The sequence below is a fragment of the Taurulus bubalis genome (assembly GCF_910589615.1).
Source record: "Taurulus bubalis genome assembly, chromosome: 16".
Classification (NCBI taxonomy): Eukaryota; Metazoa; Chordata; class Actinopteri; order Perciformes; family Cottidae; genus Taurulus; species Taurulus bubalis.
The window spans coordinates 5,715,087-5,962,823 of NC_136604.1; the positions used below are offsets into that span (position 1 = coordinate 5,715,087).

Genomic DNA, 247,737 nt, shown 5'->3' on the forward strand with positions numbered 1-247,737 from the left:
GCACGACACAGTACTGCCTCTCGTACCTTATTGCTTTAATATATGCAGAATATTGACTCGGATAATTTCATTCTTTTAGTGAGATTTGTAAAAAATATGAAATCATATAATACCCAGAGAATGATCCTCTCAGTGTAATAAACAATTGGGAGTGAATTACTTTTGTTTCATGAGTAATGAGCATTGATTATTATAGCGTATGGTGTGTGTAGCTTTAGCAGCTGATTGCTTGACTGAAAAGAGGAGCTGAAGGTTGTATTGGCGTTCTTATTAAAAGGAGGTTATTATTAGAAAGCTTGTCTAAAACAAAGAAATAAAAAGCACATATGGTAAAAAATAGATCGCAGTCAGAACGTCTTACAGTCCTCGAGGGGTTTCGTTAGCGCGCCCTCCCACGAAACAAACGCCCTCGCTCAGAGCGCAACGTGGCCTCCCCACAGGTCGTGTGGATAACGAGATGAAATGTGGTCTTGGTAAGCGGGTGATGCTGGGCTCGGTTCAGCAGCAGTAAAGCCTGCTGGGGGGGGGGGGCTCATGCAGGCGGGTTATATCAGGTCAGGATTGGAGCTGGATCCCCTGCAGCGGCCGGCGGAGTCGGTATCCTGCCCTGTTTCCATTCCAGACGTCCGCTATGGGACCAGAGCTGGCGGAATTGGTTTAGCCCCAGGTAGCTCTGGATGAGGAATCCATACTTTCAGCTAAATAGGGAAATCTGCACCGTGAAAAGCAGACGTGTACGGCTCAGACAAAAAAAAGGTTGGCTGTTTGCTCCTTTTTATGCAGCTTCTTCCATCGCAAAAAAAGAAACTTGGAACTTTTCGTATGTTTTATTGCAGCTGAACTGGAATGAGCTTTGGCGAAAGACACAGACCAAATGGCACATGACTTAAGTTTCCACACGCTGTTACTTCGTGCACGACAAGGATCACGACGTGTCACGTCCCTGACTCGAGCTCCAGTTGTTTCCTCCACGGCTTTGAAATATGAAATGATTTACAGCGAGGCACTTTTTCACACCCGCACTTGAAACTCCACCGAGCCAGAGGAATACAAATATAAACGTCACTTAAAGGTTCCTGCGTGCAGATGAACTCCTAGCTAGCGGAAAACAAATGGCTGGTTGAGTCAGGCACCGAGCCTTCTCCGGCATATTCTTTCACCAAATGGCTTTCTCATCTGTCTCTTCTGCAGCATCTGTTGTTTGGAAATCTGAATACAGCATCAATCCGAGGTGGTAAAAGTTTCTGGAAATGTTCTCGCTCCGTGTGAGGGTGCAGAGACCTGCTGGGCATTCGCTCTGTAACGGGATAGTTCGGCATTTCATAAGGGAAAGAAATCATAAGAAGAATGTGATTGTGGTGACTTGTTTTAAAAGCCTTTTTTGTCAGGGGGACGGGTAATGATTCCAAGTTTGCATAAATAAAATATATAATCATACTAATGTGAACCATATTTTTTTTCAGGCTCACATATGAAACTTTGTACTCCACGAGGATGAAATGCATCCGTAAAATGAAACAATCTAAAAGTACCTACTAGGAATAGATTATCTTTAGGCTGAATAATAGTGTTTTTCTTGGGTCTCAGCTCAATTATGGCTGAATGTGTATTTATTTAATATCTTTTCAGACGCACTCACAGGCCTCTGACCAGGCCTGACCAGCCGATGGAAACCATCTTTTTGCTGATTGCTTTCCTTCTGATTGATGCCTGCACACAAGGCGTCTTTCAGAGAGTAACTACAATGCAAACCCTCTGCATCATTATTAGACGCTCAGAGAAAATGCTCCGAGATGACGTGTGATGACATAGTATAAAGATGGATGGGTCAAACAAACGTAGGACCTTCAACCAGGAAACCAATGTTGGTATCCCAAAGTCACGCTATCTGGACTTATGTTATGATGTTTACATTTTACTTTTACTTTTTCCTCAACCTGACTAAGTGGTTTTGTTGCCTCAACCTAAGAAAGTCATAGTTTTATGCAGTGGGCTATCCAGTATGCCAGATAGCGACCCCAAGCGTCCTGACCAAGTCTCAGTACGTAACAAGTTGCGACGAAAAGGTGATGATGGTCTTAATACAAAAAAACGCTACTGTTGCCAGTGCCATTTTGCCATTGGACTGTCGGAAAAATGCCAAGTCACAAATAAAAAAAACAATACTTTTGACGCTTTGGATACATTTGGATTTCACAAAGACAGGAAATACATTTATCTTTTTGGCATCTGAAGAACCTCTTTTAGTAAATTACATTCACTTTCCACGTGACGGTTACGCTCGACTTGCGAAACAAATCTAATGTTTTTAGTAAAGCTGGAGTCAAAAGAACTGGTTCTGGTCAATTCTGGTATTTTGCGGAGCAGAAACATCTCTCACTCTGCCAAACGACATATTCAGTCCAAAGGCCTGTTTATAACTTCTGAATGTGTGGCTGCCTTTTATTCAGATCGACTCTGACTGCATTACGGGGGGATGAGACATTGAGACGAAACCACTCCGGATGACGGAGAGACGAAACTGGATCAGACTACTGACCACGGGTTTGGCTGCTTTTCTGAGTCAGAAACAGACAGCGGAGACTTTCAGGTGACGGTAGACGTGCTGGAGGCCCTCAGCTGATTGACTTTCTAAATGTGAGAGGACTTCTGCGCAGACGCTGAGGTTTTTCTCCTCGCTGGAACATCAGATGGATCATTGTGTGCTAACAATCGCCACCTTGTTGTAAACATCTGTTTTGCATGCTAGCTAATGTGCTAGTGGCTTGTAGACGAATGTTTTCATGGCAGTCGCTCGCACAAAAACCGAAAGAGGGGTCAGAGAGAGGGTGTGGATGAAATACCGTCCTTCAGTTAAAGTCAGATGCAGGATATATATTCTCCTGCTCTCCCCTCTCCGGCTTTCCAACAAAAACAATTACAATTACTGTTTTGTTAAATTGTTCTGCTAGCACAGACAAACAGGGTCTGAATTCAAGTATTTTGGGGGCATTTTGGTTTCGGTCAGTGCTGTTACAGATTGGTTTGAGCAAAACAAAAAAGAGGAGCCTCTCTTCCCAACAAACAAACATCTAACATGAACACAAAGACAAACAACATGGCATTTCAGCCAACCAGGACGATCAAATGTGGCTATCTTTTGGTGCTTTGGATGAAACTCGGGCTAAACCACTGCGTAGTGCTGTCATACTGCTTTGCATTCATATATCAGGGGACTTTCTTTATTTAGCCATGCCAGCGATGTGGTTTTCGGAATGCTAATGTTGGTATTCCTGACAACATTGTGGTCCGACTCAATGTCTCAACTATCAGATGAATTTCTCTGAAATTTATTCAAATGACAGACTATTTCACTAGCGCCACCATGAGGTTTGGCCTCAGTGAAATGTCTCGGCAACTATTGGTAGAAACGTTGGTATTTAGACGGACAGCACTATACAATAGCGTGCTTATGGTGCATGACTGCATACACGTGCATTTGGTACAATAAGGGTCCCGGTTGGGGTGTTTGAATATGGTCACCCTATGTTAGCATGATGGCTTTAGTATTTAGCTCAAAGTACCAATGTGCCTATCAGCCTCAAAGAGATGTTAGCATGGCTATCACTGGTAGAATCGTATTCTGATCATTCGCTTGAGTAAAAGTAGCGATATTACGCCGTAGAAATACTGTCACAAGTAAAAGTCCTGCATTCAATTATTTTACTTAAAAGTACAAAAGTATCAGCATCAAAATAAGCTGAAAGTTAATACAAAGCTCTTTCATTTAGTTTTGTGTCGAAAGTGGTTGTGTTTCCAAGCATCAAAGTTCCTTTGGAGAACCTCTCATTTTACTGCTGGGTAGCCTCTACATTTATTATAAAGTGATATGTTATCGTAATCCAAAACAATAAATCAATTTATGTGCTGATTGTATTTTGTATTATTAATCTTAATCCTCCAAGTAGCTAAATGTATCCAATAAATGTAAATTTGCAGAAAATTGATAAAAAAATGTACTTAAATAAATATATACATATAAATATACAAATTTACACACTTTTCCCATTTTTGTCACGTGACCTCCAGGGTGGTGCCAGACATACTTTCATGCTCGTTGATGTAATCGGGTTGTTTCCATTTCCCATTGAACAAACACAGCGCCGTCAATACCAGAGAAGTCCCATCATGCCTCATCCACCCACGAGCCAACCACCGAATCCAGATGTGAGCCAAGCGCTCGCTTTACTTCTTCAACCCGCAGATCCCGGGCAGAGCTACGCGTCCTGACAACAGCAACCAGAGAGCAATCAGAGCAGTCAGACCCCGTTCGCAACGGCCACAATTAGATTTGTAGCGCTCCAGACTTTGTGTTGAGCAATCCGCCAGCCCAGACTACACCCTGCTATGAGTTCATTAAGAAACTACCCATACTACGCCCATTCATCTCAGTCAGCAGGGTATGCAGGAAACCAGAACCCCATTTCCAATGCACCGGATGGCTTGCATTGTATCCCCGGCTTTCCTTCCTGCATATTCACAGGTTCTGCTCAACCCCTTCTGCTATGATTGTGCTTTTGTGTTTTTGGTGTAGCATTTAGTTGGGAAAACATGTACGCAGGTGTGAAAACAGAGGAATAGTGAACAGGAGAAGTGCTGGCTAAATGAAGGTGGATGGATACAGTGCAGTGAGAAGAAACTAAAAGTAAGCCAGTTGGCAGGGAGCCGTTTGTCTTGCAACAAAAAAGTGAGTAACTGGACCGGAGGTGGAGTTAAAGGTCAGGAATCCCTCTTAAAACGGTGTTTGTTTTTGTGCATATTTAAACGGGAGTGCACTCTGGAGCGCCGTATTTCAAAAGCCGGAGGCCGACCCCGTGTGTTTGGAGGGGGGTTGTTGCCCCATTTAGATCCCTCACTTCCCAGAATTCCCACCCGCATCGCCCCTGCCCGCATAGCACAAAAAGGATGGATGGATCCTCTCCATAAATAACCAGCAGAGCAAAGCCAAAACCACAATGTTTTTCTCCACCATGCTTTGTCTCAAAGCCCCCGGACAGCTCCCTCCAGAAAGTAGCCGTCCAAATGTGATGGAGCCGCCGCACGGGCAGAGAAGTCTCTGGCACACATTGGGAGTAAAAAGGGAAAAATGAATAAGGACAGGATTTTGCAGATAGAGGGGAAGAAAAAGCGTGATCTGAAATACAATGTGATCCGATCAGACTGACTTGTCTGCACACGAGATTATAAACACAGAATACGAGTTGATATAATGCTTCATGGTGGGTTTGTTCTGTATGAAAGGAAAGGAGCTGAATCCTCTGAAAACATCACTTTGAATCAGCGATGAAATCATTCGTCGACTAGTCCATCAACACACAATAAACCAGCATTAATAGATTAAGTGATTTATGTCATTTAAAGCAAAACCGTCAAACAATATGTTGTTGTAACTGTGGATTATTGTAGTTTTCGTCTTTTTTTTTTTTTCAAAATGAGTATTTTGGTTGGTTTTACTGTGTTGGTTGTATAAAACATTAGTCATGTCTTTAAATATGTCTTTAATAAGCTGCAGGCTAAAAGATCCCAAACTAATACTGTATTTAACTTAGTAATAAAAGAGGAATTAACTAACCAACTACTCATTCTTCATCTGGTTTTATGTTCCTCCCCTTTCTTCTCGATCGACTTGGGTTCATACTGTAACAATAAGCTAAACAATTCATTGATTGATCAGAAAAGTAAATAACTGATGAAAATATTGGTTGTGCAGCCCCTCTGTACAGACAAAGACACACAAAAACAACCAGCTTCATCGTCTCATGCTCAGCTTAAAGTGTCCCATTTCACTCCCACAATGCCGCAGCTTGAAAGTGCCCAGGGATCAGTGGCCTGATTAAAGCTACGTGTGCTCACACGTCCCCGTAACGCACCACATACAGTAAAACACACACACACACACACACACACACACACACACACACACACACACACACACACACAAACATCCCTCCAATCAGACAGAGCAGGGGGGGGTCAATACACTCAGTCTGTCACCTTGCCAACCGGAGGTCTTATCCAGCTTCCAACCAGGCGGAGAAGCAGAAATGTGAGTGTCAACACGTTATCAGGCATCATCATCATCAGGCATCATCACCCTCAAACCACAGCTCAGGTTCCCCAACCTTTACATGACGTCCCCCCACAGCCCCTTTCAGATCGAGGAACATACCTCCATTCACACCCTTCAGGTGTGTCTCTGTGGATGGATTTCCAACTGGATGTTGTTTAACATTTTCACACAATTATTATGTGAGAATATTATTGGGAAGTTTCATTTGAAAACAGCTCTATTGTAAATCTTTTTTATATTATTTTGTCAAACATTGAATTTTTCTATTCTATATGTTCCTTGACTTTTGCAGATTTTCTCTTACGTTTATTGTCATGCACCAGAACTGAGTGCAGTGTATCCTCATATAACGGTTCATATAATACCTGACCAAAACATGAATATTTTGTCCAGCGACACAAGCGTCCACTGTGCCTGCAACAGCAGCACTTGGTCAGGTTTAGGAAAAGGCTGTGGGCTAAAATAACTAAGGAGGTGGCATTATTTAAGTATGGAAGCTACGTGATAAATAAGTCACCGTTTGGGTTAAAACACCTGCAGAAGGAACGTTCCTTAAGAATAGAAGTTATGTGACACGTGTGGACTAAAATAACCTGGAAAGTGACGTTACTTAAGTACGGAAGTAAATACATCAATATTTGGGTTAAGATTACTGCAGAAGTATCATTACTTAAGTATCAAAGTTACGTGTCGAATAAGTCAACGTTTGGGTTAAATTAACTTTTGAAGTGATAAGCTAATATTAAAAATAAGTGCAGAATTGCCGTTACTTAAGTGGCATTACGGCAGTTACGTGACAAATAAGTTAGAATCAGATAAATTGTTATTTTTTATTTAGTTTTCACGAAATGTTTTCACATCCAGACACACATGTGAGCGTTTTCCTTCTGACTGAAGATTTCCTGCTGTATGCCGACTCGGAGCTGCTGTGGATTGAGTGGCACGTGTACCGGCTCATTGTTCAGTGGAGTGGATGATTGGGAGCAGGACCGGCGCCGATACTGTGTCAATATCACAGGCATGACCTCGGCGTCCTCACATTTTAAAGTGGGAAAAGGGTATTTTTCACCTCTCCTGTTCCCACTAATAAAGCTCTGCTGTATGCGGGGATCTGTATGTCGTCTGAATTTTAAAACTGCTCTTGACAGTGAAGCATTATCCTGCGGTGGCTGGTGACAGGATGATGAACAGTTGGCTCTGCAGCAGAATACAAGACCAATCCAGAGGAAAATTACTCACAGGGGAAGGTGTGCCCGGGCAATGTACACAGAATGAACAAGCGAGAGAGTGAAAAAAAAATACAACCGTGAACATTGAACTCTGGATTTAAAAAAAGACGGCCTTGGCATCTAGTTGAGAGTAATTCACGTTCACAGTGAGCGTTTACGTGTGCGGCGCAATCTAAGTCTAATTCCGACTTTTATGGCCTTGTTTTTCAACCAGCGAGGATCACTTATATCGCTGCCAAGCTGAAGGCCAAATAAAGCAACGCTTTTAGCCGCGCACAAGGAGCTATTCAGGTCATTGAAATACAACTGTGACAATCAGACGTAAATGAAACCCTTCATGTCAGTGAGCTTGGTCAGACTGGAGCCGTGGAGCTGGTTGCTAAAGGCTACGCAGCTCATAGTGCTGTGACTGTTTCCTCTGATGTGTGCTTGATTCAGCTAATGATGCAGAAGGGGATTAATCTACTGTAATGCTGTGCTGAGGACATTAAGCGCTGCTCAGAATGTGAGCAGAGAGAACAGTTTGGAGGTGAAATCGGCAGATCATGTAAATGGAATTGTTTCCTCCAACTCAGTACAAAGATTTGTAGCCACTTATGTACAATAGTTGGGTGGTGTGTTGTCGTTAAAAAGACTTATTCGCTTTCGCTCGAGTTACATGAGAAGATTGACATCAAAGTATGGAGCTGGAGCCGGGAAACGATTAGCCTAGCTTAGCAAAATTGTCGGGTTGTTTTACATTTGTGTTTGAGAATAGACGCAACTAGATGAATTATTGTAGTTATTTAGTACGCTTGAGGTGTTTTTGAGAGCCATGCTAACCCCACTGCTCATCTCCCAGCTTCTTCTCATGCTTACGCAATGCATATTTCCACAAATTTTGAGCCATTCCTTCAAGTGAGGTCATAAATATCATATCACCATTCAACTGCAAAACATGAAGCGTTGTCTCCACCGTCATGGCGCTTTAATGTACACTGTCTTTGTGGAAACTCATGGAAACGCCTACGTGAGACGGGCGTGCATAATTTGCACTTTATATTATTATAATATAACTTTATAATATTTGCATTTTTGAACAGGGGACCTGGTATGAAATGGCGTTCAGGACAGTCAGAAAAAAAATCTAACATAGGTCCATGGGCTGATATAAAAATAGGGGCGACCCAAAAGAAACCCAAATAGAGAGAGAATACCAACACTTCCACACCACGTGTCATTTCACTTGCAGTTCACAGTCCTCACTCTCATTGCCACAAAAACACACATTATCATCTCTGCCAGGGGTTAGCCTGTGGAGAGATCATGCGTCCAGTTGTGCGTGTCTGTCCACAGCTTATCACGCAATCTACTGGACTAATCAGCCTGGTATTCCTTATGCTCATTTATGACGCGGTAGGCTCAAGAAAAGAAGAAGAAAAAAGGTCAAAAAGGATTTCTGGGAATCGGCTAGACTAAAAACAAGCCGTTTCTAGTCTTTTGCAGGCCACATTTTGCAGGCCTTTGTTGTGGCTGAAAGACTGACATCCACAAAAAAGCTCTGTCCTATATCTGCAGATTCCATACCCGATATGTTATGATCCACTAAAGTGAATAAATCCATGTTTTTATTATGTTTGCCACTGTCTTGACCATAAGGCAGGGACAACTGAGTGACGTTCAACTCGTCTTTGTTTCTTAGGGGAGAGGGAGACTCGCACCTGGCGGAGATCTGAACTCTACTGAATAAACTTTTCTAGTTTTCTAGATGACACACCATCTCAGCTGATTCACTCAGATGCAGTTGGGAGACATCGACACACAAACCAGAGACATCTAGGACGCTATTTTACTTAATATACTTGTAATTTAGACAGTCTTGCTTCTGAGGCACCAAACGGACTCGTTCCAAATAACTCTTTTTCTGACTGTCTTCAGTCTGCTGTTGGTTTAACCTGTGTATGGTGTTTAATCGCATCATAGATTTATTACATCATGATTGTTTCTTTCGATCTAACTATCCTCCTTGAGCTTTTAACCAGGAAGTAACTTACTGCCAATACAAGTGTAACATGAGCTTCAGATTCAGTCAGTGACGCCCAGTCCACTTTGAGGATATTATAGATCACTCTTTCCTCGAAGAACAGGACACGAAGAATAAATAGCTGACGCAAGTGTGCCGTTTCAAAGCAGGAGGCAACAGTGTTTGGTCAGAGGTACTTCAGAATTTATGAGAGGAGGAAAGGTAAACAGTGTAAGGAGGATCAGAATGGTCCTAGTTGCGTAACTACAAACCACATGTGGTCTTTTCATGTCTGTCACAGGTACACGGATGAGAATGTGTCCACTTCCAACTTGTTGACAGTGCAGGTGGAGCTTTTCGTCTGTTTTTTTTCCAATTAAAAGGGTTGATTCACCCACAATGTATGCAATACATTATGAATTAAGTTGTAGAACCATGCAGATAGTTTGGGTTGCATGTGCCCAGGCTTTTACATATTTTTTTTAGATTTCTGCCTCCATTTAACTTCAATGAAGCTGAGTACAAATTAGTTTTGTGATGCTGGCAGCATTGGAAAAAACTCCCAATTTAGGACCAGTGCCAACATGCAGAGTTAATCTTCTATAGTAGTGGTGTGTCATTAAGGTGTGGAGGTCGAGGTGGGCGACGCTTGTGTGGCAACTCTGACTCTATTTACATGCAGGAAATAAGAGGTGCTGAACTGAGCTGCGCTTTCGCAACGTCGCCGTCAGTCGGGATGCGGTTGTAAGCTGTAGCCGAAGTGAAGAGTGGCTGCCATTAGCTAGCTAGTGGCGCGCGGGGTGGGGCGCAAAAAACAAACAAATAAAGCCCAAACTTTCAGCATGGAGAGCAACCGTTTGAACTTCTCAAAGTTTGGGGTACAAGTGGCAGAAAAACATCACGACCCCAACTGTGTGTCAGACTCATATTTTCTCCCTCTTCCCCTTCTCTTGTGTGTTTTGCGCATTCCTCTCCGCCGCTGCCGGGCCACAAGGCTGCCCGAGGTCACAGGGCACAAAGAGGGAGACACTGAGGACGAGGGGGTGGGTGGGGGGCTCGCCTGTTTGAGCACAGGCCGTGGAGTTTAGGGTGGTGGTGGTCCCATAAATCTGCCCGAGCTGGTTTGCGAGAGTTTGAGGGACGGCGTTTCACATGGCGGCGGCGGACAGAGGAGCTGTTGTCGCCTCTTGCGAAGAAGTCCATCGAGGACCCCCGGCCTCGGGGCAACGCAGCCTTATGATCTCCACTTATGGAAGATGTATGGCCGCTCTGCCCTCTGCCAAACCCGGGGTCAGATGTGCGTGGGGGGTTCTCATGTAACTCAAACATCAGACACCTGGCCAGAGATGAAAGGGAGGCGGCTCATTTTTCACTCGCTGCCGGCTATTTCGACACTGAAATGTGCCATGATGCCACCAAGAGACCTCTGGAGGCTTCTTTTATTTAATACAGTAGATGTGAGACCACCAAACACTGCGGGGGCCCCGTGGGTTGCAGTTGCCAAGGCAACCGAGGCTCGGCGCTCCGATACCAGTACATATCGCTCGCACCGGCCTGTGATTGTTTGACTTCTCCGCCGAGATTCAAAAGGAGGATTTTTTTGGGGGGGCTGTAACTCAAGCTGGCAAGAGGCTTTTCTGAATCTCTCATACCGGTGACGGGCCAACAAAGCTCGTCAGGCTCGAGTTGAAACCAGACGAAATGACACGCCATCAGAGACTGAAGACTAATGGACTCATTCAATCCTGCCAATTGTTGTGGATAGGGGATAAACAACCTTTTTTTATGCGGGGGGCTGATATAAAGAGATGGGGAAATGTGTTGTTTGTCATAGGAAACAGGTGCTCACATGCACATAATCACATGCCATACGCAGAGAACCGTCCCCCCCCCCCCCCCTTCCAGTACCCACTTGTGGCCTGGAGAATGGGCTCCAGCTGGGCATGGTGTATGTTACACAAACGAGTGTTTTGAGTGCCCTTACAAGAGGCATTCATCTGAGGATGTGACTGTTGGATGGGGGACAATGAGGGCCGATAGGGCCCCTGTGATTGTGATAAACCAGCAGACGCAAATTAGAGCGTTCGGAAACACATGAGAGGCCGAGCTAATTACAGGAGATCTCTACCCCATCGGGAGAAAAACAGTCGCTGTGACAAACAGATGGGCCCACGTCGGGAACTGTGTGTGTGCAAGACGTCAGCAGCGACTTGTTTTCCAGTGATTTCCTGTGTTTCATGACATGCAGATCTCGAGTACGATAACTAATGCTGAGCAGAGGAGCTGTGTGCACTGAGGAGGTGTTGAACAGAGACGAAGGCTTTGCTGCCAGAGATCAGCTCGGGCGTGTACTTGTCACCTCTGTTAGATTCTCAGCCGAGTGAGCGGAGGTGACATCTCAGGGTGAGCACTTAAGATGACATGTAAATGACTCTGAAATAAACTGTAAATGACTGTGAAATAACATTTAAATGATTGTAAAATAACCCGTACTATCTTCAAGAAAGGATGAGTTAAGTATCTTGTTGTTTTAAAGTATCAAATCAAGAATCCTTCGGGAAATTGTGTTTTTGTGTCGTAGAGAGTGTTGTTAAGAGATGAATTAAGATAAATCACAAATAACTAGTTTTTTTTTAGTGCAGTCAGTGTTTAAGCGATAGTTACTGATGTTAAAGTATACATTTGTTTGTCATCCATTTGGAAAGATGAGTGTTCAGGACTTATTTGTTATAACTTACTTATTTACGTACACATTTACATATAGCAGGAGGGTTGTGTTGGTGGAGCTGTGCGACTGGGTGCACACTTCCTTCACATAGGGTTTCTCAGACATACAGCCAAAACACAAACACAGCTATAAGAACGTCCTTATATGTGAATCTGTGAAAATACTGTGGCCAATATAAGTAACAAAACAGCGGGTCTATAAATATGCCAGGGGGACCAGTACGATGAAAGCAAAACAATTAAAGAAAAACCTTGTAAAGGTGGTACATGTTTTCATAGTGTCTGACAGACATACAAGTTTGTCATTCTTGCATTACAGCTGCAGAACTTGGCTGAGAATTATCCTATTTTTTAGTGTTCATCAGTATCAAAGTATGTCAGTGATAGTTGTCTGTACATCCATGGGTTCAATACAAACAGGAACTTCCAACAGCGAATTCGGCACTGTTTTAATGGTGCCAATATAGCAATTAAAACATGTAGAGCATGGTTTCCCCCCACAGATCCATTCACAGATATTCTTTTTTTTTTAAACTGTTGCACTGTCAATTTTTACATTTATTGTATTAATTACTGAACCAGCGTTGAAAGTATTACATGTTTACAGCAATACAGCCTTTCCGTTGTTAAATATACCGTATCGTAGCCCAATAATGACGTCACATCAGTAACAGAGCAGGTCGCGCGGGAGCGGGGGCGGAGACAGGGACGTTTTCCTCTCAACCAATCAGCGGCGTTTGATGCAAACGAGCTGGTCCGACCCGTCAATGTGGCGAGGAGCGATCTGCTGCTGGAGACGAGCAGAGAGCAGCGGAGCCACACAGATTCCTGCGCGCGTGTTTCTGCGTCCACGAAGCTCCGGATGGCTGCTTGACCGCGCGCGACGAGCTGTGATTCAGATGCGCGCTCCCTGAACGCATTAAAGCGGATATTCATACTCACTTTCACCGGAGTCCCAGAGAGAAGAGCGACAACATGAAATACAAAGTAAGTGATTGGGGGTCGTTAATCTCTCTCTCTCTCTCTCTCTCTCTCTCGCTCTCTCTCTCTGTCGTGTCATAATGTATGCTGGTGGAAAAAAAAAACCCATAATAATAACTTGCAGCTAAGAGTGTTCTACGTGGCGGGCTGCGACTGCGAAACTTCTCCGCTTTTGGTTTCATGTCGGTCAATTTCTAAAAGTTTCTCTAAATGAGTGCATTCGGGTTTGTTTCGGAAATCGATTTTTGGTTGTAAAAAAACAAGAAGAAGAAGAAGAAAAAAGGCTGCTGTCACTGTTCTTTGTCAATGTTTGCGGTTCCTCGATGTGTACACATGCCTTACTTTGACGCAGCAGCATCATCTGCCTTGGGGCTACGTTTATTACAGGGGCGTAGATGAGTTACCCTCCTTTTAGAAAAGTAGAAGTAGGTTGCTTCACATTCTCCCACCAGAGTCCCTGCTGCTGGCAGACTGTTACAATACTTCACTCCTGAGAGTCAAGTTACCACCTAGGAATAAAACATTTCTTTTTTACCTCAGAAATGTCCCCTTCAAAGACACTACTTTCTGGTTAATGTTCTTATGAGTGCTGGACAATGTGGATCACGTCTTCATGTCCTTGAGATCCAAAAAGCTTTTTTTTTTTGCTTCTAACAATTGTTGTCACCGTCTATTACTGTGCTGTGTTTTGATTCAGTAATTGGTAATCCGTGTTCTTGAGGTATAAAAAAAAAAGAAGATTTTTCAAACCCTTTGATCGGCATCGGGCAAAAGAAGATCCTCAAAAGTGGAGGAAAAGGAAGGAAATTGAAAGACTTAAACCGCGTTTCGGCTGTCAAAACAAGTGGGTTTGTCGGTGGCCTGATTGATCGGGTATTCATCCCAGCTCTCGATATTCTGAGGTTTCTCACAGTTACATTTTTCCCCTCCCCAGGGGGTCTTATTCTGTGAGTTACACGATTTAGCGCGTCATCACGATGACGCAACAGTCCTGTCAGCACAACCCAATACAATTATAAGACACCGCTGATTTGTACCATGAACTGTGTTGTCATGTTTTCCACTTCTGACCGAGATCATGTGACGCTTTCACTTCCAAAAAAAAACAAAAATCTCCCAGATTTGCCCTTCCCTCCGGCACGTGACCAATCGGAGGCTGCGTTTGCGTCCGTCGCCGTCGGTGGTTGAAGTTTGTTGTTTTTCTGCTGAAGCTGGCTGGACTTCAGCTTCAGCAGAGATTTGGATCGACTTTGTCGTGGAAAAGTCTCTTTCGGCTTTTAAACACTCATTTGTGAAACACCGACCATTTGGAGGGAGACTTGGCTCCTCGACCTGCTGCATAGCTTCGTCATCTCGCCTACACTTAAGTCTGAAGTCTGCCTCGCCATATTTGGGAGGCCCAAACTGTGCTAAGTGTTTGGGCGATTCAGAGGTTGTTGGGTTGTTTTTTTCAGGGCAGTGGCTGTTTGCTGAAGTGTGAAGTAGCTGCTTTGGCTCAGACATTGGACTTGACACAGTTGGCCTCCCTTTTTCTTGGGCGTCCACTGGGCCTTGTGTCACCCTTTAGCAGGGTGCGGTTGTGTGATTGGAGGGTGTATGTTTGTGTGCGTCATGGTCCGAACTGAGTCATTGTCCACGGTGAAGCACACGGTCCACAGAGCCGGGAGCAGTCGGGGGGCCAGTGAGCGTAACAAGGACTTCAGAGGAGGGAAACCACCTCTATCGGGTCCCTGCGATCGCAGTGTGCATCACGGACGTGAAAAGAGCGACCGGCGGATGTAAATAAAAGTGGTCTCTGACGTGGAAAACTGCGTCTGCACCTCTTTTGTTTGCCTCGGGGCGAGATAAGGAGCAGCGTAGAAAACCCACGCAGAGTGCTCTTTACTTATGATAAACATATCTGCCTTATGCAACGCAGCCAGAGGACAGAGGGGGAACGCATGGCACATTGTGCGGCGCTACTCCCGCCCGTGGTCATGGAGCGTCTCGCTGGTTAAAATCGGTTAAACAGTGCCAGAGTTCACCGTGTGTGCACCCCCCCCCCCCCCATCAGATGAATTATTCACAGCTATATTAAGCGGCACTCTCTCCTCACAGAGCGGTAATGTTTAAACAGAAGCTTTTAACGAACCGGTTGGAGGCCCCCCGACCCCCCCGACCCCCCCAACACGGGTCCTGAGGTGAGGTGCCAGACACTCGCTCCCTCCCTCCTGGTTTCCAACTTGTGTTCAGGTGTGAATGAGAAGGCTTGTCTTCCATAGGTCACCTAATGCGTATACACCCGGCACACAGACGGATCTCTTACAGCCTCGGTGAGTCCCAGAGGTTTAAAGGTATAGTTCAGCATTTTGGGGGAAATGGGCTTTTTTTCAGGCTACAAGTCAATTTCAGGTGTCGCCAAGTTACAGACTGACACTGAAGATTCACTTTAACTCTTCCCAGCGGCCCAATGACGCGGCAAAGCGGCGACCAATCTTATGTTTTTGTTTGACCCTGGGGAACAAAGCAATGCCGTTAGCTAGTTTCCAGTATTTTTTAGCGACATCACTCCACCAAGTGGCCTTCGAGCAACACTTCAATGGCGACTTTTGCCGACAATGCAGTGGGTCACGTTTGGCCACTCTTGGTGTGAACGCAGCTTTAGAGACGATTGATGTTACTCTATTGTCTGTGCAGGAGATATACAACCGGAGGCAAGTAGCTTAGCTTAGCATGAAGACCGTCGGGTGAACGGGGGGATTCAGCGACGGCTATATCTCACGTGTTTAGTCTTGTGTACAAGAGTCGAAATGTAAAAAAAACAGTAATTTGCTGTTTTTAACGGTTTGGGCTGTTCGTTAAATTTAAGGCGGCAGCTAGCAGCCAGGAAGCTAAGCGTAGCAGAGAGAATAAAGAGTAGTTGTTCATTCTTTGAACGCACCGCAAAACCACGGCTTGTTGCTTTTAGTTTTGTAGTGCTTAAATAAAATACAACATGCTAATTAGTGAGCTTCAGAGGTGCTGCTGCTAGCCGTTTCCAGTCTGTAAGCTAAGCTAACTGTGAAACTGTCCACAAGAAAGACAATGCGCGTATTTCCCAAAGTGTCAACATTTTCCTTTACACAACTTTCTGGGGCAAAAAAACAAAAGGAAACAAAAAAAAGATACATTCTCACCCAAAGACTTCCACAACCTTTAAAGTCATTCCTTCTTGCTGACGTAACTGTTGCAGAAATAGCTTCACAACCACAGTGAGGAGTGATTAGGTGAACCCACATTCTAGTGTGTGTGTGTGTGTGTGTGTTTTCTTTAGTGTTTCTTCTTCATGGGTTCAGGTTCCAGGCACTGGTCCAAAAAGCAGCGAGGGCTGGAGGAGAGCGGAGCAGACATTGTTCTGAGAGGGAGGAGGAGGAGGATCTGTGATGCTGAAAGGGCCTGCGGGAGAAAATGAAAGAAAGAGGAAGTTGTGTGGGGGAGACGGGAGGGCAAACAGAGTTGGATGTATTGGCTGGTGGGGTTTGCAGGGGGGTTGGGGGTCCTGGAGGTCAAGGAGCGCCCCGTGAGAATGAGAGCATTCCGGGCGATTGTGCGTGGGAAGGTTGTTGGGAAGATGCACATGATTGTTTCAAGGTGGCCCTCATGCTGTTAATGAGTCTGGCAGCGCCGGGGCGCTCACGGCCTCGTCTCCACGCCGGACAGAAGAAGGAGCCACTCGTGTTCTCGGGGGAAGAAAAGAAAACCTTTGCATGTTGAATGTGAGATAGCTTTTCCACGAGCGCTCTGTCTCGGTACTGAGATTTAATTCAACCGCGAATCATTTCCTAAAACCGCTGCAGGTTGAAAAGGCACGCTGTTATCGCACTTTGACGCCTAGGTTTTTTCTTTCGCTACATTTTAGTGCGGTCTCCAAGTTTGCTCCCCCAGTGAAGAGTGATCCCCCTTCAACCCCATCCCTCCAGAGAGCTAGTCATTAACATTTGAAAACGGTCAGAGTGGAGAGACGGACACATTGTGTGCTCACTTCTGCCAGAGAGAGAGAGAGAGAGAGAGAGAGAGAGAGAGAGAGAGAGAGAGAGAGAGAGAGACATCAACCACAATATAATCATTTCCCTGCTTGACCTTTGGCGGAAACCCCCCTCTCCCCCCCCCCCCCCCTCTTCCTTCCTTCCCTCCCCCGGAAAGGAATGCCAGCTATTTTGCAGGGTCATCTCTCTCCAAGATGCAGCAGGGCCTCTTGTCGGCTCGGTTCGAGGGTCGGTCCTCGCTGCGGATAAGAGGGAGGCGGGGCAGCGGAGTGTTTAACGCCACTGAATCAGTTCAGCCTGCAGTTTACCTGGCCGAACATACGGCATGTTGGGAAAAGGATTGCGGTCGTTGCCGCGTGAGAATGATCCGTATTCTTTGTCAAATATGAAATTAAACTGAATATTGTTGAACTTGAGCCACCTTGGGCTCTGGGAAACTATATTAGGCATTTGTTTCACCACTTCCTGTAATATATAATGATTATGCATTAAAGCAGATTCTTAGAATAGGGTTCAACTGAACTGAACTTGTGTTTGTCTTATTTTAGTGATGGAGAAAGTGTTCCCACTCTGACTTCAGATGTAGTTTTGTGATTTCCAGCATCGCTGTGGCTTGGCGAGGCTTCGCTTCGTGGATAAGTGTGAATCTGATCCTCCTGTGTTACATCTGTGTGGTTGTTGAAGGTTGCTGCACAATAAACAGAAGCTGACACTACGTTATATATTCTTAGCCGTTGAGCCCCACTTTAGTAACAATCACTCAACGAATGAACATTAGTGCTGGCCTCTTATTTGAAACTAGATTAAGTCATTTTATAAGCAAGAAATCCACATATTCTACGATTCAAGCTTCATAAATGTCAGATTTGAGGTTTTGGACTGTTTGTCAGACAAAACAAAACAGTTAAAAGCTATGTCCTTGGGTTCTGAGAGGTTTTTCATGGGCATTTTCCCCAATTAAAGCAATATAAAAATACTCACCAAATAAATGTATAATAAAGATTAGCATTAGCTGCAGCATGGCCAACCTTTGACAGAAATCCATAACATACAAAATGTAAAAGTACATCAACAAAAGTGTTCAAAATGGAGAGTGATGAACAAAAAGATTTCATCTCCGATGGCCTTCCTGTCTCAGGGGGAAGATGGCAGCCTCGCTGGTTTGTCTCTTTGTGTCTGTGAGATCTTCGCCTGGCGTGAAATCGAGGAGACACTGAAAGGGAATCTCCATCCCATTGACTATTCCTGTATGTAAAAAACATTCAATGTGGCGCTGCAGAGATACCATGAGACATATTTTGCATCTCGGCGAATGCCCCGCGGAGGGATTAGCCCTCGTCTCCGGGGGTTACCGCGATGCACTCGTGTACCCTCGTCTGGCATCAATGCCGAGCTGGGAAATAATCCGCCTCTCGGCTCTGCCAACGCAGAGCGCCTCTTGGCTGGGGCCCCATGAATACCAACCATACTGCTGGGGTTTGTGTGTGTGTGTGTGTGTGTGTGTTGCTGATACTTTCTTGACCCCTGTAGATGCGGTAAATTGTCTCTTGTAGGTCAGAGGTCAGCGTTCACAACCAAACAAAAGTCCAGAGAGCGCTCAGAGATTCATAGCTTTGCTCATAGAGACACGTCAACAGCATTGATGCCGGCCAACACGGCTCCTTAAAATTGAAGGACAGTCTCTCTCGCTTCTCCCCGCCGCTTCCCTGGAATGACTCGGCAGAATATGAGCGGTAAACGTTGCACAATGCGTTTCCCCAGCACGCGGAATTCGATACACTTTTTGAGGGAATATCTCCAGTGTGGCTTTCACGTCTAATTATAGGCTGCGCTCGGCGTCCGGGACCAGCGCGAGAAGAGACGAGGTCGCTGGCAGCCCGGATCAGTGCTGCAGGCTAAGGAGGAGAGCGCCATGTCAAGTTACCTCGCCGTTTATTTGACAGTTGAGAAATAAAAAACGGATGTGATGACTGGAGAGCGTGAGGAGGTGAACAGTCATTTTTAACCACGAGTTTCTCAAATCAGATCCTGGGGCGTCATCACCAAGGTGGCTGTCGGCCCACGTCGTGTTGCATCATGGGTATTAATGCTGCAACTGGTTTTCGTTGCCACACTTCACAGTTAGAATGGCTGACATTAGGTAACTTAAGAATTATGGATCTCACAATGCGAGATTCCAAGTGCTCAACTTTTGATAAGCTGGAACTAGCAAATCATTGTTATTGTTGCTCCAAAAACAACACAATATTATTAATTGCTCATCCTTGAGGAATAACTGACAGCAACAAAACAAAACAAGCTAATGCAACACTGACATTAGCTTGTATTATTATCATATTACCACCGTTGAAGTTTATTAGCGAACTTATTAGCTCATCCACATTGGGATGACTGAGTTGTGGAAAAAATAAAGGAACTCAGACAGTTATTGTGACTGATTAGCGCTAGAGCTGCTAGCTTGCGTGTTAGCCGTTAGCTCCACAGCTACAGTGTTACAAGTCGTCCTGCGAGTACGCTCTACTTCACCAAATGAATATTTCTGATGTGACCGGGCCTTTCATAAAAAGATATTTCTGAAAAGCATCTTTATCTCGACATAAGCTGCCGTACAGGGCTTTACACGCTTCATTCTGCGTTGCTTCTGGGGAAACTCCACCAATGTAATGACATAGTTTTAGTCATGCACATCCACTGACTAAACAAACGCCTCAGAAAACGCCTGAAACGGAGATGTTTTTGAAGCATCAGCGGGTCGTCACAGCTCGCAGTGTGCGGTTAGACGCGATCCGGCACATCACACATCCTGTCAAAGAGACGAGGCGCCATGTTTCAGGGTGCAGAGGTTTTGCCTCGAAGCGCTGCAGCAGCTCGTGAATCACAAATGAGAGGCGAGGGGAAGGGGATGGGTGTCATATTTACACCGGGGATACAATAGTCTTTTATGCAGAATGAATAGGAGAGCTTCCATCAGCCGGGAGGAGCTCGGTGTGTGTGCGTCTTGACGTCTGCGGCCTCATGATCATCTTCAGTCACAAAAACTAAACAAATGCTTTTCAGCTCGTAGGAAAAGAAACAAAACCAACATTCAAATGCTTTTCTAATTATATTCTGTTCTAATCAATGACCATGGTGTAGGCCACGAAGCTGGAATAAGCTATCGATCTGTTTTTTTCTTTATTCAAACCCTATCCGGGCTTCTGTAGCTGTGTCAAACTATTGATTTACAGCGGCTTGCATAAGATGCATCAATCATTGGAGTCGCCGTGTGGCGGCCGTGCATGAGTTGGATCACTGAACAACCCAAGCTCCACCAAGTTGTGACATTTTTCCGCGAGACTCTTTCTGAAATAGCGGAGGTGAAGTTTCACCGAGCCGGCTGTGTAATTACGTTAATGCACGGCCCGCTGGCCTGGGCTGTAATCAGAGGGTCAACCTTCCTGAAAACTGTCCAAATGAAGAAATTACCATGTGCTCCGAGCTCTGAACCGCTTCCCATGAGCCCGTTCCTACCCAGAGCCCTTCACACGGCCCATTTATTTGAACTGGCTCTCACCCGCACTCTGAGGAACGGCTCGTAAAAAGTCATCAGGTCCTCATTACCGTCATTACTATAATTATTTTCTATATTTAACCATGTGAAATGAGGCCAAATGAGTGTGCCGCTTCGTCCCGTTTCGGCGAAACCAACCCGGGGACGCGCGTGTCACGGTTGGTACGGCCCCTAAAAATGCGGAGCGTACCACTTTTCATTCTGGGAGCAGGTTGTGTTTGTTTGGGTCTCTTTTGAAAGTAGGACCGCTCCTGTTGCCGTGGGGACGCTGTGTCTCTGCGATGTGGTGTTGTTGGTCGTGCTTTTGGCATTCTAGTATTTGAGCACTTGTTTAGCCAAAGCCACCTTCATTATTATTAGACTGACGTGTACCCCACAGAGGCAGAAGCCAAAACCACCCAGAGAGCTCTGACTGGAAGCGAAGGTGGGGCCCGTTCAGCTGGCTGGTGAAGTCACAGAAGTTCTTCCTTTTTTTAATTTTTGGATGGTCAGCACGGGCTTTCCACACAGGACGTTTACGCTGTTTGTGTTTAGGCGAGTCGCTGATGGGAAGACGAAAAGAAGAAAAAAGCAGCTTTGTTGGTGTAGATGTGTGAGAGTCAGAGGCTGTCTGGAGGGGCTCAGACAGCCGGGTCTACATGTGTACAGGAGTTTCACACGCCAGGCGCTTCATCCGTCCAAACTATTAGTTGTTTAAATGTATTAGTTCGGCAAGTATTTTCCTAAAAATATGGGAAAAAGTACTTTTTCCTCTGGGATTTTTAAAAATGTTGGTTTAATATTTCATAGAAGGAACTATTGATCGGGGAACAAATATATCTGCGGATTAGTTGACAATGAAAATGTTCAAACGTTAGTTGCAGCTCAAGATAAAACAATATTGGATGCGACACAGAATTATTTTGAGTGCACACTGATATGGAACGCTCTAAATGTAAACAGGCATACAGTACGTTATGGCTCAATAAAGCACACCCCGTGACTCGCTCTCAACCAATCAGAATGCTTGATTTCATCTACCCGTATTATATTAAGAAATATTGATATATAATTCATTATTATTTGAAATAACGTTACACCCTGACACATGTTGTTCAATAGCTTGGATGATGCAATGCACGGATGATTCTACTGAAAGGTCTGAAACATAGCAAAGAGCAAAGCCATTAGAAGACCTGACACGCCGCCGAGAGATAAGACCTCATTCTGTCCGTCCGATCCTACGAACCTCTGCCAACCCGGGTTATTTCATTAAGATTTGAAGGTCAGGGCCGGAAACGCCGCATATTTACATTGGGAAGCAGCAGGACGCCTCTCGCCTCGCCGGCATCCAGCGGATAACTTCCTGGAGGCTCTCTCTGCGGGTGAAGCAGGAGGCCCGCCCCCGCCTGCCCACTGACAAATGGCAAACACATGTGTTTGTAGGAGGATCAATGGCGAGCGGTGAAGTCACCGTGTTGTGACTAACCAATGTTTACGCCAGAGATCTGACGCCCGCTTTAATAGCCAGTTTCACCTGCTGCGATTACGGTCACGCAGCTGACTGAAGCAAACCAAAACAAAAAAAGGGATCTGCGTGTAGCCGTTACTGCTAACTGCAGGTTTGTTCCGTGTTTCACACCCGTCGAGTTTGAAGGTCTCATCTGGCTCTGGTGTGACTCATTTGGAGGCGCTCTCCAAGTGATCATGATTTGTGTGCTTACTTCCCCACAAGCTCTGCCCCAACCTTCATCCAACCTTCATTCAGTGAGCATGAAGGTTGGGTGAATGTGTCCCAGCTCCTCCCTCTTGGGATTCCTTGTGGTGGCCGAAGCTCACAGCGATGGGTGACGCAGTACGTGATTATTGTTTAGTGCTTTGCAGCATCTCTAACACCAGCTCAGAGTGATGCGTGACTCTGAGGCGCAGCAGTTTGCTCACGGACGTCACGGACAGCTGGAGCTTTTTAATCAAGGTGTTGGCAATCCTAAACGAGGCTTCAAGGTGTCACATTAATATCCTGATGGCGATAGTATTTATGTGTTGTTCCCGTTGGCGTTATGTCCTCAAAGTGTTGGGTGTAAACAGTATGAAGATTTCTGCAAAAATAAATGTTTAGTTTTAGTTTAGTCTTTCCCCTTGACCTTATTAGAACATAAAGGTTTAATATTTTGAAGTGGGAACTTTGACATAAATACAAAAGTGACCACAAAGGCGTGTTATTACACCAAACTCCAGGAACAGGAAACGAAACACTCATTCGTACGGCGCCCTGAAAGCACAGCGCAGTGCAACAGATAGGAAGCACATGCAAGCAGACCAAAAAGAGAAAAGAGAAAAGGAAATGAAAATTAAAAAAAATATTTGACAACACGTGCAGCATTTAGAAAAGAAAAGGCGTGTCTGTGTGTGTCTGTGTATGTCTGTGTGTGTCTGTGTATGTCTGTGTGTGTCTGTGTGTGTCTGTGTATGTCGTGCGCACGTGGGTTTGTGATCGCGCGCACGTGCGCCGTTCTTGATTTGGCAGCTGGCCGCATCGTTGTAATTAGCCGAGACTAAAGGGGGCGCCGTACGTGCCGCTGCTCGGCGCCTCGAGAAGAGATTTCTCTTCTGAGTCATCGCGCGGGAAGCGGTTCACCGCAGCAGGACAGCGAGTCTTCGTATTCTAATATTTTGTTCAATTTACTTTAAAGTGGGTTTTCTTTCTCGATGTTCTGAATACTTTTGGCACATTTCAGCACGACAACTTCTACATTTCAGTGTTGTTTCAGGAAAACGATCTGTTATTCTGTCCTTGTATTATCCTCTGTTGTACCCGGCAGTGTAACATCACTCATCTCTCAGTGTCCCTTCCCCTTGACGCCGTCTCATATTACTCGTGGACTGCTTTGCTCTAGTTTTTTTTAAGTGTTTAACCTACATTACTGGTTTGTTTTCTGTCCCATAACACCACCGGTGACGCTGTTACACTTGTTATCTTTTTGTCCGCAGGACTCAAAGCTCCACAGTGTGGAGCTGTTTTGTTTCGGGTGGCGGCCTCACATGGCAATTGTTCCCATTGATTATGCGAACGGTCAAACTCCCCAACGTTAAATTAGTGGAGACTAAAACGTTCGGTGAATCTTGTTCAAACAAACGTCACGGAGGAGTTCATGATAAGAACGTTCCTGCGTGAGGCCCAAAGTCTCCAAGATATTCAAACTCCTAATTAGAGCTGCAGTTGCAATCGCAGCAATCAGCATGTTGTATGTTGTTTTTTGCCTCTGCCAGTCTTGATCAAATTATTGCGACGAAGCAAACATCCAGGTCCGCTCCCATTGGGCGACGCCGACCCCCGGGGGTCACGGCGAAACTTGCAGCAGCTAGCTGGTGGCGGGCGGGGCGCGGGGGCGATTGTGAGGGTGTAATTGTGTGACTGGTGTTGCTGGCTAATGGCCCTGACAGTGCGCTCAGACAATAGCCAGGGAGGCCAGGCCCCACAGAGAGAGATAACCACGTTAGTGTCAGAGAGAGTTTCACGTGGGAACTGCTGCATGAATCAGGCCGGGTGGGAAAGAGGAAGGCCAGCGAGGGTCCAAGAAAGCCTTTCAAGAGGACTTCCTCATTCCCACACTGAGCTGCTGGAGGGTGAGGCGGTAATGACATAGACCAACAACAACAAAGATAGAAAGATGAGTTTCACTGAATGATACTTTACTGTTTAAAGCTGTATTCGGATGCTTCAAAGCAAGTTCAGGTCACTGTTTCTTGTTTAAACGTTGCTGATGATCCTCACTTTGTCGAGATAATGCTTTTTTAGCTTCGGTCTGAAGCTTCAGTTTCATTATCAGATTTATTGCAGAAGCAATAATGATAATAATATTAATAATAACTTGTGCAAAGCATAGACATAACTTAAATACCGTTAAACAAAAAGGACCATACCATAAAGGCAATGAATACAACAAAACCAAACAAATAACCAAAAAGAACAAATGGAGTAGAAAACAAATAAACAAATATGTAAAAAATCCAAACAAAAACAGGGGAACAAAAGAACTGCATAATAGATCATAAAATGACATTAAAGGACAAGATCACTGAGAAGCAATTCTATAAAAATGGGGTTTAAGAAGTGATTTAAAAGTTATTGATTCTGTAAACCAATGAATGTCAAAAAAAGATATGTTGCTTGTTTTTGTTATTGTTTTATTGTCTTCACCAGGCCCATCCCATCCGGCTGGGTGCTGCTGCTGCAAAAAGAAATGTTAGTTGAGTTGTTCGCACGAGATACAGAAGCTGGGAAAACCGAGCGCTCTCCTTTCCCTCAGTATCTAACGTTAAAGTGCCCTTGAGCAAGGCGGTTAATCTCCTAATTGTATTTATGGAGCTTACATATGAAGCACAGGGCTGTTGCTGTGCTGAACAGTTTGTCATTATGCGCGTACGGAGCAGCTGAAGTGGAGCGTTCATACTCAATTAACTCCCTCCATGGATGAATAAAGGCTAAAGGGAAAAGACTTATGTATTTACTGAGGCAATTAGTCTTTAAATGCCCCTCTCAGACACAGAAGTGGCACACTCTGGGGGTTTTCCTATCTCCAAAATCTGTGGTTTTAAGTCATTATCCCTCAGCCCTCACTGGCCCTTTTAGAGAGCTGTGCCCCGGAGCGGCGAGAGCGGCTGAGAAAATCCCATCAAGTTCAGATTGGTCTGAAACGGCATCTGGTGGGGAGCTGTGGGCCGATGGGAAAGTGCAGAGAACAGTTCACCAGCATGTCATTCGCCAAAGCGTTTTGAAGCGGCCGTAGATAAGTTGATCGTGAACGCGTTCTTAGTGTTTTTAAAGGAATAGTTTGGCTGTTTTGTGTGGAGATTGACACCACTGTCTGTACACTAAATATTCGGCTACAGACTGTAGATGTTTAGCTTAGCATCAAGACTACAGAACCACAACGTGTCTTCTTTTACACTTTTGTTCTTGTATGAATCAAACAAGCATGATTGAATGTGTTTATTGGTGAGCGTTGGAAGGCTGGACAGAGGAAGGCTGGCCGCTTCCCCCGGTTTCCAGTCTTTATGCTAAGCTAAGTGGCTTTATATTTAAAGTAGTGAGAAATGAGACTGGCATCGATCTTCTCATCTTATTCTTTGCTTGAAAACAAATAAGTACAATGTAGCTCTGTACCTTTTTATGTTAAAACGAATGTCCTGAAAGCTGACAGTGTGTGATGGGAGGTTGCTACCGGCATATTTCTGCTCAAATGAAGCAAAGATCTCCACTCAAGAATGTCCATTCTTTCTTTTCTGCAGAACCTGATGGCCAAAGCACTGTACGACAACATGCCGGAGTCCCCCGAGGAGCTGGCCTTCCGCAAAGGGGACATCCTCACCGTCATCGAGCAGAACACGGGCGGCCTGGAGGGCTGGTGGCTCTGCTCTCTGCACGGCCGCCAAGGCATCGCCCCCGGCAATCGCCTCAAGCTGCTGATCGGGCCCATGTTCGAGGCCGCCGCTGCCCAGCCTCCACCCCAGAGCTCGGCGTATCAGCAGAAGGCCGGCTCTGGGGGCGCTCAGGGGATCTACCAGGTGCCACCGTCCATCCAGAGTCCACAGCAGCAGAGTCCACAGAGCATCTACCAAGTCCCACCGGGACAAGACATCTACCAAGTCCCACCGCGGAGTATCCTCGCTGCTGATAACACCCCGAGCAAGGTGAGACAGAAGGAGGGCTCGCATCTTCCTTGGGCCACATTTAACCTTATAAGCCCGACCCACTTTTTTCTGATCTCACGGAGATGAGAAGTGTGTTTGTTTAAAACTAAAACTGTAATATCTCCTCATCCACAGTTCCGATCTAATTAATTTAAATTGCTAAAGTACTGTAACCCTTGTGAGAAGATACGTGGCGGTTTACTTTTACCCCTAGCAATGGCGGATTTCACTCAAAGTAACTTCCCTGTAACCTACGAGGCTGTGTGAGTAACAGTGAGCATTGTCTGATCAGCATTGGTGTCTCGCACTGCGAAGCAGGAACCGGATTTGTTTTGTTTGTTGTTTGGGGCGTTTCGAGGTCCTGCGATCTCATTGGTCCTCAGACTTGTCTGAAAGCGCGTCTGATGACACATGCGGAAGGAGACGGTCATTTACAATACATGTAAATGAACGTGTATTGTAAGATTCAGGTCAAAGTAGGTCATTTTTCAATTTCTGAACCGAAAAACACTTTTTTTGGACTGAATATGCTTCCTAACATGTAAACGCTTGTGTTTATTGTGATTACTATTGCAGATTTAGGTGATTTAGGTCGTAATCTTTCTAAAGATGTGCAGTTTTACTCTGTGGCATGATGGGAAGGCACCGAACAATACAATTTAAAGTATTCTTTTTTGCTCAGACTCTTGACTTTTGATCATATTTATGCAGAAAATATGTTTGTTTTTTTAAAGGCAAGGAGTTGCGGATTCGTTAGAGATCAAGGACAATAGGGTCTGGTATTCATATCAAGGTCACATGAGCTGTAGAGCACCTAGGGTCCCCTAATTATCAGTAAATCTGTCAAATGGGGTTTTCATTATTCATCGCTTCCAAATCTGGTCCATGGTTTTAGGCTTTTCTTAAAGTAGCAGGGAAACAAGCTGCCGAGGGGTTTGGTTAGAAGGAACAGCTGTGGACTATTGGCTGTCTAGTCAATAAAAAGTAGGAAAAAAAGCGGCTTACAATATCTTGTTTTGTCAAAGCAACAGTCCAAAGCCCCAAAAACAATGATATAAACGGGGAAAAAGCAGCAAATCCTCACTTTGGAAAAGCTGGAAATGCGGCCAAATGCCTTTTGATGAATGTCAATTAATCAGCAAATCGTTTAAACTGACATTTCACCAAAGGATTTGGGCTTCCATCAATTTTGTGATTGGGTATTTATTGTCACAAACTAGTGGAGATACAAACCCCAAAGCCTACGATTTACAGAAGTGCTACAGATAAATAGAAAAATAACAAATGGAAGTTTCGAGAAAAGAACAAAATGGCGAGCGGTGCGTTCGCTGACCTCTGGAGGCGGTTCTTTGGGATCAGAGAGGATTTGAAACATAAACTCTGGTGAATGTGGCCTCCACTGGCGAGGCGTGGGGTCATTAGATGTGACGGGACATGGCATTTACGCCCGTCTGCCACGACTCTCATCAGTGTGATTGCACACACGGGGAGCCGAGGGGCCGGAGAGATTGTGGGTCTGCGATGTGAAATGTGGACAGGGTGTGCCGGGCCCGGTGCTTACCACAGAGCAGGGTAGTGTTTTGTGCAGAGCTCCCATTTGGCTTTATATGTATATTGGCACACGGTGTGCAGCAGAGCCAGTCTAAGCCACAGATGGGCAGTGAATATGGGAACTTGTGGAAAAGCAAACAGCAAAGAGCTGTTTTTTAGATTTTGGTGAAGCCCAGCTGCCTGAAAGTCGTTTTTTGGGGGGATTTGAATGCTACACACAGAGTGGCTGGCCAACCCATTACACCTGGCATGGAGCTGATCCCCCTAGCAGCGTTTCCATTGTGTACATTTGTTTTACCCACTGGATGGTGTGTCATTTGGATAATGGACAGCAAAATAGTCCATGGAGTGCTTTTCTAAAGTAGAAGTAGAGCTCAAGTCGTTTGAAGCTTCATTCATAACACTGGAATTATAAATCAACTTTCTTTTGTCTATTCATTGAGTTGAAACGCGGTATTTCTGCACGGTTGCCGGTAAACATCAGGCTACACTATTAGTCGTATTATACTATTTGTAGAATGAAATCCCAGTGGTGGCGGCGTAGGGTTGCTTTCAACTCATGTGACTGAAACATTTCCAATAACTCCCGGAGTCGCAATGTATTGAGAAAAAGATCAATGTAATAGTTTCCAAAAGTCACAACATGCTTTTTATCTCACCAAGTATCCTGCTTTAATCCATATTAGTTGCTATTTAACCTTTCAAAAACCCTTTCGCTGCCAGCCCATGCATCAAGGCGCCATTGCCATTTAATTCATGTATTCATGGGAGGAAATGTTAACTGATCCGTTGGCCAATAAGTGATGCCTCGATCAAATTGGCTCATGGTAGCTGGGGTAAGCTAGGTGAAGCTGGTAGTTTAAAGATGTTGACTCCTCTCTTTTTGTGCTACTGTTAAACTACATTTCATTATCTCCTTTTATCCCCCAAAAGTTGTCATTTGTGGCCATTGTTCAGCAAAATCTGCATCATCTTGGTTTAAAAAACAAACAAAAAACGCACCAGTCAATAAGTGTGCGCCCAGTGTTGCTTCATTATAAAGATGAAGTCATCGGCAAGTGTGTGCCTAAACAGGAGGGAAGATCTTTCCTGTTCATTCAACCGCTTAACTAGTTTTAGCACCTCAGACCAGATCATCCCTCCAGGAGACGGAGAGTAATTACATGCTGGATGAGCTTTTGAAATCCCAAGAGGTGTTTTTCTTTTTATCAAATCAGCTCCAGCCATCATAGAAATGAGCCCCGGTATGCGTTTCCAGTAGGTAAATAGGCAGCAGGCGCCCGAAGGCTTAGAGGACTTTGCAGCGATTGACTGTGTGATAGAGTCAGTCAGAGAGGAAGAGACCTGCCAATCAACCTGCACTCCGCCAAGCAGCACCTCGTTACCGCTAACGAGCCCCGGGGCCACGAGAGGAGCGGGATTAAATAAGTTAAAAGAAGAAGCTTCGGCAATAACATGGAAAATCAAATGACAGTGTGCGTTGGGCTGTAATCATGTTATTGCAGAGATTAAATTAATCTTGGACGTTTAACTTTCCCTCTAATCTTTGGTTATCAAAGTGGTGCAGTTTATTTTATTTTTCCGGCGGTGGTTCCTGTCTATTAAATAGAGCGACTCTGACTGTGTTGGTGTATTTCGCGGAGTTCAGACACGGCTCTGTTGTTTTTCCAGTGACGTATCCGCCTGTGGGACAGAAGCGCCATCGGCCTCTGTGGCCACGGGCAACATATCCAGTTCAGGGTTTATAGGGCGGACGTTGAAGGAGATATTTTGGGCGTCCGGGGTTCAAAGTTTAAAGTCCCCCCTTTTTTTTTTTTCATCGACAATGTAAATGTGTTGCCCACAAAGGCTTGGATGGACATGAATGTGGTTGAATCGTCTATTCAAAGATACTCTAGGCAGTAATTTAGCTCTTTGGTAAGAAGTCAAAGATGCATAAAGACTTTACACGAGGAGACTAGCTGTTAGCAATCACTGCTGCTGCTGATGCATTAACCTGTTTTATTTCTTTATGTGAGGTAACGGATACGTTTGGGCTTCTATGAAAGTCCGTCCACCTTCGACACAAGACTCTTCTCCAACATAGCGAGCTTTAGTTCCCCAAAAGTTTCCTTTTTTAGCTTCTTGCCTTAATCAGGGTGGCTCCTTTCAAAATATAGCATTTCATCTTTTCACTCAAGAATGTTGAAGCGGGTTGACCTCAACACATCCTTCGTTTAATTATAGTTAATTAACAAAAAACATCTTGTTATTTGGGAGAATAAATGTAAAACATCTGGGACATAAAGCATGGCATGTTACTGCTACTCAGTTTACAGTGAAGTTTACAGTGTGGTGTTTTGTTGTAGCCTCTTCTCCATAGCAACAGTAACAACAGTGGCCAACTAATGGCCAAAAAGCCAGATTAAGCCGAACTGATGACCACAATATAAACCTGGAATAAAATTAGAATCATCCGGGGGACTTTAAAGTGGCTCCTTCCACTTTGAAACTCACGCCTGTTGACATGAAATCCAAGCCGTGACCTTTGCTCTTCAAAACACCCAAACTGTTTACTACTGCTCGTCCTCTCGCAGCAGTATTGATGACGGGTCCGCGGAGCGTGGACTCACCCTGCATGCCGTCTAAATCGGCCAATGGAGCTGATGGGGGGGAACAACCATTCTCCTGTTGTCAGGTGACACTCGCTCGCTTCCCAAAATGATTACGGAGACCGACATGGGCTTCCTGGACCGATAATCCCCTCTCATGTTACCCTAAAGCCCTCACCCCCCCGCAGAGAACGGTTCCTGCATGTCCTTCGCCACCGTGTGCTGTGTGTTGTCCAGAGTCATGCGTGCACGCGCTTCCCTGTGGGTTTGCAAATGCCAAAATCAGTGCAAATCCAGATTGGCAACCGGGTTGCTTTCTCTTCATGTGGTACATAAAAGGCACGCTGAGGTTTTTGCCGCTCCATTCCTGCCTGGCTGTTTGATGCTGGCGGCCTTGTCCCTGGGTGACCCTCCTGGGAGGGTGAGCTATGCAGCTGCCCCCCCCCTCCTTCAAGGCCTCCGGGCTGGGACCGTGTCGCACACAGATGCCTGGAGCTCTCACAAAGAGGCCTCCTCACACGGAGAAGCCTTGTACCGCCTTTTATCAGTCCGCTCTTAAAAGGCCCGTTTTTCATCTCGGCCCGCCGCTGATTGTCCTTCGTCTGCGCTGAAAGGTGTGTCTGTTTCACGCCCGCCGGCTTCCTCGGGAGCCCGCGGTTCTCAAAGGCGGGTTGGGTTCAGAGTTCAAAGATCTCCGCCGAGCTCCTTATCTACTCCTACCAGACGGCCCGTTTTCTTTCCCCCACTTCCTGACTTGGTGAGGTCTGCTCCTTGTACGGGCATTTCCTCCCGCCGCTGTGCCGTATACCCATAGATCCGATCTGCTCGTTGGTGCCATAAAGAGGCAAGAGGTGCAACAAAAGGATTGATAAACTCCCACACAACTCGAGGAAGTGGCCCTGATGGCCGTTTACGGGGCCCTTGTGGACGTGCCATCCACCTTCATAAAAAAGTCCCCTCCTGGATGTAACCAGGTTATGTGAAATGAATGGCTTGTTTGTTTGCCTGGGACATATTTTCTCGGCCTAATCATGCGCACGACAATCCCGGCACCAGATAAGTGAGTTATTTCTTCCTGGAGCGAGTCGGCTCCTTCAGACAAACCCGTCTGCTCGCCATTGTCGCCGCTGTGATGAATCGTCGGCCCGTGAGGCCTGACCGGAGGGGGGGAGGTCATAAATCAGTCGTACCGAGAGTAATCTGCTCTCTGCGGCGTGTGTGCGTACGGAGGACGTTCTCTCCTTGAAAGTTTTAAGCAGAGGGAGTGATAAAGTAGCAGAGTAGGAGGTGAGCTGGCGGCAAGTTTAATTTTCAAGTTGCCTTTTTTTTTATCCAACCAACTGAAAGAGAATCAGTTTCACATCACAGAAGACAAAGAAAAGCAGGAAATATTGACATTTAGCCACACTAGTGGCTCCACCACTCACCAAGTAATGGATGGATTGCCACGAAATTTGGTTAAATCGCTCATGTTCCCCAGAGGACGAACCATCCAGCGAATACTTTGTCAAATACTTGGTTCGTGACTGATAAACCTTCAAAACGAATGACTTGTTAACAACATGGTATCAACACACCTGCTAAACATCTGCATGTTAGCTTTGTCATTGTAGGCATGCTAAGTGTTAGCATTCGGTAGCCTCACAGAGCTTCTAGCCTCTTAGTCTGGCTCCCTATAGAGATTCAGGCTAAAGGCTCATTCAAGACACTTCTCGTTTCACATTATCCTCGTATTTTCTCAGAACTGTCTGCTGATGTCGTTTTCTTCGAAAGTAAACACCCAAATGTCAGACTCATCTTTCAACAGTACTTCTCCCCAGATAATCATGCCACCGGATTAAGAAGCCGCTTTGATCAGAGCGGATGAACGATGATCCTTTCGTAGCGGCAAAATCCGAGCGTTCTCTTTTTTTTTGTTTTTTTTTAATTCTCCTCATTAAGCCCCCTGTCTGTTTGGGTTTAGCCACTCGGACGCGTGGCAGAGAGACGCCTCGAAAGCCTCACGGGACTCACGAGTTAATTACCTGCCTTAATTAGCTTGGCACTTATAGGCGGGCGCTGGTGGCTGCTGGGAAAGAGGATGTCGTCGCGGCCCCGCAACACCCGCGCTGTAATTCAGCAAAGCAGACGAGGGCAGGTTACCGCAGAGCAGCTACACACCCCGTCATTTAGGAGATGCAGTCATACACAAAACACCCCTCTTACCTAATGCGTGCGTGATGACGTGCTCAGATCGGTGCCCTTAGGGTGGAGCTCATAAAAAAAAAGGTGAGCTGGCGCTGACGGAGCTAAAGAGGTGGAAACCCGCTGGAGGTCGACTTTCTGTCAGCATCCAGGCGGATGGAGGAGCGGAGACGAGGAGGTGTGAAGGAGGAGATGGATGGACGCAATAAAGCGCCTCTTTGACGGTCGACGTCGCTGTCGCCGTCTTTTATGAAGCCGACCTTGGAGTGAAAAGCTCGTTCTGGTTGTTGGTTTGTGTCAGCGGGCCATTAGCGTCGGGGGTGTGTGTGTGTGTGTGTGTGTGTGTGTAACCTATGAAAAGGTGTGACATGATGATTTCCTGTTAAACACACACACACACACACACACACACAAAGGGCCTTAACTCACCTGCAGGGGACCAACGTCTTTCACAGAATCATTAATTTGGACAAAAGCAACACGAGGAGCATGGGGCTTTACATGCAATGATTTAAAAAAAGATGGAGGAAACAAAAGCCACGAATAGGTTTTAAAAAGAGAGTAAAATAGAAGATAAAAGAGATTTTACAGCAGGTTAAAAGGGAATTATTGAGTAGTCCCAAACTGAAGTTAATAAAAGGCAATGGCCAACGTTTTTCAAAAGGCCCGAGAGCAGCAGCAGATCAGCAATGCATTTTGTCTCTTTACTAACCAACAGCAGTCTTTTATTTTTTTAAGTCCATCATTTGACACACAGGGTGGCTGAAGTGAAATGTTTTCACGCTGCATCACCGGTACGTCCAACCTAAGGGAGCACCGAACAAACACATGAGGTCGTTGTTGACGCTCTGACGACGCCTCTCAAATGACTCCCCATGAAGCCGGAAAGGCCTACGTGCCAAAACCCGAGCCGGCCAGGGTACTAAAGTCAACACTGCATTGTTGAGAGAGCCGTGACTCACTCACCCAGGAGCGCTAACAAGGCATCTTGCTTGGCTCCTCTGGACACTACTTTAAACCCGATCCCTCTTTAGTCACTCCTCGCCAAAGGAATCCTGAGAGCCGATCGCCCGTCTTCGGACGCGCTAAATGTTTCCCCGCCAGCATTTTTCGCGGAGGCGGGAAAATAAATGAGCGGTGTGCTGCTCTGCTATCCGGCAGCTGTCTGAGAGGAGCCACTGGTGGGACGAGTGCCACTCAGAGCCTTGACGTGTACCTGCGAGAAAGGTCAGCGAGGTCTTTGACAGACGCCTCGCTGCCATCTGCGTGTGAGCGAGTCCAGATCCCCTCACCCCCTCTCCACCTTCATCATCAGCACAGTAGCTCGACCCGCAGGGACAGCAGCCGCGCTGAAGTGACCTTTTCGTGAGCATCACTTTGTTGTTGCTCAGTGAAAGGCTGGCTTTCTATCTGCTGTGTCTGCTGACGTGCTCCGGGAAGTTTTAACTGCCTTCTTTTTTAAAACACATTTTTAAAACATTGAAAATATATGATGTCAAACACAGCTCGCAATTCTTGCGTATTCACACCGACATGGAGACCATTAACGCACGAAACAGTTCTTCCGATTTGGCCCGACCTCCGAAATGCATGTCGAAATAGCAATTATGACTCTGCTTGCTAATCCTTCCCGAATATAGAGCGTCATCATCTCAGAACAGAAATAGACGTCCGTAAATCCTCTCAGAAAGAAGACGTTTCTTAGAAATCCAGAACTTGCCTTCAGTATCAGTGTCTGTACATCTGTGGCTGTGCTGCTAATGGCTAATTCTGCATACTTTTAATGGCGATCATTTGCTAAAATGTTCACAAATATAGATTTAAAAAAAAAACTCAAGCAACTGTAATGTACTAAATTCATGAAATAATATTCCCATTCCCCAAAGCATCCAAAATATGGGAACTGTAGTTCCAAAAAGAATTTGATTAACATCCTAATTCAAAGCAATACAATAAATACTGTACACGAGTTCCCAATTGTTTTTAAATAGGAACTTTTTTCCCTGTTTTGTTAGAAATAAGGGTCAGAAGGGTCTGATTTGTCAACCAATTCCCCAATAATATATATGTTTCATATCCAGATGTTTCCATCTCTGCACTTCCACTTTAACAGTGGATAAAAACACATCTTTTATTCCCGTCTGTAAACAGCCTGACGTGTTTGGAGCGGCGGCGCGTGCGAGCAGCCCCGACGCCGCGGCGCTATTTATTCCCGCTCCGGTTTATTTCAGCCGACGGTGTGCGTTCCAGCTCTGACCCCACAGGCCCTGTTGGGGTGATGTACGCACGGACAGGAATGCCAACAATGGGCACCTTAAATCACCGCGGGCCGGCTCAGATCGGACTTATGAGAACCACATGGACTCCTGTTCAGTCCGACTCCGGCTCAGATGAATGGCATTCCTTTCCATACTAGGCGACGTGCTCTCATTTTCCGTTCCTCTCGCTTTCCACCACTGTTTTTTCTTTTCTTATAAATCTCTTTTACAACCCCCTCATCCTCCCCTCCATCTCTGCTGCTGCTTCCCCAGAAACATTAATCCCAGTCGAAGTTGGCCGAGGCTACAGCTCCTACTGCTCGCGCTCAGATAAACGTACGGGAGATCGTATTCGGATATTAACTCGGGCTGTACGGAGAGTCATGAGTGGAAACCGGGGATTTAAGTCTCATTACCTCCCCGGAGACTTGCCCCTCTGCCAGGAAGCCGTGCGTATGGTTTCTATTTTTGAGCCCGGGCGGTGCGCGGGGGCAGAAGAGGAGCACTGGGCCCGGGGAGGGACATTCCCAGCATTCCTCCGTCTGTCTGACGCAGCGTGGAGGTCTGCTTTTAGAGGGGTGGAAACACTGGGACTAGGAGGTGTGGAGGGACTGATTAGCACTGACGGGAAAAGAGGAGGGAAAATGCGCTAAAAGAGCAAATTAAACGGGGGCAAAAATGTCACGAGCAAGTTGTGTGTGTGTGTGTGTGTGTGTGTGTGTGTTTAGTTTTTTTTCCCAGCAGTAGTCCTGTCTGCACCACGGTGTAAAATGTTTTACAGGTGTGTTAAATCCGACAGCACGAAGCACCGCAGTAGCTCATCAGTCCCAATGACCCGATGATCACTTCAGCAGGTCGAGAACTTCGCGACGCAGCCGGCGCTGCGATGACCAGCCAGAAACAGTTGCTCATTTAAAAAATAAAATACATAAAGAAATAGCTCAACTGAGCCTCGTCAGCTCAATGTTGCATTTTGTTTTTATTAGGGCAGGATTAAGGTTTTTTTTTTCCAGCAGAGCAAATAGTAGTTCTATATTCACAGTGAACTCTCTGCTCTTGATTTTGTGTCAGGATTCTTTATGTCGTTGTAAAGAGAAGATTTTTGGCTTTTGGACTGTTGGTCGGAAAGAAAAAGAAAACAAACTTTGGACTCCTTTTTTTTAATTTTGACGATCTTGACTATATTTGTCTTGAGCACTGCTGTGTCCCAGGTGTCGTTTTTTTTCTGACAGCAGTTTCCCCCCCCCCCCCTGTGACCGGACAGGTGGTGACCCCGACCAGAGTGGGACAGTCCTACACCTTCAGCCCCGGCCAGCACAACCAGCAGGACCTCTATGACGTCCCACCCAGTAGATCCCAGGGGGTGAGTGTCTCATGTTCCCACAGCACAGGTCACCAGCATGACCGATTCTACACACTTAGAACTAGTCATGGGGAAAACCACCAGTCAGGAGGATTTAAGTGCCATTTTAGCTGGGATTGATCAATCCATTTAAAAACCCATAAGGGACTAAATTGTAAACAAACTTAAATGTATTTATTTTTTACAATATCCATGTCAATATTTTGCATGAAAAAGGCCACCTTGCCCATCAAACACAAAACAAACAGGCATAGTGCTCTGTTTTAGATATTGGCATGTTTTTTCAGGTATCCACAGGTTTCCATTAATATCTGTATGTATACAAAGAAATCAGTCAGATTCTTGAGACGTTCTTTTGAGTTGTTTAATCAATCAATGTACATTAAAGTTGTATTATCAACGAAATTAAAGCCTAGTTGAGGTTCACTGTGGTGGATTACTAAACTCAAACATGTTTCAAGAGTTTCTAAGGTAAACCAAATGATATCCCTCCAGCACAGAAATGAATGGAAGGCAACAGTAAGAAAAAATACATGACAAAATGAGGTTTAAAGACACTGATTTGCTCTTTAAATAAGTTACAGTTCTGTGGATATAAAACTAGGAAAAGGTCACATATATAACTTTTGCTCTGATCCACCACTGTTCTGCAAAAACATTTCATTTTTTTATAGAAACAGTAATTCAAAATGCCAGTAGTCAGCACAGCAGGAATAGAGCTGCAGCGTGAGGTTTGTATTCGTTGCTTTGATCACACACATCCTGTTCTCTGCACTGTCCCCAATTGTTGTGATCACAACTGGCGCTACGGGTCCACTGGTGTTTATTTTCCGCTCACGTTTCAGGTGTACGACATTCCTCCTGGCCAGATGTTCCCCGGCGGCAGAAACCAGGGAGTCTACGACGTCCCTCCTTCTCAGATGGACCTCAGGACGCAAGGAGTCTACGACGTCCCCCCCTCCTCTCAAGGGGTGAGTAGACCTGAACCACTATGAGCGGCCCAACAAAGCCTGACTGGAGGAAGTGGTCGCCGCTGCAGTTATTTATTCACACAGTCGCTTGTATTTCTCTGCGATAAATGGATAATGCATCAAATGTCACATTTAAGACGTTCTTGCGGCGGCACTTAATGACAGCTTTGCCTGCCAGCAAAAAAAAAGCCCAAAGCTCCGCGAGTGGTTCAGCATTTGAGCGCAAAAACAAACAGAAAGAAAGTCAAGGCCGTAGGGCTCTTCTCCTTCCAGACCCTCTAGGGTTTCAGAAGACCTCCAGACCGACCGGGCAGAGCGCCATCAGTGTGTTTTTATAATGAGCCAAAATACGGCGGGACGTGTTCTTCGCATCGTTTTTCATTGCATTTTTTTTCGTTTAAAATTTTTTGGAAGGCCGCCGTTTTAATCCGCTGACATTCAGTCGACTTCTGAGAATCTGATTACTACAAGTAAAAGACTGTACACTGATACAGCAACAGCAGAGAGAGTGCTCATGTTATTTATATCAGACTGTAGCCTCTAAATTAAGAAAAAGTTGCGTCTAAATGAGTCATAAATAAATTCAGACACAATCATATTATGGGGTCTCTTGTACAGTTAAAATTAAAAAAGATACGGTTGGGTGGGTAAAGAGCAGTGTTGGGGTAGTTACTCAGAAAAAGTAACTAGTTAAAAGTTACTAGTTACTTCTGAAAATTGTAACTAGATTACTTTACTAGTTACTGCATTTGAAAAGTAACTTCACTACTAGTTACTTTACTTTCTATTTTTTTAAGCAAATGTCCAAATTAACCGCAAAGATACATGGACAAACATCATGGCCCTTTCATCACTTTATTTTCAATAAAGGGCATCTCTTAGCCTTTCCACATAGTGCATTGTAATTGTAAACATGTAAAACAAAATGGCACATAAAACTCAGCCATTAACTTGAGCGAACATTAACCCTGTTCACACTGTCTGACCAAAGAAATATGCCTCACTTTAGAATCCACAAACAACAGGATACAAGAGGCTGTGTATGGTGGGGACATTCAGGTCAGACAGCATAACACATTGAAAACAGGCTTTTGGAAACATGAGACCCCACTAAACCAAATGGGGGCCGACTCCTAAGAACAAAACCAGCTTGTTATAGGAATCATTGTAGTGGTTTAAGAAAAATAGAAAAATGAATGGCACTTTTTCCCATAAAATAGAAAGAGAAATGCACTTAACCCAAAAAATAGAAACTGAAAATGCAATTAAATAAACAGAAAATCCACTTCATCTTTGCCTAAATAAACAGAAAGTGCACTATATCCTATGAAGTTTATAATTGTTCTCTATTCCCTAACTCTTCAAAATAGCGATTGTATCGCATGAGTAAAAGTCTCTTGAATCTTTTATCCGACAGCCTGTTCCTCCTTGGGGTCAGAACAATACTGCCCAGGCTGAAAGCCTTTCCAGTGTTGTAACTTGTTTTATTACATGATTTACTCTTATTGTGAAGAGTATGTAAACAGGAAGTGCTTTTACTTTGAAGGCAGAAAGTACAATGATACGTGCTTGTTGACGCTAACTAATGTCGGGTGCAAGAGCGCGTTCTCAATGCTTTAACAGTTGTAATACTGCAGTTCACCAGTAGAGGGATTCCGTTCATACCAGACGTGTCTTGTCCTCATTAGAAGCTCCACGTCATTACAGACAGGTGCACTTGATGGTATTGGAGCGTTGTATTGCTTTGCAATATCCTTAATCCTAGGGAACCTGGAGAGAACCTCCCAGTTGGATCCGGGCTCTCCGTCTCCGTCTCATCCATTCCCCGCTTCCCTCCTACGCACCAGAGGCTACGTCACTCAAATCACTCAAATCGGAGTTCTGTGATAGGTTGTTCATGCAGGAAGTGTCGTGTGACTCGCGCACCACTAAAAGAGAACTTTTCGGACTGGTACAAATGTCTTGAGTAACGTAGGAACGCGCGTTACTGAGGTCTAGTAAAGTAGTGTAGTTACCAATATTTTGAGTTATTGCGTTACTTTACTTCGTTACCTATAATAGTAATTACGGTACTGTAATCCGTTACTTTGTAACTCGTTACCCCCAACACTGCTAAAGAGTAATCTGATTACTAACCTGCTGCATACACACACACACACACACACACACACACACACACACACACACACACACACACACACAGATTTACATCAACCAGGTTACCACAGGGTCCTTTGATTACCTCAGTAACCTGGTTACTTGTGTGCATCCTGTTCCTAATCGACAAGGAAAGATGGATTATTTCTGAACACGCTGCCCGATGGAAAACAACCACAGCGTCGAGCCTCTTTAGTCGAGCAGAACTGAACCAGGTTCAGCTGCTGGAAAGAAACAGTTCCAGTTTAATTTGTAAAGACAAACACAACGTTTGGGTCCATGTGGGCTTTCACGACACAGTGAGTGAATGACACAGATTGTGAGTTGGCACCAACGCTTGTGGTCTCCCTGCAGGTCTACTCGGTGCCGCCCTGCAGGACCAACCCCGCCCTCCAGGAGGGGAACTACGACTTCCCGCAGCCTCTCAAGCACAAGCAGGAAGGCATCTACGACGTACCGCCCCCCGCCCTCCCCAAACCCGCTCCGAGCCCCCAGTCGCATTACGACTTCCTCCCACCGACGGAGCCCCCCGCCCATCACCCACGCCCCAACGCCAACGAAGGCATCTACGACGTGCCTCCGCCCGCCCTCCACTCAGGGGCGGGGTCGCAGAGCGACGTGTACGACGTCCCGCGGGGCATGCAGCCCGCGCAGCAGCACAGGGCCTCGCCCGCCGACAGGGACGGGAGCAAAGGCGTCTACGACATCCCCGCCGCCGCTCAGGACGCTCGCGGCGCCGCGGACGCGACGGACGGCGTCAACCGCCTCTCCTTCTCCAGCACCGGCAGCACACGCAGCAGCATGTCCACCTCCTCGTCCTCCGCGGGCTCCGGCTCCGAGGGACGCCTCGCTCTGGACGTGGACGCGGCCGTGCAGCGGCTGCACCGCCTGCAGCAGGCCGTGGAGGCCTCGGTCGGCGCCTTGCAGTCGATGGCGGCCTCCCCTCACTGGAGGACTTTCCCCTTCATGGAGCGCCACGCCAACGACGTCCGCGCGGTGCTCGACCGGGTCCGCGCCGCCCTCGGGGACTTCGTGGTGTTCGGCAGAGGGGCCGCGGCCAACGCCACGGCCCTGTCGGACTCCAGCCTGCACAGCAAGCTGCGGCGGCAGCTGGCGCGCCTGGAGGACTCGCAGCAGATCCTCCTGCAGGTCTACCAGGTGCTGGAGAGCTGCAGCTGGGCCCTGAACGCGCTGGCGTCCGCCGGCAAGCACCACAACAAGAGCGACGACCTGGACCGCTTCGTCATGGTGTCCAGGACGGTGCCCGACGACGCCAAGCAGCTGGCCTCCACGATAGGCAGCAGCGCCGAGCTGCTGTTCCGGCGGACGCACGCCGACGGCTCGTTCTCCGTCGGGAGCACGCCGGAGGAGAACGCCGTGCACCCGCTCAGCTCGCCCGAAAACGACAACTACGGGGGCCCGACCAAGCCGTTCCCCGTGCCCTCCGGCCCGGACAAAGACAACATGAACAACAGCGAGAAGTGCGTGAAAAGCTGGATGGAGGACTACGACTACGTACACCTGCAGGTAAATCCTCAGAGGGCTTCGTTTGTGGTGTTTTCTTTCAACATTCTGTGCAATCTAAGTGATGCTTTTAAGTGATTGAAGTCCTTGGTTTGGGTCCATTTGTGTGGGCCAGAATGTATTTTTAAATACGAAAACTAGAGGGCTGTAAATGTTTAAATCCTGTGAGCGCCTCTTCTCACCTCCTCGTCTTCCTCCGCAGGGCAAAGAAGACTTTGAGCGTCAGCAGAAGGAGCTGCTGGACAAAGAAAACATCATCAAGCAGAGTCAAGTCCAGCTGGGCCAAGAGCAGGTGAGGCTCTCTCTCTCTCTCTCTCTCTCTCTCTCTCTCTCTCTCTCTCTCTCTCTCTCTCTCTCTCTCTGTGTTGACCTTCATCATGATCTCTTTGTGTGACTTTGTGAGACAGAAACCGGACAGGGAGGCAAAGATTTAGGGCCTTTTTGAAAGCAGCTAACGATCATTTTAATAATCTGTGACTCATTTTTGAGATGAATCAGTAAGAAACGATTGTTTTTATTTGGCCCGAACGTCCAAAACACTGGTTTTGCAACTTTAACTCAATCTAAAGATTTGAGGTTTGACTTTGTAAAATAATCTTTCCCCTCCTCCTCCCTCCCTCCCCGCAGATCAACCAGTTCAAGAAGCTGGAGCAGGACGTGATCAAGCCGGTGGAGAACGACGTCACGCAGTGGATCTCGCCCCAGCACGACGGCCCGCCCCCGGCCTCGCACGCCACCTCCGCGGACTCGCCCCTGGCCCCGCCCCCCTCCGCCCGCGTGTGCGCCCGGGACCGCCAGCTACTGGGCTTCTACTCGGAGCAGTGCGGGCAGCACTTCGCCACGCTCCTCGGCGCCGTGGACGCCTTCTTCGGCTGCGTCGGCGGCGGGCAGCCCCCGCGCATCTTCGTGGCGCACAGCAAGTTCGTCATCCTCAGCGCCCACAAGCTGGTCTTCATCGGGGACACGCTGTCCCGGCAGGCCTCGGCGCCCGAGGTGGCCAACCGCGTGATGAACTCCAGCAACGTGCTGTGCGACCTGCTGAAGACGGTGGTGGCCGCCACCAAGACGGCCGCCCTGAACTACCCGAACACGGCCGCCATCCAGGAGATGGTGGACAGGGTCACCGACCTCTCGCACCACGCCCAGCAGTTCAAAGAACAGTTGCTGCAACTGGCCAACTTGTGACTTTCGCCCAGGAGACAGACTCTGTGTGTCCATTAATCTAGTACAAATATATATTTACAGTATATATATATATATATATATATATATATATATATATTGCTCATCTTTAAGTTTTGGATGTTGTAAATAGTATCCGTTCTGTAAATATATGCTCTATTTTTGTGTAGATTGTTTTATATTACGGTATGAATATATATGTAGGTGCAGTATTGGTGTTCTCTGTAGGATTGTGTCGACTTTTTTCATAACATTCCTGTCATATTACGAAGCACCTTATGAGATGTCCTGTGTATTTTTTTTCTTCTTTCTTTTCCCTGTAGAGTGTCGTTGTGTCTTACTGCTGCGTGCGACAGTAAATCTCCTTGTAAATCACGTTAATGTCGATGTACAGTGTGTGTGTGCGTGTGAGTGCGTGAGAGTGTGTGTGTGTGTGTGTGTGTGTGTGTGTGTGGAGCTCTTCTACAGAGTAAAGGATTGTTCTTAACCACGTGACTGTGTCCTTTACTTTTTATGACATAACAGAATTTTTAAAGCTGAGAAAGAAATGCGTGTGAGAAAGTTAGAGCAAAGTGTTGATGTGGAATAGTTTTATTTTGCGTTAGAAAAATATTGTCTTGGATGTTAGGAAACACACTCAGTAGACTTTTTTTTAACCAAATAGGGGTTTTGAAGATCAATACTGATTTATTTCTTTTGTTCGAAAACCCATAAAGTAAATGGCAATTAGAAATAATCTAAAAATATTGATAATTGCTCCTCCACAGAAATGTATTCATGTCAAGGTGAACACTTTATTTAGCACACCACTGAGGCAAGTGTGGTACAGACATTCAAATATAATATGCTTCTTTTTTTTACTAGAGTGCGATGAAGACCATGGAACACAGCTGAAAGCCCCGTGAAAACAATCACACAAGATATTCATATTTGAGATGTAAAGTGGGAATGGTAGTTTGACAACAAAAAAAGCACTCAAGGTCCACCAAGTAGCTTTTATACCCAGAGCTTTCAACTGTATCTCATGATCTTCTGTGAATGGAGTTTGCTCAGTTGCCGTCCTATTTCCAAATCAAGTGTGAACTTTCACACTGAGATATAAATCTTGTACTTTCATCGTTTGCTCGGTTGTCTTGTCAAGCTGAAAAACCAAATAAGTGGACCTTGAGTTGAGATCTTTTCTTGTCAAATTGGAGTCTTCCTCCAGAGATAGTGTTTCTGTCGTCATGTCAAAAATCGGATAAGTGGACTGTGAGATTTATATAAAGATAGGTTTTTGTTTTTGTTTTTTTCATCAAACCTCTATTTCCAAGGTCAAGAATGACTTTCACGCTCATTTATTAAAGCTTACATGTTGTGTTTTCATGCCGCTCTCAACCACATCTCATGGTCTTCCTGCTCGTGGTCCTCGCCGGCTAAACCCCAAAAACTGAGGAAGATCACAAGTTATGGTTGAAAAGACTTATATGGAAATGGTAATCAAGCAAAACTCCTGATGCTTTTGTGAAACAACGTGTGGATGAAGACCATGAGAAGCAGCTGAAAGCTACAGAGAAACTAAACATGCGCTCTTTTTATTCGATCATTAAAAGACTCAAACAAGACTTAAACATTTCAGAACTCAGAGATTTACATGAATAGTTAATTTATCTAAAGCAAGACCCAGCAGATGGTAATACTTATGCAAATAACAACATCATTGCAGCTTTAGGCTTTTATGTAACTGCGGAGCCCAAACACTTGTCAAATCGAATCCTATCACCTAGATGCGTGGCCTCGTCCCACCACTATCGTTGCCGTTGACATGTTTACTTATTTTATGACCACAACGAACAAAGTTGAGTGATTGCAAACACACACATCAATGCTAGACTCCTTAAACGAGGATGTGTACCCAATATATTTGGGTAATATTCGTTCAGAAGGTTTTGTTTGGGTGCTTTGATGCAGCCGTCCTAAAAAAAAAACAGCCTTGTAGCTGAAAACTTTCTTTTTTTTATTGCACGGTCACAAGGGTATTTTTTTTAAGAAGAGGCTCAATAAAAAAGTGCCTGTGTCAAAAAAATCATTCTTTCCTTTTGCTTGGTGGAACATTGGATATGACACGCGGAGGATAATGAGGGCGAGTAAAGGACGAGGTCCTCTGGACCGTGAGAAAACTGCTTCTCCCATCAGCTGCAGCGACGCATTCTCTCTGCCTCAAAGTGGACAGAATCGATCAGAAGCACACAGTCGGCCTCTTGGGAACATGAGGTGCGGAGGCCGGGGCCGTGAGCAGCCACAGCAACTGTAGGACACAACTTTAAAACAACACTTGCTCGTCTTTCATTATGACCTGAGTTCTATAGTCGCTCCCTCTGTGGAGAAGAAGCTTTACAGGCAGATTGATTGCGGGAAGAAGAGGCGACCGCAGTGAGACTTCAGCTCCCAATCACAAAATCTCATTAGAAAAAAAACAACTGCCACTTATACGAAGCTACCCAACTGTTTTTTATTGTTGGCTGCATCCCACTTGCAGCTCTCCGGGGAGACGAGGAAGAAAGGAATTTGCGATGACTTTAAAATAAAATAAATTAAATAAACACAAAGCGCAGACAGAGACGGTAAATCAGGAGACGTCAGGTCCGCTTTACAAACCTGCTTCAGACATATTGTCTGCTCATCTGCTCCACGAGCAGAGCAGGAACTACTGACGCAGGAATGTTTTTTAGGCCGATTATTTTTATCCCACAAAGAAAGTGACGGACCCATTAATCCCATAATGACTATAATCCAGGAACATACAGTATATTATTCAGAAATGTCCCATTCTGCATAATGAGTATTTTACTTTTGCACGTGAGTAACATTGTGAATGCAGAACCTTTACCTCAGTATTTTTTTAAGCAAAAAACAACTGAATGCTTCTCCCTCCAGGGAGGAAGAAAATAGCTTTTGGCTGATTAATGCTGCAGAACCCGGTGGATAGATGCACAACTTATTCTAGACCTGGCAGCTCTCATGGACCCCACTCCGGTGTGTGTGTGTGTGTGTGTGTGTGTGTGTGTGTGTGTGTGTGTGTGTGTGTCACCGTGCGGCAGTGTGCCAAACATCTCATAAATCTCCGCCTTTGGGTTTACCACAGTTTTGCGTGAGGTACTGCACAGAGCTGAGGCTGCGTTTTTTTGTGTGTATTTTTTTCTCCCCGATGAGATACTGTCTCGAGAGACACAGCCAACAGGTGCGTGTAGAGGGGACTGTGGGTATGGAAGGTTTGGCAAAGTCAGCTGCTCACCTGTTTGTGTGAGTAAATTAACAGGTCAAAGGTCATCGGCGAGGTAGTGCGTAATACCTGTTTATACACATATTCATATATACTGTATATATATATATATATAGAGAGAAAGAGAGAGTTAGAGCACTGGAGAGTCTTATGTCATTTCCTAGGTTCACCACAACCATTTCCTGTGAAGTATTTGCAGGCTCTGAAATTACAGCTTGGTAGCTCACAGCGGGGCCTCCTTCTTTCCTTCTGCCTGAAGAAGCTGCAGGCGGAGGAGATGTCATTGCACCATCGGGACGAATACAAACTCACAGGGAAGGTTCGTCCTAAAAAGTCCATCAACCGTAACCGGCTTCTTCTAAGAGACGGGGGACGAGTGCATCATCAGCATTCGACCCGCCTCCACGGTGAAATGTATCAATTAGCTCACTTTAGAGGGGTGGAGATGCATGTCTTCTTTGCGTGGGATTAGATTGTATGCTCTTGCAGGGGCGGATGAAGTACCTAAATCAAAAAGCACTCCTCGTGAGAATTGGCCCGCATCAGGATGACATATTAATCGATTGTAATTATCGATGCATTCGTTAGTAGAGAAGTAGCAGAAAATACAGTACACCAGCTTTTGGTAAAAAAAAACAACTGTTCTTTAACTGCAAATCTAAAATTAAAACTTCATGGAGAGGATAAGTTTGTTGTTGCAGTTGTGAGTGAAATGATCGTTTGAGTTTCAAAAGAGCTGACTGAAGCAGAAAAGGGAAACAAAAAGAGAAGAAGAAAAGAAACGCACAAGCTCTAGGGAAATTAACCACATCTGAACTTTAAAAAGTGTCGGCATGGATAATGTAGCTCAATGTCATCCTTCAGGCCTCGGCGTGCTGCGTGTTTTAGGCTCCCGATCGCTGCGTTGATACGAGCACTTTGAGGAATAAGCTAATGACCCGCGGGGATGAAATGGATTAGGCCTCGTCAAAGACTCAAATGGTCCTTTTAAAAGATAGACGCCTCAAATTACATTATACATACAGTAGATTAACTCCCTGCATTGACTTTTGGGGGTTGGGGAGTCATTTGTGGGGGTAATCAGCCAGTGGAGCTTAAAGGGCACGGAGACCGTTAGAGGAGTCAGAGCATGCGTTAGTGAGTGCGTTCTTTTTTTATCCATTTATTTTGGGAGGTTTTAGCATCTGTTTCCGTCTAGGATTCCCACTCCAAAACAAAAACACGTGTGTTCCAGAATATTAAAGCAACTTCATGAACCCAACACAAATGAAAAAAAACAAAAATGTATTTGAGTTAATTTTTAGTCTTCACACATGTAGGTCATAAAAAGGTCAGAATAGAGTTTTTATTTCAGACTAGTTTTGAGTTCAAAACTAAAAACAGATTCAGGTGAAAGGATCTATCCGTTATTAAAAACACTGAACAGACTACAGACCATAATATAATAATGGTGTGGCGTGTAGCTCAGCCGCCTAGCGTTCCCCTTTAGCCTCATGGCTCGCTAGCGTGCTGGTTTCCAGCAGTGCCACACTGCCCCCTGGTGGCTAAACTGCAGAGTGTCCAGAAATACTGAGAACACCGTGACAGCGTTGAGGTGTCACCAAACGGGAGACTTTTGGGCCCCTTTTCTGTCTGTAGAAAACCCACAAGACAGTAGAGTCTGATGAAGCCACGTTGCTGCCGGGGCCTCTTCAATTCCACGTGTTCATAAAACCCCAAATGATAACGTAATAATAATAATCTGAGACTAGGATTATTAAAATATTCATTTGAAGGTGCGCTTGTGTGCTACTTGAGTTACTTTGAGGTTCTCATACTTTACTTAGTATACTTCCATGTGTGCTTCACTCCACCACAGTTCAGAGGCTGATGTGATACTTTATCTGCACTCCGTTGCAGCGCTATGATAAAATTCTTTAAATTACTTTTATTTTTAATAATAAAATCCCCCCATCAATCTACTCAGTAATTTGTAATGTCAAAGAGGATTTTTGCGAATTAATTGATAAGAAAAAAAAATATATATATATGCTCCTCTCTCGCTCGGTCAGGTCGGGCGGCCATTGTCAGATCCCTACTGAGTTGGTCGACTCGGTTCAAGTCCTGGCTTCTTCCATTAAAAGAAAATACAATATGAAGGCAACGGTGTACTTGGGAACCTTCCCCAGACGTGTGCCTCGACACAACCCGACTCTGAACTCACGACTCTCCGTTACATCAACAGGTGTGTGTGTGTGTGTGTGTGCCTTTAAAAGAGGAGACCCCTGAGCTAAATTTAAGCTTATAAATGTTTGCATAAAATCATCTTTCCACTGTGACATTGTGTAGAATGATGAATTTAATTTGTTTTGCAAATGGCTGCAACATAAATTGTGAGTGTATCTGGATACTTTCACTGAAGAATAAGGCAGTTTATTAAGTATTTCCCATGTGTATCACAAAAGGAATTTATAGCCAATATTTAAAAAAACTGAAATGCCATTTCCAAATAAACAAACAGACTCATATTTATGGCATTATTTATTTGAAGCTACAGCTCCACTGAAGAAGAAAAGAAAACCACTGCCGATTAAAAAAAAAAAAAAAATTACATGAGTTGTACTTGGAGGGAGAATAATACATAAATATTGATTGGGTCAGCATTGATTTCCCCCGTAGTGATAAACAAAGCCACCGCGGGCTGTAGAAAAAAAAAGAGGCCATGTAACAAACTAACAGTGGATGCCATCTAGACCGGCACTGGTGCAGACGGAGGCACGGGGAGGGTTGCTCCATTGGTCCTAGAGACTAGCCAACATTGTGTATTATCCACCTACATTTCCTTGAAACGTTCTCCTGTCTCCTCTTCAAGTATAAATCTATAAAACTAAGGAGAAGTTGCAAGAAAAAATTAAAAAGGTCACATTTTACACGACTGGAACAAAGTGATTTGCCCTCTTCGTCTCGGAGGCTTTGGCCGTTATCTACTGGGCGAGGCAGTCGTTCGCCTCGTGGATGGTGGAACTTTACGGTGCGAGGAGCAACAAAACGACAGCGTACACATTCATTTCATTGCACTTCTGTTAACGAAAAAGAAAATTGTCAGTTGTACAATTCGCCGTTTCAGTTAGTCTTCAGTTCTTGTTGAAATGATGCAGACGAGCTCTTTCCTTTTTTACATTTACCTGCCTTACATAGCACTTCATTCTTTTAAAAACACAAGGTTAAAACACGTGCGTTAGAGAGTTAACGCATCTCTCTCTGAGTGATGGAGCGTCCTCACGCTCCACGACGGGTGGCAGGAAGCAGCGTGGCAAACAGGAGGACCAGACCCACCACTCCGGACATGATTAAACACATGAAAGTGACAGTAATGGCTTTTCCCTTTGAAACCAGGCGACCTGCCTGGGCAGTTTAAAGTGTCTTGGTGAGGAGGGCCGAGTGTACACAAGGTCCTTGTGTAGTGTAGAGCGTGCAGGGGTCGTTTGGAGGAGGGCTGACGGGTGAGATCGGGGTCGTGAGGGGGGATCACACACGGTAGGTGATCTATGAAGTGCTCTCCAGAGAGGCGAGTCTTTGGCGTGCGGTCCTGGGCCGATTCCGCGTCGGGGCGCTCGCTGTGCGTTCGCTCTTGGTTTCGGACGGCTGCGGTTCGGCCGGAGGGGTGCTGGCGTCCCCGACGAGTTCACGCAGGAACTTGAACTTGGACAGGAAGAGCTGCCAGACTACATACCAACCTGAGGGGGGGGGGAGAAGGGGAAGAAGAAAAAAGAGATATTTATTATTTAATAAAGGCATTATTAAAACCACATAAACCATTTAGTGACAGAGCTAAACATGTGAATAATTATCCTCCAAGAGGCCATTTAACCACTGTTATGAAAGTATTTAAAACATCTAAAAATACTGTATTTTGTACCATGTGGATGTATTATGCGTATGCATCTGTTGATGCATCTATTTTCTTGTAATTGCATTTATAACAGGCCTCCTATGGACAGGGGTTGTGTATTAGCCTATCGCGACAAACTCAATATGAAAAAAACTAAAACTCTTGTAGCCAAATGGATGAAAGGAGAAATAAACATTCTGGCTGCTGCAAGATACACAAGATGTGTCACACATTTTCCAAAACGGTCCTAATCCAAACAAAGATGGCAGCCTCCTTATTGTTATAGATGAAACAACCAAACAGTATGCAAAGTAGTTCAAGTTGGGCCCACCGATATATACATTCCACCTACACCTGATTAACTGGATCAGGCCAGTAAACCCAGTTTAAGGACCGTGAGGTCCAGTGGGAGGGAGCAGGGAGAGATGGGAGCACAAACAGTGCAGACATAAGAGTCATGGTTATGCTCCTCCTCCTCCTCCTCCTCCTCCTCGCAGGATAAAAATAGAAACTCACTGAAATCGAAACTTGCCGGTTAAAGACACTCAATACACTCAGACAAGGAATAGCTGGACATTTAGGATGGAAAATGTCCTCATTCCCGTCCGAGTTTACCCAAGTTATCAGCCAATGAAGCCTCTGATAAACTAGCAAGTGTGTGTGTGTCTGTGTGTCAAAACAACAACAACTGACGACAACAGTCACGTCCAATCAGCCACAAAATGGCTCAGGGAGCTAGCTGTGCGTTAACTAGTTAGCTCGCTCGTTACGTGGATGTTTTCCTCGTGAACTCACCGAACAGCATGAAGAGCAGCGCACAGACGAGCGTGGCCACGATGACCAGCAGCGTGAGCCCGACGCTTTGCCACATCTTAGCTGGACGACAGCATGCGGAGGCGCCGCGCTGGTGTCTGCTTCTCTCTCTCTCTCTCTCTCTCTCTCACACACACACACACACACGAACAAAACAACACTGTGCTGGCTCGGGTCGAGTTAGACAGCTCGCCTCAGACGAGAGAGAGACACACACGGCAGCACATCATCGCACAGCAGCTCGGTGGCTCGCGTCGGGCCAGCTAGCTAAGTTAGTTAGCTAGTTAGCTCGTTAGCTGGTGACGGCAGTAGCTTCGCAGACGCAGCGGAGCGGTAACGTGAGCTCACGTCGGCTCGTCACCGCGGGGGGAAGTCCTCCTCCTCCTGCGCGCTACATAACTGCAACGTGTATTTGGTAGTTATGACAGAGACGGAGCAGCAGACACAGTAACTGGGTTAAGACAACAAACTCAGCGTCACGAAACCGAGTTGAACTGCGCATGCGCGAGTTTCGTTTGACTCCTGGGTAGTGGAGTGCGTCCTCGCTATCTTCTCCTTTTTTAGAGGAACCAGAGGGCAAAAAAATGTAATTTTCAGAGTAATATACATAATAAACTATATGTAATTCTAGACTGCTGAACTGTGCTTTAAAAAAAGTTTAAGTCACATTATTATCCTACAGAGGACGGTTTCATATACGCTTGTCACCACTTTATTAGGAACTGTAGCCATTATATTATATAGTCTCCTTTTTTTTAACAAATAAAACTGATCTGATCTCTAACTTACAAGTACTACCTCTGCCTTTTGATAATGATGCAATACTAGGAATTTTAGCACTACAGCATCAATGTCATACGTGCAACATAAATACACTCAGAGAGGTAGATTAGATTAAAAAATAAAGTAAGCTTCAAAAGTAAAGTTCATCTGTGTGGCACCTTTCAACTTCACATATCAACTTTACTGTAAAATGCATGGAAGCTGTTGCATTCATTAAAAAATCCAGCAGGAGGCGAAATCGTCAAACACCTTTAACCCGGTGACTAGCTCCTAGTAAAACATCCCTCTTCGAAGAAAGGTGTTTTGTAGCTGCAGCTGATGTTTTCCTGTATTCTGACCTTTCACACCTATTAGAAACTAAAGGTTTGCTCGCATTCTCATTATCAGGTCAGGATCTTTTGAACTGACGCTCCCACCTTTGTTGTTGTTACACTCTCTGCATCTAAACAGCATTTAATTGAGGCCTCAAAGCTGATGAAGTAGTGAATAAGTATCTTATCTGTTCGTTTCACGTGTTTCAAGTGGTGGTGAAACACTCAGAGCCTTCTTGAGTAAAGGTAGAGACACAGTAGGCTTACAAATACTCCACTAAGTAAAAGTCCTGTATTAAAAATGTTGCTGAAGTAAAAGTACAGATTGTCATCATACTGTAGTTAAAGTATCAAAAGTAAAAGTACTCTAATGCAGAAGTGTTAAATTATCACATTTTTCTGATTTACTTTTCTTTAATACTTTATATATCTCTGGACGGAGGTTTCAAGTCCTAAACTTTGAGTTTTGAGTCCTAAACAAGTCAAGATGTTTTCTTCTAATTATTAATAATGATCATATGTATTAATTGATTAAAAAAATGAATTGGGGTGGGAAATTGATGAGCGCTAATAACGTGAACATTTATTCATGGAATGAATTCATTGATGGTCAAAAGGCTCAAGTCCGAGTGAAGTCTCGAAGTCTTTTGTTTTTTTCAAGTCGTGTCTGAAGTCATCAAAATGCTTTGTACAAGAGAAAAGTACAATATATCCCTCTGAAATGTAGTGGAGGAGAAGAATAAAGTAGCAAAACAATGGAAGTATACTTAATTAGAGTACAAGACCTTCAACAAGTATATATCTATACTTAAGTACAGTACTGAGTGCATGCACTTGTTCATTTCCATCACTGTGGAGGAGCAGAAAGACAGCTGTGGGTGTCACATCTGCCGCTGTGTCCGCTCAATACGGGGAAACAACACGTGTGAGGAGTGACAGGAACCAGGGAGAACTTTATATGACAAGATGTATCAGTCAGTATTAAATCCAGTGTTCATTGCTCTTCTGAACCCGAGTAACAGCAAGTCAGGACACGTGTGCTTTTGCAGTGGAGCGTATCCTTCCAGGTGAATCAACTTCAGTATTTGCATATTATGCAACAGCTTAGTGAGAGAACAGGTCATGCTTCAGGATGCCGTCTTCAACATTGTGTAATTAGAACAGTGTATCTAGCCAAGGCATGCGAGTCCAGCCCAGATTACTGAAAGCCATACGTGTCTTTTCTCTGTTTTAAAACCAGCGAGAGCTCGGCTGGTTGCAGAAAGATTAGAATCTCCACAAAGATCAGCTGGAACCGCAATAAGATTAAACATAGGTGGCTTCCTCTGTTCCAGTTCAGTGAAAGAAATTCATTTTCTCTTAGCCTTGTTCAACTATAGCTATGCAATGAATGTCGTGGTGTTTTCAATCTTTACATGGGCCTATATGCACTCATACATTTGTATTTAACAAGTTAAAAGTGCATGTTTATGTTGCCCTCTTATACTATATTTTCTTTCTTAATATATGTATTTCCACTATAACTACATGTTGCTGTAGAGGCCTAATTTACACACATCAATGAGTGGAGGTATAATTTGTTTTACCTTTAAAACATTTCTTTCTTCCACACCCTGGCTCTTGTATGTGTGTGTGTCCGTAATGTGTTAATATGCTTATAGTCTGATCATTATCAGACCTCATTTAATTTTGCTTCCTCGCACTGTTGGTTTTAACCTGCACCACTGATGAACTTTTGACCCCATGTGTTCAGGCTGCATAGAGATTATCATTAGTGCTGCAAAGACAGCAAACCTGTTTTGCATGAATCCTCCTCTGCCAAGTACACTTACTCGCTGTGCTTACATGCAAATTTGAGGTATTTGTACTCTTCTTAAAGGGCCAGTGTGTCGAATGTGAAGGGATTTATTTAATTGTAACATTGCCCCGGTTATACTCCCAAACGAATGCAAAAGAAAAATGCACAACGTTATCTTGAATTCTGCTGATTCGATTTTTCCTCTTTTTTTTCTTGGACCATTGCGATCCGACAATGTTAAAGCTGTAAATTATCCAAAAAGCTGTAAAAAGTACTCGAAGTGGCGTTGCAGTATTGCTACTTTTACATGACGATCTGAATTCTCCCTCCGCCACTGTAAATAATAGATGTATATAACTCTTTGAATAGTATATGAAATTACTGATAAACCTGTGCAAACAAACTTTTATTTGCAAAATATTTGCGTCATTGACTACATTAGACAGCCCCTTCAAATACTCAAGTAAGCAGTATTTTCAAAGCATTAGGTCATTGTCTACTATAATGACACATATAGAGTTGCAGAGTAATTGACCAAATATTTGTTGCTTTTCTCAGTTTCAAATCTTTGTAAATTGACTATATCTTAGAATTTTTTGACTCTTGGTTAAACCAGCAATTTGAAGAGACCCGTGGGCTTTAAGTCATTCGTCCCCATTATATGGCATTTTGTGGAGCAAGCACTTAATTGATTTATCAGCAGGGTTCATACACATTTTGACCAACGGATTTCCATGACTTTAAACCAAATTGCCATGACCAAACATTTTGTGAAATCTCAGTGTATACATAAAAAAAAAGTGAGAAAATGTAGTATTTAAACTAACAATGAGAATACAAAGCATACAGTAAACCTTAAATGACACAAATGAATGAGAGACAATAGTTTGATTAAAAGAATAAACATTTATAGATGGAGCGTATGCCTGCTTATATTTTGAGCGTCTTTCTCTTTAAAGCATATTCATTATTTCAAACTCGGCGTGAATGAACGACAAATGTCCATGACTTTTCCAAAACCTTTGGGATTTTATTTTTTTCAAGGACTTTTCCAGGCCTGAAAATAACCATTTTAAAATGCCATGACTTTTCCAGGTTTTCCATGACCGTAAGAACCCTGTATCAGGAAATAAGTGTTAGTTGCAGCACGAGGCACAAGATCAGGCATGAATACATTTATCAGAATAGATTTTGGGTGGGAAATAAAAACTGTGGTGATGAACAGATTCTACTTGTGTGGACAAGACTCCAGTTAAGGACTGCACAGTCAACAAATAGTTGGCCATCAACCACCATGACACGTAAATGTTTATTGCTCAACATATTGTTTGCCTTGAAACAAATGCAGCTATAAATGAAACACATGTTTGTTAAATTGTCCCATAAAGCTTCTTCTGGGGTCTGATCCCAAAGTGTTTAACTGTTACGAAACATCATCATTTACGTCACACATAAAATACATGAACAGCAAATAAGTGCTGTAGTGGGGCAAATAGTACAGAGTGACACAAACACACACACAAATAAAAACAGGTTGTTTTTTTTAAATGGAAAATATTGCCCCTAATAATCACAATAACTTTTCATCATGACACTTTTAACCCTCTACACTAGTTGGTAGTAAAAGCATAAACGTGGACGGTGCCAATATGACACAAAAAGACATAAAAGTATCAAAGTAAAAAGATAGATTTGATGGCAGAACAGTTAAACTGGAATGCATTAGACTGAACAGGTGCAAGCAGTAATGTGGATTCTGAGTGTACCGTAACAGAGTGGTACCCTTTTATTCCCGTTTACATTTTTAAATAAAGATACAATTTGTATCAACTACATAAGTCCTCTCATTTTATCCAGTTCATTGAGGCAACTTACAATGTAACAGTTTAAAATAAGGCGCTCAAATACAGCACGGTGGATACCACAATACATAAAATACACAAACTCATGTTTATATTTCGGGTCTTTCCACTGAAAGACGTGGGTTCAAACCGCCCGCTGGACGTGGCCTCATCTCTGACTCTGCAGCGTCAGGATCTCAGCAACCAGCATCTGTGGATCCATCAGCTGAGGAAACGAGTCCATGGCCGCGTCCACCAATTGGACGCTGAAGATAGCGAGGAGCTTCTTGCGGACGACCTCCCTCTCCTCGCCGCCGGGACTCGTCCTCCTCCGAGGCTCCCATTGAGAGCGCTCCGCCGGGAGGCTGCGGACCCCGGGGGGATGAGCCCCGAACGGATCGGACCAGGGCTGCCGCTGCTGCTGGTGGCCGTGGACTCTGCTGCGCTGGAAGTCTGTCGGCTGACTGTATGCAGACGCGCCGACTGAGTATGCGCCGTAGCTGGCGTAGTGAGGCGGGTAGGGGATCATATCAGCGCTCTGGCTGCTGACAAGCCCGAGGCTGTAATGCTGGTCGGGGTGCTGGAAAGCTGACGTGGACCCCCGAGAGGAAGGACCATGTGAGCAGCAGCTGCACGGAGGGCAGTACTGTTGTCTCACACTGTGGGTGTGCTGGGAGCTCCTGTACGTCGGCCCATACTGGTGGTCACACACACTCCAAGGAGCCTCTGCTGGCTGACTGTCTATTGAGCCTAAACCAGAGTCCAGCTGCTCCTGAGAGCCACTCTGCCGCCCGGAGCCGTGGTCAGAAGACGGGTTCTGGCCGGTCTTCTCCTTTCTAGACGTGGCCCTCTTGCTGGACTGGTGACTGGCCTTCAACTGTTCGTGTTTGTGGTCTCTCTTTAAGGAGCCGCTCTCATGTCCCAGAGTCAGTTTCTTTGCCATGTCCGCCAGCAGCGAGAGGCTCTGTCCGGGAACGGGACTGGAGCGAGCTGAGGACTGTGACGGGTGCTTGGCGCTCTCCCGAAGCTCATCTGCAACCAGGCGGTTGGACTGTTTGGCTCGCTCAGGATGGTGGAATTTACATTTGATTCCGTAAGTACATTTCTTTCCTGGAAGAAGAACAAGACACAATATTTTAGCATGATCATTTTCATGCCAAACTAGGTGCTTGCAGACACTCTGTGACGACGGCAGATCGGCACTTTGAGCTACATGCTAACGTTAGCCTGCTAACATTAATGTTCAGCTTTTTACACACAAAGAAAATTAGAAAATAATTAATGAAGATACAAATAAAAAAGTCAAAACTTTGCTCTTATTAGCTGTTTTTCATTTTAATTTCAAAGCATTTTACCAAGAGTGCTGCAGAAATGAGTCCTAAAACCCAGAAATGAGTCAGCTTTTTTGCACGTTAGGTTCTCTTGTCTCAAAGTCACACAAGCTTAAGAGATATTATATTTTATTCTACAATAAAAATGCATTAGTATATCCCCTTCTCATGAATTCTGATGCTTTAACGTCTTTAAAAAAAAGGCGGTTTCTCACAAGTGGCTAAATGAGATTACAGAACGTCATTAGCCGACTTTATGAAATCATAAAAAGAGTGTTCATACGTGAAGATTATCAAGCTGGACAAAATGTGTTGGTAACACTAATTTGCTACAGAGCTTAATTTCTGCAATAATCCAACGGAAAAATCCCATTCTCTTCTTGTTTCCTTTGAACGCTTCCTTCACAAAAAACAATGCCACGTGGCACCAGCAATGTGTTAAAGATGTTCTCTCACCATAAGGACATTGCTGTTTCTTCGCAGTCCTTGGAAACCGTCGCAGGAAGTTCTCCAGGGTCGGCCCGTAGCGGCCCAGAGGATCATCGGGAGCCATAAACCTGCGTTATGGGTGAAGTTCAAACATTAGCCGAAAAGTACAACTTCACACACACAGCAAGGGAAGCCTCTGTATCAGGAAGGCAGAACTCACTTGTTATTGACGAAGGAGTACATGAGCAGCCTTTCCTCGATGAAGCGTTTCCACTCCGGCTTCTCTCCCTGCAGGTCCCGGTACATGTCGTTGGACACGATGACGCCGTCAGACTCGTAGCCCAGCTTGACGATGAAGCAGTCGTCGTTACAGACCACCCGTTTGCCCGCGACGCGTCTCGACGGTGTGAACACAAGTATCTTCCTCCTCTCCAGGTCTCGCAGAATGTGCTGATCTGTAAACCAAACAGGAACGCACAGTTAAACTTGCATTTACTGGGGCAGCAGAAACATGACCTTTTAAGTTGATTTCTTATCAGCAAGCGTATTCAGCCGTTACGGAGCAGCGTTTGCATTCATTCAGGAAGCCACTGTTGCATATTAATTTGGGTTATTTCCCAGCAGACAGATTGACCTGGTTGAATATTAACAAAAAAGGCCCTAAAAGCGCATCCTGAGATAACAAAAATCATCAGAGCAATCGGTTCACATGAAGCAAACAAGCGGTGTGACGTCTGTAGCAGCTTCCAGATGTAGGCTAATCAAAAGCTGTTAGAAGGCATTGGTATAGCAAACAAATGGAAAACCCCTGCATTTAGATTACAGATGAAGCTCATAGAGCATTGAGAGAGAAACAACAGCCTACATGGGGTATTTCCCATTTTGAGAAATGGAGCGCACTCTGTTGCATCAGAAAAAAATAATCCTGCTCTCTCGGCGCTTTTAATTTTATGAAAATTAAAAAACATTTCAAAAAGTGGCTGCAGCGAACAATTATTTTCCTGCACTTATTTAATTTTTTAATAAAATATTTTTTTTAAAAAGTGTCGAATGGCCTTTCAAAATACAAGATATTCAAATATGCGAAATGCAAATTACAGTGATATGAAACAGTAAAAAAAAAAAAAAAAACACAATCTCTTTCATTTGTTTGAATGATGACAAATATTTACATCTTCACCTCTAATGTCAAACACGCGACGACCTACTTTTTTAAAAATCATGACGAATGAGCATAACTATACTTGATGGGACGCAGAACCGAGCCAGGGCCGTAACGTGGAGCGAGACGATGGCCCCTTCCTAACCTAATTCCTAACCCCCCTCTTACTTTTGGCGCCCTTGCTCAGACCGCTCCCATCATCAAACCCAGATTTCATTTTGTTCTCATTTCCACATCTGTGAAGTTTCATAACAACATTCCTGCTGACGCGAGTTGCAGTAACACCCGGAAAGTACTCAAAGTACTCTGTAGTTCCCGCTACAGTATGCGTCTCCAGGGCCACACGATGACTCAAGGTGAAAACAACACGCTCATCACGATGCCCTCATTACCGGCCGCGCACACTTATGCAAGCCGCACTGCGAGGCGAACAAGGCAAGGCAAGTTTACTTGTATAGCACATTTCAACAACAAGGCGATTCAAAGTGCTTCACATAAAACCATTAAAAGCATCAAAACATAATGCAGGTTTAAAAACAGTTAAGAAAACATTGAAACAGTCAAAAAGCAAAATAAAAGTTGAATAAAAGTTGCAGTGCAGTTTAAGAAATAAAATGCAGTAGTGAGATGCAGTAATTGAATCTGGTTCAGTTAAAGGCAGCAGCAAACAGAAAAGTCTTCAATGTGGACTTAAAGGAGCTGAGGGTCTCAGCAGACCTGCAGCTTTCAGGGACCTTGTTCCAGATATGTGGAGCAGAAAAGCTGAACGCTGCTTCTCCATGTTTAGTTCTGACTCTTGGAACAGAAAGTAGACCCGTCCCAGACGACCTGAGTGGCCGGGATGGTTCATAAGGTAGCAGCACATCACAAACATACTTAGGTCCTAAACCATTCAGTGCTTTATAAACCAGCAGCAGGATTTTAAAGTCAATTCTTTGTTTGACAGGGAGCCAGTGCAAAGACCTCAGAACTGGAGTGATGTGATCCACTTTCCTGGTCTTAGTGAGGACTCGAGCTGCAGCGTTCTGAATCAGCTGCAGCTTTCTGATTGACTTTTTACAGAGGCCTGTGAACACACCGTTACAGTAGTCAAGTCTACTGAAGATAAATGCATGGACAAGTTTCTCCAGATCCTGTTGAGACATAAGTCCTCTAACCCTTGATATATTCTTCAGGTGGTAGTAGGCTGATTTTGTAATTGTCTTGATATGGCTGTTCAGGTTGAGGTCTGAATCCATAACTACACCTAGATTTCTGGCTTGGTTTGAGGTTTTTAACATTAGTGATTGAAGCTGAGCGCTGACTTTCAATCGTTCTTCCTTGGGACCAAAAACAATTACTTCTGTTTTATCTTGATTTTTATTTGTTTTAAGGAATAAGGAAGTAGAAAACGTTTAAAGCGCGTGAATTCCCTTCGTCCTACCAGTGATGGGAACATCCGGCCGGGGCTGCTCCTTCCTCCACGAGGGAACGAACACGGTGATTTCGCTGTGGCCTCTGTCCACGAAGAAGTTCACCGCCAGCTGGATTCCCAGACAAGAGAAAACTTCCTTGTTCCCGTGGCTGAATGAATCACACAGGGACGAGAAAACGTTTAAGGGTCACCGAGCCGGTTCAGAACAAAACACAGAGGACTTTATGAGTGCCCTCTTTGATTCACCACAGCTCGTACGAGTATACACACACACTATTTGCAATTTAAATTTGAGGATCACAATAGAACAAACCCACTTGTCTCAAACAAGTCGAGCTAGATGACCTAATCGCGGATAATGTACCTGCTAAAGAACAACGGTTTTCATTGTTGATAATTTGATCTGTTTGGTCTGTAACATGTGAAGAAATGTGGGGGAAATGTTTCATCATCATCTACCTCTGAGGAATAGTTGGATAAACGCATTACTTTAGCTCTACTCTGAATGCGCAACAGTGCTCGGAGCCCTAAGGGGAGTTTTTCGAAGTGTCAAAGCCAAGACAAATGAGAGGAACAAGGAACGCTTTGGAGGGGAGCTCGGCTGTAAAACGCTGTCGAGCCGGTTCCTGTTGACATGACGTCTTGCCATATAAGCAGCGCTGGTCTTTGAGGTAGCAAGAAAGCGCTTATACATACACACACTCTGATTTGCATACTCCAGCAGTCTGCCGACAGCGTGCCTGAACGGGCATATCTGACTGGGGAAAGGAAAATAAAGTGTGTGTGTGTGTGTGTGTGTGTGTGTGTGTGTGTGTATGTATAGTCTTTCACCTATTTCTCTGTTGCTCAAACTGTGTGTGCATATCTCAGTAGGAGAAGCTGAATGAGGGAAGAAGGGCGACATGAACGAGTCCAAGTGGCGGCGAAATGCCGAAGCAGATAACAACACTTCCTGCTTCTCTTTCAAACTTCTGATGGAAAATTTGACACAATGCTTTAAAAAAAAAAAAAAAGTGTGCGAGAGGCCACAAGCACGCATGCCAAACGGATAAATGTTTGCGTGTGAAGTAACCAGCACTTATGTTGAACGATGCAAATAAGAGCGACAGCAGCGCTCACCGATACTCTGCTGGGCTCGGACCAGTCTGTGATTGACATGTAATATGTCGACGACTGTCACATGGATCGGAATGGAATTTTGCACATTCATCGACTTTGGTTTACGACCACATCAAAGAACAGGGAGATGAACTCCAACTAACCAAACAACCGGTGAATCACCGGCTGACTTGCAGCCAAAAGACTTATGTTTCGTGTGACTCCTTGATTTTCACTGGCGACGCTCCCATCAGGGCCTCGTGTGGAAAAGAGACTTTGCTCACAGTGTGTGTGCCAACCCCAAAATTATTATTTAATAGTTGTCTGTGGGACAGATTATGATATTAACTTTAAGAGCAAATAATAAGAACGCACAATCTTTCATTAATCAAACAAAAAGGGCTCTACTCCTCCCTGTCCTCGAGCAATAAAGCAGGTGGGAAGCAATAAACGGGTATTTATCACAACTAACAATTATTTTCATTCTTAAAACATCCCACGGCTGAGGGGAAATTAGCCGTCAAGTCTGAGGGGAAATTATCAAACGCCAAACGAACTGTCCGAAACCAAAATACATTTACAATAGAGCTGCAACTAATCATGATTTGAACTGAGGAATCGTTTCGCCTTCAAAATGAAAAATGCTGTTGATGTCTTCAAATGTCTTGTTTTGTCCAACCAAAAAAACTCAAAGACAGACAGATCACAGCCGTGTGCCACAGCATAAATATTCACATTTCAGAGGCTGAGATTTTTTTGACAATCGACTAGTCGACGAATCGGTCCCGCAGTCAATTATGTAAAACAGAGAAAAGCAGTGAATTGTCCCATTTGAGAAGCTAGGAATCAGTTTCTCACCTCATGGCCACGTTGCTTCCATCTATCACAACGGGTCTCAGAGTGTCCTCATCCTCGCCGCCCGCCTCCCTGCCCGGAGGAGACGATACTGTAAGAGGCACCTGCATGGTGGGGCCCGAGTCCTGGAAGTCCCCTCTGGGCACCAGCACCGATATCGTGGTCACGGGCCCCTGCTCCGCCCCCCGGCCGGCCTCCCGGCTGGCCCCGATCCTAACCAGCTCCCCGAGGAGTTTGTCCGTGTCCGTGTTGGGGCCGAACATCTGCTGAGCGGCCAGAACCTGAGCCGTGGAGTACCCGAGCTTGTGGAACAAGTCCAGCTGGGCCTCCAGGTGCTGGGGGCCCGGGGAGGGGTCTGCTTCGCTGGGGTACATTGTCTCACAGGGGGGACGGGAGAAGCTCCATGCAGAAGCGTCAGAGTCTGGGAGGTTCAGAGGGGTGGCGTTGGGGATTTTACTCCACGGGTGAACAGATGTGAAGAATGCAACATCAATATTCATCTCTTCATTTTCCACCTACTGAGGACAAACACATTATAAAGAACTGCGCCGAAGTACAATTTAGAGGTACCTGTACTTTACTCGAGTATTTCCCTTTCATAATGCTTCTTCTCCACTCTGTTTAAGAAGACGGTATGGTACTTTGTACTGCACTACATGAGTTTAAATAGGATACGTTGCAGATTCAGATTAATACAGAATATAAATCAACAAATACATTTTATTATATTATTATGGATTAAGTCACCCAGCAGTATATAAAAGGTAGTTGACATGAGCATTAAAAGTGATGATCCATTAATGCACCACTATTTATAATAATAAGTATTATTATTCAAAGCAGAAACAATTAGTCGATCAACCATTGACAGATTGACAGAACATTATTAAATTAAATAATTTTCAGGGCTGCAACGAAGGATACTTTTCATTATTAATTAATCAGCATATTATGTTGTGGATTAGTTGAGTCATTTGTATGTCTTGCTTTGTCCAATCAGCAGTCCCAACCCCAGACAGAAAACACGTTGTTTCACAGACTGCTAGACAAGTATCAGCGTGATGAATGACTCATAGCTTATCAAAGTATTATAAATCAGATGCTTCAGCATCCCAACTGACAAACGGGTTAAAGTTATGTAAAAGTTGATAAATAAACAAACAGAGACGCTTATGGTCAGAGGTGTCAAAAGTATTCACATTCATTACTCAAGTAGAAGTATAGATACTAAAAATACTTCTGTAAAAGTTGAAGTATCAACTCAAGCTGTTTACTTCAGTAAAAGTGGAAAAGTACTGGTTTAAAAGCTACTTAAAAGTATAAAAGTAAAAGTAATGTAAGGGGAATGTTTTTTTTTTCCATTAAGGACAAACTCTTAAGCCGCGTCTCAGAAGCCAGTAGTGCTCAGCAAAGTATAGATACCCAAAATTTCTACTTAAGTAAGGTAACGAAGTATTTGTACTTCGTTACTTGACACCTCTGCTTATGGCATCCTCTCACTATCGAAATAAATGAGAAAGAACTGTGGAACTCACTGATGGAAAGTAAATTTGAGGTACTTGTACTTTACTTTAGTTCCATTTTCTCCTGCTCAATACTACTCCATCCACTGCATGCATTTGACATCTTAATAGTTACTTTACAGATTCAGATTAATAATACAACATGTTATAAAAAGGAATTCATTACAGGTCATTAAGATTAGAGGAAGCAAGACTCCCACTGATGAATTCACAAGCTACCCGGCATATTACGTTGTTAAATGTGGCTCTACTTTATAGTCTAATTGTATAATAAACATGATTCTGAAAACAGGCGAGGCTGCATGACTTTTTAAGAACTTTGACTGAGGTAACGCAGCTGCTGGGCGACTTCTTCCACCACCGGTGAGCTCATCTCTAGGTGCATTTACAGCAGTAAGTTTCAGAAAGTCTGCACTTCAATTTCACGACAATAAACCCAAACCTACCTTTAAAACCTCAAGCGAGCGGCCGAGCGTGTCCTTCCGCCGATAGCTCCACGCGAACAGTCCCGTCGCCGCAGCTGAAATGACGCCTCCTTTCAACAAGGAAGTTGGGTTATTCCTCTCGGTGACGTCAGCAGACAGCGAAGCAGCGAGGAGACACGCGTGGAGTGACATGACGTGTGCCGAGACTCCAGCGCAGACGAGACCGGACTGCCCGCGTGCGCGTCCGGCTCGCGCGAATGAGGACAATTAAGAACAATTAAGAGCAGGCAGGGGCGGAGTGGGGGAAAAAAGTGGCCCGGGAGTTCCTGTCAGCCCGGCCCACTCAATACGGCGCGCTGCCCACTCAATGTATCGCACGTATCGACCAGTCAGTGGCCTACTTGGAAATAGACCCATACACTTAACATTATTTTGGACGATTATAAGAAATCACATCATATATGTTTGTTTTATTAACATTTGGCTCCACCAATTTGCCTGGATGGACACATGAAATAAAAATGATACCGGCTATTGTAACACTCCAAGGTAGGTATAGTTTGCTAGATGAATATGCTTAACTAAGGCTAGTATCAGATGATACGTAGAACTACAGAGCCTTAAGGAATGAATGTCAGCTGAGAAAGAGCACACAACATAGAAACTGGAATCAGAGGGTAGAATTAGTACGAACTGTATTGTAGAACAGAATATATGATGGGGTGTGAACATCAGTGGTATAAGTAGTGTGTGTGTGTGTGTGTGTGTGTGTGTGTGTGTGTGTGTGTGTGTGTGTGTGTGTGTGTGTGTGTGTGTGTGTGTGTGTGTAGGGGTGTTACAAGAGGTGCATAACAAAACAATAAGTAGGTAACAGAACCTAAACTAACTCTGCCGGCCAGGTGCATTATAGTCACATGGTAATAAAAACAAAATCAGTATACTCCTTTAAAGGATTTACGTTTTGGTGCCTTGCTGTCGAATCACGCTAAAAAATGGCTTCGTCTGCGAGTGACGCAAGGTCCTCTTGGTACCGGGCTGCACAGAAAGAATGAAAAAAAAATAATAATCTAAAAAGAGGTTTTATTTTGAAGAATGACCGGATACATCCGTCTGTGCGTCTGAGCCTATTAGTCTTGACACATGTCAAGAGGCTACGTGATAACGTAACTCCGAAAATTAAAGTTAAATGTACGTTTCAACTCTGTCCGAGTGCCGGTGTTCTGGATTAAATTAATGGCAGAATATCCGGCAATCACCAAAGAGCTCTGAAAACCTGCAAGCAACATCCAATCCATGAGTGTGAATACAGATCGCGATCAGTAGTGTTGCATGCTGGGTATGGAAACCATGAGTGTGAGTACAGATCACGGTAGTACAGATAGATACAGGTAGTATAAGATTCAGTCAGTGATTATTTACTTCAAGTGTTAGAGTAAATTGAACGTGTTCTGTGAAGCATTGAGCGTAGTCGGGCCGTCGATGTCAGCGGGAGGGCCGTTTGATGATGCATTTGATGATGCAGGTGGGCCGGTGGGGATTTCCCCGGTGTCCCCCATGGCCAGTCCGCCCATGAGAGCAGGCCTCCACGTTGATACAGGAACAGCCATTTAACTGGGCTGAGTTGGGATAGGTGTGGATGTCACGTTAGCAGAATAATACTATTTGGGATTCTGTGTTAAATGTTCCCAATTGAAGCCCAAGGGCAATTGTCCACATTTAATACAAGCAACAGTCTTTTTTGCTCTTTTACAGCTTTCAAATGGAAGGGAGTGAGACTCCAAAGACACGTGTACAGTGTTGGGAGATTTGTAAGAAGATGCATCAACTGACCACTATGCAGAGACTCTTGATGCCTGCAACAGTTCATTGACTTGTAATGCAGAATGTGATAGACTTCTAAAATGTAACACAGATTGTAATTAATTCAATACACAGACATCAATGGCAATGTCCAAAACTTTGACAAATATCACATTGTGTTCAACTCAATCAAGCCAATTGACCCACGGAGACAGCTGGTATGTATATTTAATACTAAGTCCTGTAAACCTGTCAATTACTAGCCAACCTTGGATATATATATATATATATATATATATATATATATATATATATATATATATATATATATATATATAAATATATATATATATATATATATATATATATATATACGTATATATATATATATATATATTTTACATCGCCAGACCAGCCTTGCCTTGTAACACCTTTAAGTATAGGGCTAGTGGAAGGAACGGGGGCAAGCACGAACTAGAAAAGGCTTGAATCTCAGAAGACAATTTCTGTGCTTGCTTCAGCTCAAAAAAATACATAGCTGTAAGTATTTTAGCAGTACTTGAAGTAGCTAAAGCAGTACTTTATGCATTTTCAGAAGTTTTAAGAGCGGGCCAAACGATGCTCTTATTCATTTTGATCAGACCGTTCCTCTGATCAATATTGAAAACCGTATCAAATGATCTGCTCCCGTTCCAGAGTTCCAGATGGGATCAGCTGCCTGTCAAGACCACGCAAACAAGATGCCGCAAAGATACACAAATTAGATAAAGCAGTACTTTCCCCGAGCAATTCACGAATTGCAAAGAGAGGAACACTGAAATAATAGTCGTATGATGATTGCTAGTAAAATTATTAAAAGAAAAATCAACCGAGGTAGCAGTAGTAGTAGTTTCAAAAGCAAATGATAAAAGCAGCATTGATTAAGCTCCTACTTCACACTTCAACTACACCAGTATTGCTATCACTGCACTCTTTTGGAGTTCTTTAGTATTTCTTTAGTATATGTTCTTTAGTATATGCAGTACTATGCTATGTAGACAAGGAAGAACACATTTAAATTAAAATACTCGCACATGTATTCAATAATGATAAAAACAGAATAATGTAAGATGATATAATAATAAAACACTGTGAGAGAAGCCATTCTTCAGAATGAGTGCTTTTACTTTAAGTACATTTTGCTGATAAAATAATGTAGTTATACTTCAGTCACATTTTGAGTTTTACTTGTAGTGGAGTAGTATACTTTTAAATAAGTAAAGGAAATTTGTTGGTTGTATGAATACACAATTACAAATATTCTTAAAGTATGTTATCTAGAGACAACTTCACACCTCAGTTGATTTATAGCATTTCCCCAGACGTTTTTATCAAATTACAGGCTTAGTGATCAAAGTGTTCAGCATACTTCCCGTCAGGAATTTTACAAACATATGATACGTATATATCTATAGGTACGCATATGCTTCAGGTCTGTAATAAATCACACACATTCTAGTGCTGAGTTTGTTGTCAGAGTTCTAAATTAAGAAACACAATTATTTGTATTTAGGTCCTAATTCTGAGTATTAAGTTACTATTTCTTTACTGTTACACTAAAGAGTCCATGTTATCTTTGAACTCACAGCCCTACTTATCTTCCTTATCACTGTATGCAAAGCATATTCAAGTTTACATGTCATTATTTGTTTTGTTACTACATCTACTGCTTAGATAACCTCCAAGAAGATGTGAATATGAAGTAGTATCGATTAATTGTAGACTGCTTAAAATATTTTGTGATTTACATTTTTCTTTTATGTGTGTTCTGTGATGCATGTTTTGATGGTTGTTCATATATTCTTGCTGTCTTTAGTTAGGATTAATTCATACAATATTTATTCCTTATTCCTTTCCATTGGGAATGCACAATTTCTTTCCATAAATGCATGATAATGTTAGACAAAGCCAGCAAATGAATGTCAAGAAAAATGACGTTATTAAAGTTGTTTAAGGACAAAGCACAATTCTCTGGTTTAGAAAATAATAACATTTTATGTATTTTAAAGTTAGATTTCCTCCTCGATTTACCCTCTATGACAATTACGCCTTCTCCACGGTTGACCTGGTTTGTGCTGTATTTTATTAAGAGGGATGTTAGGGAGCACAGCTGGATGTGGCTCAGGTACTGCTGCAGGAAGAGTGGCTGCTGGAGTTTGAAGCTCTGGTCTGTGCGTTGAGTGTTCATCTTTATTTGTGGTGTCTGGCTCAGGTGTGACATTCAAGTCATGCGTAACAGGTTCTGGTTCAGGTGTTGGTTCAGGCTCCTGCCCAGATGTTGATTCTGTTGCCGGTTCTGGTTCAGGTGTTGGTTCAGGCTCCTGCCCAGATGTTGATTCTGTTGCAGGTTCTGGTTCAGGTGTTGGTTCAGGCTCCTGCCCAGATGTTGATTCTGTTGCAGGTTCTGGTTCAGGTGTTGGTTCAGACTCTTGCCCAGATGTTGATTCTGTTGCCGGTTCTGGTTCAGGTGTTGGTTCAGGCTCCTGCCCAGATGTTGATTCTGTAACAGGTTCTGGTTCAGGTGTTGGTTCAGGCTCCTGCCCAGATGTTGATTCTGTTGCCGGTTCTGGTTCAGGTGTTGGTTCAGGCTCCTGCCCAGATGTTGATTCTGTTGCCGGTTCTGGTTCAGGTGTTGGTTCAGGCTCCTGCCCAGATGTTGATTCTGTAACAGGTTCTGGTTCAGGTGTTGGTTCAGGCTCCTGCCCAGATGTTGATTCTGTTGCCGGTTCTGGTTCAGGTGTTGGTTCAGGCTCCTGCCCAGATGTTGATTCTGTTGCAGGTTCTGGTTCAGGTGTTGGTTCAGACTCTTGCCCAGATGTTGATTCTGTTGCCGGTTCTGGTTCAGGTGTTGGTTCAAGCTCCTGCCCAGATGTTGATTCTGTAACAGGTTCTGGTTCAGGTGTTGGTTCAGGCTCCTGCCCAGATGTTGATTCTGTTGCCGGTTCTGGTTCAGGTGTTGGTTCAGGCTCCTGCCCAGATGTTGATTCTGTTGCAGGTTCTGGTTCAGGTGTTGGTTCAGGCTCTTGCCCAGATGTTGATTCTGTTGCCGGTTCTGGTTCAGGTGTTGGTTCAGGCTCCTGCCCAGATGTTGATTCTGTAACAGGTTCTGGTTCAGGTGTTGGTTCAGGCTCCTGCCCAGATGTTGATTCTGTTGCAGGTTCTGGTTCAGGTGTTGGTTCAGGCTCTTGCCCAGATGTTGATTCTGTTGCCGGTTCTGGTTCAGGTGTTGGTTCAGGCTCCTGCCCAGATGTTGATTCTGTAACAGGTTCTGGTTCAGGTGTTGGTTCAGGCTCCTGCCCAGATGTTGATTCTGTTGCCGGTTCTGGTTCAGGTGTTGGTTCAGGCTCCTGCCCAGATGTTGATTCTGTTGCCGGTTCTGGTTCAGGTGTTGGTTCAGGCTCCTGCCCAGATGTTGATTCTGTTGCAGGTTCTGGTTCAGGTGTTGGTTCAGGCTCCTGCCCAGATGTTGATTCTGTTGCCGGTTCTGGTTCAGGTGTTGGTTCAGGCTCCTGCCCAGATGTTGATTCTGTAACAGGTTCTGGTTCAGGTGTTGGTTCAGGCTCCTGCCCAGATGTTGATTCTGTTGCCGGTTCTGGTTCAGGTGTTGGTTCAGGCTCCTGCCCAGATGTTGATTCTGTAACAGGTTCTGGTTCAGGTGTTGGTTCAGGCTCCTGCCCAGATGTTGATTCTGTTGCAGGTTCTGGTTCAGGTGTTGGTTCAGGCTCCTGCCCAGATGTTGATTCTGTTGCCGGTTCTGGTTCAGGTGTTGGTTCAGGCTCCTGCCCAGATGTTGATTCTGTAACAGGTTCTGGTTCAGGTGTTGGTTCAGACTCTTGCCCAGATGTTGATTCTGTTGCCGGTTCTGGTTCAGGTGTTGGTTCAGGCTCCTGCCCAGATGTTGATTCTGTAACAGGTTCTGGTTCAGGTGTTGGTTCAGGCTCCTGCCCAGATGTTGATTCTGTTGCCGGTTCTGGTTCAGGTGTTGGTTCAGGCTCCTGCCCAGATGTTGATTCTGTTGCAGGTTCTGGTTCAGGTGTTGGTTCAGGCTCTTGCCCAGATGTTGATTCTGTTGCCGGTTCTGGTCCAGGTGTTGGTTCAGGCTCCTGCCCAGATGTTGATTCTGTAACAGGTTCTGGTTCAGGTGTTGGTTCAGGCTCCTGCCCAGATGTTGATTCTGTTGCCGGTTCTGGTTCAGGTGTTGGTTCAGGCTCCTGCCCAGATGTTGATTCTGTTGCAGGTTCTGGTTCAGGTGTTGGTTCAGGCTCTTGCCCAGATGTTGATTCTGTTGCCGGTTCTGGTTCAGGTGTTGGTTCAGGCTCCTGCCCAGATGTTGATTCTGTAACAGGTTCTGGTTCAGGTGTTGGTTCAGGCTCCTGCCCAGATGTTGATTCTGTTGCAGGTTCTGGTTCAGGTGTTGGTTCAGGCTCTTGCCCAGATGTTGATTCTGTTGCCGGTTCTGGTTCAGGTGTTGGTTCAGGCTCCTGCCCAGATGTTGATTCTGTAACAGGTTCTGGTTCAGGTGTTGGTTCAGGCTCCTGCCCAGATGTTGATTCTGTAACAGGTTCTGGTTCAGGTGTTGGTTCAGGCTCCTGCCCAGATGTTGATTCTGTTGCCGGTTCTGGTTCAGGTGTTGGTTCAGGCTCCTGCCCAGATGTTGATTCTGTTGCCGGTTCTGGTTCAGGTGTTGGTTCAGGCTCCTGCCCAGATGTTGATTCTGTTGCAGGTTCTGGTTCAGGTGTTGGTTCAGGCTCCTGCCCAGATGTTGATTCTGTTGCCGGTTCTGGTTCAGGTGTTGGTTCAGGCTCCTGCCCAGATGTTGATTCTGTAACAGGTTCTGGTTCAGGTGTTGGTTCAGGCTCCTGCCCAGATGTTGATTCTGTTGCCGGTTCTGGTTCAGGTGTTGGTTCAGGCTCCTGCCCAGATGTTGATTCTGTAACAGGTTCTGGTTCAGGTGTTGGTTCAGGCTCCTGCCCAGATGTTGATTCTGTTGCAGGTTCTGGTTCAGGTGTTGGTTCAGGCTCCTGCCCAGATGTTGATTCTGTTGCCGGTTCTGGTTCAGGTGTTGGTTCAGGCTCCTGCCCAGATGTTGATTCTGTTGCCGGTTCTGGTTCAGGTGTTGGTTCAGGCTCCTGCCCAGATGTTGATTCTGTTGCCGGTTCTGGTTCAGGTGTTGGTTCAGGCTCCTGCCCAGATGTTGATTCTGTTGCAGGTTCTGGTTCAGGTGTTGGTTCAGGCTCTTGCCCAGATGTTGATTCTGTTGCCGGTTCTGGTTCAGGTGTTGGTTCAGGCTCTTGCCCAGATGTTGATTCTGTTGCCGGTTCTGGTTTAGGTGTTGGTTCAGGCTCCTGCCCAGATGTTGATTCTGTAACAGGTTCTGGTTCAGGTGTTGGTTCAGGCTCCTGCCCAGATGTTGATTCTGTAACAGGTTCTGGTTCAGGTGTTGGTTCAGGCTCCTGCCCAGATGTTGATTCTGAAACCGGTTCTGGTTCAGGTGTTGGTTCAGGCTCCTGCCCAGATGTTGATTCTGTTGCAGGTTCTGGTTCAGGTGTTGGTTCAGGCTCCTGCCCAGATGTTGATTCTGTTGCCGGTTCTGGTTCAGGTGTTGGTTCAGGCTCCTGCCCAGATGTTGATTCTGTTGCCGGTTCTGGTTCAGGTGTTGGTTCAGGCTCCTGCCCAGATGTTGATTCTGAAACCGGTTCTGGTTCAGGTGTTGGTTCAGGCTCCTGCCCAGATGTTGATTCTGTAACAGGTTCTGGTTCAGGTGTTGGTTCAGGCTCCTGCCCAGATGTTGATTCTGTTGCCGGTTCTGGTTCAGGTGTTGGTTCAGGCTCTTGCCCAGATGTTGATTCTGTTGCCGGTTCTGGTTCAGGTGTTGGTTCAGGCTCCTGCCCAGATGTTGATTCTGTTGCAGGTTCTGGTTCAGGTGTTGGTTCAGGCTCCTGCCCAGATGTTGATTCTGTTGCAGGTTCTGGTTCAGGTGTTGGTTCAGGCTCCTGCCCAGATGTTGATTCTGTTGCAGGTTCTGGTTCAGGTGTTGGTTCAGGCTCCTGTCCAGATGTTGATTCTGTTGCAGGTTCTGGTTCAGGTGTTGGTTCAGGCTCCTGCCCAGATGTTGATTCTGTAACAGGTTCTGGTTCAGGTGTTGGTTCAGGCTCCTGCCCAAATGTTGATTCTGTAACAGGTTCTGGTTCAGGTGTTGGTTCAGGCTCCTGCCCAGATGTTGATTCTGTTGCCGGTTCTGGTTCAGGTGTTGGTTCAGGCTCCTGCCCAGATGTTGATTCTGTTGCAGGTTCTGGTTCAGGTGTTGGTTCAGGCTCCTGCCCAGATGTTGATTCTGTAACAGGTTCTGGTTCAAGTGTTGGTTCAGACTCCTGCCCAGATGTTGATTCTGTTGCCGGTTCTGGTTCAGGTGTTGGTTCAGGCTCCTGCCCAGAAGTTGATTCTGTTGCCGGTTCTGGTTCAGGTGTTGGTTCAGGCTCCTGCCCAGAAGTTGATTCTGTTGCTGGTTCTGGTGCAGGTGTTGGTTCAGGCTCCTGCCCAGATGTTGATTCTGTAACAGGTTCTGGTTCAGGTGTTGGTTCAGGCTCCTGCCCAGATGTTGATTCTGTTGCAGGTTCTGGTTCAGGTGTTGGTTCAGGCTCCTGTCCAGATGTTGATTCTGTTGCAGGTTCTGGTTCAGGTGTTGGTTCAGGCTCCTGCCCAGATGTTGATTCTGTAACAGGTTCTGGTTCAGGTGTTGGTTCAGGCTCCTGCCCAGATGTTGATTCTGTTGCCGGTTCTGGTTCAGGTGTTGGTTCAGGCTCCTGCCCAGATGTTGATTCTGTTGCAGGTTCTGGTTCAGGTGTTGGTTCAGGCTCCTGCCCAGATGTTGATTCTGTTGCAGGTTCTGGTTCAGGTGTTGGTTCAGGCTCCTGCCCAGAAGTTGATTCTGTTGCCGGTTCTGGTTCAGGTGTTGGTTCAGGCTCCTGCCCAGATGTTGATTCTGTAGCAGGTTCTGGTTCAGGCTCCTGCCCAGATGTTGATTCTGAAACCGGTTCTGGTTCAGGTGTTGGTTCAGGCTCCTGCCCAGATGTTGATTCTGTAGCAGGTTCTGGTTCAGGTGTTGGTGGTTCTGCTGGAGGCTCTGGTTCTGACGGTTCAGTATCATGTTCAGATGTACCACAACTGCATGTTTTGAGGTGAATTATTTTTTCAATAAGATCAACACTGGGGAAGCTCATGCTCAAAACACCTAAGCAGCCTTGGTTTACGGAGCTTTTCTCATGCTCCACCACAAAGTCATGAAGCTGCTTGTTAACTTTTTTGGCCAACGTTTTAGGACTTTCAAGTATTGATGCTGAAGTGTCAGTCAGTACAATGTGATGTTCACATAGGTGTGACTTGAGTCGCTTTATTTTCTCTTCAACATTGTTGAGATTTTTATTTTCAAAGAAAAATGATTCATGGTTTTCTGTCCCAGCAATGAACTTGTTACTTTGGAGAAAAACAATCTTTCCCCTTGCCTGTTGCATGTTTGGTACCGACAACATCGTCCATATTTTATTTTTGTACTTGTCAATCAATTGCTTCATCAGTTCTTCAATTTTTCTTTGGTAAAACTTATTTCGTGTCACTTTTAATAGCACAGTGTCAGTGCCATCTTTTATGAAATCTAAAATGATGTCTAGGACTTCATCAAATTGAATGTGTTGCCAAAACATCCAGATTTTGTTCTGGATGTATAAATGTTTTTGGTTGGGCAGCCAAATCCCAACATTCACATCAAAATACCGGATTCCCACATTAAGTTGGTCTTTTAAGGTCCAAATTTGACATTTAACAAGTGATCCTCCATGTAATGATAGACTTTTGTGTGTTCCTGGAATGGAGATAGCAGATACTAAAGTACTATTCGGTATATCCTTCATCCAGTTCAGGTTATACAATTTGTAATTTAGGGTTGACTTATCATTGAAACCGGTCCATGAGCGTGAGGAGAACCATGAGCTTGAGCAGGAGGTTATTCTGGTGGGAAGAAGACACATGACACATGATACTCATTAATTTAAATAATTAACAGGCAAATAAAAACTGTGAAAATATGAAGAATATTTGCTGAATATGTAGCTGAGTGATGTGATGAAAGCCGTCATCTATGCAGAATAGGGAGATATGGGGAGACAAAATTACAACACAATACCATTACCAATGTTAGGTTTAACTTACATTGAGAGAAGCCAGAAGCAAAGATGGATCCCCATAATTGGTTTGTTGGCTGATTTATAGTCCGGTGAGCTCAGGATTTATTCAGCTCTCTTTCACATATGTTAATAGTTTCTCTCAATTGACAATTTCTAAAAAGTTTCACAAGAAAAGCTCTTACCCGCGGACATGAGTAGGACAAACAGGCAATTGTCTCCCTTGTGAGCGAGCTGCTATAACAGGGAGTATAGAGATACACTTTATTTTGCATGATCCTACTCTCTAATCTTGTACTTTGAATGGCAGGGAGAGAGTGACAAAGATGTGTGGGCATCGTAAAAGTGGTGAACAGTTTAAACCGTTTAGTCAATTTAGATATCCTTTACGTTCTCTGCATGTAGAACCCATCTTTGAGCTAAGTTAAATTATTTTAATGTGAGATTTTAGGAAATTCACTTTTAGGAAATTCAGTATGCAATATCTGTGTGGATTGCTTCAACATATGGCCCAAACTATGATGACACACCTGACCACATATTTTTGTGTACTTTTAGTTTGATCTCTGGCTGTATCTTCATATGTATTGTACAGTTACAGGTGGGCTATTGTCCTTCTCGTCTAACTTGAAAAAATTGTACTTTACAAAATGTTGAACTATTCCTTTAATGCTACAGCCATACAGTGATATTATAGAAAATAGTATGTGTATAATCGCTTTACCAGAATACTCATGGTTTTGGAATGAAAGGTTAAACAATCACATACTTTGTTACCTCTTCATTTGCCCATATTTTTATTAAACACTACCTGGGCAAATGAAGACAACATTATTTGTTTTCTTCTGTGTTACTTTCAAGTTTGCATTATGGTGTTTTTGTCAACAAGCCTTTAAAGCACACACTTTTCTTGTGATGTACAGAAATTGAAGTTATACGCAGAGCCCTTTACCTTCTGTGATTGGTTCTGCTTTGCAGTTACCTCATCCTTATCCTGGCCAATAAGCTTGTGTCTGGCACATGCTGATCCTCTCCCCCACCACCTGTTGCATCTTAGTGGGACAGGTTATCTGCAGAGGCATGATCACATAAGACTTAACATGGACAATGTGTTTACAGTGGCAATTGAAAAAGGGAACAATCAGATAATGCCTTTTAAACGGCAGGAGTGCGTCTGATCTGACTCAACCGCTTCCAACGCCTACTTCTGTTCTGCACCAGCATTTGCCTGCGAGTTAATCCCTTCTTTGTCTTGGCAAGATGTCTGTGAGAACTCTCCCCCTGGTTTTCATTAATCTGGGTGGAGAGATGCTTTACATACTGGATCAACGCCTACAAGCTCTCAACACGTCCGAGGACAATTCAGAGAAAGGTAGAGGTAGCTAGAGAACTGACAGGTTTGGTAGGTGTGTTGTGTGTGTAGCTCAGAGCCATTCCTCCTGCTGACAAGCTGAAGTCTTGCTGTCAGATGTTCAAAAACTGAAAATGTGCAGCTCAACAATTTCTAAATGACAAGTCTATTTTCTTTCTTTTCTTACTTGGGACATTGATGCAGGAGTCTGGTCAGAAAATGACAGAAAAAGAGGTATCCATGTTATTGTATAGTCAGCTCCCTGTGCCCCTGTAGCAGTGGTGGAAGAAATACTCAGATCTTTAGAAAGTATATATCGTTATGTATTTACTGTCCACCATTGCCCTGTAGTGTCTACTATTAGCTGCAATAAGTTGAGGTAAATTGTATGAAACAGTAGTAGGACTAGTTTCTAGAGTAAATCCTCAATCAACCAAAACACAATGGCTACATATTTGGTTAAAAGTGAGTAAAGACATGAATCTGACTTTTTGGTATCTCTTTTACCATATGAAAAGTATTATGTCATGTAATTGTCATCATTTTGTCAAAAAGGGACTAGACAGCTAACTAGCAGAACAACTATTTCTAGCGGAACCTAGCTTGCTACGTTTAGCTAAAGCTAAATGTGTTAAATTATTTAACTATAATTGTAATACTGTATCGAAGAAAAAAAATACTTTGATGAATCCACATATTGCTAATACTTTGCTTTGTTCCACTAACTAAATGAGGTAGCAGCTAATCCAATCACGATGGAGAAACACCTATCTTAACTCATTGGTAACTGGTTTAGCAAAGCAACTCAGCTTTTAACTCCAGTGGAATTTGTTCGAATTAAGCTACCTTTTCAATGAAATATCTAAATATATTAAAGTCTGGGCTAATGTGTCACTAATTCCCAAGTACCGTAAATATTAATAAAGAAAGGGGAAAGAACCTTTATAGATGTGGCCTACCTCCCCTGAAGACCAAAGGCTGCATGCTTTTCTTGTTCTGAGTTTCTACTCAAAGTCGCTTTGGATAAAAGCGTCAGCTAAATGAAATGTAATGTAATCTAATGTAATGCATGCAGTAATTGCATTTGTTTGATGTTTTCCTAATTGGGTATATAAACCCTGGCTTATAATTGCATTAACATCAAAACAAGCTCTTCTGTGCCGTTTTAATCCATGACCCAAACTAGCCGATTCTAACCACCGTTCTGTTTCTGTGTCTTCCCCACTCTAAGTCATGAATGACATTGTTGGGGCCATGTTTAGTAAAGCCTTTATGGATGAACTTCTCAAACCCCAGCAGCTGTATTCTCACAGGACACTAAAAACAGTGCTAACTCGGTTAGCGCACACCTCCATCATGAGGCTGAACCAGGCCAGCATGGACAAGGTATGTACAAGAAAAAATAAAGATGTTTTAACATTTAAACATTTTTGTGTTACCAGTGTTTTTGCATGTCTAAGAATATCAATTTCAATGCATACCGAATAATTGTACAGTATAAAAGGTGGTGGGCAAGTTCAAATGTTGAGATTTTAATTAAATGCTTTGAAGTCACTTAAACATGAAATAGTAGCTTTAAAATAAGTAAACTTTCCAGTGTTTATTTTTGTGTCTTAAGTCTAAATCTTAAGGCCACAGCTTTTATACGTTGTAATTTGAAATATATGTAGGGGAAATGTGTCAGGTTGGGAGCCAAAAAAGTAGTTTTGTTTTTTGCAGAAACGGCATGTCCTTGAGCTTCACGCCTCCTTTCTTTTCTTCCTTGTAGCTTTACGAGCTGATGGTCATGGCGTTCAAATATCAGGTCTTCCTTTGTCCACGGCCTAAAGACTTGCTGCTCGTCACTTATAATCACATAGATACCATCAGGGAATTTGTAAGACACACTCCAGTGGTGGTGAACCAAGTGGATGAGACACAAAGGAAGATAATTGAGGTATATTGAGTGGTTATTATAATTAACCTTTTATAATTAAGTTAATTATAAGTTATGGCAAACTGGCTAGATTCCAGCTTTCAGTTTTTATTACCTGGATCTTGTGTGACCTGTTTATGTTCTTCTGCACTCGAGATGTACTCATCTTTGCCAGAGGGAGAATTCCAGCTGCTCAGACAAACACTGCTCATATTTTTTCAAGACATGCACGTTCGTGTGAGTCCTCTGTGGGTTTTTACTTACCCCTCCATACAAGTGAAACAAAAATAACAGATTTCTTCATTTCAATACATATTTAAAAAAATGTATATCATGTATTTCATTCCTCTTCTTAGGTGTCACTTTTCCTCAAAAACAAAGTCCAGAATCCCAACGGCCGTTTTGCCCTGTCGCCAACTGGCCCAGTGCCTCATGGGGTAGATGTTCCAGGACTTATTAGGTAGGCAGCTGACGAACATGGCATTACATGTGTTCCTATAGCTAGAACAACTATATTCATATGCATTCAACAACTGCTTGTGTGTGACGAATATGAATTCTCATGATATTTGGTTCAGACATTCGAGGTCCCCAGAGGATGAATCCTAACGACTTTTGGGATCCTAGTCAAAGTGTTACATTTTCGGGATATTGATAAATTATTAAAGTTAAGCACACGGACGTTTGGATTTGCTCCGTTGGGGCTGTAGATCTTTGGTACTTGAATGTTAAACAGCAGATATCCATTTAGTTACAAAACGGTCCCAAAGTGCTCTGTTAGCATGCTAACATTCAGCATTTAACTCAAAGCACCACTGTGGCCATTTTATATTTCATTGATTATACATTTCAAATCCATGTAAAATGGACAGGATTGTTAACAACATTCAGCTTTTCAGAATAAGAAATGAGAGTAACTGTACATTGGCTAACAGAGGCTAGCTAGGAAAACAAGCTAGCTAGGAAAACAAGTTGTGCTTCTCAAGTTAAGGCTGCCTTTGGGAAGGAATACAACTGATTAATTCCAGTGCTTCTTGCAAAATGTATCTTTACATTTCTATTACATCTGTTATTTTTCACCTTGATGGTTTGTGGCAATTTCTGAACAAGCAACTGGCTAACAACTTTGATTAGCACAGGCCTACTAGCTAAAGTATAACCTACTTTCTAGCCCGGTGGTTGGGCCTCACTTCCATTACCGCCCCCTGATGAGGCTGATATGGCTTCATTTGAGATGTTCTTGTGTTGAGGGTCTTATAGGTTATAACTGCTAATGAGAAACATCTCAATATTTCAGAGTTTCATCATCTGCTTCCCGTTTCCACAGGATGTTTGACAGAAAGGGCAGAGAAGTGAGACGAGGCGAGTTCCCCACAGGAGGAAGTTACACCAGCCCCATCAGACAGGGATGCTTTGAACTGCATGGAGACAGAGTCATCAGACTGGGCATGAACATGTATGTGGGAACTGTATTGCACGACACCACGTAGTTTATATGGATAGTAAAATAGTGGATTAGGAGATGACACTGCTGTATTTTGTGTTTGTGAAAAGGTACACTGGGAACCAACCAGAGGAGACACACACAACCAAAGCTCCTTCCGTCAAGGTAACAAAACTATTTATAGAAAAACAGTTGTAATTAACTTAAGTTTAGTGATATACGCATTATATTACATGTATTACATTTTTCTGTAACTGCACAGTTCCGTACAGGCAACATTTCACATACATTAATTGTAATACATTTTACAGAAGAATCTCTGCTTATAACCTTCACCACATGCTCCCAGTGATGGTTTTCTGTAATGTTTGTATGGTATGACACACTACCTTTATAGATGTCAGTAACAATACAGTCCGAGTAAATTATTTACATAAATATATACGTGCAATGCCAGTGATACAACATAACTAAGTACTTTTACTTGGTGAGGTTCTTGTACTTTACATAATATACACCTACATTTCAACAAAACAAATATTCTAATTTTGACTGCACTACATTTGTATAAGCTAGTTACTAGTTTCTTTACATACATGTTAATAATAACATTTTATAACACTCAAAGGGGATATTTTTAAGTACATTTTGATACTGCAAGTACATTTTGCTACTATAGGATCTGGATAATTTTTCCTTCACAGCACAATTGTCTCCATCATTTTACATTTTGCTTTTGAGTATGCATCACAGACAGTATGCTCTAGACTGGAGCGCACCTCTGTACTCATGCACAGACTCCCTCTACACCCCCACCCTCCTGCTGCAGAAGGATGACGCTCCCAACCTGCTGGCCAAAGAGGAGCTGAATCTGCTGGCTCGTCTGATGGGAAGCATGAAGGCCGAGAACATGCCCGAAACTGAAACTGGCTTTCGGATCAACCTGTTTACTACAGACCAAGAGGAGGAGGATGCGTGAGTGCTTTGTATTTTATTTTTTGCTTTATTCATTCTCTCCTATTAAAATAATAATTCCCATGACTAGGACTTTTATTTTCGTTTACAGGGGAGCTTCGGTTCGAGCTGAGCAGTCCTTGTTCGGAGTTATAAATATTCAAGCAATGCAGGTAAGGTGATGTAAAACTGTAGGTCATCAATGTCTAACCCATTTGAAACACTTTGTATACTTATGGGTAGATTAGGACTATAGTACTGAATCATGTCCTACAGGCATATGGGCTTTATGTAAAAAGTAACTTTAAGTGTCAAATAAATGTTGTGAAGTAAAATGTACAATATTTCACCCTCAACTGCAGTGGCGTAAAAGTAATAACTAACATAGAATGTAAATATTTAAGTATAAGTAGGTGAAAATTGTACAGTACTCGAGTGAAAATACTTCTTTACATCCCACATACTACACATATGATATTTGAGGATTTGTTCAGAACCTTAATTCTCACTTTTGTTTTATAGACTGTAGTTAAATAATTACGAACCACCTTCTTCACAATCCTCATCGGTTTGTTAATTATGGGTTTTGTTCGATTCAGGATGAACAGGCTGCGACTCAGCTGGCCCGAATTGCCGGACAGTTTGCCGAAGGAGGCGAGATGCCTGAAGAGCTCAGCCGCAGCAAAGGAGACGACCTTCTGGCCATGATGGACGACCTCTGACCCAGTTGTGTCCCTTCAACGACTTTTAATTATCGTTTCAACTTTACTGCCTAACTCTTTACCTCGGGTCACTAAATCGTCACTGTGAGCTTCGATTTAACCTTTAAAATATACAATTTTTGGTTCACCCAAAAATGTAAAGTTGTTTAACATTGAGGAAGATTAGAGAGTAAAATAAATATTCAATGACTCATACTGTAACACCTGAACAATATAATTTATTTTAAATTACTAGCACTTGGAAAAAGTGCTACATGAATGCAGTGAAAATTGTAAGACCCGCTATATTTGATATGCATTTTATATAATAATTATACGTTTTCAATAAATGTATCCATATTTTTTGTGTGTTTTTTAATACAATGTAAGACTAAATTAGTCTGATGCAGGAATTCAGGTTTTTAAGAAGATTAGATTTGTATTTATTGACCAAATTGCCTTAGGATATGGCGATTAAGGGAAATATGGTGCATGCATTTCAAGTTTTCAAAAGGATATCCGAAATACATTTGATGCATTAGAAATAACTCTGAAAAAATCATTAAATATGTTGTAGAACACATTAGGATTGTATTTATCCCTTGTAGTTATTTATTAGGAATTTGAGTGTTCTATATATCTGCTTTTTCCTTGACGTTGAATATCTATTACTGTTTAAACCGTAATCTGTACGATCATAATTAAGAACCTTGATTATGCTGTTCATAGCTTATTTACATTTTCATAAGTCTTGTGTTTTGTTACTTATGTTTACAGGACACGTATGTAAAATAGTTTAAAACTTGGTTAAACAAATTCATTTAAATATATGGGGACATAATTAACATGCACACGTTTTCACAGATGAATTTAGTAGTGTCAAATAGAGAGCATAAGCATCTATAATACTGCAAACATGGAGTCATTGAGGAAAACAAATACTGAACTGTATGTGATCCCTGAAGCTGCCGGCAGAGGGCGCTGTTCTTCCACATTGACGCAAATCTGCGACGCTCAAGGAAACGTCATCACGCGGCGCTTCCTGGTTCCGACTTGTTGCGGGAAACTTGTTTACATGTTTGAACGGTTTATCGCCGCTTGCAAATATTGTGGTGAGAGGTTCAACAGGAAATAACGACTTAACCAATTCAGGTATGTCCAACACACAATGTCCGAGAGTAGAACACGTGACATTTGCTTTCTGGAGGCGCTGTCGTACTCATGTTGGTCCCCGCTAAAGCTCGAAGTGGACGCTTGCTAATTCAGCACCAACCGAGCTCCTCTGTCTCACAATAAATACATAATTTTGAGGTAAAGATGCATAAAATGACCTGTAGTCACATTAATATCATAAAGAAGACAGAAACCGACATGTTGTATTTTGAGTATTTTGGCCCATATCAGTGACGACACGTGTGAAAAGAGATGCGTGGAAACCTCCTTTTGACGCACTTAATAATTACTAATATCATCCAAGAGTATTCTAATAGATATTTCACCTCATAGTAATACTATCTTATCTTTCTCTCTCTCCTAAACCCCTCAATGACTGTTCAGTCTCGAGATAAACGTGCAACCAGTAGTAATTAGTGCTTCATTAGATGCAGGTGTGCTTGTCTGTGACTATCAATAAAAAAGACGGCACTACCATCAGTTAAAACACAATGCAAGCTCCTTATTAGACGTATAAAGGCATTATTGTATTTGGTATTAAACATAAACCAAGTCCTTGCTCTTATTTTCTAAATGACATTGTTTTAAAGCTTTTCATTGACGAGGCTCTGTGCTACTGCAGTTTTCCAGCTCTTCTGAGCTCCGACTGTACGTTGCTTTGGTTAGACAGTTTCATGTTTTCCAGTTTTTGTTTTAGATTCAGTGGAATTAGTTTTCAATGTGTCATGCTCATCATATGCAGATAGATAAAGGCGATAAAAGATGTGACACAGCAATGAATTGAATGGCATCAGCTAATCTTCTGCTGGTCTGCAGGTATTTCTCCCCTTCATCGTAGTCCATGGAGTCGGAAGGGACTGAATCCCCGTCGAGGAGCCCGGCGCCTGTAGCCGAAGTCTTCAACTCCATCCGGGAGCGCACAATCGCAGAGAACAGCATGGTGGTCCTGCTGCAGGGTCTGCAGGGAGAGGTGACCACGGTGGACCTGAGGAACGAGAGCACGGCGCGGGGCCGCGTGGTCAACGTGGACGCCTTCATGAACGTACGTCTGGAGGACGTGCTGTACCGGGACGGGCGGGGAAAGCTCACCAAGCTGCAGGACCTGTTCATCACGGGCAGGAACGTCCGCTACGTCCACATCCCGGACCACGTGGACATATTGAAGACCATGCACAGCCAGCTGGCCAAGATCCACCGCGTCCGCAACTTCGCCAGTCATGGAGGAGGCAGAAAAGAGTACGCAAAGAAAACAAAATAAACTGTTTTCTTTTCCGTGGAAGGATAAAATAAGAAAAACTCAGCGGAGAACTACTTGTGCAAGACTACTACAATAATACTTTGGGACAACAAGCAATTTTAAATGTTTTCCTTGGTTTGAGGACAAGCACAGCACTCGATTAGCAGTTTCTGACCAGAGAAGAATGACAAAAATATGTTCTTCTTCAATGGGAACATACAAGATACCTTCGCCTCCTCGGGCCTCTAAAACATTCAAATTAAGTGATGTTGGAGGGGGGGGGGGTCCCTCTGTGTTTGAACTGCTCTCAGCTCGTGTGCACACCAAGCCCCCTGACCTGTGAGGACTTCGGGTCATGAGAGGAAAAGGTTGGCTCTAGCCTGACCAATTTTTTTTCTAGGATTGCAACTAACAATTTGCTTTCATTATGACATTTCTTGACTAAATCATGAATCTTATGTCTGCAGAATGTCACAAAACTGAAGTGATAAACTTCCCAGAGCCCAAATGACATCTTCTGTTGTCTTGTTATCTCACCGAAACACATAGAGAGAGAATGGTTTTGGAATTTTTGCTTGAAGAAATAATTGAAAAGATCAATCGACTATCAAAATGAATTTTCTTTCAATCGTCCGCTGATTGTTGCAGCTCCTACAAAACATCGGCGTCTTTTCCACTGGACGAGCTGATGAGTTGAACAGCGTCCTTTTGTTTTGGTAATCGAGTTTGTAATTGACAACAAATATCCTTTTATTTTTTAAATACAAACAAGAATTATGAATAAAGATGCTTGCAATGAACTTGTCCCGTCAAAAACAGCTCCGTCTCAGCACTTGACTGCTTTATTGAAAAGGAAATGGAACATATAGCCATCAACTGGGAGTGGCCCCGTGTGTTTTGCTCTTGTCTGTTGGCGAAGAAAGTTAATAACTGCCCGCGCGCAGGAAAACATTAGTCAGCGTCAGTGCCAGTCTGGTAGAGGGATAAAAACAAGCGGGCCTGTTTCCACGGCGTCCAGCTCACAAACATCTCGCTCTCGCCTGTGATTTGGCGGCGGGACGTCCAAAGCCGAGCGGATGCGACACCGCTCGGCCAATGGAAACGAGCGGAGCGGGGTGGAAGGAAGAGAGTGTTTCGCTTGGAAACTGCCGTCACAAAAATATAGGATTGGGGAATTTGGGGAATTTGCAAAGGGGGTATGTTATTCCTACTCGGTGTCAGGAAGAGGACAGGCCTGACACAACACAGGCGCAGGCAGCCGGTGCAGATAAACCTCCGCGCTGGAGGGAGATGGCCGTGCGTTAAATGAAGGAACAAGCACACAGGAATGTCCCTCGGCGGTTGGGTCATTGTTTTGGCTGCGGCCTCGGTGTGTTTTTTAGGGACATATTTTTCTCTTGACCGCGTTAAAGGCGTCATGGAGAGCATCAGGATGACAGCAGCCCACAAAACGACCGCTTGCTGCTTTGCTGAAAAACACGGCCGTGTGCCACATCAACACTCAGAATAGCACTTTACAGCGTCAACCGCATCAACAGTTCTTTAACGGGGCCTGACGCTCCGTCCAGCGAACCAGACTCCACCTGTGGTCAAGGGAGTACTCCGTTCTTGTACTTTAGCAAGTACCAATACAACAAAGTAAAAAAATAATCCATACTAATAAAATCCCTGCTTTCATTTTCAGTTTTTTAAGTAAAAGTACAGAAATATTAGCCAACAATTTGCACTTAGAACATTGAAAGTAAATGTACTCCGCTCAAATACAAAGTACCAAATAAGGACAATTCTGAGGTACTTGCAGATTCAGATTAATAATAATATCACAATTTATTGTTGATCCATTTTGCAAATGGATTAACAATAAATTGTAATATTATTACAAATATATCAATCATTGATCGATTCCCGGGGGGATATTCACAAGCTACCCAACAGTATTAAGTAATATAAAGGAATTAAAATTAGCCCCAGCTGCAACATTCAATATTTATTCATATTAATGATTGATTGCTTGAGGATTCTGAGATTGGAACAAGTACTTTTAAGTACATCTCGACACTAATACTTACTTTTACTCAATATAAAATGCAATATGAGCATTTCTACTTTTAAAAGTACTTCTTCCACCACATATAGTGGATTATAAGTATACATTATCATAACATGGAAATCCTTAATGCAACATTGTATTAAAGTACAGGAGTAAATGTACTAGATTACTTCCAAACGGCAGCACTTTGCTTCATAAACTTCGTTAACGGCACTCTGCACTGCTGAGGGCTTTTTCTCCAAAACTCGCTCAACGGCGAGATTAAAACACAAAGAGCTCAATTAATCCGCGAGCCCCCCGAAGGCACCGCGGCCCCGTGCCCACAGCAGCCGGCTTGCTATTTCCTGTCCCACCCTCCTGGCTTAACAGTGAACAGACCTCACTGTGGTGCGTTCGTGGCCAGCTAGAGGAGAGCTCACCTCCCTCTGGTCCGTGGTGGGGCTCAAATCTGCACAGAAGTAGAATAACTCACAGCACAGGTTTCTAGACGAGGTAGAGGGGCCCACATGCATTTTGGGCACTTTAATGTTGTAGTCATATGCCAGTGCCACACGCATAAGTTATCTTATCTCTCAGGAAACAGGAAACGCCTCCTTCTGGACACGGGAGGGCCGTTGCTGGCCGGTCCTCCTCCTCCTCCTCTGAAGGATGACAGGGAGTGGATCACAGTGGAGGGCTGCTCCCTCTCAGCTACATCACAAACACTGAGGGGCCGACAGACTCGCACTGCTCCTCCGTCCAAATGATGGGATCCTATCTCAAGTGTTGGCTGATGGACCGGCTCCAAATTTGGATCTAAATCATTAGTTTTTTTCAGTGGAAAGTTGTTGTTTTTGCTCGTGGAGCTGTGCAGCTCTCACCAAGGTGAGTCATGACTTCAGATGATGTTCACCTTTTACCTTTATTCCTCTGACGTGTTTTAAAAGTTCATGTGAATCAAGCTTTTATTGCACATTACAGGGGCTTTTTCCTGTTTGGAGCTTTTTACTAACTTTTTTACTACATATATTGCAGTTACTGCTGTCAGGCCATAAACAAGGCAACCGACTAGTTTATTAGTAGGGTCTGCACCATGTTCTTTACAAAACCGCAGACCATAAAATCCTTTTTAGATGCAGGAGCTACACCGTGCTCGAAATCATCAACACTTTGAATATACATTTGAAGAGAAAATCCTTGTTTTGCAGCTTGTTTTGTGCATTTTTATAGTTAATTAAGCGCAGTTGTAATGGCTTTCTGCTGCATACATGGAAATATGTTAACAGCAACACCTTTCTGAGAGACAGAAGACATTTGGTGAACTACTGTAAAGTAGCAAGTCTCATTTTCAATGGTTTCAGGTTTCATCTTCTGACTTAAATAGGATTATCTAAGCAGGAAGTGTGGGAGGGTTGAACGGGAGTGCATTTTATGGGGTTACATAAACAGCTACAGCTGCCGGGCCTTTGCATGTGTATAGTTAAGACGAGAAGTTATTGGACTTGTCTGGAAATGTTAGGTGTTAAATCTGTCTGCCCGGGGACTGCGGCTGTATGAAATGGACATTTGTCTCCCTCTGGTATTCCTGTTGAGCTTCCAGCTCGGGCAAACTTGACCACAAACTGCCCGCCTCGGGCTGCTGGGAAGGTCTGTGGAGCTCTGCATCAAAATGTGTGTCTTCTAGAGATAACGTTAGCGAAACCACAGGAGAAGAGTCGGGGCAATAGTGTTGTTTGAATGTGGCTTTGCAATTTCATCTTCATCTTCTTTTTATCAAATAAAAAAATAAAATAAAAATAAGCCAGGACAGGGAGATGATTTCAAACTGTTTTAACAGAAATCAACCTGTTTCAAGAAGTTTCTGGAAATGAGAGCTTAAAACGTGGAACGATACGACCGGTCTCTGCAACATAGGAAAACACTCTGCTAAATTAGCTATTAAACAAGGTAGAGAAATATTTGTAGACGATGATGCTTGCGCTTTCTTACGGAGTGTTTGATGGGAAGATCGATACCTTTGGCTAAATGTGAAGCCAGCAGCTAGTCAGCTTAGCTTAGCATTACAGACTGGAAGCAGGAGGAAACCCATAGCCTGGCTTTGTACATCAGAAACAAAATCCACACAAATTAACACGTTAAATCATGTTTGTTAAATTTAAAAAAAACGGAAGCGTACAAACAACAGCTAGCTATTTTTCGGTGGGCTATGTGCCAAACTATTTATTTTTCAGGAGCAGCTTCTTCAAGAAATATGTCGGCTGATGTTTTACACTGTTTTAAGCCATTAAGATGTAACTTAAAACAAGTAAGAGCCAGGCTAGCTGTTTTCCCCTGCTTCCAGCCGTTATGCTAAGCTAAGCTAACTGGCTGCCAGCTGTAGCTTCATATTTAGCGTACAGATGTGAGAGTGGTATCAATCTTCTCATCTAACTCTATGCACAAAAAGTATTTCAAAATGTCAACCTATTCCTTTAAAGACTCAAATTACAGAAAAAATATGACTTGATATGAGGGCCATATCTGTCATGAGTTTGATAAACGGTGAGCATGCAGAGGCACCGGGTGCAAAGGCCAGTCTTTAATTAGAAAACAAACACTGTTTGACTCTATACGCGAGCTGAAGCGGACCCTAAATTGCCCACTTATGTTGTTAAGGTCTGGGGGCCGCAAATTGAGGGTGCAGATGGAGTCTTGCTTCTTCTGTCGGCGACTTAAATGTCGAACAGAAGGCAGCGCTGGTGGAGAGCCGCCGGTTCCCATGAGTCAGATGCCACCAGAGAGACTACCACTGTAATTGCCCCCCTTAAAAAAATGAAAAAAAGAAAGACTTTGAGAGGGCACGGGGTCTGCCAAGACTCACCAGGATAAAGATCAGGGTGGGAAAGTGACCCTTACATGTCGGCGATTGGAGCAGAGCGTGATTTGGTTTTCTCCCTGGAGAGAAAGCACCAGAAAGAAAAACATTTGGCTCCCACGAACACTGTTGTTGTAATGACAGGGAATGTGAGGGGGTGGGAAATATCAGTCATCATGTTTACATCAAGCTTTACTGTAACTGTGAGCCCATCTGTGACAACCCAAACTTCTGCCTCATCTTGCCCTCTCTTAAAGGGACAGTACACCCACATTGTAAATACAAACAATTAAAAATACATTTAGGGACTAAGTTCAGTTCCAATGAGATCTTTATCTTATCAAAAAGTAAGCAGGGCGGACATGTCACTGTTGAAATGTTAGGGACGGAAACGGTGAAGACTGAAACAACAGCGAGCCTACTACACATTTACGTTTTCACCACCGGAGAAATAACGAATTTCCCCAACTTTTCCTGAAGCGCCATCAAAAGAAATGTATTTTTTCCAATCTCTGTAAAAATAGCAACCTCCCGTCATCCTCAGCTGCAGCTTGTGCTCAGTGCCAATGAGCAAACACCATCATGCTGAACCGTGAACTAAGGTGTTCAACGGGGTAAACATTTAAACATCAACACGGAAGCACTCGCCAGTGCGTTATAGGTCAATAATGATCCATTAAACAGCTTTTGGGTTGCCAGGTTGTGAACAACATGAACCTTTGTTAGACACTAATTTAACAAGAAGACTCCAACAGTGGACGTATCACTTACTTACTGGAAACGAGCAGCAGGGCCTCTGGATCATAATCCATTCCTTTATTTATAACTCCAAACGTGATGGATTATATAACAACTCATTATTATTTCTTGTCTTACTGACATTTCTAACATGAATGAAAGAAACCAAAGAGTATGTACTCACCGGTTACCAACATATACATCTGCATTACTACCAAATAGAAATGACAAACGATATTATGGCAAAAATGGATCTGAATGAATGGCTAAAAACGGATGGATAAAGTACATGAAGCCATTAGTTTCAAACCTTTTATAAAAGGTGCCTTGTTTCATTTGAAACTCAGACATTTCTACATGGATGCCAAATAAACCAAAATGAAAGTACACGTTTTATTAATAGCTACAGTTTCCAGGGAAATCTGGTCACGTGACTTGTTTTTCTGTGGGAACAAAAATAAAACATGTGCGTGACGCCGGAAAAGAGCCTCCTCAGGCTCTGATGTCATAAACATAAACATGCCGGTCAGACGCAGAGGGCCTCATGCCGCTGCCTCACCGCAGGCCGAGTGTAAAACACTTACGAGGAACACAATGTCCTTGTGGACTGACCTCTGACACCAGCGGAGATCACAGGAATGATGGGCGGGGAACACACTCAGACCTTTTGGCATCTTTTTGGATGAGCTCAGGCTTCCCTATTGGGTTTTTTATATTAATGTATTTGATCTCTAACGCTCCGCTTATGTATTTTTGTGACAGGATCTGTCGTTGGCTGCTGGATCCTGTGAGATGGTAGACGCCTGAACCCGCTGTGAAACAGGATGGAGCCGGTTAAGAGAGACATGGAGCTGCTTAGCAACAGCATGGCGACCTACGCCCACATCAAAGGTGACTGGGGTTCTCAACCTGGGGCTCCAGGCTCCATCGATGGGTCACAGCATGAATCAAAGGGGTCACAAGATAATTACCAGTGTTGGAAATATACCGACAAGAAAAACGTTTTTACAAAATTTCATATATACCGTGTTGTTTTACTTCAGGCCTCTAAAATAATTTGAAGGAAATACACTTATATCTGACTGAACCTCACAGTAACGACAATACGTTAAAAAAATGGTATTTGTACAGGTTAAACAAACAATATATTAGTGATATTCAAAGAGGCTGCCCGTCGGATTTTGATCCCTTTTGTTCTCCTGAAAAATCCAGGGTAACTTTGAACTACTATCATTAGCTGTCAGACCAAGGTAATGAGTAAAAAGTACAATATTTCCCTCTGGAGTGGAGTAGAAGTATAAAATGGAAACATGCAGGTAACGTGCAAGTACCTCAATATTGTAAGTAAATGTATTTCGTACTAACTCCTTTGTGTTTCTCTGCCCTCAGCCAACCCAGAGACCTTCGCCCTCTACTTCATGATGGGCGTCTGCCTCGGCCTGCTCATGGCGCTCGGCCTCCTGGTGGCCGGCATCGCCTGCAGGACTCGCCGCCGCAGCAGCAGACCTCCCCCATCCCCCGAGAGGAGGCGGCTGAAGGAGTCCAGCGGGGAAGAGGAGGAGGAGGGTGAAGAGGACGAGGAGGGGGGCCTCGCGGAGGAGGATGGGGAGGAGGCAGAGATCCCTAAAGTGACAGTGGGGCCCATGAGCGACCGCAGCAGCCCGTCCAACGGCACCCTGAGGAGCGTCAACGTGTTCGCGTCGGCCGAGGAGCTGGAGAAGGCGCGGCGTCTGGAGGAGAGGGAGCGGATCGTCAGGGAGATCTGGAGGAACGGACAGCCGGACATCCTGGTCACCGGGACGGGGACTATCGGACGAGTGCACTACCACTAACAGACACCTTGACTGGGCCCTGAAGAGCTGACACAAACATGGCTGAACCAAAGCCTCCACAGGGTCAGTCATGGCTGAGCCCTGCTCTGGATTCACAGTGTTAACTGATTCCAGCTCGTTTAATCACGTGATCCCAGTATAAAACTCTTCACTGAACTCCTGATGTGCACATTAATAAAACAGTGATTCTGCGATATGTTCCTCTGCATATGGCAACGTGGAGAAACGGTGAAATTAAATACAAATGTACGGCACAAAAGAAAAGAAGAAGAGAAAGAAAAGACCTCTCCCTTTTCCTTCCCTGTTGATTTTCATACAATTCCTAAATAAACAAGACATTATGAAATAAGTAATCTTACGAATGAATACAATCAAATAATGCAATATATCACAGTATTTACAAATCCAATTTTGTTGTTGTTTTGTTGTTTGTTGTTTGTTTGTCTGGATTAAAAGCATTATCAGTCTATAGGGGGAAATACAATTATAAAATAAAAAGAGAGCTCAGGGAACATCTCCATTAATAAACTCTGAGGTGGATAAAATAACTTAAAGGAATATGTATTGAATTATTCCACTTATATTCCACATTTTGTCTGCATTTGCTCATCAGATTTTTCTTAATTTTACTCATGGATTCAATATTCAACATGTTTGGTCTCCATAGCTTTTCTATTGCATTGAGATAAAGCAGATTTTGTATGAAGCATAAGTTCTCATCTGTATTCATCTGTATTTTACCAAATCTCTGCAATGTGAAAATTAAAAGTTTAACCACTTTTCTCAATCAAAAGCAGGATATATTCATCGTTCGGTGTCCATTTGTGATTATTTATGTGTCAAACTATTAGTTTGTTTGCTTTCTTTGCGATAATTAAGAGGAGAAGATCGTTAGCGTCTGTATGCTAACTATGTAGCTGGAGCAGAGCAACGGCTAGCTAGCTTAGCTTAGCACAAACGCAGGACACTGCTTACTCTGTTTAAAGGTTGACTAGATGGTCCAGTCCGGCTCCACACATTTGAATATTAGCTGATTTCTTCGTCTTGTATGATTGCAAAATTCATATCTTTATGTTTTGGGCTATACTAATCGTACCATTAATGTTTTTGAGTAATCAGTTGCTTGATTTCTATGACCAACGGTCCTAAAAACATTTGATTCACAGCGATATAAAAGAGGGAAAAACAGCATCTTCAAATTTTATAAACATAAATCAAGATTGTTTGGACTTTAATTGAATAAATAAGGCTTAAACAATTATCAAAACATGGCATCAGTTATAAAAAACGTTTTTTTATAATAATTTCAGCACTTTTAATACATATCTTAGGCTCTGAAAGTGTGATGGCCATTTTGTATTTTCTGAAGTCCCAAAAATGTATTCCAGAAAATGTTATATGTCATAATGTACATTAATCCAGAAGGGAGTCGTGCTCAGGCCCATGGTGATCTGCTCCCACAGCAGCTTCATGGTGGCCCAACAAGAGAAGTCACATTTCCCACAGAAACCCTCCAGTCTTCTTCCCAGCCTTTACATTGGCTTGTGTCTCTGACCCCATCACTTCCTGTGTTTCCCTTTCCCTGATTCCCAGTAGCTTCCCTCCTCCCAGTTGCAGCTGCAACACTGCAGCTCTCTCTGCTGAAGACGCGTCTGCTTAGTTTTGCCATGAAAGAGCCATTCACGTAGATATGGCCAATGCTAAGCGTCAGAGTGGATCTGAGCGGCGTCCCAGGAGACTCTCCCTCCGGCCATGAAAGGCTCTCTGTTCTGTGACTGCAGCAGCTTGTGTCCGCTAAGTGGCACTGAATGGAGATTACTGAAGGATTTAACAGAAACCAACTTGAGAAACAGACAAAACCAGACACTCACGAGCTGATGGTTTGTGCTCATTCTGGGACAAATTGTTTATTCACACTGGTCCGTGGTCCTGGTCCCTCTATAACAGCTAAAAAAACACTAAGTAGAAAAAACACAATTTCCACACGTCTGAACATTATTCACAAAGAAATATAAAGTACATCTGTCATCCTGGGAAATTGTCAAATGCTTTTTTTTCACTACTTGCTGGTATTTGATAGACAAAGAATAAAATACAATTGAGAGATTCATTGATGACTGATCTTTAAAATGCTTTATGGGTATTTTGACCCCAGTCTGTGGCCTAAAGTTCCCGCTTCACTACTTTTATACATACTGGGTTGATAAGATCAAGAATGTAAAGAAGAATATTGGATGATTTGTTCCCCACATGCTGCAGCGGTGGTGTGTGTGAGGCAAACACACACCTTAACAGTGAGCGTCTCACTCCTGAGGAATCTATTTAGACCTCAACAATCACACTCGCACAGTTGCCCTGAATCAAAGAAACATTTATTGAAAATTAAAAGACAAGGAACTCCAAAGCTCTTGAAAACAGTACAAAAGTATTCAGCTTTAGATGAAACAGAAACAAAAAGGTCCTCCAGTCGTGTTTGGTACATGCAGTGTGTCTGTACAGTCAGAGCGGGACGAAGCAGCACAGTGAGATTCAAACTAGGTGGCGTCAATTCCTCTTAAAAACACACGTTCATCGATGCCGTAGACAAAATGTTGTTCACTTGTTTTCACGTTTATGTTCTCGGACTGGAGTTTAAACTTGTTTGTTTTTTTTGCGAGAGGATTTACTGCAACGGTTATATATTTTTTTAAATGAACCATATTCAGTTTTAGGTTTTCCCTTCCCCCGGATGTTGAGATTACAATAATTTAGGTTTTATAATTCTATACACGTATCAACCTATTGTAATAACCAGTCTCTTTTTTCCATTCTATTTCTTTTATTAAAAATCTAAACAAAAAAGGTAGCCACTTACTAGGTTGATATGACAGAGGCAGAAAACCTACACGTTCATCTGTCTGAAGCAGAAATCTGGAGATTTTGGTGCCAAATGCTTTACAATTTACACTTCTTTTAAACTGAACACACCCACAATCAATGAGAATATACTGGAACACACACACACATAAAAATGTCTTCACTTCCTAACGAGAAATACAGGTGAAGTGGCACTACATGAAAAAGCTTGGATAATATAAGTGACGAACATCGATTGGTCGGGGTTCATCAAAAGATTTGTTTTCATGTCTGATCATTTGACGGCGGTGAGCCCTGAGCCCACCGCCGATTGGTCCCAGAGGAGCGAGGTATGAATCGAACGCTTCATGCAGTAACATCAAAGATTTATCATAGCCCCGAAAAACAAAGAACGAAAGAACAAGAAGGTGGCAATCATCTACTGCCTCCCGACCCCGAGACGGGTACGGCTGCACCTCTCGTAGGCGGGGCGGTGCCCTCTAACAGATTACACATGTATTATTATTATCATCACCATCATCATCGTCATATATGTCATTTCTAAGGCACAAATGCATTTCTTACTTTGTCATATTTTCAAAGAGTATTCATCTTTGTTACCTCAGTGTTTTCTCCCTTAAAACGATACAATTGAGTCAACCGCCTGCAAACAAAGAAACATAAAAATAACTTCACGTTTACATAAAATTTAATGTAGCCAACCTCACATCTGAAACGTAACAGAGTGCTTCTCCTCATCAAGTCAGTTCTTTCTTCACTTAAACCGTGAGAAGGCTCAAACTCACTGAACACATTTGTTTTTTAACTATAAATGACAACATGACCTGGAGGGGAACATATAGAAGAACGACCCCTATATCCTCATCATCGCCCTATAAACGCTTCGATGCTGAATCCGTCTCCGGTGCTCTACTGTTTCTAGGCGGGGGCGTCTCCGGTGCTCTTGGCGTCTTTGCGCTCCACTTCGCCGCCGCCGTCGTCGTCTCCCAGCTCCGCCTCCTGTCCCCCCTGGAACATGTCGTGGGTCCACTTCGGGCTGCTGCCCCCTTTACGGTAGACGAAGCGCCCCCGGCGGGGTGGAAAGGAACCACGGCCTCTTCCGCGGGTGTCCACCCACGTTTTCTCTCCGTCGCGGTCATCGTGCTGGAAAAAGACACGGGCAAACGTTAAAGGTGGAGCCAGAAGTCCTTCACGCAGCAGGAATACTAAACCAGGAGCTGGTCTAGCTCAGACCCCCCAGAAAAACCTCAACTTAGCCCCAAAACCGCAGCTGAACTAAATTTAGCCATTATTAATTCTACTCGTTCATTACATTATTTGTACTCTGACATGTCATAATGTCGCCTGTGGGGAAAGAAGCCCACGTTCTGAGAGCCTTGTCATGCCGCTGAATCAATTAGTAGCTTCAGAGGCTCACCAGGTAATACTTCCTGCTCTTGGGAGTGTATTCAGGGTCCCACTCCTCCTCTGGAGGGCGCACTGCAGGATTTACATTAGCAGGGTTTCCATTGCTGCTGCTGTTGTTGTTGTTGTTGTTGTTGTTGCCTGGATAATTTCCCCTGCTCCACCCTCTCCCTCTGACTCTGGGGAACTGAAATCAAAACAACAAGGTGGATTTAAACTTGTAAGCCAAAAGGGCCAAACACATGTTCTACAATAAGATGGACGAATATTTTATTACTATTTATTATTAATATCTGATATTTTTGGTACAAGTCAGAGTAAAAAATATATTTTTAAAATCGACCCAGGGACGATGAGAACGACAGAACACACAGAAAAAGCCATATGATGGGAATCAGGCATTTGTTTTAGTGATGAGGTGAAGTTCCACTGATTTTCGCTACATTACCTTAATAAAAATCAGGTAGTGCATGGAATATGTATGAGAGAGTCATCATCATTATCATCATCATCATCCACATTATGTTCCTTAGCATTAGGAGGAAGGAACAGAGCAGAGAAGCGTAGTCTACTGTGACGCCATTAGGACAAAGAATTGCAAGAAGATGAGATGTCAGTACGTCAGTGACAAAAAAAACACCAATAAGCAGGAGAGATGAAGGCGGCGCCGACAGGAACTTACAAATCCACGGCCTCGGCCCCGCTCCGCGCCGTGGCCCTCGTAGTGGCCCCTGTCCGCGGGCCCGCTGTAGTCGCGTGGGGGATAGCGCATGTGGCCGTAGCCTTCCTCCGAGTGCTCCATGCCCTCTCCTCCCATGAACTCTTTCCCTCTGTACGGTGGAGGGTAGGGGGACGGGGAGGAAGAGGAGGAAGAGGAGGACGGAGAGCGGTCCCGCTTCTTCTTACCCTTCCTAAGAGCACAGAACATCAAGGTCAGTGGGGAGTCTCGTAAAAAAAAAAAAACATTTGACGGTACGATGTGCAGGTGTGGATGGTTGGTAGAATGGTTACGGTTATGGAAGATGTGACTCACGCTTTCATCTATTCCTCCTTCACACAGGAAAAAACAAAACCTACATTTTCAGGTAGAAATTATGGGCTGAGCACACCTCTTCTCACATTACGTTGTTTTGCCGCTCCACCAAAGCTTCAATGTGAAAACAGCCAACACAGGTTTTAAGGAAAAGAAAGGAAAAATAGCCTCTAGCCGCACTTGGATAAAAAGAAGAGAGCTGTATGTTTTATATTAGGAGATTACTAATGCTAATTCAACTTTTCCTGCTGCTTCACATTAAGCTTTCACATTTGCACAATCGTATGTCTGTTATTTGCACATTACGTTCTCTAAACACTCTGCAGCTCTTTTCATTTTAAAAAGTATATATTTTACACATTTCCCATTTCTGATTAATGACTTGATTTTTTTTTAAAGTTTTTTTCTTCCTTTCTCTTACTGTGTTCATTGCACCAAAACACCCAGAAGGCTTTAACTTTGAAACGGCAATGGTATTTGTCGCCCATCACAGAGTCTGACCGTTATCTGTTCACAGTTTGGGCTCGTTAAGAAAAGAACTAAAGAAGCAGATGGGAACAAAGCCGACTGTGTGCCCACATCCTCGTGACAGGCTGTTAAAAATGAAATAGTGAACGTGGGCAAATTAAAAAAGAAGTAGGAGGAAGGTGTAATTGTTTATCGTGCTCTGCTGCTGCAAATCCCCCAACAAGGCAACGACGCAACAATAGTAACCGCCCCTTCAAACGCCGTGTTCCCTATGGCCTCGTTGCTGATTTAACTCTGCAGGGGGACAAACGGAGACAACAGACTCAACATACTTGGATTTCTTGTGGTGTTTCCCAGATTTCTCAGAGGACTTCTCTCTGCTCGCTCCCCGGGAGCCTCCGGGGCTCCTGCCTCCCTCGCGCTTGGACTCCTTCCCGGCAAACCTCTTACGCCTTTCAATATCCAGGCGAAGGTCCATCACGTCGCCTTTGAATTTTTTACTTGGCTCCTGCAGGGACATGTGTTTGTTAGCCGCGAAACCAGCTGTTTGTAATGCTGATGGACAGATTCAGAAATGCTATACAACTGTAAACATGGCACACAAAATGTGATCACTGCATTACAAATAAAGGTGAACATGTATTAAGTATAGTGTTCCCTCTAGTGGTTAAGACATATACAGAGTTATAAAAGATATTCCTTAAAAAGAAATTACTTATCACAATATAATGTAAAAGTATTGGTGGAAACCAGCAGCATGCATGTAGCATAATAAAATAAATGTTACAGGTTTTTTTTGTAGCTTGATTTTTTTCTTTCAAGAAAAATACTTACAAGGTAAAGGCACTGATAAGCGTCCCTTGAGAGGCTTGGACTCGGGATCTTAATTCACTTCCATTTAGCCTTTGCTTGGGCTCGTACATACCCAATCAATAACCATATCTCATAGGCTGGGGGGCTTGCTCGGCACTTACAAAACACAATTGGGCTCTTTTGATTTAGAAATATGCATCCTTTGAAAGAAAAGCACAAAGCTGAACACTGCTGCTTTGGGTCGTCTCAAAATTTGCTTGTTCCAAATACGTCAAATTTCAAAATGGCGGGTCACCTTGTAGCTGGTCTCCTCCATATCCTCAAACAGGTGAGAGTGCCTCTTAAAAGCACTGGGGGAAACATCGATTCTCCTGAGAGAGGAGGGGGAAAAACGCTAACGTCAAGAACAGATTATTATTATTTTTAAGCTTCAATCACCTCAGATAATTAGACGTTGTAGGTACCTGTGGATTTCTGGGCTCTTCCTTGGCTTCATCATTTCTACCTCTGCAGCTTTTCTTTGGTACATGGCAAACCGCTCACTTAGAGTCATGTCTGAGGATTGGAAGTGTTGCGCTGTGAATAAAGAACGACAATCTGTTATTCCGAGATACAGCGGCACCGGCTGCGGCGACGTGTAATCGAGTGGTGAAATGTCCGGTGGAGCTCATCAACTGTCCGAACTCCTATGGTCTCGTCACGCCGAGTCTACAGAGACACAGCCAGCGCAGATCATACTTTACCTTTGATGTAGTGCACGATTGAGACTATGTGCTGAGCGAACAGCTCGGCGGGGCTGCGGCGGAGCTGTGTCGACTGAACGTGTTGGAAAATGGAACGAAACTCGGGGTCTTTCTTAGTGGGATTCGGCAGCTCTCGAGGCATGAGGCGCTCTTTAGACAGGGAGGAGCTGGGGGAAGAGAAGAGGTGAGCAACATTGAACCGTGAGATGTTAAAATATCAAAAAGCTCTGCAAATGTAGGGTTTACATTCTATGTTAATTGGAGTGTGTCATGTTTCCCTTGCACGAGACAAACGGCTGCAAGGAACGATCTGTTGAAATTGTTTACCTGAACAAACAGTTGGGAAAAAATGTTATGCTCCGGCCAGTATGGTAATATTGGAGCGTTAAGTATACGATCGGTTATAAATACCTGGGCATTTCACCTACAGAACCGATTTTGTGTTCAAAGTCGTCCCTTGACGCTGACAGGTGTCGTACAGGTGAATCCTCGCGGCGAGGGAAAGCTCCAGGAAACAGTGGACGCTCTTTCTCTCTGGGAGGCGCAGGAGGGGACGGACTCCTTCGGGACTTCTCCTTGTCCTTCTTCTCCTTCTTCTTGGACTTCTCCTCCTTCTTGTGCTTGCGGCCTCGGTAGAACTCTTCCTCCATGTGATCGAGGGGCTCCGCCTCTTCGGCATCTCGCCGGCTTTTCTCTTTAACCGACGGGTAGGACGTGGAGTAGCTCGGCTCGTCGCCCCATTTCCCGAAAATGTCCCGAGCGGTGAGGGTGGGTTTGACGTCCCCGTCCTCATCAATGTCCCTCTCTTTCAGCCCGTGGGACTTGAGGAACTCCTCTTCTCCAGCGTCAAAGAAAGGCAGGGTCTTGTCTTCCTTGGAGTCGTTTAAAGACGCGGACGAGATGTTGAAAAGGTCCCCAGACGACTTGCTTCCCTTCTCTAGCTCTCTGTCCGTGGTGCTCGGCTCTTTATCGCGGCCGTTCTCCTTTTCAGTAGCCTGCTTTTTGTTTTTGTTCTCAGCCAAGAACCTGAAACAGAGAACCAGACTGAGCTTTAGCTCCTGCGACGCATGCCAGCAACACAACTGTAATAACACCATTCCAGACTGAGATCAACAGCGTAGGAGGAAGAACAAGAAAACATATTCTCACAGTCTGTGTAATTACCCAGTCAAGCTACTGAAGAAAATACAAAAAGTTGAAATCACCACTGCCTGCTTCCCAAAACAGCATATCTGGTACAATATATAAACCTACACATAATAATTTCCTACCAATAAAGGATTTTTAAAAAAAGCAACGTTACGTTAAAAGCAAACATTACCTTTCATAGAACTTCGTCAACCGCCAGCTACATTCACTTAAAATCTGGAGTTTTACATTTTCCTTTTGAACCTGTATTCCTCCAGGGATCTTAACGTCCATAATTTTTCTGAAAAATGTCAAACACCACTACGTAGTCACATTAAAATAACTACAAATGGAATATACCTACTTTTTGAAGGCAGCAGAGATCACAGTCTTATCTTCACATTTGTCTTCTTCCTTTGAGAAGAATCCAAAGCCGCTGAAGGAGGCAGTTTGTCCGGACTTCGTGGGGCTCTTTGCTGGTGGGGACACGGTGCCGATGGTTTTCCACATGGGGCCGGTACTCCCGGGCCCTTTGCCGTCAGAGTCAGTGGGGTCACCCTCTTTTTTAGCATCTGGGCTGATTCGTTTAGGACTGGCGTCGTAGTCAATCCATTTACCTCCAGATGCCTTCTCGATGGCGCTGCCGTCTGCTGCCAGACCGGATTTCTCTCCCTGCCTTTCTGGCTTGTTCTTAGCGTCCTTGGAGCCCGGCTTGCCCTTGCTGCTGCGATGATGCGGTGATGAGGACCGGGACCGCGAGGAGTAGCTGGAGTGCTTGGAGCGCCGAGACCCCCGCGAGGACGAGCGGTCCGAGTAGTGGGAGCGGCTCCGGCTGCCCGAGCGCTTCTTGGGTGTGCGGGAGCGTGAGCGGCCCCTCCTGGGGCTGTGTGCGTGGTGGTCCTGGTGGCGATCGTGCCAGCCACCTCCACCACCACCGCCGCCGCCACCTCCACCACCGCCGCCACCTCCACCCTGCTGCCAGTTGGACTTATAGCCGTAGCCGCCGCCTCCTCCCCTGTTCTGGTAATGGCTGCGTGGGTAATAGCCTCGGTTTCTGGCGCGGTAGTGGAAGGGCCTCCGGTAGCCTCGGTTGTAGCCTCGGAACCCTCCTCCTCTGTTGTTCTGATAGTCCCTGGAGGGATAGTTTCTGTAAGACGGAGAGTGAGAGCGAGAGCGGGAACGAGACCTGGAGCTGGATGAGTGAGAAGGGAGAGAAAGACATATGATGTTATTCAGGGAAAAGCCCGTGTCGTGGCCGAACACAGATTTCAACCGTGCAAGTCAAGAGCTACGCAGTCCGCACATTTAAGCAACAATCCGACTTCTCGCAAAGACCTGAATAAACGGCAGAGAACGACAACATGAGCCGTCTGTAAACTCCACACCACAAGCGGTCAGGGCATCGACCGGGGCGCTCCATACACAACCACTTTTCACCTGATTGAAACTATATACTGGGATCGTATGACAGCAACAAGGGCTGTCCTAGACCAAAGAAATCCTTAGTCATCAAGCATTCCATACTCGCACATGTTTTTTTTCAACATTTAAATCAACACAACTGCAAAACTAAGCTTCTCCATAAAGAATCACACAAAAGCATCACTTTAAAATCTTGTGTTTACCAGAGATGTGCTCAAGTATAAAAGTGTTAAAAAAACGTAGTCGAACAGACAAAAACAGCCGATTAGTTGACTGATCCGTTAAGAGGGGGAGCCTTATTAACAACAAAACAATCTACATGATAATTGAGCAACTCCATCCACTGAGGAAGGCCAAGAGATGCGTTTGAAAGCATCTTATTTGGTCAAACTGCTGTCTCCACCGTCAAGAATGAACCTTCAAGCTGCCACCGAGCCAAAGCTGTTGATCGAACTTGCATAAAGAATTAAAAAGAAAGGTTTAAGACACTCTCTTGGGGTCAAAATGACCCGTCAACACACATACATATACACCCGTATATGGGTCATTTTGACCCCAAGACAGCGGGAGGGCTAGGAAAGAAAAAAAAGAAGTTTAAAACCTATTGATCTGATTTCACAGTGAAATTCTAAAAACATAGACAATGCATGTACATGCTCTGATGCATGTGTTCGGGTGCCGTTTGAAATTATTATATATTGCTACATCCATTTTTTTCTTCTCATTTTGTTTACATTATTTGGGCCTTCCTTCTCGACATCCTGCAGAGCCACCCAGTGATTATACTTTGCACTTGTCACCTGTGAATTTATTGGCTCCTTGCTCAGGTGTTTACAATCATCTTATATTTACTAAAGAGGAAACTGTGTGCTGAGGGCTGCACCCTGGAGAAGGTGGTTTGTGCCGCCGAGCGTGTTTAATAACCCAGCTCTATCGCAACATGTACATTGTCATTGTAACATTGTCTAAGTTTTTAGAATTTTACTATGAAATGGCCACTGATGAAAGGCTTTCTTAACTTTTTGAGTGTTTTTTTTAACTTTTGTGTTCCCTACCAAAAAACACTCTGGACCAATGTTCTGAGCAAATTTTTTTTTTTTTCTGAGTGCACATTTCAGCACTGTGAGCAATTCGCAACCACGCGATCTGCCGAAAATGACCACAAGCCTGCGTTAGCCATAGGGGATTCAAAGAGATGACAGCAAATGCATCAATATGTATACAAGGTTGATATTTATTCAATATCCTTTATAATGGCTGGACTTTGGGAACATTTTAATGATAGTGTTTTACCAGTCAGTTTAGTTGAACTTAAAGGATCTTTGTTGAACTTCAATAAGGGGAGGTTATGACTGGTTCACTGGTTATGACTGATAATGATATATATAAAAAAAATAAAAGTATCAAAGGTGTTTAGTCATTTCTCAGCAGGTACAACATTGAAGTGGAACTGCATTGAAAGAAAAATGCTAATGCAGTGCTTAACAATAATTATAGGCCTATTAAATTGACATGGGGTAATTTTTCCTAAAGGTAGCCTATATAAACAATTTAGCCCGAGCTCACGTGGCGCTCTGGGCGAGCTTCACTCCTGGTGCCCGGAGGAGGACAGCGGGGGTGGGGGGTGCTAACGGAGGCAGAGCGCTAGGAGACGTACAGAGAGCGCATGTCGAGAAACGGGACGCTGATTGGCCAAGAAGACTCGACACGTCACATCAAAGATCTTATTATTGCGAAGATGGCTCACTCCTATCTCAGAAACACTAGCGCAAAAAAGATTTTTAACCCCTAAAAAAAAAACGTTTGTGCGGCCGCGCACGCACGCAGCTTAGAGGGAACACTGCTCTGGACCCTTTTGTTCTCTTTTGAAAATAAAAGGCAATTGCCTAATTTAGAGCCTTATAAAAAAAGGCAAAAAAAAGCTGTAGAACAATATTTTAACGGAACATGACTGTTTAAAAGTATTCTACTTAACCATCCATATGAAGCTGAAATGATCTTGAAGCATTTATTTAGCAAAAACTCCCAAAAATGGGACAAAAGGCACATTTTATAGGCCTTTTTTTTAAATTGTGATTAAAGCTGAAATAATAAATAAATCAAGTGATTAATTTATTGACAGAAATGTATCAGCAACTACTTTAATGATTCATTAATTGTTTGTCATTAAGCAAAAGTGTCAAAAATTCACTGGTTCCAAATTTTCAGTACAGATGTGAGTAAACTGCTGCTCGGATCAATCAAGCAATTTGAGTCTCTTGAGTTTGAGAACTCACAACGAACATTTTTTGACAATTCTCTCACACGTAAAGTAATCCAGAAAATAATAAGATGCTTAATGAAAAATATTAATATATTGTGCACTTACAAGCGAATGTTTGAAAAGATAGGACTGATAATTATCTGACCAGCAGATATGACAACTTCTCTAAACCATTTGAATCTCAACTACTTGAGATCTAAATAGCATCAGAAAGACAATTCCTCCTTTTGTATTGACCCCCAGGTGCTCAGAATGGTGGTCCCAAAGCTGTGTACTGGGTAACCTTGACATGAGACTGAGGCTCTAATACTGCCCACTGTCAACAGGGGGCGATGTAAGCTCAGTGATGGCTGGGAGGTAGCTCCAACGAGCACAGCGTTGTCGCCTACGTTCATTCCGGGAGACAAATGTAAACAAAAACTTTACGTTCAGAATATCACACAACGGTCGACTGTGCCAAGAATAATTTCTTAAACAGCTGTTAGCAATAGGCTACACTGACGGCAAATGACTCTAAAGTGAGAACAATATGACAGTGATTTCAAGTAGGGACCAAAACACATGACGACACACGGGCAAACAATATGACATATCTAAAATTTCAATGAAAAAAAACACTACAAAACAGCAAACTGTAGCTTCACCTGTGAAAGGCTTCAAATAAAAGTAATCCAAGCACAATCTTCTTATTCTAAAGGAATGTAAACTGGCATGCAATTCAGGGATAAGAGAAATGTGACGTTGCTCGTCACAATGTAAACACTGCATGTGTCACGATGGCCCGTAAAGCCACGGACAAAACCATTAGGAAAGTACCTGCCGGCTAGATATTTAACCTGTGTACCTTTTCATTGAAGAGCAGTGAGTCCTGGATAAAAGATGGTGTAGTCCCACAAGCAGGACGTGGCTTTAATTTATGTGTTAGACAGAGCGTACTCCCAGGACACAACCTGCTCTAATCCACAGAGGGAGGAGGCAGTGGAGGGGGAGGGAGGTACCGCAAGGCCTGCTTGAAGCGTTGTCAGCCTTTTTTTCCCTCACACAGGAAACACATTTATGCAAATTAAGTGCAAATCTTGAACGAGTCAGGCCCGGTAAAAGAAGGAAATAACATCTAGTTAAATTTGAATTTCAAGTTAAAAATAAACACAATATCAATTGCGTATCTGGCACGTACTTGATGGGTATACAGACACTGTCATAAAGACACATGATAGGCGGTTTAAATTAAAAAGTGTAAACAGATGCAGCTGTGCCATGTGTGCTTGCGCCTTGTCAAAACATGGCTCCCTCATTACCCACAGTTCTGTAATGTGGTAAAAATGTAACCTGTGAGATCTGGGTATACTATGCCAATATGCTACAGAGGTCTGGTGACCTCGACTCTTTCTAACTCCACAACACCAGATTATTTTTATAATCTGGTGTTGTGGCGTTAGAAAGAGTTAGACTTGTAGTCTTCAACCGACGCATCAAATGTATCGGATTAAACACAGCTCCTTCTGAAGCCACATTGCAAGACATTATTAGGGTTTGTGTTTTCAATCTAGATTTTAAAATATGCTATCTGTTACAGATAGCAGAGGAGTGCTATCACTCTATCTGCTTCTGCCATGATTGAAGCAAAATGGCTGTCATGACAGTAAATGGTGAGTAAACACACAACTGAAACTAGAGCTGGCCGTTTCCTTGTTGCTTTGTACTGTACTTCAAACATCCAGATATTAGTACGCCAGTGTACTACAGCTGATGTTTGTGTTGTTGATTCTGACTAATAGCACAGGTCATAAAATCTATGAAGACACACACGCGCAATATCAATTGATATGACAACATAGTTTGTTAAAACAGGGATTAAAACAGACCCACTTTCACAGAGTAAAATTATATGATTACTAACTAATTAATTGCCATAGTCATATTACAAAACAATAATAATAATAGCTGTAATTACATTACAAAATGTTTGAAAAAAAAATTGTCAAAAATGAGTCAAAGCCTGTGAATATTCACCACATACCAAAAAAGGTAACAATGTAGGTGGATGTCAGAAACTGAAAACTGGATTTACCTATAGCGACGTTTTCTGGATCTTGAGCGGGAGCGGCTTCTAGAGTGAGACCTGGAGTAAGATCTGGATTTGGATCTGGATCTGGAGCGGGACCGAGCTGGGGAATCCGGAGCCTTTGACATCTTTGCACTTAGACCAATCCTATTATTCTTTTCCTGAAAAACAAACAAGAGAATTTAACTGGTTTTACTTGATGTTCACAAGGGTTTATGGAACGGATACCAAAGTTAAGCAATTATGCCTTCCACAAAAACAGAATTAAAACAAATCCTCAGGATAACACAGCTACATATTAGGCTCAGTCGCATGGAAAGTGGACTTGTTCAGGTGACAGCAGCAGACGGGCGGTGTTTAAGGTCTGACAGTTTCCAGCAGCCTTCTAAAATTATACAGGAAGTTACAGAAACAGTCACTTCCTTCTTGCCTATCTGTAAACCACTTGTAGTTTGCGGACCACATTCAGACTTTAGTTTGGCCCTCGTGTTGCCCTCATGTGCATGACATCAGAGCAAGTACCGGGATCAAGTCGGACACAAATCTAACCGCCATGCATTGTGCTGCAAACGCCAGTAATCGATTCCGCGAAGGGCCTGGCTCATCTCGACCGAGCCTAATTTGTAGACCTGCTGACAGGCGGGGACTGGACACAGTACATGACACCTTGTTACCCACCCACCCCCATCACCAAGACCCCTTGTGCCTAGCTGCTTTAGAGCCCTGCATCAGCAGCCCCTGAAGCCCCACGTGACCTTGAACTGTCAAAGCCAATGCAGTGATAACTAGGGTTGGGTACCGAGAACCGGTGCCATACTGGCACCGGTTCCAACACGTCCGGTACCTACCGGACCGAAAAGCAACGCAGATTTCGGTGCTTCCTTCCGGTGCCTGAGCCGATTTAAATACTTTTTTTTTACACTACTCTGTAAAGTTGCACGGTATATAGATACTAAAAAGGTAGCGCGGTACCCGCACGCTAAAAACGATTATTAAAATAGCGCGGATCAGAGCACACTCGCTGCTCTGCTCTCTGTCTGCCTGCATGCAGAGCGGGGCTCGAGGGGGCGGGTTAAAAGGTTTGAAGCTGTAGTTTGAAGTGTGTTTTGTATGTACTTATTTATTTATATCTATAGTATACTTTAAACAGTTAATAATATTGTTCAATTTGAAGAAAAAAAATTGCCTTGGCAATAAAAAAGTATCGGTTCAGGCACCGGTATCGTTTTAAAAGTATCGGTTTAGCACCGGTATCGGAAAAAACCCAAACGATACCCATCCCTAGTGATAACACACAGAGGCCAACAAGTTTGCTTTAAGACTGGAGCAGACAGCTGGAGCAGCATGTAAACATGGACACATGAGCCGGCAGCGATGTGCAACAGGTTGAGCCACTGTGCTGCAAGATGTGAAGGCTGCTGCTGAAGAGAAGTGCGGTCTGGCTCCACATCAAAAACAAGTCAACCTGAACAGTACGGCTATACAGAAGCACGACCCTTCCTCCGACCAACAATCAGCTCTGTTGGTAACTGGATTGAAGTGAGGCTATGATGAGAAGCTTGCCCTCTGTGTGATAGATATATCTATATATAGATATATATATAGATATATCTATATATATAAATATATAGATATATAGATATATATATAAATAGATATATATATATATATATCTATATATAGATATATAGATATATCTATATAGATATATATCTATATAGATATATAGATATATCTATATATAGATATATCTATATAGATACATCTATATATAGATATATAGATATATCTATATAGATATATCTATATAGATATATCGATATATAGATATATCTATATATCTATATATAGATATATATATCTAGATATATATATATAGATATATCTATATAGATATATAGATATATCTATATAGATATATCTATATATAGATATATAGATATATAGATATATATATCTAGATATATATATATCTATATCTAGATATATATATCTATAGATATATAGATATATATATATATATATCTATAGATATATATATATATCTATATATATATATATAGATATATATATATATATCTATATATATCTATATATATATATATAGATATATATATATATATATCTATATATATATATATATATATATATATCTATATATATATATATCTATATATATATATATAGATATATATATATATATATCTATATATATATATATATATATATATATATATATATATATATATATATATATATATATATATATATATATATATATATATATATATCTAGATATATATATATATATATATATATATATATATATATATATATATATATATATAGTCCTTTGTTGGGACTAAGGGGTTAAGGGGTACATGAACCACAACAGTGAATATGGCCGAACTTCCCCTTCCTCATTTACCAATGTCTATTGAAGTCTAATAAAAAGGCACAAAATGTCTGATTAAAAGATTCAAGACGCGGTTATCTTTTTTTAAATTTGGATTCTGATCTGGAAATTATGATGTTTCTTGTTTGTATCCGAGTATCACATAAAAGTATTAAACACTGGATATTTTCCATTGATCGCACAGCCCTAATTTTGAAGTAGACAAACAGTGCTTCAGTTAAGCGACATTGACCCATGAGCAAACAAATGAATCAACCAACTGAAAATGACAACCACATGTGAAACATGGTGTCACTTATTTCATGCCAACCCTTCAGATAAAAATACTATGTTTTTTTTTAAAGAAAAGTAATGCATATATGCTAGTTGGCAGGCAAGAAGAAAAATATAAATAAATAAAAAAATTGTAACAAGATGCTCCAATATATCTAAAAATAGATTTTCTCTTGATGGATCTTTTCTACAAAATGGAGATCAGAGTCTCGGCCTTGGTCTTGAGCAGATAGTGCAGCTTTTACTACAAGCGGGACTCCTTACTGCTGAAATGGCAGCGTCCCTTGTACTAATGATGTTGATCTGCTATTCCATTGGTTAAATCAAAGTCTGAAGCGTCTGCATCTCATTCAAGATTCCCTTTGAGAACCCAATCAAATGCATAATAGTGTTTATTTTCACTGAATGCTGTGACTGGCTCTTTTTTTTTTCTATCTTTCAAGGGACAACAGTTGCTACGTGTATAGTTGCTTTGTGCTCATACAGGGTTACCCCGACATCTACAAATCTAAAGCAGACCACTCAAGTGTTGTATTGATCGCCAAAGGCCCTCAATGCTCTTCTGCTGAACCTCAAACCTTTAATTCACATAATTACGGTACCTCTTTGCATGCCTCTGCCACCCTGCTAGTTGGGTAAGTAGTCCAATGTTATGCAAAGGGATTACAACTCGTGCACCAAGAAAGCGAAATAATGCAAATCATTTCAAATTTAAAGTCAACCGTGTGAGTTGCATGCCTGAAATTAGGTAGGTTTCACCAAGTAAGTTTAATATACAGAGCTGTACAAACTAACATAGAGGCCTAAAAACACATCGAGGGACCTTATAATAGCCTCAGCAATATGGATGACAGTTCGGTCTTTTAAGAGTTTATATTCATAGCATCATCTCTGAATCTGTTCTTCCCTGCGGACCTCATGTATGGTGACCTGAATGATAATTACAGGGAGGTGCATGAGTGAGTTGACTTTCACCACATTATCTACGGTGTGCTACCAAAGCCCAGCTCTCCCCTTGCCATCATAACAATAACATGGAAGTGAAAGTGAGCATGAATAATTTCAGTTTTTGTATTTATTTCATCACTGGCAAAAGATATTTGACAGTCTGTACAGCTTTAAGTCTTTATCATCTATTTAGACTAAAACGTACATTTAAACACGCAACACTTTACTTTCTTTGTTTCTGTAGCTTGAACTCATATTCAAAAAAAAAGTGTGCTTTAAAAACATGTAGCTAAAGATGCAAAACTGGTTCTGGCTAAAGAGTAGCTGGACTGGTTGTGGAGGTTGCACCATCCAACCAACGACAGACACATTTTTTTGTTTTTTATATATATATATATATATATATATATATATATATATATATATATATATATATATATATATATATATATATATATATATATATATATACATAATGTGTCTGTCGTTGGTTGGATATCCCAGGCAAGATTCACCCTGGACAGGTCGCAGTCTATCGCAGGGCCCATATAGAGACAGACAACCATTCACGCTCACATTCACACCTACGGGCAATTTAGATTCTCCAATCAACCTGAGCTGCATATCTTTGGAACGTGGGACGCAGCCAGTGTGGCGATGGCACGTTCTCCCCACGCTCCACACAGAAGGACCGCTCGGGATATAGACATATATCTCAAAATCGTAGAGAAAATACCTGTGAAACTTGGGAACTGGAAAAGCCCAACACAGTAGCCAAAACAGGGTTAGAGTTGCTCCAGTCAAAAACAAATAAAGTCTAGTTTAAGTGAGATATATATTTATATATATAAAAATTCACTGAAGTTAAGGTCAGGTTTTTGACAGTGCAAACAATGTAGTATTTCCAGCATGATCCCTGTAAATTACATCATAAAACGTAGCTACCAAGAAATAATATCAGATAGCTGTTTAATACAACTATAGGAGATGCCAGTGGTGAACTGTAAATAAAAAATACATTTACTAAAGTTCTGCATTTGATTACAATATTGAGGCCCTTGAGTATTTGGATTTGATGGTACTTTACACATTTTGGAAGCTAATATTGTGCTTATGACTCCAGTACGATTACTTCTAAACATAAAGGTAAATCAATTAATAAATGATGATGTATTATTATAGATTACGCCTGCTATAGTACATTCAAAACCATCATCTACCAGCTGCAATATTGAAGTGATGTACATAAATAATTATATATGATTCTAAAATGGGCCGTTCTGCACAATGAGTGATTTTACTTATAAGTATACATAAGTATATTGTTAAGCTCTTGGTACTTTAATACAATTGTGAAGGCACGACTTGTCACGTATTTCTTACACTGTAGTATTGCTACTTTAAATGAAATAAAATATCTGAACCCTTCCTCCACCACTGGAGATGCATGTGACGAACACAAGCCAAAGGGTTCAAAGGTCAATTCGGTCCTTTTGGTTGAATACTTAGCTTACGGTAGTTAACTGCGTTAATACTCACCATGTGAAGCGAAGTGCAACGGAAGATAAGATATAAGATCACCTGCCGCAGGTGCCGCCACACCAACAGCAGATATAACCAACTATAAACAAAAACATTTAAGCTTCGCTAAACGTGCAGCAGCGCAGACACACGGCGCTGAAATCAACACTGAAACCCAATGAAACGGACTGAAGCTATCGATACTGAAGGGCCAACGTTAACGACGTGCTCAACGTTACCATTAGCAAAGCCGTTGACGTTTCCGACTTCAACTACCATCTTAGCTACGAAAGGAAGTTACTAATTACCTGTTTCCCTCCCGTTCGCACGAGGCCGGACGAGGCTCTTTTTGCGTGAATAAGTGTTTGCAGAGTAACGATTGAGTCGCTGCCCGTTGCTCGTCTGGTGCTTCCTGGTTTCGCTCCTCGGCTCGACTGGAACGTTACTGGGAGGAAGCGGATGTTAGCCGGCTAGCGCGTTAGCAGCGCGGCCGTTACCCAGCAGGCCACTAAAACACACGCACTGCACCCTTAGTGGAGGGCGGGCGCTCGGACCGCCGGGACGGGCGCCATTACGTAGACCCTTGGGTGCCTCTGTGTGTTTTACAACTGTGCTAAATGTACGTATTTGGCGGCATCGAGCTCCGACGACCGAGAGACAGAGTTAGCTCACGGTGCTGTCTAGGCTACGCTTTAGTCGCGCGAGACTTCGTGAGTCGCGAAGTGTTGCTGTCCAGGAGGCGCAGCTATGGGGCCAGGCAGGGTCAACTGTCCTCTGAGGGTTTCATGAAGTAAAGTATCTGGTGCTGTATTCTTCTCGCTGTAACACCTGTCGCACAGGTATATAACTGGATTAAAATGTCTGACCCCCCTGTTCTCCTCCCCTCTCTGTGTAAATGATCAAACACAAATGCCCTACTTTAGGATTATGCAGCAGTAGGGGAAAAAATAGGCTACTCACTCACACTCCATGTAAAAGTACTGCATTACATTTTTTTTATCGAAGCTGAAATACAAATGTATCGGCATCACATGATATTTAAAACATCAGAAGTAGGCTTTTCATTATGTAGAATGGCCCATTTCAGAATCATATTATTACTGGATTATAATTGCTGATGAATCAATGTGTTCGTCACTTAAATGTTGCAGCCAGTGAAGGTGGAGCTAATTTGAATTTAGTGTATATACTGCAAGGTAGCCTATGACAATATATATCATAATTTAGTTGATTTATATTTTGTATTGTTAATCTGAAACTGCAATGTAGCTCATGTAGTAGTCTAATAAATCTAGTGGAGGGAAAAGTGCAATATTTGCCACTGAAATCTAAGGGAATGGAAGTATAAAGAAGTTTACTCATGTAAAGTAGGCTACAAGAAAACAATAGCCCTCTATACAGTTAGAAATGTGTCTACTGGACAAAAGCCCAGGAATTCTGATTAAATTCGACCATTAACAGCCAGATCGACTTCGTTGGAAACACAATTATGTCCTAATTACTTTATTTGTGCTCCCACAAACTCTCTCAGGGCTTTAATGTTATATTCCCAGACAAAGTGCCAACTTATATGTGGTAAGAGGCCACTCTTACCACATGTCTTCTTGTGTCTGTTCCTTATGTCTTCCTGTCTTCATGATTTTCAGTAGCTCCTTCTTGGTTTTCTGACAGAAGAAACAGTTCCAAGATGTTTTTCTTTGAACACCATGTGAAACATTTACAGAAATATATTGATGGGGGTTGTCCCTGTAAATAAATAAGTGAAATGGCAATAATTGTCAGGATCCTCTTACACTGACTTTTCCTTTTGGGTTAATTACTTCAGTGAAACCAAAGACTGGCTTTCCACAGCTTTAGAAATGTCTTTTGTGTGTCAAACAAACAGCTGTCTTTTCGCTTGGCGTTGGTGTCCATAGGGTCTGTGCTGTTTTGCAGCGCCGTGCACTATTTTTATCAGACTAAAAGCCTCCTATCACAGAGACAGATTCCACCCCGGACACCACTCAGGACCCCGGCCAAAACTCAAAAACACTTAGTTAGTTTCTAAAGTTATAGCCAGTCTCATCTCACGGACATGTCTCCTGTTGGAGAGTTACAATCACTTCAGTCATCTCTTCCAATGGGATGACCGTTGCCACAGATTGATTTTCAATCAAAATGGCTTCCCTGACTATAAAAGGTGCTCTTGTTGGGTTGCGGACCATCTGTTCACCCTCTTTAATCCCACCTAGTGACGAGGAAATCGATCGACAACAACCAGATTGGAGTGGTATTTCCCCCCCTCTCTAATACATAATGTTAACTTTATTGTTTAAGTCATTTTTTCAACACGTACCCCCACTTTTAATCTCTCTCACACACATTTAGACATTCAGAGAATACAAACCCACAAGTGCACATCATATATTAATACATGTAGAACAAGTAATTTATGTAGTGCAGTAATATTTTATATTAAGCCAATGTGGTGGAACAATCTCATACTTCCTGCATCACAGTCATACAAATACTACTGTCCATAACTGATCTATAGTGTATTCAGTATATCCATATCATACCCTTATTTCTGTATTGTCTCACTTTTTCCATTACTTGTACTTATACCTGCACTGTATATATATATATATATATATATATATATATATATATATATATATATATATACTTTTAGTCTGATATAGGTGCAGCAAAGCCCTGAAGACGGTCGTCACACTTCATGCGCTGTGAGGAGGTGCAGCTGCAGCCTCAAAGCCCAACTGTCTGTCTGTCTGTCTGTCCCTCCCTGTGATAATAACATGTCATCTGGTCGTCAGTCTGCATAAAAGACCTGGTTTGAATTCCTGAACCCCTGGATGGCACGCTGTGATTAAGTCGCTCCTCGTTGACCTTTGGCTAAGACATGCAAACAGTCGCAGCACAGGTGCTGGACACTGGGACAAGCCAAAGTTAAAATTAACCCTCCCGACAAATCCCTCTTTTGGCCACAATGTGACGGGCAGCCGTGGCTCCTTGTCTGTCGCTCACTGTTACGAGCTGTTTATGTGGCCTCGCCGGAGGTTTGAATTCCAAGTGGCGGGGGGCCACTGTGACTCATGAGAGGAGAAGTGAAATAAGAGTCGGTGAGATTAAAGGGATTGTGGCAGCAACATGAAACCAGTGGAGCCTTTTGTGTCACCATTCAAAATAGAGCAAGTAACGGGCAAGAATGCAACGACAGCAAAGGAGCACAAGCGAGGTCCAAAATGTTCTCTTTCTATTTGTGATACAATATCTTTATGAACTTATTTATTTCTCTGAGGTGGAACAAGTGACTTTTGCCTCTAATTTAAGCAAAAAGTGCATCAAAAGTAAAACACAAAGAATTTACATCAGGACCATAAATCTTGCATTACTAATGAAGCTGGGAAGCACTGAAACTGCGTTCAGTGGTGGTAGAAAGTAGAAATACTGAAGTCATAAATATTCCATTGCATGATTAGTCCAGAATTATTGTAAACAAAAGGTATACTTTAAATGCACTTAAAGTATAACAAAATTAAAGACACTCATTATGCATGATGAAATTAATACTTTTCAGAGCATTTTAATGTATAGTTTATGAATATGGAGACAGATCAGATACTTTAAATACTGCAATAGTACTGCAACATATCATACACACATATCATGTGTTTATATACGTATAAAGCAACTAGTACAGTGTAAAATCAGTGTGTTGGAGTCCAGTATTTCCCTCTGAGATGGAAGTAGAATATGAAATGGAAATATTCGAGAAATGTCCAAGTAATATGTACTTAAGTACAGTACTTGATTTAATTACATGGTTACATTCCACCACTGATTTGATTATATTCTGTTTGCATTTAGTTCTGAAGCTTCTATTGTGAAACATTTGATTAAATAAAGGAATAGAGCGTTAGACCGTGAAACCTTTAACTCATATTACAACAACTGTTACTAATGTCAGAGAAAATTGAGAAACACAGCAGCACGTAAACATGTGAGAGAGAGAGTGAGAGAGAGAGGAAATAAAGTAAAATGCTCACCTTGCAGGGAGAGTGAAAGGGACCAGAGTGAGAAGTCTCTCTGCTTCCTCGCTTATAGAAAGGCGTGAGGAAGGGAACCTCGAGAACGAAGCACCCACCGCTGTCTGATGACAAGCACTTGGTGAAATCACATCCCAATTATAAATAGTTGACCCTCTAGAAGAGCTGAGATTTGATGTCGTAGTCCTGTCAAAGAGGTTTTAATCTCAATGTGATACACGGAGAAATAGAGACACTAAACGCTCCTCAGCCAGGCTGCTATCTAGGTTTCCACTTTGATTGGGCCATAAACCAACACCGGTCAATGTGGGGACCGGAGATAGCAACCTGGCAGAAGCTAAAGAAGCCCTGCATGACGTCACGTTAGCATACAAACACTGATGCTTTTCATATCACAGTCATGAAGAGGTTTTTTGCAACAAAGAAACTGTTCAGAAACCCTGAGGAGCAAGAGGATGACATAACTTGATTTAGTGGATCTAACCCAGAACTGGTAACCATGCTACCGTTTGCTAATTAGCACAAAGCACAAAGTTCAGCTGAGAGGAATGTCAGTACGTTAGCAGGTTTTTGGTCGTAAACCAACTTACCGGACTAGTTAGGATTTTGGCCTGATAATGGCGCTAGATTCAATTAAATTTATTTTGTATAGCCCAAAATTACAAATGACTAATTTGATTCGTGAAATAGTTGAAATTTTCAATTCAATTCAGTTCATTTTATATAGCCCAACATCACAAATACAAGTTTGCCTCGGAGGGCTTTACAATCTGTACACATGACATCCCTGTCCCGGGACCTCACATCGGATCAGGAAAAACTCCCCCAATAAAGATAGTAAAAACCCTTTCACAGGGAAAAAAGGGGAAGAAACCTGAGGGAGAGCAACAGAGGAGGATCCCTCTCCCCGGATGGACAGAAGCAATAGATGTCATGTGGCCAGAATGAATAACGTAACGGAGTTACAGCACATTCAATGAATGTGACAGAAATTATTCATATAATGAGTAGTATGCATGGTCCATGATCCAGATTGCCACGATCCATTACGCAGAAGGAGGTAGAGAGGAGGGGCATCCCAGGGGCAGTGGGAGGAGAAAGCAGGGCCATGGCAGCTGGCAGGACCGGCTCCAGACCAGATGCATCAGCAGGGCCAGGGGGGAGGACCGGGCTGCGACCTCTCACTAGCGCATTACACAGAAGCAATGTAACATGTTTATTTAGGTTCATGAAAAACATGATTGGGCATGAAATAATACGTAAACAAAGTAAAAGTAGGAGCTGTGTTCGTATCCTCGGTAGTAAGTCAGACACGTTCCCGGTGGGTGTTGGCCTCCGCCAGGGCTGCCCTTTATCACCGGTCCTGTTCGTGACCTTCATGGACAGGATATCTAGGCGCAGCCAGGGGGCGGAGAGGATCCGGTTTGGGAGTCTCGGGATCGCCTCTCTGCTGATCGCGGATGATGTGGTCCCGTTTGCCTCCTCGGACCGTGACCTCCAGCATTCACTGGGGCGTTTTGCAGCCGAGTGTGAAGCGGCAGGGATGAGAGTTAGCACCTCCAAATCTGAGGCCATGGTGCTCTGCCGGAAACCGGTGGATTGCTCCCTCCAGCTGGGGACAAACTGCCTACCCCAAGCGAAGGAGTTCAAGTATCTCGGGGTCTTGTTCACGAGTGAGGGTAAGGTGGAGCGGGAGATCGACAGGCGGATCGGTGCGGCTGCAGCAATAAAACAGGCGCTGTACCGGTCCGTCTTGGTGAAGAGGGAGCTGAGCCGGAAGGCGAAGCTCTCCATTTACTGGTCGGTCTATGTTCCAACCCTCACCTATGGTCACGAACTCTGGTTCGTGACCGAAAGAACGAGGTCTCGGATACAAGCGGCCGAAATGAGCTTCCTCCGCAGGGTGGCCGGGCTCACCCTTAGAGATAGGGTAAGGAGCTCGGACATCAGGAGGGAGCTTGGAGTCGAGTCGCTGCTCCTTCGTGTCGAAAGGAGTCAGCTGAGGTGGTTCGGGCATCTAGTCAGGATGCCTCCTGGACGCCTCCCATTAGAGGTTTTCCAGGCACGTCCAACTGGTAGGAGACCCCGGGGAAGACCGAGGACACGCTGGAGGAATTATATCTCCCGGCTGGCCTTGGAACGCCTCGGGATCCCCCAGAATGAGCTGGAAAGTGTTGCGGGTGAGAGGAAAGCCTCGGTCGGCCTGCTGAACCTGCTGCCACCGCGACCCGACCCCGGATAAGCGGCTGATAATGGATGGATGGATGGACAAAGTAAAATATGTCTGTTCTGTGAGATCAGGTTGCCAAAGTCATTATGGTTTCTCCTCTGGGGAAAATGAATCTCTGCACCAAGCTTCAAGGCAACCCATCAAATAGTTGCTCAATAAAAAAACTAAAATGTCAAACTCATAGAGGGCCTCCACAGTCGGTAAGATTCGTCCTCTGGGGAACACGAATGTGTGACAGTGCATCCGATGGCTGTTGAGATATTTCAGTCTGGACCAAAGTTGTATCAGCGATCAGACGGACCGTGTCATTAATAAGAGAAGGACCTCTGCAGTGTTGCACCTGTCGACATCCACTGATCGGACCAACAATGCACACAATGGAACCATGAATTGCATGGAAGTAAATGGGGTCTCATCATGCCCAATGTGGACTGACTCTTCGTATGCAGCGCCGCATTGTTTGGGTGAGAAATGCTCTCTGATTACAAAGTCCCCACCCAAACCAAAGCACACAAAGACATACAAACATGTCCTCCCTCCCTCATGCTGGGTTTCTGTCCAGAATCACATCTCTGTGTGCGGTCACATTGAACCCAGCTCCAGGGCATTCTGTTAGTCATGCGATACGCTAGCGACCCTGTGACAGACTGCACCGCGATGACCCAGAACCGCAGCAATGAGAGTGCTGTTTGAGGAAAATGTCAGCTGGAGCTGAGGGAATTACAGCAGCGACCACAAGGCTGCTAACGTTTGATTGCTAAAGGAGTGCGTTGTAGCAAGTGGACAGCAGGTATCATACTTTGATCCTCCGGCTGGACTTTACCTCTGTGGTCAGCTCTCTGCTCTGTGTAACATAAAGCCACAGCCAGGCAAACAGGCTGGAAACAGAGGCACCCTGTTTTGGGGTTTTTCTCACTATTTCACACTTAAAAAATCTCATTTCCCAGGGACACTTTCCCGTCTCTCTATACTTTCAACTGTCAAATAAAAGCAAGAAGAAAGAAAAGAAATGTCGTTGCTTTCAACTTCAGATTGGAATTCCGGGCACTTTCAGTCGCTTGTGGCTCATTTAACATCTAGAATACTGTTTGTTACTGTATGCAAATGAGGTGAGTTGGGTTCACACAGAGCTTTCGTCATGGCCACGAGGAAATGTGATTAATCAAATTGAAAGTCCAGAATGAAGACACAACAACAACAAAAAAAGGTGTCGTGGCTTCACGTCTTGGTTTCTGAATGCAGTGACCACCTGACCACATATTTGCTTGTTTTTTTTGGTACAGCCACACATTTTCCTTTTGTTTAGGAGTCTTGCTGTTTTATAATAGCTCTACATATTAGATATTTTACCATCCTATCCCATTGTGTTTCCTAAATATTTTGGTAAATATTCACCTCTGAATTTGACAAATGAAATGTTAGATGTAGTCTTCATTGGGAATCAGCTGATGAAAACAGTTGTTTAAAGTCTGGAAGCTTTAAAGCTTCCGTGAATACTGTGGCATAATGTGGTCTGATGAAGAGATGCTTTTGCATTATGGGAAATGCAGGATCCAGTGTTTTTGAAGCTCAGGATCATCTTATATCATTCTTTTGATTAAATGTGTCTCTCAAAACTCCACTAAGTTGATGAAGAAGCAATACTAAATTGCCGGAGAACCCATATATATATAACTGATGATGTGTTGACACATAGATTTGGTAAAAAAAAAACGTTATGTGTCTGTAAATATTCCACCACCATAAGCACTCATACTGGATCAGATGGGCCACAATGGTTGTAAACATGTCTGATCACTGGTAGTGGCACTCACAGGTGCAGTTATTCACATTTCATTGAAATCCTCTGCACTGCCACCCTCTGGTCGCTCTGAGCATTGCAACTCTGTGATGCAGCTGAAGGACAGCGGGCTCTAGAGCTGCTGTGTTTTTATACCTGAGACAATGCAAGGGAGGCAGATTTCACATTTATTACTTTGGATTACAAGGCTACATTTTATTTTAACTTGCAACAATGCACATTTTCAATTAAATTAGTTAAAAATCTTAATTAAATTGCCAGATATATATTTGCTGTAAATCAAGCTGAGGATGATTTGCGAGTTCCTATTATACAGAAAGCCTGATCCTGTGCCACAGTTCACAATAAATACGTTTGTCTTGAAACAAAGACGTATGTTCAAAATCAACTACAACAAAACTTGACTTTATGAATTGGCCAGAATACTTCATGGGCTGAAACAAAACTTCTGCATCTGAGAAGTTTATATATTATGGCTGTTTGGTGGAACTCCTAAGAACTCATAGACATCTGAAAGGAGCAACAAGAGGCAACAACCAGACCAAGCCAAGAAGGTTTAACATTGTTTAGCATTGTGTTTTATGTGAAATATGAAGCTGAAAAATAACTAAAACTGTCAATTAAATGCAGTGGAATAAGAAGTACAATCCTTCTTTTTGAGATGTAGAGGAATTAACTATTATATGGCATAAAATATAACCTCTACTATACTTAAGTACCACACTAGAATAAATATAATACCGTCTCATGTCCTTGTGATGCAAGAGTGCCGATACAGTTTGTTAATATACTGTGCAGCTTTATTATGAAATCTGAAACAATTAACTGACAAAAAGCAGAATTTGCATATGAATTTACAGCATTAGTTGCTTCAGATCTCAGCATGAGGTAGAGTGAACATCTAATGTTTCATAATAATACAAATAAAAATAAACATTAACGCAGGAGTCCCTTTCATAAAGCTTTATTTCACAGATCCCCTGTAACAGGAGGCCTAGGCAGCCAGGCTCATTATACATTTACATACACTGTCTGTGGCCGGTCCTGACAACGCTCCTCATGTTAAATAACTCAACAATATAAGACGAAAACAACACAAACACACACTCACGCACACACACACGCACACACACACACACACACACACTGTTCAACTTAAGATAACAATAACGATATCGCAACGACGGTAATAAGAACAACCATTGTCAAATATTATGTATTTTTCTAAAATGTGTTACACAGTCAGTCATCTTTAAGGTGCGCCATAAAATCTGCATGTGACATTTCAATAAAACTTGACAGACGCTGCACCAGGACACGCGGTGGAGACAGAGAATACTTTGTTGCTGCACGCTTTTTGTATATTTTCGGATGAGAGCTCCTCGTCCTCCTCGTCCTCCTGCGACAGACTGTGTGATGGAAACTCAGCGCAGTTCATTGTTTGTTTTGGCACACGATTTTTCATAAGCCGCTGCGGTGGGGCATGAATCTCATAGCTCGGGGCGGAGACATAAGGCGCACGTCTCCATGGAGATGTGCGGGGGACTCACAGGACCTCTGCAGGATGAAGAACAACAGAGGGTGAGACACGGAGGGACTCTGCACTTGAAGGAACGTTCTGAAGGGGAACTCTAAATGCGACACCGCCCGTCTAACCTTTGACCTAATTGGTGACTTTTTTTTCTCGCTGCACGTTCCGTGACAGACTGACCTGCTTGACTTATTTGATCTGCGACAATGATTCCCAACGTTGGGTTCAGGACCATCAAAGCGGTCCCTAAGATTAATAGGAGGGGCCAAAGATGTTACAGAAATATTATTTTTGACACAAAACGGTTCTGTCTCTCATTTCTGCCATTGATGTATCTTGTCGACATCTGAATATGTGTATATGTGTAGGCTTATTTGTAGGAACACTGATGTAGGGTTGGACCCTAGAAAAAGGTCTTTTATGGACCTCAGGACTCATTAATTCCAGAGACATTTGCGACATTTATCCTCCTTTAAAGTTGAACCCTCCCTCCCCTCTCACTAAGCATAAAGAAGCTGTTTAATGTGTCAGACTCTGCTGCACGGTCACAGTCTCATCGGGTGTCTCTTCACTGCACCTGCAACATGCTGAGGCTTCATGGGGCCCGTCTTCATCAGGAAGGGCTCCCCGCCCTCGAACGGCAGGATGGGCTCGCCGACCAGCCCGCTCTGAGGCGGCGCCGGGCTCCCGTCGCTGTTCAGCTGGACGATCTCCTCGAAGTCGGCCGCCCGCCCGTTGGCCGAGACGCCGTTCTGGTGAGCGCCGGGCTGCACGCCGTTCGCAACGGGGCCGGACACGCCGGCGCCGGGAGCCTGCGGGTTTCCGGCCGCTGCAGAGAGATCGTTGTTGGTGAGCGGGTGAATAAATGATTCCGATACGGCGCGGTGACTGGGACGCTTACCCTTACTGAGCTCCGCGTCCTTGCCGTTGACCTGCGGTGAAGCTTTGACCTCCTTCTGGGATGACAGAGAACCAAAAAGACTTGTGTTATTTCAAAAAAGGCATTGAGGAAGTTTCGATTTATTTTCACGGTCGTATAAAAGGGAATCACACGAACCTTTTCTCCGGCGTCGCTCTTCCGAGTCCTCTTCATGATCTCGTCAAGGCGCTGTGCAGATCAGACAGAGAGGCAGTTAGTTAGATGTGTTTTTTCCTTTTCTCTTTCGAGAGAAGGGACGAACTGGGATGAACTCCTCACCTTCTTCCTCTCCAGGCGCTCCTGCTCCTCTTTCTGGAAGTGTTTCTCCCTCTCCAGCTTCTGACGCTCGGTCTCCTCGCGAGCTTTGGCTTCAGCCTCCTCCCTCTGGAAAGAAAAGAAGACGACAAAAACACGAACGTGAAGCTGACGGGAAATCACACTTCCAGTCTGAATACAAAAGGATCCATCAGCTGTCTCACAAAAGGACAAGAAGCAGCAGGAAGTCGGCCATATTGAATTGACACCCACATTATGTAAATGTTCTGTCACATGCGTCAGATGCTCTGGTGTTGATTCCCACAGAGAATCACAGCTGAACATGGACATGACTCACTGGTGCAAATGTACCCAAAAGCCCTATTTTTAACCCCCTATTTTTCGTGCTACTTTTCAAGATTTGAAACAAAAACTGCATTTCATAGCTTCTATTTCATTTTCTCTTCTGTGGTTTGTGGTTTGAGATGTAAATAGAGGCAGATTGAAGTACAGATTGTGCAAGCGCATTTTCACTCCAGGCACGATAAAGTCTATCCGTCTATATAATAGAAAGGCATGTGTAAAGGAGTGTAAATAAATAACATTCACATAGTTCTTCTTTTGTCTGGTTGTTTGACGATAATATTTGAATGCAGGACTTTTACTTGCGGTGGGGTATTTTTTTATTTTCCCAATTCAGGTCAGGACCCCACAGATATGTTTGTTTGTTATTGGCTCATGCCAAAGAGAAATCTCCATCTAAAAATCTTGCGTCGCATCAACATTGTCGAAATCCTCTTAATATTCAGCCACGATGTTGAACATCTTTTCGATTAAACCAAAGCTATGCTTTCTGCACTACAGCACAAGAACATCTGCAAAAAAGTCCAATGACACGACAGCAACAAAAGCGGTAAAAATAAAATGTTTTAATTTCTCTGTGGGGTCCTTTCTATTATGTTGTCAGATACTTCCCATAACAATCTGAGCCTGTCAGCGACAACAAGCACATTTAGTGGACGTACATTGACATTACTGGACCAATTTCATGAATTGTTGTCGCCCATTGGTCACTTGTGAGAAAAATGTGAGATATTAGGGTCCAGGTTGAAAAATACCAAAGTGAAGATGATTTAAATTAAAACACCACTAGTGTTTACAATGTGTGAACTCACTGTAATGCAGAACAACTCCTGACCACCGGGGGGCAGCGCAGGCTCAGTCTGTTCTGCAGCCTTCGGCCAGAGTTGATATTATATGAGCTCCATTTACTTGCTTCACTGGGTATTTAAATCCAGCACCAACCAAATAGATGCGTTGAAGCCGGTAATGAAAACAAGAGTTATGATGATAACTCACACCTGTCAACTTTTAAAACCCTAAAATGTGCAGTTTTCACGCGTTTAACCTGCAGACTGCAGCTATTTAGCTGTACACACAAATTTTAAATAGTCAGACATTTTCAGTGTCCTTTGCCTAGAGAGAGAGAGCTCTTAAAAAAAGTAAGAGGCCACTGGTCTGGAGCCGTCAGGCCGGAACAATGGTCCGATTGAAGGGGACGGAGGGGAGCGGAGTGTGGCCGAGTGCTCCAGGCGTGGCCTACACTGCCGCTGCTTATCCGACTGTCAGCCCACTGCAGGGCCAAGTGTACGAGACGGAGGCCGCACAGGCCTGTCACTATCTCCCCGATCACAATGGCTCTCCTTCAGCCTCCGCTCATCACCAAAATGGAGGTCACCAGCTGGCATCTGCCCGGGCCAGACGAGGGGCCTCTGAGTAACTGGGCGCACGAATCGTCCGTGACAGCAGCACATATTCTCCTCCTTTAAGCTGCCTTGATGCCAGACAGCCATCAGTCAGTCAGTCAGTCAGTCAGGGGGTGTGTGAGCCCGATGTTTGGGCTCACGTACAGTATCAACCCCCCCGACAGCTCAGGCATCCTCATATGTATTAATCTGCCCAGATGGTAAATGGGCTTACGGCATGCGGGGGATCAAAGGGATTCATGTTGGTTTATGGAAAATTAGAGGGGTTTCAGTGCATTCAGTATATTTACAGTTAACCAGAACTCATTGTGTGTCTCACTGATGAAGAGTCAGGTTTGAAGGTTTGATTCATTGAAATTTGGGGACTTGAAAGTGATCTTCCACTGAAGTCATGGGGTTCTGAGTATAACACAGATAATAGAGGCTTTGTGTTTCTTATCTCGTCAAAATGAAACGTGGTTGGCAAACTGCTGCTTGTTTGCACATTCAGCTGTATCATTCATCCAGGGACGCAGGTTTATATTCGCTGTTATTCTCTCTAAATGTGACGTTGTGAAGCAGCGTGGGATCATGGGAGTTCTCCCAGTTCAGGAGGTTTGTATTATCCACAGAGGTCTTCTCCTCCCCGAAACAAATCGACCAGGTGATTCAAACCAGTAAAAAAAAACAAGAATGAAGTAGTTTCGTGTTAAATATCTGCGTTTCTCCGACGATGTTCGTTGACAACCACATTGCTGGAGGATATGATGATAACGTCATGGAACCAAATTAAAAGGGTTGCTACCTTGATGAAAATTACAGATATCTCTAGGTTTGAAAATTGTTGGAAACATTTGGGATAATGTAAGTACACAACGCAACTAAACATATGACATAGGTCGAGTCGTTTTTAGACATTCTTGCACAAAAATGTTACGCATTATACCTTTAAATGCAGCTACAGGCACATATTTTATTATTATTTAGGCAGTTTTTAGTGGAAATGGGTTAAAAAAAACAGACGAAAAATAACATGCTTGTAACTGCAGTATGTTTCCTGGTCACTGACCTGTTTCTGCAGCCTCTCGTTCTCCTCCTGCTCGGCCACGGCTTTCTCCTGCGCCTCCTTCTCCTCCTGAGCTTGCTGGGCTTCGTCCCGGAGACGCTGCTGCTCGGCCATGAATTGGGCCTCCTCCTCCCTGCGCTTCCTCTCCTCTACCTCCCGGGCCATCGCCTCGTCCCGGAGGATCCTGAGAAGACGTGTCCGCGTCACATGCATGTTATGTATCCGGACAAAGATCAGCAGTCTGTTATAAACGTTTCTCCACTATTTCTCAGAAGCCGATCTTCAGTACCTGAGGCCAAAACAAGCGTTCAGTCATCCCACGTGGGACGCATGCGGCCGCAGGCCTGAGGCCACTAAACTGATTAACACCTTCTTTTAAATGAGAAACACAGCACTTTCATTTATTTTTTTATCTAATAATTTTGTTCAAGGGATGGAATTTGGTCATGAATACAGAAATTATACTTTTCTAAGTATATTCATAAGTACTACAATAAAGACAACAACTTGGTTTTATTCAGCAGGAGGTCGGCTGAACATAAAAAAAGAGGTAAGATTGTCATTATCAATTTCAAAGTAATGAATTGTGAGCGTTCATTTTATTTTGTTTAATTTGTTTATTAATTTATTTGGGTTAAAAGGGAGCAGTTCTTTCATGGAAGTTATTTTCTTTTCCTGCAATCACTGACAAATTACATATAAATTATTACACATTTTAGAACTAAAATAAATTGTTCCCCAAATCGTGAATTTCTTTTTTGTAGCAAGGTAACTACTAACCTCACAATGTGACGCAATGCAATGCAAGTTTAGGAGGTGTTTTATGTATGTTTTATTGCAGGACTGTTGTATTGAATGACATCATGTTTGTGTAATCTGACCGCTCCGTCTCCAGATGGCATTTCAGAGCGACTGACCTGTTCTTGAGCTCCTGCTCCAGACGCTCCTGCTCCTCTCTCTCCCGCTGCTCCCGGGCTTGCCTGCGTTTCTCTGCCAGGACGCGAGCAGCCTCCTCCGGGTCGTTGGTGCCCGCTGACGGCCTGCCGGTGGTGGAGGCCGCAGCAGCAGCAGCTGCGGCGGCGGGTGCAGCAGACGGAGCTGGATTAGCGGTGGCGGCTGCAGCGGGAGAAGCAGCCGGGGCCGCCGGCGCTACGTTTGGAGCAGCCGGAGCGGCACCTGATGCCGCCGCCGGGCTGAGGATGGGAGGCGTGACCGGTCCAGAGGACACCACGATGGCAGGAACACCGCCGGAGTCTAGAGAGGGGAGACGAGGAGGAGAGGGCAGCTGGTGATCACGTTTCTAAAAACACAATATAAGGAAGCAAACATGAATCATCTGAAGAATAAAATGAGAGGAACGTCGCCAGAAACTGACAGATGATACATTATTTAACTATTTATTTTGTAGCTTTGATTCAACGTTGAATTTTCATTTGCAATAAATATACATATAAAAGAGAGGCTCTGCCCGTCATGACGCTACTGGCAGTTTGGGAAATCCTGTGGAGAGTTTTTCCGCAGTGGAAACTTCTCGCTGTCTGCTGCGTGCAGAGTTATGAATATAAATACAGCCGTTAAAATCTATTGGCAAGAAGAGCAGATGACTTTTCAAGATCCTATTCAAGTCCTATTCATTTCAAGGCTTACCTGACATCACAATCATTCATACTGGAACCATCAACACCCCCGTAGCACTATTAATAAACTGAAAAGGTGGTCTAATCTTTGGCATACTGTAATATTCTTTTTGGCTTTAGATTGAACGTTTTTATATGGGAAAAAATAATTGCTCAATATCAGGGAACGGAATCGTTACCTGCTAGAAATTCATATTGTGACATAAACGTGATCCTGCTAATAATCCAGAAATAAATTGGGATTTATAATAATAATAATAAAACTGGGAACTCGCTATACAATTGAACCTGAATGATGTTGATGATCACATCTGCCTGTATTGTGAGCTCCAGGTGACGCCTGCAGATGTTCCCCATGGTATCCTGCTTTCTATGTGGGCACACTGGGGGAGGACTGGTGAGAGTGGACGCTAACAGCATAGAGAGGAGTTTAATTAATTAATCTGTGTGAACAGTTTTGAGGCTGTTGATCCAAAAGTGTAATTGTGATTTCATCACTCCAGTTACGGAGCAAGTCGGTAAAGGCCAGAGCTGGTAGGAATCTGGCACGCACACTCTGCTGCGATCACGCGAACGTCGCCCAAAACCTTCGAGGTTCACCTTGAAGCCTGGATGTGGTCTCCATGGTAACCAAACTCACTATTTTTCTCCTCGCCGGGCTGCTGGGGTTCGGGGCGCGTTTCCACAGCGACGGCGGCGACCGTCTGCGGCTGCACCCTGGCGGGCGTCTGGGCTCGTTTGGGTCGCGCCTTGGCGCCGGTGGGAGGCGTCTTCTTGCCCATCGGGGTCTTGGAGGTCGCCGCCGGCACCAGCGGGGACAGGGGCCGACCTTTGGGGGCGGCCGGCGACGGGGGTCTGTTCCTGGGCTTCGTGGTGCTGATGAGAAGAGAGGAGGTGGAGAAGGAGGTGAAACTTGAGTCAAAGAGAGAGAGAGAGATTTAGTAGCAGCGGAGAGAAAGGATGGGGTTGCCAGCATGAAGCTCATAACTAGGTCATGTGGAAGATATGAGTGGCTCCATCTGAAACTCTGTGATTCTCCGGCTGCAGGAGAGGGTAACCGGAGAAGAAGGGAGGCAGGGAGACATCTTTTCCCCTGTGCATCAGTCTGACACTAACAGACCTGCTGTTGGCTGACTGACTGGAGTCCAGCCGAGTCACTTTCAGCAGTTAGATTATAGCACCTTGGACCATCTGTGGGCCATTAACCTGATAAAACACCAGCACACATGAGCTCCCGCTCTCTCAGCCTCCCTCCTGCTTGAATTAAGTCCACAATAAAGACTTAATTGACCATTCTGGGTTAAAATACGGGATTTATTGGTTGTGTGATACCTGCTCTCTGGCCTGGATCTCTGGGTCGTGGTGGCGGGTGATGTCAGCTGTCTCTTCTTCGGCACTTTGTCTTTTGTGAGCGCGTTCTTCTCTTTTTCATTCTCCCTCTCCTTGTCTTTCTTCTCTTTCTTCTTTTTGTCCACCTTAAAGGAAGACGTGACACCAATAAGCAGTTATCACCTCAGGCCGAGGCTGATATATACGCTGTGCATCAGATGAAGGCCTTTTGTTAAAGGTTAGTGTGTTATGGAGGCTCTTTCAGCCACGACAGCGTATTTTCTTTGCACGTTCTATTTTTTTTTTTTATTGGAATTGTAAAGTTAAAGTTCTTTAAAATTAATTATTAATTATTCAGCATTTATTGATTATTTTTCCCCACTTGGTATAGTGCGACAAGCTGTAAACCTTTTATTGCCATATTATCATGGCGATCGTGTTACTGTCTCAAACACAGAGCAACACTCTCATTCATTTGAAGTGTTATTTGTGTCTGAAGAGTGTAAGTCCAATATTCACTCTCTTTTAGCTCTGTTTTTGATCTCCACCACCTCCTGAGGAAAATATTTGTCTCTTCAGCTGCTAAATACTCAACTGGGTTCTAGTGCTAGTGTCTAACTTTAAAAATATATATTTTTGTTCACTGTAAACAGCTCCCATGAAAGCGGCGAGAGTAAACCGCAACAGCAAAAACAGCAAAAACAGCTGAAAGATGCTTAAATGTTGGGTGATAATTCTCTTTGGTTTTGTCACTCCGAGCGACACCTTTTGATATTAAATGCACATGAGCCGTTGTTTGTAAAAAGCATTGATTAGTGCAGGTTTAATGTCAAACTTTAGGTTTCTATGTCCGTCTAATAGGTTTGATGGATCCCCAGTAACCATTTTGTATGCACGATTTAACGTGAAGATGTTAAATGTGTCATGGCTTTCTGTTTTTTTTAGGTCCTGAAAGAGCCAAACATGATGTACATGAGAGGTCAGCATGTTTTTGCCTACCGGTGTGGAATTTCGCCGGCGTGGGCGCTGGGTGATGTCCGGCGTGCTTGCGGAGGAGAGCCTCCAGCGCTCGGCGTTCTGGTGCGGGTGGTGATGGGAGGAGGCGTTCAGCGGGCTGGCGGAGACTGAACGGGAGCAGTGGTGAGAGTCTGATTAACACATGGACATGCAGAGAGCGGCAGCGGGGCCGATTGTCAGGGGCCCCACACACACACACACACACACACACACACACACACATACACCATGCAGAGGGATAATAAAGACAAAGACTGAAACAAATCTACAAAACACAAATGAGAAGCCGAAGAATTTCAGCTTTTACCGTGTGACATTGGGATTGTTGAACTTTGCTAAAATGTGGTCTCACACTCACAGGAGTCGCTGTTGTTGAGGAGGGTGGCGGCGCTGCGACTGCGGGCCAGGAAGGACAGCGTCGGCGTCATGAGCCGCTCCACGATGCGGCTCTCCCAGGGGCTCAGACGCAGGCTGCGGGCTACACGAGAGGACAATGTCAGTGTCGGGTTACGGCCGCAGCTGCACCGCATAGGTACTCACCACTAAAACGCATCTCCGGCACACTGCCGCACAGGTGAACACACTCGAGACGTGTGGCGCTGCTCATTGATGACACTGCAGAGCAGCCGCTCTTCACACACACACACACACTGAACACACTCTGTCTCCATCTAAGGCAGAGGGGAGTTTTATGCTACATCCATGTGCTGCTTGAAGCTGGTAAGCCTGAGAAATGTTACCAGGTTATGACGTAAAAAAAGCATCAAAGGTAACCTTTGTCAGTGGCAAAGGAACACTATTATCACTGATGTTTAACTAGCCAAACAAACCCTCGTCACTTAAAAAAAGAAAAGAATAAAAAGCGAGGAGCAGCCCTTGTCTTTTTTAGTTTTTTGGTGGTCAAAACTGAATAAAAAGATGAATTTCTTTGATTACACAGATTTTTGTTGTGATTCAGACATCAGGAGGTGGCGCCAAGTGTCAAACTTGAGAAAACAATTATTAGGACAATATTTGTTTCTTTGTGCATGAAGGTCGGCAGAAAAGCTAGCTGTCTTACACACAGTAGTATTGTACTTGCGAGAGGCTAGCAGGCCTTGCTTTACCATGACATATTGGTTGTTACATTTAGGAAAAGATCACGGCTTGGGTTCAAATTCGAGCGTTTTGTCACGTAGCCTAAATGTAGGTTAAGTATTTTATGCACAACTCAAACTCCAGTCTGCCAATCAGAGACTCTCTCAGACTCAAAGATACAGAGAAACCATACAGGATGAATGACTGAACGTTAGCCCTCACGCCACACACACACACACACACACACACACACACACACACACACACACACACACACTCACACACTACCAGACATCAGACAACCACACACAGCGGAACAAGCCCAAGTTAACTTCATTACCTACCACTCACAATCACAATTGCGTAAAACCCAGCGGGGCGGTTTTACTCGAACCAATCAAACCCAGTGCAGTGCAAAGTGAGTTTCTGGTGAGTTCAGCATTAGCACAACACACAACTACGCTGACTTTAGCACCATCGCGGCGTAATACAGTGGTAATCTAACTTTTATTGAGCGCCATGTGATGTCAATTCAGCAGCAGGATATATAGGATGCGTTGTAATGACGGGTGGAAACACAGAGACCAAGACATCATTCTCTCATGAGTCAAGATGTAATGTCAGAGAATTAAGTTGCTTTTAGTCGGAGGTCGGCACCATCTTGTTAGAAACTAGAGATGCTGTGTGTGGATTTATAAAGCTCAAGACAAATACTAGGAAAGCCCAAAAAGGGAGCGGACGGAGAAAGAGACGATGAATGACGCAGAGCGAGAGCTCAGAGTTTGAGACTCTTCACACAGAATATCACGAAGACGACGCTCAGAATCCTGCAGCAGTAGCTGACATGGAGAAACAAACGTTTGAAGCATTTTCCCTCGAATAATTTAAACTTAAAACCTGCAGGCAGTACGGGGCGGCAGTACATTTGAAGTACTGTTTTGAATACTTTGCGCTCGTGTTTTCATTTAAATCTACTTTGCACTTGATTTATTTAAATTGTATTTCTTTTAAAGCTTTAGTTACTAGTCGTGATGCAGATTAAGAATTGACATGCTAAACACATGTTACTAAAATATGATTAATTTTAGTTAAAATAAGCTAAACTTTAAGACTTTATCAGTAATAATAATCCAACAGCATCATAAAACACTTATTGAGATGATACAAATGTACATACAGGACTTTTATTTAGTATTCTAATTATATATCAGCTCCATGATATGTATATATATATATATATATATATATATATATATATATATATATATATATATATATATATATATATATGTTCTCTTTTACTGTCCTGCTCCTTTAAAACAGTGCAAAACAACAGAAAACACGCTAGTGCCCACAAGACAACAACATACAGGTGAGACATGAGAGCTGACGCATGACAACCGACAGTCCTGGTTCCCTCATGCTGTGCAAAGATGGATTTCTAGCGACAACTCGAACCCATGTGCACTGCTTCTTCTCAGCGCTCTGTTGGTATGCAGGACGCCTACAAACACGCACCACACTAAACACATGAGAATAGTGCGATCGCAACGGGTTTTGTCGTTTCTACGCTTCACATTAACACTTAACACTGGCCCTCCTTGTGCAACATTCACCTGTGCTGTACGTTGGACGGATCATTTTCACAACATTTGTTTTATGTATTACTGATAACTTGACTACCTCCCGTTGCTAGGCAACAGCAGTTTCCCCATCCCCCCCACACTTCTTCCTCCAATGCGGCAAGGGGAGGCTGAGCTGAGCTGCTGCCTGGTGATCGGCGGTGATCACCTGCAGGTAGATTGATGCCTGGATCTATCAACTGTTCCAGAGCGCCTCCCGAGGCCAGAAGCACGAGCTGCGATATCGACTTAAATAGGATTCAGCTGCAAATTGTCCTTTCATGTCCGTGTTATTAGCGATTTCTGAATCTCCAAAGAGCCGAACTGCTGATTGCACTGCGGGTGATACGATCGGTAATGACACACGATATGAGGCGGGACGAATCTGTGACGAAGACAGTGCTGCTTATGTGCACGTGGCAACTCAGGAGTCTGATCAAATGAGTTTAACAGAACAAGTTCATTTAAATATTCATCATCACATGACAGCGCGTTGCTGCCGCCACGACGTGAAAAAGAAATATGCTCGGTTTGTTGTTATTATGTGAGGAGGGCTTTGTTTTGACGAGATCCTTTTTGTGAAATAACAAGATATTTCCATGTACTTTTGGCATATTCGTCTCGTCTTTAGTACATACGGAAGGCTTGCAAGGGCAGAGGGTTTGTTGAGTTGAATAGGCTAGTCTGCATGAGTCATGGATCCTTTATCCGACTGAGGTTTAGTTAGAGTCTTTGTCCCCAACCGAGGCACTGACATATCAGTAGCTTCCACAGACCACTCCAGACAATGCACCAGAAGACGGTGCATTGTGTTTCAGAAGTGTCTCTCAGTGTGCCGTGTATTGATAAATCCATGGCTCAGTCCTTGGCGCTGCAGCAGCAGACAGATATGTAATTGCGACTTTCGACTTTCCGTCCTGTTAAAAATGGAAATGCATACCAAATCTTATGGTCTTACAAGACATATCACTGTATCTTATATATCTTATCTTATAACTTACATATGCAGTACATAACAGTACATATGGAAGGTGTTAGCCACGCTTTTAGCAGCCCGGCTCTATGGAGGGTGAAGTCGGTTCGTCGGTCCACCACTATGGTCCAGACTGAAGCGTCTCAACACCCTTTGGATTGATTGTCATGAAATGTTGAACAAACATTCACGTTCACGAGAGGATGAATCCTAATGACTTTGGTGATCCTCTACCTCTAGCGCCACCATGAGGCGGTTTTGAGTGAAATGTCTCAAAATTAGATAGTTTGTTAAAAACCTTCATTTATCACTGAAAGACTGTGCAACTTTTGAAAAAAGAAATTATCTAAATTAAATGATGAATTAACACGTAATGAAACGCATCACATTATCCTGTAATAACGTTGCTAGTACAGCAATAGTTACATAGTCTCGAGTAATGCTAACATGCTAACACACTAAACTAAGATGGGGAACATCAGACCCAACATAGGCATGTTAGCATAGTTAGAGTCTTTTAGCATGCTGACGTTAGCATTTAGCTCAAAGCACTGCTGTGTCTAAGTACCCGTTAGCATGGCTGTACACACTTTGACTTGCTTGGTATAGCAACATGCCAACTTACACCGTTATGATGATAAATATTCTCGTTTAAGCCATATGTTGCTTTTGTGTAATTACGGAAACAAGTTTGATTCAATAAGTTTCTTGTAAAAGCAAAATTACTTTGTATGAAGAAATAAAGAATGAATGTGTCAATCTTGTCAATTTGTGTTACAAAGAAACATTTCCTATGACAAGAAACGGAGCAAATATGCTTTTGTCTTGGCGGCAGCAATGCACCGCTGTAAATAACTGATGAAGCAAGAGAGGTTGAATCTCCATGGAAACAGGCTATATGTCTACATAAAACAACCAAAATATCATACAATACATGTGCATTTAGTTGCTCCACTTTCATTTGCAACAGTCACACTATAATATCCACCACCAGTCCCACCACCACACCAGACCACCACCGGTGAAGTGGAGGGCGGCAACCGATAAAGACAAGATGAGAACTCAAAACAAACCTTTGAAACAGAAACACACATATCACAAAATATGGCTCGGTGATGTCGTGGTGGAAGGGAGGCTGATCAAAAATGCAGAGGAGACTCAAATCAATGACAACCACCAACTGAAATCAAAAAACCACGATGCATACGAGACCGAGAGCGTGACAAGCGAGGGGGGAGAGGAGAGTAGGTGGTAAATGACCAGTCACCAAGCACAGGCAGGCAGGCAGGTCACCAGAGACGACAGTTATAATAGTAAAAGAAGAAAACCCAAAATAAACAGATTAGGGTACAAAGAAGTGGGGGGAAGGTGGAGAGAGGGATGATTAGGAAGGGAGAGGGAGGGAAGAGGCCTGGTGGACATTGACGCCGGGTCGTCCTTACTTCTGTTGGGGGAGTTCCAGAGCGTGGCAGAGGACTTGGACAGCCTGTTGTTAATGACAGGGTCCACCTGTCTCGGCAAGTTGACAGTGGAGGCCGAGCATCTGCCTGCACCGGAGAGAACGCAACAGACAACAACTGTTCACAAGGCGGCCGAGGTGCAGGCGGCCCCAGCTGAGGACTGATAAGAGATGAGTGGGCGGTCGACTCCCCTCGGTCTGGATCTGGAGATCAGGGACTCACCGTTCTCTGAGGTTCCCAATAAAGAGGTAATTAATCTGGACTCAGACTTGGGAGGGAGGGAATCGGGGAGGAACTTTGAGGAAAGGGTGGGAAGGGAGTGGTAAAGTTAGAAATCGCATAACTACTTCGCTTTTTGTCTGCGGCGGGAAACCAGCATCAAATATCACACACACACTCACACACACAGTCAGACTCTTTCGCACTCTGAAGGAGAGAAACTTGTCTTGACCTCAGTGTCACGGGCCTGTCACGTGATGCGACGGTCTGAAAAAGGGGAATAGGTTTTCACGGCTCCTCTGAAAAACACGGTTCACACCGCTGTTCTAATGAAACACGTTCATGACGGCTACCTTGCTTTTACGCCTCTGTGATCACTTTTAAACTGGAACTCAAAACCGATTTACTGCCTAAAAGAAAACAGAGACCTTCCAGTGAAGAATTAGAAAGGTTGAAATGACTGAATGAGGCTGTCTGCCTCTGGTACCCCGCCTTTATGACCCTTCAGAAGTTATTTCCTTGAATTGCATCAGTTGGACCAGTGAGTCATAGTCTGTGCCGCGTTGCTCAATGAGAAGGTTTGCGTTACAGTGAGGATGTGACATATTCTTTGTGTCCGTGGGATTGTGGTTCATTTGAAACTCACTTTCTCTGCGGGAGGTCTGGTTGAGTCCGCCCGCCCAGGACCACCTCTGCTGGCGGATCTCGGCCCACGTCTTCTTTGTCGACCTCTTGATCGCTGACTCATACCTCTCCTGGAGGGACCACGCAGTCAACAGAGTCACAAACTCACACTCATACGTGTGTTTGACAGTTTAAAAGAATAGTAAAGACATTCTGGGAAATAAGATGATTGGCTGTCTTGTGGTGAGCACTGTAAATGTGAAGCTTCAGCTAAGAACTGTTTAGCGTAGCTTAGCAAAAAGACTAGAAACAACGGGTATCAAAGTCCACCTCCCAGCAACTTTAAAGCCCGCTAATTAAAATGTTGTCTATTGTTTAATCCGCACAAAATCAACATGCTGTGGTTTTATGCGGTATCCATCTGGTCATCTAAGAAGAGGTGATTAGCTTAGTTTAGCATAAACACCAGAAGCAGGGGAAAGAGCTTGCCTGGCTCTGTCCAAAGTTTAAAAAGCGTATTAGGACCGCTAAAGCTCACTCGTGATGTAGGACAACAATTGTTTAACAACATAAGACTTAAGTCTTAATGCTAAGCTAATATCCGACTGCCTGTAGCTCCAGACATGTGACTGGTATTGATCTTCTCATTTAACTTTTGACAAAAAAGCAAACAATTCCTTAAACAATGACTCAAATGTAACAATCTGCAGTTAGAAGAGAGTCTAACTGTTTGGGCATGAGCAACTGGTGACACTAGAAGACACCGTTTCATTTTCAGAGGTCAAATTGAAGTAAAAAAAGATTAGGAACCATTGCTTTGATCAATAACTGTCCACTCAAATTACAGCTAATGAAAGATCTGAATTTATGAGCACTGGAAAATGTGCTGTACTCAGCCAACACTTGGCATCGCCACTGCATTCAAGATGTGATCAAATCCCTGCTACATAGGCAATGTCCCAGTGGTCAAAGACTGTACTAAGCATTAGGCTTGTATAAACACTGGCTAGTGTCGACTTTTCCACCCTGACTTCAATTAACAGAAACTATTTTGGAGAGCAAGGCACACTTCTGTCTCAGGCTATAAAACAAATGTGTCTGCATTATCGACTACAACCATATTAGCTCAGTGATAATAACTAAAAGCAAGCTTTGGAATTTGCATCATGGGTTAAACCCTAATTAATAATATATAATAATCCATGTTTGGATGGTTTTGAGCTACTACATCCTGATTTGTTGTATTTTCTCACCTTGTTCTTTTCTAGTTTCTGCCTCTGTTTCTCCTCCAGCAGAGCTCTGCGTTTCTCAGTCTTCAGCCTCTGACCCTCCAGCTTCCTCCTGCGATCCTCCAGCTGGCTCTCCCTCAGACGTCGGGCCTTCTCCTCCTTCTCCAGCCACTGCGTCTTCTTCGCTGCTGCAGGGTCACCAGAGACAGAGGAGTTAACCAAATCACATTGGTCAGAGATCTTTTAAATGCTGTGGTTATCTGGATAATGTTTCGTAAGAAAAGCCTGGCCCATTTCTTTCCTTTCAATGATGATGACATTATCCTTATAATAATAATCCTATTCTATATGGCACTTTTCTTAAACACTGTTTAGAAAGTGCTTTTCGGGATAACAAGACGGGTCAACTCAAAACCCTAAGACATTATGATTCATCCTCTGGGGACCATGAATGTATGGCCAATATATCTGGAAAAATGTTGAGCTATTTCACTTGATAATTCAAAATTTAGAGAAGAAGAATCAGAGAAGCACTTAAATCATGGGAATTATTCTCTGAAGACAATGAATATCTGAAACAAATGTTATGGCATCCATCCATTTAATAGTTGTTGAGACATTTCACTCAAACAAACAAACCGAAATTTTAGGAGAACATCAGAGTCGTTAGGATTCATCCTCTGGGGGCCAAATATTGTGCCAATCCATCTGGTAAATTAGCCATTAGAGAAGTGTCAGGGAAGCACTCAAATTATGGGAGTTATTCTCTGGAGGCCATGAATGTCGGATCCAAATTGTATGGCAATCCATTTCATAGTTTTCAAAATATGTCATCATCACTTGTATCACAGTATTAAAGGAGACAATGGAAATATGCTATAAACTAACCTATGTGAAATATAGCCATTCAACAGAGATTTACAGGAACTCCTTACGTTGGTTTTTCCAAAGTGGATTCTTCAAATCTCACAGTGTAAATGACTTAAACTCTTGATACTCAAACACAATGGGTGAAGCAGATGGAAGACACTGTTCGCTCCACTATAATCCTGATAACAGTAAATAAGCAGAGGTTCCCCGCTGTGTTTTACAGCGCCCTCCAGCAGGCGCCTGTTCATCTGCTGTGGCTCATTTCGTGGTGGAACAATTAAACAGCAATCAATCCTCGTAAATGAAACCTTCTGTGTGCCGGACAGCCGCTGTCTCTCTCATAGCTGAGATTCATATATTTATGATGATGATGAGGGTGGGTTACATGCTGCATCCAACCACAGTCATGGCACGGCGTGTTTCAGTGTTATCTCGTGTTGCTGGGAGTTAGACGGCATTAGAAATACTTTTTAGTGGATTAAGCTCCGCGAGAATGTAGCAGTGTTGTGAGGCAAAGACGTGTTTTGTATTTAGTTCAGAACTCTGCAGCTCATCTTCACTAATGAGGCACACAAGTCTGAGCCTCATCCACAATGAGAAAGCCTCCTTTACTCCTCCATAAATCCAATTCCTGAAAAAAAAAGCCTGCGCTCTGTGCAGCAGGATTGAAAAATATGTCGGTATAATGTGAGCGTAAGTTCTTCACAGTATGTGAAGAGCTAGATTTGTTGCAAATGTAGAGTAAACATTGTGTTTCGTGACCCAGATGCCATTATGTGCATACGGTTCAGAACAAATTGCATGCTCCACATGAAAAAAAGCCTTAAAGTTGTACCATATAATTACAGGAAAAAAACCAGACTGCAGGAAACCTATCTCAGATCAACTGAAGCCGAGTGGACCTTAGATATTATCGATAAAAAGGCAGCAGAACTGTGCTGCAGCATGACTACATTATTGATGCTAATGAAAGTAGCAATTAAATCTAATCTGTCTGAGAGGCCTGGTCTCCGTTTATGGTAATGACTGCTCATTTTTCAGGCCCCAGGCTCCGAGGGACGTCTCTGCAGGGAAACGCCCACCGAGCTCCGCTCTGATTGGCTGCCTTCATCCACAGGGAAAAACCCTGAGTAGATATCAAAGAGTAGATATCAACTCTAAAAAGGTTTTTTGGGCTAGAGCAATATTTTCACAAGAGAAAAGTTTCATTCTGCAGCCACAACGTACAACCATGACTAAAGGTGCGGTACATGCAAAAAGTATAATTTAAACAAAACATGAGCAGAAACATAAAACGTTCAAAACTTTCCACCGAGTGACGACGGAAAACCCAAATGAAAAGCACAAGCGATTGATGGAGGGAAGAAGAAAGGGCGGGACTTTGAATCCCATCTCAAATGGCATGACGGCGAGGGTTTTCAGTGAAGCCCCTTACCTTGCAGCTGAGTTTGCTGTTCTGAAAGCCATGCGAGGAGAAACAGTAAGAGATGACAAAAACCGTCAGTAACGTCAGAGGAAAGAGTAACGTTAAGAATAGAAGATGTGCATGCTTCACGTTGGTTACGACGCAGGCATCACCAGCAGAGGAGTTTTAGGAGTATTTTGTTCAGAGTTTATTTTAAAAAGCTCAATGTAATTGATGGTTTTATCATTTCTTACCGATGTATTTGGCTCTTTCCTCCCTCCGCTCCTTGGCAAGTTTCTGTCGTTGCTCTGAGCTCATCGAATCTGCAGGGGAAAAGAAAATATAAAGCTTTCAGTTGAATCTTTCATCTTAAACCGGCAGAGCAAGTTACGTTGTTGCTTATTTACATGTGCAGCAGTTACAGCTACGGGTTGATAACCTCTTCAGGTCATATTTGTTAAAATGTTCTTAACATCCGACAGCAATCATGTAATCATGTCAATCTGATGTCGACGACATGGAACAACCTCCGGGTCTGAAAAATAAAGTGAATGCAGAAGCATTCTTTCTAATAGCCATCACACTAAATGGGTTTGGTGCTTAGCTAGTTTTCCAAAGACAAAAAAAACGCTCAGTAGAGCTGAGGAGAACTGCTTCAGACATCCTGAAGGAGCTCGGAGCAGAACCTCTGTTCATTTGCATCAAAGCGAGCCAGTTGACGCGGCTCGAGCATCTGATTAGGACGCACTCGAGAGCTTTTCCAGGAACGAGTCCGACTGAGAGGAGACCCCAGGCAGACCCGGACGCTGAGGGGATTACATATCCCATCTGGCCTGGGAATGTCTTGGGATCCCACTGGAGGAGCTGGGGAGGAAGAATGCCTCCCTGAGCCACAGATTTGTGGTGGTCACAGTATAAGAACTTCGAACTTCAACAGAAATGCGTCATTTCTGAAATAATGTCCCTGTTATTTTTGATTAATCCGCAAACCGTGTTTAGTGAAACAGAGAAATAGTGCCGTTGAAAACAGCTGACAGCATGTTCGGTGGATTATCCCGAGTAACAGGGACACTGTTCCCATGTTGCTGCGGATTTTATCACATGTCATTTTTCAAAGCTGTGAGCACCAACAACAAGATTTGATTGCCTTCCATTGCATCGGGGTGATGGAAAAGGTCTCAGAGAGACACAGCGTGTATCAAACAATGGAATAAAAATAAGAAGACGATTTGCATGGATAGATTTCACACAGGAAACGATTCAGTTTCTCTTTTTCCGTCTCCTCGTACACTGACAACGTGAAAACTGTTGTGCGGCTCAGCTGTGATGAACAACATCTCATCTGCAGTGGTGATCAGCACGAGTCCTGATGCGCTTTTAAAAGACGCAGCGGAGGAACGCCAGGATCTGTGCGTCTCTCCCCGCCCTGGAAGCAGCCTGTGAAAGCCAAGCCGTGGAGAAACCAGGACCCCTGTGGTGCCCGTCTCCTTTTGTGGCTCTCCTCCGCGCTATGTAATATGTATGCCGCGCATCCTCGACCAATCACAGGGGCGGGGGGGCCCTGCACCGTCTCCATGGCAACCTGAATTTCCTCCCTGCCTTTCACAGAGTTTCCTATACTCGGCTGCACACTTCAGTCCGACTGATATGCAGTGCAGTATGAAGTACAGGGAAAAATAAATAAATCTCTCTCCACCTCCACAGTATACATCCCGTCATGTCATTCAGCCACAACCATCTGTCTGGCGGGAATGACTCAATATACATTCAAACTTCCATCAGGAAAAGCTACGCATGAATGCTTTTAGGTTTTACATGTGATGGACTTTTGTCTTTGAAGGTCAGAAATGAAACATGGAAGATAAAGAATAAAAGAAACACAGTTTCATACATTAAACGCACTTTCAAGTGTTTTTTCCTCATCATTTTTCCTGAGATCGCGGGAGGCACTGCAGGGTTTCATGTGGAGAAACTGGCGATTGACACGCAGCAGGTTTTGAGGAGGAGGAAAACAAATGGACCCAAAAGCCCGACACAGTCCCATGAGGAAAACAATTGTAAAAATTGCAGCATTTCTTTTTTGCCTGCTTCCAATTTCCCAACAGTTGTAACTGTCGTTATTGTTTATTTGCCACTATAACACCAGCTATGACCTTGCATTGTGTCATTTGAATGAGCCACATCATCTCTCTGCTGCATCTCCCAGCCTTTAATTAGCTTTTTGTACCAGCATCCTATCTGATCCCAGCTATCTGCCTGATGCCTGCAAATGAAGCACACAAGTGGCAGTTCTGGACAATACAGAAGCCTCTCCTCTCGTGTGCTATTTCCGATAAGTAGCTTATCGTTTAAAATATCACAGGTGCTGCTGAAAAATATTAGCATATAAACAGACCAAGCCACAATTTCATCCCCTTCCCATTTCTAAAAACGTTCCAAAAAACATCTAAAAACATTTGGCCAAAAGTGCGTGGACTCTCCTGTGGAGCTTAATGCTTAATGCTCCATCTTACTATTACATTTTAGACAGCAGATTGAATAAATCCACAAAGCAAAGTCTGTAAACAGAGACCTGACCAACACCTTTGGGATTAACTGGAACGAGCCCCGAAATCACACCCGCTCTGATGTGCTGAATGGGAGCAAATCCATGCAGCCAGGTTTTTAAAAACATCTTGTGGAAAGTCTGACCAGAAGAGCGGAGGCTGATGCCTCACTGCCCAAATCTAACAAATGTGATGATTATAAAGTTAGACACTATGATTTAGATATTGAACAACAACCTTTCTTGGGCTGAAGGCTGCCGCTGTTGCCCGGAGTGAAGGGCCCCACATCCGTCTTGGAGGAGGCATCTGTCTTGGTGGGGGTCTCTGTTATGGGGCTGGAGTCTGTTTTGGGGGAGAGGTCTGTGACGGCTGAGTCGTCGGAGGTCGGATTGTCCTTTCCCAAAGTCTTGTCCCCATTCTGGATGGACCCTGTCTGCAGAGGAAGAGCTGGAGGACGGGGGGGAAAAGACAAATTGATTTATTGACAAGATACCGCGGGTGTTTCGTTTCGTTACCCGATATGTCGTAGCGTCACAATGATAATCAATGTACACAGGGTTTCCTTTGTGCTGTCGCTGATGCTTTATGTCCAATGTCTGATGTCTCCTTGCATGATTAGTGGCCATCACCCCAAAACTAGAAATCCTGTTGCAACTTAATTAACTCTCACCTCATTAGAAATCATTAACACCTCTTTCACACGCAAACCACGTACATCAGTCGATGTACAAAGGTGTTTAGTCCTGCAGAGAAAAGGCCTCCCGTCAGCAGCGTTAAACACACCAGCCGTAGGTGAGACACGAGCGTGGGAATACATCTCTTCAGGTTATCTTAAGAGGAGTGTAGCCGAAGCAACAGATTCACAGAATTAAAAAAAAAAGGCTAAGAGAGGCAAAGATACACATTGATTTTTCCTGTAGGGGCGGAAGAAAACACTGGAGGTTGTTGTGCGAGTCTTTTTCAATTCTCAAATGAAGAATGCTCCCATAGTGAGTATCATGGGGATAATTAAAGATAATTGGTTTAATTATCCCCACAGAGCCGTCTAAATGGAATATAAGTCCCCCGATTCCACTCTGGGGCGAAAAGCAGAAAATAAATCACAAAAAGTTAAATCATCAAATAAAAGTTTCATTGAAGTTATTTTTTTTAAGTAAAAAAAGCTGGTTTAGGCTTCTTAACAAAGTAGTTGTTGCTTTTCTCTGAATTAAATTAGTTTTGGACTGTTGGTCGGACAAAAAAAGCAATTTTAAGATGTTGTCTTAGATTCCGGGACATGTTTAATGAACATTTCTCAAAGGTTCGAGAACATGTTTTTTAAAGAATGGTAAAAACGTGGCTGTCTGGTACTTGACTTGTAAAGTTGGTCGCGTTCCCCTTTAACCTACAGATTAATCGATAATGAACTTGCAGCTCTACATTCAATATCATGTTTTATGCAACACAAAGGCCTCTGGGCCTCACGGAGAGCGACAAAGCAACAAAAACACAAAACACATCCTGTTTTAATCCCGGCTCCGACTTTGTTTTCACACTCCTCCCGGTACTGTCACTGAGTTCGGCTCCATTGTTCCTACTGGCTGTCACACTGAAGAAGTCGCTGACAAACTGAGCAGAGCCGCTATGACGCATGGAGGAAGGAGAGGAAGAGGAGGAAGGGGGTTGGGGGCTGACTGAAGCAGGAAGACGAAGAAGAAGGGACAATGTGTGCCCTTCTACAAGGACACATGGAGAGTGAGAAGGGAGTCAAAGAGAAAGGAGAGTTGGAGGACAATGAGAGAGTGGATAAAATGGTGCGGCGGGCTGTTTTTATAACGACGGAGGAGGAAGAAGAAAGCGCAGGATTTGAAAAGACACCAAAACAGGAGAGATAAAGACAGCGTGAGCCAGGCCCAGCGCTGGGGATGATAATGAGACAGGGGCTCAGAGGTAGGAAGGTGAGAGGCAGCAGGCTCCAGGCCAGCTCTCCTCTCCAGTCAGCCGGAGACGGGCAGATGGTCCAAACACTCACCGAACCACATAAATCACAGATTAACACTGGGCTCCTCTCCAGCTGCCCCCACTGTACTTCAAGCACAGAGCTTAAATGCACAGGCTGCATTATGGAATACTAATGGAGGAATGACAGGACGTGAGTTAGAGCCCCGAGTGTGTTTAGACAAGAGAGTAAAAAAAGAAGAAAATAAAGATGCAGGATGACATTGCTTCTACCTGATGCTGGAAAAAGAGGATTTGGCAAAGAAAGAGGATCGCAGTGCTCCTCACTTGAGAAGATTACTTTTTCACCAAGCGTGGCTGACTTATTGAGTTGGAACAGTTTACTAGCCTTATATGGCTTTAAGAGACCATCACTTGAAACTCCTAGAATTTAAAATGTTCCTGGGGAAAAAAAGGATTTAAAAGACTGACGAGACGAGTGAAACGTATTCAAAAATGGACAAAGAGGTTTCTTATTATACCGCCACCACAACAAAAACACATCCACATGAAACCATATATGTAGAATCAGAGATTTGAGCTGCTGTAAATCAATCAGAAATGTTTGTTTTCTTAGCAGAATTTGCTTTTATAGTATACTTTTGTTTTGTGTAATTTTTATTGATGCTTTTATCGTCTGGATTTGTATTTCGTGTTTTGTTCATCAGCATTGAACCTTAATTGCGTATGAACTAAAAAAAAGAAGATGAAAAAGTTTGCGAGTGTGATTGCCAAATAAAAACATGGGTATTAAACTGTACTGTGTCTTAATTCCTGTGGATTATCGGCAAATACCTCTCGTGATTATACGAGCGCGTAAACCAGGTCACACTGCGATGACATACACAAACAAACCCCACAAAAAAAGGGGACGAGATCTGTCGTATGACTCTAGTTTAGGCTGCAGAGTGTACTCTAACTGTAGGTATTACCATAAGTACAGCTGGGTGTGGCTGTTGTGGGTTTTTCTTGCATCTAAACAGCACAGACTGAAAAAGAGGAGCGATGACAGGAGTTATGTCAGAGCAAGACTCCAGTATAAACTCCCGAGCATACAACACAGTTAATGGTGGCGAGGTAATGTCAGACATCTTTAGACGGACATACTGCTGAGTAACTCGCATTACTGAGTCAGTTCACTGACCCTGTCAGTCTTTCTTTATGACTCTCTCGTTGTGCAACTGTTAAACTAACACAATATGTAAATATTAGCGTTCAGCATTTTGTGAGCGCCATTTGTGGCCACAGTGTTCAGCAAAAGATGCACAGTTTGACTTTAAGCAGTGGACAGAGGAGAAACATTTAAAGAAAGATGACACCAACTAACTGCAGCTGTTTCAAAGTTTCTGTTGAAGCTTTTAATTCATAGCAAATATTTTAAAATCATTTTTTTTGCCAGATATTCTTGTTACATTTATTAATCGAGATCAGAGGTATTTTCCTAAAGATATTGGTTCAGGTGAAATGAGCAGGTGCATTCAGGTGTACTAAAAACAAGCTATCTTCAGTATCAAAGCCATCCAGTGGTAATTGTCTGTACATTAATGAGTACAATGCAACCAGGAACTGCTAATACATAATTCGGCATACATTTGGTGCCTTGGTAACTAAATACAGGCTAAAAAAACGGGACTGAAGTTGTGACATTTAGCTTCTTAAATCATTGGCAACATCCTTCTTCCTGTTCACACCCAGAGCATTATGGCAAATGCACTTCCAAAAGTTAGAAAATGATTACCCTCGAAAAGAAAAAAGACCAAGAATAATAATATAATAATAATAGTAACACAATCTATGAATATTAACTTTTTCCATGCTAGTTTGCCCAGTTTTTTAAGAAGACCCCTGGTCATTCTAGGGGAAAATTAAATGGCAAAAAGTCACAACTGCCTCCAATATAATCGCAACTGCTTATTACTTGTGAAAAACTAACATCATAATATGGGATAATGCCTCAATATAAGCATGCATCCATAATATGAATCCACATGGCTTCCGTGGTGTTCCTGCAACAGCAGCCTCGCAGAAATGCATGTCTTATCGCACATGATCAGTCATCCACTTGACAAGCTCCGTTTAACACAGAAACACAAATTCAGCATGATGTCGACCCGTCACTCCCCCATCATCCCTCCTCCCTCTGCCCTCCACAGCCTTCTCAGGTTTCTGTGCCACTGTGACAGACTCTGGGTTTATAAATAGCGATGAGCACCATACTGAGAATGTCGGCCATAAAAGGGGCTGGCTTCTGTCGAGGCACCTTGGGACGGCACAGTGACCACAAACTGCAGCATGTGGTACACTAGATTTACCGCTCAGGGAGGGCAGGACAACTTAATTTTGTTTGTGTGCGGGCCACATTGGCTGGTACAATCCGACTCCATCTGGCATACAAATTAAAAAAAACTGTTGTAACCAATAACAGAATAAAACAGAGGCAGACGTCCAAATGAGAGTTGGTAACCTGCCAAACTTGACTGAAATTTACCAGCGAGTGTGGACACTTACAATTCTAGTTCTAGTGCACTGCGTTTCCCAGAATTCCTTTTTGATGAAAGAGCCATGAGAACAGGTGTGACAGCTGTGGGTTGTGTGTGCATGTGGTGGCACTCACAGAATGGGGAGGGGCAAATCAAAATAAAACTATGAAATGTTTAAAAAAATGTGAGACATGATTTCTTAAGTAATTTCCACTGGATCTCCCAGATAAGAGGCTGTGTACAAGCAGATCAGACAAGTTTTGTAAGAGCCATCACAGTGAGCATAATGGAAATAAAGACGGGACATATAAGTGGGGCAGTAGGCCAGCCAATTACAAATTCTCTCATTTTCTCTCTGTATTCAGTTTGGCTTTTACCACTATAGCATAGACATTCTCACCAAAAGAATGGGGAATGCATATTTTGTATGTACAAAGTATTTTGGGTTGTCAATATATACCTAATTGAGCTCAGTTTTCAGAGGCAACAGCTCATTACATTACTCTACTATCGATGTCCCTGGTTCAATTCCAATTGGGGACCTTTTTTTTTTGCCCCTCTTTCCCCACTAATTTCCTTTAAATGCAAAGTCTCCAAAAAAATACAGATAACATTAACAATGGCTCTGTTGTATTAAACTGCCACAGTAAACGCCAAATCATGGTTTGTCCATGACCTCGAAACCAAAGCAGCTAAATTCAATTGAGAGCCATCATTAGTTTTATGTGTTGTGAGAAAGGCTTATAAACCATGTTTTGACTTGTGCTGTTAACATCAATACACAAGTAGTTATTACCATCGAAAAATATGGGATCTTTCTGAAAGCTCCAATGCGTTTCAATCATTTTGTCAAAACATTTCTAACATTGACGGTAGGCTAAATTATATAATATTATAAGCATCATGAACTGTTGCGATTAGACTGCATTAGTTTAGTTTAATATACTATACTATATCATTATTGTAAATGTGAAAAATATTTAAAGTGAAGCATCTCTTTAAATCAGTCATTTTTAGAGGTGGAGGGAGCTGAACCAGCATGTTGTGTGAAGCAGGTCAGACTCCATTGTTTGGAGTTATGTGCATGAGAGAGCCAGTATGTGAACACACATGTGTTTGTGTGTGTGTGTGCGTGTGTGTGTCTTTATGATGAGCAGGACATGTTGGATCTGGGTCAGGCCAACCTCAAGAATCCCTGGCATCCACATTCCCCTTGCACATGTTTTATAAAGCAAATGTGTGTCTTTTTTTGAATGTGTCTGTCTGCATGGTCTGCAATGTGCCAAAGACTCAACGGATTAAAATCATCCAAAAAAGAGAAGAGATTAAATAGTGTATGTGTAGTCAAAACAGGACAATATCCGATTGATCTTGCTTCCACAAAATGCACAAACTCAGATTGAGGGATTCCAGGAATTTGTAATCCAACCAAAAACTGATATTTTGAGACATAAATTCTCCTATCATAACCTTCTGCAGGTCGTATCTGACTGCTTACACATTGTCAAAGCGCACATGTGGCCTTGATGAACGCCTCCACAACCTCTTCCTCTGTGGATATATATAAAAAATGAAACGGAACTGCTCTTGGGCAGCAAGCATCCACGCCCCAGGGAAAAGCAGAGGAAGAACATTCCTGGGACATTGGTTGTGCTGAGAGCAACAACAGCCAAAACACACACCTCCAGTTTGGATGTCTGGAGAGCTATAACCATTGAGTGTGTGTGAAATGTTTACGGAAATTAAATTACCGAGTACATATTCTGGTTTTACACCTTTAAAGCTGAAACAAATGTATTTATTGTCCGTCCATTGTACTCAACTGAAAACCCCCCAGTTCCATCTCATGCCAAGCAAGAAGCACTGAGTAAGTCAAAAGGTCACTGAGTCAAAACTCAAGCATGCGTGATTTAAAAAAGCCCCAAAACAAAATGTCAACCACACAACTTCCTCTGAGGGGGCAGGAAAACTTCAGGACTCATGAAACAAATGCTGCGTGAACCTTTGAAGCCCTCCGATTCTGCCGTTTCGCTGTGAGAGGTCACCAGAACAACAGCTGTGTCTGCAACGAGTTCCATGTCGCAGCAACAAGCAACAAGCACAGCTACTAATCACTGTCACAGAGGAAGAAATGTGGCTTCTCTGTGCTGATGATAGAAGAGAAACCTTAATTTGTACAGCTAGGTTATAATTAAAGACACCTGTGTGTCAGCTGTAAGGCACAATGCTGTGTTTTCCCTTTTGGGGGGGGGGAGGCACGGCCGGGATTACATTTCACCCAGATACAACAGATACGTTTTTCTGATTGGCTATTCGTGTCGCCCATCTCTTTTTATTGATTGGCTGGGGATTCGGGGGAGACGTGCTTGATTCCTCCATGGTGAGGGCAGCGCGACCAGGTCATGTTTGCGCGCTGCGGCACATTAAATAGCCTAGAGTTTTTTTACAGCGTGAGAAATACGATGTGTGGCGGGAGGGCGTGACTTAAGACCGAAATGCGTGACAGTCACGCTCAATGCGTGACACTTGAGAGCCCTGCAAATGCTAGCTAGCATAAGCTAATGCTCAGGCTAAAACTCAGCGAGTTGGTTGAAAACCTCGCTGAGTATTTAACATTTCCATTCGGCTTGTTTTAAATGGAGAACCCTGTAAAACAGTCTGAAATACTTGCTCCATACATGGTATGATGTGGTAAGCTAGTTAGGCAGACATGCTAACTATTGCAGCTTACTTCGACAAACAGAAATAAATCAGCATGAGCAGACTTGTGTAGATGTGGCTTAAAAGCTAAAGTTTAGTTACTGTGTCTGTGTACCGTGTTTTACAATTGATGTGTTTGTTTTCAGAGTAACCTAGCTCACAGGAGCTAACTGGCTAACTTTGGTAGCAGTCGTTGGGCTTGCTAAGCATGGAGTGTGTGATTGGCTAACAGCAGGCGGCCATGAAATGTCGTGTTAAGAAATAAAACTTCATGAGTTTGAATATCTCAACCCTTTCCCCCGTCTCTGAATACGGTGCAAAAACAGGACAAGCTATTAAAAGTTAATTAGTACTATAAAAAGAACTACAGAGCCTGAATTGGTCGGAACATGAGAGCTAAAATTGATTCATTCAGAATGGCGAGGGGGCAGGAGACAGGATGTTACTCCACTGCAAACACAAGGGATCTCCAGATGCTTTTAACCACAAAGAAGTGGGTTACCCAGTCACAAAGACGCACAACAGAGCCAGGCATGAATCATAGATGGAAAATCTATTATTCACCTCTTCCCCCTTCTCTATTCACTAGCTCAGGGTTGATACTAAAACATAAAGTCACAGGTGATGCAGTGAGAAACGGAAAGATGTTAAAAATATTTCCAATGGCGGCGTGCTGAGAAAAGCGTTTCTTAGAGACTCTGAGGAAATAGCTCAGGCGTGGCTTGCTCTGACTGAAGGCTGTAATCTAGCAGTTCCACTTCTTCGGCCATGACCTCATCATTAGGTCATCGTCTCGAGCACATAGCAACAATGAGCAAGACATGTGATGTAAATAAGCACAGTGTTACCACAAGGTCTTTATGGCACTATAAGGCACATGGAAGGAAGTCTGAACAATACAGCCGCTACAGACTCAGTGATTCACACACTCAAGTCTAGGTCATAGGGTACCAAACAGACAGATGACAAAGAGAAAAGTACGTCAACATTACATCAAAACTAAGTCTTGGTTGTGATTTTTTGTGGTAGAAACATCAGAATCAAGTGTATCTAGACCACAGAGGCCCCACCACACTCACCCACTTGTTTTGGACCCATATGTAGGCCATAACTTTGTCTGGCTGACTAACGTTGACCTGGCAGCGTGGTCAGGTGTGATGACGGACTAAATTTAATCTCAACTGAGGTCTGGTTTCAGTGCTGCATCACACCGGGTCAACAAACTAAGTTTATATCATGTGCTATGTCCATTTGAGCTGAACCTTTGTAGTTTCACTGGGTAAAGTTTCTCAGGAAGAGGTTGATATCTAGTAATATACTATACTTAGCTATTATGACGAATAGGGGGATGGTAGAATGAGAAAGATACACAATGAAAGGCTAGGAATCCTTAAAGTACATATCAAATTAATTCAATCAATTCAAGTTTCAAGTGTAAAATATGTGAAGAAAATGGGATTAATCAAACTATTACAACATGGACACTTTTCATTTTTGGGGCCAAAATAGAAGTACATTTGAACTCTGTATGACTAATGTACTGCTATAAATGTATTTCCCAAGCATGCATTTCTTTTAAATTTTAACAATTAATGCTATTCAATAAAAAACTGTTGAAGTGTTTAATTTGTAAAGCATCTTTAGCCTCCAATATTGACAAGCAGACCCTCCCAATTCATGAGACAACCGTAAAACAACGCTATGAGGACAAGCGTTCAATACCTTGTCTCACTAAATTCAATGGGAAGAGGCTGCTGCAGCATCAGCACTGGAGTGTTTTTGCATCCAAAACATCAGATGTTCAAATTATGTGGGAGAGAAAAATAAACATGCTGGACGTCAGTAATGATGCTGCAAAAAAAAACAACTGGCAACCAAGAAGGGTTTGTAATGGTCCACTAGACATGAGGAAAACCGGACCAGCTGCGGCCAAAATATGCCGGCATCTTGCAGCAGCCTGGTCGTCGTCCTCCTTCCTGGAGACAAGCTTTTTCGAGGAGCAGAAAAAAACACACATGGAGGCAGTTTGCAGGGAAAGAGAGAAGACGTCTGTCAGTGCCACATGATGACGCACCCTTACACTCACACAACCGAAAGGTTTTCTCAATGCAGCGCGTTTGGGTACCAAGCACCATTGTAAGATCTGTCTCAAGTCAAGATGGCGGATCATACAGATATGTTTTTTATTTTTATTTCATTATTATAAGGTTTGTTGTCCTGTTGCAGTCATACAGATTGTTAGCAGCATTCATCAGCCATCATCTGCGCTCTAATATTAGAGCCTGTGGGTCCTGTGACTGTGAGGTGGTTAGTGATGTGTGTGTGTGTGTGTGTGTGTGTGTGTGTGTGTGTGTGTGTGTGTGTGTGTGTGTGTGTGTGTATGTGTGTGTGTGTCTGTGTGTGTGTGTGTGTGGTGTGTGTTTGTGTGAGCATAAGTGGGCATAGACGTCGCGACATCAGGCCTGTTTTCTCCACACATGCACACTTAAGCACACATATATTTCAAAGCCAGGGTTGGGGGGGGGGGGGGGGGGGGGGGGGGCGGCGTACATCTGTTAGTGATTCCCCTGAGGTTTGAGTAACACATCAACAAAAACATCCAGTGCATACTGCAAGGCATGCTGGGTAACGGGGGTAACGGGGAACAAGTACAGGACTGGAACCAAACGGATGCAGCCGCATGGCCGAATACAAAATCTTGCTATTAAAGGGGGTTGTTTCCTAAAATAATCAACATATTCATGTATCGTCTCCTTCGAGGAAAGAAGAGTCAGCCTATAAGGTCTCCTTTGCAGCAAGCGCAGCAAAAACAAGCTCCTACTTATCACTGATGAGATGAATTCTGCTGCATTAATATTGATCAATTATACTTGAATTGAAGAGCCCAACGCCAAGGGAAGAAAAACCAGAGTGTGCTGCAGAATTATTTCTTTAAAGGGGAGGGAGGGAGGAGAGAGAGGAGATGGCCTCCGGGTCAGCTGGAAAGGCCCTGAGGACACAAGCAGTACTTTAGTACTCTGTGTAATACATCAAAGAGAATCGTCATCTTGAATTCTACATTCAAGAGCACAGTTGCCTGTAAAGCACAAGAGCAGAGTGAAGCTTCCGACTGAACTGTGGCTGCAGCACCAGGTAGTGCAACTAGCAGTACATTTTGGCTTTAAAATTGCAGAAAATAGATTAAAATGTCCATCACAATTTTCCCAGAATCCAATGTGACACCTTCAAATTACTGGTTTTATCAGATCAGCAGTCCAAAACCTAAATATATTCACAGAAGGAAAAGCAGCATATCTTTACAACAACGAAGCTGGAATATTGGCACCTTTGCTGGAAAAATTACTAAAACTATGATTTTCTTTGCTAAAGAAAAGTTAATTAGCTGATTATTTATTGATTAAAATATACGATCACTCGAGGATAAAGTGTACAACTTTGTGTCGTAGCAGATCACAATTTGAATTTGAATTAAATAAGGAAGTAATGTATGCAAACATACAGTTGATATCCCCATCATTTTATTGTCTTATGGTGTTTATTTATTTTAGTGCCCTGGCTCTTTTGTAATATCTTATCACATGAAAAAAAAATGTTGCCCTATTTTTTCATCTAGAAATGTGACTAGTAAACACTTAATCTACCAAAACATGACTGTAAAAATGATAATCTGAAACATTTCAACAGAGGTGGAACAAAGTCTTCTGTTTTGAACTTGAACTGAGCTGCAGAGCTGCCAGTTCACCTCATGGGCGCGGCCGATGTGCCCTTGAGCAAAGCACCAAACCCCCCCAACTGCATCTCTCCATCAATAATGCATGTGTGTGGAGTTTAATAAAGTGTACACTCTTCTTTTTTGCAAGTCCCAAGTCAAAACAAAGTCCTATTTTGTTGTTGAGTCCTAAATGAGTCATTGTTTGTCTGTCAGCTGGTCTGCTGTTTGTAAGGGCTTCAAGTCTTTATTGATTTTGTCAAATCAAGTCTAAAGTCCAGTCAAAACTCAAGTCTTCAGACCGGTGACTCAAGTCCACGGTGACCTAAGTCTGCATCAGTCATAGAAGCTTTGACTTTGCAAAACTAAAACATCCTCAGGAAGTGATGTGCTTTGCTCCTTCCCGACGCAGCAGCGGACCATGTGGGATAACAGAAGAAGACATTTAACAGCTACGAAGAGCACCAAGGTGCTATTTGGGAAGTGCACTGCAATAGCAGAAAAACGTCACGATTGAAAATTGGGTAATTTGGGCTCGACTGTGAAGCGTTTGGAGTATGAGTACACATTGTTGAATCATGAGGAGATCAGTGCTCTGAATGCTCTCATTGCTGCCTCCACAGTAGCTCTAAAATAGTCACCGGTCGTTTAGGTGTTTGCTACAATGACTCTAATCTACAAAGTGTGATATGACAGTTCCTTTTATGACTAAACTCTTGCCTCACACCTTTCCCGATTAGGATTATGCCGCACACAGGATCAACATCCCATTCAAGGATTCAGATTTTTTTTTCTTCTTCTTTTGAATACACCCGATAAGACGGGAAACATGGGAAATATGTGCAGCGCTCAGGAGGATACACATCCTTCTCCCTCTTCATACTCGGCAGCAGAATGGAGCACTTCCTCTCCTTTCCTGTGCCTCTCGGCTGTGATTTATAGCATGTGGTCACAGGGGCCGCTGACGTGGAGTGTAGGGGGAGGCTCTGGTCTCCTTCTCCTCCTCGTCCTCCTCTTCCTCCTCCCTTCTTCCTTTAGGATCCACTCAAAACCCAGCCCCACCCCGCCTAAACCTCGACTCCCCGTCCAGTTTCTCAGAGTCATTCTGAGCTGAGTGAACTTGAGCTCTTTGGCTTTAGTTTTAGTTTGGTCCCTCCGATGCTCACAGAAACTGTATTTAAAACACTGTGTTGATACCGGAATCTGGATTTAACAATCTAAAGAGCCACGAGTAGTCAAGTAGACGATCAAGAGACATCTGTGACTATTTTGCCGATGAATCGCTCGGGTCGCCCACCCGCCTTTAGTATTTTCTCTTTTCACTCGAAGCTATACACGCTAACGTTTGACCGTTCAATCCATTCCTTTTTTGCTCATGTATGTTTTTTTTGTTTTTTTGTAACGCTAAAACAGAAAAAAACCTCCAAAACCATTGTTTTTTTTTAGTATCACTCTTGCTACAGCGTCGGTTTTGGTTGCTGAACTGTGATTGAGCGAACCCCGTCCTGCTGTTAGCTTGTTAGCTATGAGGTTAGCTAACGGTCAAGCGAACATTTGACAAACATTCTCTGGTTCTAGCTTCTCAAGTGTGACGAGTCGCTGCTCATCTGTGCTTCTTAATTAAATATCTTTGTGGTTTCGGACTGCTGGTCAGACAAAAACAAGCAGTTATAAGACAATTGTGAAAATAATTCTTAGCTACAGCTCTACATAGAAGTCACTCGGCTGTGTTTACTCTCTGGGATCCCCAGACCGAGGTTGCTTCTTCCCGGAGTTTGAAACTGATGATTGATGACAAATTAAAAGGGAGGTTTTCTAGGCCAGAATCCACATTTCCAGCCCTGCTGCGTGATGTTGAGTGTATGCCAAGAACATAACATCAGCACGACGGGGGAAGCTCACGGGGCCAAAGGGAGGCCACGTCTCATGATCACTTCCACAGAGGAGCGCTCAACTCCTCGCTGAGACTTGCGAGAGCGAGCGCAGTGGCAACTGCAGATAACCCAACAACTCAAACTCCTTTACAGACGAGTTGCAGTGGGGGGGTTCCGTGTCCGCGCCGCACAAAAAGCCGGTGCCACTCCTATTGTGGGCCGTAAACAAAGACCCTTTGAACATGTCGTGTCTTGGAGAGTCTTGGTTTGGCTCCGGCACTCGCCGAGTTAGTAAGAAAAGGGCCCGCCGCGCCGCTAGCTGCGATTCCTCTCAGAGAAAAAAAGAAACTCTATTCTGCTTCCGTAACATCGACTCTGACACACCAGCAGACGGGGAACACAGACTCTGTTTGAGTGTCGTAATGTTGCTGGCCGACTGGTTTCAGGGCGTGTGGAGGGTGACGGGAGATATATGAGGTCAGGAGAGATGAATGTATGCATCTATGTGTTAGGGATTTGGATGGTCCACATGCATTAACGGGCTAAAGCAAGCGTCTGCCGACCTCAGACCTGAATACATCACTTTGTGATCTCTCCCCTTCTCAGCTCTGCAGGCACACTGTCCGCTGGTTCTTTCTATCCTTCTTTCTTTTCTTTTTTGTGAACAAGAATGACACTCAAAGGCATCAGAGAGAAAGAATGTTTCTGTTTATCTAACGCCACTGCCTTTTTCGGCGTCCAGCATTCCGGATAACGTCACATGTTGAATAACCCTGCTGCGACTGCAACCAAAACACACTTTGTGTTTTTACCTTAGATCCCTTATCCATGGGGGAACCTGCCCAAGGACAATACGAGCCCTTTGATTATTTCAATAAACGCACTTTGTTTCCAGCAGATATGACACCTCCAAAGAAGAATTACCACAAAAGTTTCACGATTAAGGCCCGAAAGACATCTTTAAAGTTGACCAGCATTTGCCTCAGGATGTTATTTTCTTCCTGTTGACCACTGAACCAGCAGCCTGCAGTTCAATGTATGCTAAACGTTGACAAATTATACATTTAAAAGCATCACATGTTTACGAGTGTAAACAATTTAAAGATCCAAATATCACTGCAGCAATAGGTGTATTTTTTTAACATAGAACAACATAGAAGCAGGAAGAAAAAGGGAAACCCTAACAATAAGATGTTCCTGCCTTCGCCCAGGATCACTTTAAACTAATTCTGACTTTTTGATTGCGAACTCCAAGGAGGTTTCCTCAGAAAAGAGACCAGGATCAGGACTGTGATTAGAAAGAGCCCAGAACAGAAGCCTTTAGTTTGTCATTTGTTATACTCATGCCTGTGAAGGGGTCGCTATGAGAGCTGGAACGATAAATCAGACCAATTATTGCATATATCTGTAATCAAGGTAAATGTCGACCGATAACTGAGAAGAAAGTTTGACCAAAGGAAGTGCTGAAGAGTTTATTTTTGTTTCTATGACCCAGAATTAAAAGAAAAAGACAAAAAATCAATCACCTTGGCCAAAATATTGATATCAGTATCTGTTGGACTGTTGCTACTCTTCGTCTTGCAAGCAGCCGATGCACATGCAGCCGTTCTAGAGACACCCACACATGCAGGCAGCCAGCACCATGACAGCCTGCCTTTGCGGTGATAAAAAGCTGCGGCAAACGTTTCTCCCTCCATCCAATGCCCACCATTGGGGGAGGGTGGGGAGCTGCCAATGAGCAGAGAGTCACCTTCTGCCAGTACACAGGTCAAGGGCAGATGTGTGACGGATACAAGACACCTCACATTCATATAGGCCAATATAAAAGTGTATACTATACAGTATACAGTATAAAATACTGGAATACTAGCCTAATTAAATGGTGCATATATCCTCCTTTTCCGGGCTTTTTGAATCATATTTCACGGTGCCGCTGGTCCATTTGTTGTTATGTGTTTACATTATTAAATGATTATACATGTACAGTACAAGAGACAAAATGGGACTCACTAATATCAGCTATTTGTTATGTAGATTTTTCTTAAAATAAAACCCTCACCGGGCTACTGGATCAGCCACAGTGTGAGAAACCATCAGCTAGAGATGCAGATGTTTAACATCAGCCGCTGGGTCTGCGCTGCCGACGTGCTCTTGAGCACAGACACTGCCATGGGAGCTGTTTAGCATCTCCCTAATCTTACTTTGGTGAGATTTGGTAAGAGTGATTGGCAATTTTTTTTTTTTTAGAACTGCACCATCTTTTTCCCTCATTGTATCTTTGCGGGCCATGTTTCACCACTGACGTGTTTCGTAATGGAGACCACAGCTCAGTGCAGCATTTACAGGATCTCTTGCCGGTTAGGACCCGTCTGTTAGAGAGAGAGAGATGCGGAACAGCCCGCTGTTTTGAGTGTGTGTGTGTGTGTGTGTGTGTGTGTGTGTGTGTGTGTGTGTGTGTGTGTGTGTGTGTGTGTGTGTGTGTGTGTGTGTGTGTGTGTGTGTGACAAACATCCCATCTTTTAAGATTTGAAGTGGGAGGAATGGGATGTGTTGCGTTGATGCAGCTGTTGAATCTAAAATGTTCAGTGGCCAGAGGGGGCTGGAAAATACCGACACACTTTGAGTATGGTTGGTAGGATAAAAAAGATTAATGAGGGATTTTGACATAGTAATCAGAATCACAACCACCACCCTGTTTAATTCTACAGTGACGTTATTGGATGTTGCCTAATATACTCACATTTGTCTGTTATCGTCAGCTTCTCTTCGAAATGGTGTCCAAGCTCTTTATAATCCATTGTTTCCATTCAGGCGGATCGATTCCCAGTCGCTGTCATTCCTCAGAGCCGCACAAGTACAGGAGATGAAACTCCCGGTACAGATCGCCCCCAAACACGCCCTTTGTAAATCCAACCGGAATAGAAGGGGAAAAGTGACCAAAACAATAATGTGGAAATAAAAAACAGGATCCGACCAAAAGAGAAAAATCGACAGGCAATGTTAGAAATGCCGAATTAGAATAAACTGTTGTCAGAGCCTATTCGGTCCAATCCGGCGAGTCTTTCGTGGAAAATTTACAGTGTGAGAATAAAAAGCTTCAGCGAGTCTTGCGGGGACCAGAGTCAAGTTGCGACGACTGACAAAACAACTTCCGGTCAGAGTTTTTAGAATAAAATGATGCCGTCGTACTTCAAGTTGCTGCATTAAAACGACCGGCTCGTTTTCACTTTTTATCAGTACAAGTTATTTTTCCGGAAACGACAGAAATATAGCTCAGAGACATATCCGGTCGCAGAACAATAGCCTATGGGTTCTCGAGGCAAATGTACACTTATTTTAAATGTAAAAAAATCTGATTTTCCCCATTCAACATGCACAGTAAATGTCCCAAAATTACACAAATGCAGACTGTATTTCAACAGGAGGCTGTAATGACCATAATATCTTAGGAGGCAGATTGGAAGGATACTTAATCAGATTTCCATATGGTCATAATATTAAAAATAATCTAATAACAAATACATAATTATTATTATTATTATTATATATTAATTATATTGTACAATATTTAGCTGAAAGACTAATCTGGTTTCCAATCCTTGGATAGGTCAAAATGACAACATTAAAACAATGCCGTAGGCCTACAACACTAAACAGACAGGACAGATAATACAAAAGCATTAGTAATAATGTAGCATTATATCCATGAAGCTGTTGTCCCAGAATTGTCCTCACTGGAAAGTGGTACAGCCCCATGGTGTCATTGCATTGAAATGCGTACTACTACTAATGCTGAAATGACTAATTCTAATATATATAAATAATGTTATAAATAAAAAATGATTTGGAACTAATGTTTCATGGACCGCATATTCTGAAGCAACATTGTTCAGTTTCCGGTACGTGTCTCGTCCTCCCTCGTGCCAGCTTGACGCCGCCGATCGCGACGAAAAACCGCATGCCGGACAACTGGACTGTACCAACCTTTTTCGCACGGGGACAAAACTCATTTACCAAATCACCAGCGCGAATCATCCGTCGGAGACGAATTTAAAAACGAGAAACAATACATTGGATTTACCGTTAGAACTCTCTCGTCTGTTTTGTCCGCATTAAAAGGACAAAAAGTGTCCCGTTGGACGCTGCGAATGGTTTGATCCATCAGATGATTTCCAGCAGCTGAAAACAGCCCTGCTACCGGGAACGAGGTGAAGTGACATAGCGTAGAAAACGGACTGTATGTGTAATTACAGGAATTAATTAACGGGTTGTAACAGTCAATGGTCTTCTTCACGCTACAGATGAGATATATATCAGGTACAATATGTACAGTATTGCTTTGCAATAGGCATGACGGCAAAACATCTCACTGGAATATTACTACTAATAAAGAAATAATTACACAAAGTAGCATTAAAATGTATCTGTAAACCTACTGATGAAAGGACAATGAATCCTATATACATTCCAGAGGGAAAAGGCCTGGTTTGTTTAGGGATGTTTTGTAGAAGCAAAACATATTGCACATTGCATACATAAATCACCATCTGCAAAAATGACAGTCAATTTCATCTTCATAAGAGTTAAAGAGGAGCGCCATTCATTTTTAAAAATAGGCATTTTATATATAGTCTTACCGGAATCACATCCACTTTGCTTTTTCTGGTCATTTTGAATAATAAAAAGAAGAAGAAAGAATTCAGATTCATTATAGATGAGGTCATCTGTGTTTATCTTGTTTTTTCTTCTTGATTCAGAAGGACGTAAAGGATGTCACTGAGTTCAAACATACGTTAAAGGGTAAATCATTTTCCAGAACAATTCATTTTAGAGCATAAATACAACATTAAGTTAGAGCTGTGTTTAATGCTGAAAGGCCAAATGTATTTGGGCTTTACCAGAGAGATACAATATGCATGACCCACTTAGCTTGGTGAAGACACTGAGGACTTCAGAGACCTCCGGACTCCTTGCTGATTGCGGCTGATGCTAGAGACCTCTTTCCTTTTACTCATAGTTCAGCCCACATTCAAATATTACCCGTTAAAAGTCTTGAATTCCCATGACCAAAAAATAGCCTTCTGAAAAAAAATAGGCTCTTTTTATTGCGAAGTATTCCCATAAACATGGTACGGATGCTAAAGATAGCCTGTGATGTGCTGAAACCCCTGCTAATCAATCCACTGGCGACACATGAAAGGTGAAGAGAAGCAGCTCCATCAGGACTAAGGGAATCTGAACTGGGGAGCAGACGGCTCTGTTGTTGATTCTGGAGTCTCTGGTAAAAAAAAAAAAAAAGATCTGTTGATGCATTAATGGGATTTGCAATGACAGAAAATGCAATACAGCGGCAGAGGAAATGCAATGCTCAATAAACTTCGCATATCTTGTTTATCTGCGTAAGAATTGTCTCCTTCTGAACACACACACACACACACACACACACACACACACACACACACACACACACACATATTGTGCATCCAGACACACTAAACCAACAGACCACGAGAAACATTCTACAGTATTCGCTGCGTGCGTTTCCATGTCTGCCAGAAGAATCCAACAGCAGAGAGGCGCTTGATGACACCGGTCACACTGTAAACTTGTGTTGTTTTTCTACTTCTGTTAGTCATGTGTTGGACGGGAGAGATCTTGAGATATTGTTATTTTCAAGGCTATAACCTCAAAATAAATAAATTACCTCAATTATCCGGGCAAATGTTGTTTGGTGAAGGGACTCTTTGTTGCACTGGTGGCCGTATTCATTCAGACAAAGATTGCAGTGAAACGAGGAACACTATAGCTAAACCTTGAAGTCTCCTCCTCCCTCCACTGCAGCCGTATGAATCTGTTGTTGATACAATGTTACTTTAGCTTGCTAGCATGCAAACATTTGCTAATTTGCGTGAATATCCGCACTAAATGTCATCGTAACCATCCTGTGGTTGTCGAAAGCAATGTTAATAAAAGCCACTAGAGTAAAAGTTATGAAGATCACTCCTCTGGGGACCACGAACGCCGGCGCTAATTTTCATGGCAACCTTTCGGTTAGTCATTGAGTTATTTCCACCCACATTGAGCGTGGCTTGTTCCTCATACTTCTGATTCTCAAGGATTCCATAAATACATACATTTCATGCAAAGGCTCATTAAATTACGGCGGAACGAGCCGTGCCTGCGGTCCACTGATGTGCTGCCAAGCAACACATGGCGGACGCAGGCAGCGTCACTTTAGCAAGTTAGTTAGTTGCATTGGGTCTCTCTGACTATTATTGGTCACATTTGGAGCCAAATCTAAGCCAATATACCAGATGAGAGCACTTAAACGCGCCAAGAAAGTACGATATTTAATCAGCGAAGATCCGCAAGGAACTGATTCATCCTTCCACTTTTCCCACATCAAAGTGCTTTTGACAAAGAGACTCCCTTTGAGGGAGTGCATGTCTACACTCGCCCACCTGACTGAGACACAGGGAGGTTCAGAGCGCCTCCCCGTAAGCCCACAGAGGCATGTAGTTAATTGCCCCTCCTACACACTACCACAAAGGCAACCCACTATAACGTAAAAAGCCTGCAGTTGCACTTAAAAACATTCGTCTGGATCCTCCCCTGCGTGTTGACCAGGCGGGGAGTAGATGTTTCTGTCTGCAAAAGGGAGTTATAAAATTGGGCCTCTTATTGAAAAAAACGCCACGTTCACAATGGTTTGGGTTTTTACAGGGTGAGCACACATGTTTGGTGAGCACTCTGCTGAAGTCAGAGTCTGAATATAACTACAGCTGCTGCGAGTGTGGGAGTCGAGCAAGTCTGCAGTTGGTGCGGTTATCGAGCGAAAAATAAATATCTCCAACTGATTTCCTTTCGAGCAGATGACACTGTGGTTTGGACTGGAGAGCATCCTCTGTCTTTGCAGATGGAAAAAGAAAGAAGGAGAAAAAGCTGTAGGGTATAAATAAACAACTCTTTGGCATCACGTTGATGTTTGAATCTGTCTTTTCCAGAGAGCAGATACCTCTCCCTGAGATTATTTTCCATGTCAGCAGCTGCGTCTGATGAACACAAAATGCCCCGCCAACGTTGGAAACCTTTTCAGAGCTCCGGAAAAGCTGGTTTGCTTTGTGAGGGAGAGTTGAGATGAGAAGATTGACACCACTCCTGTGTCTATATGACAAATGTGAAGCTACAGCTAGCGGTTGGTTAGCTTAGCATAAATACTGGAAACGGGGTATACAGAATCAGTCTACCGATAACAAAAAACGCATGATAGAACCACCGGATATTCCTTAATTTAAACGTTACACCTTGTTTGTTTATTAAGTGCTAAAACTGAAACATAAGCAAAATTAACGTTTGCCTCCCGCTTGCTTCCCTTCTGCAAGCCAAAAGGGGGAAAAAAACATACATTTCTTTCTGGTGGCGAAGAAATGTGCATTGTCGCGTTAAACTGCATTTGTGCATGCGTGACCTTTACCTTTCACATTACAATTTGCAATCGTGAGGCAACCTGCAGCAAGTTACTGTGCCTGGTCAAGCAACAATAGACCTTTTGATTTGTCCTTTTAACACTGAATACGAAAATATATATTATATATTAATCAGTGACCTTTTAGAGGGGCTTATCGGCTTATTTGTATTAATACATGTATTACTGTTGTTTCCAGTCTTTAAGCCAAGCTTAGCAAACCGGCTCTATACCTTCAATAACAGACATTTTTGGGCCATTTGGAGGGAAGTGGAAACAAGTTGTGAGAGCAATGTTGATATATCATCACCTTTTGAGTTGGTATGGCAAACTTATTCTTTACACATCCAGCAGTTACAGAGTATTATTATTATCCACATTGTGTTTAAGTCCGCCTGATGAATGGAACTCTTTTAGCTCTGTGTTTGGTCTCCACCATCTCCTGAGGGAAATATCTGTCTCTGGAGCCGCTAAATACTCCAATATTTACACCGGCTGGTTTCTAACTGTGTCTGTTTGCTGTTTGCTGCTGAGCAGGTATGAAGTAGGTTTTTTTAAGAGCTTTTTTTTCTGTGAAAATGACGCCATCAGTGCTGCATGAGTAAATCAAAACAGTATAGTTGTGGGCCGGACAGCTGAACAATGAGCTACAACTCACAACCAACTCATCGTGGGGTCAGAAAAGTGTTGCAGCCACTGTTCCAACAGTACAACATCTAATAAAGGCTGATGACTGATGTTCCATTTGTCTTTCGGGTTAAACGCCACCCTCCCGCCTCATGCCCGGTCCGTCACATTGCTCACATACAGTCCACTCCACCCCTCTGTCTGCCCTCTAGCAGTTGGCACAGCGGTGTCATCTCAAGCTCTCAGCTGTTGCCATGGCGCACCACGGACTGGACCAGCTGCTGTCGGGCACTGCAGCAACACCTACTTCTCTGTCCTCTACAGATTAGAGCATCAGGATATGGAGGTGAGGATACAACATATGGCCTTTCAAAAGATTTGCATTCCATTATATCGCCACTCTGGAGAAATCAAGTTTATGATTCATCTTCCAAAATATCTCCTACATCTCATCGTCCTACTTTAACATAGAAATAGAGACTAAATGGTTGCAAATATTTAATTTTTACCCTGTTTTCCCCCCAACAACAATGACAGAGATACATGAACCCCATTACTTTTGATCACAGAGACTCATACCGTGCATGGCAGCATTTTTGATACAGATAATTCATGTGTGTGAAAAGTGTACATATCTGCAGTGCAGGTTTCCCTGAACGCGTCACACAGGAAGCCAGACTCTGGAGTCATTGTAGAAGAAGGACTGCTTTGGCAAAATCTGTGGATCATAGAAACCTGGACAAAAAGAGAGAACGTATCACTTTCCAGACAAATGGGCAACCTGAGCTAGTCCCACCAAATTTCGCCTGGAACTTTAAAAGTCAAGTTGACCTTTATATAATAGGACAGCGACCAGTTGCAAGGGGAATTGCTCTTCTCTCTTGCTCCAGGCGGCAAGAGACAGAGATGAATGTTCAATGAGCGAGAGCGCTGGTATCCTGCTTAAATCCCCAAAGGCCCAGGAGGGGCATTCCTTGTTTGAATGTGTCACAGCTTGAAGTAGGTGGTGAAATTACCCATTCAGCTCCAGGCCAAAAAGAAAGCTTTTTTTTTGTGCCACCTGTGTCATTTTTCCTCCTCTAGGTCACATAAAACAAATGTATGTTTTTTTGGGATGACTATGGCTATTTACATCATCTGTGAGTTTTCTGTGACTATGCATTGTAGGTGTCGAGGGGGCATAAATGTACGTAACGTAATAAACAAAGGCAAACATTGGTGTTTTTTCCAGCCCTGACACAAAGTTCACCCTGACTTCATAAAGTTTACCATGCGTAATATGTACATGTTTGTGAACTATAACAACAAAGACAACATCTTAGCACGATAGATCATTTTGCTCGCGAGGAACATGACAACTGAATAAGAAAGAAAAATCCCAGGCAGCTTTGAGGAGCTACTTTATGGTGATATTTAATGTGCACCTACTTTTCCTCGCCCGGCCTCATTTACATATACTAAAGTCAGCATTTTCCTACATTTTCCACACTAAATGGCAACAGATCTCAGAGTAGGGATGCAAATGTTATGCAAATTTGAGCCAAATTAGCATGTGACTACTAGGATGCAAATGAGTGCATGAAAATGATGATATTTCACACCACAACCACCTCACTGAGAAGTCAGGATCTCAGCTTATGTAGCACATATAATTGTGTATGGAATGTATGTAATGATTAGTCTATAAAGAAACCTTTTCTCTGGATATACACCACAGCCTGGTGTGTGTTGTTCATTGTTTTTAGAGAGGCAAAAGGTTTTCTGTAGCTGCACTGGAAAATGTCCTGACATCACATCCCATTGTATCTGTCTAGGTATTCACAGAAACAAGAATACACTTACAACAACCAAATAAGGCCTTGTGAAATACATAGTGTTTAAGTTTCATGTCGTGGATTTGCTTTTTTTTGTGGCATTACCTGGACCTGGCCTCTTGTCAGAGTGTTGTGGTATCCTCTCAGTTTTAGATGCAAATGCAGCTGTGGGCATGGGATGCTTAGGCAGGCCATCATAGTCCCTGATGTCATACTGCCCGGGTCCCGGGGAGAGAGGGTCCTTGGGAACAATTATAGGAGGCGCTGATATTGTCAGATAGAATCCCCTCCTACAAACACAGTTCACAGGATACACATTTTTAGACAATTGAAAAGGAATAACTGGGCGGGGACATAACCAAAGTGATACATATCATGTTTACTCACGGCAGGACGGTCCTCTTCACCGGTGCCGGGGCCTGATGGGGACTGTAGGCTCCTGGGCCTGGTACGCGCTTGTCAAGCGGAGGAAGGAGTCTCTGAGTCTTTGACTTGAAGGGGGACAAGACTGCCTTGGAGCCGTTCTGGATTAAGCATCCGCTCACCTCATAGTGGCCTTCAACATATTTATGATGTAAGATTGAGATACATCAAATGCATACATTAAAATGAAGTTCATACTCGACTCTTCATAGAGAACTGAGACGTAATTACATGGCGATGGCACATTTTTGTTGGGGTACAAAGAGTCACGTCCAGTTTTTGACAGGAAAGTCGATGTACCGTTCACTGAGGATAAGCTCTTTCTTATATCACATGTGACCTGTCAATACCGAAGAAACAAAACAAACAAAAAAGGTGCACATTAACATTAATACTCCAATATTAACAATATTATATTAATATTAACATTAACATTAATTGACAGGATGCGCAACACGTCCTTTAAGAGCTACTTGCATAATTCACATACATACATCGTATTGATTTGGGGCTGGAGTTTTGTGCTTCGGACCCTTCAGCTGTACAGCCACAGGCGACCTGAACACCCTGGAGACTCCGATGCCGAAGTTATTCTTGTTTATCAAGGTGCTCTGCAGGTTGTATGCATCTGGTCCCGGGAGGCCTCTCCGCGGGTTAATGGAAGCCCTGGAAGGCTATCGGAGAGAGGAAGATATGACAAATAATTTTTCATTTTATTAAAAGCATTTGGGGTTTTTTTTTGTAATTATTGGACACATTTTAGACTGTCATGTCGGGAAACAGGATTTACAGAAATTGACGTTAACCCTAACCCATAAGTAAACACTAAAATGAATAACATGTTGAATAAAATATGAAGGTTTCAAATGATGCCTCCTGGATGCCTCCTGTTAGAGGTTTTCCTGGCACGTCCAACTGGTAGGAGACCCCGAGGAAGACCCAGGACACGCTGGAGGGATTATATCTCCCAGCTGGCCTGGCATCGCCTCCGAATGAGCTGGAAGATGTTGCGAGTGAGCCTGGGTCAGCCTGCTGGGCTTGCTGCCACCGCAACCCCGGATAAGTGGATGAAAATGGATGGATGGTTTCAAATAAGTGTGATATTGTCTTTGACTTGACCTCTGTGTCTTTATAATCTTGGCTACGGCTCTGTTGGGCATGCACCTGAAATCAGTGGGAGTTACTTGCGAAGCCTGACCTTGGACGCAACAAACCCCGTGGTGCCTTTCTTTGAGAAGGAAGGACTTTCGATTTCAGCGCTGGAAATAAACCCATAGCTGCCTGGTCCTGGATTTCCAGTCTGAAACAAAGGCACATCGTCATGTTTATATTGCATTGTTTCTTTGGCTAATTATTTATAGTGATGCTGGGTGAGTCCCTACCAGACAGACTTGTGAAGGGAATCTCTTGGCTTGAGATGAAAAACCCTTCTTTTCTTGATTTGCTATCATCACTCTTTGGTCTTCAGTTGGCATTGAGGATGAAACAGGAATCATATCTGCATTTAAATCAACAAAATAATTATGATATCATATTTTTATATAAATAAAAAAATTAAGTTTTCACTTGGACTCACTTTTATTTACTCCTCGGTCCACGTTGCTCATGTTTCGCTAAATCTGAAGCCTACTAATTCACGTGTATCGTTGTTATGGCAACTTAAACACAGAGCGTGGCGCGAGCCGCAGTCCTGGCGCGGTCCTCTAGCGCCACCTGTCGGTACCGTGTTGTCCGACAGGCGCTTTATACCAACCCGCCTCTGTTTTGTTTCTACAGATAGCTCCATCCATCATGGCGATGCATGCGAAGGCGACTCCACCACAGATCCCGGACACCCGCCGGGAGCTCGCCGAGCTGGTGAAGAGGAAACAAGAACTCGCCGTAAGTCCACGTTACCGCAGTTCCCGTAGAGATGAATGCTGCATTAAATGTGTTGTTTTACCATGTGGAATCGCAGGTAACTCTCACTTTATTTAGGCGTTTGCTAGCTGAGGCCTTGCTAAGTGCTAAGCTAACGTTAGCCACCTCTCGGCCGCTCATTAGAGAAGTGCTAATAGCTCCTGCCAATTTAGCTAGCTAGCTAACGTCACCGTTAAGACAATACTGTAGGGAGCGTAGCGTTATTAACTATCAGCCACCCGTTTATTATTTGCCTTTATGTGAATATTTGGTTACACTCAAGTGCTGCTAGCGTTTTGAAATAAATTATATTTGAAAGTGTTACCGTTTATACTGAAGCGAATATGCTAACTAGTTAGCATAGCTTAAATTTAGCCGCCGCCCGGTTGGCAAAGTTCTCGCGATACTTTAGCTTTACGGGCGCGTTACACACCTCTGGCTGGCGGTCGTTTAACAACACAAGGAGAGTATGGTGACAACATAAGTCATACGGAAACAAGAGCAGTAAGTAAACTAGTTATTGTAGTGGTAGACTTGTCTCATCCGGCATTTTTTTCTGCTTGCAGTTAGGATCATTCATCTGTCTGGATTCTTGACATAATATCGCAAAATCAAGAGTCTGACAAACATTCTAACACTTATTTGTCTGGTCGTCTGTGCACAGTGCCTACTCATTTCTCACAACTAATTAAAGTCTTAATCTGTTTTTCAGGAGACACTGGTGAACTTAGAAAGACAAATATATGCATTTGAAGGCAGCTATCTAGAAGACACTCAGATGTACGGTAATATTATCAGAGGATGGGACCGATACCTCACCAACCAAAAGTAAGTATATCAGACACATTACTGTCGCAGACGGTCTGCATCACTCTTTATCACACATATATGTTGAAGAGAAGAACACACTATTAGTACATTGTACAGCTATATCAATAGCCTCAAAATACACATGTACTTGTGGAATCACATTTTTCTCTGCAGCTCTTTTGTAAATTAAAAACTGAGAAGAAATGGTTCATCACTGTCTCAGTGTCACATAATTAATGAGCAGGTGTGAGGTGGGAATGTATTTTTATCCCACTACTTGAAAGTCTTGTTGATGTCATTTTTATGTGAATTATTTATATACACACACAATGCATAATAATACACACGTACGTGTGTGTTGTGGGGGATTCCAGTGGTAGCTGCATCAGATTGTTTCAGACTTATTCAGAATAACTATTGGTATATTGATCGGAACACCTTAATCAATTGCACCGTTAACTGTATTTCTGATATTCTAACAGGAACTCCAATAGTAAGACTGATAGAAGGAATAGGAAATTCAAGGAAGCGGAGCGTTTATTCAGCAAGTCATCGGTCACATCAGTTGCAGTAAGTTCCCCTCTCACTGGACTTTTTTTTTCAAAATACTTTAGACAAGAAAAGAACTACTAATGCACTGCACTCTGTTTTGATTTGCAGGCAGTTTGTGCACTCGGTGGGATACCTGATCACATGAATGAAAAACGTGAGTTGTTTTTCTCAAGCCAAACGGCCGGGTTCTCCGTCATAGTCCTTGGTACTTTCTGACACTGAATTTGTGCTGTCGCTTGGGTCCCGTCAGGCGAGGCAGGCAGCGGCACGGAAAGCGACGCCTCTCCAGATCTCCAGAACCAAGAGAACGAGCCCAGCCAGGAGGACACAGAGGATGTGGACTCAACGCTGCAAGACCTAAAGCCTCAGAAAGCTGCCTCCTCTTCCTCCTCAGGCAGCCATCACGGGAGCCACAAGAAGAGGAAGAATAAAAACAGACACAGGTACACGATGAAGATACAAGAAGCAGTGTGTCATCATGCCGTCTGATCTCTGCTGCTTTTTCCTTCTGATTGTGCTGTTAATTGAATCCAATTCCAGAATTTCTTGATTAGAAATCTGAGACTATTAATAAGTGATCAGTATGTTTACATGCACACAAGAAACCAGGTTACTGGGAGAAAGTGGTTTATGTAAATGTTTATATCCAGCATGCCTGGGAATGTGAATCGTTAGGAGCGTATCAATGCTACTACTACTATTATTTTAAAAAACATTTTGTTTGTAGAGCGGCAACAGTGATTTTTACAACAGCAAAGTCACACAATAAACTCATATCTCACAAAAAATCTAAACTGGCAATAAAACACATCGTCTTCCTAAGTGAAGGTTATGAAGAGCGCGGATATCCGTCAGTATCACTCTGCTGATGTGAGTCACTGCCTGCAGGCACCGCTAATAGAAAGAGGACGGCTCAGCCGGTAGATGCAGTTATAAGAACAAACAAAACTTAACAGTTCGACAGAATATAGACGGCTCTCGTTTTAGTTTGTCTGTAGCAATTCGGTATTAGCTGAGCGAGCACTGATAAAGTATTTTCTTTTTACTCGCAAATATTTTAGAGTGTGTGTGTGTGTGCTTGGCTCTTGGCGTCTTTGGGTCGGAACCTCCGACAATTAAACGATGTCTACTTGTGACCAGGGTTAATGCCAGATTATGTATTTTTGTATATATTCCAGAATTCCATATAAAATAACTACCGGACATATTATTATTATGTCATACCTCTTGATTTGGGAAACTTTTCTTATTTTGTGGCGATCCGACACTTAATTAAACTCCAACTTAAGAGCATGTAAACGCACTGATTGTTTATTGGTAAATCGAGTGTGGATTTAAGAGTCGATGTTGAACAAACTGTTCACTGATGGGTTTGTTCACCAGAATTGTTGTTTGATGATTTAATATGGCTGTGTGTCTCCCACCTATGTAATAGTGGTGAAACCGATCATAAAACTCACTGATTGGATCGGATCAGCACAAAAGAAAAAAGGAGGCAAATCTAACTTTTAGAGATTCATGATCATGATTTTTGATCACATATTGGCAGATCCAGTTCATTTGATTATAGCAGCTGGTCTAAAAAGCTCCAAACTTTTTTTTTTGTCACCGCCTCAAAAATAATTTCAACCGCCCCGAATTCGGTGTCAACCATAAACAATTCTGAATGTTATCCTTTCACTTTGTTATATTCATCTTTAGTGTTTTTTTTCTTCATAAAAACACACAATTCAAAGTCTATGGAAATATAAGATTGTAATTTTATAGATTTTGAAACAAATCTTATCATTAAGTTTTTTTAATAATGTATTATAAGCTCCTTCGAGATAGTTAGGAAGTAAACTAATATATATATATATATATATATATTTATGTCTCTGTCTCCTTCAAAACAACTGTCTATTCAAGTTTCTCACCATCACTACATTTTACGAGATTACATGTGAACACATCATGATAACGTTATAATTTAGCTTCGCCTATACTCATTTTCACCGAACAGAGCCTGAACTCCTCTTAATATAACTGAACGTTACCACCATTGTGTATAAGAGGCCGTTAGCAGCTCTCCTGTCTCTGTACGGAACGACAACAGTCCGTTACACCACTACTGCTTAGCGTCGACCGGTTTTCCCTGACTCAGCCCTCACTGTTCTAACCACATATTAACACAGCAGGTGCTCCACCTCACACACTGTGCCGGAGTGGTTCTCTCACTCTGTAAAGTCCGGACTGCGGTGTTATGTAGACTGTAGGGCTGTAGACTGAGGTGGATGAATTAACAGTTGCTGCTCTCTTCCTTTCCCTAATGCCGGCCCCCTCCGCCCCTCCCCCCAAGTCCTTCTGCCATGTTTGATTATGACTTTGAGTAAGTCTGAATTTTACTTCCTGCTCCTGTGGTCTTTACATCCTGCCTGCTGTGAACCCCATCCTTTGCTCTCTGTCTGCTTCTGTTGACCTGAACTTTGAGTTTAAGCCTGCTAGCTCTTCAGCCATACTGCATGTCCAACACTCCCATCATTCTAATGCACATCCACATCCAGCACTCTGATCTCCATTCGATCTCCTTGCTTGTTATCGGGGTGTTTTCACATCTTTGCGACCCCAGACTGTGCTTCCCCAACTCCAGCAGTTGAAGAAAACATTGCTGGTTCGTTCAGATGTTTGGCTGGCTGGAGATTTGTGCACGAACAAGAACAAACACACGGCCATTTAGTGTTCTTGTTATGAGCTTGTCTTTAGGCTTCTTCGTGATATGGTAGTGGTGTCGCTTCTTACCGTAATTCCCATTTAATTCTAACAATATATATAATGCAGCCTTTCTTTGTTTCTGTTGCAGATTTGACATGAAGGTTAACAAGAAACCACGAGCTGTAAGTTGGAGTTCTTGTTTTGTTTTTACAGCAATACTGTTATTTCTGTCAGAAAACTAATGATTTTATTTATTAGCAAAACATCTGATGATTATTTTTGAGATTATTGTTTTGTCGATACGATGCCAGCGACAGCATCTTCAAATGTCTCTCAAATGTTTTAATTTTTGCCTAAAAATCAACCTTTGAAACTTTGACTGGTCTCACTGCCTTCATTTCAATAACCGTTGCCATTATGCGTCCCCTGTCTTCCTGCAGGACTATTCGACTTAACAAAGACGACTGGAACACCTGGACACACGCGAGGAGGACACCTTTCCATTTCTGGACTTCATGAACTTTGTTTGCCTTTTTATTTTTCTCGGTTGTCATATTTCAGCCTGTACTGTGTATCGCTTGAAACATCGCTCCCCCCCCCTCTCCCCCCGGTCACCAAGGTTACGATTTTAACCTACCAAGTAGAAATATGGTGTTGCATGTTACTTAAAGGCTGACGAGGCCTGCCGCTAGTAACACACCATTTTGTATAGTGTTAACAAAACAAAAAAAAGATTGTATTTATTATGTAGTTACTTTCCCATTGTAAGAAAATGTTGTGTTTTTGTTTTTTATGTTAAGCATCACATAGACGTATAACCCCCTGAATATCCCGGATTCTTTTATTACATGGTTGTTTTGCAAAAAATAAAAACAAATACAAGTAAAGAATATGTTTTGCTTGTTTACAATGCATTGCATCACTCGTCACAGCGGCCGCTGAGTCCGTGCTGCCTGTAATAACCCTAAATCTTTGTTGTTTCTTCTGTCAATCACTAGCAGATGCGCGCCTGTGAAAAATGTAAATTGGCCAATTGTTGGATGCAGTTCCCACACACGGTCCATAAAAATTTGTATGATGGAATAGTTTTGTCCGAGTATAAACAGTGTTTACCGAGCTAATATGGAGAAAAGCCAGCACATTCTCTTCTGTCAGTTCGGTTTGTTTCATGAAAACAGTTACGAAGGTAAACACGGAGCACAAAGTGTCGACAGCATCATGTCACACAATGTTCCCTGGGTTTTAGCATCCATAGATTTCAATATCTACTGCTGTTTAAAAAAAAAAACACATGGAAGTTGTTTTTTTAAAAATAGTTTTTGGTGAGGAAATGGTTGTAAAAGTTGCAGCTTTTAACATGTTTTTAATCAACATGAAGTGTCCCACTTTTTTCACTAGGCTGCGCCAAAAACACACGGTGGGCCGTACATCTGTAAATGACAACGAAATACACAGTCATGGAGAGTTTAATACTTTTGATACTACTTTTGATCTAACCTGTAGTGCTGCTTGTCAATCTAGAATGTTTGTGTGTGTTTTGGGAGACGTCATCCATAAAGATGTCTGCTTTCTCTCCAATGCAAAGGCACTTATATGACAATCGGCTTCCAGCTTGCCATGGCTCCCGTCTTTCTCTATTTGGATATTTTACAGCTCCTCTAAGAGTACCGCGAAACATGGAAGTGTAGTTGAACCTGGCAGTGACTCACACATTGGTCACAACTGGATGTTATGGAGAGGAACCAGAGCTGCTGACAGTCGCGTATGATGGAGAGGCTGACTGGGACCAGTCCGTCCCTGGAATGCTCTCCTCGGTTTCAGGCGCCATCCCAGAGTCACATTTCAGCTGCTATGAATTACACAATTACTGTTTTTACTTCTACATAGCTAGTGTTATTTTTGGTGTTTTTTTCTTTTCTTACTCTAGCCATATTGCAACATCTATAGGATGTGTTGCAGTTCCATTTTGTACAGACGTTTATGTTCCCTGTAGACAAACGAGTCCTGATGACATCGGAGATATCATTCGTTGTATGTCATCCGTAGATAATCCCCTATATAGCTTCTCCATCAGGGCCAGTGAGGTTTACTCGTTTGTTTTTTTAAGGGGGATATCGCATCGGATGGAATGCCATATCATTTGGTAGACATTCCTGGTACCAAGAGGATGAACCGACTTTGGTGATCACCTGGATTTTCATCTGCAGGTCAACGTTTTTACTCATTGAAATGCAGTATTTCAACACCTACCGGATGGATTGGTGTAACAATTATTTTACAGACGTGGATGGTTTCAAGCAATCAAAGATTCAAATTAATTCCCTTTTTAGCTTCACAGTGAAGTTGAACAATTTTATTCAGACATTCACGAATGTCTTCTCAATTGTTAAAACATTAACATTTTATCTAGCTTTTACGAACCAAATACCAACTAAACTAATGACATTAGCATTCGCCTCTGCTGTAGTTTGTTTGGTTTGTGCCTCAGAGCTGCAAGCATGGCTGTAGGTCGTTAGTGCTCTATTTTAGCCTTCTCACTACTTTATTGCTCTAACAACCAGATGGGAATTGTTTTATTTTTTCTCTCCCTCGAGGAGGTTTCACACGGGCCTTCACTTCTTTAACTAGTGATTCACATAACTTGTGACCGGGCACTGAAATGTACGCAGGTTTGGAGACACGCTGCACATCTTTCCCCCAGCGTCGTCGTGTCCTCGTCTCCTTCAGAGTGTGTGATGGAGACCAGGGCTCATGTGGCTCACTCACAAGTCACACTCAACATCCGCCAGCATACGTAATGCAATCTGGCTGGAAAGAGTCCCGCTCACACCGCAATGCATTCCACACGTTTAACCTTGGGGTGTGTGAGTAATGAGGCATGAATGTTCAATGTGTGTTTCCCACTTAGCAGCAAATCTTTGTTTCATTTCCTGTCACGTTAGGGCAGGGGTGGAATTTTGATTTCAAAGGTGGTGGTGTGGTGCACAGAAACATTTTCATTTTGATTGTAACAAAAGTATTTTATACAGCAAAAAGTGATAAGATTGACCCATGTATTGACTGGCCCTACTCTGGAGATGTGTTCATTTCCATAATGTCATGTAGTCATCACTAATGGATTTAATTTAGTTCAAATTTGCACCCGTAGTGCCCTAATATCTACACTTACCTACACCTCGGAACAGAATGAATATCAAACTCATTAACTATAAAACCAGAGCCTATAGACTCTATAGAGGCTTTAAAAAGAAAGCTATCGTTGATAAATGATGGTATGTTGGCGCAGTCCAGGCCATCACATTGATGAAGAAACCTAGTACGAAAACAATAAAGCTACGAAAGCAACAGGTTTAACCCATATAGGCTTTATAGGTGTCACAGGCAAAAAGCCATAGACCAACCTCCACCATGTAGGAGGGACAGCTTTAATGGCCATGTGTGTTTACACATACCTGGAATTTGACTCCAGTTTCACTTAGCTCTTCGTCCTTTTATACAATAAACAAACAAATATAAAAAAAGACAGCAAAACAGTATTCAAAATAGTGCAGATGGAGGTCTGATTAACTGTTCATCAGAGTGACGGCCAGTGGAAAGAAGCTGTTCCTGTGTCTGTTTTTTTTTCAATTATTATAATACATGTAGCGTATTTGTGAAAAACAATTACATTATAAAATAGCTATAATTTTTTTATTATATAAAAAAAAAAATATATATATATGTATATAATAATAATTATAAAATAGCTATAACTTTGTGATTCTGTTTAGGTCAGCAGAGAAGGTTTAGCAGGAACTGACGGCCCACCAGTCCCACGTTGATTGCATCATCCACAGACCTGTTTGCATGGTAGGCAAGCTGCAGGGGGTCCAGCAGGGGCCCCGTAACATCCTTCAGGTGGGTCCACACCAGTCTTTCAAAGGATTTCATGACCACAGACCTCAGGGCGACGGGTCTGTAGTCATTTAATCCTGTGATGGAGGATTTCTTGGGGACCGATGATCATGGAGCGCTTGAGGCAGGAGAGGACTTCACACAGCTCCAGTGATCGGTTGAAGATCTGCGTGAAGATGGGGGCCAGCTGGTCAGCACAGACTTTCAGGCAGGAGGGGGACACGCCGTCTGTCCCGGAGCCTTCCTGATCCTCTGTCGACTCACATCCCCTTCGCAGATCCTCAGTGCCGGTGGGGGGTTGGATGGGAGAGGTGAGAAGGAGGCAGAGAGTGTAGGAACTATCTTCAGGCTGTGAGTAAATGAAAGCATGGCCCAGCTTCTTTTTTTTCCCTTCTTATTTGTATCATGTGCAATATAACTTTTTATTACTTTTAATATCGTTGCCAATATTACCCCCAATATCAAGCACAATATTACTTTTCTATTTGAGTTAATATTAGGCACTGTTGTTGTTATTACTGCTTATACACTTTATATTTTTACGTTTGTTTTTAATCTTATGTTATTCAAATGTACTTTTTTTAATTTAAGTTAAAATGTTGTTTTACTATACTGACCTCACTCTATTGCTATTCTTTTTTGCACTGGCATAAGTGTCACTACATAACCACTTAATATCTGTTACTTTAATGTTTATATGTACAGTATATAATAGAGTATTTTTACTCTATTGTTCTTTCCAATTTGTCTATTGTAATGTTTTTGTAATCAGTTTTGAGGAAAAAATATTCCCCAAAACTGAGCAACCGGATATCGGTTTAAAAAAAAAGAAGAAGAAAAAGAAGTGACCACACCACCATGTTCCATGCTGTAAAGCATCCTCTTAGGACTTCAGGAAACATGCAGGAAGAAACAGTGGAGAAGCTGCAGGGTCGACCGCCTTCTTTCTTCTGCGGCCAGTCAGTCAGAGTCATGTCATCTGATTACTTTAACAGCCTCCAGCAGCGGGGTCCAGCTGAGTCCGAGTCCCTGGCCACTGAGCGGGATGACGTGAAACCTTAAATATTCACTGAGGAGCTTCGACCCCATCCTTCCTCCTCCTCCTGGGACCAAACAAGACTTGTTCGCCGACATCCCCGCAAACAAGGTCAAACATATTTCAGGAAGAGTCATGGGAAACGCTCAAACAAATAACAGCACCACATGGCGCTTGTGTTCTTCATCTGGAGTTGATCTTGTGACAGGATTTTAACGGGGCATGAAGAACATGCTTGTTGCACCAAGTCAACACTTTAACACTGAGTCATGTACTCGCCATGTACTCACATTAGCACCCGTCAGGGCTAAATTCAGATATTTACTTTTTCATATAGCTTTCTTACTGAAATAATATAAATGTATTCCTAATCTGAACTCTAATGTCCACTTACTAGCTTTCTGGACTTCTCTTTTTAAATTGTCAAACAGTTTTCTAGGTAAAAAGTTTAGTTTCTTTATTAAAACTGTCTAATTAAAATATTTTCGGGCCACTGTCAAGGCAATAAAAAGTGTGTAAAAGGTATTTCAATTTGCACCAAGACCATAGAAACAATCTAAGAATATTTGTTATGGGAAAATATGTCCTGTTCAGTGTGTCCTAAACTACATCATCTTGGTTTCCCCCCTCACTCCCTCCCGACATGGACCATGGACACTAGCCTGGCACAGCCTCCATATAAACACAATCAGAGCAGATCAGCACAGAGGTTCTGAACTGTAAATATTTATGTAGATTATGTGAGTATAATAAGGGAAAGTCTGCATGGGACTACCCACAGAAATCCAACGTCGGGTATTTCAAAGGAACCGTGAAGACAGTAGCCCCGCGGCGCCCATTATCGGACAACAAAAAGAGGAAAAAAGTCAAGTGACGTTTCCTAAAGGATCTCCGGAACCACAACGTTGATTAACTTCTTTTAAATCGCTGAAATACAGTAAAGCATTGTGGGAAGAGTTCTAACTGAACAGAAAAAATGTAACTTACCGTTAAGTTCATGTAATTACATAAACCCCGTAACCTCACCGTCAATTCCGGGCGGCGGCCATAACGTTTCACTAGATCGTTAATAAGTACACTTTACAAAGTCGGATTTTAGTAAAAGACACTTCTTCGTAACCCTACGAGCTTGTATGAGTTTAATAAAGTATGATAGATCCTTGTGTGTAGTATATTAGCACCGGCCGGACAGTTTTTTTCTCCCGATCGACTTTTTGGATTCTGAAGGCTTCCGTAGTTGTGGGAGGTTTCTTAGAACGCGTCACATGTCTTAAGCAGAAATGTATTTTAATTTTTAACTGCACATTTTAATACCCAGCATGCCACAAACCGGTGGTGTTTGGGCATAAAGGTTATAGCCTTTACATTTTTTAACCGAACGACACAGTTTTTTGACTAAAACTCCTTGGTAACTCCCCAAGGCTTTGTTTTGTTGTGATTTTTCGGGGCTCAAAAGGTTAAGATATATATTTTTTAAATGAAGTGTCAGCAAAAGGAATATTTAGTTCCAGCGGCTCGATACTGCTCATGAGAGTAATTAGGACTTGTGTGTGGCTTGATGATTTGTGTCTTAGTGAGACCCTCCTGTACAAAGAGAAACCTATAGTATAAGTATAAGTCAACAGGAGACTGCTTTTGAGCATTCTGTTGGTGCTATTTCTGAGTGTATTGTAGAAAAATAAGCAAAATGTGTACTAACTGACACCTACTGCCCATTATGAAATGTATTGTGCATGTCCATGTTCATATATACAAATACTCCGCTGATTAATTCATTTATACACTACCCTTTATTTTGTTACATTTATTATTATTGTATGTACGCCAGGAAAGACTGCTGTAAGCTGAAAAGAAAATATACATTACATTCTCGCCAAATGAGTTTACATACAGGGAGTAGTGGGAGCAGAAGGGCAGCGATATATAAGTTGGAACATTCTTTAATAAGTAGAAATATTTGCCAAGCGGTCATAACATAAAAATGTTGGTTCATTAAAAAAAAGGTGTTAAACAAACAGTTTAATTTAAAGCTTTAGATACTGTATATGGGTGGTATATTTCATTTAGTCTTTGGTGTGCAAAACATTTAAAATATCAAAAAGCGAAGTCATACACATACATCACGCGATGTTCCTGCAGAATTTATACAAACATTTCAATGTGCTAAAGGCCGATGAGAGTTTTGGGTTGTAAATACTGAGCTTTGCATCAGTTTACACTGTGAGTGACTTAGTGATATTGCAGTGTTCATGTGCAAGGCTGAGGTTTGGACAAATATCTTTTGTTTTGCTTAATATTAGCCGCAGGTGTTGCCGCTGCGGCTCGTGGCGCTCAGTCATCGTTGTTGCAGTCTGAGCACAGAATCTGGTCGCGGTCGGGGAAGAAGCCGGAGCCCACCAGCGACACAGAGCAGCGCGAACACTTAAAGCACGGTTGGTGCCACTGCCGGTCCTCGAAAGACACGTACTTCCCATCTCCAAACCCTGTGGGAGGCAGAATACAAAACATGAGCAACTGGTGAAGGATCGATTGACCAGGGGAGGGAAATCTAATGAGAGGTTTGCAGCATTGCGGAAACAACTTCAAGTAATTAACATCAGCAGTTCTGCCAGTTCTGTCAACCGGCTGGTGTTCCAGTTCAAAGCCATAATTAAAGTTCCTGCTTGTTGTTTCTGCATTGCTGACTTGTCTGTTCTTTAGAATCAGAATCAGAATCAGAATCAGAAACCGTTTATTGCCAGGAATGTTTGCACAAACGAGGAATTTAGTTAGGCGGAAGGTGCATACATTAGACGAGACAAACAACAATCAACGACAGCAACAAAGGGACTCACGAGCCTCTTCAGTGCTTGTGCACATACATGTGGGTATAAATGAGGCTACCAACTCACAGACTGTGTGCCAGCCAGTTGGTTTGTGGGCCGCCTGCATCAGAAAACATGTGAATCAACAAGTCAATAAGATGTGGCCCCTCCCCCTCTCATGTCACATGCAGGCTCATTAGAGTACAGACAACCCATCTGAGATGCTCCACCCACGGCGTGAGACCACCTTCCTGCACTAATATCCAAAATGTATTGTCTATTGTCAATGTTCTTATGTTCATATATATTATTCGATATATATATATATATATATTTATATTGTACATAGTAGTTAAATGTTAATGTTGATGCTAGTTTCCGTGTTCTACTCTGTTGTCTTTAATGTCTTTTTTTATATTTCTCTTGTTGATTTGTATAGAATATGTACGACGAGAGCAAAGTGTAACCGGAGTCAAATTCCATGTTTGTGTCCACGCACATGGCCAATAAAGCTGATTCTGATTATTTAACAAATGTTTTTGCCAATCAGATTCGAGTAGGTGGTTTAAAGAAACAGGCGCTACAACTGGGGTGAATACAGGTTTATTCATGGAGAAATCATGTGTTTGAACATTAAAGCTTGTGAACATGTTCAAGTAGAAATACAAACTATGAAAAGTATAAACCTGAAAATGAGCAATACATCTTGTTTCCCTGCGTTCATTTAAATGTAACGTGTTCAGTTTGTTTGGGCTTATAGCATCAGGTTTGGTAGGAAAAGGAGACAATGCCGGTGTGAAAACTGGTTCAGTCACAGGTTTGTCTTCGGGAAGCCTGTCGACGCACAGTGGCTTTAAAGCCTCTACAGAGCTTCATGGTGAGTTTCAGCTCATTGTTTAGCGACATGGCCTTGTGACTTCACTGTTTCGGTTCACTCACCGCCTTCATTGATTGAATCCTTTTTCTGTTTTCAGGGGAAAAAGCTTTCAAAAACCATGGTACACAATACTTTCTGAGCACCAAACAGCAGACAGACACAGTCAGAGAATAACTGGTGGACACCTGGAGCTAAAGATTCAGATATGTCATATAAGAAAACATGCAAAGTAAAGATCTAAAACCTGACTCACCTACTGCCTACACCTGTTTGTCGAAGATAATTGTTTTGACATTTGATTGATAGTAGTTGAGATAAGCAACCCCAGACAGAATTAAACCGGGGATATTGTGCCGTAAACCGACAGGCTACTTTCCACTGACCTGTGATGGCCGTGTTGCAGCCGGCACACTTTTTGGCGTACAGGCTGCTGAAGCACTTGACGCAGTACGGACTCTCCCCCTGCGAGGTGAAGGGCTGGCCGGCCAGCGGAGCCTTGCAGCCCGTGCAGAGAAAACACTCTTTGTGCCACACCTCGTCCTTGTAGGTCACGCCTCCTTTAGTCAGAGCCTGCAGAACACAACGGCAACTCTATCAGTCAAATGGGACAATTTAAACTCCTCTTAGTGATTTACCCGGCGGCATTTTGGTGCAAAGTTGTTCCCGGTGTGGCGTCTCTGATGGTACTCTTTTACATCGGTGCTCATGCTCACTGCTCGGTTCTTCTTTATCCTGCAATCTAGTATCTGAATGTTTAAAACATCTTCACTTTTATCAACTCAGAATAAGTTCCAATAAAACTGGACATTTTTTTATAAAACCACACATGGCCACAGTATTCCCCGACATTATGGTGTCTGCCAGCTAGAATATTGTAAGATCGCTCATATACGCTTTAAAAGTAAAAGAAAATGTAATAAAAATGTCTGAGTTGCTTTTTCCTTGCACAATCATATACACTTCATGCATCATGCATTTGATCAATTCATGTTTTTCTATACTTTTCTACTGTATCAGATTATGGCTTCTTGACCTTTCCTTTCACAATATTAGTTTGTTTTCTGACTGTCTACTGTTTATGCTGTCTGTATTGGAAAAATAGGACAAAAATAAGTAGTGGACGATGACTTTTAACCACTTGTTGATTTAGTGGACTATTCAATTAGTTGATCGACATAATTGACTGTTAAAGCCATTTAGGAAGCAAAAACCCAAAACACACTCTGGTGCTGCTTTTCTGTGATCTACAGCGTTTAAAATGGAATATCTATATCGTTATCCATATCTTGTAGTGTTGGACGGAAAAACAAGACGTCGCCGCAAGCTCTGGGACGCAGCGATGGATGGATTTCATCAACTAAATGACGAATTGTAAATGTTCCCTACGGACAAATCCGTATCCTGGTTCACCTTTTTGCAGTGGCTGCACTGAGGAGCGACCCGGCCCTCGTAGCACGGCACACAGTAATAGTTGTTGCTGTCTGGGATGAAGGCCTCTGCCCCCATCGGCTTCTCGCAGCCGTGACACACAAAACAGTCCTCGTGCCACGTGGAGCCGCCGTACTCCAACATCTTTGATCCTGAAGAAGAAGAAGAGCACAGATGAGGATGTAAGCTGAGACGTCTGTGATTGTTTGTTGACATCTTCCCTCACATTTGCAAACGTGTGTGTCACTTGTGGGACATTCCTCTGATCTGTAACCGTGAGCTGGAATGAAACCTGAATCACACAGCGGAGAAGACTAGAAGTGGTGATTCAGTGTGACGGCTGAACCGGTTCTTGCACCGCCCGCCTGCTGCGTACAATTACTTCAGCTTATCGTCCATCAGAACAATTTGACAAGCTGCGACAACCCTTGGCATCCGAACGCTTTATTTATTTATTTTACAGTCTTAACCATTTCACATGTTGCTAAGAAAACACATGCTTCACTGCGAGATGTTTAAAAGTTAGGGAGCCGGTCACGCCTCCCAGCTCCTTTAATCATTGGCCCTGTTTTATGACTTTCGGGGCCCTGAACTGCAAGCTGAATGCTTGGCGTTTTTTCTAAAAACTTGAACTTGGCCCTGCTTTTAAAAGGCATTCCAGGCCGAGCAAGGAACTGAAGAAAATCGACCGCTCGGGTCCAGAAAAGAACTGGTGAGTTATGAGATCCCACACTACCCACAGGCCCCGGGTAATGTTCAGTCATCTGACACCAGCTGCACTCGTGTCGTCACAGATGCCGGGGCTGAAAAACCCTGCCGGGAGATATTTTTAAGCCGAGCAAGGAAACAATCTCCCTGTCACATCGAAGATGTCACACAAAAGCTCATGAGCCTCTCTGTCCCCGCAGAGACAGGCGGTGAACCTTCTGACTATTTGGCCGATTGCTCAATGAGCGGTCCCGGGAGGAGGTTGGGCGAACGGCCGTCACAAACCTGGCATGACCGTCTTGTCGCAGGACACACACTTGGAGGAGTACTCGCTGCAGTAGCAGTCGCTGCACACCAGCGCGTCCTCCTGGCTGGTGAAGGGCTCGTCCGCCAGAGAGCGGTCGCAGCGGAAGCAGCGGAAACAGTGCGCGTGGTAGTGTCTGTTCTCGTAGAAGAGCTCCTGGAGGAGGAAGAGGAGGAGGAGGAAGAGGAGGAGGAGGTCAGGGACATTACTCTGATCATGCACAATGCAGTCATGTGGCCTTCCCTTATGTTGGAACCCACTGTGACCTTTGACTGAATGAATCCTGGCCTGATTGCCTCAACTATGCATTGCTGTCCACCTGGATGTCATCAGACGATGATCAGAAGGCTGATGAAGCCTTCGTCCTCCGAACAAAGACATGAAGACACTGACTGAGAGGAGCAATCAGAGGGGGACGACCAAGCCAACGTATAAAGAGAGAGGACACACTTTTAAACATTTGTTCATATTTTAAGGTGAGACTATGAAGCATTCGAAAGGAAAAAAGAACACAATTGTCCTCCAATAAAAAAATACATCCTTGCTCAATCAAATATACTATGAAGTGTTGTGTTGTCTGTGTTATTTGGTCTGGTGTCCAGTAGTTTATGATGGCTAATGTCCCACATACTGCTGCTGAAACTCTCATCAAATGTGTTAATCCGCACCAGAAAATAGTCACTCCCCGAAAATACCCCATTTAATAATAATAATAATAATAATAATACTTTTATATAGCGCTTTTCTAAATACTCAAAGACGCTTTACATAGGAATCATTCACCCACTGATGAGAGGAGCTACCATGCAAGGTGCCACATCAGGACTATCTAACATTTACTAATCTATGTTTACAACTTGCGTGTCGAAAGATGTATGTCTTCATTTTGAATTAATGGGCACAGACAGGACAGAGAAGTCAGATTGCATCATTGGTCCTCTTGTGAGATTTGTATGATGATACGTCAGTTTAATCCTTTAACAAACATTCAATCACCCTAAACTGTAAGGTAATTAACAACACTTGATATGTTATTGTTCCTCACAAGGAGATCATCTATGCGCTGCTCCCCCATCCGCTCGGAGGTCACGAGGTCACAAGGTCACGGTCGACTACAGGCCTCGGTTCCCTGTATTTAGGATGTTGACCGACATGGGAGCCTCAGTCAACCCGAAAGTTTCCTACTTTCCCTGACATCCCACAGTCCTCCAAACAGTTGGGTTGGCCATTAGTAAAAGTATTTTTTTTTTACTTAAAAAATCTGAAAAACCCACTTGGTGGCTGATTTTCTTCCAACAGCTGCTTTGTGTTCCAGTTCATCTGCAGTTCAGGCGAGCTCTGTGATAAATGGCCTCATTGAGCGGTGGGTGAAAAACTTATTTTTGAGGCGTGGAGCTTCACAGTCAAAGAAACAACTAACACAGAGAAGGAAGGAAAACCACTGATGTTATGTCTTGTGCAGGGAAGGACGGCCAAAGCAAGCAGGAGCATAATTTATTGCAGCCGCTCACAGAGAGTCCATAACTCACAGGACACTGGTGGCCTCATGGCGTCTGTGGGTGTTTGCTTCAGGACAGGCTTTTACATTTTCACTGACTAAGGGTTTTAGCGCAACTTAAAGGGGATTACTGACAATTTGGGGTTCTGGAAGGAGAGTTTTCCAGGAACGGCAGCTGGTTTGTAAAAGTAGTTAGAAGGTTGATCATAATGCAGTCAGACAGGTACAACTTAAGCAGAGGAAGAAGTACTCTGTGTTATTATTTAAATAGACTTAAAGTATCAAAAACAAGAGGAGTCGATACAGAGGCTGAATAGTCATTATGTTCTGAAATATAATTTGATTCTTTTTAGTGATGCATTATCATCAAGCAGCATTTTAGTGTTTTTCTTTTACTATTTCATATATTCTTGGGTAGCTATATTTTATTTGAGGCAATACATGATTGAGGACAGAGCTGAAACTATTACTTGAAAAGGAATAAATCAACTATTTTGATGATTGATTTATCATAATCTTTCAATGAAAAGCCAACTACTTTCTGGTTTCAGTTGAGGATTTGTTGCTTTTCTCGGTTTAAAGCAATTTTAAAATGAATATCTTTGGGGTTTGGACATTTGAAGACGTCACCTTGGACTCATTTTTGACAATTATAAAGGTTTAATAGATCAAATGATCAATCGATTAATTACTAAAATAATTGTCAGGATTAATCGACAAGGACATTTTTTACTTTTTGCAAATCTCAATCAGTAACCATAGTTTTCAACAATATTTCCCTCTGAACTGTAGTGGAGTAGATCACAAGTACAAATACTCCATGACTGTACTAAGTAGATGTACTTAGTTACTTTCCGCCCCCTGCACAGCAGCGCTTACCTTGGCATTGTGGCCGATGAGCTCTTTACATTCCTGGCAGGTGTTGGCGTGCAGCCGGTCGTAGCAGGGGATGCAGTGAGGGTTGTCCTCCACCTGGATGTATTTGCGTCCGCACAGGGACTCGCTGCAGTTTTTGCAGTCGAACCGCTCACTCATGGTGTCGTTCTTCTGGTGAGAGAATTTCCAGGCACAGTTTTAGCTTTTGCTATCAGCAAAAAGACAGCGCAGGAAGGAGGAGCGAGATTAGTAAAACAGAAAGAGAGCGAGCAGGAAGAAGAAATACAGCTGGGAAATAAAGACCAACAGCCATGTCAAAAACTGGGAGTAAAATAAACGTTTTAGAGGACTATAGAGAGCGCCTGAAGACACACAAACCCACAAGTTAAAAAGATAATGGATTTAAAAACACGCCACCGGCAAAGTGTAGTACAGGGCATTAAATCAAACATTAAAAAGTACAATAAAAACTGGAGTTTTGAGTCTTGAACATAAACAATGTAGGATGTACTGAAGTGTACTGAAGAGTCTGGATGTGATGAAAACGTCGATCAAAGTTTCCGGGATGTGTGGAGGAAAACTATATGTTTGAAGTGGAGGAAAAATATTTTTGCGGTTAATGAGAGTCGCATGGTGGTCAAACAGAGAGCCTGTTATCAAAAATCAGTTAAGTATGCAAGAGTTGGTTCACATCCAGTAAAATATTTGGCGGCGCAGTCGGTCATGGTGGAGAAAGTGGCAGCGACTGTATTTAGGGAGACGTGGAGTAGACCATCATCGGCATAGCAGTGGAAGTGGAGACCATGTGGGGCAAAGAACAGTGGAGGACCGATCACTGAACCCTGGAGACGCCTTGGGACAAAGTGGTGGAGGAGGAGGAGGTGCATATTTTGGATTTTGGATATCTGTTTATTGATATTCTATATGTACCCATCCTACTTTCACAAAACATGTTCCACATTCGAAACACGTTTCCTGCAAGCGGAGGAAATGGAATGATCGCTAACTCAGATTTGATTTATTGCAAATCAGGCCTGTAACGATTTAACCGCTTCTCCTGTTTCCTCATTACTCACTAATAATTGAAAGCTTATGAGGCTCCGGCTCTCCCTCCCCCTCGTTCTTGTACGAAACCCCCTGCGGCGGTTTGGCACTGAGAAGGAACAACTAAACAATATTAATTGTTGGGAGCTGAATTGAAACAGCGCTCTCCATTTCAAAGGCTCTCTCTCTCTCTTTTTCATCTCTGCTTGGCCTGAGTTTAAAGGGCAACAGCACTCGTTTATCAAGTTACTCTTTGCAGCAACTCATTTTATTCCTTCTGTCCACAGCTCTCAGTAACAAAATAACACACTTGTGGATGTTTTATTGCTGCAACTTAAGCATTTAGTTTTGTTCAAACAAATTATTATGATCTTGACAATGTACAACATTTCAGTGGAATGATTACCAGGGCTGTAGTTCCCCACTAGAAGAACTGAGGACATATGGTTGATTGTCATCAAGTTAAGTCCAGTTTAACTCCACATCTGTGTTTTTCTTTTCATCACATTGACCCTGAAGAAGCTGCGTAAAAATAATAGCAACTGGGTGAGAGTCGCATCTAAAATACATGAGAAGAACGATTAAAGTAATCATAATTCATCTCTTTCTTTACAGACATGCTGAAGATTTGCAGCCAGCACAAAATAAGAAAGAGAAAACCCACGGTCCAAAATGACAACAATCAGCAATGTTTCATCATAATTTGAGGGTCAAAAGATGTTTGTCTCCTATATTTTAAAGTGTAGTTAAGCCCTGCATCACACTGATATATAGTCATCAATGCCACAATAGCTTTATGTAACCTAGACTTCTAAGTTTGAACCTGAATGTCTGGACAACTTCCGACCTTCCGTAGAAGGTCAAATGTACTCATCTCAAGAGAAGTAGTCATTTAAATACATGACTTTATTGGGAACAGGTGGAATAAAGGCTGGGCACACTGGCAATAGCATCATCCCGCCATGAGGCATTAGCAGGGCACGTGACCTCCATGTTCTGCATGTTCTGCAGCGAAACGGAAATGAGCGAGGAAATGAAGTGTGGGAGGTTAAAATACCCTCCTGTGGAACAGTTAAGTCAAGGCAGGCGAGGCTCAGAAAAGATATATACAGTGAGGACGAAGATTATGGATAAGGAGCGGTCTCTTCGGGTATATGCTCATGCTCAGGATCACGACGTCTGGAACATTTACAAAGGCAGCCACTTAAATATTTCACTTGGAGACAGTAATTGTTTATAATCCCCCCCCCCCCCCCCCCCCATTTTGGTCACAAAGGGGCTTTGACATGTTTTTATAGTGTCAGAAAATGGGAGGTGGGTTCAACGAAGTGCAGCCGAAGAAACCGTGCAGCTTTGAAATCTCCCTGAGGGATCGTGGAATGAGTTGAGACCGACCCCTTCCTCCCCCTTAGAGGACAGCACCGGCTCGGCCTAAATGATGAGAGGGCCCAGCAGCTCGGCGCAAGCTAATGAAGGCCACTTGTTTCCTCAGAAACACATCTTGTTTTTTTGTGGTTTTGTTGTGAGTCTGGTTAGAATTAAAATCACATCATGACGACGGTTTCCCGCTCCACGCGTTCACAGTTGCAGGTACTGCGCTCCGTGGTCGGTAACCTCCAAGCATTTTTTTTTTTATATATCTCGCCGGCCGAAGGAGTTGTCGAGAAAGAGCAGTTTACATTCCTCGCGTCTGACTGCTATCAAACATTTTGTTTCTGCGGACCGATGATGCAGCAATCTCAGATAAACATGAAAAGGATAAACACAGTCTGCTCCCGCTCATGTCCTAAAAGCCGATGCAAGAAGCAGAAAGTAAGTCCCTCTCTGGCCACGGATCACTCCGAGACTTTTTCTCCCAATGCCATGTTCGCACGACGCAGAGGACGTCCCTCACGCCGCCTCCCCGCCTGCAGATAACGGCGCCGCTTCCTCTTGCAGGGCATCAAGCTGGGTCAACAAAACAGAGAGGACTTCACATCCTCTGTCTGTTTTCTGTCAGATTGCTGTCTGGATGGGGGGAAATCAGCACAACTTCCCTCCTGAAGGGGTTCGGGTTTCTATTCTCGTCCATCCATGTCCAACGATGAATGCATGTGACAAAACAATGGTTTTTTTCCCCCTTCCGGACATAGTCTTCCTAGTTTTGAGCTTTATGTTGCTCTTCCTGAGCCACAGCATCTGTGAACACATTCTGTGGTCTCCAGCTGTTGCCTGTCATCAAATTCTCCTTTGGGGCGTCCAACAGGGAATCTGTGTGGGACTCAGGCCAAAACACAAAGGCGTCTAATTAAAAATCCATCTATGTTGAGACCAATATATTTCATGCTTCCTATAGGGCAGTCCATTATAACTTTATAGTCAGCTATAAAATAGGGGGGAAATATGGTGGGACTTGTACAAACGGTCGAGTGAGAAACTGAGCACTAAGCGGGGAGCAGCATTAGCTTAGCTTAGCATACGGACTGAACGCTTGTTGTTTTTGCAATTGCACCGTATGCAGATATTCTCTCGCTTTTACGGTCACAACTGACTGCCGTCTAAACATCTGTTATAAGAATGTGCCTCACTTCACGCCCTCAACGCCGTCTGAGCCACTGACTCACGCGTTGAGGAGGCGTTCACGTCCCTCAACAGGTGTCTTCTTGGATCACACCCAAGACTACTTGTCGCCCCTGTTCTCCTCAAACGTGACGTTAAAACCAAACACTCATCCATCCTGTCTAAGTACTCTCTTTCTAGTAGCGCGGCTGCCGAAGCTATTTAAGCCCACATTTCACCTCGATGAGTGGACATGTTGAATTCCTCTACCGATACACTAACCGTACCCGGTGAGAGATTTACAGGAGCCCTTCGCAGGATCAGCCAAATGGCAACTGTCTCCCAGGATCAGGCCTCCTGTCTCATGTCCCTTCATGGCTCGTCGCTGTTATTTTACACCTCAACAACCTGGACAGTTTCTTATACGGACGCAGCCAGAAGCTCTCTGCGGGCCATGAGAGCCGCCGCCGCTGGGTGTTACTGTTTATTTTCCCCCCGCGGAGGAATTTAGACTTCGTGTCTGAGGTTAGTGCATGATGAAAAACCTCTGTCACACGTAATAAAGTCCAGCGGAACAAAATATGTAGGAACGTGTTAAATCTGTCAGACAAACAAAATACTAATTCATGCATCATAAAACAGCCTATGTGTCTTTTTTTGAGTTATTTTTTTGTGGGAGGGAAGATAACATTCCCTGCACATGCTATATTGTTCTGTTTTCATATATTATTAAAGTTACAATCACTGTTGTCTCCTTTAACATACTCAGAGCTGAGACTTTACGGGCTGCAGCTAAAGAAAGTCCAGCCTGAAATATCTCAACAACTACATTACATTACATTTCATTTAGCTGTGACTTACAATGAGTGCATTCAACCATGAGTACAAACTCAGAACAACAAGAATCAAGAAAGTACAATTTCTTAAAGAAAGTTAACTACAAAGTGCTACAAGTAAGTGCCATTTAAGTGCTACTTTCTATATTCAAGGTATAGTCTAAAAAGATGTGTTTTTAGTTTGCGGCAGAAGATGTAGAGACTTTCTGGATGGATTGTCGTGAAATATTGCCGAGACGTTTGTGGTCCTCGGGTGATGTGTCCCAATGAGTTTGGAGACTCTGACTTTTCTTCTAGCGCCACCATGAGATGTAAATACCTCACGACACTCGATTCACACTCACGTTTGCTCATAGCATTAAACAGGGAGTAAAGCTGAGGTTCATGGGAATGTGAGTTTTTATCACATTGACACAACTATTCAGACCCTTTGATGTGACACTGCAGCTTCACTTACTTTAAATATGTGTGATGCTTAACAAGTGAAATCAGATAGAAACAATGTAATGCTTATTTTTCTTTTTTTTTCTTATTCTCAAGATCTCTGACTGGGAAATAACATTTCGAGGCTCTGACGTTTTTCTTTGCTCGGTTGCTCGTAAACGATAAATACAGCCTTTTTCTCTCCCCAATGCTTCAACGTACAATCACTGCTTTCTCTATTGCCGTCACGCTCTTTAAATGACTCTTTAACATTCCGTTAAAACCATAAAAAGCACGTCACAAAGTTGACTTTTTAATTACCACCCCACTTTACTGTTTATTCCCCCCTGAAATGGATTAGGGTACTCTAGCGGCCTCTCAATCTCAGAACAGTCCTCACATTGTGCGACTCCTACGGGTTGCATAACCTGGATCTTTTTCTTTTTTTGCGTGGCTGAATGTGAATAATGACAGCGGCACAATACTGCGTGGAACACGGCAACAACAGAGAACAGAGGAGTCTGCTGCAGCAGCACAAACAAGGCCGGTCTCTTCTGGTTGTCTGGTGACATCGCTCCCGTTCATCCCGCTACAAAGACGCTCAATGTCTAATTTCGGGGCTGAACGAAGCACAAAGATCAACATTTGAACATTTTGTCGTCGCCGATTAAAGGCCTCATCAGGATGACTTGCTCCTCCTCGCCGTTTGGAAACGATGACAGTGTTCTGATGTGTAACACGCTCCTTGAACGTGAGAAATCGCTTCCTTATAAGGTCAAACTAGTGATTCAGTCGTGAGGCTGAGCTTAATTTGATATGATTATGTCATTAATTCATCATCATTGCATTGAACCATAACACGATCAGCATCCCTGGATGTTAACGACACACAAACCGTTACCCTTAAGCCAATAATATCAGGGAATAGAGCACCTCTGAAGACCGAATACGTGTCTGGTTTTATTTTATGACTCCAGGCGGCTGCTTGTTTATCCAGTGAAACAATGTGCACCGCAGCTGGAGTTTCTCCTCCGAGGCTGTCCACACAACTGACAAATAGACATCTCAGTCAGTCAACAAGTAAACAAGTCACCGCCACGCCAAGTCCTCATCACAGTGACCTGACACTTGAGGTCCTTGGGATGGAGGTGAGGGGGCGGGGGGGATGATTACTGAGGTACGAAACAGGAAAAACACACTATAAGCTTGTGGAACTTTTCTTATTTAGTACTGTACAGTTTTGCTTCCTCGAACTTTATGGTTCTATAATATCATAATCATTCACTTGGAAATAAGTATGTACTTTGGGGAGACCTTTAGGCCCCGATTTGAATTTCCTTGTTAGAAAAACACTGCCTGAACTCAAAGATGTATGCTTTTTTTTTTTTTTATCTGAAATATTTTCTTCATTTAACAAAAAAAATTAAACATAAAAGTATTGAGTCCAAAACCAAATTTGGTTACTTGCTATTGAGTTTTCAGCCACCACAGAGGAAGACTATGAGACATGGCTAAAAGCTCTGGGACGAAGTAGAAAGTGCTCATAGAGTGCTCTTTTTCAGAGGTCAAGACGAAACTTTCCCACTTATTATACTCACCATATTTGTCAAATTGTTTGCATGTTGCAGCTGACAACGTGTGCCTGAACCGAACACTGTTTACGTTCCACCTTTACTAACTAGTGTCACACTGGATCAGGAGGTTTCTGGAAAATGATTCAGAATTTACAGACACGGGATGGAAAGTAAACATTACTTCACTACATTTTTTTGTCGAACAACAGCCAGGAACAATGACGTCCCACATCTCCTCAACTCCCTTGAAACCCCCCCCAAAAATGTCATTTTCACAGTAAAAAAAGTGCAACCTGACCGCTCTGACAGAGCTAAATGCTAACAAGCTCACCATAAGAAAATGCTAACACAAAGAACCGCTGAGGCTGATGGGAATGTTGCTAGGTTTGCAGGTATTTGGTCATAAATCAAATTTAGCGGAGATATTTCAGTGGCGGACCGACTGACATTGCCATCCAGGGCCGAGTGCGGCTAAAAATATATGTGAAACGTCCAAATGTTTACGCCAATGACGGAATAATGAAAGTAGAGGGGCAGATTAAACAGATTGCAATCAAGTGCGGTCATGAAGTGGCCGGACTGAAATGAAGTATCTTTCGTAGAAGTCCCTTTTGGCAGCGCGGCTGTTGCCTTTGGATTGTGTTTGCAGGCAAACGCCGACCAAAGCAAATAAATAGTCGGCCTGATCTTTAGCTATCATCCAAAACAAACATACGAGTAAACATATTTTCCCATCGTCTGCCAGCTGGCTCTGGACGGTTCAAGTCGTGGGTGTTAATGGCAACAGACGGTTGTTGCCCGAGAGACCGGCCCGCTGTCTCTGGTTCATGTTTGCTGCTGCGTGTGTTTGTTCCTCTGAAGGCAGAGTCGGTTTCAAACCGCTACACCTGCAGTAAAGACACGGACAGACCATCTGAGGGGTTTGAGCAACTGGAGATGTGCAAATACAAAAGCAGACTTAAAAAAAAAGAAGGGATATTTACTCCAAACTGAAGTGGAAACTACTACTCCAGACAAATGTGTGACCTTTCCTCTGACTCATTGGAGGAGCTGTTAGACATTTGAAGGAAATGGCCGATCTGCTTTCCTGCTCAGAGTTATCGGAGAAGATTAACGCGTCTCTCTGAGGCGCGGATGGTACAAATTTAAGCAACAGCCAGAGGCCAGTTAGCTTAGCTTAGCATGGAACCTGCAAAACATGGGGGAACAGCTAGCCGGGCTCTGAACCAGGGCAACAAAGTCCGCCAACCAGAATCTCTAAAGCTCAATAAATAAAACTTTGTATCTCATTTTGTTTAATCGGAACGAAAACTGAAATGTGAAAATTACCATTTTGGGGTTTTTTCGAGGGAGTAGAGGAGATGTGGGAAGTCAATGTTCCTGGGTGTTGTTCGGCAAAAACAGTTTCAGCATGTTACACCACAATTGTTCTTTTTACATTTCTGTTTGTGTATGGATTAAAATACAAGACGGAACGTTTTAATTATACGCTTTAGGCAAATTGTTTTGGGCACGTTTCCCTTTGCTTTCAGTCTTTACAGTGAAGCGGATCAACCGCTCCATTTTCATTCTGAGGAAATGTTTCCGGCCATTAAATAATGCATCCCGATAACAAAATGTCTCTTTCATGCTTAAAAAAAGGAATAGTTAAGATGTTGGCTTGTGCGCTACAGTGGTGCTGCTTTTGCACAGAGTTAGGCTAGCATAAAGAAAAGTTATGCTAAGCTAAGCCGGCCTTTATGCTAGTCTTTATGCTAAACTAAGCTAACCGACATGAGAGTGGTACCAATCTTCTCACCTCTCTCTCAGCAAGACAGTAAATCAACGCGTGCCGAAGAAATGGGAAATGGAAAAGTCCGAGGCACGAGTGAGACGGACTCACGATGAGACGCTCTGTCGGATTAATACGACCGACAGTCGCTTTGACAGTCCAAAAAAAAACATCTCCCTTTACTGCTTTATTTTGTGTCTGGCTCGTCTCCACTGATTGTACACGAGGAGGCCCAACTTTCGCCCAACGGAAGAATCTCAGAGGAATGTGATTGTGGTCAAAACGTGGCAAAACCTTGTGGCTGAGAAGAAGAAGAAGAAGAAGAAGAAGAAGAAGAAGAAGAAGAAGAAGAAAACAAGGAAAGCATTTTTTCTGACAAAAGTCAAGAATTCTTTTCTGTGGGAAAGACCCCCAAAAAGACCCCCTCCTCTCTTAAACACATTCACATGCAACCAGAGCTGCATTGTTTCAATGAGTGTATTAATTTCACCCAAATGGATTGGAACATGGTGGTGGTATGTATGGGGATGGCGTGCGGTGATGGAAACTATGAGCAGTGCTGGAGCAGGAGGTGAGTGTGTGTGTGTGTGTGTGTGTGTGTGTGTGTGTGTGTGTGTGTGTGTGTGTGTGTGTGTGTGTGAGTGTGTGTGTAGGTGGGTTACTGAGTCTCCAGAAGAAAATGTGTAATCTGAAGGAGACGTGACATCACTCTAACAACTCAACGAGACTGAACGGTGACGCGCCTCAATAATGAATAAGAACAACGACTGTGTGACATATTGTGCTCTCGTCCAGATGTGAAGCCGTATTTTATGCATCCGAGCAAATTCAAGGAATATTAAAGCAGGGGATTGTTTCCTCATAGGTCTCCTTGTTCTTCTTCTCACGACTCCTACTAGAAAAACGGGGGCCGCATGCACTTATTCACAGTATCAGTTACTCACTAAGGGCCCCACTCAGGCCCCTAAAACATCCACTGCTTCCTCACTCTGATGAAAGGGCTTTCTTTCTGGTCCATCCTGGATGTGAGGGGGGGGGGGGTATTTGGCTATGTCATATTTTATAGTGTAATAATATTAGTAATTAATCATTTACTTATACTTTTGAGATCAATTATTTATCATTAACGATAGAATATTCCCGGTTGCCAGGTTGTGAAAAATCCCTTTATTTTGTATGTTTTTGTCCTTTTGGCTGGTAATGATGTTATGTTGGTAATATTAATGAATGCTCCCGACAATCAGTTTCTTATTAGCAATCAAGTCTATAAACGTTATTAACTCTTTAATATATATCATTTTTTGTTTCGATTCCATGCAGCACTTTTCTACCTGAAAAGATATTCAAAATGTTTTGGCTTCATGAACGCAGCTTTGTTGTTGTTGTTGTTGTTGTTGTTGTTGTTGTTGTTGTTGCCCCAGGTGGACGTGGAGCAGACGTCCACGCTTCAGGAGATTATATCAATGCGAACCCACCACAGCTCACGTGAACGTCTCATCTCCTGTTTTGCACCACAGAGCTGTAAGCCTCTAGAAAGTCCCCGCATTTGAAACGTACCTCTCGTTGCGCACCGGCTGCCTCTGGAGATGCTCAGGAGTCTCGAGCTGTTCGTCCGCTCTGGAGAATAAAATGACAGATAATTAAATCCTCCGTGAAACTCCCGCGAGCTGCGAACTGACGGGTTTCCACTGAATGGAGCATCTGGTGCGTAAAACAAACCCAGAACTATTCCCCAAGCCCCGCCCCTTTCCTCTCTCCTCCTCCTGTCTTTCTTTCACCTTGTGGGGAGTTCAGGCCGAAAGAAGGTAGACTCCGTGTGTTTCTTTTTTTAATGTAATTGAATATTTTAAGTATACAGTAGGCTTTTGGCCTCCTGCAGCTGATGTAACCCCCTTTTTTACCTCTGAATGGAAAATCCTCATAATAATCTAATTGAATGTGTTTTACAGCGAACAATAAAGGTAATTTGGGGACTTTGAAAGTGAAGTTTTAAAATGTTTCCTTCACTTAATGAACTACCAACAGCCCCACTCCGATGTATTAATCATCATCAGCCATACACGTGATAAATGCTTTAAAACATACAATGTCATGTAGTTTTTGACATGTTTATTAATGTATTCATCAACAAATATAACTTGCTGCTGGTGAATGATTGATTACACTTTACACACATCGAATCTTACAGTGTGTTATAGAGCACTTATCAAGTGTATACGTGTAATACATTATTTACTGACTGTTTATAGACGTTATAAACATGATCAAGCTGTTTATACGCACATAAAAATCTTGAAAAATAGAAGTTTGACAGGATGATAATATAATAAATTAATACATAAATACTCCTAGTTTTGTAGTCTTCCAAATGTACATCTCCATTATGTGTACAAGTTATAAACAATGTATTAGTAGCTTATGCAGGCTGAACAGGGGGTTTAACATATGTTTCCTGCATAGCAGCCATCACAGGGATGAGGATGCTGAGCAAGCAGCTCTAAAACCCTCCACACTTTCTGTATCGTCTTTCACTCTCAAGTCTTCTCGGCTACATGAACTTTTCTGCGGTGAGGGGCAAAACTGCAGAGCCCCGGAAAAATAAATAAATACCCAAAAAAAAGTAAGTAAGATGTAATCTTCTCTCTCATTGACCTCTATTTTCCACAGCGGTGAGCAGGAGGTCTGGGGACGATTAGAGGCTTCAGCTGTGGGCCCGTCCTGCCACTACCCATTAAGTCAGGGAGTCCACACTCGGGAAGTGATGACGCCTCTTCAGTCACATGTGTGGCGCTTTGAGGCTGATTCTCAGGAGCAGTTGATGACCTGTTAGATCTCATGGAGCTCATGGTCAAGGACTTGCGGAAACTATTGATTTATTGGAATTATAACACAACTTGAGAAAGGGGGAAGCTTTCCTGTGACCTCCTGACGTGTCACACACTTAAATGTAAATATGCTGCCACCTGCTGGTCAAACCTGTTACTACAATTCAACCGTGAGTGGTCGGTGCTAAAACACAGAGATAGATTATTTTATCATACAACATCACTTTTATTATTACAATATTAAACTTAGTGTGTTGATTCATTTTAGTCTCTTTAAACCTGTCCATATTATGGAAGCCAGTTATGCTACTATTTATAAGTGTGTTGTCATAATTATGAGACAGTGAGGAAATTAAGTAATGGTTTTGAGTTGCTAATATTATGCCATAATTATGCCCTTTCAACATAATATGGCACATTATGTGAGGATAAAACACATCATAATGTAAAATGTTGGTGCTTTGTGTAGATTTATAAACTTGCATGGTAATAATGAGGCTATTTATTTCTCATTATATTGACAGTCATGAGAAAATGTTTTCACTCATAATGAAATAAATAACTCATAATTATGAGAAAGCCTTAAAAATATTTGTTATTAGGAATCTTTCGGAAATTATATAATCACCAGACGGGTTTGCATCATGTGATATAAGCAGGTGATGACTTTTATCTAACCTCGTCTCAGAAAATGCTTTTGTAATCATTACCCACATGCATACCTTATGAGAAACTATCACTTTTGAAATGATTTTGTATCTCATAATTGTGACATAGTGCCATACAAATTACTTTGTATGAGATACTGAGTCAAACTAATGACTATGAGACACATTTCCTCATTTAACTAATTTAGAATCTCTTTAGTTTTCCTCAATTCTTTGTAGCACACATAAGATACTTTCACTTAATAAGGAAATATAATTATTACAATATTTAATGGTTATGAGATAATACATTTTAATTGGCAGAAATAAAGCAGTAATAAATAATAAAGATCATATTTAACAACAATATCTCCAAGTATATGACCAAGTATATACACATATGGAAATATACAAAATATTTTCTTTCTTTTTTTACTCAAAACTATGACACGTTATCTTATAACAACTTTCTTAAATTGAGAAACTAATTATGGAGCAAAATAAATTCATAACTGTGATACAGAAAAATAAGAAACATATTTTATTAAAGAATTATGTACAATAATTACAAATATCCAAGGCCTGTACCCAAAAGCAAAAAAACAAACCGCTACAAACTGAATCCCTGTGGAGTGAATTTGGTCAAAGCGAGCAACAAAAAGTCGAGCGTGGCAGACGTGGCGAAGCAGCGTCATCCGTTATGTCCGGACTCCATTAAGACCAACGTGCTGTTATTAAACCAAGGCTCTAATGGTGGAACTGGCACAGTACTGGTCTGACGGGGATCCTGAGCAGAGCTCCGGCCGCTGGTCACATGATTCATTATCAACAGAAAACACACAGTAGAACAAACACTGTGCATTCTTTTCTCATACTGGCTATTAGAGCCGCGTACAGCGCGCGATACTTCAACTTTAATGAGCAGGAACATGAAAGAAGTTCATTTTAGTCTGTGGAAACTCAGCTTTTTGTTCATATTGACGATAAGTGCTTAAACTGGATCAGAAGACTCATTCATTCATTCATATATATATATATATATATATATATATATATATATATATATATATATATATATATATATATATATATATATATATATATATATATATATATATATTTAGTTGCAGAGTGCACAAAACTAACTGGCCAATAACATAAACACAGCTGACATTTCAATACCGATAAATGTGCAGAAAGAAGGAACCACTATTTTTTCTTTTTTTTGGCGTAAGCTCAGTTCATCAGTTTTTAACTGATTCACATTCAGTTGCACACAGTCAGGCAACGTACGTGCGTGTGTGTGTGCGTGCGTGCGTGTGCGTGTGTGTGCGTGCGTGTGCGTGTGCGTGTGCGTGTGTGTCGCTCTCCGGGTAGGTTGAAGAACTACTTTAGGCCGCCTGCCCTTCAGACAGCGTTTCCATTCAGAGCGCCGTACTTTAGGCCCATCGGGTGGTTTCTGGGGGCGCGGGCGTATTGTTGGATGCCAACTTCAAACACTTCGTGGATGGCTTTCCGGAAACAGTGGAAGTTGTACTCGATCAGACCTGCAAAAGGAGGACAAAGAAGTCATTTTCGTAAGGATCCCCGTCCACACAACGGCAAAACCATGATAAGAGTGTTTCAAAAGTTTGATATCGACAGAAATGTGTAAATACGCTTCACTGTTGTAGTTAATCAATAATAATACAGCATATTTTCTAAATTCATCATATGCTTTGTTTGTAAAATCACAAATTGTAGTAGTTAGCAACTGTAAAATAATTGTAGTGAAGTAAAAAGTACAATATACAAAGTATAAAGCAGCATAAAATAATACACTCAAGTAAAATACCTCACATTTCTACTAGTGCTGTACTTGAAAAACATCAAACTAAGCATAAGTACATGCTAATAACAACACTGATGTCGGCTCTATTGAAATTCAAAGCTTTGGGTTAGTAACGTTGGAAAAAAGCAGCAAAGTGAGCTGGAGTTTGTAAATGATCCTTTTCAATGAAAAGCAGCTAGCAGGCCTAGCTCCCCAAAAAAAGAAAACGCAGTCAACACTGACAGCCCGTCCCTCCGAAGCGTCCAGACGGGCGAGCAGTAAGGTGGTAGCATTCGGGCCGGTTATAGGTTTATTTAAGTCCTGCGATACCGCAATCCTTTCTTCTTTTTTCAGAGCATTTGGTTGATCGATTGCCGTCAGGATGCACGTCAGAGAATTTCAATCCCACATGTATGACGTCCTGCGTCATCAAACCCCCGGTCCACTGTTTAGAAAACTACCCACCTTTCCTCTCAAAGCTCTCCTCTCTGAGGATGCAGACGAGAGCCAGGAACTTTGTGACCTCCTTCAAATAAAGCACCGTGGTGTTGTTGAGCTTGATGATGGCCATGGACTCCTTGTCGTAGGCGCAGCCGCTGCCGTCCTCCATCAGCCTGCCGAGGAGAAGACAGAGAGGCGCCGTTAAGCCTCTCAACTAAAAAGGACGCGATTGCTGGCAACGCTCCAAACCAATGCGACCCGTCTCACCCGTAAATGCAGGAGACGTCGATGACGACGTCGATCATGTCGCAGCAGAGTTCGTAGGACTGCATGTCCACAGGAGAGCTGTCTGTGGCGATGTAAATCTTGCTGACGACGTCGAACAGGAAGGCTTTCTCGATCCCAGAGTGCTGCAAAACACGGAGAGACGGTAAAAAGAGTCGGTACCAAAAAAAAAAAAGGACACACTTTAGAGACTATTTATTCGATTTAACGAACATGAACATACCGATATGAAAATGTTCAAAAGGTTCTCCAGCGTCGGCAACTGAGGAATGAGCTTCTGGACGACTTTACTGAAGGCCTCGAAGATGGAGTGGTCGTAGATGCTGGTTAGGTAGAAGCTGAGGGGGGAGGAGCGGGAGAGGAGAGTTAGGACGCCACAAAAAGACGCAGTGTCGGCAAACAAGCCGTGGCAAGACGAAGCAATACACCAATCGAACAGTGTCACAGTGAGAGAATAGAAACCCAACACTACGCCTGAAATGTCTGACCGCGACAGTAGACTTCCTAAAAATACATAAGATTAGACTAAAGACAGCCGTAAAAACAACTTGAATTGTATGTAGGAGTTATACAATATTGGAGTTCATCTGAAAGTTGTCATAGAGCGAAGGAAAACGAGGAGTTGGTTATTAATAACAACGAGTAACATCTCTCATTACACAGTTTTCACAGACGATTAACATAATAATAAAAAACATTGATAAGTGCAGCTTTAAAAGGTTCCCTATACAATATTCAAAGCATTAACACAGCATCAAATAACTATAATCTATCTAAAGATGAAGTGGAGTGATGTCAGCCTGAGTAGAGAACGACGTTCGAGTACAAAGGAGTGATCTGCACCTACATCTCGCAGCTCAGGCGTCCGACCTGTGCAGACCTGTCAGAGGCTCACCTGAGGTGGAGCTTCTCCAGGCTGGCGTCTGCCAGATCGTCGTTGGCTCTCTGGTGGATATCCCTTTGCGTCTCGATTTTGTGGTCGTCTGACAGGCCGTCTACTTTATGTATGAACACCTCGAAGTTGATGTCTGGATTCACTCTGTAGGCTCTGGACACGGTGACATGTAACCGGCCGAGGGCCTCGACGTAGTCATCCTAACGAGAAGAGAAAAGTTCCGTGTTGATTCATCTCACACAGGAAACCTTTAAAAATCATAATAATAATCACAGTCGTCTTCTTGAGGTTGAATTAACGTCGTCCTACCTGAGCATCGATGACAAAGATCAAAGCGCCGGTCCCGTTGAAGATCATCTCGCTGTCAAAGGAGGGGTCGAAGAAGTCCACCTGGCCAGGAAAGTCCCAGATCTGGAAGTTGACGAAGGAGGTGCTGGAGATGTCGTCCTTGTAGATTTTGTTGGTGCTCTCGAGAAACAGCGTTTCATTGGGGGACATCTTGTGGAAAACAACCTGGTCAGAGGAGCGGGAGGATTATTGTCTCGCTCCACCATTGCTAGAATAGAAGAATAATCCCTTATTAGTCCCACAGTGGAGAAATGTATTTTCTGCATTTGACCCATCCTTAGTATTTCAAGGAGCAGTGGGCTGCCCCTAGTGAAGCGCCCGGGGAGCAATTTAGGGTTAAGTGTCTCGCTCAAGGACACTTCGACATGTGAACTATGGGGAGGCTGTTTCATGTCTGTCCGTCCGTCCATGAAGTCTCCCCCCTCCCCACACACATATTTTTCCTCTTTCTTAACCAGAACAGTTCTCCCCAAAATAAAAAATAAAAGTATTCTCCCTCTTGCGCCACTTATGAATTGAAGAGTGTTGGGAGATATCAACCATATTGATGTCATTGGTGACTATGTAGCACTCAAAGCGCCCCAGAAATAAATTATATAATGCCTCTTTCCAGAAATAATGACGTGGTTACTGAATATAATCCGCAGACCTTGTTGTGAGCAGTTTCATGTAGGAACTGGAAAGAGACATGTTGACAACGTCTGCTGTCTTTTGGTCACGATTGCAGTCAGTCGCCAGCTTATCAAGTAACAAGCAACACTAATGCAACCGCCCTGCGGTAAAGGTGTGGATTCCATTTCACTGTCATCTTGGTTTTAATTTTGGTTTCAGTGGAACTTCATCAGGACATACTGAGAAGTGTGTCCAATGTTTACCCCCCCTGGTAATATCAATGAAGGCAGATTACAATATTAGAAAGCACCTCTCAGCATTTCATTCTCTACATGGCATGTTGTGTAGTTGGAGAACTGGATCTGTGAATCTTAATGGACATTAGTACACATCTGGACTGCTGGTTGTGCACATTACCACACCACTACCCTCATTCCTACGATGACTATGAAATCACTGACATTACACCGACCAGATTTAAAAGGCAGGCTCCTAAACAAACAAACAACCAGCTGTACATTGTATTCATGCACCTCCCAGTGCTGTGACTGAGCTACCTTCGTGCTGCTAGTGTGTTTTAGGCAGTTTACCTTCTGAATAGAAGACTTCCCGCTCCGCCTCAGTCCCATCAGCAGGATCCTCGGCTTGTCAGCTGATGCTGAGCTCTCCTCCATGTCTGACTCCTCCACTCCGTAGCCGAAACTTTTAGGAAATGACCCCACGGCATCGTAACTCTCCGCTAACGCGGGCTCCTCGTACGGAATTGACATCCTTCCCTTTAACTACCGTCTCTGTTATGTAGTCACACTCTCCTTTGAAGCCTTCCGGGTTGTTGTTTTTGTTGACTTTTCTCTTAAGTGTCTAGATAATCCCCACAGCAATGTTGTTTCTTTTCACCAGGAGCTAGCATGGCTAGCTACTTAGCTCGCAGCTGTAGACGCGTTGTTAATATGTTAAAAGTCCACGTGATGCCGCAACGTGTCCGCACGGGGTTCAAGGTAAAAGATACGCAGAGGTGAACTAACCACAATGCCGTGAAAGCATTATTTCAGACCAGCAAACAAGCAGGATTAGCAAGTTAAGCGACTACAACAAGGCGAGTTCCTCCTTCCTCGTCAGACGGGTCCGCCTCTTGAATCTGATTGGCTGTCGGCCCAAAGCGCAGTCATGTGACAAACCGACAAACAGAAGCAGGAAGAACACAAACAGTGAGTGGTTTGGGACATTCAACGTTACCGGTATCCTGATTTTAAACATTAATTAGACTGCATGTGTCTACTTTCTGAATATTAGTTATATTTTAACATTATCCAGAGCACGAATCTGAGACTGCATGTTTGATTAGTTATTGATTCCTTCCACGTCCCCTTCCTTGATCAGTCGTGTTAGTCGAGTGTTCACGCTATCGTCCCCGTGACTCTCTGATCTTTGTCTTCGCACTATTTTTGTGTAATAATTGTTTTCAGCCTTGTTGTTGTGTCTCTGTACAGTCATGATGACGTGAAAGTGTTGTCGAAATCCGGAAGTGATTCAGCTTAGTCTCTTTTTTTTCACGTGACTGTTTCAGCCTTCTGAGGCCATTGTTATTTTATTGATCCAACTTTATGTTGATCTGTACTATTAGGAAAGACAGAGACCAATACAAGGAACAAGCTGGACAGAAACTGCACACACAAGCCTATTTATCATTAAATGCTTGATAAAAAGAATGACGCATTCAACTAAAATCAAAAATATTTTAATTTGTATTTTTATTGAATATTGTTTGATAGGATAATTTAATAAGTTCAACTTCAATTGATCTCCACAGGGGGAATTCAGTTGTTGCAGCAGCACAAGGACAGCAATGCAGATACAGCGAAAAATAATTAAAGATGTATATTAAAGAACTAAAACTGTTTACAGCACTGTCGTATGAAGTAAACCGTGTACACCACACTGATTAAATAATGGTACTTAGTGTTCGTCTGTATTCATAGAGATATTTCCAAAATATAATTTAATGCATGTGTGGGATTTGATATATTTTATAAAAAGGTAGTAATATAAGTAAGATAATCTGTGTACACAAATACATTAAATTGAACCCAGTGTTTATAATATGCCACTGGATTTTAAAGTTTGAATACATGAAAATGGACCATAAACCACCAGGGTTAAATTAATCTGTGATGGCTCAAGTCTTGCAGAGTCTGTATGTCTTGATAAAAAACAAAAAGCACACTTTGACCCCCCCCCTGTGCGTTTGTTTCAGGATCCAGGATGGCAGCGGCCCTCCTGTGTTTCCTCCTGGCTGCTCCGGTGCTGCTGGTTGCTGGCAACCCAGTTTATAACGCCAACAATGGGACCGTACCACTGGTGCTGTGGCATGGGATGGGTGAGTGACCGCGCGGCCCGTCCTTCTACTGGGACAAAAGAAAAGCCATTACATGTCATCTCAAGGGAGTAATCTAATGAAAACTTCTGAAGACTATAACTATTTATTTCACCCGTTTAACTGATCACACTTTCTGCACTATATAACGCACACGTTACACTCGTAACTGGGAGGGTGCTCATTTTAATTGCATACTGGTCGGGGAAAGTTTGTTGAATAGGTGTATGGGCGGATCAGGATGCATGTATTATTCATAATCAGAAATGCAATCAATTGAAGCAGTGAAAAGAAATTGTGTGTGATTCTCTGTATTCTTATCACGAGTCCACCTTAATCATTTTCTACAATAATGATATGCGTGGTGTACTATTAACACTGTCATATAATTGTGAGTGCTTTCGACACATCCATAAGTTTCTTAAGCGCTAAATAAACTTAAGAACAGCGCGCCATGCAGCGGCTTTCCCGATGTTCTCCGCATCGCCGACACTGTACAAACATGTACCACTCGCAAAAAAGCGCAAGGCTGTGATCCAGTCTGTGATCCAGTCTGTGATCCAGTCTGTGCATGCGTGGGAGTGGTCAGCTTATCCAGTGAATTTCAGTTAGCCTGCACTGGAGCAGGTTAAAGGATCTGGATGTGTTGCTATGGGGATTTTTCCAAACTTGCTTTCTGGAACGGAAAAGCCTGACATGCGTCATCTTATCCTGAAAATTATCCGGCTAGCTCAGTAAGCCAGGTAGGAGGAACGGGGCCCTGGTGTCTGTGTTTTATATGTTGAGAGATGTTAATGTCAGCCATGCACTTCAGAAAAAAGAGCCTGTGTTTATGCACGCCCTTCTTCGATAAAGCTGCCGTTGTTCTGAGTTTTCTTTCTGTCAATAAAAAGACAAAACACAAACAATGATTCAAAAACAGTACCCACCCCCCTACATGGTATAATGACATGTCATAGTGCAACAATTTGGCTCATTTTATGTACGTTTATACAACTGAAGCGCTGAGGCCCAGATGAAGACATCAGGCGTTGTCTGCACATTTGTTGGATTTAAACGCACCACATGTTCCACATACTGCACATCAGCATTGTGAAGCGAGTCAAGTTCAGCGAAATGTTTAAACGATAATCAAAGTAAATATTGGTGTGTCCACCAGGCGACAGCTGTTGCAACCCGCTCAGCATGGGGGCGATAAAGAAGATGATCGAGGAGGAGATCTCTGGCGTTTACGTGCTCTCGCTGATGATCGGGAAGAATGTCGTTCAGGTACTCGTACACTTACCCAGTTAACTTTGTGTCCACTGTTAATCCCAAAATGGTTACGTTGCTGGAGAAAGTAGGATCTGCTCTATTTTAAAATGTTTGTGTGTCTTCCCAGTGTTCCCTGATTGCTTATTCCCTTCACCTGTTCTCGTTCCAGACTCCTCCCCCTGTGTGATTGTAAAGCCCCGCCCTCATTGTTTCCACCTGTGTCTCCTTGTCTTCCCTTGTGTATTTATTTAGTTTGTCTTTCCCTTGTGAGCGGCAGGATCGTCTCCGTTTATCTTCCTGCATGTGTCATCGTCTATCCGTACGTTTTCTAGTGTTGTTTTGCGACTTTGTTAAGTAAAGTACGTTTTGATTTTGCCTTACCTGGACCCCTGTTGTCTCCTCCTGAGTTTTTGCCCCACGTGACACACAGAACTAAACCCCCATGGCATATTAAATACAGAGCACATGATATACTCTGACATAATTGATTTTTGAATGTCTCTCGAGCGAAAAGGCAACTACTTAAAATGTAACAACAAAAAATATTTAATTTCTGTAAAGGTACATTAATTAATTCCCTGCCATTCTCCTCTTCCATCACACACACACACACACACACACACACACACACACACACACACACACACACACACACACACACACACACACACACACACACACACACACACACACACACGGCGCTCGTGAACTGAGCAGTCACACAATACCAGCAGCCGTGATTGAAACATCCACATGACGTGTGAGGATTCCTGTTCTGTGATATTTGCAGCGCCGGTGGCACAAGTTACATCAGGAGTCGTCGCTCTTTTACAACTCCAACTGTCATTTCTCAGCAGTAATATTCATAGCGAGCCAGCGGGACTCTGCTTTGATCCCTCGACTTTATCTCCCCAGCTCTCCTCGAGGCCCCGTGCTCGTTTTTACTTCTTTTAATCTGCCCGTCATGCTTTGAGCTTTTCATGTTTGTCCTCCTGCAGGACACGGAAAATGGCTTTTTCATGGACGTGAATGAGCAGGTGTCCGCGGTGTGCAGCCAGCTGGCCCGGGACCCGGAGTTGAAGGGAGGCTACAACGCCATGGGCTTCTCCCAGGGCGCACAGTTCCTGTATGTAACTACTGGGCACGACACTGAGTGGTGTCGTTATGTGCACGTGGGAGAACATTGGACAAATTCTGTGTTTGTGTAGTTTCCCCTGGTTTTCTGAGTGAATGAAAAACGTGAAAAAAAGAAATACCAATGTCTCAGAGGACAGCGTGATATGAACTGTTGAGCTTCATTCTGAGGCATTTTTTATTTGAAAAACTTCATTAATCCCCAGTGGGGAAACTCATTTGTCACCAAAAAGTCAGACTGATACAGACAACAGACAAAAGTCACAGTACACAGCAGACAAGAGACAAATTACAAAGAACAAACACCAAAAAATGGCAAATGAAACAAGACACATGACCGACATCAGATACTAAATCTAAAAACCACAACTAAAGGTGTTCATTCGCTCACTAAATGTACTTCTGAGTCCTTTAAACACAGTGTAGTGGATGGCCTTCAAAAGAAACAATTGTTTTTAACTTGGCCCTTGTTCTTTTTTCTGTAGTGACCTCTAGTGAGCATGTTGTCCATTGAACGTCTCCGGACAGGAATGAGAAGCTTGTGTTGATCCTCCCTGCTTCCTCTCTCCCCCACAGGAGAGCCGTGGCTCAGCGCTGTCCCTCTCCACCAATGAAAAACCTGATCTCCGTCGGGGGCCAGCACCAAGGTACCGTTATGGGGGAACCGAAACGCCACCGATTAAAACCGCATCAATGAGCCTCACTGTTGCACTGGATGACATGTTCCTTCATCATCATCATGAATGTGGGCACTGTCGGGTTTTTTCTCATTCCACATACACCGTCCTGCTGCCGTGAATACTCACTACTCGAGCACCATAATGTGTATTAATCCGCGGTTGAAAATAGTCCCCGGCCAATGCACTGTTTACTCTAATTTGAATCACATTTTTGAAAAAACTACACTGCCCAATTGTTTAAGTTTTTTTTTGTGTGCTTAAAAAAAAATATATATATATATATATATATACAAATATATATACATATATAAATAAAACTGTATATCTGACAAGTTTTTAAAGATTTTTCATCTTCACTTGGATCAAATGGATTTGGTTCTGAGGGCCACAGACACAAAGCATCGCATGAAGAGAGTGGAATGGAGATAGTTCTGCTCTTTTCATTGGACTTTGTTGGCAATACACTTAGTGTGATTACGACTCATCATTACAAACTGTCTTGACAAATACTGTGTGTGTGTTTTTTTTTAATCCTCAGGAGTGTACGGGCTGCCCAGGTGTCCCGGAGAGAGCTCCCACATCTGCGACATGATACGCAAAGCTCTGAACAGTGGAGCTTACACCGACATGGTTCAGAAACAGTGCGTCTCTTCCCCTCTTTCTCTGAACGATTATTTATCCGATGCGTTTAGTGGCTGACTGGATGTTGTGTTTGTGGTCCCCAGCCTGGTGCAGGCCCAGTACTGGCACGACCCCTTAAACGACGACCTGTACAAGAAGCACAGCCTCTTCCTGGCCGACATCAACCAGGAGAGGGTCAGTACACTGTAATACATCGACTTAACTTGAAAACAGTCAGGAAACCGATCGAAATTTCTAATTAAAGTAGCTCATTATTTTAAAAGGTGTTAAAGCTGAAAATAACTGTTTAGGCAACTCATATAATTGCAGTAAAAATGTGTATAGTTAAATAAAAATTATTAATTTGGTTAACTATAAAATGTCAATTCAGACAACTTCAGGATCTCAGTGAAGTTAACTTAAAATCGTGAACTATGTTGACAGTAAATAATCAATTCAGACAACTTAAATATCTGAGTTATATTAAGTAAGCAGTACTAATAAGAAAATGTTATCGTTTTGGAAACCAATTGCCTTAAAATTCTGAAGTAAGCTGAACTACCAACTGTACGCTGTTGAAACAAAGAGAAGTTATAATGGAAGACAAAGAAAAACAATTGTCTAAGTTTTTGCCTCACATTTTCTTAACCTCAAACAACGTGCTCAAAACGGCGGACATGTTTCCAGATTAAGTTTAGGAACGCAGACTAAAGTTCACTAGAACAGTTTTGTCCGTCTTGTGTCAGTTTACTACGTAACTTTAAAAAAAGAAAAACACCTCCATATACCCCAAACACCTTGGGGTATATCTGAATCTAGATGGCCATAATCATGTTTCTAATTTAAAAAAAAAAGTAGTAACATTTAACTTTTTAAAATTGTATTAAAGGTCATAAATGAGACTTACAGGAAGAATCTTCAGCTGCTGGAAAAGTTCGTCATGGTCAAGTTCCTGCAGGACTCGGTCGTGGATCCCGTCGATACAGAGGTACTGAACACACACTCTAAATGATCTACTCTATAGGACCGTTTCACTGAATACAAGAAAGCTGCATCACAAACCGCTTCGTCATTTCTGTTTTCGCTGCAGTGGTTCGGCTTCCTGAAAAGCGGCCAGGCCAAAGAGACTGAAACGCTCCAGGAGAGCGCTCTCTACAAAGAGGTAACCGTGTTTATTGGCTCATGAGGAAATAAATGCCGCTGACAGCGTGAGGAAGTACGACTCAAATATTTCACTTATGTCAAAGTAGCAGTACTAGTGGAAAAGTGCGCTAATGCAGGTCAAAACAATTACTTTAAGTTCAAAAAGCAACACGACTCATTAGAGTAATGATTTATATGCATTAATGTATACATCACACTAGCTCTGCCTTCATGCTGCAATGTTTCTGAGCACTTAACCTGAATGTCTCCACCCGCAGGACCGCCTGGGCCTGGCAAAGATGGACGGAGCCGGAAAGCTGGTGTTTCTGTCAAGCGAAGGAGACCACCTGCAGTTCACCAGAGAGTGGTTCAATGCAAACCTGCTGCCTTATTTGCACTAAAACTCAGTAAATATAGTATCAGACTTAAACTACTACTCGGCTTCAGGAACAACATAATGCTGTCAATAAAAAAGCTCAAGAACCTGAGCAGGGCTGCAGAAAGCACATGATTCATTCCTTTTGCACTGATCACTTGTAGCATGTTGTTGTTTTGTGATGTAACTTTAGCAGCTAACTTGTATTCTACTGTCAGACATGTTGAATTGAGACTTTAATAAATTCTTTTGTTCCAATGTAAATCAGTTAAATGCCTCTGTACACATTACATTTTAATCCAATAAAGACAAACACAATTTTTATTGCAACATTATTTAATGATGTCTCCAGTACTAATGAGCATAATTCTGATTTTTGGACCCAAAAAAAAGAAATGTAAGAGGTAAAAAGAAACAAAAGAAAATTCTGCAAAGAACTTCAAGAGCTGAAGATAACCAGAGTCGACATGAGCGAGTGGAGACACGTAGACGACTAATATTTTAAGACTATTCAGTAATTGTTAATGTCTATAGAGATGATTCGAGCAGATTTATCCAATCTAGAGACCGCAGTGAAGCTTTTAACCGTGCTTCTGGCCTTCAGTCTCTCCCACATTGTATCAACATCTCTTTGCTCTTTATCGCAAACATTTTCTTACATGCCTCCTTTATATGGAATGTTTTTTTGTAATACTCGGGAATGTCCTATGTGCGGGTTAAAGGAAAAGCACATGGAATGATCAGCTTCCTGCTATTCTAACTGTTCCAACGTCATCTAGATGGAGTTTCATGATGTGCACACAGCTTGTTTTTACTCATATTTATGTGCTGTCTTTTATGCATTCATTTATTTTCATATTATTATCCACTATGAATGATAATATTATTATATTCAACATCAGCGGAGGTGATATGGATGCCATTATCCTCTTTGTTTGACAAGTGCTTCACCAGTAGATTGCATTAAGTGGAACAGAAACCGACCAGCGCCCCCTGACCAGGAAGAGGAGAAACGATAGCATCCCGATAGTAGAGCCTGATTGGCTTGCAGAGGAATCAATATGTCGGTTCTCATGTTAGCTATTCAACGTGTTAAATTGAGCTTAGCATCATCCAGATAGATACGAAACATCGTACAGAGCATCCCAGCTATGGCGAAACTCATGAATGTTTTTCTTTTAAAAGTGCTCTCTGGCTCACAGGAAAAAAAAACTATTTGAATGCCAAGCCGCTCCCTGCTGATTGGCTGGAGGATTTAGCTGCAGATAAAAGTGAGCAGTCCTCTCATTGGCTGATGGAAGGGGACAACTTAAGCTGTGATTGGCTGATAAAAAGGAAGGGCGGGAGGTATAACGCATGAGGTTCAAATCTCAAGTCTACAGTGTAAAAGTGAGCTGGTGGGGGCGGTCGATCAGTCGAGGAAAGGCGTTTGCAAAAGAAGGGTGTTGGGATGTATCGAAGACGGGTGCCATTTCATATGCTGCCCACGTCTATCCGGCAATCTCAGTTGACGTGGTAACGAGCTTCTTGCCGTCCCAGACGGTCTTGAACTGCTCAGGAACAGGGAGCTCCGTCTAAAGAGATGGGAGAGAAGGCACGTTGAAATCCACGTTTTATCTGCTACATCAAGGATACGGCTGGAGAGACTCTACACTTTTCAAACAACGCTCCAAAAATCGTTTCAATCATTTGTCCAATTTCCCTCCTGAAAGGATACTCACAAACTCTCCGTCTTTGTCGGGCACCAGGACGTTCATCTCTGAGCTCTTGGCGCTGACGATCTCGCAGCTCAGTGAGTCTTTGCTCAGGTAGACGTGGCAGCCGTCGGTCTTGTTGATGGAGATGGTGGGGACCTTACCCAGGACCTGGACACAAAGAGTCACACAGGAGCTGCTGTAAGAGAAGCTGCAGTGCACTACTACATGAACACAGAGGGGGGCGCTCATCATGAGACCGCATCAGCAAAAAAATTAAACAGCACTTGCAACGCACCTGGATCTTGACGTCCCTGCAGTTGATTATCTCTACAATGCCGACGACGTCATCAAACACCAGGCCCAGTTTCTTACAGTTGTCTGATGGAGAGAAACAAACGCATATTTAGAGGTCAGTCTGGGCAAAGAAATGGGACCCGTTCTAAATGAGCAGGTTGACAAATGCTTCTGAAGAAACAAAGCCATTCAAAAGATGTGCAGTTGGTTACGCCTTTGTTTTTTTAAATTATTATACTGTTCACATCTTTAATAATTATTAAACAATATTGAGAAATGTAATTGTATTATTCATGTTCAAACAATTACTTTAACCGCAAATTAAAGTATTTATAAAAAAGATATTCTGAATTACACAAAATATAAATATTATATATTTTATAATCCAAATTAGCTGCACCAAATCAGCTGCACTGTTTTTGTTAAAAATGTACACATTTCCAACGCAGTACAAATATCTCTTATGAGAGATGTCAGTGTTGCAGGAATAAAATAACCACTGTGGATTTTATCACTCCCATCATTATTATTATTATGTCCATTTGGGTATTTGGAGTATATGCTGCAGGCTACGAGTCAGGTTTTATGCTTTGAATGCAGGATCAGCCATGTTTGCAATGTACCACTGGATGTAGAGACAACTATCCCTGAATTAGTTTACCGATTACTGTCAGTGACGAAGTCACGTCTCTAGGATTTCTATGCAGATTCATTTATCTAAAACCTCAGAAGATTCGGACCAGTGAGGTTCAGCACCTGCAAACATCCAACACACGGTTTTGTTCTTACCGATAGTGATGGAGTTGATTTTGTTCTTGACATGCAGGGTGCTCTTGTTACACTTGTAAGCATAAACCACTTGTTTCAGCTCAGTTTTTTCGATCACCAGGTTCTGCGCATCCTCTTGGTTCTCCTGCAGACGGCAAAAAAAACAAAAAGAGAGATTAAGTTACTACAAAAGGCTAGCTATTAAAAAACAATTGAAAGGTACTTCTGGTGGTCTGACAGCCTGCTGCATAAACAAATCAATCCATTCCTTTTAAGCGAGAGTGAACCAACAACTTACCACTTTCCATTTCTTTCCGTCCAGCTCAAACACGGGGGGCAGTTTCGTAACGGCCGACGCAGCAGGGCGGGGGGTGGGGGAGGCGAACGGTTTTGGTCCGCTACGTATGGGAGCGGCCGTCCTCAGTGTGGGATTCTTGTGGGTCTTCTGGTCGTCGCTCACATGCTTCAGGCCTTAACATGTCAAGAAAAGAAGGGAACTAAGGGAAGCAAGTCCTCCAGTATGACACGTCTCTAAATCCTCAGTTATGAACTGGTCGGTAATATTTGGTTTCTGAGCTGCACAGTCGTGAAGAGCAAATAAATCCATTTATACGTCACAAATACAAAAGGAAATGCATTACCTCCAACTCCACACTAGACTTAAATTACTTAACACCTTTGATGCGCGTCACCTACCACTGGTGACGTTCGTTCCCTTGTTGATGGAGGCGAACAAAGCGTTACGGCTCTCATCGGCGCCACCGCCGCCAGACGATGCGCTCAGGTCCATGGGAGGAGGAGGAGGTCCAGGGGGAGGTGGGGGAGGACATCCACCAGGGGCCGTGGGGGGAGCTGCAGAGGCTGAAGCTACGGGACCCTGAGGAGGACAGAGCGTCAGGACAGCTGCAACTGATGCCGTCCAATGACCGCATAGATTCAACTGACAAGTAGCAATTGAAAGAAATCATAACCGGGTATCACAGAAATCAGTAAAGACTCTGCACTTGTTCCCCTCGGAAACATAATAAATGCTATTAATGGTTATACGGCTGAAAAATACTCGTAGTTGGTTACGAGTAGTTACTGGATGTGACTTCCGTGGCAACGTTACCGTTGAACAGACGAAACACAGACAAGTATAACAGGAAAGGGGAAAGTTGACCGAGGTGCTCAACTCTTACTGGAGCACAGAGCGAAGAGGGGCGGGACTTAAAAAAAAAAGGGTCAACTGGCTCTCCTGGCCAAGAACATGTGTGATTAATCATCAGAGAACCTTACAGCTGTTTTTAAAAGGTTGCTCTTACACTTCACTGTCAGTGGGAGTAAGTAGCTTGATGAATATGGTCTCATTGTTTAAACGTTTTCTCTTGAGAGCATTTATCTTGTGAGACTCACGCTCTTGCTCCAGGTCAGCCCGGTGGTGTGGTGCTTTTTGATGTAGTTTTGCAGCTCAGTCCAGATGGAGACGTAGGCCTTCACCCAGTCCAAATGCGTCTTGTCCCTGTGAGGAAGAGATGGAAACGGACGATTCAAAATGTCATCACTTTACTTTGTCTCTTTCTACCCCTCAAGCAATTATCTTGCTCCTTTTCACGGTTCTGTGTCCCACAGGAAAACAATGCATGAGAACCTCCACACACACAAAACTAGAGATTAACTACTTAAAATAGAACATTTTCTAACCCACATGAACCACCAAGTCCAGATCTTACACGGTATGAACTTTTGATCCTTGTATTTTCAGTCAGCATTCGACTCCGTAGAGAGCTCACGGACACATTTGAATAAAAACTGTTTGCGTCACTGCTCAGCATAAACTAGATGATTTTAGTCTCATTAACGTCTGCGTTCTAACTCGACTAACTCAAAATCAAGAGCTTTAAATTCAGGTCAAAACACAGGAAGTCTGGCGGAAGCCTGAGTCAGCACTGACACTTTAGAACTGAACTAAAAATATATATTTTTAAAAAGGGCCGGGAGGAAGGATAGATGGAAGACAGATGGTTGAGCATGTTGCTTGGCTGCATATAGAAGTTAATCTGACTACTTTAGTATTACAATATAAGAAAATAATAATGAAAAGAAATGGTAGAAGGAGACCATTTAAAATGAACGCGTGGCCAGCTTAACTGCAGACCGTAATATAGCTTTACTTACTTTTCCTTGAAATCCTTGAGCACACGGTTGGTGTAGAACATGGCAGCATCCTGCATCTCTTTAACATAGGGGCATGGTTTAGGAGCCTGGGACACAAAACAAAAAGGTAAACACAAATGCATCCATGTCTAAACTGAGATTTAATTAAATGCTTGACTGTTTGGGAAATATAATTGTGAGTGTGAGATGATGATCTTTGAATGGACTGGATCACAAAAAGTAAAGCTTACAAATAAAAAAACAATATGCAACAAATATGCTAATTTTCGTTCTTCAATAGGTTTTGAAAAGAATTGGAACAAGTACAGAAGTCTGCACGCTAAACATGAAGCTACAGCAAAAGGCCTGTTGGCTTAGCATGAAGACTGAAAGCAGAGGGGAAACAACACGCTTGGCTCTGTGAAAGCAACAAAAGAGTTTATTTTATGCTTTGTCCTGCGTCTGAATTATACATACAAGATGTAGTATGTGAACTATAGTTGCTGGTCAGGAGCTTCTGTTCCCAATGGACAGTCAGGCTAGCCGTTTCCCTGTGTATACAGTCTTTATGCTAAGCTAACCAGCTGCTGGGTCGAGTTTCATGTTCAGCATACAGACAAGAGCGGTATTTATCTTCTCAACTCCAAAGAATGAATGCATCAATTATGTGTATTTGAAAACCTGATGTATTATTCACAAGAATCAAAAACAACAAAGAGTTAAACATCTCAACTGTAACAGTGAAGCTCTGTTTCGGCACGTTTCAGCCAAGAAACTGTCGCTCAGCAGACATGACAGAATCAAAGGGCGACTTGTTTCCGACCATTATACACTCATTTCTCTGCCCACCCACACCCACTTTCTGTAACACACACACACACTAAAAAAAATAAAAAATAAAAACTCCCCTTCCTACCCATTAACCAATACCATCCCCAGTCTCACCATGGCGACCCATCCGAGGGCCGGCACGCTCTCGGACACGGCCGAGAGGTGGTTGAACTGTGGCGAGGTGCGGTGCTGCTCGCGGAACCCCTGCACCTGCTGGATGGCTTTGGACACCGGCTGCAGGAGAGCCGTCAAACCGGCCTGAACGGGAGACACAACACAAAAGGTTCACGGTTAAAATGATAACTCACTTATGTATGCATGTTCTATCTTTTTAGAGTCAGGAAACAGTTTTCTTTCAGTCCGGTGAGCTTTTGTGTTCATTAACTGGTTACAAATTAAATGCTCAAATACAAAATAACTGATTGGTCGACTCTAGGTTGCTTTTATTTTACCCAACAAGTTTCTGAGATTGAAGGCTAAGTATTCTACTTTTCAGAAAACCCACATTGAGCATTGATCGACACAATCATTCCGCCTGAAACTACTGTTCCTCCTTCAACATAAGGTTACTTAAGCAGGGCATGACATCTGGTTAGGAATGAAGTCTAATAAATAATACAACTCACTTCTTGTTGACTCACGTCTGTCTACAATACTGTACCACTTACACTGCATCACTTGACAGTTATGTTTCTAGTATCTTAGTGACTAGTAAAAGACACATTCGATTATTTTTCTTCTTTTTATTAAATAAGTGTTAACTTAGTGCTGTTACTCAGAGATGGAAAAACAATTACATTTGTCTCGGATATAATCCTAAAAAGTAAAGAACTATTCTATACTCAATGGACCTGTGCTTCCTCTGCGCCTATACAACTGTAGATTAAAGACTGCATTACCGAAGAGAACATCATTTAAGTGCGATACCGCCTGATCACGAACAAAACATCCATCTAGGGGTGCTACCAAAGGAACAAGTCCACACATCTCTGGCAGGGCTCCTGTTAACCCTTTGCATAAATCTAGCTGAAATATTCAACAGTAAATCAGCAGAATTTTAAATGTAAGAAATAGCCACAATTGCGGGTTCTAACCCTATTTTTGCTCTACAGAAGGAAGCAGCTCAACTGCCAAAATCAAAAAGGCGCAGGCAGCGAAAAGAGTTTTGGCCTTTACAAAGAAGAGCAAAATCACCTCTGTCGAGTTTAATAATATCTAAGAAAGACTGAGATCCATCAAACTCTTCCCTGACTTTGAGGTTTCTGGCAGGAAACAAGGAGAAACACCATGACAGAGAAACGAGTGAAGGGGCAACAGGCTAAGAGACGAGCATAGTTAATTATTCAAATTGATGAAATTGATTAATCAATGGCGTTTAGTTAACAACAACAATTAAGCGACCGAGCAATTACAGAGTGTGTTTAACTCACATCAGAGGGCTTCTGGGAGGACGAGGCGGTTACGAGGAGTTGTCTCTGACTGGAGAACGCCAGCTTCATCATGTCTGCCTGGAAGAGAAGAGAGAGGTTCATAATGTCAGAACTCAAATTGAGAACAAACGGTCATCCTGGGGTCCTTGCATGCTTATGACCTTTTTTTTTTTTAAACCAACAATTACAAAGTAAGCAACACAAACGAATGACCGACATTCAATATTCGAGTCCCGTTAAGTTTTGTAAAAAATAAAAAAATCCTATTCTTTGGGGAAATCGTCGTCAGCAGTAATCTAAGATATGTGTAATTTGATAAAATAATACTTTACTAGTCCCGCAACGGGGAAATTTACAAATGTATTTGGTGCCGTGTCAGAGCTCCAATTACAGATGTTCATGCGCCCATCGAGATCAGATCACTCAGACTCATGCTGACATTTCACAGTAAAACTAGACAAAAAAAGCTTAATATATAGTTGTATAGCTTCATAGTGAGTAGATTTGTTGTTCCTGTGTTCTGCCCATTATATACACACACACATCGCCCGCATCCCCAGCTGAACGTGTTGTGTTGGCAGTAGGGCGGTCCTCTGGTACTGCCGGTGGACATTAGCCTGGTGTATTTATGAAAGTAAAAAATAGACCCAAATTGACCAATATGTAGGATATTACGCCTGCCATCAACCACCGGTGACAGAACAACAACACATTTGGTCTTGGCAAACGGAAATTATGTTTATTAAGTTTATTTGTGGATACTTGAGTGGACACTTGAGACGCATGTGGAGCCGTATTCTAATGGCAGCTATGAACATGCGGGTTAGAGCTGCCAATGAGAGAATCACCCAGCATGTTCGGGCCTAACAGTCACTTTTAAACTGCCACTTACATGAGTCTTGACGTCGCCCCCGATTTTCTCGCTGAGGGAGACGTACTGAGCCACGGGGCCGTTGACAATCTCGTCAAAGGCCTCCACGAACACTGATACAGCTACAGAAAAGAAAAGAGGCATACAAAAATTTGAAAGACCACAAAACTGTAAAAGACAATTTAAAACGGGTTAAAATACAATTTTTAAAAAAAAGGAGGCTGAGGCTGCACTAATGCGAGAGTTGCATGAACAAGTTTATCTGATCATATAAACTGGAAGAAAGGAAGAAAAAAAAAAAGCCTTCAAACTCCTTTTAGGCTCAGCTTTGGACTCTAGATGCATTTGATTTATCGGACTAATGCTCCATTACATCTCACTCAGACACATTCAGCAGACATCGTATTCATGATAAGTGGAATAAATCACACAACAATGATAGTTGATCATTTACCTCCTCCCCCAGCAGAATCTCCACTGCTGCCTCCAGGTCCTGACATGGACTCCAGGCGACCCACCGCCACCTCCAGCCGCTGCACCAGACCCGCCAAGTCAGCCATACCTGTGAAGGAGGTCGGGAAATAAATATTTTTAAGTTCAAATATGTATTTGGATAGTAAAATAACTACTCCGTCTTCGGTAGACGTCTCAGCCCGTACGTTAGCGGCTTGCCTGAACCAGGCTCACTGGCAGATATTTACTGAACCAAAAATAGTTTTCATGTTGGCTCCATGGGAAGAAATAAACAACGTTAGGCGGCCCATGTATTGATGAACTGATTTTAGTTCCCCGGAGTGAGGGCAACCTGCCAGTAGTGCAACAGGCGAGTTCAGAGACAGACTGCATCTATATATTGATCAAGGCTCCCAGTGAATAAGTTCAAAACACATTGTATAGCATATGTGTGTATAGATCAGTGAAGTAAGAGAGAGAGGGGGCATTTGAGTAACGAAGCAGGCGCTAGAAGGTTTACTGGTTCATGGTCACACCATAAAGCAGCCAGAGGTCATTCAAACCCATTGATCTTTTTGCAATAGCAGCATCGTTACCTGCAAGCTGCTTTTTGTATGTGTCCCAGTGTTTATTTTTAAATCATCAAGACATAGTGGTACTTTCTCTCCTAGTAGTCCTCTAATTGGGGACTGAATTACTCCTGGGACAAAAAAGGTAAAAGGCAAATACTACAATTAACAATGAGCTACTTTGGTAGGATAACAGACAGCTGTGCTCTGGCTCCTGGCTCTTCCTTTGGTTGATTTAGTCCTACGAGGCTACGTGTAAAACTACCTGCAACATGGCGCCAGGCTGTTCCAGATAAAAGCTGACATCTCTGGAGAGAAACATTGTGAAGCATCGGGTCGTCACTCCTAAACAGTGATATTACGTCGCACTGTTAGATGTGTCCACTGATGGCAGATTGAGATTTTTCTCTCCAGTAACAAAACAACGTCACTGCTTGCTCGACTAATTGTTGCAGCTGCATCGGTCTCATAGCTTTTGACCAGATATCTTCAGACAACTTTTTATAGGTCTGAAAAGGTCAAATCATCCAATATATGCTACAAAAATAGTTTTAAGTGGCAGAACTGTCTGCTTTTCTATCCTGTTAAATCATCTTGAACCCTCAATTTCGAAAACTGACAGCAAAGGTATTTTATTTAATAAGATCTACAAAACATGTGAATTTGCCATTTTGCAGACCCTTGGTCGCAGAGTGTTTGCGGTGTACGCCATAAACCTGTTCATGAAACCCTTGGGCTAAAAATGCCAGAAAGTCACATTCCACCTTTAGAGTGGTTGAGTAACGACAAAAAATACGAAAGGGTGTGTTGATAAGCAGGTCAGGACGTGCTGAGGTATGTCGATCATTACAAGTCACTGCAGACTCTCTGCAGAGTGCAGTCCTGGCCTGTTATCCCAACTAAGGCATTTGCAGATGCTTCACAACATTATCATAAACAAAAAGCTAGTTGCTAAAGTCCAAACTAAGGAGGCACTTGCAGAACAACCACAATCATTGTGATAAACCAAACAGTGGGAATGTGTGCCAACATGCAATCTGATCACCCTCACCCCTTTGAGTACATGATTAACCAACGTCAATCCAAGCATAATCCTACACATACACCAAATGAGAAAAGCTAACATTACACAAGACGGCTGAAACCCGACGCTGCCTTCACCTGTGTGACTGAGTGCCTCCAGCCTCAGGTACTTACACCTGGCTGACAGTGAATTGATGCACAGACCACTCTTACTAATGAGTCCGACGCAAGTAAACCTGCCGCTACAATGTCACTTTCTCTACCGAGGGACTGAACTGACGCTTTAGATATCTAGTGACCGAAAGAGCGCTTAACGTTTTGGCTGTGATCGATGACGAAGCTGGAGCCTCTTTCCTGGTTGTAATACAAGAGGGTAAGGCGTTGTAGTTACAGAAATTACTTGCCAATTTATTTGGGTACATAAAAAAAAGGTAGGGCTGAGTACAATGTCAATATTGTTGGCAGCAAAATGTCTACTCAAGTTCATACAGTTCGTACTCTTTAAGATAGTTCCTGCTTTAAAATCTGACACGTTTTACTTGATCATATATTTATGTGCTTCTTTTGTTTAGACAATATGTTTTTGTAGAAAAAAAAACATGTTTCCTTCCCAAATAAGGTTATGGAAATTGTTTTTTTTTTAACTGCATTATCATACAATACACCAAAATGTTGAGTGCAGGAGAGGCAGCGATACCGTGCCACATTTAAAAAACGAGACCAAATCACTCATGATGTAGCAAAGCACTTCTCTAAGCATGAGTCAAAGTACTACTCGCAGATGAGTCAGTCAGTTCCTAAAAGTCTCAACTTCTCTTTTTCTGCTGCATTCATTCAGACAATGTTGTAATTAACTTCTCCACAAGGCGTTGAGCTCAAACTAGATCTTTGCAGGACACACAACATTACTACCCTTGACCTAAATGTTCAGGGCCACTACAGTATAAACGGTATAGCTGCAGGTATCAGTTATATTTCCTTGTCTCAGCTGAGATATGACTCACAAGCAATACAGGAAGGGAGTTGCCCGAAAGGTGTAGGCTCTGAGAGTAAAAAACAAGCACCTAAAATGGACAAAACATGTACTGCATATGACAAACTGTTTATAATGACACTAACAGACTTTACCCAGTTCAGTTTAACGGGTGGAAAACCTGTTCAAAAGTGCTCTGACTGCATATGTTCAAGCAAAGTGCTGACCTTCGAACTACACAGTCAAGAAAGTAGCAACAACTTTCCAGAGACTGAAGGGCCAATGTAGCAATGACTTGAGCCAGGGAATCATGCCTTTCATCACATTTTCCTCAGATTCAAGCGCTATATAAAAAAGACAAAACTGGGGCTTCACTGCAACTTCAGAGGAGGAGTGCAAAAGTAAGGCAGCCTTTTAAAGTGAAAATGGGTTAGACGTGCATAAGCTTACAAAGTAATAATAGATAAGCGAAGTACAGCTCTGTAAGTTTGTTTTGCAGAAGGGCGTGTGCTACCTTTTACAAACTGGCCAAACGAAGTTTGAATTCATCCTTTCAGACATGTAGAGCTCTGGAGATGCATGCATGCGCGTGTGTGTGTGTGTGAGAGATATATGTATATACACACACTTATTTTGCAATATATCTCTTGCTGGTCTTCCTCCAACATGTAAAAACCCTGTCAACTGTATTCATAGACCTACTTTTTGTAGCCATATGGCACAAATGTTCTGAACGAAGCAGTGAAGTAGGTTAGGCCTGTGTGAGGATGTCTCTGCCTGGGGGCCAGACGTTCAGGCATAAAGAGTGTGTGCGTGTAGCCTCCTCTGATCATTTGCATGGTATAAAGCAAAAAACACAGTTAATGTCTACTTATCCACAGAAAAGAGGATCAAAACACCGCCGGTGAGCTCCAACCTTCCCTAAACAGTCCTACTTTGGTCTCAGGGCGCCAACAAATAATGTTCAAAGCCGCTGATGTTAATGAGATCACTGTGTTTCCCCAATCAGACGGCCCTGGACGCTAGCTCGGCTAACGCTAGCTAGCTAGCTGCAGCGGAGCCGGGTGGGTGTTGTGCGGAATTCCGTTTCCCGGGCAAGTGTAACCCGCTAGCCGACACACCGCGAACAAAACCTACAGGTCAAGCCTTCTGTCGTGAAGGAGAGGCCGAGGACACCGTCTGACAGCTTTAGTAAAACACACGTTTCCCCTAAATAACGCTATCTTGCTGTAGACCGTTGCTTCATCGATGAGGAACCATTCTGCGCGGCTCACACAATGTGTCACAACACCAACGGCCACAACGGGAACGCCGAACGACCGTTGACATACGTGACGGTTTTTATTCGACGAAGACATCAGCCTTAATCGGAGTTAAGCATGTAAATGGATTATATTAACCTAGTTATTTCACCGTCCCTGTTGTGGAGGGTCTGCCGTCTTCTTTCGGCATTTCCTGGATTCCCCCCCACCACCCCACACCACACACACACACACACACACCCCTCCCTGTGTCAGCTATTGTAAGTCTGCAGAAAAAAGAAGAAGTTTCAGACGTCTCTTAACACTGAAAGAAGAAGTTAACGGACCGGACACGCATATATTCAAACATGTAACTATATGTAAAGGCTAGCAGGGTGTGTTAGCATCACACCGACTTTAATACATTATTTCTGAATGGTTCACTGCAGCGGTGAGAATGACGCGTCGGCGCGCGCTGTTTTGTCCTTTTCGTTTATTTTTTCACGCTTTAGCGAAGCCAATAAAACCCCACATCGCGACACCTGCACGACACTTACCTACTAAAGTGGTCGAGCAGTGATTTGGTCGTTTATGTCACCGTGGGAGCTCGCGGGCTTGTAGAGTAGACGACTGGGCTTCGTCTCTTTTTTTTTTCCTTCCTGTATGTCAGTAAATTTACCCAGCTGTCACCGCGCCGCGTTTCCGCCCTTGTTCGCGCAACTAATTCCTTTCCCATATAAGGAGCGCGAGAGGCAGAGGGCAGCTATGTTAGAAAGAGGAAAAAAAGATGTAACAGCCGCTTTCCTTCCTCGTGCTATGGCAGAAGGATAAGCAGATATGTGATATGTGTCATTGTGGTCTTAATTTTCCTTTAAAAAAAAGTGCCTCAAAAAGAAAGACAAAATTATCTCATAAATACTGAATATCCATCTTCAGGCACGTGCTGTTTGCATAATTACTGGAGGGAGCATCTTGGTTGCACACGTCTGCTGGGCGGTCCTGGCCCCTGGTGTGAGGATGTTTATGTCTAAGGTCCTAAGTAGTTTCAGTCACTGCATCTGTTTTTTTGTTTGTACATGAACGTAATGTTAAAAAACACACACAGAACATATGCATTTAACGGCGCAGACCTTCAAGCAAGTGCAATTATTGGCGCATTTCGTGCCAAAAATGTATTTATTCTGCACTAAATTAATACTATTATAAAAATCAAGTAAACTGTCAATTAAGTCTATCAATCAAGTTATTTATTTTGTAAAAATGTCAGATAATGGGGCCTATCACAATTCCCCATAGCCCAAGTTGACATCTTCATAATAATTCTTTTCGCATCCAAAACTGAAAATCACAACAGAGAACAGAGAAGAGCTGCAAATCTGCACATTTTTAAAAAACGACTTGTACGATAAATCCTTTATCAAAATGATTGAATATTGTTTTATTTCTTCTGTCGTTAAAATAATCAACTAGCAGTGTTGTTACACATTACGTGACTGAAGCCGCATTCTTCCAACATCAATTGTTATGAAGGCCATCAGCTCGCAAGTTGTGTTAATAGAAAACCATCCAGGTTTACGGGCTTCTATAACAATCTCTGAGAAAACAAAGTAAAAAGGAGGTGTGAATGTGATGGTGGCTTACATACATATATATCAGGGTCAATGGGAGGCCTCAGCTCGCAGGTTATTAGTCGGTACGCTGCAGGGCCCTCACAGGGCAAGACGGATGAAGGAAACGTTGAAGCTGCATTGAGGTGTAGCGGCGCTCAAGGCCGGTGACGAGTCATCATTCACATCAATAGAGGATAAAAATGAGCTTTGAGATGATTATCTCAGCGACATACGTTATCACATTTCAGGCTTTTACTGTAACTTAAAACAAACGTTACACGACTAAAAAAGTCGCATAACATGAGACTCAAAGGAAAATCTTTCTGTCACATCACATGCTGGCAGTGGATAGGAATGACGAATAAGAATAAATGAGGTGGGGGAAGAGACCTTTTGTTCTGCCCAAAAACTCAAGCGCAAACTGAAACATTTTATTTGAATTTACAGATAATCCAGTTGCATCAGGTCTGGGTCACAGAGACAGGAGGAAGGGAGGGGTAATCCTTCACTACAAGCTTATTTAAACATCTTAAATTAAACTCCCCTTCACTCAACAGTTGCTCCCCATTTCTCTCTGCCTAACTTCACAGTGGACTGTCAGAGTCGAGGTCAATTCTCCTACTTCTATGAATCCTCAAAGGGACTTGGCTAAAGCAGTATGTGGAACAGAAGATGTGCTGAATCCTTTCAAATCCGTTAAGACTTGGCAATTACTCCAAGTCATTTCCTATGACGAGCAAAGACATTAGGAGAATACAACGTTATTTAATGGGTTTTGGTTCGCCTCACACAAATTGGCGAAAAAGCGGCCGGATATAATTCAGCAACTCTGACTGAGATGTTGTTGTTGATGTTGTTGAATATCTCCGCCCCGGCCTGCACCCAAACTAGTGCAGCAGAACAGACATCAGCATGAGACGACTCAACAGTACAAAAGACAGTTTTTGCTAATAAATCAAACAGATTGCTAAAAATCCAGTTAGTAGAGTTAAAGTGAATCGACAGCATTCAGCAGAACAACCAAAGATAAAGTGACTCAACATGTGGACTTGAATGGAAGAGTTGTTTGGTTAAAGTGTTCACTCGGTGCAGAAACACCCGTCACCACGGACACACTTCTGCTCCTCCAGCCTCCCTCAGATTAACCCGCTGCTTTTAGTTTATTTGTGGGAAGTCAGCGTTTGTTTTTTTTTTAAACGGTAATTTTGGACGCACACTAATTAAAGTTTAGCGATGCTCGTTTTAATGTCACATTTTTCATGCATATTTCCTTGTGGTGTTTTTGTAATCCCCAAATTTAAAAACAGGACAAATGGGATCATCCTATTTTGGAGCCAAACGGTTCATAATTGGTTGCGAAATTACCTCACAGGATTAAAAAGTTAAATTCCCCCCCTTTTTTCCCCTTTTTACACGCTGAGCTTTTCCTTTAAGCCGACAGGTACGTTTCAATTACTGAAAGGTGCCTCTGGACTTGAGCAAAGCGTGAATGCAGTTCAAGTATAGCCTTTCCTTTCATCTTTAAAGTCAAGGAAATTAAATATTTTATACATTTTGAATGCATTCAAATTGGGTATGTTCTTTTCAAATGGCTGAGCCTTTCCAACTTTAACCATCACAGATCTCCCAACAAGAGAGAAAATAAGACCAAAGCTGACGGACATGAAATCAAAGTGCATCGACATCTAATTCACAGCCTGAAAGTTGTTTAAAAAACAAAAAAAAGACATACAAAAAATAAAAAAAAGTGGTCTTCGTGGTTCAAGCAGTCGTTACATTAATGAAGATTGAGGTGAGTGAGTTCCATTTGTCGTGTTGTGAACATCTCGTTCTTCTGTGTATTCCAGTGTTTGTCCCAGCGACCTCATCCACAGAGAAACCTTCAGAATAAAAGCACGTTGTTTTTTGTTTTCTTAAAGAATCTTCTGCCCCTGCTGACAGCATTGTTAACAATCCTGTGTGTTAACAACATAAATAAAAGCATAGAAACTGCTCTGAAGAAGCATCTTTTGACACATTCACCCGCCATACAGACATGCAAGCGATCGTTCCAGTAGCAAGTTGGAGCAGAACTGCAATCTGTCACTCTTCATGCACATACCTTTTTCCCTTCTTCTTCTTCATACTTGTAGGAGGGTCCGTCGCCATCATTGGCTCTTGTTTTGGTTGTGTTTTTTCCTTCTGACGAGTCGCCATGTTGGCCACTGACTAAAACAATTAGTGCAGTTACCCATTGGCTTCTACGTGGCAGTTTGGTAGCTTCAAGTTGACCTGGACCAGTGTAATTAGGACCTCTTTGTGTGCGTACATGCGTGTCTACAAGAGGCAAGGTGTGAGCGTGTCAAGTGGCTGGTTTTAGTGTCATCCAAGCAGTTTTTCTTCTTCAAGTCAGGTATCACACGGGTTACTTCGTGAGCCATCAGTTAGAGGGGTGACAATACATTCTATACGTCTTAGTGTTAAATAATAGGGGTCTATGTTATATTTTCACGCCATTAAAAACGACACTGCTCACCCCGAGTTCTCAGCGAAATGGTAGCTTGTTTTTCCCTTCCTTAGTGGCTCAGTGTGGGAGCAGGGAAACGTCAGTACAGTGGTGTTTTTGTTTGTTTTCTGTGACAGCAGGACGACATGTTGCTCCTCTCGCTCCCCTTCCTTAATCCAGGGAGCACACACCAGAAACCTCACACCCGTAGTCTTCGTGGACGACGAGTGTGAGGTTTCTGCGTTGAAGAACAACAAAAAAGGAAACGGGAAGAGCGAGGAAGGGACGGCTGGACGAGGGGTACGAGGCGAGCAGCGAGCTCCCGCCCCCTCCTCTCTTGCTATAGCAGCTCCTCTCTTTGCTTCTTCCCCCTCACCGGGCCCTGGCCGTTCCTCAGGAAGCCGTTCTGGGGCCGCAGGAGATGGCCGCGCTCCTGCTCCGTCCACGGGACCCCGCCCTGCCCGTCATCGCTGTCCAGGTCAGAGTCAGAGTGCATGAGGGCGGAGGAGGTGGGAGCGGGCACCGGCTTCAGGCGGGCTGGCAGGAGGAGGAGGAGGAGGAGGAGGAGAGGAAGAAGGGGGACACGGAAGAGTTTCAAGTTAATGCTGCTGTGTCAAAGCAGAATATTATATTTAGTCAGATTTATGTGTATGTGTGTGTGTGTGTGTGTGTGTGTGTGTGTGTGTGTGTGTGTGTGTGTGTGTGTGTGTGTGTGTGTGTGTGTGTGTGTGTTACCAGCTCTCTGTGGTTGTAGCTCCAGACTGTCTTGCTCATCAGCTTCTAGCATTTTATATCTGCTTTTGCTCCTGCGCACTTTGCTCTTACGCCTTTCAGGGAATAAAAAAAAAGAAGAAAAAGCCCAACAGAAATCATTAGATTAGAGAGATATAGTTTTAACATGTAACAAATAAGAAAACAAATCAAGAATAACCAATAAAAATAACAGTAAATTCTAAATTAATAAAGAGTATATGTTCGAAAAGGAGTAGGCAGAAGTCAAGACCTACAAGCTACGACCCATAAATAACTATTTAACTTATTCCATACATTTCACATGGTCTTTCTAGTCGTGCGAACACAATGTTTAAAAGGTCTTTCTAGGTTTTAACCTCTCTGTCTGAGAAAATTTCCTGTACGTTGCCAGGAAGGAAGTTATTTCTTGCGTTGTGCATAATTTGTGTAGTGACAACATGCAACTTATTGTGCTCTTACGTTGTTCACTATCATCATGGCGCTTTTTTGTACCAATCAGTAGTTATAAGAAGTGGGTCAAATACAGCCCCGAGAGAACGAAAACGATGCATCGACTGTAAGCATCCTCGGACATTTAGCTCACCTGTTGCAGCAACACACCATCCCCCAGACAAATGTCGCTATAGCAACCACAATCATGAAGGATGCGATAGTCACGTAGAGGACGCTCCACTCTGAAAACAAAATATTTGTGATTATGTGTTGTTATATGAGGAGATTAAAGCTTTACGAGCTCAATCGCAGTGTTTTGGAAAATTTGATTATTTCTTAATGTAATGCATTTAGCGAAAAATATTCAATTAAGATTGTTCTCATCTCACCGCAGTTGCTCTCTGCATCTCCAAGCTGAGCTCTGATAAAGTTCTCCATCCAGAAAGGCTGGCAGACACAGCGCCGCGTGAACGAGTCACACTCGCCGTGACTCGAGCAGTTCAGCTGGCAGACTGAGGAAGAGGAGCATACAGGAAGAGGAAGGATAGCTTTAATATCCCAAGAGTGGCAGATTATCTCACAGAAAGCAAACCGAGAGAACCGCCTAGCGTACAACACACTGATCATGGAACATAAACGGGTGCATTGAATAAGAATACAGTGAACAAGTTTCACGACAGACGCAGGAGAAAGAGTCGGGCGGGAAGAGAAGCAACTTGCGGCGACAGCTCAAACACCTTAGAGATGTGACCTTTGAGTCATTGTCTGACCATTAGCTTAGGTAACAAAGGTCAAGAGGTCAAAGCAGCTCTGTTCCTATGACCTGCCTGTCTGGCTCAAAGTGCAAAAACACAACCTGAAATGACAAATATCTGATTCTAACTGCAAAGCCGGTGTTAAACTGCTTTTTAACTAATATACTGTATGATGCAATTTTGTATTCATGTCCACCAATAGTATCACTTCATTCTGCGGACAACGTACATTCTCAATACTCCTTTTCCTTTGTTGTACTCACTGACTGTATCCACTCGTCTGGCCTTGTAGATTAGAAAGTCGTTCTTCTGTTTGCGCAGTTTGTTGCGTAGGCTAAGTGCAACGCTGCGGCCGGACAGAGGAGGGCGGCCCGGACCGCCCGACACCAGGAAGACCAGACGAGTACTGAGGAGAGAGGAAGGAAAACCTGCTTTCTTACTTACATAAGGACGTCCACTAATCGAGCGTTCCAGCGTTTTATATGCTCATGCGTTTCATTACCAGGTTAGTTAGGTTACTCACCTGTGCTCATTAAACGCACTGATTTCTCGCACGGTGATGTCGCTGTCGAGCACGCCCAGCAACACCCCCACCTGGCGCAGCAGCATGTCGCGCTGCCGGTGGGACACCTGGGACACGGAGACCTCCAGCACCAACTCCACCAGGTCACGCTCCCATATGTCTGATAAACAGAGAGAGAGAGAGAGAAAAAGAGGTGATGGAAGATTAGAGCACAGGAGAGAGAGAAATAGGAACAAGGAGGAACACATGAGACTGAATGCAGGACCCGTCAGACATTCTGCAATCTGGGCGAGAGGCCAGAGCACCAAGTGACGGATTAGTTTCTGGCTGCGTTTGCGTCTGTGCACCGTATGCCGCACACTGACCTGCTCAACCTTCTCATGTCGGTTGCTGAGTCGCTGTGTGGAAAACATGTGCATGCATGGAGTTGGTGCAAAAATAAACTCCAAATCCTCCTAAGAGGGACGTGATGAAATGCTGTAATTTACCACTTTGAAAATGGTCAGTATGCAGCAGTGGACAGAGCAAACACACAAATATAGAAAGAGTAATAGAACAACAGTTATCTTTTATTTTATTTTTTCCCCTCTTCACCTGGTTTGACCTCCACTGTGCCGCTGTCAGTGCTGGTCTGTCCCTTGCTGTCGGTAACAGTCAGGGTGAAGCTGTACTTGCCAGCCACCAGGTTTCCCAGAAACAGCACCGCCTGGTGGTCAGAGTTGTTCAGTACTTCCTATTGGAACAAAGAGACAAAGAAGTGTGACAATGTTTCTGTGGTTTAAGTGTTTGAATGTGTTGTATAGGTCTTCGAAGGTGGATTTTTTTCTTTTTCTTTCTCGTTTTATATACTCATTTGTAATATTCGGTCAGAGGCCAGTCTCACCCCCGCAGCAGGACTGCTATCATCTCTGGTCCACAGGTAGCTGACTCCACCTTTGTCGTCAGTGGAGTGAGATCCATCTAGAGTGCCGGTTCTGACAGGCAGAGCGATGGGTGAACCCGACGCAACATGAGCCACCGGCGGCTGGTCCAGTTCTGGCAGGGGGAAAACATCACGCAAGAATTGAGACACACTAATGGGATTAGGACATGGATAATACAACAGACTGTTCTCATTGTGCCCGTTAACATACTTCATATTATTATCAGTGAGTTTGCATTAGAATAGATGACTACATCTGTGCGTGTGTAACTGTGTGTGAGAATGAACACACTGATTGTGTGTGTAGGTGTTTGTAATCATGTGTATGTAGGATCAGTGTGCGTGCGTACAGTATTTGTATTATGAATTTATATCTGGGAGACTAGCCTTGAGCTCAAAGAGCAAACCAAACCAATAAGAAGTTTGAAGACAAAGCAATGACTTCTACTTTAAAACACAATCTACGTATCTACTTAAAATGCTTCCTTAATTATATCATATTCACAACAACATGTATAATTGTCACCAGTCTGAACTGTATATTTAAATCCCCTGACCTTCTCTGACGATAACCGTCACGGCATCTTTGCTCTGCAGCTTCCTCTCATCCGTTACAGTCAGGGTGAACTCGTACGAGCCGACCTCGAGACCCGTCACCGTGGCAACGGCGCCGTCTGCATTCTCAATCTTCACACCGTCAGGACCCCTACCGGAGGGACAGGCGGACCGAAATGGAAAAAAGGAAGCGTGAGGAAGAGAATTCAGAAGGACGGCTCGACCTTGATGACACTGCAGCCGAGTCGGTTTTGAAATCCGTCTCTTTTGTACATTTTAATACGTATAGCGCATTGGAAGGACTCGGTCTCAGTTATTGCGTCAGCTCGGAGCCTGCAGGCAACGCAAATTGCAAAGTGTGTCCGACTCACTTGGTTTGTTCCCAGTGGTAGGCGGCGATCTTCTGGTCGTCGCTGCTCTTGTTGCCGTCCAGCATGGTTCGATCGACAGGCAGCGTCAGCTCTTTCTCCGGTCCTGCGTCCGCTACAGGTGGCTTATTGTTTTCTGGAGGATGGAGCAAGAGATGAAAGTAAAAACATACCTCCATCGTATGACACGTGGCGGATACAGCAGTGTCTGGTTGTCCTTAAAGGCTTTAATGGAAACCAGATGAAGCACTTCCTCTCATGACCAATGCAAGCTAAGAAAGCAACAATAGTGCAAATCATTTGAATATGGTCCAATATTAACGAGGATGTCTTAAGTAATTACAGAGCCGAAAGAGGAGGTTAATATTCCAAGATTAAAGTGGCAAAAAAAAAAGATAAGTAATTTACGCGATAAATTCCTGACATGTTTTCTGATATTATAAAGTCATAGATTTGTGAGAAAAACTCTTAGTGTGATGTTCTAATGGTCAAATTGCCCCTGGACATATAGAGGTCCTGAAAGATACATATACAAGTTTTCTTTCATGCTCTTTTTGTGTACTTTGATGAAGATAAATAAATAAATGAATACAATTTATATATTTAGGGGCTCATGGTACTGTGGGGTTCAACCTTGCAAATTGAAGCGATGCGGTTCCTTGACAAATACCTTCATACCTGGCTCTAATACGTCTTTGTAAATAAACAACAATTAATAACGAACCACATCTAAAAACAAACAAAAAGACATTAATAATATAAAGACGGTCATAAAAGGTCAACGTGCTTCGTTCACATATCATTACTCAAACGGTAATGACATCGCCTGACCTCGCAGGTGAATGGGAGTTCACAGTTCCTGTTCAAACTTTACAAGAGCGCCATAAAAGTGTGTGTTGGCAGTCTACCGTTCACACCAGGTGCTTATCAGGTCGACCCGTGTCGAAGCACACCTCCCATTCACCAGGGCAAAATGCTGTTGACCAAAGCCAAAGCAAACAGAACTTTCTCGCAGCAGCTTCACACATTTTATAGGCCACGTATAAAGCTACATTGTGGACTGTTGCGTAGTATACTCTTCACACTTGATGTGGATATTTGTATAAATATATAACCTGTGGAAGAGACGGAGAGCAAACAAAAGAGCAGGAATGCTGAGATAAGGAGTTTAATTCTAGTCTGTCTTTGCGTGGTGGATAACTGCACACAGCTGAGCAAATAGGTTTAAAGAATATGAGTTAATGACTGTCCAATTAAGTAAGAAAAGAGGCACGGTTGTAAGGAACTGTACTTAATGCCCTCAGCGGCTGAATAACAACAAATTCCTAACACACATTATTTTAAAGTGCCGAGGTGGCATTTACCCGGCTGCACGATGACGGTGACCTGCGCGGTCTCCTGCTGTCCAGCGGAGTCCGTCACCGTCAGCTGGAAGGTGTAGTCTCCCTCCTGCATGGCCGACAGCTGCAAGATCGGCTTCCGTACGCCCTGAGAAAGAAAGGGAGAGCATGAAAAGATGACGCAGTTAGCCTCGATTCTTTTAGCCAGGAAAAACAAACCCTTGGGGAGCGAAGAACAAGCGCACTGCTCTAGTATCTCACCTGCATCTCCACCACCTTGTCTTTGCTCTCAGGGCTGAGGGACCACTCGTAGGACAGGGAGTCGTGGTCGTCGGTGCTTTGGTTGCCGTACAGAGTGATGGAGTTGCGTGGCAACTGGATGACCTGGATGAAGTGAGAGGAAAGAGCTCCAGTTGGTTACCGGGAGGGTGCTGGTTTGGTTACATTTTTCAGGTAAAAAAAATAAATAAAAATGTCTGACCTGGTTGGCGCCGGCATTTGCCACAGGCCGGTAGTCCTTGGCTTTGTTGACCAAGAGGGTGGCCTGGGTCGAGTTTGTGGCTCCATCTGAGTCCGTCACTGTCAAACTGAGAAAGGACATTCCTCAGGTTAAAGTAAAGGTTTAGTCACGTTAAACCGGCTGTTCTTTTGCTTTAAAAGATATACGTATGACAGACGTAGAGAGAAAAGAGGCCCGCTACGAAAAACCCTCACAGCAATTTCTTATTATTATTGACTTATTTATCTTTGTAAACTCTTAGGTGTGGGATGTCTGTGACGTGTTAATCTAAAAACACGTGAGGAACCTTTGGAGCTCGCAAAGTCTAAACAACGTCAAGGCCGTCACCTACATGAATGTGTAGTTCCCGTGCACCAGGTTGGTGAGGGTGAGGACGGGGGTGTCGGTGGAGACTTTGTCCTCCCTCAGGGGACCTTTGACCTCTTCCCAGTGCCACGCCACTACCTTGTCGTCATCTTTGCTCTCTGTGAGGAGGAGACAACAAGAGGAGGAGGCTTGTGTATTAAATGTTGGAACACAGTCTACCTGTAAGCTGGCGTTAAACATGTTGCCGTATTTGTGTGCGCCGCGCGGGACACTCACGGCTGCCGTCGATGACCGTGGAGCTGGTTGGCAGGGAGATCTCCAGGAACTTTGGGGAAACCACGGCAACAGGAGGCGTGTTTACCCGCGGCTCTGGCAGGTGGAACACAAGGAAGGAATTAACGGGAGACGTGCGACAGCCGGCAGCGGCGTCAAAGTTTATTTAACCAACAATGAGGCGGACCGGTGCACTGATGCCCGATCGTTTACATCCGACAGACACTTAGGGAAGACACTGCCATCAAACATTAGTCATGCCCTTCTGACGACCTGCTGCAGCAGAGGAGCCACAACGCATATTATTGCTCATCGCATTAGAATTAGCATGTGGACTATTAGACAGCGTTAGTGTCAATCTCATCATTTCCACAAGAGGAAGCACAGTACAGATAACTGCAAGCAGGCACTAGTTAAGATAAGAACCATGTCACATTTCAATAGTTCCACCTTTTTTTATACAGCTTTTTAAAAGTTTTTTTCTTTTATCATTTCCCATGTTTGCCTGATGCATTGTGATTATTTTTTTAATCACAAATTTGCCTCAAAGGGCTTTCAAATCTGTACAGCATAGGACACACTCTGTCCTCCGACCCTCGATTCAGAGAAGGAAAAAATAAGTAAATAAAACGAAAAATTTGAAGAAAAAACGAAAACATTCATGACAAAATGATAGATAGAGTGTGTTTATAGATAGGGTCCTATCCACTATAATAGTCCAATGTGTTTAGAATCATGACCTTTATAAACTAATCTTCTTCATTTGAATTAAAGGCAACATTCATATTACGGGCCGTAAAGCTAAATTCAAATTTTTTTTCCCCCACATCCCAAATCATTCTGCTCGACTGTCCACATTCATGTTTGAAGTGACTCACATCTGACAGGACTTCTGCCCCGAAGCGCCTCACATGCAACCAATAACGTGACACACATGGGGGGCTGCCGTTCGACGGCTCATTGGTCCGATAACACACACGGGAGTGGTTGGGTGTAGCATGGCGCCGACACTGTGCAGAGTGATCTGCGCCCGCATAGTTAAAGTCCATGTGGACAGACACACATGACCGGTGATCGGCTGTGTATCGGGTTCAGGAGCGCATGTGGAAGTGGCCTAGATCTCGAGAGATCATCACATTAATGCACGATATTCGAAATGTTCGACCTCACCTGGCTTGACTGTGACATTGACGTAACCTTCTCCATGAGCCCCCTCCCCTTTCACCATCACCTCAAACTCATACAGGCCCACAGTCAGCTGGAGAGAGAGAGAGAGAGAGAGAGAGTCAAGCAAACAAGAAGAGGAAGTGATCTTTTTGAGACGATCCGTGTCCTCAACACACAACTGAAACCTCCAGTTTAAACACTCAACAGAGCTGCAGCTGCATGATATTTTTAGCAGGACATGAATATGAATATGTATTGTGAAAGTTGTGATCTGTACCTTGCTGAGTTTCAGAATCTTGCTGTGCTTCCCTTCCATCTCCCCACTGTAATCTTTGGGATGAGTTATCAGACGCCAGTCAAATACATAGTTTGTCCCTGTAAAGAAGCAGCAACGATAAATAAAACATAAAACAACTGCTTGTGCATTTAATTACAATCTATTCGATCATTCCCAGATGAGAGATTTTTTTTGGGGTCGTCGGAGCGTGTCAAAGGGATCAAGGGATTAACAAAATGATGACGTGGCAACGGTGTAATCTTCCTTTTTCCAGTCTGGATTTGGAATAGTCTGGCGAGTGTTCAGTGTGACGCACTGATGGTGGCTCAGTAATACAACCGTCAAGCAGGTTGTACTTGATTGCTACATTACTGAACAACAACATGCTAAACCTCGCTCGGTCTGCAATTATAATGCACCAAAGTCAAATTCATTTCGGATTACTCTGGAATCATCTATACCAACCTCCATGTGTAGTACAATTCTGCTACATATTAAGAAAATCACATTTCTGGAGAAAACTGCTGAAATAACAAGTTTCCAAACTTCAATAGTTTATCGAATATGTTCTTACCTGGTGGGGGCGTCGAGACCACGAAGGCGTTGAGCTCGACCTCGTTGCGGGGCAACGTGACCTCCACGCTCTCCCCCGCCGACACCACCAGCTCCCTCACTGTCGTGGGGAAAGAAACAGGATTGGATGGATGCCAAACGTACAAGCGACAGACACAAACTGCTTGGAGGGCAGAGTATTCAACAGAGAGGAACAGATAACACGGATGCATGTACTTGGGGAGGTGCAGGTGGGTGAGGGGGGATGTCCGTATGTGGCCTATTCACTTTTACCGCGATGCATCACGAAAACTAAAAACAACGCAAACGAAAAAGATTGATGACGCAGCAGAGGCCGACATACCCTGACTTGTAGTCCCTAGCGTGGCTCAAGCTGCAAGCTTTGTATCCACTAAACCCTCCCATCCTTGTCAGCAGCCACCACATGTCATTCAACCCACATTCAGATTATTGCATCGTCAGGGTTATTTTCTCCGACCTGACAAAACTCCCTCCAGAACCAAAGGAGATGTAACGACTGTTCACACAGGCTGAGTACTTCGCCACATGACTAGTAGACTGATCGCAATGTGTAAAAATCAGTTTTCCCTTTCAATCCAACTGTGAACGCCGTTTGTACGACTGCAGCTGGCCTTTGTTCCGCTTTCCATTCAGATCAGCTCATCTGGTTTGCCCTCGAAACAACATTGCTAATTTTTTTATTTTTAAAAAAGGGCAAAACATATTTCATCTGCAATGCTGTTGTCCGTTTGTGGTCGATGGCTGAGCTGTCCTTCAGGAAGGAGAAACGGATCATTCCAGTTATTCCAGTTTGAAGAAGCCCGGCATGTCTCAGCACATTCCTGTTGCCTAAACCAACTTGGCGTCACACACATGTTGCTTTTACCTGAAAAAATAACATCCGAGCGGTCTGCCGTAAATAAATGTGTGGGTACATCTTAATGTTATTGAACATACGCTAAAGCGAAAACAGTAAACTGATCCTTTGCAAATGTTGTGTGCGACAGAAAAATGCACAGTATAAAAACAAGGACAAGGGTCTGAATTTAACCAATTTAAGTAAAGAAAGGACCCGAGAGTCGTGCAAAATCTCCCTACAAGGCTGCAAAACCCACAGTGCTGCCGCTACATCATTTAGCAGCTCGTAATTAATAAATGAAGACAAGACATATTACAGAACGAGCTGAAAATAGGCGACACAGACGGCTCCCTTACCGGCCTGTGTTGGCGTCGTGATGATGGCCGTTGCAGCCGTTGTGGCCGTGCTCGCGCCGCTGCTATTGGACCCGGTGGCCGTCGAGTTCTGCTGTGACGGAGCCGGAGCTACAACCGCACTCCCGTTGGCCAACTGGCTCTGGTTCTTTTGGGACGTTTGCAGCAGTGCGATGGCGCCGAGTGCCGTCGGAGTCGGGCGAGCCGTTTCCGCTATGGGCTTTTCCTGCAGAAACGGTTGCAGAGTGAAGGTTTGAATGATCCGAAAGGCAGAATTTATGGGAACCGTCAAGGAGGCAAGTTCTTCATACTTCCAGGTATTTGTATTCTCCCTGAATCCACCATCTACTCTCCTATCTGATGAGTGCGATTGCAAGAATGAGGGTGGGCAGTATAAGGATGAAAGGGTTGGAATAGAGTGCTGGCACAGAAAGCAATTTATTAACAGCAGCTAATTCAGGAAAGCAAGATTAACACAAAGTAAAAAAAAAAGAGCAATATTCTGTGTAGTTACCATGCTGGGTCGCTTGTGGCTTCCTGTATCCGGTTCGTGAGGAGCCCTTCTACGTCTTCCTGCGATGACAGGACTCTGAAAGTCAAGTAACGGGAAATTACCTATCTCACCCACACACACACACACACACACACACACACACACACACACACACACACACACACACACACACACACACACACACACACACACACACACACACACACACACACACACACACACACACACACACACACACACACACACACACACACACACACATCTCTGGCGATACCGTCCAACACAAGGGCTCGCCATACCCTGGAGAGCAGCTGAAGGAGGCCGAGGGACTCCTGGTGGGGCGGGGGCAGGATGGTGATGGGGCAGCCTGTATTCCGCGTGCAGCGGAGGAGCACACATTGCCCGCCGAGGCTCCACACGCCGTTGCAGCTCGGATTCAGGCAGCAGGACTCCCAGCATGTCGCCCCGCCTCTCCCTTTGGCCAGGGAGTGCCAACCCAGGCCGATGACGCTGCTCCAGTGGATCCCCAGCACCCCGCCGGTCACCCGGCAGAGATTCGCGGACACACCTGGATGGAGACCGAGGAAAAGAGAAAACAATCGTGTGTACTGGGCTGAGGGGGGAAACGTAAAAGTCACTTGCGGGAGACCTTTTTGCAGCACGGTCACAGTGAAAAGAAAAGGACGGAAGTTGGTCCTGAAATAGGGATGAAGGAGAGGATAACAGACTGGTTTCCTGGAAGAGTTGAGGAAAGAGTTTTGTTTATGGTGTGGGTCGATCAAAAGGATCCGCCACCGGGCAGTGCTTCCCAGGCCTTTTCAAGATGTCCCTTGTAGATATCAATCAGGGCATTGTTGGCTGCTCTTGGCATTGTCGCGGGCTAACGGTGTGACTCACAGTGAGACTTTTCACAGACCGGACTTTTGACTGGACGCTTTCTCAGAAAAGCAGACATGCAAATTGAGTCAGCCAAGTCAGCGGCGGAGAGGGGAAGTGAGGCTTTTCCCTGACAAAACAAGATACAGATTAAAACCCAGAGCACAGTGCGCAGTACGCACGAAACTCCCCCCTCCCTCCCCCATGAGCCAGACCATATCATGCTGGTATCAGCAGTGCGGTGAGCTGGTGTTACTCTCCATGAGCAGTGCTCCGGGCGCTTCAAAATAGATTCTTATTCAAGCCTTTGCCGTGTCAAAAAAGCTCATGTCAATGTATCCACTGTAGAACACAAGAAAGTCCCCGTGTAGCCGAGGTACAATAAACAGCACAGACTATAAACACACAGACTGTAAAAGTAACAAGGGGGAAAAACGGAGGGGGGTTATATTTCACCGCTACTGAAACGAACAGAAGCTAAACGAGCATTGAATAACAGTCCGGGAAAACTGCAGAGTCACACATTATGAAAACTGCAGAGTCACACATTATGAAAACTGCAGTTGCAATGACAAAGAACTTCGCACTGTTTCGTTTTAGTTGTTTTGTCGGCCGGTTCCGAATGGTTGACACACGGAAGCAGATCAAAGACTTTGTCCTCTTGCGTGCACAAGATTATAATCATATCCTGGTCATGATCGCTTGTCATTTATTAGCAACATCAGTATTTCCTGCTACATTTTGCAATATGCTGTCAAGAAACGCAGCACAAGTACTAGTGTTTCTACCCTTGCTTCACATTGCAATTAAAGGAAAACAAAGTTACTTTATGTATTGTTATCCCCACATAGGAACAAGGTTTTCCCATCATCGATACTATCCCAATGGACTCCTCAGTAGTGCTTCGTCAAAACTACAGCGGAGGAGCGACTCAATGATCAAAGACGGTCAGTAATAGGTTTCCTTCCCATCATGTGGTCTGAATTAATGCCGCACACAACAGGCAGGGGACAGCAGTCGGCGCTAACCTTGTGTTTCCTTTGACTGCCTCCCAGTGAAAGCCAGACCTGTGTCTCACCAGCAATGTAAATCCTGCACAGGGACGGCGGACTCTGCCACTAACAACTACATACAGCGGTAATTCAGAACGTAAAGACATTGAATGGCTATATGCTGAAAAAACGCCAACAGTAACATGGTGTGGAAAAAAGGGTTTGAATTCATGAAAACCTAAAAGAATTATGAAGTATAATACCTGCATTGCGAGTAGCAACAATATTCTAGATCTTTTAAAGACACGATCCAGCAGAGTGCAAGGTTAGTCAGTCGGTAGAGAAATGCTGCCCTTCTGACGGCAAGGCCGCAAACAGTTTCAAAAGAAAAACACATCTCATCCGACCGTCTCAGACAGTGCTGCACCCATTAACTGTTGCTACCATGGCAACAATGGTTGACTTTATGGGTCATCAGTGTAACGCAAGGTCTTCCAAAAAAACAAACACGCACACAAAAGCACTATAGTTTGTTTGAGAAAGAACCCTTAGGCCCATTTAGTCATCCCCCCCAACGCACACACAATGTCCACTCACAGAGCCCCTATTGTCCTGCTTCACATTGTAACCCACTGAGCAGAGTGGCATCAGAAAGTAGACACACACACACACGCACGCACGCACGCACGCACGCACACACGCACGCACGCACGCACACTGGGCGTGCCAGCTGTCCCATATCACTCCGCCTCGGATCAGTAAACAACACCCGAGCATCTCAAGACTCAATCTAAGAAGGATGAGTCCAGCCCTGAGTAATCAAAGGCGTGTGATTTACAGTGCAGTTGTCTTTTTGCTGTTCTTCATCAACAGCTGTGGTTTAGCCAGGTTGTGTACAAGGTGAGGGTTTGCTTTACCTGTGGGAGACCCCAGGAGCAAGAGGTAGGTCAGCAGTAGGAGGAGGAGGTGAGGTAAGCTCCAGGTGAGCAGCTTGTGGGTTGCATTGGACATTTTACACAAGGACCAAGGACCTAGAAAAACAGGAAATAGAACCGTGTTAGTGTGCTTTACTATTCTCCCGATGTTCATTCAACACAAGCGGACCACAGGTATAACAAAATATATATACTATCTGAATAACCAAACATTAAAATGGAATAGTCAGACATTCACTTGCTCGTTAAGTAGTAGGCCTGGACCAGTTTAGCGTAGCATAAAAAAGTGGAAACAAAAAAAGGTAAACAGCCAGCCTCGGTCCAAAAGGTGACAGAACACATGCCCTGGCCCAAAACATAGTCTGCACAACCCCCGTGTAAAACCACGTTGTTTTTGTACGGACTGAACAAACAAAAGTAACACGTGTTACATTTGTGTTATCTTTGAGACAGAACCAGGTGAGCCGTTTCCCATGGTTTCCAGTCTTTATGCTAAGCTAAGCTAACTGTAGCCATATATATTTCCCCTGCAGGAACAAGGAGTGGAGTCAATCTTCTTGTCTAACTCTCAGCAAGACAGCAAATAAATGAATTTCCAAAAATATGGAACTACTCATTTACAATTGCAAGTTGTAGAAGAACCCAGACTGTAATGCTGATCAAAGCACCATTAAGTTAACGATTTGGAATTTGAGGAGCATTAATTCCTTCAGTGTCATACTGAGAAGAAGAAGAAATGAAGATGTGCAGGTCATTATTCACAGCATCACATCGACCAGCACAGTCTGGTCGGCCTCACACCCCGCTCACAGAGAAAACTAAAAACAACTGGAACAAACTAAATCTCTTAAAAAAAATATATTTGCCCAAAACGCGCCGTGTTTACCTGTCTCCCGGCCAAGCGCTGGAAGAAAAGAGATGCGGGAAGAGAGAGTGGGGTGGGGGGAGCGAGGAGTTAGGTCGGCATCCAGGTGCTGTGAGGCGACGGGTGAAGACGGGTCAACACCGGCACTCTGAGGGAGAACTCAAACATGGCTGAGTTCACAGGCTCAGCTGCTCAAACGCCTCGCTGCAGGGAGCAAAGATGAAGTGAGAAATTTAGTTAGCAAGTGGATCAGTGACGCATTTTACAAGATTCTGTCGTATAAATTAGTGATTTCACACAAAATGTCATAAGAAAAAAAGAAAAGTGATCAAAGCTCCCCTCTGATTAGTCAGGTTTTCAAGGTTCTCTACCTTGAATACAGACAACTGGTTCAGCTCTTCCCAAAGGACTTCAACAACCAATAACACGTCGACTTGATCACAAAAGTTCATGCCACTTCACACAAATTCAACCGCTTCAACTGGACCGCAGATCAATTCGTAGGAACGATACTTCAACCCGCTCGGCTTCGCAAATAGTTGAACAAACTGCAACAATTGTCCTGTTCACTCTCATGGAGGAAGAACACAACTTACTACCCTGTGCGCTCCCTCCTTCCGACTAGAAATTCAAGCGACACACAAGTGCAAATGCATGAGATAAAAGCATTTACATACTTCAATAACAGCTGTCTAGTCCCGCTCAGCCACAGGCAGTTTGCAAACACATTATGCACAAAAATCATTGCTGTGCACTCTTATCTGTCATTTGCATCTCGTCTTGCAGCCTCACGACCCATTACCCGGCCTGTATGTTCAGAAGAAAAGTGAACATGAAGATTGCTGCACGTGGGGGGAAATATAATCATCTTATCTCTTTCCTGTGCAACAATCACAGCCGTTACTCTACACACAGCAGGCGTATCTCACTGTTCCTCCACACTATTTTGTGAGTTCTTTGAGGCACTTGCTGCAAGTCACTCTAGGTAAGAAAAGAAAAGATAAAAAGGATAGCCCCATGTGGGGTACTCGGATTGAACCTAAACCCCCACTGATGCATGTGCCACATACAAAGTTACTTCATCCCATTTGACAGCAGTGTGGAAAACGCAACGTAGGTTCAATTGTGCTCAAGACGCAGTCAAAGGACATCCAGACCCCGGTGGTAACTTCCTCATGCTTAATGTCCCTTCCTGCAGGAAGTGTGAAGAGGACGTTCCTCATTCCAAAGTAATTAGTCATGATAATTAATTCATGCTGGAGGATAATTACCTTGCCGAATGAGCCACCAAAAAGAAAGAAAGAAGAAAAAGGAGCTAGCGGCAGATTATTGTCCAGTGCTCGTGTTAACATAATGTTCTTTTCCAGTAAAGAAACTCGTTTTTTGGAGTGAAAAAAACCCTAAATACTGCACTTTCTTTCCCCCCCCCCCTCGCAAATTATCATGCAAGTTATTCCAGCAGAATGGGCTAAAAGGAGAAAAAAAAGAGGAGGAGTGAACAGTACAAGTCCCGGGACACTGTGTTCAAGAAGTGAGCGAGCCTCTTCCACCGCAACGTCCCACCAGGAGACCATTACGGGGCGGTATGTGATGGATCGAGCCGCTCTCACAAGCATCTGCTAAGCAGACGGTCTGTAGATCATAGCTGGACGCCATGTTTCCATATGGTTGAAACGCTCACTCTCTATTGGTCAGTTTTTTTTTTAAGGCATGCCGATGAAGATACTTTTGATGAAGAGACATTTCGTAGTTGTTTTTTTTTTTTATGATGGCAGAAAACTGTGTTTAACGTGAAAACACGCACATCTGTGACAACTATATTAGATATGTTGTCAACACCTGGCATGGATCACCAGCTCTCACGGTCTCTTTCTCTCTCTCTCGCTCTCGTAACATGAACTTCTGTCACAAACCTGTATGGTCTGCCGCCGTACATGGATCTGCATTCCTGCACATGGACGCTCGAGCCCCAGCAGCCTCCCGTCTGTCCTGTGATGAACAGCTCAGTAAATCCCAAATTCACCAGCAGCCATAAGTCCTCCAGTGCTTGGTTGTTTTTTTTCTCTCTCCAAGGTAAACCACCAAATCAGAAAAAAAGAAGAATATAAAGCTCCAGGTAAAAAATAATCCAGACAAAAAATAAAAAAAGTGGTGGATTGTTTTTTTTCCTTCTTGATCTCCAACACTGTTGATTTTTTTTTAAAAACTGCGTAGCAAATGCCCACAGGCTGGTGGTGACTGAGTGTGTGCTGCACAGTAGTGCTCAGGTGCACTTTGTCACCTGGGCTGATGACAGATCAGCTTTTATAGACGTTTCAAAGGCTACTTTTTCCCACGAGAAGCTTTTGCAAAACAATGATCTCTGTGACCAAACACCCTCCTTATGTCCAGAGAGGACAAGTTCTCTCTCACTCTCTCTCTCTATTTGGCTGTTTCTTCCTCCTCTTCCTCCCTCTTGGTCGCAGCAGTCAATAGCACGCTTGTTAGCTCTGTGTTGGTTTCTAGGCAGACAGGTTGCTGGAGCTTTCTCTGCAATGACACCAAGTCCCACTCACAGTTTCTTCTGGTTGCTACAGGGGAGGAAAATAAAGTTTTTAATTCTGTATGTAATATTAATAACAATAACACTACAGAAACATCCTTGCAGCGAAAAAGTATTCTGATCCGAGAACACTATATTTAAATGGGTGCAATGAACCCCTGTGGATAGAGATATTAAAATAAAAGATACGAGGACTATAATGAGGCCACATACCAACCTCACAACTGAGTAAAACCTCAGACTGTATACAAAACACACGTCATTGGTCTTTAACTTCTTACAAAGTGTTTCCTCTTGTACTAATCGTATTCACGTTTTCTGATCCATTGTATTTAGTTTGACTTGAGGAAAAGCAACAACAGTGTGCGCAAACACTGTTGGCAAAATATATATTTCTAAAAAGGTTATTTGTTATGCTTCACTTTTTCCATTATGATGGATGAGTCTGTCTTCAAGGAAAATGTATCATTTCAGGACAACACAGACTGAACTGAACTGACAACAAATGGATTCAGGGATCGTTATAAACCACAGAAGCATCTGTTACTACCACACCTTGGCTCGTTAAAGCCTCACAAAAGACAAAAGGAGTGTTGAATGCTTTCTTGTCTAAAGCATTTTTTGGGATCTATAACTCCTTCTTTACTTCATCAAGTAAGTAAATTAATAAAACACAATGTAACACAAAAGGAAACAGACATATTGAAAGCAGTAGTAATGCTTTACTCCATAAGTAGGGATTGATGGACTGATTAAAGTGACTGACAGCATGGATGGAGGTCTGTCACGCACGAGTAAACCCACTGCTGGGATCATATCTCGGAGACATTTCATCCAAAATGGAGGGGCTCGTGCATTATGTATTTTACCAGCCTGCAAACAACAGTCGGTTTTGCGTTTTTTAAACTGAAGATGTAAATGTCTCTGGCTGTCCGATAACTCAATAAAAGGCGGATGGAGCGACGTAGTCCACCGCACGATCACACGCGATTACAAGCCGGGGACGTTTCGAGTCAACGATGGTTTCGTGTGTGTGTGGTCCTCGTTTCGTTTCCCCTCAAAGTCACACCGACGTGCAACTACAAACATAACCGTTGAGGTAGAAAACACCGTCAGGTATTTCTACCTGCGCAAATACTGGCATCGCTCCTGTTTGAGGCACCTTGAGGCGAACAGCTGCTGACATCTCTCTTTCACTACAACACCGTGCGAGACCACGGATGTTTTAATAGCAATTGGCACGACACAATACAAAAAAATAAAAAAACTGTACAAGGACTTACAGTGACCGCAAAGTGACATTCACTTCGCTGCGTTGTGTCGTTGTTGTTGTTGTTGTCTCCGTCCCTTGTAGAGTTAATTAGGTCAGCGTAGCCCTCGCATGTACCGCTGAGGTGCCTGTGGAACCGCTGTCAAGCCAGTATAAGTGATAAGTACCATTTCCGGTGGCAGGGTTTTCAAAATAAAATAATTGGTGGCACAGCCGCTGCGGCGTTTTGCTGCCGACAGAAGCACAGCAGTTCAAGGCGGCGATATTTCTGGGAAATAACTATGTAGTAAATTAAATTAGGTAAGGCATGTGATATTACGCAGACATCTGCTCCGGTATAGGCTGTCCCTGCGCTGCTGCGTCTTAAACTGAAGGCAGGTTGCGCCACCTGCCGACCGGTTGTCGATGGCGAACACGTTCGGCTCAACGTAAACCGTTAACCTGCTGAGCTTTGGTAACGTTTGTGGACGTTTAATCTGGAGGAAAAAAAACTGAAACAGAAATAAAACAGAAACGTCTTCCGTGACTCAAAAAAAAAGTAACGCCGCGTCGCTTCTGCGACGTTTCAACACGGACCAAAATGGCGTGTCAGCCTTTCAACTATCCCTCTCGCGATTGGTCCGTTGATATTCTTGGGCCGTTTTCATTGGCTCTCTCGTGGCTCTAGTGACGTTGCACTTCCGGAAAGTGCACACGAGCTGTTGCCGCGCGGGATAGAGCTGTCAACAAAGTAAGTTATTTTATATACGTGTACAATGATCTGTACAGGTGTTGCATTGTTGCCGACCGCAACTTAAAGTGACTCAGCAAACCAACCGAATATCATTTAATGAGGCTGCTGTTGTCGCCTTCAACGGTGTGGCGCCAATGATCCGGTTTTCAGTTTGATTTTCTCACTTTGCTTACTTGTTTCTTATTTTATTCCTCTCCTCGTTACGCAGTTGCTAAGGTCATAATGGCTGACGGCGCCGAGGTTGCACTTGCCGTGATCACCCAGCCTCCTGTAAAAGAGGAGCAGGAAGAAGGAGAAGGCGGAGGAGGCTCAGAGATGGATACAGGAAGCGGCTTGACTGATTCCCAGATGGAGGTGTTGGAGAAATGTCTCCATGCGCTCAAGCAGGCTCAGAATGACAGCCATACACTGGCTGCTCTCCTGCTGGTGAGCGTCTCACTATTTCACTGGTCCTTGGCATTGATGGTGTTCATCAATGCTAACTGTTTGCCTTTTAAAACAAAAGCATTGGCATCTCGAAAAATATATGTATTCATATTATTTATGAATCCACATGAAAATTAAAAAAAAACACAAGGAGCTTCAATCGGCTCAATTGTTGCCTAAATGCAGCTATGAACTGAACATGAAAACTTTCATGTTCAGGTAGAATTAATAGCATATAATACCTATGTGTAACTAATTTTATTTATATATATATACATATACATATATATATATATATATATATGTATATGTGTATATATATATATATATATATATATATATATATATATATATATATATGTGTAAATAAAGAGTCCAAGTATAGGACCTCAGCATTGACAGGTGCACCCCGTCTCTGTCCTCAGATAACTCGCTTGTGCCCGGCAAGCCAGCTTGACAAACCCACCTTGAGGCGCATCTTCGAGGCCGTCGGCCTGAACCTTCCGGCTCGGCTTTTGGTGACGGCGGTCAAGGGGAACGACAACTCCGGCTTGCCCCCACAGGAACTCCTCTCACTGGGCACAGCTCTGTTGGCCGCCTTGAGCACCGACCCAGACATGGCCTGCCATCCCCAGCTCCTCACCACCATCCCGCTCCTGCTAGGCCTTTTGGCGAACGGTCCTGTGACGTGGCGGGAACCGGAAAGCCAAGACCAGAGTCAAGGCGGAGGGGTGGGGCCGAGTCCAGGTGGTAAAGTCCAGTCGGAGAAGGGTTCAGACGCGGAAGAGGGCCAGACAAGCGAGCAGAAGGCCGGTGACGGCAGTGAAGCAAACGGACCGTCAGCGTCCCATGAAAGCTCCAAGCTGGATGAGGCCGTGGCTTCCGACTGCTACCAGGTTCTCACAGCCGTGTGTGCCTTATCCAGAGGCCCTGACCAGCTGCTGAGCAGGGGTGCCATTCCTGCCCTGTGCCAGGCAGTGGAACACAACCAGACTTTCAGCCGCGAGAGGGGGCTTGCCCTGCTGGGTCTTCTCCTCTCGGGGAAAACCAAGGACAAAGTGTGGAGTAAAAACCCAGCGGAACTCCTCACTCTGTTGGTGAGGCTCTCCAAAGACTTCTGCCAAGCCACAGGCCAGACGCAGCTGGACATGTGCGCCCAGTTGGCGCACTTTCTGCCCCCGGTGGGTGTGTCCGTAGAGAGCGAAGAGCTGAAGGGAGCCGTGGGCCGCGCGTGGGGGGCGATGAGACCCATGTTGCAGGCGAAATTGACGCCGCGACAAATTGGGCCGATCCTGGTCCTCGGTGCCTGCCTGCTGGATTTGTGCGGGTGGGAGCCGGTGGGGCCGCCGAAGTTCTGCTGCTTGCTGGTGAACCGGGCCTGCGTGGAGGTCAGAATGGGTTTGGAGGAGCCGCCTGGTAACTTACTGAGTCCAGAGCTGCAGCACACGCTCACAGGTAGGTGCGCCGCGTCCATTGTGAAACCGCGTGGCTGAGATTCAATTTCGTTATTCAAACCGGTCTTCTTCTTCTTCTTCTTCTTCCCAGGCTGTTACCGAATCATGGAGGCCGCCATAGAGCAGGCATGCTGTCTGGGAGTTTCCCCGACCACTGAACCTCCTCAGAGCTCCATCCCTTCGATCAGTTTGCAGCAGAGCAGGCAGATCTTCGGGGTGTTGGAGGAGAGCTTCTCCGCTTTAATGTACCACCTGCAGCAGGTGAGAGGCCGACGTTTACGCTTCCGTCGGTGTATATAAATCTGCAGCTTTCTTGATAATAAGTCAATGTTGTTCATTCGTTCGCATGTTTCAGACAATAACGAGCAAAGACCCCCTGACGGATCGTCTCCTCCTTTCTCCCTGTTCTCGTAGGTGGACCCGAGTCGCTACGATGACCCTTTTATCTTCGCCACGTTCCGCTCCCTGTGCTCATGGCTGGCCGAGGAGACTTCCTGTCTGAAGGAGGAGGTGACCGGGCTGCTGCCGTTCCTGGTCGACTACTCCCGGAGCCACCTGCAGGGCGAGAGCCCAGAGCAGGGCCTCTCTGACTGGATGGCTGAGGTGTCGGAGGGCGGGGCGTGGACGGGCAGAGAAGCGCTGAGGTAACGATGACGCCGCCTTTCCGAGGGAATCAATATACAGAACTCCTTCCTGTCGGCTGACAGCATCTTTATTCCCTAACCTCCTTCTCCCCCAGGTACTTCCTCCCGGCTCTGTGTCACCTGTCCGCAGAAGAAGGTCCCAGGAAGGTGCTGCTCACCCTCGACACCCCGGCCCTGCTGGTGGACTTCCTGTCGCGGAGCTGGACCGCCCTCAAGGGGAAAAGTGGGGTGGCGTCCATCAGGGATCCGAGCATGGAGACGGCCTGCTCAGCGCTCCTCAACTTCACCGTCACGGAGCCAGAGAGAGTCAGGTAGCTGATTTACAAGAGGGAGAAACACTCACCTGAAGCCTGCTATCGGTTGTTTCATGTATATCAATACTGAGATATCGCCACTCATACAAACTTTTTGTTGTTGTTATCCAGGAAGGACCCGTGTTTCCGAACTCTGGAGGCCCTTCTGAGTGAAGCACTTCCTGTGTTGGTGCACAAGCCCCGCCTGCTGGTCCTCACAGCGAATTACTGCACATTAGGACTCATGATCGGCAGACTCAAAGCAGCTCCTTCAGGTGAAAATGTCGTCTGTTTTAATTTCTCACACGCTGTCCCTTTTTGTTTTTCCATTTGTGTTCGTCATTAACTCCAGTGATTTTCATTTCGTGCAAAGCATTGTGGGGCAACGGACAGTGTTGTCGACATAGTTTGTAGTCCCGGTGCTTGTAAATGATGCCTTTTTCGCAGCAGACATTTTGGCGTGTCGCAGTAGGAAAATCACAGGATGTTGCTAATAATGATAATAATAATAATAATAATAAACAATGGCTCTGTTCTCTTCAAATGTCCCAGCAAGCCCTGTGACAGTGAGCTAACATTCACAAACGGGGTCAGGGCTGTGGCTCTGGCAAACCACTACAGCCTTTACTAATGTTATTGGTTCCCCTTGTGCGTAACCGCTTTGAAAAAGACCTATGAGGATGCAGATCATGTCGGCTGTAGGTTGGACAGAAAAGCTGCTATTCACAAGCTGCAGAAAGGAACTGTAAACGGCTCTACCAACAACGCATACCCCTTTTCTTTCTTTTTCCAGGCTCTGTTGAAGCCGGCCAGAAGCGCCTCTTCTCCGCAGCTCTCCGGTTCCTCCGCAGCGCCCTGGACTCCGGCTCCAGCCCCGGCCCGGTCAAGGTGAGCCCCAGCTGGGAGGAGAGCTGGGACGAGGCCGCGGAGCTCTGGCGGCTGTGCCTGCAGGCTCTGGGAGGCTGCGTGCGCGCTCAGCCCTGGGTCGCCGCGCTGGTCCGAGAGGAAGGCTGGCTCGGGCACACGCTCGCCGCGCTCAGCCAGTGCAGCGCTCTGCCCGACCAGCACACGCAGCAGGTGCTGGAGGAGGCTCTGTGCGCCATGGCCGACCAGTGCCCCGTCTGTAAGAAGGAGATCGGAGACGTGATGAGAACTGATGAAGGAGCTCTGATGCGCATGAGGAACCTGAAGAAGGCAGTGGGAGTGAAGTGAAACTGTCGAGAGTAACAGACAATGTGCTCCTTTTGAATGGAGTACTTATAACATGAAACGATAAAGGAGGGCCGTTACTGAAACCAAACTTATGTTTATTACTTGTATCAATGTGACATTAGTAATGTGTGACCTGGCACAGTCTCTTACGTGTCAAGTGTGAAATGTTAATAAAGAACTATTTTGTTAGAAAACCAAACCACAGACTCTTCGGTCATGTTTTCATGCGTCTTTTTTTTTTTCTTGTTGATTTGAACATTATAATTTTTTTTTTCCACAATCTATTTATTTTTAGGATTTACTTCTTTTAGAACAAATGTGCCGACAGAAGCAGTCAAAGAGACCGATTACCTCATCGCTGTGTGGGACAAATATAGAAATATAAAATATTGCCGGTCATTGTCCTTTCAGAGTGTCAGTCTAGATGTGCGTCTTAAAGGTCTTCAATGCTGACGATTTCAGCATCTTCCTGAGCCCAAAAGTTTATTTTTATTTTTACATGACTGAGACTTCGTCCAATCAGGCAATAGGCAATCATTTAATATTCAAGCTGCATAGCAATGCAGGAAATGCCTGTATGCAGTTGCATTATGTTTTGTTGTATTGTTCATAGGAATTTTACAAATGTCTTGATTTTTTTTTTTTTTTTCTATGTATTTTTGAGTCCAAGTAGCAAGTCTGCTGTTCTAGCCAGAGTTTTTTTTTACCCAGTTTTGTACAATTGTAATAAATAGAATGCATGTTAAAATCTGGCAAACTATAGGACGTGTCAGCAGGCGTCACTGTTCCGGTCCTCTTGTACATGACCCGCCACAAGATGGCGCAGTGAGACTTGTTTGCATTTAACGTTGATTGAAGTTCTCTATACCTGCATCTACAGTTTATGTCTGTATATATTGGCATGTAGAGTTTTTTTCTTCTCCTCCTAATTGTGCTGTCTGGTTCAAACTCAGAAGTTTGGTAATTTAATGCTTTGAATTTTATTTGGGATGGAGATGGAACATATTAGTATTCCAGTTATTAAAGTTATTAATAGTGCTTCCATTAAAGGGCAACAAGAGCAGCTGTAGAAAAGTGACTCCTCAATAAAACATTAAATATTGCTTAATATTTATTCCGCAAATATTGAATAATAAATACATTATTTTCTCAGTTTAGAATATTTTAAACTGACGTAAATGTAACAGGGAGTTTCAAAGGAAGATGATCCCGTTGTTGTTCACACCAGGGACACTTTGCTTTGTGATTGTCTTCCTTGTTCACGCACGAGCCGCGAAAGAAAAGTTTTGCTCCCCTCTGCGCGACTCCTGTCACCTCCCGCCCTCTTTCTCTTTCTCTTTGTACCCGCCACCCCCCTCTTCCCCAACATCCATCCATACAAACTCCTGCATCATCTCTCAAACTAACTCACTCCTCTCCGCACCTTCAGCCCGTCTCTTCTCCACCCCGCGCGTCACATTAACCCCTCAGCTGCCGCGTGACAGCCGCACCAAGAGCCACCGGCACCGCCACCATGCTCTGGAAGTCCCGAACCAAGACCGACCTTCTGCAGGTAAAAGAAACACGGCGCAGGTTTCTTTTTCTTCTTCTTCGGTTTTCAGTTGTGCTTTTTTTTTTCTTCTTCTTTTTTTTTTTTTAAATCTCCGCAGTTTTAGGCCTGTTTATGGAGAAGTCCACCATCATTGCGCAAAGAGGCTGTACATTGTGGGCCTGTCTTTTTTTTTTTTTTTTTAAGGGAAGCTGAATCCAGAGAATACACTTGTCGTGTGGACGATTCGGTCTTGGTGAAATTTTGGGAGAGAAAAAAAATGCATAATTGAATACATGATCCAAGATTTTTGACTAGAAGGACCTGGATACTTGTGCGTAAAAGCAAATAATGTGGACGGTAAAAGTGAGAAAATGTGAATATTTGTTTTCGCAAATATGATTTTTGTTTAAATTCTTCTTAAATAAACATATGACAACTCTGATATTTGATCGTCATTTTGTCTCGGTGCCTAAAATCCAGAATAGGATTCGGTGCCATTTCTTAAAACGAAAAAAAAAAAAACATCCCAATAAATGTAAAAGTACGTTGTGTGCGTTTGAGTCAACGGAGGCTAATTGAATGAAAATATCCCTTTAAGAGAAGTGGACCCCGTCGACCCCTCCCCTCATTCTGGCGAGCGCGCGCAAAGCCTATAAGTAGTGCGCTCATAGAGAGTCTGGAGGACTCCGTGTGTGTTGTGCGCGCGTGTGTGAGTGTGTGCATATCTGACAGCAGCGTTTCATCCGTGCGTAAAGGGCTCCGTCAAACGCAGAGAGAGAGAGAGAGAGAGAGAGAGAGAGAGAGAGAGAGAGAGAGAGAGAGAAAGTAAATAACGCCTTTGAATTTAATGGACCGGTGAAAACAGCCTGGATTACATCTCGGAGCATTTGGTGGCATCTTTCAGTCGTTGGAGGCTCCGCATCCTGTTGAATATTACATTTGGGGTTTAGCCAAAGTGTTCCAGATGTTAATCCACACCTATTCGGCTATGGTGAGTTTAATAAAGACTTCGTGTCTACGCTTCTTCTTTCTTTCTTTCATTTTCTTTATTTTTTTTGTACTGTTGATGTCTGTTTATTACTAACTAATTTTTTAGGAAAGAGTTTATTTTCTGTGCCAAGTGTTGGACTGAGCGTGAAAAACCGCGCGCGCAATGTGTTTCCACTTACGGGTAAATAAGGTCCTGAAAAAAACGTTATGATTTAATCAATATGTTGCATTTTCAGACAACTATCAGCTTGCACAGTATACTGACCCATGGTATTTTATTTTATTTTATTACTATATTTCGGCTGACAATGAAATACACCTCTGATCAATGTGGCTTGTTCTTTGCTCTCCAGTAGAACCAAGTGTCCGGTGCGTCCCGATGAGCCAATCTGACACACAGTTTAGTGTCGCGGAGCCGCGCGTCTGTCCGCGGAGACGGTCTTTGTCTGCGCGGTGTCACCGCGAGTGAGGCCGGCTGACAGTAAACTGTCATCTGGCCGCACAAACGGTGACATGCCGCAACATGGAGCAGCGTTATCAGCGCTAACAGCCTCTCACATGAACTGCGTTGGACTGAAATGAGTGAACGCGCCGTGCACGGTGATGGATGACACAGATGTGTGTTGCTCTTAAAGCTGCTGCTGCCCGGCTCACATAATGGACATTGTTCCGCAACAGCAGCATTGATCTGGCTGACCCCAAAAAATAGAAGAAGAAAAAAAAAAGAAAGAGAAATCCAATTTGACCAGGATGCGCGTGAGCAGAAATGTAGGCTAGTGGACTACATATGTTTTGGCTCTCGCTGGCATCTCGTTTTACTCAACGGGGTTAAACTTGTAAAGTCAGGTATAAAATCACATTTGCTTTGCTGGATTTAAAGCCTCGTTCATCTTGAGCTGTGGGGGTCATTGTGGTTTTGTTGACACGATGACGGATTGTTTACCGACCCCCCCTCTTCCCCCGGAGCAGCGTGTTGTTGTGCATTACCTGTCCTTTGTGCCGCTTCTTGGTGGCCGTGACCTTTGTGACACTGTTCCGCAGCGATGCCAAGGGCGTCTTCTGCCAGCGCGCATCACTTCAAGCGCGGCTGCTGTTTCCAGCCATGTAATAAAAACGGAGATGCATTTATTTACGGGGCTACAGCTGTTTTGTATTGAATTAAAATTGTCTTTATGTCTTTTTTAAAGTTTGTTTAAAAGTTGGCCTCAGACACACACAAAAAACATTTCACGGAGCTCATCACTTTTTGGAATGTGACATTTGATGTTAGCCAGTTGGGAGTTTAATGAGGAGGACTTTGAGCTGCTGCTGTGAAGCCAACTTTATCTTGTAATGTGTCCACAGGACCGCGCAGACGGACTAAGCGGCTCCTCGCCGGGTGGGCGCCTCTCCCAGCTCTCCTCCCTGAACCAGGCCGCCTACTCCTCGGCTCCCCCGCTCTGCCACACTCCGGCCTCTGACTTCCAGCCTCCGTACTTCCCTCCCCCTTACTCCCAGTCCTCCCTGCCGTACTCCCAGAGCCAGGACTCATATTCCCACCTGTCAGACCCTTACACTTCCATCAACTCCCTCCATCAGCATCAGCAAGCGGCATGGCACTCGCAGAGGTCGCGCTCCGACGACGGGGGACTCCTTTCACAGTCGCACCGGGCTCTGAGCCTCGACCCCCGGCGGGACTATGCAGCTGTTCCGCGGCTGCTGCACGGTCTCGGAGAAGGCGCTGCCGCTCTCGGGGACGGTCCTCTCGGGATGCACATGGGACACCACGGCCTGGACGATCTGCAGGTGACTTTTTTTTATTTACTCGTTTGGGCTTTCCATCATTTGGAGGCGCTGGCGCTGCGCACTGGGAAGCC

At 43.5% G+C, this 247,737-nt stretch overlaps 17 protein-coding genes across 20 annotated transcripts in view; 8 read left to right on the plus strand and 9 right to left on the minus strand.

The window, feature by feature from the left end:
* Window positions 1-25,879: 25,879 nt before the first annotated feature.
* Window positions 25,880-42,539, plus strand: nedd9 (neural precursor cell expressed, developmentally down-regulated 9; the record flags this gene model as incomplete). The annotated part of the gene is made up of 6 exons (XM_079232015.1): window positions 25,880-26,275; window positions 36,124-36,222; window positions 37,068-37,193; window positions 39,705-40,877; window positions 41,077-41,166; window positions 41,502-42,539. The coding sequence occupies 6 exons, from the start codon at window positions 25,880-25,882 to the stop codon at window positions 42,057-42,059; spliced, it is 2,442 nt and encodes an 813-aa protein (XP_079088141.1). The 3' UTR covers window positions 42,060-42,539.
* Window positions 42,540-47,826: 5,287 nt separating this feature from the next.
* smim13 (small integral membrane protein 13) lies at window positions 47,827-50,148 on the minus strand. The gene is made up of 2 exons (XM_079232213.1): window positions 49,985-50,148; window positions 47,827-49,034 (listed from the first exon to the last, which is right to left on the minus strand). The coding sequence occupies exons 1-2, from the start codon at window positions 50,058-50,060 to the stop codon at window positions 48,844-48,846; spliced, it is 267 nt and encodes an 88-aa protein (XP_079088339.1). The 5' UTR covers window positions 50,061-50,148; the 3' UTR covers window positions 47,827-48,843.
* A 3,632-nt stretch (window positions 50,149-53,780) lies between these two features.
* zc3h12ab (zinc finger CCCH-type containing 12Ab) lies at window positions 53,781-63,052 on the minus strand. The gene is made up of 6 exons (XM_079232037.1): window positions 62,994-63,052; window positions 61,028-61,539; window positions 59,081-59,220; window positions 56,716-56,950; window positions 56,523-56,623; window positions 53,781-55,845 (listed from the first exon to the last, which is right to left on the minus strand). The coding sequence occupies exons 2-6, from the start codon at window positions 61,522-61,524 to the stop codon at window positions 54,905-54,907; spliced, it is 1,914 nt and encodes a 637-aa protein (XP_079088163.1). The 5' UTR covers window positions 61,525-61,539; window positions 62,994-63,052; the 3' UTR covers window positions 53,781-54,904.
* An 11,196-nt stretch (window positions 63,053-74,248) lies between these two features.
* Window positions 74,249-79,560, plus strand: oscp1a (organic solute carrier partner 1a; the record flags this gene model as incomplete). Its single annotated transcript, XM_079231667.1, has 11 exons — window positions 74,249-74,360; window positions 74,544-74,573; window positions 75,571-75,725; window positions 76,108-76,275; window positions 76,411-76,491; window positions 76,611-76,714; window positions 77,582-77,710; window positions 77,809-77,863; window positions 78,528-78,673; window positions 78,765-78,825; window positions 79,252-79,560. The coding sequence occupies 11 exons, from the start codon at window positions 74,249-74,251 to the stop codon at window positions 79,372-79,374; spliced, it is 1,164 nt and encodes a 387-aa protein (XP_079087793.1). The 3' UTR covers window positions 79,375-79,560.
* Window positions 79,561-80,472: 912 nt separating this feature from the next.
* Window positions 80,473-82,489, plus strand: lsm10 (LSM10, U7 small nuclear RNA associated). Its single transcript, XM_079232116.1, has 2 exons — window positions 80,473-80,505; window positions 81,343-82,489. The coding sequence occupies exon 2, from the start codon at window positions 81,368-81,370 to the stop codon at window positions 81,782-81,784; it is 417 nt and encodes a 138-aa protein (XP_079088242.1). The 5' UTR covers window positions 80,473-80,505; window positions 81,343-81,367; the 3' UTR covers window positions 81,785-82,489.
* A 2,150-nt stretch (window positions 82,490-84,639) lies between these two features.
* eva1bb (eva-1 homolog Bb (C. elegans)) lies at window positions 84,640-89,986 on the plus strand. The gene is made up of 3 exons (XM_079232041.1): window positions 84,640-84,677; window positions 88,147-88,275; window positions 88,774-89,986. The coding sequence occupies exons 2-3, from the start codon at window positions 88,209-88,211 to the stop codon at window positions 89,214-89,216; spliced, it is 510 nt and encodes a 169-aa protein (XP_079088167.1). The 5' UTR covers window positions 84,640-84,677; window positions 88,147-88,208; the 3' UTR covers window positions 89,217-89,986.
* Window positions 89,987-91,570: 1,584 nt separating this feature from the next.
* Window positions 91,571-103,539, minus strand: thrap3b (thyroid hormone receptor associated protein 3b; the record flags this gene model as incomplete). The annotated part of the gene is made up of 10 exons (XM_079231612.1): window positions 91,571-93,215; window positions 93,490-93,663; window positions 94,159-94,387; window positions 95,310-95,485; window positions 96,086-96,161; window positions 96,255-96,366; window positions 96,534-96,700; window positions 96,945-97,559; window positions 98,026-98,853; window positions 103,418-103,539. The coding sequence occupies 10 exons, from the start codon at window positions 103,537-103,539 to the stop codon at window positions 92,991-92,993; spliced, it is 2,724 nt and encodes a 907-aa protein (XP_079087738.1). The 3' UTR covers window positions 91,571-92,990.
* A 14,055-nt stretch (window positions 103,540-117,594) lies between these two features.
* On the minus strand, window positions 117,595-153,744 carry LOC306749019 (uncharacterized protein). Of its 2 annotated transcripts, XM_079232260.1 has the most exons (17): window positions 153,651-153,744; window positions 138,408-138,617; window positions 135,879-135,947; window positions 133,374-133,537; window positions 132,143-132,251; window positions 131,260-131,364; window positions 126,504-126,623; window positions 126,128-126,252; window positions 125,132-125,274; window positions 124,440-124,675; window positions 123,080-123,416; window positions 122,166-122,346; window positions 119,376-119,480; window positions 119,235-119,285; window positions 119,079-119,133; window positions 118,755-119,006; window positions 117,595-118,203 (listed from the first exon to the last, which is right to left on the minus strand). In XM_079232260.1, the coding sequence occupies exons 1-17, from the start codon at window positions 153,715-153,717 to the stop codon at window positions 118,193-118,195; spliced, it is 2,340 nt and encodes a 779-aa protein (XP_079088386.1). In that variant the 5' UTR covers window positions 153,718-153,744; the 3' UTR covers window positions 117,595-118,192. The 2 variants fall into 2 exon arrangements, with proteins under 2 accessions (XP_079088386.1, XP_079088387.1); XM_079232261.1 differs by lacking the exon at window positions 131,260-131,364.
* A 5,919-nt stretch (window positions 153,745-159,663) lies between these two features.
* Window positions 159,664-162,714, minus strand: stpg1 (sperm-tail PG-rich repeat containing 1; the record flags this gene model as incomplete). Its single annotated transcript, XM_079232172.1, has 7 exons — window positions 159,664-159,737; window positions 160,922-161,106; window positions 161,204-161,372; window positions 161,471-161,579; window positions 161,734-161,913; window positions 162,438-162,539; window positions 162,622-162,714. The coding sequence occupies 7 exons, from the start codon at window positions 162,712-162,714 to the stop codon at window positions 159,664-159,666; spliced, it is 912 nt and encodes a 303-aa protein (XP_079088298.1).
* A 316-nt stretch (window positions 162,715-163,030) lies between these two features.
* On the plus strand, window positions 163,031-168,060 carry meaf6 (MYST/Esa1-associated factor 6; the record flags this gene model as incomplete). Of its 2 annotated transcripts, XM_079232047.1 has the most annotated exons (8): window positions 163,031-163,120; window positions 163,851-163,966; window positions 164,431-164,518; window positions 164,609-164,654; window positions 164,751-164,943; window positions 166,839-166,868; window positions 167,340-167,373; window positions 167,632-168,060. In XM_079232047.1, 8 exons carry the CDS (start codon window positions 163,031-163,033, stop codon window positions 167,644-167,646), a joined length of 612 nt encoding a protein of 203 aa, XP_079088173.1. In that variant the 3' UTR covers window positions 167,647-168,060. The 2 variants fall into 2 exon arrangements, with proteins under 2 accessions (XP_079088173.1, XP_079088174.1); XM_079232048.1 differs by lacking the exon at window positions 166,839-166,868.
* Window positions 168,061-173,950: 5,890 nt separating this feature from the next.
* On the minus strand, window positions 173,951-190,380 carry fhl3b (four and a half LIM domains 3b). The gene is made up of 6 exons (XM_079231718.1): window positions 190,360-190,380; window positions 180,620-180,787; window positions 178,224-178,398; window positions 177,213-177,382; window positions 176,186-176,372; window positions 173,951-174,604 (listed from the first exon to the last, which is right to left on the minus strand). Exons 2-6 carry the CDS (start codon window positions 180,773-180,775, stop codon window positions 174,453-174,455), a joined length of 840 nt encoding a protein of 279 aa, XP_079087844.1. The 5' UTR covers window positions 180,776-180,787; window positions 190,360-190,380; the 3' UTR covers window positions 173,951-174,452.
* Window positions 190,381-193,425: 3,045 nt separating this feature from the next.
* On the minus strand, window positions 193,426-197,449 carry rragcb (Ras-related GTP binding Cb). The gene is made up of 7 exons (XM_079232191.1): window positions 197,256-197,449; window positions 196,015-196,218; window positions 195,706-195,905; window positions 195,034-195,148; window positions 194,793-194,935; window positions 194,550-194,698; window positions 193,426-193,821 (listed from the first exon to the last, which is right to left on the minus strand). The coding sequence occupies exons 1-7, from the start codon at window positions 197,433-197,435 to the stop codon at window positions 193,682-193,684; spliced, it is 1,131 nt and encodes a 376-aa protein (XP_079088317.1). The 5' UTR covers window positions 197,436-197,449; the 3' UTR covers window positions 193,426-193,681.
* Window positions 197,450-197,844: 395 nt separating this feature from the next.
* On the plus strand, window positions 197,845-204,571 carry ppt1 (palmitoyl-protein thioesterase 1 (ceroid-lipofuscinosis, neuronal 1, infantile)). Its single transcript, XM_079232003.1, has 10 exons — window positions 197,845-197,873; window positions 198,920-199,042; window positions 200,199-200,308; window positions 201,292-201,419; window positions 202,004-202,074; window positions 202,646-202,748; window positions 202,833-202,923; window positions 203,618-203,716; window positions 203,819-203,890; window positions 204,150-204,571. The coding sequence occupies exons 2-10, from the start codon at window positions 198,928-198,930 to the stop codon at window positions 204,270-204,272; spliced, it is 912 nt and encodes a 303-aa protein (XP_079088129.1). The 5' UTR covers window positions 197,845-197,873; window positions 198,920-198,927; the 3' UTR covers window positions 204,273-204,571.
* cap1 (CAP, adenylate cyclase-associated protein 1 (yeast)) lies at window positions 204,572-217,180 on the minus strand. Its single transcript, XM_079232001.1, has 13 exons — window positions 217,091-217,180; window positions 212,729-212,836; window positions 212,296-212,396; window positions 211,404-211,481; window positions 210,088-210,231; window positions 209,164-209,249; window positions 208,402-208,507; window positions 207,703-207,883; window positions 207,305-207,477; window positions 207,028-207,151; window positions 206,240-206,322; window positions 205,969-206,112; window positions 204,572-205,821 (listed from the first exon to the last, which is right to left on the minus strand). Exons 2-13 carry the CDS (start codon window positions 212,832-212,834, stop codon window positions 205,738-205,740), a joined length of 1,410 nt encoding a protein of 469 aa, XP_079088127.1. The 5' UTR covers window positions 212,835-212,836; window positions 217,091-217,180; the 3' UTR covers window positions 204,572-205,737.
* Window positions 217,181-220,747: 3,567 nt separating this feature from the next.
* kiaa0319l (KIAA0319-like) lies at window positions 220,748-233,997 on the minus strand (the record flags this gene model as incomplete). The annotated part of the gene is made up of 21 exons (XM_079232501.1): window positions 220,748-221,165; window positions 221,364-221,455; window positions 221,965-222,055; window positions 222,203-222,325; window positions 222,832-222,974; window positions 223,092-223,251; window positions 223,686-223,824; window positions 223,975-224,126; window positions 224,571-224,719; window positions 224,940-225,072; window positions 226,301-226,424; window positions 226,538-226,660; window positions 226,758-226,863; window positions 227,128-227,260; window positions 227,379-227,471; window positions 228,546-228,633; window positions 228,820-228,917; window positions 229,394-229,492; window positions 230,608-230,830; window positions 231,418-231,686; window positions 233,904-233,997. 21 exons carry the CDS (start codon window positions 233,995-233,997, stop codon window positions 220,969-220,971), a joined length of 2,829 nt encoding a protein of 942 aa, XP_079088627.1. The 3' UTR covers window positions 220,748-220,968.
* A 5,630-nt stretch (window positions 233,998-239,627) lies between these two features.
* Window positions 239,628-243,549, plus strand: ncdn (neurochondrin). Its single transcript, XM_079231534.1, has 7 exons — window positions 239,628-239,757; window positions 240,183-241,212; window positions 241,303-241,472; window positions 241,626-241,855; window positions 241,951-242,166; window positions 242,281-242,423; window positions 242,942-243,549. The coding sequence occupies exons 1-7, from the start codon at window positions 239,647-239,649 to the stop codon at window positions 243,358-243,360; spliced, it is 2,319 nt and encodes a 772-aa protein (XP_079087660.1). The 5' UTR covers window positions 239,628-239,646; the 3' UTR covers window positions 243,361-243,549.
* A 1,324-nt stretch (window positions 243,550-244,873) lies between these two features.
* Window positions 244,874-247,737, plus strand: part of tfap2e (transcription factor AP-2 epsilon) — a gene marked incomplete at both ends in the record, with an annotated part of 11,978 nt that continues 9,114 nt past the window's right edge. The window contains 2 exons of one of the 2 annotated variants that reach the window (XM_079231483.1): window positions 244,874-244,912; window positions 247,226-247,666. In XM_079231483.1, the coding sequence (XP_079087609.1) occupies window positions 244,874-244,912; window positions 247,226-247,666 (480 nt within the window). Of the gene's footprint in view, window positions 244,913-245,855; window positions 245,883-247,225; window positions 247,667-247,737 lie in introns of those variants that run through there. The other variant, XM_079231484.1, reaches the window with a different exon arrangement.

Bases quoted from the DNA above. Each gene is read 5' to 3' on its own strand.
- cap1 (XM_079232001.1), bottom strand. From the start codon at position 212,834: ATGGCTGACTTGGCGGGTCTGGTGCAGCGGCTGGAGGTGGCGGTGGGT. The intron at 211,482-212,295 runs GTAAGTGGCAGT...CTTCTCTTCCAG, and splicing joins GGGGCGACGTCAAGACTCAT to GCAGACATGATGAAGCTGGC. The intron at 206,113-206,239 runs GTGCGTTGCAAG...CTTTGTGTCCAG, and splicing joins GCAGGGACGTCAAGATCCAG to GTCCTGGGTAAGGTCCCCAC.
- ncdn (XM_079231534.1), top strand. From the start codon at position 239,647: ATGGATACAGGAAGCGGCTTGACTGATTCCCAGATGGAGGTGTTGGAG. The intron at 241,856-241,950 runs GTAACGATGACG...CTTCTCCCCCAG, and splicing joins ACGGGCAGAGAAGCGCTGAG to GTACTTCCTCCCGGCTCTGT. The intron at 242,424-242,941 runs GTGAAAATGTCG...TTCTTTTTCCAG, and splicing joins ACTCAAAGCAGCTCCTTCAG to GCTCTGTTGAAGCCGGCCAG.
- rragcb (XM_079232191.1), bottom strand. From the start codon at position 197,435: ATGTCAATTCCGTACGAGGAGCCCGCGTTAGCGGAGAGTTACGATGCC. The intron at 194,936-195,033 runs GTATGTTCATGT...CGTGTTTTGCAG, and splicing joins TTTTGAACATTTTCATATCG to CACTCTGGGATCGAGAAAGC. The intron at 194,699-194,792 runs GTGAGACGGGTC...TCTCCTCGGCAG, and splicing joins GACGTCTCCTGCATTTACGG to GCTGATGGAGGACGGCAGCG.
- lsm10 (XM_079232116.1), top strand. From the start codon at position 81,368: ATGGAGTCGGAAGGGACTGAATCCCCGTCGAGGAGCCCGGCGCCTGTA.
- LOC306749019 (XM_079232260.1), bottom strand. From the start codon at position 153,717: ATGGAAACAATGGATTATAAAGAGCTTGGACACCATTTCGAAGAGAAG. The intron at 133,538-135,878 runs GTAAGAAATGAT...GTGACCCTGCAG, and splicing joins GGAAAGAGCCAAATACATCG to CAGCGAAGAAGACGCAGTGG. The intron at 125,275-126,127 runs GTAGGCAAAAAC...TCTTCCTTTAAG, and splicing joins GCCGGCGAAATTCCACACCG to GTGGACAAAAAGAAGAAAGA.
- zc3h12ab (XM_079232037.1), bottom strand. From the start codon at position 61,524: ATGAATATTGATGTTGCATTCTTCACATCTGTTCACCCGTGGAGTAAA. The intron at 59,221-61,027 runs GTGAGAAACTGA...TGATTCATTCAG, and splicing joins GGAAGCAACGTGGCCATGAG to CCACGGGAACAAGGAAGTTT. The intron at 56,951-59,080 runs GTAGGACGAAGG...TTTGGTTTACAG, and splicing joins GCCGGATGTTCCCATCACTG to ATCAGCACATTCTGCGAGAC.
- ppt1 (XM_079232003.1), top strand. From the start codon at position 198,928: ATGGCAGCGGCCCTCCTGTGTTTCCTCCTGGCTGCTCCGGTGCTGCTG. The intron at 201,420-202,003 runs GTATGTAACTAC...TCTCCCCCACAG, and splicing joins TCCCAGGGCGCACAGTTCCT to GAGAGCCGTGGCTCAGCGCT. The intron at 202,749-202,832 runs GTGCGTCTCTTC...TGTGGTCCCCAG, and splicing joins ACCGACATGGTTCAGAAACA to CCTGGTGCAGGCCCAGTACT.
- fhl3b (XM_079231718.1), bottom strand. From the start codon at position 180,775: ATGAGTGAGCGGTTCGACTGCAAAAACTGCAGCGAGTCCCTGTGCGGA. The intron at 178,399-180,619 runs GTAAGCGCTGCT...TTCCTCCTCCAG, and splicing joins TCATCGGCCACAATGCCAAG to GAGCTCTTCTACGAGAACAG. The intron at 174,605-176,185 runs GTCAGTGGAAAG...TGCCTCCCACAG, and splicing joins CTGCAACACGGCCATCACAG to GGTTTGGAGATGGGAAGTAC.
- smim13 (XM_079232213.1), bottom strand. From the start codon at position 50,060: ATGTGGCAAAGCGTCGGGCTCACGCTGCTGGTCATCGTGGCCACGCTC. The intron at 49,035-49,984 runs GTGAGTTCACGA...CCCCCCCCTCAG, and splicing joins GCTGCTCTTCATGCTGTTCG to GTTGGTATGTAGTCTGGCAG.
- eva1bb (XM_079232041.1), top strand. From the start codon at position 88,209: ATGGAGCCGGTTAAGAGAGACATGGAGCTGCTTAGCAACAGCATGGCG. The intron at 88,276-88,773 runs GTGACTGGGGTT...CTCTGCCCTCAG, and splicing joins GACCTACGCCCACATCAAAG to CCAACCCAGAGACCTTCGCC.